General features: G+C 38.6%; 1 protein-coding gene and 1 long non-coding RNA gene across 8 annotated transcripts; one reads left to right on the top strand and one right to left on the bottom strand.

Annotated features, from left to right (window-relative positions):
• Positions 1-31,634: 31,634 nt before the first annotated feature.
• On the top strand, positions 31,635-219,610 carry Chn1 (chimerin 1). Of its 6 annotated transcripts, XM_004857705.4 has the most exons (14): positions 31,635-31,774; positions 31,903-32,072; positions 83,070-83,108; positions 88,007-88,062; positions 109,124-109,155; positions 112,658-112,771; positions 154,641-154,929; positions 180,144-180,221; positions 198,046-198,130; positions 207,816-207,989; positions 208,964-209,041; positions 210,841-210,978; positions 217,198-217,303; positions 218,743-219,610. In XM_004857705.4, exons 2-14 carry the CDS (start codon positions 32,054-32,056, stop codon positions 218,912-218,914), a joined length of 1,380 nt encoding a protein of 459 aa, XP_004857762.1. In that variant the 5' UTR covers positions 31,635-31,774; positions 31,903-32,053; the 3' UTR covers positions 218,915-219,610. The 6 variants fall into 6 exon arrangements, with proteins under 6 accessions (XP_004857762.1, XP_087056747.1, XP_087056742.1 ...); XM_087200616.1 differs by lacking the exons at positions 31,635-31,774; positions 31,903-32,072 and adding an exon at positions 36,477-36,537; XM_087200612.1 differs by lacking the exons at positions 31,635-31,774; positions 31,903-32,072 and adding an exon at positions 72,238-72,290.
• Positions 179,311-238,497, bottom strand: LOC147829968 (uncharacterized). 2 transcript variants are annotated; one of them, XR_015447147.1, is made up of 4 exons: positions 238,164-238,483; positions 234,622-234,732; positions 182,199-182,294; positions 179,316-180,170 (listed from the first exon to the last, which is right to left on the bottom strand). It is a non-coding gene; the product is annotated as an uncharacterized LOC147829968 (long non-coding RNA). The 2 variants fall into 2 exon arrangements; XR_015447146.1 differs by lacking the exon at positions 234,622-234,732 and having other exon boundaries at positions 179,311-180,170; positions 238,164-238,497.
• Positions 238,498-244,897: the final 6,400 nt, after the last annotated feature.

Below are 244,897 nucleotides of genomic sequence, written 5' to 3'. Positions count from 1 at the left end.
ACAAAGTTTTCTTCTCATGATTTTTTTTAACACATCCTCCCCCCACCAAGCAGCTAATAGAGGAAGACTTCCCTTCCACATCCCTGTGGTTCAAAGGTGCACCCCCTTCCTACATATACAGCCTGTAGAGTAAAGCTTCACCATGCTCAGGAAGTCAGTCATTGATTTCCCCAAAAGTGAAAATAAACTCAGGGTCAGGCTCCTCTTCATTTTCTATGCTCTAAGATTATATTACTAACTACCCAGCACATGATTCTGGGCAGATAAAAATAGGTGAGATAACAGTGACCATGCTTATCAAACTTCAGATTGGCCTTGGACACTCTGCCATGCTGTTGCCACAGTGATAACAGATTGTGTCACTTCCATGCTTAAAAATCTTTAATAGCTCAGTTACAAGGTGAAATCCCACTCAGTTTTTCTTAATGATGCAGGACCATCATTATAGTTATCATTTTTATGTAGTAACAGTTCCCTTTATCAACCTTGGGAATATGGAAACATCAGCCATCTAGAATATGACAAGAAATTAGGAAGGGAGTGGGTGTCTGTACAGCCAAAAAGAACAGAATGTACTTTAATCAGAAATCTAGTTAATCAGTCAGTACCAGATTCAGAACAGTGATTCTAAAGTGAGAACATGACTGATACAGTCAGACGCACTCTAAGCAGTGGTAAGACACTTTATAAATTAAAAAGAGAGAGGTGTGGAGGCAGATGCCTGTAATCCCCAATACTCGGGAGAGTGAGACAGGAGAGCTCCAAATTAGAGGCCAGCCTGGCAACTTAGCGAGGCCCTGTCTTAATCAAAAAGAGCCTGGGAATGTGGTTCAGTGTGAAGGCACCTGTGTCTGGTTCCCAGTACGGAAAAAAAAATTAAGCAGCATGAGATTCTGCAGCAGGACAAGCCACCGAGACATTCGCTGGGCCGTGGGATAGTGTACACTTGATGTTTCTAGTGGTGTCTCTGGCTGTAAAGAAACAGTTCAATTGGAGGCTTTGGATCAGATGTTAGGAAAAAAGACTGCGAAATATCTTGAAAAGTCTATCTACTTGATATAGAAGCCACACATAAATATTACAGCATACCAAATAAGATGTAAATTCCACAAAAGTACAACTTTACAATAAAGGTGGGTAGGTGTTGTTAAAGAGATTGTCTCAGTATCAACAAATGACTTCATTAGAAGTTTTTGCGGTTCTGTTTGCTTTTTGAGACAGGTTCTTCCTATGTTGCCCAGGCTGCACTGAACTCCTGGGCTCAAGCAATCTTCGGCCTTAGCCTTCCATGGGACTACAGGCACATGCCACCATGCCTGGTACCACTGGAAGTATATAGATAGCTGAACCTAAAGCAGTTGTTCTCAACCTGCAGTGATTTCCTTCTCTAGGAGAAATTTGGCAATATCTGGAGACATTTTTGGTTGTCACAACTGGGTGGGGGTGGGGTTTATTGCCATCTGGTAGATAGAAATCAGGGATGCTGCTAAACATCATACAGTGCACGGGATGGCTCTCCCCTCTGCCCTCTGAATTATCCAGCCCAATAGTGCTGAGGCTGAGACATTCAGGTGCAAAGTTTCCCTTGCCTTTTAATTTTATTTATTTATTTATTTATTTATTTGGATCCAGGAATCGAACTCAGGATCTTGCGTTTGCCAGGTAGGTGTGGCGCCACTGAGCTAAATCCCCAGCCCACCCTTGCCTTTTTTCCCCCACTTCTTTCAACATGAATTCAGGTTGTTAGGGATTTGGGAGTAGTTATGTAGGGTTGGGGAAAAGTCATAGGATTTAAGTGGAGACTGTAAATTTGTTATATTTTCTATAAACCCACATTGTGGAGTCATTAAAGGAATGTCCTTTAGCTTAAAATTGGCTTGCATGTTAGGCTGCTTATTTTATGCTTTATAGATTTTTTTTTAATTTATTTTCTTACTGTAAGAGTTATAAAATTTCTTAAGTGGCCAACCTAGAAAAGGTGATATTCAATCAGAATAACTTTCTAAGTCAATCCCTTGCCTTTCCTGAGAAGCAAAGCTAGAACTTGGGATGAGGAACTAAGGAGAGATATTACCATGCTCAAAATCTAGGAAGTTCCAAATGCTGTAATCCAAAGAGATTGCAGCTGGGAAGCTGCCGCTAGTTTTCTTACCCCAAGACATTTACTTTCCCACCAGCAGACTTTGCACTGCGGTCACTATGAATAATTCCTCGTGGTGCCTTCATCTTTCCATTATTGCTCAAGCTTTAAAGTCACAGGTGGCTGCATCTGATTGGCTGAGCCCAGGTCCCAAGGTTCACATGTGAGAAAGGGGTTATCTGGCCACAACAGGTTCTGTAGTCCAGAGAGGCCTTTTCCCACCAAGAGTCACCCAACATAGAAGTGAAGCTTGGACACTGAGCAGGAAAAGGGACAGACAAGTGACCCTTACAGTGAAATTAAAGCATCAAGACTGAAAGTAAGAGCCACACCCCAAATACCTAGGACAGCTTCCCAGCCTGAATGTGGGAAATGAGGGAAATTTCACTGATTCAGGTAGGAATGATTTCAGATTTGTTTACATTTCACCTGGGTGGGTTGGGACTGGAAAATACCTTGTAGGGGGTATTTAAATGGAAAAAAGCCATATTTCCTGTAACTTAGATGGCCAAGTGACAGATGTGACTCTAAGGACTTAGGAGCTGGCTTGGGGAGCTGCCAGGTGGCTGAGCATGGGAACTTGGTATAGCTTGGACTCTGGGTCCATCTGCTGGTGCAGTTTTTCTTCAACTTCTCTTTCACTGTGCATTAGTTGTCCATGGCTCATATTCCCCAGCTGTGTGACAATTAGCAAAACGGGCCCAACTGCAAGGGCTAAGCGGGTTCTCTAAGAGACTGGAAGAGGATAGTAATCAAGAAGGCATTTCCTGGGGGGTTCAGAAGGGATCTGGGGAGCTTAGTGGGTGTTCTTTCTTTTTTAATATAGGGTCTCACTCTGTAGTCCAGGCTGGCCTCAAACTTACAGCAACCCTCCTGCCTCGGCCCCCCGAGTGCTGGGATTACAGGTGTGCATCACTACACCTGCCTTTGGTGAGTGCTTTCCCATTTTCAAAGATGCATGAGATTCCTCAGTACTAAGGTAAAGAATTTCTCTGGTTCCTATGCTGGATGTACAAATGACACCAAGGCTCTGAGGCATCTTCACCCTTATGGCCAAGGCAGTGGTCATGTGCCCACTAGAGCCACGGCCTACAGCCTTTGGGTCTGTGCAGCCTTCCTCTTTTTGACCACCCTCCTCCTGGGACATCTCAGCAGAGGAGAGGCTGCCGGGCACGTTTGCTGTCATTGCTGCGTCTGTCCCGGCCTTTAGCTGCTCTCCTGCCCAGGACTTGTATGTCTTGTCCGCTAGCTTGGTGTAACTTCTGCTTCTAAGTCTCCCACCCTTCCTTTTTCCGGCCTCCCTTCCCACCTGCCCCTTTTGGTGACACATTAGGGCCTCCTGTAGCTGTGTCTCACGGAGCAGATACATACATACTCAGGATGATGCTGAACAAGTTATTGAGGTTATTGTTTGGGATTCGCTCACTGCTAACTAGCTTCACTAAATTCCTTTGGATCGGCTGCTGCAGAGCAACCATTTTGGCTGTCATGGCATGGACTGGCCCATTATGGCAGGGTACAGATGGCTGGTCAGATGGAACAGTGCTGCTGTGCCCAAGGTCCAGGGTCAGACCTCCTTCATTCACAGGAACAAGATGAGTACCAACCAGCTTTCTCTGAAAGGAAGTTTGGCTGTGGTTTAAAAAAAATGTAAGTGTAATATAAATGCATAGCAGTAAAGTATAGAGTTAGGAGGGTTTTAGTGGGTGTGGATACTTGTATCACTGCCCCTGAGATCCAGGTAGAGGACTTGTAATTGGAGCTTGAGAGTAAGTAGCTAGAGCCATTTCTCCTGTTCAGGGGGAAACACCTGAGGCAATGGTCCTCATATGCTAGAGTGCACCAGAGTCACTTGGAGGGCTTGTTAAACTTGGCTGAGGTTCCCAGGTGATGTGCTGGTTCAGGCGCTACGCTTGTGGAATCCCAAGGCTCAGGACTGCCAGTGGTGCACCGTAGTTACAGTCACTTCGGAGGCAGAGGCAGGAGGCTACCTTGAGCCCCGATGTTTGTGGCCATCCTGGGTAACATTAGCAAGGGCCTATCTCTACAGAAATACAGTTATATTACGATCTTTAAATTCTGCCCTCTGGTGTCTGATCCAGAATCCTTCAACTCAGTCTCTTGTTTCTGCCAAGATACTCCACAAAACCATGGATTAGGTCACTATATTGCCTGTTTGAGGCTTCATTCCAATGAATTTATCAGTTCTAAGGGTCTAAAGCTTCAAAGAATCAGCACGCTTTTAAAGAATGGAAAACTCCTCATACCCTTTTTCCACCTAAAGAGGGGTATTAGAGAATTTTAAATGTGATTTGTTTGTTTGTTTGTTTGTAATACTGGCACTTAAACCCAAGCTTCACACTGAGCTACATCCTCAGCACTTTTTTTTAAAATTTATTTTGAGATAAGGTCTCACTGAGTCACTAAGTTGTCCAGGCTGGTCAAACTTACGATCCTCCTGCCTCAACCTTCCAGTGTAGTGGGATTATAGGCCTGCACCAATACTCTGTTTCGAGCATTCAAAACATTTTTTAAAGTAAAACATTTAATAAGTATAAAACCAACCACCTAGTATGTGCGATTTTTATTTTTATATTCATTTCTGTGACCCCAGATTTCATAATTTTTTTCTACAATGATTGAATTTATCATCAGAAAAAATTAAACCACAAATACAAAGATTTCCAGGGTGTCAGACTCCTTTTGCTGCCTCTATTTGGTTCAACAAGCTACATTTAATTAAGAATTTCTATATTACAAGACACTTTTTTCTCTACAGGCATATAGATATCAAAATGTGCATGGGCTGTTTCTCAACAATTTGAATCAACAATGCATGAGCAATATATATATATATATATATATTTTTTTTTTTTTTTTTGAGACAGGGTCTTGCTACATAGTTTAGGCTGTTTGAGCTCATTATGTAGTCCAGGCTGGCCTCAAACTCATAATCCTCCTGTTTCATTTCAGCCTCCCAAATGCTGAGATTACAACATGTACTGCCACACCCAGCAAGAAATATTTTTAAGCAAATGATTTAATATACTATCTTCAGACATAATTTTTTTTCTGATACCAGGGATCAAACTCAGGACTTGCACTTGCGAAGCAGGCATGGCACCACTGAGCTAAATCCCTGGCCCTTTCATATATAATTTTTAAGCAGCATTGAGGTGGAGCAGCATTTGACAATGACTTTTTCTTTCTTTTAAATATAGGGGCTAGAGGAGTGACTCGTGGTAGAGCACTTGCCTTAGTGAGACCCCAGGTTCAATCTCCAGCTCTGAAAAAAAAACAGTAAACCACTTTCACTGTGAAGTAAATAAACTGAGGAATTCTGATTCCTCGGCTTCATTTTAATTCCTCTGTGTCCACTCATGGGGGCTCATCTAGCCAGTAGTTTGTGAGCAGCTCTCTTTAGAAAGAAAATGCTCTTTCAAATAGGATTTGCACCATCACCTCTGTCTTCTACGGCTCCAGGACTGAGGACAAGTGACTGAGAAAAAAACTCCATCCACATGGATTTCCAGCCTCATCTTACACCACACAGGGATAGGACCAGTGCTTCCTCTGGTCCCTCTGTGCTGTGACCAGAGGCATCCACCAGAGTGAAAGCAAACTCCACTCCACTCCAGGAGCACAATCCTGAAGATGGACCAGTCGGTACAAACTGTCCCTGGAGACAGCCTGGCTCTTTCCATTCCTCTGGGGCTTTTAGGGCAAAAGGCAGAAGGCAGCTGTGTCTACTTTTTAAAAATTGCAATTTGCCGGGGATTTAGCTCAGTGGTTCCGCCGCCTGCCTGGCAATCACAAGGTCCTGAGTTCAATCCCCAGTACCAAAAAAAAAAAGATTGCAATTCATTGGTCTAGTATTTGGTTATCCTCCTTTACATCTAAACAAAAATCTCCCCCCAAATTTGAATCTTGTATTTTTAGAATGTGAAATAGAACAGTCCTGACTATATGATCCACCTGCCCCTCATCTAAGGTTCTTGTTAATGTGTCCCTGAACTGATAGTCACTTGCTTGCTGCTCAAGGCCAGGAGCTGCAGCTTAGACCACAGTGTTCGCTGTCGCCCACAGGTGGGCTGAGCTGGGTCTGCACCAGGCCTTCCACCCAGACCCACAGGAACCTGACAGAGAAGTCCCTTCCCTCCTCCACAGGCTATTTCCTCTGTCCCCGGATACTCAGAACAAGCTCTCTGAGGGCCCTCAGCTGTTCACCAATTGACCTGGTTGCTATGCCCCTCACTTGCTTCTTGTCCACCCTCAGAGACCCTCCAACCTGGCAAAGTGCTGAACATCTACTCTTCACCAATAAGTGCTGAGCAAAGGAGGAAAGGCATGTAATCTTCCCTAATTAACATGCGTGACTTCTAGCAACATAGTCTAATCTTTGAAAGTTTTATGACAGCCTTGTCATTCTACTAACTCAAAATGAACTAGGGTCACCTAACTCCACTCCAACCTCAAACTCAGATCTTCCTACATGAATGTCAGTTAAGTCTTCTAGGATCCAGTTATTTGAACCAGTGTGAAGGACTTTGCAGTTGGCTAGTTAAATAGTAAAAAATTGGTTCTTGGGAAGGTAGACATTTTATCTAGTACCTGAGTAGTACCTGGGGCTTCAGCATGTCATTCCATGATAGTATATCTGGGTCTTTTGTCAATGTTAATGCTATCAGAAAGATTATTAGCTTGAAAACAACCCAAATCAAAAAACACTTGCATGTGTCAGGCATCAAGAGCTTTTTGTAAATTAACTCATTTATTCCTCCTAACTTTTTAAGCTAGGATCTATTGTGATCCACATTTTAGGATTGAAGAAGCAGAGACACAGGGAGTTTAATCTCATGCCCGAAGTCACACACTTGATAAATACCTGATAAATACTTGATAAATGGTACAGTCAGGAGTTAAACCCAGAGAGTCTGGCTCCAGAAGAGGTGTGCTTAGTTTAGCCACTATGCCTCTCAGTGCAACCTTCCCAGTTTTCTGTCACCCAGAAATTTGATAAAATGTTTTTTATTTTAAGAGGCTAGTATTTATTCAGTACTTGCTGGCCCCAAGCTTGGCTCTCATACACAATATCGAAGACAAAGGCAGGAATGGGCACAGAGTGGTTTCAGTTGTCTGAGACAGAAACATAATTACGCCACAAAGGGATTTATTGGCACATGTCCCCAGAGTAGAAGAGGAATAAATTTTGCTTTAGAGGCAATAAGATCTGCAGACTAAGATGCTGTGGTTAAAGAGTAGATGGGATTTATTACCAACAGAAGATGAAGGAAAGCCTACCTTTGAAAAACCATGAAATCAGGGGGCTAGGGTGTAGCTGAGTGGTTGAGCATGTGCCTAGCTTGATGATGCCTGAAGTTCCACTAAAGATGTGGAAAAGAAGCTGGGGGTGTGGTGCATGCCTGTAGTTCTGGCTATGGAGAGGCTGAGGCAGGAAGATTGCTTGAGCCCAGAAATTTGAGGATAGCCTGGGTAACAGAGTAAGATGTCACCTCAAAAAAAAGGAAAAGGGACAGGGATTTAGCTTAGTGGTGCTGCCTGCCTTGCAAGCACAAGGTCCTGAGTTCAATCCCCAGTATCAAAAAATAAATAAATAAATAAAAGGAAAACTGATGATAATCTCCCTCTTCCTATAGTCACCAACCTGCCCCTGTTTTAAGTAATGACTTTTTCAGAAATTACATTACAGCATGCTTATTTGCCTTGTGCTCACTTCACAGGTAACATCATATACGATAGTTTGCTTATCCGAGATGCGGTGGCCTGGCCAGGCAGGTAAATAACAGATGCAGGTAAAAGATCCATCCAGAAATTTATCTGAGAAAGGAAAAGGAAATGGAAGTCCTTCAATAGCTCATGAGGAAGATTCCTCAGGTGACACCACTGGTTTAACTTGCCAACGTGCAAGTCATGAGCCGGGGATTTAGCTCAGTGGTTCCGCCACCTGCCTTGCAAGCTCAAGGACCCAAGTTTGATTCCCGGTACCAAAAAAACAAAAAAAACCCCAAAATGTAAGTCATACTGTTGGCATGGATCCTATGAAGAGAGCAGTAGCTGAGAGGTAGTATCAGTTTGTTCAGAATGTTGAAAAGAAGATTCTGTGATGGACAACCTGTACTTCCTTCACACATTTAGTTGTGTCTTAAGTGTGGTTTTCAGAGATGTACTAAAAACCAGCATTCAGGGGCGGGGATTTAGCTCAGTGTTTATGTCCCTGCCTCACAAGTGCAAGGTCCCAAGTTTGATCCCCGGTATGAAAAAAAAAACCAAAACAGCATTCACCAAAGCACTTCAAGAGTTCCAGAACAGAATCCCATTCTATCATAATTTAAACACATGGATAATTTGGATTCTAAAACTAATACAAGAATAGTTTGGCTCATAGAAGAGATCATCATCCTATAATTTGATATAATTATAGGGGTCTACTGTTCACTGCATTTGTTTTTGTTGTTATTGGGAGAGTGAGGAAAGAACAGAGAGAACTTAATATGTAAACAATGCATCAGAGGCAAGGGAGAAGAGAGTGATGTCATAGTGTGGTAGCTCCATAAAGATTTTACTGCAGTGCTCTCAGACTAAAGGGTGCGTCATATTACCAGGAAAACTTGTTAAGGCAGATTGCTGGGTTCCAGGCCTGCAGATTCCAACTTAGTAGTTCTGAGACCTTGCATGTCCAACGAGTTCCTGAGCATTGCCAGAGTTGCTGGTCTGGGGATCACAGTTTGAGAACCACTCAAATAGAAAAAGTTGACAAGAAAATTAAGTGACACTTGGATGGACAAACTCATCCCAGGTGCCGGAATATCTGTTGTTATTCTTGTTGTATTTGGTGATTTAATTTTCAGCAGTAAGTCTTACCTAGTATAATAAAGATAACAAATAATAAATATAAATAAATAATAAAACAAAGAAGCTACATCCCTCCCCACAAAAAAGTAGAAAAGAAATAGTTTGCTTATCCATGAAGGATTATTAGTGAGCCCAGGCCTCACATATGCCTGGCACATGCTCCACCCCTTAGCTCTGCCCCTGGCCAAATTTCTTAATGTGTCTTTTTAAATTAGTCTTTGGATGTGTTGACTTTGGTGGACCTCAAATGCCTGTGCGAATATAGCATTTGGTTAATGGTCTCATACAGTCTAACATTTCTACATGAGAAACTACTAAATCACTAAATCAGAATTTTGCATTTATAGAAACATTAGAAATGATCTAATTTGGGCCAGGAATGGAGCCCAGTGGTACCACACCTTCCTGGCAAGCACAAGGTCCTGAGTTTGATCCCCAGTACTGGAAGAAAAAAAAAAAAAGGAAATTATCTAGTTAAATTTAGTCCATTATAGTTATTTGGCTCTTTTTAAAAATTATATAATTAATTAAAACTTATTTCACAAGGCAGTGACAAGCCTCCTCAAAGTAAATGGTCCCCCCCCATTAAGTTTATTGGTACATTTTAGGTATAAAATACAGTTACATTCATCATTGGGATCTTGTACCATTACATGAGTCTCTTGGTTCTTATTTTTTTTCCCCTTCCCTTGCCTTCCCTTCACCCCCTCCACCCTTCCCTATTTGCAAAGACCTTGTTTCCATTTTTTTCCTCTTCTCATATTTTTTCTTTTCCCTTTTTTCCCTTCCCCTACCCCTCCCAATTCCCCTGCTCTTTTAGACCTTTTCTTCCTGTTACACAATATCAGTTATATATTTTTTAAATTACAATATTAAGATCTAGGAGACATTACCACAGATTTTACAGAATTTAAAAGGATATAGAAAGCATATTACAAAAATCTTTTTTGAAATAAATTTGGCAACTTCTAAGAAGTAACTTGGAAGACAAATTAATGAAACTAACTCTGGAGGAAATATAAAATTTGAATAGCACCTATTAAAGAAAGTATATTCCTAGCTTGAAAACCTACCTATATGACAACAGTAGGCTCATATACATTTTAACTGATAAATTATATCAAACAAAGCAGAAAAAAGAAGGAACACTTCCTCCCTCATTTTAGGAAATCAACATTGTGCTAATCCTAAAACTGGATAAAGATAACAGAAGAAAAAAGTATGAACATAGATAGAAATTTGTTCAACAAAATAAACTCTTAGAAGTCAGATCTGGCAGTATGTAGAAAGTGGTTTTGTTATAGGGATGGCAGTGTTGGTTTAGCATTGGAAGATCCACCCCCAAAAGTCATCATTTTAACAGAGGAAAGGAAAAAGCCATATGATTCTGTCAGTAGTTGGAGAAAAAGTATTGGCCTAAATTCTACAGCTGTTCATGGTAAAAGCTATCAGGAGACTAGAAGTAGAACACAACCTTCTCAACAGATTAAAGACATGTACTCCATACTTCCAGTGAGAATGCCTTATATGAATGGAGAAGATACAATGCTTTCTCCTTAAGGTGGGGAACAAGGGCAGATATGCTTACTCTTTATCTGTCCATTAAACTTTGAAACCTAGTCCCCACCAAAATAGTATGGCAATAAAATGACACAACTGTGATAGAATTGGCAGGGCAGAAGCAAAATCTTTATATGTAGATGAAATGATCATCTACAGAGAAAATACTAAGAAATCTCTAGGAGCCCCTAGAGCTTGTACTTGAATTTAGCAGGATTAGAAAACACAAGGTATATATAAAAATTCAAGTCTGCGTATACTTGCTATAAATGAAGAACTGGATATTGAAATTTTAAAGTTATGTAGGAGTACAAAGGACCCAGAAAAGTTAAAAACAAAAACAAAAACAGTGTTGGAAGACATTTAGTACCTAATTTTAAGACTTCTTCTAAAGCTACAGTAATCAAGGCAGTGTTGGTGTAAGGAAAGACATATAGAGCATTGGAATAAAACAGAGAATCTAGAAATAGAACCACACATGTATGGTCCACCGAGTTTTGAAAGATTATTTAACATTAGCATTTTATAGAATATAAACTCAATTCAAGAGCTGAGGAAGAGATAGTGTTTTCAGCAAATGGGACTAGAACACCTGGTATCCGTATATAAAAAATTAACCTCAACCCTTTTTTTCCATACATGAAAATAACTTGAAGGGATCTATGAACCTAAATAAGAAAGCCTAGAAGTATAAAACTTTAAGAAGAAATTATAAGGGAAAATGTTTATGAATTCAGGGTAGGCAAGAGCTACCTAGGATACAAAAAACATGACGGATAAAAGAAAAAAATTGATAAATGAGATTCCATCAAAATTTAGAACTTTAAATGACATCATTAAAATGAAAAGTAGTCCTTAAACAGACCATATTTACAATGCATATAACCTATGACCAGAATATATAAAGAATTCTTAGAGCTCGTTAATAGACAACCCAATTAAAATGTAGACATAAGAAGATGATAAATAGCCAGTATAGCACAAGGAATGGTGTGCAACTCTAGAATCAGAAAAATACTATCAGTACAATAACAAGATTGAATTATACACTCATTAGGGAGATGAAGTTAAAAGTTTTAAAAGCCTCGTCATGACTTTTTGTTGGATTCTCCCCCTTTGCGTTTAATTTGTCACATCAAATGGATTCATTCTGCTGGGTTTCCTGGGGTTGTGATCCTCATTATCTTTTCCTAGGGTATTGTCTAAAATTTTTTGGAGTGCCGGTTTGGTATTCATGAAGTTCCTGAGGTGCTCTTTATCATGAAAGTATCTTATTTCTCCATCAATTTTGAAAGAGAGTTTTGCAGGGTACATCAATCTGGGTTGGAGGCTGTTTTCCCTTAGGGCTTGAAGTACATTACTCCAAGCTCTTCTTGCCTTGAGGGTTTGCATTGAGAAGTCTGCTGTGATTCTGATGGGCTTTCCTTTGTATCTGATTTGTTTCTTTTCTCTCACTGCTTGTAGAATTTTGTTCTTCTGTTGGATTTCTGGAATCCTAACTATTATATGCCTATGTGTAGATTTTTTTTGATCAAGGCTATTTGGAGTCCTATATGCCTCACTTATCTGTATGTCAAGGTCTTTTCCCCTCCTTGGGAAGTTTTCTGCCATCACTTCTGTGAACAGTTTTTTTTATGTCATCTGCACTCTCTCCTCTTTCTTCATTGACTCCAATCAGTCTTATGTTATTCTTCTTTGCATCATCTAGCAGCTGCTGGATTGATTTCTCATGTTCCCTTACAATTTTAAAGCAATTTTTCTTTTCCTGGTCATTAACTGCAATCTTATCTTCTATATGTGAAATTCTATCCTCACATTGGTTCATTCTGCTGCTCAGACTTTCAATGGAGTTTTTCATCTCTTGGAAATCTGTTTGTATCTGTTTTATGGATTCCATTTGTTTCCTATGTTGGGATTCCATCATGTTCCTCAGATCCTCTATTTTTTTCTTTCTTTTCTTTTTTTTTTTTTTTTTTTTTGGTACCGGGGATCGAACTCAGGTCCTCAGCTTGCAAGGCAGGTGCCAGAACCACTGAGCTAAATCCCTGGCCCGATCCTCTATTTTTTTATCTGTGTCCTCTCTAGATTTATTAATCATGTCTTGCACCATGAGCAAAACCTTTGCTGTTATCTGAGAAATTATTTCTGATTTCATTTTTTTGAGATCCTCTTTTGTTGCCAATTCAGGGAGTCCAGGTGGTTGAGTATCAGATTTTTCCATCTCATCTCCCTTTGGGGTTGCTGTAGGTGATCTGGAAGTCTGTTTTTGAGGCTTGTTTATGAGTCTTGTCATTTCCGGGGGTGGGGGGGGAGCACTTCTGGCACCCACGTGGCTCACCTTCTCTGCCATAGGAGCTTGGGATGGCAGCAGGGGAGCTTCCTTCCCGGTGCTGGGACCGGCTGCCCCTCAAAGTAAATGTTAACAACCATCTTCCTAGATTTTTTTCAGTAACAATCTCTGATCTGCCTTTCCCATAGGAAAAAGATAGGAAAATGTCAATCACTTGCCCGATGGTGCTTTCTTCAGCTATGTTTTCTTCTTTTCTTCCTTCGTCTTTCTTTCTATTTCTTTTTGGGAGCATAGGAAACCTTTATTTTAAAACTTTTCTGGGTGGCTTCCAAAAATATTTAGTTTCTAAATATTGTGCACAATCAGGGGATATGATGTATGTATACGGTGTGTGTAATGATTTCCACAATCAAATCAACTAAACATCCACTCCATCAGCCATGCTGTACCTGCCCTTGACCAGCAGCCATTTTCTCACCGAGGTCTGGACAAGGATTTGTGGACAGAGAGACCTCACAGTGACCTCGTCCTCTGTGTATTGATAAACCATTAGGCAGAGCACTCATGTTTGTCTCATGCCATCATTTGGCCTGTTTCCTCTCTTTCCTCTCTTTCTTAAAAATTATTTTTTGTTTAGTTTCTTCTTATCTTTTTCCTTTTTTCTTCTTCTTCTTTCTCTTTTTGCTCCTTCCTTTCTTTCTGTTCTTTCTTTTTTTTTTTCTTCACCCTTTTAGTTTGTAAAGAACAACAAAACATAACCAAGAGGAGTTTCTGACAATCACATAAACATTATTCAAACAGCAATAGGTGTCAGATATTTTAAACAATCTAAGAAGTAAGACATCTGGTTCAGTTGAATAGCAATTGGGACACAAGTTTAACTTTTTTTCTAACAAATCTTTGGGATAACTGGATAACCTTTTGCAATGAAATAAAAAATAAAATGAGAGTTCTAAAGCATGCCTTACACAAAAATTGATTTCAGATGTATAGAAAGTTTAAAAGTACTAGAATAAAATGTGAATGAATGTAGTTTATATTCTTTTATGACACATGTTCAACACATGTCCCCATTCTCATAGAGAACAGGCTTTCTCAAGATGAGCCCCTTGTAACTTGTGACTGCCACACTCCCCGGCCATAGTTCATTGGCCCCGGACCAGCCACTCCATTGTTGGACTGCATGAATTAGCTGCTCTTTCCTGCATGTTGAAGTGGGGCAGAAAAATGTTAGCCCATGTGTCAGTGGTGTTGACTGGAGTAGCCACCTTGGAACCATGTGGATGGAGAAATAACTTAGCAGAGAAGGGGAGAGAAGAAAGAAGAGTTGCTTAGAAAGAAGCAGAGATAGGCAGGCAAGCTGGGAGAGATGGACAAAGGAGATGCTTTTATCCCAGAGAAGGTTTTGGTTCTTAGTTCCAGAATTTCATGCAGCTTGGATAAATCTTCTCCCTTTGAGCTCTAGTTTAAATCCTAAGTATTATAATGAATTTCCCTTTATTGACCCAATTCCTATTGCTGGCAAATAAAAAGGCCTAGACTGAAGCAATTAGTAAAATATTTTATAATACAATCACTTTTTAAAAATCTGCCTTTGTAAAAAAAAAATCTACCTTTGTAAAGATTAAAAATCCTTCTATCCAAAAAAATCATAAAGGACTAAGGTGCACCAAGATGTGAGAAGGTTACTGTAACTGCTGAGTATTTGCCTTTCCCCTGTCTAGTTTGTTTACAGTTCAGCAGCATAAGATTTACAAAGTCAAGGTGGATTTTTTTCACACCAGTTCCCAGAAATTACTTAATATGAATGGTCTTTCTTTAACCTATAGCTAGTAATCTTTTTTTATACAAAAAGTCATATATAGTACCTCCTTTCTCTTTTTAAGAACTACTTGTGCCCAAAGTGGTAATGCATGTCTGTAATCCGAGCTACTTGTAAAAGAAACTTTAAACAAAACTATTTTGCTTCTAACCAAAATATCCTCTGGAGCAGGGCAATTTAAGCCATTAATAGAGTGTTCCCCACAGAAGAGCCAGCCATTGACAGCCTATTTGAAATCACTATCACCTTTTATATGTGCACTGATTTATTCACCAGTTCATCCAATTGATGTTTGCTAAGTACCCATGTCCTGGGAAATGAAAAACATAACAGAGCCCTACTCCTGATGAGCTAAGGAAGGATCTAGGAGGTAGAATATGTATGTGTATAAAATATAGATTTGTGTATGTACTTACATAACTATGATAAAGTGTATGCAATACAAAATGCATTAAGAACTTAAAGAGTTAAGCTGGGCGTACACCAGTAATCCGAGCACTTGGGAGCCTGAGACAGGAGGATCGCCAGGAATTCAAGGCCAACCTGAGCTACATAGTAAGCTCAAAGCCAGCCTGAACTGCATAGCAAGACCTTGTCTCAAAAAAATGAACTTACAGAGTTCTTTGAGCTGGGGGCAGAGGCACACACCTATGATCCTAGCTACTGGGGAAGCTGAGGCAGGAAGACCACAAGTTTGAGCTCAGACTAGACAACTGAGCGGAACCTGTTTCAAAATAAATAAAAAGGCTGGGCATGTATGAGTAGCTCAGTGGTGGAGTGCCCCCTGGATTCAATACCCAGTAAAACACACACACACACACACACACACACACACACACACACACACGAGTTTCTCTCGGGAACTAAGAGAAGGATAGGGTATTTCTAGGTAACTAGCTTCCTGGAGAATTTCAGCTTGAATGTTTTGAGGGCTGGAGATACAGCTCAGTGGTAGAATACTTGCCCAGCTTGTACAGATCCTGTGTTCAATCCCCAGCACTGCAAAAAAAAAAAAAAAAAGAAAAGAAAAGAAAAGAAAAGAAAGCTTGGGGCCAAGGATTTAGCTCAGTGGTTCTGGCTCCTGCCTTGTAAGTGCAAGGTCCTGAGTTCCATCCCCAGTACCAAATAAATAAATAAATAAATAAAGCTAAATACTATTTCAGTGTGACTGGTGAGATGTAACTAGCCCAGCGCTAATCTCATTAGATATCTGTTGCACAGCAGCTAGCTGTATATCTCTATATTGTTTGTTTTATTTGAACAAGTACCTACCTGCACTGGGATATTCCCTATCCCACTGTGGGCTGAACAAGCTTGCAAGTGAAACAGGGGCTCTAAAAATTGCTATTCAATGCAACAAAACTCTAAATCATAACTTAAGGGGAGGGAAAAGGGTGGGAGTATTAAGACTCCAAGAGTTTGGGTGAATGGGAGGGATTTGGAGGATGCTCCCTTACTCAGGGATGCCTGGGCCTAATGAGCAAATGCCTGCTCTTCCCCGAAGGAGGCTGTACTGTACTGGAGATAAGCTGGAAATGAATTCGCCATTCTGTTAAGGAATGGGATGAAAATGAATGTTGGATGGTAGCCAGTTTAACGCTTCCATCATAGGTAGAAAAAAAGCCTATTGTCCTAAAGGAGCCTTAGCTTCAAAGTGGAGGGACAAACTTCACCTAGGGCACTGAGGACAGAAAAGAAGTAGGGACATGGAGACAAGTCTTGTGGGGGTAAAGGCAGGACATGAGTTTTCCTCTTGCTCTGTGTTTCCTTCTTTTGGCTGGGAGGAGTACTTTCTGTCACCCTATCTGTAGAGGTCATCTTTCTCCAATTTGCATTGTTCCTCTGAAGAAACTGCAGAAACACAGGAAGATATTCCTGTGACAGCCAGCTTCCCCTCCCAGCTTGGGAGGTGCCAGGTATGGAAACATTCTTCAAGCCTAGGGTCAGACTGACCCAAAGGGGGAGCAGACAGAGGGAGGATTAGTGGAAGCACTGCTGAGAACAATAAGTGCTCGAGAAGATGCAATGCTTTCTCCCTAAGGTGGGGAACAAGGGCAGATATACCTACTCTTCATCTGTCCATTAAATTTTGAAACATAGGCCTAAACCAAAATAGTCTGGCAATAAAATAATACAATTAGGATAGGATTGGCAAGGTAGAATCAAAATCTTTATATGTAGATGAAATGATCATCTACAGAGAAAATTCTAAGAAATCTCTAGGAGCCCCTAGAACTTGTATTTGAATTTAGCAGGATTAGAAAACACAAGGTATATATAAAAATTCAGGTCTATGTATACTTGCTATAAATGAAGAATTGGATATTGAAATTTAAAAGTTATGTAGGAGTACAAAGGACCCAGAAAAGTAAAAAGAAAAAGAAAAAAAATAAAACACTGTTGGAAGACATTTAGTACCTAATTTTAAGACTTCCTCTAAAGCTACAGTAATCAAGGCAGTGTTGGTGTAAGGAAAGACATATAGATCATTGGAATTGCTGGAAGTATGGAGTACATGTCTTTAATCTGTTGAGAAGGTTCTGTTCTACTTCTAGTCTCCTGATAGCTTTTACCATGAACAGCTGTAGAATTTACTCCAATACTTTTTCTCCCAACTAGTGACAGGATCATATGGCTTTTTCCTTTCCTCTGTTAAAATGATGACTTTTGGGGGTGGATCTTCCAACACTGAACCAACACTGCCATCCCTATAATAAGACCACTTTCTACATCCTGCCAGATCTGACTTCTAATAGTTTGTTTCGTTAAACAAATTTCTATCTATGTTCATAATTTTTTCTTCTATTAAATTTATCCAGTTTTGGGATTAGCACAATGTTGATCTCCTAAAATGAGGGGAAAAGTGTTTCTTTTTTTTCTGCTTTAAATGTTTGATATAATTTATCAGTTAAAACGTATATGAGCCTGTTGTTGTCATACAGGTAGGTTTTCAAGCTAGGAATATACTTTCTTTAATAGGTGCTATTCAAATTTTATATTTCCTCCAGAGTTAAGTTTCATTGATTTGTCTTCCAAGGTACTTCTTAGAAGTTCTCAAATTTATTTCAAAACAGATTTTTGTAATATGCTTTCTATATCCTTTTAAATCCTGTAAAATCTGTGGTAATGTCTCCTAGATCTTGATATTGTAATTTAAAAAATGCATAATTGATATTGTGTAATAGGAAGAAAAGTTCTAAAGGAGCAGGGGAAGTGGGAGGGGTAGGGGAAGGGAAAGAAGGGAAAAGAAAAAATATGAAAAAAGGAAAACAAAAAAAAAAACAATAAGCACTCGATAGGAAGTTATTTTACTTTAAAGTAGAATTTTAAAACCTTACTTTTCAGTAAGACAAATTTTATCCTTTCACGCATCTGTTGAAGAACCTGTGATCTTTGACCTGTTGTAATTCCTGGGCAAGTCATGTCTGTGCATTCTCACACCACTGAGGGTCTGAACAGGGACACCTGAAAGACCCCTTTCCCTTCTTCAACACCATTTTTTTCCAGAGAGCTCCAAAGGCAAGACCTCCAAGTTGATCCTCTTGTATTAATTCACTTTTTGTTACTGGGGCAAAATACCTGACAGCTGCAATTTAAAGAGGGAATGATTTATTTGGGCTCACTGTTTCCATCCATGATCAGCTGGCTCCAAGACAGAAACAGCATGATGGAAGGGCTTGGCAGAGGAAAGCTGTTCAACCTGTGGCCACCAGGAAGCACAGAGAGCAGGAGATGCAGAGAGCCAGAGCAGGAGGGCCAGGGACAAGAACACTCCCTTCCAGGTCAGGTCCCATGACCACCGACTCCAACCAGGCCCCACCTCCTAACAGCCATGACTGGATGAATCCACCCAAGAGTTTAGCAGCCCTGTGATCCAAATGATATAGGGCATAGGGTATAGGAATGATATATGGACCTCCAAATAACATCAGGGAAATATTATAACTCTCAACCTGCTAGATGTTCAAATACTGAGTTCATGTTATCTAATCGAAGAATGAATGCTAGGAACAATGGAGGCTAAGAGCAGGAAAAATTTGTTGAGAGAAAGATAAGACAAAAGGGGATTGGAAAGTGGGTTGCCCTCAGACCCACCTTCTCAAGGGAGTTTTATAGAACAAAGCCATGAGGTGAGGCAGGTATAAGGTGGGACAAAACTATACTCAACTAATAAGTTTACAAGTGTGGTCGCTTAGGTAATATTGAGCCCATGCAAAATAACAAGGTGGGTATGAAGTGAAACAAAACTATGGTCAACATAGTCACTTAGGTAACATTGATTAAATGGGGATCAAATGGGGAAGCAAGTCACAAAGCAAGGGTACATGGAAGGAACAAGGACAGGACTTTTCTGGGAAGGAATGGGCTAGGAGGCTTTGGTTCCCCACCCAAGGTAATTGATGCCTGTTTAGAATATCAGCCACTGCTGTTCATCCTTAGGGGAAGTACGTAGGTATAGTCAGTTTTCTTTATTTCCAAGCCTAGCCTTCAAGGGAATGCACCTCCAGCCACACTTATGCTGTTCTCTTATTTTCTGCATTGACTTCTTCGAGGCCCATCCCTGTCTGACTGCCTACAATATTTTAAACTAATTTAACTGTCTGCAATACAATCACCTTCCAAAAGCCCTGCCTCTGAACACATAAGACTTTGGGGGAACATTTTAGATCTAGCCCATGCCAGATGTGGTGTTGCATGCCTGTAATGCTAGAATCCTGGGGAGCTGAGGCAGGAAGATCGCAAAGTCAAGCCCAAACTGGCCACTTTAGTGACTTAGCAGGATCCTTTCTCAAAATAAAAAAGGGCAGGGGACATAGCTCAGATCATGAGTTCAATCCCCAGGAAAGGGGTGGGGCTGGGGGTCTGAACTATACCACTCCTCTAGAAAGTTCTTTTCTCCCCCCCTTTTTTTCTGGGGAGTGAACCCAGGGTCTCTTGCATGCTAGACAAGTTCTGTGCCACTGAGTTACACCCAAACCCTATTAGCATTCTTTAAAATGAAGCCCTACTTCAATCATACAATGTTTCTTTCAGTTGATCTGCCCAAAATACCCGTAAAGGGCCACACATGGTGTTGCATACCTATAATCCAACCACTAGGGTGGTTGAGGCAGGAGGATTTCAAGTTCCAGAGTAGCAGACCCTGTCTCAAAGAAAAAAAAAAAAGGGGGGGGGGTAAAGTTTGTCAAAGTACTTTGCAAAAATTCTGAGTTCATAATAGATGTTTTGTAAGTACATGGGGTTTGCTTTGTTACTTGGATTTCATTTTGTATATCTGAATCTTCTATAACATCATTATCAATAAATGTTTTGTCAAATGAATAAAAAATAATTTCTAAACTGGATTCAAAACAGAGCATCTGCCAGGCATGGTGGCACATGCCTGTAATCCCAGGACTCAGGAGGCTAAGGCAGGAGGATCACTGTTCAAGGTCAGACTGAGCTACATAGTGAGTTCAAGATCAGCCTGAACTACATAGGGAGACCCTGTCTCAAAAAACCAAAACCAAAACCAAAAATAAAAACAGAGCATCAACTCTGAACTATAATTAGAGCAAAGGTTAGTTTATGGTATTGGGCTTACTTTAAAGAATACTCAATGAGCAAACTATATGGATGTGTATGAATATGCCAGTGACAAATGTGTGTCAGAGGTGAGACCTTTTGGGATAGAAAGGTAACATCCTCTAGTTGACCAGGCAATGGAGTTGAGTTGAAAGTCCTGGATTCCAAGATCTACTTCCAAGGTTTCTGTGAAGTTCAAATGAAAAACTATAGGCAAAGCATTTCACACAATTCCGGGTACTCCTTTTAAAATAAGGACAGAATGTATCAGAATTTTGCCTGGGCCATCTTTCTTAGCAGTCCGCTGTCTAGTAAAAGCCAGATTTCCCAGCTGTTTAGGGTGTAGATAGTAGTCAGAGAGAGGGAACCAAAAGGCTGGGGAGGGGAAGGGAGGCTTTTGCTTGCTGGGTGTCTTAGTTACTTTTCTCAGTGCTGAGACAAAATACCCAGCACCCCTAAGTTAAAGGAAAAAGTTTAGCTCAGTTTGTACAGGTTTCAGTCCATGGTTGGCTGACTCTGAGGCAGGGTGGCATGGCAAGGGGGAGGGGCCGCAGCAGGAGCGGTGAGTCTCTTTTTTTTGTTTTTGTTTTTGTTTTTGGTACTGGGGATCGAACTCGGGTCCTTGCACTTACAAGGCAGGCTGCAGAACCACTGAGCTAAATCCCTGACTCCTCTCTTTCCTTTTTATCGCAGCCAGGCTACAAACCTTTTGGGTGGTGCCACTCACACCCAGGGTGAGGCTTCCATTATCCACACCCAGATCTATGCTAAACCAATTTAGTTGGGTGGGGGATTTAGTTCAATTGTGCCATGCCTGCCTGGGAAGTGCAATATCCTGAGTTCAATTCCTGGTACAAAAAAAAAAATTTTACTGGGCTAATCCAATACCACACACCCTTGATCCCAGTATCACATCCATGATTCAGCCACCTCTGAAAAGCCCCACCAATAAGCTCATGAGGCTTTGAGGGAACCTTTAGACACCAACCATAACACTTGGTCAGTTCCTGGCTCTTCTTTATAGTGAAGAATTTAGTGGTAGTTGAAGGTTAAGGAAAACAAACAGAAACTAGGGTTTAATCTACATGATGAAAAACAGCAATGGGCAGAGTGGGAGAAAAACCACCTAGGCTGAGGGATGAGAAAGAAGCTGGGAAGGTGAGAGCACTCTGCTCCAGAACTGCTGTGGGCTATGGCAGAAAAGGAGAGAGGAGAGCCGGGGATTTGGCTCAGTGGTTCCAGCACCTGCCTTGCAAGCAGAAGGTCCTGAGTTCGATCCCCAGTACCAAAAAAAAAAAAAAAGAAAGAAAGAAAAAAAGAGAAAAAAAAGGAGAGAGAAAGGGAGTTTCAAGATGTTCATGGACAGTGTAATTTGATGTCCTATAACAGTCTTTGTAAAATGCCAGTAAAATCCACAGGTTTTGTTTGTTTTTGTTATTTTCTAGTCCAGGGCCTTATGCACACTAGGGGAGTGCGCTACCATTGAGCTACACCCTCAACCCTACAATTCTTTTTAATTACTTTTGCCAAGTGAACTCTTGCTCAGAATGCAAATCTCTGGGGAGATCAGGCCACTTGAGGAGCCAGGACCTATACATGTTATGATGAACTCTATAGTTATTAACTAATTACTGACATAATGAACACTTGCTCATCCCTCTATCCCATTTATATATGGGAGCCCCAGTGAGGCTACCAGTTCATACAGCCAGACTTAGAATCCCAGGTGAAACTCAGCTGGTACCCTACATCATACAGGAAGTAAATTTCTTGATACTGAATCAACTGGATTTTTGAAAGAGATTTTAATTACTTTGAAATAGAAAAATATGACAAAACAAATGGCTGATTTGATTTTCAAAATCCAGCTTTTGGTTGGCCTTTGTACAGTAGACAAACACACTCCATTAAACAAGTTTTTTTGGGGGATGGGAGGATTATTTTTTTGTTTTGTTTTGTTTTGGTTTTTGCAGTACTGGGGATTGAACCCAGGACCTTCACACTGAACTATATCCCTAGTTCTTTTTATTTTTCAAGACAAAGTCTCACTGAGTTGCTAAATTTCCCAGGCTGGAATCAAACTTGTGACCTTCCCACCTCCACTTCCCAAAGTGAGGCATGCACCACTATGCCCATTTTAGTACGAATTTTGTTTGTAATAGGTTGTGTCCATGATGCCACCATAACTGTTGATACTCTGGAAAGCAAATACCCATGAGGTTTAAAGAGAAGAACATTGCTCTTCCATTGAGAAGAGATTATTTTCTAAGGAGAGGGCTCATTGGCAGGAGACTTGCGTCCCTACCTTCAGAGAAAAATGATTGGAGGATGCAGGCAGCTGAAGAAGATAGTCCACATATAGGATGGAAGAATCACATTTGTTAAATGTTCACTCTGAGCTTTACTTAATCCAAAGGATTATAGGGAGGGGATCAATCCTCTGGCTGCCTAGAAAGGGGGATGGGAGGCCTAAAGAGAAAAAAGACAATAGAGACTTGTGTCATTTCAAAGTACATGGAGGGCTGAGAGGTCAGGGCCTCAGAGCGGGCAAAGACAAAGACTCTCCAAGCTAGCCATCATTTATTGGGTACACACAAGAACTGGAGGGAGCATCAGGTGACTTAGGGGGCTGCCATAATCCTAGGACAATGAGGAACTGATGCTGATGAAGATCTTAAGTCACGAGGTTCTTATGTTGTATAAGGAGGACTGTAAGGAGAGCATTCTTACAATAGTAGGTGGAAGGAGTTAAATTGATAAAGAATTTGTCCTTCCCCAGGTGAAATCTTTCTTTTTTTTTTTTATTACTACTCAGTTCTCAAAGAACCATGAAGTCTTCAGCTGATGCAATCTTGCCACTGAGTGCCACAGTGCCACAGTGTCATGGGACCATTGAGGCCTTAGCTGTGACCAGAGGCAAAATAGAGTTATGTTTCTGCATGCTGTAGGCACCTCCTGGGCAAGGCAGCATTGGGCCTTAGACAGCTATAGTCTGCTTTAATTATGAAATGATTTTTTCCCCAAAATTTATGTAGAATTGCTCTCAACAAAGAATGACCCTAAAACAAAGATGTGTTTATTGCTGTCCCCTCCCAGGTCTCTGGTTTTCCTATGGGGAATTCATCTTAGCCATGATGTTGGAAAGGATTAATAATTCAGGGTGAACTGGGTATGGTGGCACATGCTTGTGATCCCAGCACTCTGGGAAGCTGAGGCAAGAGGACTGTTTACATATGAACCCAGACTGGGAAATTTTTTAGCAAGACCCTGTCTCAAAAAAGAAAAAGTGGATGGCCAGGGATTTAGCTCAGTGGTTCTACCACCTGCCTTGCAGACACAAAGTCCCCAGTTTGATCCCTGGTACCAAGAAAAAAAAAAGTGGGAATTTACCTCAGTGCAAAGACCGTAGGTTCCACCCCCAGTACCATGATGATGATGATGATGATGATGATGATGATGATGATGTTGATGATGATGTTGATGATGATGATATTGACTTGTGACTTGTGATTGGTTTGTGCTCACCTCCTGCCCCTGCTCACCATCGTGATTCATAGTTAGGCACATAAGGCAGTTCAGGCCAACAAGAGAGAGATTCCAGGACCCATGTGTGATGTCACGAAGCTCTGAAGCCATTTTGCTGTGCTAAGGGTAGGGTCTGGAGATATTAAGTGATGGTCACAGGGAGGGCCATGGTATATGAAGATAGTACCTGGAGAAACAGAGAAACTAGGTCCTTTGGAGACATCTTTTATTTCCCTGAAACTCACCCTGATTCTGCACTTTTCCATTACAGAGCAAATAAAATCCCTTTGTTTTTGGTTAAACTGATTTGAGTTTTCTGTCAGTTACAACAAGACTCACAGACTAACTGATAAGGAGAACATAGATGTGCAAGATTAAAACCTGCCACAGATCACAGAGTGAGAGGTGAAGCCAACATCTGAATTCAGATGTTTTTTAAGATGTCCTGTGGCGTTTAAGATGTCTGTGTGCACACCTGTGTGTGTGTGTGTGTGTGTGTGTAATTAAAAATTTGTTGCTGGAGGAGCTCAGGTTTTCACTCAGTGGTAGAGGGATTGCATAGCATGTGTAAAGCCCTGGGTTGGATCCTTATCACTGCAAAAAAATTTTCTTAAAAATTGTTACAGAGAGGGCCAGGGATTTAGTTCAGTGACCTTGCAAGAGCAAGGTCCTGAGTTCAATCTCTTGTACCAGAAAAATAAAACTGTTCCTGAGAGCCCAGCATGGTGATGCACACCTGTAATCCCAGCACTCGGGAAGCTGGTAGGAGGATTGCTTCAAATTTGAGGCCAGCCTGGGCTTCACAGGGAGTTAAGGGCCAACCTGAACTACAAAAGGAGACCCTGCCTCAAAAAAACAAAAACAAAAAATTGTTACTTAGAAATAGGGCAATGAAAAGAATTTGAGATTAGAGTTTAACATGATAAATCCAAGTCCCTAGCTGCCTTAGTAGCTGTAGAAAGTAGGCAGGGTTCCAGTAATAACCTAATAAGCATCAGTTCTGCAATTTGACCTGTATCTGTCCCCAACTTCCCTATTCAACCTCTTTTTGTTGTTGTTGTTGTTGTTGTTTGTTTGGGTTTTTTGATACTGGAAATCGAACGCAGGACCTTGTGCTTTCGAGGCGCCAGAACCACTGAGCTAAATCCCTGGCCCTTTATTCAACCTCTTAAACTGCCTCTGCAAAGTCCTTTGCTGCAGCCAGATTGTCACCTTTGCCACGCTTTGTCACCTTCCTCATGCTCCTCCCTCTGACCTAAACTCCACTTCACTTTCTCTTTTGTTCGCTTAATTTTTGTCCTTACCTCAAAGCACAGCCTGGTTGTTCTTGAAGCCTTCACCTGCTTCATCAGCTGGAAATAATCTTTCTCTTTCCTGAACTTCCACAGTATTTAATGTGTACTCATCTTCTGGCCCTTGTTCTCACTCCATTTGCAAATCCCATCTACCTTCAGAGACTGCAGGTTTTTTAGATCTGAATACACGTGTTTTGTTTTTTTTTTTGGTACTGGGGATCGAACTCGGGTCCTTGCGCTTGCGCAGCAGGTGGCAGAACCACTGGAATAAATCCCCGGTCCCTAAATACACGTTTGATTCATCTTTGGCACCTTTGCCAGAATCTAGCATGATGCTTTCTATGTCAAGGATATTTGGTATTTCTTGAATGGATGAAGCATGGGTGAATGAATTCAAATTTGTATATGTCCCAAATGTCTGATACAGGTCCTATTTTACAACAGGATACATGAAAACTCCATCACAGGAATGGACAAGTTTTGAGCCTAAATTGTGATTTTAATCATGGAAATTAATTTCTTTCTGTGGGGGGCCTTGTCCCCCCCCCCCCGCTAGTACTCTTGAGTGCCTTTTACGGACATGTCTAAGCCTGCTGCAAGTCTACCCGGCAACAAGGAAGTAGCCCCAGTACCCTCCCCTTGCTCCCTCCCTCTAGCCCTACGGTATATATGCTGTAGCAGCTTCCGCAATAAATGAGACTTGATCAGAAACCTGTCTTGTCTCCATCTCTCGTGTCCCCTGTCCTTTGTCATTCTCACTCCCCCTCTAGGGTCTCCGTTGACTTACCCGCGGGCCGGGACATCTTTCCTTTTCAGCTGTTAGTTAATTGGATATTGTGTAATTCTCACCCAGAGTTCTATTCTAGCTCTGTTGCTGATTTATAGCTCCCAGTCTAATCAGCTTGAGTAAGTCATCCTTACTGTGAACACCCACATTAACCATAGAAACAGCAGCCATGTTAGGGAGAGTTGATTCAGAGCCAAATCCCCCTATGTCCTCTTGTAAAAACCTGGCAGAAATCCAATTGCTCAAGTTAAATAGACATTTAGCCACACTGTGCATTAGATATGCCTGGTAACCTCACTTAAATGGAACCGTTGGCTTAACATACTACAATATGATTGTAGCGCAGAACAAAAACTTTTACTTCAGGGCAGCCACAATCATAGCAATTTTATCTAATGTGTATTTGGAAATGTATTTGATTTTAAGCCTATTAAAAAAAATCCAAAAGATCTGTTATACCATTTATCAGGAATTCAGTGTTCTTTTAAAATATATATTGAAGGCACATTAAAAACAGGCCTTTTGGAGGGCTGCAAGATGTAGCTCAGTGGTAGAATATTTGCCTAGCATGTACAGGGTTCTATTCCCAGTACTGAAAAAACAAACCTAAATAACAGACCTTTTAAAACCTACCCTCCCCTTTTATTTTGGCCATTCTGAACCAATCACCATTCGGATTCTGACATTATATCATATATATATATATATATATATCTATCTATCTAGGTTTGTAGCCCAGGGCCTTCACACTGAGCTACATCCCCAGTCCATTTTTAATTTATCTTGCTAAGTTTTCCAGGTTGGCCTCAAACTTTCCATCCTACCTCAGCCTCCCAGAGTGCTGAGATTACAGGCCTGTGCCACCAGTCTCAGCTCATATTCACATAAATTTTATCACACACACACACACACACACACACACACACAAAAGGCTGTGGTTTTTAGGGTCATAGTAATTAATACCTGTGGCACTATCGCCTATTGAACTAAGATATCCTGTTGGATCTGAGCAGTTAATGAGAAACCCATTTTCCTGGGGTAAAGATAGAAAACGTTTTCTTCATTCTGATTTGGAATTGCAGTTTCTCCTCCTTTTGCATCTACACCCCTCCACACACACATACCCCTTGTACAAACACAGTTTTGTCCACTTTTCCACTTTGGAAATGATATACCAAGGACTAGCAGTGTCCTCAGAAATATGCAATTCCAAGGGTGTGCCTAACTAGACAATAGCCACCTCGCTCTTAGCATAGTTTTGGTGGGAGTGTCCTCTGCTACTCTAGCAAGCACAGTGGACAGGAATAGTTTTCTGTTCTTAAGTCTTCTTAGGTGTTTTCCAAATTCAGTTGTACTTTATTTCTCAGGCCCAGTATTACTCCAGGGGCTATAATTTAGGCACCCCCTGGTGGTCAATAGAACACAATTAATTCTCCTAAACATTAATTCATATTATTTAAGCTTAATGGCCAGTTTTACAGTTTATGACATACAACCCCGCCCCCAAATAGCGGTATGGTCTATATGCTTGTGTTCCAGGCAAATGTTGCCTTAGTTACTTGTATACATATGGCTTTGTCCTATGAAAGTGCTGTTTATAAATCATGGAATGCCATAAAATAGCAGGTAAAGTGTTAATTCAGAGAGTCTGAGATAAAGGTGGGGGGACACGCATCCACTTTAAATGTTTAAGGAAAACATTACTACCATCAGATCAAATTTACTTTAAACAAATTCACACAATGGGAACAAATACTGCAACAGATAACATAAATATAGAATAGAATGTAATATATTGTTAATATTTAAAAAATTTTTTACCTCCTTAATTTGTGTAACTGAGAAATAGAAAATGTTTCTATCACATTGGCAGAAGTACACTATATAATTTTTTCTTCAACAGCAAATTCTTTGTGCACTATTTCAGGAACTGTGCTAATAGCACTGGTATTCCTAGTGTTTAAAGCTGTGTTGACATGACAAAGTGCTATAATTTTAACTTGTTATTGTGAGGCAGAAACTGCCTCATTAATTTCTGCTTCATTCATAACCGAGGAACAAATCAATGTTTACCAATGAGAATGAAGCTAAATGAGTAACAAAAAGAAAATCTAAAACACTCGTGATAAGTCATTAGTTTAAAATGTAGAAAAACAATTTTAAAGGAATGTCTAAGTTCTGTTTAGTCAACACAATTTAAATAAAAATGAGAAACTGTTTTAGTAAATTTAAAATGGATTGCTCACTGCACACATTTAATTTTTATCCTGTTAAACCTGAAAAAGCTTGCTCTGTACAATAAATATAACATTATTAGTATAATATACTGCAGATGAAATAGCAGTGACCATGCATTAATAAAATATGATCCTTTATTACATTGGGAATTTATGAACTTCAGATATCCCAGCACTTTAAATATAGTGAAGATTCAAATAAAAATGTCTTGTTTTATCCATAATTCAAAGATTTCAAAATATCAAAAAATGACAGATAAGCCTAAAAAGGATATCCCTTTTATTTTATGAATGGGGAAGATAAGAACCAGAAAAAAAAAATGTTTCAAAATTTAACAACTAGCTAGTAACAGAGCAAAGAAGTCTGGCCCTTCTAATTACTTTCCTGTTACTACAGAATTAAATCTTTGAGTGAAAACATAGATGTTTTGAAAAGTCAATTCATTCTTTGCCTTTTAAAAAAAAGCAACCAAAGTCACCACCTATAATAATCACCTTTAAGTGGTTAACACCCTTCCTGACATTGGCTCTGTGGCTGAAAGACTATTGCTTTATGGTCAGCCATGCAGAGAAGTGCATTATTCCTCTGTGAGTAGTGCAATAGGAAAAACACCAATACTATTTTCAAGGCAGAGCACTTTGATCAGTTCTACAAAGTATTTTGTTAGAGCACCAACCCATTTGAAAATCAATCACAAGGCATTGAGTATGGGAAGCTAGATGCTTACAAAGGAACATGGCAACTTTCATATTGTATTGTTCCAAATAGCACCTAAAGACAGTTCTGTGTGTGTTTTGGGTGTGGGAGTACCAAAGACTTGTACAGGCAAGAGGAATGGGGAGTCCCTGCTTGAATCTAAGCTGGCTGGGTCTACCACTAGGATTCAGCATTGTTTGGCCACAGTTAATAAGTGAAACACTGGGAGGTGGGCACAGTGGTACACCCCTGCAATCCCAGCTACTCAGCATGCTGAGCCAGGATTGCTAGTCCGAGGGTAGACTGGGCAATTTAGTGAAACACTTTCTCAAAAACAGAATTTAAAAAGAGGGCTGGGCCTAGCACTCATGAGAACCTGGGTTCAACCTCCACTACTGAAAAAAAAAACAACAACAACCAGAAAAACAAATAAAGGAGAGAAGCAAGTACATAAGTAACCAAACCCTGGAGGTGAGGTAGAGCACAGGACAGTTAATTTCCCTCTTGGTCACCTTCAGGACAACTCCCCAAGGGACAGAGTGAACTGCCAGCAAGCACAGATGTAGCACCCACACTCTGACATTCTGGACCTCTTATTAAACAGAGCTGAACAAAGAGAAAAGCACTTTTCCTCTCTTAGCTTGTCGAGCATAGTTCTGAGTAGAAGAGCATGTGAAGAAAGATTCCCTGGGACAAGATGCAACTTTCTAAATTCTAAGAAGACCCAAACATGCAAAATGGCTTGGGGACAAAATATAGTACTCCCTTTGCTACTCTGCTTTTAGTACTAAACAGACTTCCCTTTTCAATTCAAACCATGTAAACAATAAATTGGTGGGGATAAGAGGGTGGAGGAGGTGGTCTAAGATTTTTCTAGTAGTTCTGCCACTAAATAGGTATCACATTTGGGGAAATCTTTTAACCAATGGATCCTCAGGCTTTTATTTTATTTTATTTTATTTTATTTTATTTTATTTGGCAAGGGAAAGAGTTTGGTCCCTTCCTGTTCAAAATTTCCTGACTCTGTGTGGAAGAGATTTTTTTGAAAAATTCTAAAGGCAAAAACTTTCTGAGACTGTGAAAGCTAGGGGCTAACCTAGGACCCTTGAGCAATCCCTCAGAAACTGTGCAAATTTTTTTTTTGGTTTGAGTGTATGTATTTAAGCACTTTTCTAGGAAGAGGAGTATTTCCATTAGAGCCTCAAAGAGAAATTAAGTCCCCCAAAAAGGTTGAAGCCACTGGTTGAGACAGTAAATGGAGCCTTTAGTTTCTGAGTTATCTGGTTGTGGAGCAGATGTTCGCAATCTTCACAGGGCTACAAAAATCTGTCCTATAAAGACTTCTTGAGTTTCCATTTGTCTTCAAGAGCTTTGTGTAATTTTTCATGAGCAAAAAAATGGCTGTTTAAAATTAAGGGTTCTTTTTCTTCAAATATTTAAAATGCTGGGGATTTCAAGATTTATTTTTATATCAGTGGCTAAAGGAAAGTCATTTTTCATCAGAAAATTTCAAGCATGTAGCATCTTAAACATTTGCCCACTCATGCTGAATTACTGTAATATTCCTTTCTTCTTGAGTTAACTGACTAAAAACAAAAGGCTTGGGTCCTCCTTCCAACTGGCTTTTCCTTTTCTTCTGATGGTTGAGTCAGTTCTGAAATAATGATGATGAATTAACTGTAGCTCTACTTAAAGTAGTAATTATCATTTTTATAAAGACTTGATCCCTAGATACATTAAATAGAAGATACTGATATAAGATTCTTAAAAGAATTGGTTGGAAATTAAAGAGGAAAACGACTCTAGGGAACCCGAGGAAAGACGGATACAGGAAGAAATGAAAACCAAAAAGAAAATCTACATGATTAGATACCAAAATAGTATTAAATCCCTAGGCAGAGAAACAAGAAAAAAATTTTCTTAAAACAAGGAACAAATATAGCTACCAGAGGACACTGATTTTTGAATACATTAAATGAAAACGACAAAAACATCATCACTGAGCTTTTCAAGGACATCTTTTGGCTGATAGTCTCAAGGTGTTTCATGGCTTCTCATTAAGGCAAAGACAGAGGCGAGGAGAAAACATCACAGGAAGAAGGATGTTGCCAGCGATTATCAGATAAATATCAAAAGCTCAGGGGAACAATCTTTATTGTGGCAGATAAATGCCAATCAGTGAGGAGTGCTGATTTTGCCTTAGACAATATCAAAGGGGTATGATGTGAAAAAAAAAAAAGAAAGAAAGAAATGAGGATGAAGCATATGCCTTTTAACAAATTGTTCTAGGCAATCCTAGACGCTTTTAAAGGGACTCCAGTTTGCTCATATATGGCAATATGATCAGAACTACTCCTAGTGGCTCCTAATCCCAATGGGAAGGAAAGCAACATTCAGCGCCTCTGGTCAGCTCCAGTCTCCCTTCCCAGTCCTGCAGCTTCAGGTCGCGGTTCGTCTGTTAACTCTGAGGGCGCCAGGAGGAGGCACCGATCCTCAAATGAACCCGGTCCCCAGATGCCCCAACCTGGGTGCCTGTATTCAGGGAGCATCCTCCTGTGACTCGTGCTTTCGAGTAACAACTCAGCTTTTCTCCTCTCTCCGAGCCTCCTCAAATCCCATTCAAGAAAAAGCCTGGGATGTTAGCGGAAACGCACGGCGCCCCACCCCTCGCGACCCGGGCTCCAGGCGGCCGCCTGCAGCGGGGCGGAGGCCGCTCCCGGCCGCCGGGGAGAGGAGGGCGCGCCCCCGCCGCCCGCGCGCGCCCGTTGTCATGGGAACGCACTCGGCCTGGCTGCCCGAGGGGCGGCGGGAGGCGGCGAAGCGGAGCGGCCGAGCTCGGGGAGTCGCTATCGCAAGATGGCGTCTGCGAGGCCGCGGGATGCGGAGTGAGCGCGTCCCGCCGGGGGCTCCGCGAGGCTGCTCAGCTCCCCGCCGCCCCTCCGCCCGCCACTGCGGCGCCGCGGCCCGGCCTCCCGCCTCGCAGGTACCGCCGCCCGCGCGCTCGCGCCGCGCCTCAGCCGGGCGGCAGCGACAAGTGCCAGTCGCCCAGGGCTAGCGGGGCTCTCCTTCCTGCGCGCCCCACAATAACGCGAGCCCAACTTTTTCTTGCAGCGGCCCCCCGCGTCCCGGCCTACAGCCGGCTCCACCACGCCCCTCGGGCACCCTCTCCCTCCGTGGTGTGGGCGCGTCGGGCCGATGCGGTGAGCGTGGCCCGCCCGGCAGGAGCGCGCGGACCGGCGGGCGGCGGACGGCGGCCGCGACCATGGCCCTGACGCTGTTCGGTGAGTGCAGCCCTTTCCTCCCGCCGCAGGTGGGCCGCGCCCCCGCTCCGCTGCGGTCCGGGCTCCGGGGCGCGGGGCCGGCTCCGCGTGCCGCGCCCATTGTTTCCTCTCGCAGCAGGGCCGATGGGCGTTGCTCCCCCGGCCAATTCGGGGCTGGGAGGCTCTGGCCTCCTGGGTGTCGCGTAAAGGTATGAAGATTCTCCAGGACGCCAACTTGGGAGCGAAGTTGCCTAGTTGTTTCCAACCGACCTTTCCCAACTCGGTAAATAAAGATCCTGGAAAGTTTATTTATTTGAAGGAAGATGTCTGAGCATCCCCATCCTCCCTAGAATTACCAAATGCATGTGTTGCTTCTTGTTAGATTGATAGGGGATTGTTTTGAGGGGCTCTGTGTATTCCATTGGAAACAATAATTTGTGAATTTAATATTGGTTAACATTGAAAATGTTTGCTCAAAGGAATGAGAGCAAACAGAAGAAAGTTGGTTACTGGAAGATGAGTGTAATCAGAAGAATATTCTCGAGTGTTCTTTAGGAAAAAAATGTTATTTTCATGATGTTACCACTATTGTTTCATTGGTTAAGACTTCAAAGTGTTTTTTTCCTTCATAGTCTCCACTGACAAAGGATTGGGAAGAAAGACTGAAAAAATACATTGTTTCCTTTTACAAAAAACGGACTGTGGTATTTATGTGCTTAACTTAAGGAGAACTCACTATGTGAAAAACTAGATGTTCAAAGTATTCAGTTTACCAAAGAAGCAGGTACAGTCATAGATAACTGGTAGCCAGAAGGACACCCTTAGTAATTCACAATATCAAATTTCCAGTTAAATTTTATGTCGCTTGGTCAGGCATATTAAGTATCACATACTTTAGATGCCTTTTGATGTAAATCCCTCAAACTGAATTAACCTCCTGGAATCAAACTTAGTTTTATTTCTTCTTTCTCTGAAAAATAAAATCTTGCTGTTTTTCCATACCTTGTGTCTCCTCTGTGTTGTTTACTGAAAGCATTTTATTTAAATGGATTTTGGTAGAAAAGTTAAAAATGAGGGTGAGGTTCCACTTATGGTATTTTCAAGAAGCTGTGGCAGCTAATTAGCAACTGTTGTAGCTGAAAAAATGTTAGCAGTGAGATGTCCTGGAGTAGTTTTCTGTTTAAAACAATTTCTAATTTAATTTTTCTTCCTAAAGACATTTTGCACAGTTTGTTTTCAAAAGTAAGATTTACAAGTCTAGCACTTTTAGGATACTGACATTCCTGCTGAATAAAACAGGTGAATTGGGGCAGATAATGGTCTTTTAAAAGGATACATAGATTGTCTTTCACCACCCAGGTGGAGGTGAGGAAAGGATTCCCATGCAATTTGACCTCTAGAAGGAAGAACAGTAGAAACTGCTCCCCTCCCTCACAGTGAATAAAGTATCTTTAAAATTCTAACGTTCACCTGTGGGAAAGTGGAATTCGGTTTACAAAATTCACTTAGTTACAGTGTGAAGATTTCTGTGTTGTAAAGCAAAGTACTTGTGAACAGAAGCTGTTTTTTTTTTTAGCTAGTGATAAGAGTAGCAGCTGTTTTAAAGTGTGACTGTAGATCAGTCATCTGAATGTCTGTTAAAAATGTAGGTTCCTTTGCCCAAAGACTGGGGAAAGGGACTTTTCAGGGACTCCTCTTGTGATTCTTAAGTACAGTCAGGTTTGAGAGCCATTGAATCAGTGATAAATATTGGGAGATTAGATCAAACTTGCCCAATTCAGAATAGCTTTTGTAAATGTAGAGAGAAGTATCGAAGGGTTAGAAGAAATGGATTTTATTTTAGGTTTTATTACCACTTAACTAGCTGGTCTTACAAGTCATGTCCCTTTATATTTACTCTTTTTTATTTGGTTGTTTGAGGCAGGGTCTCCCAGTGTAGCCCTGGCTGGCCTTGAGCTCGTCATCCTCCTGCCTCAGCCTCCCGAATGCTGGGACTGTAGGCATGCACCGCCATGCTCCGCTTATATTTATCTTTAACGACCAACTTAGAACAAAGGCGCAATGAGATGATAAAGTTGTGTGAAATGGTGACATGAAGGTCAAGACAAGAAACGTGCTGTCAGTCTAAGTCAGAGCTCAACCCTTTCCACCCAGGCCTGGGTTGTCTTGGTAGTTTAGGCGGAGTCTTACTTTTTATTTTACCTTCCCCTCCAGGCTTCTTCTTCTTCTTTTATTTTGGTACTGGGCATCGAACTCAGGACCTTGTGCTTTCAAGTCAGGCAGCAGCACCACTGAGCTAAATCCTCGGCCCCCATCCAGGCTTCTTATAAATGTAAGGAATGTATTTTTTATTTTTTATTTTTATTTTTATTTTTTTTATTTTTTTGGTACCGGGGATTGAACTCGGGTCTTTGTGCTTGCGCAACAGGCAGCGAAACCACTGAGCTAAATCCCCGGCAGGAATGTATTTTTAGAGGAAGTTAGTGAAAGTTAGCTTTAAAAAGTGAGAGCCTCTAAAATTACCTAATTCATATGCACCTAATTGTCCGTCCTTCCTTCCTTCCTTCCTTCCTTCCTTCCTTCCTTCCTTCCTTCCTTCCTTCCTTCTTTGGTACCAGGGATTAAACTTGGGATTCAATTGCGAGGCAGGTGGCAGAACATGTTCTCCTTTCTTAAATACGAGAACTCAGTCAAATGCTTCTTAAATTAAGCTGAGACCCTCACTGTTAGTCATTTTTGCTGTTTAAAATAGTACTTTTGCTGCCATATATCTTGTTCCGTGGTGGAAAAACCACTCTCATGATTGTATAGTCTTACTTGGGCATTGAAGATGTGCATCTTGGTATGGGGTTGAAGGCCTGGCTTATGCTGGGCCAGTAGTGCTCTAGCCCAGAGCTTCATCCTTAGCCCTGAAAATGTACATCTTTGAAAGTTCAGGGGTTTGCAACTATTTTTCCTCATCTTCAAATGATGTCACATCTCAGTATCAACGTTGATATAGTGTTTTTAATCCTCATGTCTCAGAAATTACTAAATGTAGTCCCAACTCCATTCCCTTTCCTCATTTGTTCAGCAGACTCCTCTAGCAGGAGGCGCAGTCCTTTCCCACACGATTCGAGTATGTGCAGTTCACAGCCTACAGTGGCACCCCGTGCTCCTCATTAACTGCTTCCCCGGGGTGCAGGAGTGCTGGAGATGACCAATACCAAACACAGTGTTTGGGCTGGAAAAGGTAGTGAGTCAGAGGCAAGTTGTACTTCTAGATTGTGCATTGAGCACCAAACCACCAAACTGAGTGCCGGGGCAAGATTTTCACCCCAAAGTGTGTCAGGTACCAACTTTCAGGAGTTTCAAAGCAGTCAGTTGAGTTTCAAGGCATGACTAATCCCATGCAGTTAGCAGCACCTAACTCTGAGGTAGGATAGAAGAAATAAAAGTACATAGAAGGAGATGAGAAAAATCCTAAGTGTTAAATTGTACTTTTAACAAAAATTGCAGCTTTAGGACACAAATCTGTCACCACCCAGGGTCTGAGATTCCTGAAGCTAAGATAAGAAACATAACCTACCCTCCCCATAAATTAAGTTTGCAGATTCCCTTGCTCCTGTCTTGGAAAAAGAATTTTCAGGACTAGTCAGTAAGAGGCATAGGAAGGATTTTATTAGGTGGAAATTAAAAGAAAAAGTACAGGCCCCAGAGGAGAGGGGAGAGGGAGAGAGAGAGAGACAGAGACAGACACTTATTTTCTGGAACTGATCATTTATGATTCTCTTGAAGGGGTGGAAACCCGAGAAAAAGGTGGCCCACCTCCTGAGAAAGGGTACTAGCCCATTTTACAGGTACAGGCCCAATATTTTTTTTTAAAGACAGGCAATTTAAATATTCTTTGGATTTTCTCAACCTGTTCCTTTGCCTTAGGTTCCTTTACTTTCTCATTCTGAGGAGTTTTGGGTGTGATCAGTCTGGAAGGTGCGGAGCCTAAGTTTAACCAAGGAAATATTGCTGTGGATTACCCACTTGTGAGGCCTGGAAGTTGCAGTCTTCTTAAAAGTACAATTTTTAGTTAGGCGTTTCCATGTCTCTTTTTTTCTTTCTTCCTTCTACCCTACTGCAAACCCACTAAAATTCCTAAGGTCTTTGAAGACATGTGAGCCTGGGTCCGTGTTTTCTCCTGTAAGGAGGTCTTGACGATTCCTTTTTCCCTGTAAGAGGGTTTTTCCACCCATGGCAGGCCATTCCTTTACCCCTGGAAAAAGGGTCTGTCCCTTTTGGTTGGACTGTGCTCTGTTGCCTGTGATTGTTGTCACCTGGGAATGAGTGGTCACCCTTCCTTTGCAGAAAAGGTTTCTACCTTTTATCTATAAACCAAATCATCTCTTTCCACAGGTTCACAAGTTCCCAGATTTCCACCCTCAAATCTCCATAAATATACCCAGTGTTATGGTTTGGGTCTGGATGTCCCCCCCAAAGCCTCATTCGGTCAGAGGTAGCTGAATCTGCAGTGTGTGATGCTGTGGGATTAAGGGTGTGTGATTACTAAACCACTGCGTGTGAGTGAGTGGTTTGGTTTAGCACCTCCCTAATCCCTGTAGTCTGGATGGGATAAAAGAGGCAGAAGGCCACTGTTAAGGTCTCTCTCTTGTTACCCTTGCTACCTTCTGCATGCCACGTTGTTTCTCCTCTGCGATGCCTGTTTGTCATCCCTGCCTTGGACTGAAAGCCTCTACGAACTGTAAGCCAAATCAACCCCTTCCCCTCTAACTTTGGATGTTGGGTATTTTGTCTCAGCAATGAGAGAAAAGTAACTAACACACCCAGCTTCAGACCACAAGGTGCCTCTGTCCCTCCTTGGGTCTGTACTCTATTTCTTTGAGTTTATACTTTTAGAATTCTGCCCAATAAATCTCTTTATGCCTTTTACTGACTTGTCCTGAAAATTCTTCTGTATGGAAGTCAGTGAACCTGCAACCTGACCCATGGGTGGAGAGAGTCAAGGCTCCCATCTCCGCTTTAAGGGACCCCTTGTATCCTGTCCGGTGTCAACTCCATGGAGACTTTGTCATAACTTCCCCTTTAGGGAAGCACAGGGTAATTAGATGAGGGAGCCTGGTAATCACTGGATAGCAGGAAAGTCTGAGATCACTTCTTGTCTGGGTGTCTCAGAGTGCCCTGTTGACCACACCAGTAGAGCCCTAGCTGGCAGAGCTGGGTGAGTGGGCATTCTGTCAGGTCAGCCCATCATTTAGAGCTTAACAGAGCCGTGGCTTATAGCTAGACCATGAGACGTTCAGCTCACACAGTCTCAGGACTGTCTGAACCCAGTAATGATCTTCTCTGTCTGGTTAGGGTTTGCTCTGGCATTACCCCACTTCCCACCCCAGCTGTTTCATCTCACTACCATTTAGTCACCATCATGAGTCACTCGGGGGGGGGGGGGGTACTGGGGATTGACTCCAGGGTCTTCACACTGAGCCACATCCCCTAGACCTTTTTAAAATTTTTTCATTTTGAGATTAATTCTCCCTAAATTGTGACGTTACCTAGGCTGGGCTCGAATTTGTGGTGCTGGGATTACAGGTTTGTGCCACCACACCTGGCAGGGGTTCACATCTAATACTGTACTTAGGATTTCACTGTAATGTCTTACCAGTTTTCCCTTAGGCCCTTCTACCACAGAAGTCTTTTTTTTTTTTTTTCCGGTACTGGGATCGAACTCAGGACTTTGTGCTTGCAAGGCAGGCATGGTGCTGCTACTGAGCTAAATCCCCGGCCCCACACAAGTCTTTTTGTTATCTTACTTTGTCACTATCTTGACACACCTACCTATAGTCATCTTTGTAGAGATCCTTTGGAGTAGTTAAATGGCAATGGGATTTTTTTTTGTGATATAGTTAGAAAAATTTTCTGATATCCCATTTGGCTGTCCTGAGATTAAAATTTATTTTCAAAAAGACAAGTCAACTGAACATTTTCAGTATGATTTGACCAATACCTTATTTCCAAGGAAATTCCAGCTTGATTACACTCTTGCTGACATTTCTGTTTTTCATTTGTTCCAAAGACTATGACAAGGTGGCCCGGTGGTGAGAGCTCCTCTGCCTGTCGCAGGATGTTTTATCTTTTCAGCTATCATCAAAATCACCATCCTTAAATGCCTAATCTGCCTTCCTTCTCTTAATGATGTAAAAACCTTAAGCTTTCAGCTTTAAAAATTTGCCTTTTAATGTGTAGAGGTTTGGTTCCATGTAACAGAGATAAAAGAATTATAGTTGTTATAACTTTGGTAGTCACCATCTGTGTGCAGCATGTTAAGGAGTATTGGTAATGAGTTCTTTTGAGTCACATCTGTCACTGCAGATTACCATCCTACAAAGTAGCCTTATCTTTGAAGGTAGAGGAATAGTAATGTGAGTAATTATACATATTTGACAAATTTGTTAAGAGTTTTAGGTAAAACTAGATCAGGCTTTTTTGTCAACCTTAAAAAAAACTTGCCCCCCCCCACATACCCTTTTAAACATTTTTCCTACTTGTTCTTGTCAAAATCAGAAAAATATTTTATACTATGTATCTTTTTGTAGAGTGTGTGCGTATCTGCTTTATGCATAACAAAAGTAAGGTTTTTTTGACCCCTGAAGCCACCATTTTTTGGATGAATTTAAAGTAGTCGTAAGAGAATTAGGCAGAAGAGTACTGTTTGGTTATGCTTTATATGTCTTTATAACAGTTCTAAAGGAATGACATTAGTAAAACAAGTTACACTTTTTTAATCAGATTCGTTTAGCCTAGGGATTAACAATTTACTGCCGTGTAGGGCAGCTGTAACAAAGGGGACCTTGATGATTGGGGAGGGTGTAGCTTTTTTCAAAGCCTCTCTAATAACATCCTTGATTTAAATAGTGAATGCTTTTTCATTCTTATATGAAGTATCAATAACAGCACTTTTAGAAAACTTGAATTTGGAGGGTGTAAACTAAATGAAATCATTGAACTTTCTATGAAAATCCAATTCAAGAAAAGCCCTTAAGCCTGGCCTTCTAATCAAATTACCAGCCATAAGTCATTTTTCTGTAGAAAATGATTTCCATAAGTTTTGACTTTTATTGACTTATATAGTCTCATGCATCCTTAAAAAACAAGATAGGAAGAAACTGAGAAACAGGATAACGTGACTATGTTTTACATTGAAAGTCCTACGAATAAAAAAACCATGTCTGACATTTATAAATTTACATTCCTAGCTTGGCTGCTTAATTTCATAAAAGTGAATACTTTGTGACTGTACTAAAAACCACTGCATTGTACACTTTAAAAAGGGTGAATTTTATAGTATGTAAAGTATATTTCCAGCTGTAATTACTTTTTAAAAATGAGCTAAAATTTACTTAGAAGAAAAATTAGTTCTCTTAACTTGTAAAACATAGAAAATATTGTTAGTTTTTTCCTTTCACCTCCCAAACCAGAATAAATAAATAAAAATTGGTGGGTAAAACTGTGCTCCTCTTTTTTCTGAGTGGGTGTGCTGAGGTGGGAAAAGCAAGCAGTTCTTGGGAGAAGGGAAGATGAATTGGGCCAGGCCTGTTGGCAGCTGCCTAGTGCTGTGGCGGGGCCTCCTCATTGTTTTCATCCAGCCGCAGGCACGGGAAGTTGTTCCTTTCCCTTTCCACTCTGACCTTTTACGTTTTGATTTCACTGGTTGCATATATTTCATGATATGGGGTAAGCTAGAAAGGATAGAGTCCAAGAAACCCATCTCTACTTGAAGAGATTTTTATGACCATAAACATGGCATTTCAAAAGCTAAATGGTCCTCCAGGCTTTTTAAACTGCTAATCCTTCCTTATTGTCCCATTTCTGCCGTTAGGACATCTCTTCAGTCCTGTACAGTCTGTCATTTCTCTATCGTGCCTTTTATGTAGAACGTTGTCCTTGCTTTCTAGTGCCTTAATGACTGTGAAATTTGGTAGAGATGACTTTAGGATTTGAAGTAACTTGTGCTAGATAGGACAGACAGGTGATTGCTGGAGACGTCCCTGTGAGGGACATGCTTGATTGACATGTTTTCCTTTGCAGACCTTCCCTGGTAAATGAGTTTTACAACATTATATTAAAGTTAAAGTGAGATTTTTAGCATGTTACCTATGAGGAATGCCAAGTTAAATATAGGCACAAATCTTAATGTAGCATGAAAGAAAGCTTATGGATAGAAGATCTTAAAGTGATAAGACGTAGGGAAAGCATTTTGATTGAGGGAGGAGTTATACTGTGAGAGAAAAGGAAGCAGAAATTTTAAAATATTGGGATCTTGGGTATTTGTAGTCCCACCTACTTGGGAGGCTGGGCAATAGGATCATTTAAACCCAGGAATTCGAGTTCAGTCAGGCCAGGTAGTGAGACCTGTCAGAAAAAAATATAGTAGCAGAAGGTTTTTTTTTTTTTGTAGCAGAAGTTTTATTTAGAGGGTGGGGCATTACTGAGAAGGGTTTGTTAGGAGGTGGTGTAATAAAACTACTGATGAAGCATAGGATGCTTTGGGGTTGGGGGAAGGGATAGATAATACCATTATGTGAGAGGAGAAAGCAGACGTAAGTAGTGCTGTTTAATTTTGCTGAGCAGCTCTGTTTGCCTATATTATTACTTGTTTACTTTTCTGTTTGATGAACATTTATCGAGTGCCTAATATGTGCCAGGTATATATCACTTCCTGTCGGCAGAGAATTTGTAGTCAGGGAGACAGACAATTAAAATGTATTTAATGTGTCAATTGCTAAATGCTAGGAAGAAAAATAAACACAGCAAGCGGTATGGAGCTCTGTCTTGGAGTGGTCAGGGATGGTGGCATGCAGATAAGGACAGAGGCAACTAGGGGAGGGAAGGTCACAGATTCTCTGGGGCCCTATGGGGCATGTTAAGGTCTTTAGATTTTATTTTGAGATGGGAAGCTCATGGAGAATGATCATTCTATAGTACATAGTGTAATGGAAGGGGCTTAGATTTTGGAATAAGAGCAGCATTTAATCTTTTCTCTGCCCTTGCCAGCTATATGTTCTTGTCTCATTTTCCTTATATGTAAACGGGGTGTGGAGTCCTTTCTCCTATTTGTGTAGAAATAAATGAGATCATGTATGTAAGATTCTTAGCACAGTGGTTGAACATAACTAATATTGCCACCAGTATTATTGTTACTATAAATGAAATAGAAGTAAAGATTCAAGATGCGAGCAGAGTTTCTCCATTTGTCTGTTTATTTATGATACTGAGGTTCAAACCCTGGGCCTCACTCATGCTGGGCAAGTGCTCTACCACTGAACTACCCCCTCAACCCCTCTGCATTTGGCTTAACAAGTTGTTGACTTGCTTTAAAAAGTAGTTCTGAAGTGCCTACTCATGTGTGTGCCCAAAGATGTTCCATGTATCATTGTAGATGTTGGGTGAGGATGCTCTGGTAGAGACCTGGTTCTGGTATTTACAACACAGATCAGACAGACTTATGTGATAGTGCTGGGCACTGTGACACTTCTGGCACTCTGAAAATGTGAAAAATACACCAGCCAACCAGATACAGTCCCTTCCCTCATGCCACTGAAAAACATATCAAGGACGAAAACTCAAAGTTTGAGACATAGTAGGTGCTTAACCCAAGTTTGATGAATGAATACATAAAGTAACAAAGAATAGACGTATAAGGATGGACCATGATCCCTGTATTTATAACCTATGAACCACCATGAATCAATTTAAATATTGGCTTTATCGTTTTCTTTTACTATTTTATATTTGCTTGTTACAAGTCCACAAGTGGACATTAAACATACCTTAGAAATTGCTTAAACAATTTACTTCTTTAAATCCCTACTTTAAATCTTCCATACTTAAAATTCCCCATTACCATGAAGGTTACGTCCAAATCATCTAGGTTGCATATGAGCTGTCAAGAAGGGACCTTTGCTTTCCCACTTGCCTGACCTCGTCTCCCACTCTCTCTCCTTTGAGGCTGTGTTTTCGCCATACTGAACTACTTGATGTTTCCATAAAGAAGTTGCTTAAGGCAACATCATTGCCATAGCATTTGCCTCACTCATGCCTACACATCTTCCAGATCTCTGTGTGAATGGCTCTCTCTTCTAAATAGCCTTTCTTTGTGAATTACTCTTTTTCTGCTCCATAGTGTTGTATACCTATTTATTTTAGCACTGATCACGTGGTGATACAGTGGTTAAAGTTTCCTGTCTCTCTTGTTAGTTAAGTTCCCCAATGAGAAAGCTACAGATTTCTTCTTTATCGTTAACTTCCAGTGTCTAATGTATACCAGCTACTCACTAATTGAAGGAATGTTAGAAATTGCAGAGTCCACTATAGTACTTAAATTTAAATTTTAAGACTTAAATCCTTAGTTATGGTTTAGATCTAAAATGCACCCCCAAAGTCTTTTAGAGGTGGGGATTTGGAAGGTGATTGAATAATGAGTGTTGTAACTTTGTCAGTGGGCTGAGCCACTGATGAGATTATAATTTGTTGGCATTGTTAGAAGGTGATGGCAACAGGAGGTGGGCCTGGTCGAAGAGGGTAGATCATAGGGGTACGATCTTGGGCACTATATCTGGTCCCTAGGCCTTCCTCTCTGGCTCTTTCCTTCCCTCTGCTTATTGGCTGCCAAGAGGTAAACAGATTTTCTCTGCAACACCCTTCTGTCATGATGTCTGTCTTGCCCGAGGCTTAAAGCCATTGGAGCCAACTGACCATGGACTAAAATCTCTGAAACCATGATCCAAAATAAATCTTTCCTCCTTTAAGTTGCTGTTCTTGAGTATTTTGTCACAGAAACAAAAAGCTGACTCATATTACATGCCCTGGATTTTTCTTTCATTATTTTAGCTTTTATTTATTTATTTTTTAGTTTAGTACATGTACCATTGTGTCATCCCTTGGTTCCATACTCTACTATGAATTCCTCAACTGCAAGCTTGAATAAAAAGGAAATCTCTCTGGGAATATATTCTTTGAGATTTAACTATAGTATTACTAATAACCAGCAGATGTTTCTAAATTATTTGGCATAATTGAATAACAAATTCCATGTCATTAAACTATTGTTCATTTTCATTTCAATTGTACAAAGGAATTGTACATAAATTAACTTGGTTTGTTCATGTTTACCCTCAAAGTAGGGAACATAATCAAATTGAATGGGAATTCAGTATGCAAATGGCTCACTTAACCTTTTAGAGATCTGAAAATAAAAACAATACTGTCTTTTGTAACAGTAAATTTGTGTGCTACATAAACATTTCTATTAGTTGGTATATGGTTATTTGAAGAACATACATAAGCAACCATCTAAACATGCATATTTTTAAATAAAGAAGACTTATTTCTGTTATTAATACCTCTTGCTCTTCTGACAGAATTTGAGGTATTTACAAAAAGATACAATGCAAGAAAATGGAAAATAATGAATGTTGGAGTTTTCTCTGTGTTGTATTGTTTATATCTCTCCCCTGGATTGCTTCTTTTGATTACAACCATGCTTTGCTATTTATTCACTGTGATAAAGCCTTTCCTCAACTTTGGTATTGTCTCTTAAGTACCATGATGAATTATTAGTGCCCTCCTATTGCCAAAAGTTTGTGGACAGAGCAGTCTGTATGCCCACCACCACTTTCTGTGTGCCTGCTTATTAACCCTCATCTACTTTCATCTTTTCTCAACCACAGTGCCACAGAGTAGTGCTTTATCATAATTACTTACGGGGTATTTGCAAGTATCATTCATCTGTAGTGAAAAGAGGTTGACAACTGAAGAAAAAATGATACCTGTTAAAATAGCAAGGAAGATTTTATTTAAGTTGATCATGATAAATGTTAATACTATTGCAGTAGGGGAAAGAGCTTGAGCTCAACTCTGAATATATAGTCATGAAGCAGTTTGGGAGGTGTAGATGGAATGTTAACTAAGAGAAGACAGCAAGGGTGTATGTGGAAGGCTTCTTGCTAACCTGACCTAACAGGATTCATACCAAGGCCAGGCTAGGGTGATCAGATATCAAAGGTGGGAGAGGAGGAATTAGATTAGATATCAAGAGTGATCACATATCAGAGGCGGAGGGATTTAGCAGGTATAGCAAGCTTCTTGCTCAGTCTGGCTCTGCTGGCCTGGCAAGGCTGAGGCCTGGTTAGAAAGAGGACCTGGGGGAGCCTGTCTAAAGTTTGGACAAGGAGAACATCTTGTCACAACTGCTGCCTTATACTTTGCTTCTGTTCAACTGGAAATATCAACAGCCAACATCCAGTGGCTTTTTTTCTGTTGTCATGTGTGATCTTTCTACACTATTTGATATTTTTGATAGTTTCTTTTTGAAACTATTTTTTTCCTCATCTTTTAAGACATTTTATTCTCCTGCTGTTCCCTTTCCTTCCTTTCACCCTTCCTCAGTTTTCTATGTTTGGTCCCCTAAATTTCAGTCCTTTTGGGGAACTGACCTTTCTCTTGGAAGTATGCAGACTTTACAAGTGAGCCCTGTGGATGACTCCTGTCTCTGTCAGCAGTCCTGTCTTCATAGGCTCCAGATCCCTAACCGGATTTCACATACACTTCAGACAGTGCATTGAGCCTTAGTGCTCGTTCTTCTGGCCTTTGCCCTTGCCTCTGGTACCCAGTCATCTGCTAGTTCTTCCAGATGGTCGCTGCAAGGCCGTCACACCTGTTTCTTCATTTCCAGCTCTCTCCACCCTGCCCCTCACTAAAAGGAATCCCTGGATTTTCTGAGTTCCTTATCATTTGATCTGTGAGTCTTCCATGGCATTTGTTAACGCATTCCTTCATAGTATTTATATATCTTGTCTTTGTCATATCTTTTCTAGATGGAAGGTTTCCTTAAGGTTCATGCCCTTCTCCTTCTGTAGTCTTTACAGTGCTCAACTTAGCACTGTGCTTCACACATTTTAGTGCTTGAAACATTTGGTTTTTTTCACTTTTTAAAATTAAATTTTATCCTATTTCTCCTTCAAGCTCCCTCCCCTCCCTATGTATGAAAGCTTTGTTTCCACTTTTTTCCTTCTATTTTCACTTTTTTTCTTGTCCCTTCCTTTCTCCCTCCTCTGTCCCTTGTTCTGCTTCACATTTGAATACTTTCTTCCCATTTCCCAACGTCCATTATATATTTCAGTTGTTATTTCCACTTTCGGTTTCTCTCACCCAGGAAACAATACAGTATTTAAACATGTGTGTCCGATTTATTTCACTTAAGAGTATGGTTTCAAGGTCCATCCATTTAGCTATAAATGTCTGAAGCTCATCCTTCTTCACAGCAGAGTAGTACTCCATTGTATAAAAAACCCACATCTTCTTTATCCACTCATCAGTTGATGGGTGTTTGGGCTATTGAAACATATTTGTTAAGTGAATAAAATTCTAGGCTGTTAGCAAGACGATGGTGAAGGGAAATCCAGGACTACCTTTGAGATGTTTGTAGGTTGGCCAAATTCACAGGACACTTGAGGACTTATAAACTGGTCTATAAGTGTTTTTAGTGTTACTGAATAGAAGTCACTAAGCAGTGGATCAAAAAACACTCACACTGATTGATTTTGGTAATGTGCTGGAATATGTTAAATGGTGACTCCTAAAGAAAGATAAACTGGTTTATAAGATATTTCACATACTGCTTATAATATTTTATTGTGAAAAATTGACTTCATTTCTAAAACTTAAATCTTAGGATGGCGTTTGTTCATTGTGTCAGATTTGGATGTTATAAAAATGCTCATTATATATATGTAGTTAAAAATGAAACTCATTAAAAACACAACTCATTATTTCTTTTTCTTTATCATAATGATTAAAAGTTATTCAGAGACTTTGAAATTACATTCCTTGAATGAAAAATGATTCCCTGGGCTTGTCACTTCATTCTTTTAATTGAAGTTAAAGGGATGAATTATTTCAAAAGAAAACGGGACAAGATGGATTAATGGTATGGTAATAAAAATAAAGGAGGAAAGAGCCATTGCTATACAGTAAGGAGACTTCCACAGCGCTCTGAGGCCTGTTACCTTGAATTTTCCAAACTGACAGAAGCACAAGTGCCTGGAGGGTCACAAGTATGCCACCCTTCTCTGTTGTTCCTAGGTCTGTCCAGACAGGGGAGCTCTTGCTCTCTTCGCGCTCCTGTTTTCCCTTTGTTTCCCTCTCCCTCTCCCTCTCCCTCTCCTCCCTCCCCCCTCTGAGACAGACAGACAGACAGACACACACACACACACACACACACACACACACACACACAGCTTGGGGAGAGATGGGAGAAGGGAGCAATGATTGCTGATTGCACATTCCAGCCCCAGGACTTGTTCCTCTGGGATCAGACCTCATTGAGCTTATGATGCCTTCTGATTTCACTTTTTTTTTTTGGTACTGGGGATTGAACTCCGGACCTTGTGCTTGCAAGGCAGGCGGCAAAACCACTGAGCTAAATCCCTGGCTCATATTTCACTCTTCTAATGAAGACATTACTCTTTTTATCTTATGTATTAAGTGTAATAATCAATCCTGGGGGAAACAGAGGCATTTGAAAATTTCACAGCTATTTTGAAATAATTTTTCATTAATTAAAGGTTGATAGAAATCTCAACAGAAAATGTCCAACATTTTCTGACCTTATAATGAGCTGTTTCCATTATCAGGGGAAGAAGGAAAATTGTTGTATTTTAAGTACACAAGTGTAAGTTATTTATTTATTTTTTGGTACCGGGGATCAAACTCAGGACCTTGCGCTTGTGAGGCAGGCACAGAGCCATTGAGCTAAATCCCTGGCCATATTAGGTAAGTTTTAAAAGATTTATCCCAAAGTAATTTTCTCACAAGCAAGGATACATTTAAAATAAGCATAAAACTTTAATATATCATTTGCTGTATGTTTTCAGCCATCATAAAAATTAGATGGCAAGGTACAGTTTTTTAATGGCATATTTACCTTTTATTTGAAGACTTAAATAGGCTTATCATCATACAGTTAAACTAGATTTAATGAATAATTCTCAGATTGAGAGACCAAGACTTTTATGAATTGTATATACTAGTATGAAGAAAATGCAGTCGTTCTTCGTAATTGCCATTGAGCAGTGCTTTTTGAAACATAGGTTATGATTTTAAGACAAATGAAGTCTACCACTTTAAACTCATGTTTTGTATTTCAAATCTATGGCTCTAAATTAGAGCAGTCTGAAACTTTTTCAGAATTACAAAAATATTACCTTGATAATGTTGTAAACTTGTATGAACTGGTGTATTTATACGATATTTATCACTCAAATACGATTTCCAAAGAATTTAAATCAATGATGATGTTTAATAGGCTTTGGATTTCATTTTCTAGTGCCTTATTCTAAAAGATTGTCCTGAGGGGCTGGGGATGTAGCTCAGTGGTCCTGTGCCTGCCTGGCTAGCACAAGGTCCTGAGTTCGATTCCTGTACCAAAAAAATTGTCCTGAGAGAGCGTCTATAAAATATAATATAGTTGCAGAGCAACTACATATATTATATCCTAAATAATGTACTTATAAAGCACTAAGAAAAATCGTTGACAACACTTGCAAAATGGGATGCTCTGTGCTGATTTTATTAAAACAGATATAGGAAGTTGTAGACAGAAATCTTAGACTAACTTAAATTTGGCAAAATAATGCTCCCTTTTTCTTCCCAAGCATCTTTTTTCCGCCTTTCAACCCATAAAGACAAGGTCAAACTATAACAGCGCTCTCCTCAGTTCTTTCAGCAGAACAGCCCCTCACCCCATCCCCTTCTGTACTGGGAAGTGAACTCAGGTTCCTCTACTACTGAACTACATCCCCAGGCCTTTTTATATTTTATTTTAATTAATTTTTGCAGTACTGGGGATTGAAACCAGGGCTTTCACACAAGCTAAGTCTCCAGCTCATTTTTAATTTTGAGATCGAGTCTTGCTGAGTGTCTAAGCTGCCGAAGCAGGGCATCCTCCTGCCTTGCCCTGGGTTTATATTTTATTTTGTAATAGATTTTTGCTAGGACCCAAGCTGTCCTTGAAGTTGGGATCCTCCTGCTTGAGCTGAGATTACGTCCTTGCACCATCATGCCCCACTTCCCTCAGTTTTCCATTTAAAACCATGGACCAAAATGTGACTATAATCCCCAGGCATTACTGCATCAGCCTGTAGCAGAATTGGGATTAAGCACCATTTTAAAACAAAATTAGGGAGGAATCCTTAAGCAGTTATTGCTTCATATATCATAAACATGACCATTGTGTGATTTCCCTTTTATCTCTCAAAAAGTGCATCAGGAAAAAGAACTCAGAAGGAAAAATGAGGGAGTTAGAAAAAAAATGTAAACAAGGTCAGATACTTATAGTTAGCAGATAGGTAACACGGACAATAGGGAAGGTTGAGGGATTTCCTAATGTTAAATGTGGATCATTGGGGCTTTTAAGAAAACACTGTGTAGGCCAAAAAAACCATACTTTTGGGCTGGCCACGAGGTAGCTGTGGGTTACTGGTTGGTGAGTCTCTGGCTGCAAGTACAGTGTTGTGGAAATGGAAAATCTGACTAATCTTTGGTGGTGGTGCCAGGGAACACAAGATTATTTTCTTTTTTTGGTACTGGGGATCGAACTCCGGACCTTGCGCTTGCGAGGCAGGCGGCGGAACCACTGAGTTAAATCCCCAGCCCTAGACAAGATTATTTGTTTTGTTTTGTTTTTGGTACAAGGGATTGAACTCCAGTCCTTGCGCTTCCGCAGCAGGCGGCGAAACCACTGAGCTAAATCCCCGACACTAGACAAGATTATTTTAAAGATGAAGCATGAGCTGGATTGAATAGGAGAGACGTAGGGAAACCTGTGAGTTGAAGAGTTCTGTAATTGAGATATAGTTAGGGTCAAAGAGTTTACCATACATGATATTCTGCTTTCTCCTATGGCCAGCTATATCTTTTGAATAGGGATGAATTCTCATTATTCAAAGAGATGCATTTCACCTACTCGTGTTTGATACCACTTTTTATGGCCCAGTTTTACCCACATTGGGAAAGTCTCACATCCTGGCATGGTGTAGTACTCTTAGCATGTACTCGGAGGGTTTGTTCTTACTCTGTTTAGACCATCATTATGAAAATTGAGTCACCCCTCCCTTTTGCTCATCCTGGATGAGATAAAAATGGCTGTCAGTCATTTTTCCAGGTCTAGGAAGGCAGTACATCTGTATAAATCTTTCCCATCTAAATATTTAGTCTTCATAAGGTTCTCAAAAATTGTTTCTGATTCTCAACCTAAAATATGGGACAAATGCAGTTTCTCCTTACTTATTTACCTCTATAAAACAGTGTTTGAATAAGGGACAATGATATAATTCAGGATTCTGTATAAATGGCAGTACTGTGTAAATCTTGAATATTAATCTCTTTTAAATATTATATAAAATAATAAAGCCATACTATTTATAAAGTCTGAAGAGAGTCATATATACTTTGTGATTCTGGTCTATTTTATCTTCTATTAGTTGTTTTTTACTTTGGTACTGGGAATCAACGGCAGGGGTGTTCTATCACTGAGCTACATCCCCAGCCCCTTTTTATTTTGAGACAGGGTTTTGCTAGTTCCTCAGGTGGGACTTAAACTTGTGATGCTTTTGCCTTAGTCTCCCAAAGAGCTGAGATTAGAGGTGTGCACCACCACCCTGGCTCTATTACTCTTTGTTTCTTCTTTATATACTGCATACCTTAACTCAGTCTCTAAACTTTTGCCTAGTAGATAAACACACACAGTAGACCTATGGATGTATCTATTTATTAATTCCACTGACTTTTAGAATTTTTTTATTTTTGTTTTTTTGTACCAGGGATCAAACTCGGGACTTCGCACTTGTGAGGCAGGTGGCGGAACCACTGAGCTAAATCCCCGGCCCTTAGAATTCTTATGGTTTTTGTTTTAGTTTTCCTGAAAAACACAAGGCTTTTTTTTTTCTCTCAAGGTGCAGTGTCCTATAACTTTCTTTATCATACTACAAATGTAGGAGAATTATTCTGACTTCACTGATTAGATTCTTTTACAAATTGCTTTGATATATCAGAGTTTCAGGCTTCATTGATAATACTGCATATCCTTACAGCCTAACCTCTGAGGATATATAAGGATCAAATGTAATGGTTTGACTAAAAATATTTCAAGTTCTTTAGAAGGATCTAATTCAAATCCATGAATGTAGTTTATTAGAGTTATTGACAGCTGTACCTTGGAAAATTAACCTTTTGATTTGAATTATACTAACATTTTGATTATTGAGAATGTTGTATTAAACATTTGTAATGATTTGCTCCTGGAATTGTACTGACTAGAGTGAAAACATTTTATAAGAAATCCACAAGATGGCACTTGCCAACCTGTTTCTTCTGTTTTTCCTTAGCTTAAGGAAATTTGGCAAAATTTAAGAAAGAACATCTGAATATTTATATAAATGCTAAGGTCTAGATTTCTAGAGGCTTGAGTCAGAGCACCTTAAAATTGATGAGCTTCAGTTTAACATTTTGAAAAGTGTTCCAATATAGGAGCCAGGATTCTTTGTTGAAGATCTTAAGGTTATTTTGAAAGCACACTAGAATCCGTATAATAGAAAGAGCTGTCTCTGTTCACTCCATTGGCCTTTTCAAAGAAATTATAAGATTTATGAGATATATAATCTATATACTTAGTTTCTAGACATCTTAAAATATTGACATAAGAAAATTAGCCAGTAATAATTGTTCTAAAGTAATTGTTTTATTTTCTACTTAAAAACAAGAAGGTGTAGTTGGAACATAGTTTGAAATTTCTAATTCTAGTAAGGAATTCATAATTCTAATTCTGAAATTTATGAGTGGAACTGTAATGAAGGACAACAGGAATCTATCCCATCGTAATGTTAATCGCATTAGGCTTCCTTTTTACCCCAAATATTTAATACTTAGTACCATTTTACATGTTTTCTGTTAACTTTGTTGAAGGGAAGGGAATGATACAGAGATTATGTTGAGGTTGGTAGGGATCTTTTGTATTTTTTATTGCTTTGTGAATAATTAGAAGGAGCTACGTGTTCATAGAAGACTGAGACAGGAAAGCACATCCAAAGTACACTTTGGAGCTGCAGCATTGCTACATCTGTATGTAGCCTGATTTTTATCCTAAAAGTGGTTAAGCAGTAGAAGCAAAGGCATGTCATGGAATAAGAACAGTAAAAGAGTTTCTTTTGAAATCTGAGTCAGACTTGCAAAAACCAAATATAAGCTTATAATCAAATATTTTAGAGTGTTGTAAAAGTACTCATTTTTTTCACCATTCGTAGGAAGGTTTGTGAAGAATCTGTTATATATGAAGAAAGAATCCTTGGAGCTCTCTCTTTTTAAAAACAGTTGTTACATGTACTTGATGCTGTGCTTGCACAATGAACGAGTCCTGTGGGCAGCTGCACCCAGAAGTTTCCTTTGTTAGCTTACCCTGTCCTTCATCGGGGTGCACTGTTCACATGCAGTTTACAGTAATAATACACTGCATTATTTTGTACAAGATCTCTTTTTAAAAGCTTGCCAAACATAATCTCTTTCAAGTTCAATAATTTCATTGAATATAAGTTAAATTACTTTCTGAACTGGAAACTTCTTGAGAAACACTGGTCAGAGAAATGAATACAGAAGCAGATATAAGGGAATTTCACATGGCATACTAAAGATCTTCAGCTTTTATTTTTAAAGTGCTTTGGTTGTTTTTTCCTTAATAAAATGAAGATTGTGCTTTCAATTGTGCCCATTTCCAGTTGTCTTTTTCCCCCAGAATTCTAAGAAACTTTTGAAAACTAAAAAATTTTTTAAAAGGGCACTGTTTTCAGCAATATAGCTTTATATTTTAAACTGCTGAAATATGTCAGTATGGAAAAAGTGACCTAACCTTACCTTTTTTTTTTTCTTGGCACTGGGGATTGAACTCAGGACCTTGCAATGGTGAGGCAAGTGCAGTGCCACTGAGCTAAAATCACTGACCCTTACATTTGTTTTTCTACTTGTCCTCAAAAGCAAAGGAGAATAAATGGGTGGGATTAAGGATTTCAGGTTCACAAATTTAATATAACTATGGTGTGGAATTTTATTGAATTGAATACCGTAAATTAGAATTAGTGTGAATTTGATATTCTGATCCATAATTTGTCCATTTTAATATGTTGTTTCATATCATCAGGAAATGAAAAGTTATTGTTTGATGTGGCAGCTGTCTCTGATTTGGTTTCCTCCTTTTGCTAGTTGTGGATTAGACTACAGAATATCAAGAATTAGGTTCATTTGCAAGCTCACAACAATTTACTCATTAAAAAAATTGTATTTTATGCTTTTTAGCTGACTACTGCTAATTACTACTGACTTCATTAGTTATGTTTGAAGAATAACATAGCATTGTAATCACTGTTAGAAAAACTGATATACCTCATTGGAATTTTTCTTTTTTAAAAATTAATTTGTACTTCTGGTTGTATTTTAAGCTTTTTCTTCAAACTTTGTTTTTAACCAGTGATACATAATCCAGTTTTAAGAGTTTTAACATCATAATTCTGTAAAGGCACATAAAGATTATAAAATTTCATGTGGATGTGGTGGCACATACCAATAATCTCAGCTGCCTTGGAGGCTGAGGCAGGAGGATCCCAAGTTCCTCTAGCCTGGGCAACTTTGTGAGACCCTATATCAAAAGTAAAATTTTTTCATCAGCCTGCTGCAGACAGGCAGGTCTGCGCACGCCCTACCGAGGTCACGAGTCATGCGGAACATGTCGAATCCAGCAACAATCCACTGGACAATCCCACCCCCCCGCCCGCTCCTTTGTACAGCCACCTGGTTCCACGCTACAAAGATGCAGTGGACACCAGACCTCCAGACCACGGTACTGAGTCCCGCCGCTCCCGGCCCAGAGGTAGGGGTTTCTGAGCCGCTGTCCCACTGCTCCTGGTCCAGAGGAAGGGGCTTCACGGCCACCATCCCTCCCGCTGCTCCCAGCCCAAAGGAAAGGGCTTTTGGGCCACCTTCTGTCCCGCCACTGCTGCCCCAGAGGAAGGGGCTTCCGGGCCACCATCCCTCCTGCTGCTCCGGCCCAGAGGTAGGGGCTTCTGAGCCGCCGTCCCATTGCTCCTGGTCTAGAGGAAGGGGCATTCCAGCCACCATCCCTCCTGCTGCTCCCAGCCCACAGGAAAGGGCTTTTGGGTCACCATCCCTACCGTTGCTCCCGGCCCCTGTCCCACCTATCCCAACTCAGAGGAGGGAATCCCTGCAGGCGGCAACAGCCCCCTCACCACCAGTTGAAATGAGAAAACACGTAAATAAGTTACAAAACCAGACTTCCAGATCACCTACAGCAACCCCAAAGGGAAATGAGATGGAACACTCTGATACTCAACCACCTGGACCCACTGAACTGGCAACAAAAGGGGATCTGGAAAAAATGAAATCAGAAATAATTTCTCAGATAACAGGAGAAATTGTGCTCCTAGTGCAAGACATGATTAATAAATCTAGAGAGGAGCTGAGGAACATGATGGAATCCCAACATAGGAAACAAATGGAATCCATAAAACATATGCAAATAGATGTCCAGGACATGAAAAACTCCCTTGAAAGTCTACACAGCAGAATGAGCCAATGTGAGGACAGAATGTCAGATATAGACGATAAGATGGCAATTAATGACCAGGAAAGAAAAATTGCTTCAAAATTATAAGGGAACATGAGAAATCAATCCAGCAGCTGCTAGACGATGCAAAGAAGAATAACATAAGACTGATTGGAGTCAATGAAGAAACAGGAGAGAGAACAGATGACATAAAAAAACTCTTCACAGAAATAATGGCAGAAATCTTCCCAAGCAGGGGAAAAGAGCTTGACATACAGATAAGTGAGGCATATAGAACACCAAATCACCTTGATCAAAAAAAATCTACACATAGGCATATAATTGTTAAGATTTTAGAAACTCAGCAGAAGAACAAAGTTCTACAAGCAGTGAGAGAAAAGAAACAAATCACATACAAAGGAAAGCCCATCAGAATCACAGCAGACTTCTCAACACAAACCATCAAGGCAAGAAGAGCTTGGAGTGACATATTCCAAGCCCAAAAAGAAAACAGCCTCCAACCCAGATTGATGTACCCTGCAAAACTATCTTTCAAAAATGGATGGAGAAATAAGATACTTTCATGACAAAGAGCACCTTAGGAACTTCGTGAATACCAAACCAGCATTCCAAAGAATTTTACACAATATCCTAGGAACAGACATTGAGGATCACAACCCTAGGAAGCAGAGCAGAATGAACCCATCTGGAATGACAAGAAATTAAATATAAAGGGGGAGAACACAACAAAAAGAAAAAGTCAAGGCAATGACAAGTCAATACATTTCAGTTATAACCATCAACGTTAATGGCCTCAATTCACCAATCAAAAGAAATAGACTGGCAGAATGGGTCAAGAAGCAAAATCCCACAATATGCTGCATACAAGAAACACACTTCATTCAAAAGGAAACTCATAGACTGAAAGTTAAAGGGTGGAAAACAATACTCCATGCAACAGGAACCTGAAAAAAAGCAGGAGTAGCTATCCTCTTTGCAGATCAAGTAGTTTTCAAACCAACACTGATTAAGAGAGATGAAGGACACTACATCCTTGTAAAGGGAACAATCCAAGAGGAAGAGATGACGATCATAAATATCTATGCACCAAACACTAGTGCATCCAACTATATAAAACAAATACTGACGGACATGAAAAGTCATATATGCACTAATACAATTGTAGTGGGGGACCTCAACACCCCACTGTCACAAATAGATCGATCAACTAGACTAAAAATAAGTAATGAAATACTAGAACTCAATCGAATTCTTGAACAAATGAACTTAACAGATGTTTACAGAATGTTCCAGCCCACAAAATCAGAATACACATTCTTCTCAGCTGCACATGGGTCATTCTCCAAAATAGACCACATACTCACACATAGAACATGTTTAAGTAAGTGCAAAGGAATTGAAGTTATCCCCTGTACATTATCAGACCATAGTGCGATGAAATTGGAGATCCATAGCAAAAGAAACTGGAAACATTTCATAAACACGTGGAAATTGAACAACATACTTCTGAATAACCAATGGGCCACAGAGGAAATTAAAGAAGAAATCAGACAATTCCTTCAATTAAATGACAATGACAATACAACATATCGGAATCTATGGGACACAATGAAAGCAGTCTTACGAGGGAAATTCATAGCAATGAATATGCATATTAGGAAAACAGAATGAGCCCAATTAAACAACCTGATGCTGCACCTCAAGCTTCTAGAAAAAGAAGAGCAGGACAACCCCAAAGCTCATACAAGTGAGGAAATTATAAAGATCAGAGGAGAAATCAATGCAATCGAGACTAAGAGAATGATACAAAAAAATCAATGAAGCCAAGAGTTGGTTCTTTGAAAGAATCAACAAAATTGACAAACCTTTAGCCAACCTTGTCAGAAAAAGAAAAGAAAAGGCCCAAATCCATGCAATTAGGAATGAAAAGGGTGAAATGACAACAGACCCAGCAGAAATCCAGACGATCATCAATACCTACTTCCAGAACCTATATGCCAGTAAGATGGACAACACAGAAGAAATGGACAGATTCCTAGATACATATGAATTACCAAAGTTGAATGAAGAAGACCTAAAAATTCTGAACAACCCAATATCAACCAATGAAATTGAAAACATAATTAAAAACTTATCAACTAAGAAAAGCCTGGGTCCTGATGGCTTCACTGCTGAATTCTACAAGACATTTAGAGAGGAACTGCTGCCACTACTGTTTCAACTCTTCAATGGAATTGAAAGGGAAGCAATACTCCCAAATTCATTCCTGGAAGCAAGCATCACCTTGATCCTCAAAGCAGAGAAAGACCCAACCGAAAAGGAGAACTATAGACCAATCTTACTAATGAACATAGATGCAAAAATCCTTAATAAGATAATGGCAAACAGAATGCAGAAGATCATCAAGATCATACACCCTGATCAAGTGGGATTCATCCCAGGGATGCAGGGATGGTTCAATATACGAAAATCAATTAATGTAATACACTATATCAATAGAGCCAAGGACAAAAACCATATGATTATCTTCATAGACGCAGAAAAAGCATTTGACAAAATCCAACATGCATTTATGATAAAAACCCTACAAAAAATTGGAATAGATGGTCTCTACCTCAAGTTGATAAAAGCCATCTATGAAAAACCAACAGCCAATATCATACTAAATGATCACAAACTGAAATCCTTCGCACTAAAATCAGGAACAAGACAAGGATGTCCACTATCACCACTCTTGTTCAATATAGTTTTGGAAACATTAGCCATGGCAATTAGACAAGAGAAAGAAATAAAAGGAATAAAGATAGGAAATGAAGAAGTCAAATTGTCATTATTTGCAGATGACATGATACTCTCTATAGAAGACCCCAAGAACTCCACCAAAAGTCTTCTAGACTTAATAACCAAATTCAGTCAAGTAGCTGGTTACAAGGTCAACATACAAAAATCAATAGCTTTCCTCTACACAAATGACAGACTCACTGAGAGAGAAATAGGGCAACTAATTCCTTTCACACTAGCATCCAGAAAACTGAAATACCTAGGAATTAACCTAACGAAAGAAATCAAAGACCTCTTCTCTGAAAACTATGGCACTCTGAAAAGAGAGATTGAAAATGATATCAGAAAATGGAGAGACATCCCCTGCTCCTGGGTAGGAAGGATTCATATAGTGAAAATGGCCATACTTCCAAAACTGCTATATAGATTTAATGCAATTCCAGTTGAGATCCCAGCAGCATACTTCATGGACCTTGAGAAAACAATCCAAAAATTCATTTGGAACAAGAAGAGACCCAGAATAGCAAAAGCAATTCTAGGTAACAGAGACATGGCAGGGGGTATCACCATCCCCAACCTGCAACTCTACTACAAAGCTACTGTGATAAAAACAGCATGGTACTGGCAAAGAAACAGACCTGAGGACCAGTGGAACAGATTAGAAGATGCAGAAACAACGCCAGACACACTCAGCCATCTCATCTTCAATAAAGTAGCCAAACACCCTCACTGGAGGAAAGATAGCCTCTTTAATAAATGGTGCTGGAAAAATTGGGCTTCAACTTGCCAAAGATTAAAACTAGACGTATATTTCTCACCATGCACTAAACTAAAATCTAAATGGATTAAAGATCTAAATATTAAAATAGAAACTCTGAACCAGTTGGAACAGAGGTTAGGTAGAAGTCTTGAAGACATCGGTGTAGGAAAAGATTTTATGAACAAAACCGCAGTTGCCCATGAACTACCACAAACAATCAACACATGGGATCTGTTCTTATTAAAAAGCTTCTGCACAGCAAGAGAAACCACCAGCAGTGTGAAGAGACAACCCACAATGTGGGAAAAAATCTTCACCTGCTCTTCCTCAGACAAAGGTCTACTATCTCCAATCTATAAAGACCTTAAAAAGATCAGACCTCCCAAATTTAAAGACCCAAACTGAAAATGGGCATCTGAAATGAACAGACATTTCTCAGACAAAGAAGTAGAAATAGCAAATAAATACATGAAAAAATGTTCAACATCACTGGTCATTCAAGAGATGCAAATGAAAACAACGCTGAGATTCCACCTCACTCCAGAAAGAATGGCTGCTATCATGAAATCAACCAATAACAAATGCTGTTGGGGCTGTGGGGAAAGAGGAACCCTGCTCCACTGCTGGTGGGAGTGTAGACTGGTGCAACCACTGTGGAAATCGGTATGGAGATACCTCAAAGAACTAGGACTGGAAGTCTCATTTGACCCCGCTATTCCACTGCTGGGGATCTTCCCCAAAGAATTAAAAAAGTCATACCACAGTGATAATATGTGCACCCATGTTCCTAGCAGCACAATTTCTGATAGCTAAAACTTGGAAACAGCCCAAATACCCATCAACTGGAGACTGGATAAAGAAAATGTGGTTTTTTAATAAAATGGAGTACTACTCAGCCATAAAAAATGAGAAATTAGAGACATTTATAGCTAAGTGGATGCACATTGAGGCAATACTCTTAGGTGAAATAAATAGGGCACACATGTATAAGTACCGAATAGTTTCTCTAGTATGAGAAACTGAAAGTGTAAATAAGGACTAAAATGTATAATAGTTAATGTGAAATAGGAAGAAAAGGGGCAAAGGGGAAAGAAGTGGGAGGGCTAGGGGAAAGGATAGAAGGGAATGGGATTAATATGAGAAAATGGAAAAATAGGAACAATCTTTGTAAATAGGGAGGACTGGAGGGGTTGAAGGGAGGGCTAGGCAAAGGTGAAAAATAAGAACCAAGAGAGATTATGGAAAGGTGCAAATTTCCAATGGTGAATGTCATTATATTGTATAACTAAAATGTAGCAATGATTAGAATGAATAATCGATAATGCAAAATAGGCAGAAAAGGTCCAAAGGGGTAGGGGTAGTGGAGGGGCAGGGGAAAGGAAAGAAGGGAAAAGCAAAATGATGAGAAGTGGACAAAATGGAAATAAAGTCTTTTTAAATAGGGAAGGGTGGAGGGGGTGAAGGGAGGGCTAGGAATGGGGAAAAAATAAGAACCAAGATGCATTATGTAAAGGTATAATTCCCAATGAGAAATGTAATTGTGTTGTATACCTAGAATGTACCAAGAAAAGAATTTAACAACAACAAGAGCAAAAAGTAAAATTTTAAAGGGCCGGGGTTTTAGTTCAGTGGTTTCGCCGCCTGCTGCGCAATCGCAAGGACTCGAGTTCAATACCCGGTACCAAAAAAAAAAAAAGTAAAATTTTAAAAGATCTAGTGATGTAGCTCAGTGGTAGCTTGCTTGCCTAGCATGTGCAAATCCCAGGATTCAACTTCTGGTACCAAAAAACAACAGACAAACAAAAACCAGGACTCTGAATATAGGTGGCTCTCAGTGGCAGAGAAGTAGAACTTAATGTAGTGCTTAGAGTCCAGATACTTGATCAAATGCAATTGTAGCAGGAGATTGAACTGAGATATGGGAGTTTGTGGTGTTTTTTAGTTTTCAAGTAAACAGACCAAATATTGATTCCTAGAGCAAAACCTTTTTCTTTCTTGCAAGTCTTTCTGTTGGGTCCCTCCTTCTTCTTGGTGTCTGGTCAAAGCAGAGATAGTGGTCAGTGTTACTTGCTAACCCTTTTCTCAAAGCATTAAATTTTAGTATTCACTTAGGCTTGACAAAAGAATAATAACCTAATAACAGAAACATGCCAGTGGTTTCAGTTATTGTTTTGTACATCTGTATTTCTATTCTCAGGGGATTCACAACTTCTCTTTCTCTCAGAGAAAAGTAAGAATGAGATCTTGAGTATAAAAATTCCAAAATTACTCTGCAAAAATGTGCCATATTAATCCTGTGTACATCCTATATATTGTTTTGCTACTGGAGACAAGAGCCTGTCAGTAGGTGTCCTGGTTTGATTGTAGAGAAAGGGAATGGAACACTGGGATACTTGCTTGAGTCATATTAATAAGTTGATCTTGGGCTGGGGATGTAGCTCAGCATTGTAGTGCCTGCCTGGCAAGTGCGAGGCCCTGAGTTCTATTCCCAGTACAAAAAAAAAGTTGATCTTTTATTCTTGTAAAATAAATACTTAGCGTATTATTGAGAAAACATGTAAAACATTCTGGATATTCATCAGATTTAGTAAATTATAAAGCCCGAATGAACTTGAAATTGGCTGTCCTTTAGGTATGCATCAGCAAGTCTATCCTGGCATTTCTCACACTGCATTGTGATTATTATTTTTTTCCCATTAACTTTATTGGTACATTTTAGGTATAAAATACATTTACATACATCATTGGGATCTTGTACCATTACATGAGTCTCTTGGTTCTTTTTTCTTCCCCTTCCCTTGCCCCCCCTTCACCCCTCCACCCTTCCCTATTTGCAAAGACTTTGTTTCCATTTTTTTCCTTTTCTCATATTTTTTCTTTTCTCTTCTTTCCTTTCCCCTACCCCTCCCACTTCCCCTGCTCTTTTAGACCTTTTCTTCCTATTACACAGTATCAATTATACATTTTTTAAATTACAATCTCAAGATCTAGGAGACATTACCACAGATTTTACAGAATATAAAAGGATAGAGAAACCATATTACAAAAATCTGTTTTGAAATAAATTTGACAACTTCTAAGAAGTACCTTGGAAGACAAATTAATGAAACTTAACTCTGGAGGAAATATAAAATTTGAATAGCACCTATTAAAGAAAGTATATTCCTAGCTTGAAAACCTACCTATATGACAACAGTTATACATTTTAACTGATAAATTATATCAAACAAAGCAGAAAAAAGAAGGAACACTTCTCCCCTCATTTTAGGAACTCAACATTGTGCTAATCCTGAAACTGGATAAAGATAATAGAAGAAAAAAGTATGAACATAGATAGAAATTTGTTTGACAAAACAAACTATTAAATCAGATCTGGCAGTATGTAGAAAGTGGTTTTGTTATAGGGATGGCAGTGTTGGTTCAGCATTGGAAGATCCACCCCAAAAGTTATTATTTTAATAGAGGAAAGGAAAAAGCCATATGATCCTGTCACTAGTTGGAGAAAAAGTATTGGACTAAATTCTACAGCTGTTCATGGTAAAAGCTATCAGGAGACTAGAAGTAGAACAGAACCTTCTCAGCAGATTAAAGACATGTACTCCATACTTTCAGCAAAAATGCCTTATATGAGTGGAGAAGATACATGCATTGTGATTATTTAATGTCTGTCTTGAACCCTAACCTATGGAATTCTCAAGTATAGGACTGTTCCTTATTCATTTTTTAAAAAAAAATAATTTAACTGTAGGTCTCGTCCATAGTTAGCACTTAATACAGGTTTGATGGGTGGATGAATGAATGAGATTTATCAGGTTGATGATGATCTAGGTTTTTTTCCTTTTGATTCACTAATGCTCTGGCTGTCATTTTGATTTCCAGGTTATTTTGAAAACATTTTACTATTGGTTTGGTCAGTCTGGAAGCATAAGGGATGGTATGCTGAATAAGATTTAACATGGTTGTGTATCACTAATTATAGGCTACACTACCAATTTATTAAAGATTTGTTTGAAATCTGGAAGCTTTACTGTATTTTGACAAGTATAAGTGTAAAAAGAACCAAAAGTAATAATAAACTAAAACTGTTTAGAGATGAATTTGAGGCCTAGAATTAGGTTTTTACAAAATAGCCCTATCTTTTAATGGGATGCAATGAGAAATATGAAGTATCACCTTCTTAATAGACTTGCAAAAATGTTTAACCTGAATCAGAGCACCCGACATGTACAGTCACTGACAGCTCCATCCTCAGAAGGATTTCACTATTGATTTAATACTTTGCTGCTACCATCTTGAAATTCTTAGTTGTTGAACAAAAGGATTTGCAAGTTATGTAGCAGGTCCTGAAGCAGGTCTGAATCATGGGGAAATAACCACAGAAATACAGAATATAGACATTCTACAAGTTAAAAAATGTTATCCTGGAAAAAATTTAAAAGGTTGAGGAGCAGGAAATATTCTAAGTTAATGACTAGAGAGGCATTACATCCAAAAGCAATGCATGACCCTTGATTGGCTCCTGGATCAACAAACAAAACTAGAGGCCATTTTTTACATGGGAGTATATGATGAATATTTGAACTTGATATACTCTCAGGATCCTTAAGTAGTTCTAACTATTTGTAAAGATTGGCATTTCGTTACTTTTATTCATTCTTACAAAGTCTTCTAAAGAACAAAGGAAAAATTTACTTTTTAAAAAATAGAAAAGAAGTCATTATATATCAAATGGTTGCTACATAGGGTTTTTTATAAATCTAAACTACATTAAAGGATTTTAGTAACCTTAAGAGTTGAAACATTTTGCCATTTCAACATCCTAGGAATTATTCGATCTTTTTATGAAAATCAATTATGCTAAAAGAAAAAGCACTAAAATAACAGGAAGACAGAAGAATACTGTAGTTTTGAAATACATGATCTCTTGTGTCCTCCTTTGGCTTTCTTACTGTGTTGCAATAATAAGTGTACATCTTCAAGAAGTTATAGAAGAATCCCAGAGACACAACCTTTGTCATTTTGTTAAGCTTTTAAAAAATAATTACTTTAATTGTTCAGATTTATATATGTATGTTGCACCTAGTGAGAAAGAACCAACCAGAGACCAATATTAAATCCACACAGGAGTTTATTACTGGCTGGGACTCGAGCCTAGACTGCGGGGAGACAAACATGTTTTATACACCTTTGAGGCCAACAGTTTCTAGGCCCCCCTATGGGATAGAACTAGTAAAGCAAGCAAAAGGTACAGAAGTGGAACGTCCTGCTGTTAGAACATTTGTAAAACAATAGTTGATTGTTATTTCTAAAGAGACTTTCTAAGGGGAGGAGGTTTTTAAGCTTCCTCCTTCTGAGTTCATCTAAAGGGCAGGCAGGTGGGTCAAGCAGCAATATGGAGTCTGTCTTGCTAACTAGGGTCCTTCATGTATACTGTGTATAAGGATCAAATCAGGGTAGTTAACATATCCTCACTTTAAGCATTCAAAAACTTTTTTGAGTTTTATTTTCATTGAACGCACTTCATCAAACACAACTGGAAATTTAGAATTACTGGTTTTCAGTCTATAATGGGAAAGAGAAATACTTTAACAAAAGGAGATGTTTTTGTAATGATCAAATCAGAAGATGACCGAATAAGATCACTGTAGACTCTACTGGTGATGGTTAAGTTGCTATCATAGGCCTAGGGTTGACAAGCCAAGCCATTTTGTTAGAAAAAGCTATACCCACCCATTTTTACTGTCTGTGGCTACTTTTCCACTACAGCGGCACAGGTAAGTGCTTGAGAAAGAAAGGGTTTGGTCTGTTAAGGCTCCTGTATTTACTGCCTGGAGCTTCACAGAAGTTTGTCAACCTACTGTCTTAGGTGACTTTTATCAAACTGAAGAATTGACTTACAGTCCACAATGTGTATGGACACATGAAAAGGAAATGTGACATTCAAACTAGTTAGTCATTCCACAGGAAGGATTTCATTGAACCCTATTTTGCAGCAAGAATCTGGGGCATATCATTTTGCTATTAGTACAGTTTACAGTATTTTTTTGTCTCTCATGTTTGTGTACTAAAGTATATTTGATATAGTTCTATAGTGGACAGGTGCAAAAGATGTGTTTGTACAAAAGTGAAAAGGAAAGAGATGATGTAGAAAGGAACAGATCTAGTGATCATTTTAATTTGGGGGGGGGGCTACTGGGAATCAAACTCAGGACCTTGCATTTGCAAGGCAGGTGCAGCACCACTGAGCTAAATCCCCAGCACTTTAATTGTTTTCTATCAATCTGAAAATGAAGTTATTTTGTAATTATGGACCAAAGAAGATAGTCCTGCTTCCAGAAAATTTTGAACCACTTAAATTTTCACAAGTATTCTGCTTTGAAGTTGTAGAGGTAAGGGGCCAGCTAAAAATAATGATAAACTAACTTAATGAAGATGCTTTTGACATCTGGAACTTTTGGGGCTGGGAGACTCACTGTTTTGCCCAGGCAGGTCTCAAACTTGTAGACTCAGTCGCCTACCAGTCACAGAGACTATAGTCTCTGCTGTCAGGCTTGGCAAATTCTGGAATCTTGATTTCATTTACCAGTCCAAGTGCAAGAAAAAGAACAAGAAGCAGTGACAAACTAAAATCTGTTATTTATTTATTTATTTATTTTTAATTTTTTAATTTTTTTGGTACCGGCTTGTTCAGGAGGTGGCGAAACTACTGAGCTGAATCCCCAGCATGCTAAAATCTATTTTCTGTAAGCTAGATGTACACTACAGTAATTGAAACCTGTAATCAGTATTTACAAAATGAACATGTCCCCAGTTCATAAATGGTGAGCATTCAAAGAATGCTACCTATTTTCGGTGTATGCCTTCCATACAGAACAGTATGACATAAAATTTGAGCTTTTATGTTTACGTTTTTATTAAAATTTCTAATATGTTATTTTTCACTATCTTTTTGTTGTTTGCTTGTGTTTGTTTTTTGATATAGAGTCTCACTGTGTTGCCGAGGCTGGCCTTGAACTTGCAGTCCTCCTGCCTTAGCCTCTTGCATAGCTGGGATTACAGCCATGTGCCATTGCCCTCTGTTTATCCTCTTATTCTTATATCTGTAAGTTATCCATAAATGAATTAAAATTTATATAAAAATAAAAAAGGTTTATGGCCCTGGATAGTAAATGGGATGACAGTTTTTCCTAGCACACAGAAGTTGATGCCTTGGGTATGATCATGTTTTGTGGTTATGTAGGAGAGGTTCTCATTTTAAGTGATCCAGGCTGAACTGTTTATAGGTGAAGTGTGTCATGCCTACAATAGCATGAAATGGTTGAAGCCCCAAACAGAGATAGAAGAGGAAGGAGGGAGTATCAATAGGACAGCCCGTTAACAATTAGTAAATTTACGTGGAGGACATAGTGATGCACTGGTGCTCTTTTCCAGGCTTTTCTTTTTATAGGTTTGGATTTTTTGGTTTTTTTTTTTTTTTTTGGTACCTGGGATCGAACTCGGGACCTTGCGGTTGTGAGGCAGGCAGTGGAACCACTGAGCTAAGTCCCCTGCCCAGGTTTGGATATTTTCAAAATAAAAAATTAAAGAAAAATTGCAGAAATGAGAATTTGGCTTTGAAACAGATTAAAGCCAGCCTACCCCCAGTACAAACTCCTTTTAGAGAGAACACTGGGACGTTTCATTTATACCATAAATATATATATTTTAAATTACTAATTTAGCCTCTTGATTGTATTAGCTTTTTACCACTGAGCAGTAGAGGAATGTAATGGTGGTGTTAATAATATGCATTTGTTTGCCATCAGTAGTTTCCTCAGAATATTTTATGCTTTCAGAAAATACTACATTTAGCAATCAATAGAATTTCCTGCCTAGTAGGCAAGACTGCTAGAATAGATAACTACAGTGGGTGATCCAGCTGGAATCATTGTGCTATGATGTGTTTGTCATTTCTTTTGACCTGTTACTATGAAAAATTAAGAGAATTTTCTTTAAAATTACAAGGAAATGTATTGAAAATTCAAGTTTATTGAAATTATTGCATGTTTGTTGTATATACATAAAAGAAACTAGCCTCAGATATATGTATATATTATAATATGAGTAAAATTATGTTACTCTTACCTTTAGCTTTGAACATTTCACTGTTGCCAAGAAAATATATACTAATAGCATAATTTCATTAACTTTTTTTTTTTTTTGGTACCAGGGATTGAACTCGGGACCTTGCACTTGCGAGGCAAGTGCCGGAACGACTGGGCTAAATCCCTGGCCCTAATTTCATTAACTTTTAAGAGTATACCAAATATTTAAACATTTTTGAGAAAGTAGAATTTAACTTAATTGACAATTGTGAACTGCAAAATTTCATTTATTTTTATGTCACTAATTTAAAAAGTCATATTAATGATAAATAATTCTCAGAGACTGATAAAAGAACTTGAATATGTTTTTCATTGCTATCTTTTCTCTGTGCATGTTGTTCATTTGAATCAGATACCTTTTCCTTCTTTTTCCAGTGGCAATGACCTTTTGTTTTTCTGTTCAGTATCAGCATTCAGCATCCTGGAAGACATTCTAACAATGTTAGTGCAATAAAGCATGTAGACAGTGTTTTAAACAAAATGCACGTTCGCAACTGCATGACATAAATCACTCAGTCTGTTTTTTGAATAACAAATATTACTGCTTATTAGAAAGCCTATAACTAAAGTTTGGAGTTAAACAAAAGATGACTCTGTTTAGATATATAAGTATAGGCTGATGATCCACCTTTTCATTTTGGCAAGCCTACTGGATACAGCATTTCCTGTGTGAAGTGTATGTGGCCCGGACATGGTATTCTGAGTCCTGAAGTGGCAATGGGAACAAAAGAAGTGATATCTTTAAAATGAGGACATTTTAGGAACTTCTTTATGATGTCTTGGATTCTATTTAGCTATTCTGTTATCTAGGCATTCTGTTTATGTCTTTGTCTCTAATTTCCATTATCTAGGAAGAGTTTATTGAGTTTTAGCTGTGTTCATATAGAAGATCCCTTGTTTTACTTTGTCCCACATGTTTCTTTTTTTGTTTTTTTTTTTGGAGGGTACCGGGGATCAAACTTGGGACCTTGCACTTGCGAGGCAGGTGGCAGCACCACTGAGCTAAATCCTCGGCCCTCAACATGTTTCTTCATATAGTTTTAGCCAATCCTGATTTCTCCACTGTGTCCCATGATTCATTGTGTGTGTGTGCATTGTGTTTGATTGTCATATCTACTTTTGTCAAGCTGTTTGCTCTGTTCACCATTCATCCTATGGAAAATGCCAGGACCTTACAAGGAAATATTCATTGTAGAATGACAGAAACAAATGTTACTCTGTAGTAGCTTAGATTATGGCATCTGAAGATTGTGTGTGAAAGTCTAGTCATATCTACATGTATTTTCTTGAAAATTTCTTTAATGTCAGATACCTCATAAATCAAATTAAGAAATTTTGAGGACGTGTTAGTAATAACAACTAGTATTCATTTATCTAAGTGACTTGCCCAAGGTCAGATTCATATTTAGAAGCCCTAATACAAAAGCAAGTTTCTATAACCCCCGAGAACACACATTTCACTACTGTTCTGCAGTCCCAGACCTAGTGGCACAAAGAGAGGCAGGTTATCATAGTCATTCTTGAAACTCACATCACACTAACAGAAAATGCATTAAATCTTTCTCCTCAGTTCACAGATGGGAAGCTCCTCAAACTTTCTTCATCTTTGGCTTTTTTTTGGCCTTGCTTGTTAGAAATATCTTTGAACTTACTTTCTGCCAGTAGTTTCCCTGCTTTTGATGTATATTTTGTCAGCTTCTGCCCTTCCTAAGAAAAATATGTTTTGTGGCTAGACTTCTAGCAGCCTGAGTTAGTCTACCATGCAAGAAGACCACACTGGGTTGCTATTAACTGCCATATTGCCCTGTCTTTCTGTTAAAAATACTGTATCTGTATTGAGGATTAACAGTTTCATGTGGACATTTGCCAAAAAAGAAGAACTTGTCATTGTCCTTGATTTATATATGATTCCCGCTATCATCAAATGAAAATAAATGCTGAGTAGAACTGAAAAAAAAAAAAGACCACACTGGGGCCGGGGATTTAGCTTAAGTGGTTCCACCACCTGCCTCGCAAGCTCAAGGTCCCGAGTTTGATTCCTGGTACCAAAAAAAGACCACACTGTTGTATGGAATCTAAAACACTTAATAACTCTGTTTCATATGCATGTTTTGTTTTATGATCTAGCAAAATGTTGAGTCACTATAGTTCTCCGTACCATATGTTGGAGCACAATCTGGTAGGAAGGAGGAAGGGAGATTGACAAAAGCCCATTCAACTGTGGAAAATACCAGTGTACTTAATCCTTGTAGTATGCATTTTCTTCCTAACCTTCAGGCTTTTATTTTATTTCTGTGACCCCATGCAGAAGAATTTGTTGTTGAGGAACTAAAGGTATTCAAGGCAAAAATAGTGTTAAGGTGACTTTGGGTCATTAGTAAAGCTATGAAAACTCATCATTTTCTTTTGTATCTTTACTGATTTAAAATGATAATAGAACACTAGAACAAAAGAATATCCATGATCATTTATCATCCCTTGCATATTAAGAGCTTTTTAGGATCTCCTTCATCTAAAATTTTGCAGATTTGCTTTTAAGTACGTATTTTTGCATTGTTGCAGATTTTATGCATACTAAGAGGTATGTTTTTCCTATTCCTAGTCTTCCAGTTGCATAACTGAGTCATAATCTTTCCAGCTTTCTGTCTAAGAGGGTTACATGGCTAAAGTCCTCACATTGACACACTGCATACAGATGAGCACTTTAATAATCTGACTTTATGGCTTCCCTGCCTCCTTCCTAATTAATAGAGTGAGAACAGTTCCAAGATCTTGCTTTCTTTGCCCCAACTTTGTTTATCTGAATGCTACATTGCAAAAACTAACTGCTGTCTGCCACCCACTTCATCATTTTTCTTCCCCTTACTGGATCACTCATTTTTAAATCATCCCCCAACAGAAGTGATTCATAGTTTAAATATTACAGGAATGGAAATTTCAAGAATATGGAAAGTAGGGCTGGGGATTTAGCTCAGTGGTGCCGCTGCCTGCCTCATAAGCACAAGGTCCTGGGTTCAATCCTTGGTACCAAAAAAAAAAAAACAAAGAATATGCAAAGTATATCTGCATATTCCACTGAGAATTTTTAGCTTAGGAGAATTTGAAGTTAGGAAGGGATTGCTATTCTTGACCTTACAGGACTCTTTCATTAAATGTAAACAATAAGTGTCCTTTGTCATTAAGCTAATCAAGATAATAAAATGTCAGGATATCATTCTGTATGGGCCTAAAAGGAGGCACTTTTTGGACTTGATAAATTTAATGAGGTGGGCACTATCTTTGGACATAGGAACTAGAGAACATTCTAAAAATTTCATTGTGGCTTATACTCAGATTTGAGCTACAGGGAAATCAACAATAACAGTATTTTAACAGCATCATGAATGGACCTGAAAGTAAGGGATACCAGCTTACCTCTGCTATCCTTGGAAGCTAGTCTAGTACTAGATACCTCAGTTATTTGTGTCCATTATTTAGCTTAGTGGTGGACCCTCATGGACACCTGAAACATTTCCTCAAACATCAACATCTACCTGTGAATAGTTATCCTGGCTTTTATTCTGCTCACATAAGCTTCCTTAGAGTTTTCTCCCTTCAGTCCCCAAGTCATTTGACTTTATATTTTGGCTCCTTATTGCTTTGATATTGTTAGTTGTAGTCCCCTGGATTTGTACTGTTTTATTTCTAACCTAGCATCCCTTTATTATAGTACTGTATCAGTAGCAGTTATGTATATGAGAGCTGGAGATCTAAGTTAATTAATTACTGGATCTGCTGCTGGGAACTTTAAGCTGTGTTTTTTGCCTTAATCTCAGGTTCTTTAAAATTTCAATAGTAGGCATACTTCATAAGGTTGTTTTGAGGCACAAACAAAGTAGTAATTATAAAATAATTTAATAAGAGCCTGGGCACATTGCAAATATCCAGTTCAACAAAATTTACTGTTATGTAGTAGGGGTTTTTTTGGGGGGGGGGCGTATCAGGGATCAAACTCAGGACCTTGTACTTGCAAGGCAGGCAAGGCGCCACTGAGCTAAATCCCTGGCTCTGTAGTAGGTATTGTTTTAAGCTAGTGTTTCTCAAAATTTTAAACCTCGTTTATAAAACCCTATTGAGAACCTTATGGAGCATTTGTTTATGTGGTTTATATGTACTGCTTTTTACTGTATTTGAAATGAACATTGAGAAATTTTTAAAATTACCAGTTAATTTAAAAACTAAACCTATTATATGTTAGTATAAATAGCATATTTTATGAAAAATAACTGCATTTAAAAATGTTTTTTAAAATATTGAGAAGAGCAAGCCAGGTGTGGTACACACGCTTCCAGTGCCAGCCTTTTGGGAGGTTGAGGTAGGAGGATTACAAGTTTCAGCCCCCCTTGGGCAACTTAGGAACCTTAAAAAAATAGATAGATAGATAGATAGATAGATAGATAGATAGATAGATAGATAGATAGTGAGAAGAGTAGTGTTCATTTATGCTTTTGCAAACTTTTTATCTATTTTTTAATTTGTTTTTTGGTACCACGGATCGAACTCGGGACCTTGCACTTGTGAGGTAGGCGCCGGAACCACTGAGCTAAATCCCTGGCCCTTTTACAAACTTTTTAATGTCTGACTTTTAAAAGGTAGAGTCTCATTTCTACAGTCATTTTTTTGCAAAATATTGTTTTGATTGTGGCATATGAAAAAGTTTGGTCTGTGAAATGTAGTTGGGAAAGAGGAAAGTATTTTAGTCTTTTCAAATAGTTACAGATATTCTTTTTGATGCCACACTAAAACTTGACAACTGATAGGTTTTTTATTTCTTTTTTTGTTGTTGCTTATTTATTTTTCAGACAGGGCCCCTATATAGCCCAGGCTGGCCTCAAACTCAGGCCAATTCTCCTGCCTCCTCATCCTGAGTGCTGGGATTATAGATGTGCATCACCACACCCAGCAACCATGGTAGTTTCTTAAAGGTCATTTGCAGTGTAGTCTCAGAAACTGTATCAGTGAGCACTTTGTACTCTGTTGCATTAAAATCCATCAGTCTGTCTCACATTTGACTGGATCTTTTAGCAATGTATGCTATTATACTGTAGTGCCACTATCATTTCAAAAAGATTAGTTGAGTTAAGCAAACGTAAGGTTGACACATTTCATTATATAATATATTTAAAATAATATTCTTTAATATCACCATTGATCTCATTGGAAAAGTCTTTATTTATTTATTTATTTTTTGGCGCCAGGGATCGAACACGGGACCTTGCGCTTGCGAGGCAGGCGCTGGAACCACTGAGCTAAATACCCAGCCCGGAAAAGTCTTTAAATATTAACAGTCTGCCAAACTCGTGATGGATGAAAATTTCCCAAAATTCTAATTTTTACTTGCAAGCCTGAATTTCATGACTGGCAATAAATATTGTCATTTTCACTGAAATGACAAGCTTTACTTTGTTCACTTTTGAGAAAATATCTATCAAATACCCACTTCTGATTAGTCATAGTTTGTCATTCTCTCAAGTGAAATGGTGTTTATGAAATGTACAGCCTTCGGCTCACAACTCTGATCTCACACATGCCTTTCAAGATAACCATCACACTCCATATACAGTAATGTGCCTTATGCACCCTTTTCACTTTGTCACATAGAATATTAACAAGATCCATGCCCCAGGGTCAAGACTGAATAAAAACAATAATTTTTAAAATTGCTTCATCAAGGATATTCCTAGATGACCTGGGCATTATTTTTTTAAACTTTGAGTGTGTGATGGTGAAGAAATACAGTTGCCATTAATCCTGTTAGTGGCAACTAATACTGCATTGTTTTGTGCTGAGATACCAGCAGCTTTACCCACCATTGCTTCTGCACCTTCAGAGCAAATGTCAGTACAATGAAAAAGGCAAATAACTTCTTAGTATTACTATGAAAATAGTTTTGACTTTATGGATTCCCCTTGAAAGATACCTGGTGACCCACAAGTATCCACAGACCACACTGAAAATTGCCATCTGGACGCTAAGAGTATAGCATTGTGGAAAAACAGACACAAAAATCCCTGCCCTCATCAAGCATACAGTTTAATGGCAAGAGAGAAACAAAAAACAACATAAGCTGGTTAAATAAACATTGTTTTAGACTGTGATAAATACAAAGGAGAATATGGAATATCAGGAATTTTGAACTTTTTAGATGACGGAGACTGCTTTGTTATCTGAGTAAAGAACTGAAGCAAGTAAGGGAGCAAGGCGTAGAAATCCCTGGGAGAGAAGCCATTTCAGACTGACACACAGCTGGGTGAAATGTGCCTCATGTCTAGTGAACGGTTAGAAAACGAGAGGCTGGAGAAGAGTCGGGGAGAGGGTGAGAAGCAGAGAACTCATTGAGGTGAGGGGACAGATTACCCTAGCTTTGAAGGTTAGTGCTTCTGAAAGATAGGTATGTGTGCACATTCGTTATTTGGTGTTCTGAAAATGCTTCTGGTGGACAGATGGAAATAGAATCTTACAGTTTTACATTTCTAGCAAGCTGCCAGTGATACCAATGTTATGGTTTCATTTGGATAGCAATCTTTGTAAAGAGTTTGGTTTTTATTCTGTGAGAACCCAGCAGAATGACATGTTCTGATTTGTGTTTTAACATGACCATAAATATTAACAACAGTACAAGGCCTATAATCCCTTATCCAAAACCCTGAGGATCAGATGTATGTTAGAATTCAGAATTTTTCAGATTTTAGAAAGGTAATAAATTTCATATGTATATGAAGTGTATTTTATAACATACCCCCAAGATTATTTGAGGCATTACTCTGTAATTACACATTAATATTTTTGCAGTGAAATGAATGGTTACAGTCAACGGGATAAAGACTATTCTTACATCCATTCAGGTGAGGATTTTTCTACCAAATGAATTATAAAGACTTACAAAAATACTTTCAGATTCAAGTCAGACCAGGGTTTGCTGCCAAATGAGTTATAAAAATACTTTCACATTTCAAGGCATTTGGATTTTATAATTGAGAGAACATGGACTTTTGTTGCTGTTATACTTCCTCTTAGTTGCTCCTCATGTGAGGGAACTTCTCTTAAGACAGTCAATCATGTTCATTTTATGCTTGTTGGATGCAAGTGTCAGCAAAAGACACCACACCCCAGATCTGTGATACTTGGTTCTCTTTTCAAAGAAAGAAAAGCAAAGTATCAATTTGGCATACAGGTTCTTCTTTTCAAAGAGTTTTTGTATCTTGGCAGCCTAAACTGTCATGTGTGTAGGCAAAGTATAGTTAATTAAAACATGCTGAACATTTTTTTATACTTTAGGACAGTCACCATGTACTTAGAAGTATCCTACTCTGCTCATTTGTGGTTGACACAATATTATTTCCGTATCTGACTCTGCTTTCTTCCTTACAACTGTGAGCTGCCTTATTCCACATTTGGCTCTACAGCTTGTAATGTAAAGCAAACTTCTCTGTATTTTTCAGAATCCATTTTTCCACTTAGGGAGTGAGTGATTTTCTCAGAGAAGTCCAGTTGAAATGCATTTGGAAATTATCATAAGATGAGGAATACTTATGATGTCAAAGTATTGGTAGTAGGAGCTTTTATCTCTCTTTTCCCCGTAGAATTTCACAAAAGAGGTAGAATAAACTATTTTCTGAGCCCATGTCCTTTTGATAAACCCTGAATACAATGATGTAAGGGAGACTCTGAAAGGTTTTAATGCTGGCAAAATGACATATTGGCTCTCATCCATTGGAGCATCCTACCTGTGACTGTGTGCTGAAGCATCATGCATATTTAATACATTTATTGTATTGCTTACTCTTAGACAAGAGAATATGATTATAGATTCCTTTTCCAAGGGCAAGGATCTAGGTGAGTCATTGGTACAAAACTATGTTGGAATATGGGAGAAGGTTGGGTTTGGAATCATTTGCCCCAAAGGATGAACAATAAGAAGAATGTTGAGCATTTTTCCTTTAAGAAAAGAACAAGGGGGATATATATTGTGTCTGCTGAAGGAGGTAAGAGCATTAGCAATAACTGAGTTATAGTTCTTAGATAACTGACTAGGATGCTCACCAATAAGGGTATATAGAGAAAAAAAGTTATTGTAATCCAACCTAGCCTGATGTATCTAAAAGTATACCTTGATTTAATGTAATTGGAGTATGTGTTTTATATGTTTTTGGCCTGTTAGTCTGGCTGTTTATGATAATTAATTTAGTAAAAACTTATAAATAAATGAATCTGATGCTGGCAAAAAAGAATTTAAAAAGGAGTTGAAAGGAAAAGGGAAAAAATAAGTTGAGATGTGTTATATACATGTAGTCATATACTGTAAACACATAGTAATAAAAATTAAAAAGTTTAAAAGTAATAAAAAAAAATTCTGTGCCTAAGTAGGTCTGAGGACCTCCTGTAAATATACCAACATGTTAGGATAACATTATTAGTAATTACCAAATCCTTTAAGCAGAAAACCTCAGAGATGTGTCTTCTTGTCTAGAAAAAAGAGTCAGTTGAAAAAATGCTAGTCATTGCTTTGGGATTGAGTTGAATGACCTTTTACTGTGTACTATAGCTCTTTGTTTCCCAGAGTGAAGGGACAAGATTTGTGTGAGCAGAAGGACTGATTGTGTAGTCTGTTTGCTGGGTCTGCCAAGCTGGAGAGAGGAAGCTTTGCTTAGGTCTGAATAAAAGGCCATGCTTGTTTTTAGAAGGAGGCTTCCAAGTTGGCTTCAGTTGCATTTAGGGGGCTTTGTTTGCCCAGGCTGTGGGTCCATGAAGCATTGAGTGCTGCATTTGCAAAATACTTGTTTCTGCAGAACTTTGATGAAGTTACGTGTAAGCACTATAGTTGTCATAGTCTTGAGAAGTATTTTCCCATACATTAGCAGTTCTGGGTCACTATTCTCTAAAGAATTACAAATAATTATCTTTAGTTTAAAAATAGCTTATTTCTGTCACAATTGAATCATGTCACATCAGTTTTCCACTTAGAACAATTTTAAGTGACTTTTTTGCTTTGAAGGGTGAATTTGACCTGATTTGGCTACGACTTTGTAGGGTGAATTTTAATTATCTCCTTTTAAATGCCTTCTTTCCACATTTTGAAGCATTTTCTAGAGAAAAAAGTCTAGCCAGGATGTAAAGTACCTAGAAATGTAGCAAAATTCATTTTTCTTTCCTCATTAATTTTGAATTGTGTATGTTTTCATATGCCTATCTATTTTTACTATGAATTTTTGTTTTCCAATAAACATACTCCTTTTAGACTAAGGAACTTGGTTATTTTCTTTGTAATATTCACCTATTAACAGTAGTGCTTGTCTGGTGTTTATTATTTATATACTCATTTTTTTAAAAAGATCACTTTCAGCAAAAGAATTTTGTGGTCCTAAGTGTGTCATTAGTTTGCTGTGTCCAAATTTGGTACAGAAACTGAACAGCAACAGGTGGATATTAAGCATTAATACTTTGCATTTTTTAGATTAAAGCAATAAGGCAGTCTCTTGCCAGTTGTTGAAAGGTGTGTCTTCATTTGAAGGGAAGAAATGCTTTGTTGGTGAAATCAGAATTGTTAATTTTTGGGCCGGAGATTTAGCTCAGTGGTTCTGGCACCTGCCTCGCAAGCGCAAGGTTCCGAGTTTGATCCCCGGTACCAAAAAAAAAAAAAAAGAATTGTTAATTTTCAAGCCAGAGATAATCTGAAATGAATATGCTTTAAATATTATATTACTCATACAGGGGTTTCCCCACCCCACCCCAGTCCTAGATATTGAACCCAGGGCTTTCACGCTGAGCTACGGACCCAGCCCTTTTATTAGTTTTTAATTTTGAGATAGGCTCTTACCATGTCTCTAAGTTGTCCAGACTGGGCTTGAATTTGTCATCCTCCTGCCTCACCCTCTCAGAGTGCTGGAATTACAGGTGTGCACCATCATGCCTGGCTTCCTTTATTTTTGAGTATTCATACGTCATTAAACTTCATTTAATGTGCAACAGAGTCCTTTTTGAGAAAATCCATCATATTGTTTAAAAGTTGTAAAAGCCTTTGGTTTGAGCCTAAAGCAATAAACAGCTTACATTTAGCATTCCAGTCTCTTAATCTTTTCAAATAGAAAGATAAGCAGATTAAATTTCACCAGTGGAATGTTGTTCTAAACCAAAAAATGCATAAGACATAAATATATAATGGTACATAATACTAATTATAATAAAAAGAAATAATTATTTCCAAAGGTGAATCTTTTTTAAAAATAAACTTTATTTTATTTTATCCCATTCCCCCCTCAAGCCTTCTCCCCTCCCTATGTACAGAAGCTTTGTTTCCATTTTTTTCAAAGGTGAATCATTTTTAACAACATCTGTAGATATACTGGAAGTACATAGGGTCTAGTTGGAAAGAGCCAGACTTATTAAAAAAAAATCAGGACACTTAGGGAATTTACAGGGAGAGTCAATCTTTTCAATCAAATGAACACTTTTGAGTACCTCCTAAGTAGCCCTAATGTGAAATTATGTCAGGATATTATCCTAGATATGTTTTACTAGGGATTTTTTATTATTGCCTAAAAGCACAGATAAATATCTTGAAATTTTTAATATTTAAAGGAAAAGTGGATATCTTGAAAACATTAATATTTTGAGAAAAAGCACAACAGATTGAATGCAGAGTTCCATATAAATCTGTATGTTTGAACTTAAGGCAAGAAAATTAGAATTATTTTTCATAAACACAATAGACTACGTAAAAATGTATTTAGATAAGATTTTGACACACATTCTAGCAATGAACCAGAAAGAAAATTTAATGAAAAAACTCTTCTGTTTTCCATAATAAATGCTTGACATTCAGCAGAGTCAGTACCAACTGGGAGCAGAAGACCCTCCACCCCCAGATCCAGAGGGGAACCAGAGACTGTAGACCTGAGGTGGTGCTTCCTTGTGAGGGAGCAACCCTCCCCCTGGGCTGAGCGATCTGAGCCTGGCCTGGGAGTAAAAGTTCTCTCTGGCAGTGGATTCATTTCTGGAGCCCAAGCCAAACATTAGAGTCTCCAGGGGAGTTAAAGGACGCTGTCATATCTGAATTAGCTTCCATGTTGTCTTGGTCTTACAAATACTTAACAGTTTTTTAAATAGCTTTTTATTTTCTGTTAGCACAAATATATTCATTGTAGAATTTTCTAAAAACACACATGCACATGCACACGCACACGCACACGCACAGATATATAACCCCCCCCCCCCCCTTCTAAAACACCACTAGAGAAACATTTCTCTTCCTGGTTCTGGGAGAGAGTAATGGCCCAGGGCCACAGGGCATCCATCATTCTGGGGGATGGGTTAATCCAACTGTACTTCTAGGAAAACTGAGAAAATGGTCATTCAAAACACTGTTCTGTGTTTAGGTGAGGAACCTGGCTGAATCTAGTAGATCTAGATATCACTACTACACCCCCCCCCCACCTTTGGTTTTTATGAGTCAGGATCTTGCTATGTAGTCTAGGCTGGGCTTGATCTCAAAATAAAATAGGAAGCAAATTCACTTACGGGTTCACACTGTACATACTACTTAACTTGGTCTTTATTTCTGATGTTTACTGATCTTATCTTTTTCTTACACCTTTTATGAATTGGTGTAATTTTTTTTTTTTTTTGGTGCTGGAGATTGAACTCAGGACCTTGCGCCTGTGAGGCAGGCGTGGTGCCACTGAACTAAATCCCCAGCATGAATTGGTGTGGATTTTTATAGTGTATCACAGAAGAGAATGTTTAACACAGAACCTCTCTTCTTACACTACCCTTGGTTAGGGTGAAGCTGCCCTGCCACCTTCTTAGGCTTTGCCTGACACCAATGATTTTGAGTTCACTGCTTTTTACTGGAGTGAAGTGATGATTTTGATTTTCCCTTCCCTGATCGTAATGGTGAGTATTTTTTCATGTATCTATTGGCCATTTATTTATGTCTTCTTTTGAGAAAAGGCTCTTTAGATCTATTGCTTATTTTTTCAATTGAGTTGTTTGGTTTTTTTGCTGTTGAATCTTTGGAGTTCCTTATATATTCTGTGCATTAATCCCATGTTAGACATATAGTTCACAAATATTTTCTCCCGTTTTGTAGGTTGTCTCTTATTTTCCTCATGCTCAGCCATTCCATGCTAAGGTCATTTTAAGCAGCTTTTCCCGAGTCCTGTGTTGTCTGGCTTTCATTGCTGGTTGTGCTCTAGTGAGGGAAATCTGGGTCTTGGGGGCAGTTTCTGACAGAATCCAAAAGAGGCCATGAGAGCCCTTGAGACCTCCAGCTGAGGGCAGAACAGACTTTTGGCACTCATCAGCTGTTGATAACTTCTTTTTCTTATGGTACTGACTACTCTATGCTAAAAGAACACATGATTTCTTTTCCCTTTAGTTAAATAGCTGAATTGTAATATGCCCCACTTTACCTTGTACCTTGGATATGCCAAGGAAATTGTAGTTTAAAGCAATCATTCAAAAAGTAGGGTCCAGGGTCCCCAAGTTTCAGAGTTTCCACAAGGAACTCCCCGGTTCGCAGGTAATTCAGTTTCTTCTTTAGGCAGCCTCTGCCCCCTGGAGCAGAGTTTGAGCCCCTAGAGGCCTCCTTAGTTCCGGAGTGGTCCCCTCTTCTTACAGGTGCCAGCAAGAGAACTCAGTATAATAGCACACTTCCTTCTCTTTGTCACTTTCTGTCAGTGTAGAAGACCAGCCCTGTACTGTTTGTTGATGGTTGTTTGTCTGCTGCTAGGATGCCTGTCTGTTAGACTGTGGCTGGGGAGATAGCAGTGACCCTAGTGAAGGTCACACTTGCAGTGTTCTCAGTTCACTCTCTGACTCAGTAGTTTAGTGTACCTAGGGAGTGAGGTCAGAGACACTTCCGACATCTGCTTTAGTCTGTGCCCTAATCTGTCCTACCTTGTAAATCTGGAAGTCAGCACCGTAGGACCACAAGTCACATTGTCAATTAGTCCTTCCGGACTGTTTTGTTTCAGCAGTGTCTTTGCATCTTCTTGCCAGGGGGACTTGATTCAAACTCTAATTTTTAATCTCAGAAATCAAAGATTATAGTAATGTTTTTCTCTTCCCAGAAGGGATTAGGGTCCTAGAAAATTAGTCTTCCAGACTTTAGCAAGTAAATCTGCCTACGAAGAGGCTAAGGCTGCTCGCCTAAGCTGTTGGAGTTTCCCCCTCCCAGTGCCAGCCATCTCCATCCCCAGTCTTAAGGACATGGACACACTCTTTACCAATTAAGGGAATTGTCAGGCGGTTTTGCTCTGAACAGAATTAATCTAAGCGTGATGTCTAAGGTTCCTGTCCCTAAACAAGAAAGTGTCACCGTTTTTAAATGTGCTCCTTCAGAGAGCTCTCCATTAATTTTAGACAGCTGTTATATACTTTTAAAAGTTTATAGTGTATGTCACCAGTTGCTCCCTGGAGAATTGTGCTAGTTTACACAACAGCCAGCAAAAAATAGATTGCTAGGAAAACATTTTTGTTTATCTATTGTGGTGCTGGGGTTCAAACTCAGGGCCTTGTGAATGCTTGCCAAGCACCACCATGTCCCCAGTAGAAAAAAATTTAGAACTCAAACTGTGCTTTTATTTTATTTATTTATTTATTTATTTATTTATTTATGTATTTATTTATTTGGTACTGGAGATCAAACTCTGGACCTTGTGCTTGCAAGGCAGGTGGCAGAACTACTGAGGCAAATCCCCAGCCCCAAACTGTGCTTTTAAATGTCAAAAATAATTAGAATTATTCTCATACTAGATTCAGACTTTTCTCCCAAGATTTCTTGGCTATTTGCTAAATATTAATTTTATGTGGCCATGTGATTTGTGATCTGCAGCATTTTGAATAATGTCTTCTATAATAGAGTAGGTGTATAGGTGAGAACAAAATAATAAGAATATAGGACTTAGATCATTAACAGTGTCTTACTGCTGATGTAGTAATACTGTGTTTTTAATCACTTTTGATGATGGCAGAAGAGGCTGCTTATTTACTAAGGTCTCCTAAATTCAAGGTGCTTTATACTATGTATAATACCTAATCTAATTCTCAAAGCCAAACTATGTTGTTATTACTATTCCCATTTTAAATGATACTGTCATTTCTAGATGAAGAAATTAAAGTTAAGTGTGGTAGGGCTAAGGATTTAGCTCAGTGGTTTTGCTGCCTGCCTTGCAAGCGCAAGGGCCCGAGTTCAATCCCCAGTACCCCCCAAAAAACCCAACAAAAAACAAAAGCTAAGTGTGGTAGTGCATGCCTGTAATCTCAGCTAGTTGGGAGACTGAGGCAGGAGGATCACAAGTTTGAGGCCAGCCTAAAAAACTTTGAGAAACCTTGTCTTAAAATTTAAAAGGGCCAGGGATGTAATTTAGTGGAAGAATAAATGCCTAGCATTAGCATTCATGAGGCCCTGAGTTCAATTCCCAGTACCATCCCCCCATCAGAGAGGTAATAATATTATCAAAGTCACAGCAAAGAAAGGTCAGTGTTCCTCTAAGAGAGCCCTGTCTAGCACTGGGTACATAGTTCCCCAGAGTCAGGACTTTGACTGTTAACCTATTTATCTCTCACCTTCTCTAAAGTCAGAGTGATATCCAGGAGGCCCTCACTGTTGCATGATTTGCACAGAATTTGTAAAGAGTTAGGGCCAGCTACAAAGTGAGAGGCATAGTCCCCCAGACCTCTTTCACTTCCAAACTTCCAACACTAACTGCAAGCTGGCAGGAAGGCATTCCCAAACCACTCTCAGGGGTCTCTCTCATTAAAGGACTCCACAGAACACTCTAAACACACTTACACTTGCAGTCAAGGTTTGTTACAGGGAAAGTACGCAGATTAAATTCAGCCGTGGGAAGACACGCATATGCAGGGGGTCCAGGAGAAATACCTAAGTAGAGCTTCTGTTGTTCTTTCTCTGTGAAGTCAGGACACACATTCTTCCATTTGTGTGTGTTGATACACAGGAAGTGCTTCCAACCCAAGAAACTCTCCCAAGCAAGGTGCTGAGAGCTTTTATTGAGGCTTTCCTACATTCATCTTGCTGATTGGTTGCCCTCCTGTTTGATCAAGTACTGTCCACCCAGAAACCCACCCTAAATCTCATTGTCACTCTCTGGCAAATCTCAGGAAAAGGTTATCTTTGACAAGGGCAAAGAGCAGTTCTCTTCTGTGGCCAGGTTAAACTCTTCACTATACAAGGGTCCCTGTCTGGTTGAGTTGTGTCCTGCTTCCTGGCTGCACAAGATGTCTGCCCTTTAACGGGTGGATCACTTCAGCTGAGCTTCAGAGCCTGGCAGAGAGGCTGAGGCATGCCTGGATCATGGATGATTATCAAGGATACAGGTTTACATTCTCTTACAACCCTGAATCAGCCCCTTGTCACTCCGTAGGGTAACCAAGCAGCATTTGTATATCATGAATGAAGTTATAAAATGACTTCAATGTTTACAAAGTTTTCCTAGTATTAAAATGTATAAATGAATTATGATTTTTTTTATTCAGACAAAGTTCAGTATAATTAACCCTACAACATACATACACACCCTATCAGAGGAAGTATGTATATACATTTGTATATATCACTGCGCCAAGGTCATGCTTCATCTGTACTTTTTAGCATCACTGGACAAGTTCACCTAAAGTGGGTATTTTCCTAAGTAAGTGCTTATTATTTACCATCAATCTTCATTATTCATAGGTTACATATTTGTAAATTTGCCTACTCATTAACATTTATCTGTAACCCTGAAACAAATACCAGTGGCATTTTTTAGATCATTTACAAATATTCACAGTGCAGTAAAAAATTTGAGACATGTGACCTGCCTGTACCCAGCTGGTCAACTCTAGCTCATCCTTTCAGTTCTCTAAAGAATCCTTTTTATCTGGTTAGAGCCATGGGTTTTGGGGGGGTTTTGTTGTTTTGTTTTTTGTATTTTTGTGGATGTTCGATGGTGGTAGTGGTAGTGGTAATGATTTTGCTGTTTAAAATGCCCCTGAAACATAATGTTGCAGTTCCACCTGTGCAAGTTCTGTTGTCCTCAAGTGTGAGAAAGCTGCACTGTGTCTCATGGAGAAAATACATGTGTTAGCTAAACTTACTGGCAAGAGTTACAGTGTTGTTGGCTGTGAGTTAGATTTTACTGAATCAATAGTATATACTAAATAAGGTGTTTTTAAAGAGAAACACACACAAAAAAACAAGGTTAGGTACTAAGTAATGAAAATGCCCATGACCTGAGGCACAGGAATCTGTATTTCCCATAAGAGGAGTGGTTCCTATTTGTTCCTAAATTCAGTGTTAGTGATAATGAAAAGCGACTGTATTTGCTGCATTATTCATTTATAAACACGTTTTTTAACTCTTTAAGCAGACTTTTCTTTTTACTTTTTTTTTTGTACTAGGGATTGAATTCTCTATTTTCTTATCTCTCTTATTAGTGTCTTGCTGTGTCTCTCTGACTCAGTGTTTGTATAGTTTGTGATAACACATCATAAATGAAGTGTGAGGTTGTGTTATAATGCTTGGGAATGGAGGGCTGAGTGTTTTGATCCTGTGACCATTTTACTTGAGGTTCATGTTTGCCTTCTCAGTAAACCTTGGCTTTTTTTTCTTTTTTCTTTTTTTGGTACTGGGGATTGAATTTGGGACCTTGTGATTGTGAGGCAGGCGGTGACACCCTTGAGCTAAATCCCCAGCCCCATTAAACCTTGGATTTGTCCTGCCTCCTTGGGCCAAGATTTTTAGGACTAGGTTTCCTAGTCCAATTAGGTTTCCTAATTGTTCATTTTAGATGTCAGCAGACCCAGGTGATGTGGCTGGCTGAAGCTTTCTCTTCCAAAAACATGAAATGTATGCTGATTTGGCTACAGAGTCTTGCAGGCAGGGCTTTTAGCTGCCAAAATGATCCCTCAGCTATGATTTCCTTCCCTTACTCTGATTACTCCATCTCCCTTCTGTGCTTGTCTTCCATCTCTTTCCACTGCCTCTGCACACTGTCTCCTCTATCTGCACTCAAGCAGGGGGAGGGAAATGGGCTTGCAGTGCAGACATGCACCTCCTGTTCTTTGTACTTCCCTGGAGACACTTTACCATGGAAGTGTTTCTCATTTCCTGGGTTTGATTGTCCAGGACGCAGGAGGACTGGAATCTGTACCCCGCTGCTCTCCTCTCTTTGTGTTAGTAAAACTAATTACATGGGAATCCCCCAAGTGTAATGGGTACAAACAGAGAAATACTCAGTATTTTTGGAGAATAAAATTATCTGGTCAATTTGGTTGAAAAAGAGAAATCAAGTGGTTTCAGGGATCAATAGTGAAATAATTGTTAAACTCAAATAAACAATGACTTTATTGACTATTACTTCAGTGGTTGTGAGAAGTGAGTTCCAGCAGCAAATACTAATCATAATTTTATGATAAGCAGTTGAATAAATATAGTAACTTCCTTTGAACAGTTTCATAAAACTATACTCTAAGAAAGTAAGAACCAAGATTTAAAAACCTTTTAATACCTTTTAATGCCTAGTACAATACCTAGGGCAAATAGAACTCAACCAGTATATACTAAAGATTAAAATATCTTGCTTAAAATATATTCAGTAATATTAATATGTTTGTTCTTTCAGATACAGATGAATATAGACCTCCTGTTTGGAAATCCTACTGTAAGTATACAAATTTAATTGTGTGAGGAGTTGTGCTTTGTAAGTGATATAAAAATATTAGGATTATTCAATATAAAGATTCATTCCATTGTGTATCCATTATTGAAAAATTTAATTCAAAACAAAGTTTGGGAATAGCATAAAAAAAAATTATGGTGAAATGAATGCCTCCACAAAATCTATATGTGGTTTGCATGTCTGTAGTGCAACTCATCCCCTCTGAGCTTGCAAGATTCCAGGTAGTGGAACTTGAGCTCACTTGTTTAGAATGACTGATAAAACTAATGCAAGGGAAAGCTTTGAATTCAAGCAGTGTAACTGCTTTGATCCTGACACTTTATGTGATAAAAGGAATATATACATCATGATAAGGCAGTAGGCTATCTTAGCAAAAAGAATATATAAAAAGAGGTAAAAGGAAACTTTTTTTTTTTCCTATGGAGAATGAACTCAGGACTTTGCACTTGCAAGGCAGGAGTGGTGCTGCTGAGCTAAATCCCCAGACAGAAAGTCATCTTTTTTAATAGCTGCTTTCTCAAAATAAAAAAAGTAGATTTTTATTATACTGCTGAAGAAAGAGGAATATTTGATTTGTGTTTTGCTCTCTAAACTTTGCACTAGAATAAATATTTCTTCAAAAGAGTCTACAATTTTAGTTTTTTATTTTCTCTTCCCTGTTTCCTAGAGAATATTATTTTATCAAATAAAATATATTCTTGATGTTTTAAGAATAGAAATAGGGTTAATATAATCAAAGTCATTTTTAATAAACTATGAAAGCACTATTGTAGAAACAGTACTATATATAGAGTTAGTTGAATAAGCAATCTAAGAAACCCGTTCTTTAAATGCATATTATTAACATCTTTGTAAAAGTGGAGAGTTATTCTAAAAAATGGTTTTTTTGAAACAGGGGTATCACTGTGTAGTTTAGGTTGACCTTGAACTCATAATCCTTCTGCCTCAGTCTCCTAAATTTTGATGTTTATAAGTTGCTAAAATCTGTTGGGTAAAGGAGAATTACTGTAATTCAGGTTCTTATTGGTTTATGTTCCTGTAAAAACAGATAGTTTTATTTTCATAGTTGCCACTTTAGGCTAATTATAATAAGTAAAGTATGAATAAACTCTAAATATAACCATAGGTAATTTTCCTCCCTGCTGGTACCTGTTTTTTTTTCTTTGGGGGAGGAAAGTTCTTAAGAATATGTAGAAATGGCTAATGTTCTTCATCTGCTGAAGATTTTTGTCTCATAATCTCTTTGGCTAGAAGCCCCTTTCAAATTCTTTTTTTTTAAATTTCTTTATCTTTGACCTTTTATCTCAGACTTGTGCCCTGCACGTTTTTAGTGTAAGAATATTTACAGCATCTCAGATGGTTACTGAGTTTATGGTGATTTTATTTTCCTCCTCAGGATTATTGATTAGTGAATGTGGTTTATACAGTTGTATTTTCATGTCTTGCAGTAGCTACCATTTGTTTTTAAAAATGGTATATATTTCTTTTTGGTGACAGTTCCTTTACTGAATTTTTTTAATTTCTCTTAATGAATTCAGTACCTGAACTTGCCACCATCATTTAAAAAGTATAAACATGGAAGGAATTATTAGATGATTTATCTTTTGACTATCAAATGAAAAAGTTCTGATTCAAGGACATTAATAGCCCAGTGGCACTGCACCTCCTCGCAAGCGCAAGGTCCTGAGTTTGACGCCCAGTACCAAAAAAAGAACAAAAACAAAAAACCTGAAATTTAAAATCAGGCAAACACATGGGAACCAGTTTTGACTTTAAGATACCAATTTGTGATCTCTGAACTTGAAAAACAATGTATTGTCTCTAGGAACTGAGAATTTCATTAATAAGCATATAAACATTGACACATCTAAGGTGATTAAAAATGTTAGGTACTATAATCATATCCTCTCATCTTGAATTTAGCTATTAACTTGTGAGAAATCATTTAATGATCATACCAATTTAAATTCAACTAAGTTCTAGTTCAGATTATCAAAAATTCAAACTAAGGGAGAAGTGCTTGAATTAATTAGACCTTACTACTGTGTGTAATTTTTAATGATCCTTTTGATAAATGTTCCCTGAATCCAAATTTGCTGTATTTTGTTACAAAGTATCCAGAGGCTTCCCTTATTTATTAAAAATGAATCTTAAAAATCAGCTGATCATTGATAGCGAATGAGGAGGCATTTGTCTAAAAAATCTCCAAGAAACAGAACTATATCCTTTTGGACAATTAGAAGGACTGAAAGAAATTGAAAAGTAACCTTATGTCACTTGATGTTAGAAAAAACAAAAAACTACCTTTTGAAACTGATAAAAACAGACTGATACCTGAATCAGTTCTCATGTGACAATATTGTCACTGCTTTTTTCATACTAGCTTCATGGTTGCTCTGTGAGTGGGTGAATTCTTTTTGTTTGTTTGTTTTGGGGTTTTTTTTGTTTTTTGGGGTTTTTTTGGTACTGGGGATCAAACTCAGGACCTTGCACTTGAATGGGTGAATTCTTAGTGATGATAACTGGATACTACACTATTTGTGCTTTGAATCACAACAACATTTTACTTTCTCTAGTAACTTTTGATGTTCTTTTTGGCTATCACTCAATTTCATAATTGAATTTTATAGGTGACAGTGCTTTTCAGACCATTTTATTGGCAAAGAAAAATGAATAATCTTTTGAACTGAATTGTTCTGAAACTAGCAGAAATGTGAACTCAATTTTTACTTTACAGTTACAGTTACCGATATGAAGGAATGGACATAAAGAATCCTCCTTTCTTATGAATCATGTTTTGGCTTCTCTTAAGGAGAATGGAGATTTATAGGTGTCTTTGGGTAATGCACATGTGCCGTCACTATCGGGGCAGACATATTTGCTTTCAGGGTTCACTTTCCCACATCTCAGAATTGCTCCTTCACATCACCTCTTTAATCTCTTATTGCCTTTTTTTTTTGGTGGTGGTCGTGGTGCTAAGAATTGAACCCAAGGCCTGTGGATGCCAGGCAAACACTCTCCCCCTAAGCTATGGTCCCAGACCTCTTTAATCTCTAAAACTATACTCACAGAAGTGTTTTTTAATATACTAACTCTCACAATAAAATACAAGTGTCTGAAACTGTCCTTAACATATTATAACATATTTCAAACCTTACTGAGGAAATACTTTGTTTTTTGTTTGTTTGTTTATTGAGACAAGGTCATACACTGTTGTCCAGACTAGCCTTGAATTTGGAGTGATCCTCTTCTTCAGCCTTTTGATGCTAGGATTATAGGCATTTGTCACCACATCTGGGTTTTCAAGTTTTGAACAGTATAGCTATATCTTCTCAGTTCCTTTCAAATTACTCTGATGTTATCTCTTAATGATGAACTCAGACTGCATCCTGGTAATCAAATATTATTATAAAGAATTTTAAAATAATTTCAGTCACATATAATAATAGCTACTCTTTATTGGGCTTTTACTACATCCCGAATACTATTTAAATCTTTAGCTATAAGAAGTTAATTAATCCTTATAGTTATTTGTGAAGTAGAAACTATTACTCCATTAACAAACAAGGAAAACTGAGGCATAGCATGCAATATTAATGGCATAACCCTATTGTTCACATTACAGGTGGTTTAAGAATTCAAATTCTTCTACCTGCCTCGCAAGCGCAAAGTCCTAAGTTCGATCCCTGGTACCAAAAAAAAAAAAAAAAAAGCAAATTCTTAACCACAGTACTGTATTCCATTTGTGTAATGATACAGAACAGTGAGTGATGTGTTTGTGTGTGTCTCAATATATAGATTGTGTGTGTGTGTATATATATGTAGCTTAATTGTATATATTTATGTATGTTCCCATGACAAATATGAAAGAATATGGTCATAGATGGAACCTGTATTATATCCAGTTGAAATGAGCCACAGTATCTCATGGTTCCAAATCCCTGAGTCGTGTGATATAATGTTGACAAAATATCTACATATTTAAGTACAGTATTAGCTTAAATACTTTATATATGAGGGCTAGGGATATAGCTCAGTGGCACTGTGCCTGCCCCCAAGTGCAAGGTCCTGAGTTTGATCCCCGGTACCAAAAAGAAAAAAGATATATGATTATATATTTAGAACTGGGAAAAAATCTCTTCGAGGGATAAATATAATTAGAGATACTTTTTCCAACAGCCACACATTCTTTTCATCATTATTTCAACTTTTTGACTTAAAAAAGAAAGATCATGATATCAATATAATTTTCACAGCTCTATTTCCAGATACCCTAAAAATTTATCTTAGAAAGGTTTTTCAATATCTGGTTCTTTCTTTTGCCACATTTCTCTAGTTGAATAACTGATAGGATCTTTGCCTCATAAAATTTGTTTTTAGGGGGAGATCATATTTGAAAATAAATTTATGTAGTATAAATTGGGAGAAAAAGAAAATATGTGTTGTTACTTCTAGCCTATCAATCCTAATTTTAGTTTCAACTTTGGCACTTAATAATGTACTTTAAATAATAAGGTACTTTAAAATATATGTAGATATGAAACCATTATTGTTTATGTTAGAGACATGCTTTAATACATCCACAACAAAGTAGGAGAAATAAACGACCAGATTATGAAGAATAAACCTAATATCCAGCCTGAGTTTGTTATAAGGTAAAAAGACATTTTGTGGGTTATTATTTTTCTTTCTGTGCTTGCTCCTAGACTTACATTAAGTTTAGTTTACTTTCTTTGTTTTGTTTATTACAAATTTTATTTTAGTAATATGAAGTGAACCAATTTTCTTATGAGCATAAAATGTAGCCAGTTTGATGCTCATAATATATTCTAAGTTCCACATAAAGGAGACTGACATCTTTTATTTCTGCCTTCTCCCAGTGTATCAGCTACAACAGGAAGCCCCTCATCCTCGGAGGATTACCTGTACTTGTGAGGTGGGTGCAATGAAACCATTACAAGAAAATTATTCTTAGCCATGTTTCCCAAGCTTTGATCTTCCCCACTGGCTTGATTGTTTGTGGGATTAACTGTTTACAACATTGGTTGGCATCATTTTTCTTTTAACATTCATCTCACTTGATGTAATTCTTACTTCGTAGCAGGCTTTTGGAATATCATATAGAATGACTGTGTAGTTTTAATTGACATTATAGTTGTTTCACCCATTGTTGTATTATTTTTATGTTTTACTTATTTTTTAAAGCAAAATGTTAAAGTATTTTTGTGGGTTATTTTTTTCCACTGAAAAACATATAAATCATGATTTTAAAAATGAGCAAAAGAAAAAAATGAGCAAGAGACATGGATAATTCACCAAAAATACATTATATATGACAATATATGAAAAGATGTTCAACATAATTGATAATGCATATTAAAATACACTGAGACTGACAGACATTTGAACACTTAGAACATATTTAATTGACAAGCCTGTGAGTCAGTAGGTACCCTCAAACATTGCAGATGGGAATGTGAGATGTTATGATTTTATGAGAGTTTTTGGAATATTTAACAAAATTATACCTGCATTACTCTTTGACCTACTGTTACCTCAGATTCTAAGGATTTACCCCCATGAATCACCTGTTCAAATATACAAGAACATTTGCTCAATATTTTTCATTGTAAAATTATTAATAATAGCAAGATATTAGAAAAAACTTATTATCTGCACAGACTGATCAAATATAATACTAAAAAGAATAAGTATTTTAATGAACCAATATGGAATGATTTCCAAATACAAAATGTACAGGCATGGTCCCTTTTTGTAAGAAAGAAAGAAAATTTTAAAAAATTTAAAAAACAAGTAGCTTAATTTTGCAAAGGAGAAACATAGGAAGGATTAAGCAAAGACCAGTGAAATGGTCACTAGAAGGAGGAGGTGAGGACCAGGGAGAGGAAAGGGATGACAGTTAGACTCCTCGAGGATGTATTTTATACATGTAGTTGTGACTCTTCAACTATGTAAATGTTTCATATATTCACCTAACAAAACTAAGTAAAAAGACTTTAAAAAATAAAACTCTAAAAGTAAGTAGAAGTAGAAACAAATGAAGCTAATAAGTTTATAACATAATCACCAAAAAAAATATGTAGCTTTAACCCTGTTACAGGTAGTCTAACGATACAGAGGGAAATAGTCCCAGGGTCAGAAATATCTAAAACAACTAACCAGCCAACCCACCCACAAAAAAGATCTTTAGCCATACTTAGTAGAGTTGTTGTTTGTAGTGGTGCTTGAGTAGTAATCCTGAATATTTATGTGTAGTATACAATAGAGTAAATGAGTAGTTATATTGGATTTTTGAGAAGCAGGGTTCTTAGGAGATACAAATAAGGAATGGGGCAAATTGGGAGGTTCACTGTGGTGTTGAATTTTAAGTAGAGGTATTAATACGAACTCAGGTTTAAAATGTTTTCTGCTGTCTGAGTCCATTGAGAGGGCTTAGATATCGTTGTGCTGCAGTAAAGGTGAATATATTAGGAGTCCAGATTTTTATTTATAAATACTGTTTCCCACTAAAGGGAGCCAGTGCTCCTTAGAGAAATTCCTAATTCCAGGCTGTGAGGCAGAAATACTCTGGAACATTTTGTTATATTAGAAATAAAAAAGTGCTCACAGTCTATCTAATGAAGACATGTAAGAAAGTTGCAAGGAGTTGCTTGCTGGGTTCCTACAAGAAAATATGGCACAATTTGAACATCCAAAAGAATAATGATAGTAATGGATTGTAATACAGTGATTGAAAGAGAATTTTTTTTTTTGGTACCAGGGATTGAACTCAGGACCTTGTGCTTGCAAGGCAGGTGCAGGAACCACTGAGCTACATCCCTGGCCTGAAAGAGAATTTTTAATTTCATAATGATACTTTAAAATTTTAAAAATACTGGCTGGGGATGTAGCTCAGTGGTTCCGCCACTTGCTTCACAAGTGCAAGGTCTCGAGTTCGATCCCTGGTACCAAAAGCTAAAATAAAATTTAAAAAATACTATTCCAATACAAAGAGGTGAAAAAGGGGGGAAATGCGAAATTATTTACAGAGGAAGGGCAGTTAAAACATAGAATGATAGAATTATGAAATTGCTAGTTAGCACTGTTAATTAATTCAAGCAAAGATCATTATTGGATGTTAAGACTATTGAGTAAAAGGCTGTAAACCAACAAGATATTTACATGGTCTCATAATTACTACCTCATCAATTATTTATTATTTGCAAAGAGGAGCAATACACCTTTATAGTGGAGAGATTGGCAGTTACACCCTCAAGTTAGGGGATCATTTAGCATTTCTTGTAATGGGACAAATGGATATATGCCTTGAAACGTGATACAATGGGAGACACAACATTACATAATAATATTCCAGGCTAATCATGAAGTACGAATCTGACAAATCCAGAATGTGTACATTCTGTAAGACATCTATTTGGGCTTATAAATAATATCTTTGGGCCAGGGATTTAGCTCAGTGGTTCTGCAGCCTGCCTTGAAAGCGCAAAGACCCGAGAGTTCGATCCCCGGTACCAAAAAACAAACAAACAAACAATATCTTTATCATAAAAGATGAAATAGTGGTGGGACCATACAAAATTAAAGGAGACTAAAGAAACATGTAATCAAATTCAATGTTTGCACCTTGATTAGGTCCTGAGGTTTTATAGGCACATTCGATATATATTTTTAATGCTATAAATTTTGAATACAGTTGGAGAAATTTGAATATGGACTATATATTAGATAAAATGGAATCATGGCAACTTTCTTAGGTGATTATTATTTAAAGGAATTGGCTGGGCGGGGGATTTAGGTCAGAGGCACTGTGCCTGCCTTGCAAATGCAAAGTCCTGAGTTTGATCCCCAGTACTAGAAAAAAAATAAAAGAATTCCTTCTCCATTGATAAAAATATTGAAATAAATTTTTTCACTATGATGTTGTGTTTAAACAGCTATAACTTAAAAAATAATATGCAGTGTGATCAAAATATATGGTGAATATTTAAGTGAAAAAATGTATTGCAGTAAAAAGACATTCCCGTTGATCTCCCTCAGAATGCTCCCTCTCACTTCAGCTACGCTATTCCATGACTGTTGCCACTTTCTGAACCAGTTCTGGAAGTCTTCTTTCTTGAGTGTCTTTATAAGGTATAATAAAAATGTGAATGCTGCTGCATAGTGCCATCCAACAAAAAGGCAGGCTCTCAAAAACATTCCAGTGTGTCCTCATTCACCTTATTCACTGGATCTGGCACCATATGACTCCTGATTCTTCCCCAAAGTAAAAATGACCATGAAAGGTAAACATTTTTGAATTGTTCAGGATACTGAGGCAGCCATGACAGCACAACTAAAAGCATAAAAAAGGACTTTAAGAACTGCTTTAGAAAGTGGCACTATGATGTGTATTCAAAGTGAAGGGAAGTATTTTGAGGGAGATTAATGGCAATATGTCTTTTACTATAATAAAATTTTTAATTCACCATATTGTTGATCAGACCTTGTATACTTACAAAGAGAATTTATAATTTACAATATTAAGCAGGAATTTCATGACATTTTCTTTTGAATGTCCAGTTCCAGTTTATATGTAAATGTAGTCTGCACATTCCCTCCACATACAGAATGAGTATGTGGTTCTTGGTGATTGCATTTCATTGCTACTGTGCCATGATCAAGGATGATCAAATAATTTTACATGTAATGAGAATTTTAAAAATATTATATAATAAAATTTTTCATTGTGTTCCATGTTTTGTCCAGATATAACTTTTTAAACTTTTTTTTTTTGGTACCGGGGGTCAAACTCTAGACATTGTGCTTGTGAGGCAGGTGCAGCATCACTGAGCTAAATCCCCAGCCCCAACTTTTACACTTTTAACTGAAACTGTGACATTGGCAGTATTATCTGGAGTACTTATTAGTAACATAATCTTTATTGAGACATAACTACATCATGCCTTTCTCAAATGAAGATTTAATAAAAGAAATTAAAATAGAAGAACCAAGGAGTTGGAGTACTGATCAAGGATCATTGTAATTGTGTGAAGTTTTTCACAGTAATAAAGTATATAACTCTTAAGGACCCCAAAAACTAGTATGAACCAATTTTCCTAAACTAAATTCTTTGACAAACAATTTAGTTGGCCTAAGTTAAAGAAACAACAAGCTGATGTGGTCCAAGTGTACAGTCTTCTGGTGTTCCACCTTGATGCAGTGTGAAATAGTATGGAGGAGTAGATGAGTCTGATAATCTCTGAAAATTATTTCTTGATACAGTTTTGTGATGTGATAGGCTGAATATTGCCATCATCTGTACAACTACACCTACACATTCTACATTGTTGGCTAAAGGCATGCATGTAAGCATTGGGAAACTAGGAAATCACATTACACAATTGGCTGGCTGGCTCTTTCTTTCCTTTTTTCTTTCTTTCTGTTTGTTTTTTGAGGCAGGGTCTCCCTTTATAGTTCAGGCTGGCCCTGAACTCACTATGAAGCCCAGGCTGGCCTCAAACTCACAGGGATCCTCTTGCCTCTGCCTTCCAAGTGGTGGGCTTTCAGGCATGCACAATTATGTGTGGCTGGCATTTTCTTTTTTCTTTTTTTCTTTTTTTTTTTTTGGTACCGGGGATCGAACTCGGGTCCTTATGCTTGCACAGCAGGTGACAAAACCACTGAGCTAAATCCCTGGCCCCTGGCATTTTATTCCTTAATGCTAAGAATCTATTCATCATTTTCATGCTGGTTGAGAATTCTTTCACAAAAAATTAGCAGTCATGTTTGGATGGCAAATTGGAGGACATGGAATGCTTTTCTGTATGCAAGAGGTTTTAATGTGGGCTGTTTCTACTTTTATACTGTAACACTCTTACACATTCAAATCTTATAGTTTATACTTTTGTCTGTTTTTAATAAAGATTAAATGGTTATACATAAATGTGTATCTTTATTTTGATAAATAGAGGTGATAAATTGTTTCTGTATTTAATTAATCTCTGTTTTTCTCCATGTCTGTTTTCCCCAGGTAATAAAGGGCAATTACAAAAAAAGGATTATGGTCCTTTTTAAAAAGAAATGACATTTGTACTCAACATTGTTATAATAATTTCTTTTATACATAGAAGCATTTAAAATATTTATAAGCCACTAATTTTAATGGCCTGGTTATTCTATTGAGTTAAATCTTTATGTACATTTACACCTTGGTACTGCTTCGAAACTCACTGAATTTGGTACTTCATACATTTTGACATGAAAATTTTGTTCTGGTACTTATCATTAGTTTGGTACTTAGTGCACTGCTGTCAGTGTTGATTGCTTCAAGACTCCCTATGCTTTCCAGCCAGAATGATTTGTTTGATACTTGTGGTACTCATCATGTCTCCTGAAACCACTTAACTACAAGTACCACGGTACCACTGTAAAAATTAAGGTGAATGTCCATTTGATATGATGTTAGGGGATTAATCAGAGTGAAAGAGCTCATCTAAAAATACCTCTGTGGGGAAGAAAATTTCAGTCTTACTCTTGATCAAATGAGACATGTTGGTTTGGAGGAACTAATGGTTACTGGGAGTGATTAGCAGCAGTAAGGATAAAGATGTACTGCATTTTCAGTTAATGTTCAGCCTCACATATTTAATTGAGAGTTGGATTTAGGCCATGCTTAAGTTTTTCTCTACTAAAATATGGAGAGAAAAAGAGAAAAATTAATATAATTGATTGGCTGATAGGTGTTTTAAGTAAAAGTTATTATCTGAGTACAGATTATAATTTAAAAAATTGATGTGCTGGGCTTAGTGACACACACCTGTGATCTCATGAACTTGGGAGGCTGAAGGGGTAGGATTTCAAGTTTGAGGCCAGCCTGAGCAACTAAAGACCCTGTTGCAAAATTTTTAAAGAGATGAAAGGGTTGGAGTGTAACTCAGTGTTAGAGCACTTGCCTAGCATGTGCAAAGCTCTGAGTTCAATTCCTAGTACCTCGAAGAAAGAAAAAAAGGATTGATCCCATGATTATCTTTCAGAAATTTCCTTGCTGTAGTCATTTGGCCATCATTTCACATGCAGCCTCAGAATGGACCCACTTCTTTTTTCCAGCCATTCAAACAGTGGGGGATGTAGTGATGACTTTTAAACTGATAAAATCAGATCTCTACTCTGACACACTTTTCAAGTTAGTGTTGCAGGGAGCTGAAAGCATTTTCAAATAGCAGTTTTCTTTTTCTAGGCTAAATGGGTAAAGTAGACAGAGGCTGGACAAATGTAATGAAACTCAAATCGGTGCTATTACTAGAATGAGAAATGTAGAGAAAAATTAAATATTTTACATTATATTCCAACTCTAATCACTATACCAGTTGGATATACAGTATATTGGATGTTATACTTAACTGATTGTGTCAACTTGAGTAAGAAGCACCCAGCTAAATTGGATCAGCATAGTTCTGGGTGTGGCTGAAGGAATTTACTGAAGATAGATGACCCACCCTGGGTGTGAGTGGCACCAGCCAATAGGCTTGCCACCTGAATGGAATAAAAGGGAAAGGAATGAGGAAGGCTCACTTCTCTTTCTTTGGAGCTCGTCCCCTTCACCTTGGATGTTGATTCCTGCCTTCCAGCATAGACTCTTCAGCCTTCTAGGGCAGACTCATCAGCCTTTCATCACAACCTCTTTAGCCTCCTCATACAGTCTTACATGGGACACTACAGAGAGCTCCAGGCCTTTTACATTTGATTGGATCCTTTGATCTTCAGCGTGCAAACAGCCCTTTTGCACTCTTCCACATCTGACTCTGTGGGTGGCCATTTAAATCGTTCTATATTTATATATCTTGGATTAAGTCTGTTTTCTAGTAAGCACTGGCTGATACACTGGGTATGTATTATGGTAATGCTTGTTTTTTTAAATGTTTCTTTTCAGACCTACTTATAGAAGTAGGAAATTGATTGTAATTGCTTTATTTACTTGCCTTGCCCAAACAGTTTATATCCAGGCTTATTGACGGGTGTATAGTGTAAATTGATAAATGCTTGCAGTGCAAAAAAATGCATGTATTTTTGAATAGCTTATTTTTCAATACAGTATTATAATTGACAGAATGAGCCAAAACAGGAGCACCTGAGGCAAGGCTTTATTGGGGAAGGAGCTGCCCAGCTACCTTGAAAATGGCGAGAGAGAGCAAGACTAACTGGGGTGAGGTTTATATAGGGTCGTGCTGTGGGGAGAGTATCTTGAGAGTTGAGGCAAGGGACATGGGTGATTGAAAGGGGAGGATCCTGTGGGTAGCAGGATGGAGCAACAAGTTCGGTTTTGCTTCTCCAGAGCGGGTAGGTTTCACTTTTCCGAAGTGGCACATTTCTTTAAGCGGGAACCATTTTAGGAATGGGAGCCATTTTAGGATGTAGGACCATTGGGGCCATTTTGTCTGGTATAGAACTCTATCAGTAACATGGCTTACAAAAATGGATGTATTACTAAAAAGCTAACTCCATACAAACATATTACCTTACAAAGTTGAATGAAATGATGAACAAAAGGAGAAAGTTAGGACAGCGTTTATTGGAAGTATAAAAAGAAAAATAGTGGAGTCGTGCAGAAGATGCCGAATCACCTCGCTGCAGACAGGCAGGTCTGCCCACACCCTACCGAGGTCCCCAGTAGCACGGAACATGCCGAATCACCCCGCTGCAGACAGGCAGCCACCTGATTCCACACTACAAAGACGCAGAGGATATCAGACCACCAGACGAAGGTACTGAGTCCCACTGTTCCCAGCCCAGAGGTAGGGGCTTCTGAGCCATCATCCCACTGCTCCTGGTCCAGAGGAAGGGGCTTCCCGGTCACCATCCCTCCGGCTGCTCCCAGCCCAGAGGAAAGGGCTTTTGGGCCACCTTCTGTCCTGCTGCCCCTGGCCCAGAGAAAGGGGCTTCTGAGCCACCATCCCACTGCTCCTGGTCCAGAGGAAGGGGTGTCCCAGCCACCATCCCTCCGGCTGCTCCCAGCCCACAGGAAAGGGCTTTTAGGTCACCATCCCTACCGCTGCTCACGGCCCCTGTCCCACCTCACCCAGCTCAGAGGTGGTAATCTGTGCAGGTGCTAACAGCCCCCCACCCCAGTCGAAATGAGAAAACACATAAATAAGTCTCAAAACCAGACTTCCAGATCACCTACAGCAACCCCAAAGGGAAATGAGATGGAACATGCTGATACTCAACCACCTGGACCCACTGAACTGGCAACAAAAGGGGATCTGGAAAAAATGAAATCAGAAATAATTTCTCAGATAACAGGAGAAATTGTGCCCCTAGTGCAAGACATGATTGATAAATGTAGAGAGGAGCTCAGGAACATGATGGAATCCCAACATAAGAAACAAATGGAATCCATAAAACAGATGCAAATAGATTTCCAGGACGTGAAAAACTCCATTGAAAGTCTACACAGCAGAATGAGCCAATGTGAGGACAGAATTTCAGATATAGAAGATAAGATTGGAATTAGTGACCAGGAAAAGAAAAATTGCTTCAAAATTATAAGGGAACATGAGAAATCAATCCAGCAGCTGCTAGATGATGCGAAGAAGAATAACATAAGACTGATTAGAGTCAATGAAGAAACAGGAGAGAGTGCAGATGACATAAAAAATCTCTTCACAGAAATAATGGCAGAAAACTTCCCAAGCAGGGGAAAAGAGCTTGACATACAGATAAGTGAGGCATATAGGACTCCAAATAGCCTTGATCAAAAAAACTCTACACATAGGCATGTAATTGTTAAGATTCCAGAAACACAACGAAGAACAAAGTTCTCCAAGCAGTGAGAGAAAAGAAACAAATCAGATACAAAGGAACGCCCATCAGAATCACAGCAGACTTCTCAACACAAACCCTCAAGGCAAGAAGAGCTTGGAGTGACATATTCCAAGCCCAAAAAGAAAACAGCCTCCAACCCAGATTGATGTCCTCTGCAAAACTATCTTTCAAAAATGGATGGAGAAATAAGATACTTTCATGACAAAGAGCACCTTAGGAACTTTGTGAATACCAAACCAGCACTCTAAAGAATTTTACACAATATCCTAGGAACAGACATTGAGGATCACAACCCCAGGAAGCAAAGCAGAATGAACCCATCTGGCATGACAAAAAATTAAATATAAAGGGGGAGAACCCAACGAAAAGAAAAAGTCAAGGCAATGACAAGTCAATACATTTCAGTTATAACCATCAGTGTTAATGGTCTCAATTCACCAATCAAAAGAAATAGACTGGCAGAATGGGTCAAGAAGCAAAATCCCACAATATGCTGCATACAAGAAACACACTTAATTCAAAAGGAAACTCATAGACTGAAAGTTAAAGGGTGGAAAACAATACTGCATGCGACAGGAGCCCGAAAAAAAGCAGGAGTAGCTATCCTCTTGGCAGATCAAGTAGATTTCAAACCAACACTGATTAAGAGAGATGAAGAAGGACACTACATCCTTGTAAAGGGAACAATCCAAGAGGAAGAGATGACGATCATAAATATCTATGCACCAAACACTAGTGCATCCAACTATATAAAACAAATACTAACAGACATGAAAAGTCATATATGCACTAATACAATTGTAGTGGGGGACCTCCACACCCCACTGTCACAAATAGATAGATCAACTAGACTAAAAATAAGTAATGAAATACTAGAACTCAATCGAACCCTTGAACAAATGAACTTAACAGATGTTTACAGAGTCTTCCACCCCACAAAATCAGAATATGCATTCTTCTCAGCTGCAATGGGTCATTCTCAAAAATAGACCACATACTCACACATAGAACATGTTTAAGTAAGTGCAAAGGAATTGAAGTTATCCCCTGTACATTATCAGACCATAGTGCGATGAAATTGGAGATCCATAGCAAAAGAAACTCAAAAAATGTCATAAACACGTGGAAATTGAACAACACACTTCTGAATAACCAATGGGTCACAGAGGAAATTAAAGAAGAAATCAGACAGTTCTGGCCGGGGATTTAGCTCAGTGGTTCTGCCGCCTGCCTCGAAAGCACAAGGTCCCAAGTTCGATCCCTGGTACCAAAAAAAAAAAAAAAAAATGCTTTGCTGGGGATTTAGCTCAGCGGTTTCGCCGCCTGCTGCGCAAGCGCAAGGACCTGAGTTCGATCCCCAGTACCAAAAAACAAAAACAAAAACAGACAGTTCGTCCAATTAAATGACAATGACAATACAACATACCAGAATCTATGGGACACAATGAAAGCAGTCTTACAAGGGAAATTCATAGCAGTGAATACACATATTAGGAAAACAGAACGAGCCTAATTAAACAACCTGATGCTGAACCTCAAGCTTCTAGAAAAAGAAGAGCAGGACAACCCCAAAGCTCATACAAGGGAGGAAATTATAAAGATCAGAGGAGAAATCAATGCAATCAAGACTAAGAGAATGATACAAAAAAATCAATGAAGCCAAGAGTTGGTTCTTCGAAAGAATCAACAAAATTGACAAACCTTTAGCCAACCTTGTCAGAAAAAGAAAAGAAAAGGCCCAAATCCATGCAATTAGGAATGAAAAGGGCGAAATGACAACAGACCCAGCAGAAATCCAGACGATCATCAATACCTACTTCCAGAACCTATACGCCAGTAAGATGGACAACACAGAAGAAATGGACAGATTCCTAGATACATATGAATTACCAAAGTTGAATGAAGAAGACCTAAAAATTCTGAACAACCCAATATCAACCAATGAAATTGAAAATGTAATTAAAAACTTATCAACTAAGAAAAGCCCGGGCCCTGATGGCTTCACTGCTGAATTCTACAAGACATTTAGAGAGGAACTGCTGCCACTACTGTTTCAACTCTTCAATGAAATTGAAAGGGAAGCAATACTCCCAAATTCATTCCTGGAAGCAAGCATCACCTTGATCCCCAAAGCAGAGAAAGACCCAACTGAAAAAGAGAACTATAGGCCAATCTCACTAATGAACATAGATGCAAAAATCCTTAATAAGATACTGGCAAACAGAATGCAGAAGATCATCAAGAAGATCATACACCCTGATCAAGTGGGATTCATCCCAGGGATGCAGGGATGGTTCAATATACGAAAATCAATTAATGTAATACATTATATCAATAGAGCCAAGGACAAAAACTATATGATCATCTCCATAGACGCAGAAAAAGCATTTGACAAAATCCAACATGCATTTATGATAAAAACCCTACAAAAAATTAGAATAGATGGTCTCTACCTCAAACTGATAGAAGCCATCTATGAAAAACCAACAGCCAATATCATACTAAATGGTCAAAAACTGAAATCCTTCACACTAAAATCAGGAACAAGACAAGGATGTCCACTATCACCACTCTTGTTTAATATAGTTCTGGAAACATTAGCCATGGCAATTAGACAAGAGAAAGAAATAAAAGGAATAAAGATAGGAAATGAAGAAGTCAAATTGTCATTATTTGCAGATGACATGATACTCTATATAGAAGACCCCAAGAACTCCACCAAAAGTCTTCTAGACTTAATAACCAAATTCAGTCAAGTAGCTGGTGACAAGGTCAACACACAAAAATCAATAGCTTTCCTCTACACAAATGACAGACTCACTGAGAGAGAAATAGGGCAAATAATTCCTTTCACAATAACATCCAAAGAACTGAAATACCTAGGAATCATCCTAATGAAAGAAATCAAAAACCTCTTCTCTGAAAACTATAGCACTCTGAAAACAGAGATTGAAGATGATATCAGAAAATGGACAGACATCCCCTGCTCCTCCTGGGTAGGAAGGATTAATATAGTGAAAATGGCCATACTTCCAAAACTGCTATATAGATTTAATGCAATTCCAATTGAGATCCCAGCAGCATACTTCATGGACCTTGAGAAAATAATCCAAAAATTCATTTGGAACAAGAAGAGTCCCAGAATAGCAAAAGCAATTCTAGGTAACAGAGACATGGCAGGGGGTATCACAATCCCCAACCTGCAACTGTACTACAAAGCTACTGTGATAAAAACAGCATGGTACTGGCAAAGAAACAGACCTGAGGACCAGTGGAACAGATTAGAAGATGCAGAAACAATGCCAGACACACTCAGCCATCTCATCTTCGACAAAGGAGCCAAACACCCTCACTGGAGGAAAGATAGCCTCTTTAATAAATGGTGCTGGAAAAATTGGGCTTCAACTTGCCAAAGATTAAAACTAGACGTATATTTCTCACCATGCACTAAACTAAAATCTAAATGGATTAAAGATCTAAATATTAAAATAGAAACTCTGAACCAGTTGGAACAGAGGTTAGGTAGAAGTCTTGAAGACATCAGTGTAGGAAAAGATTTTATGAACAAAACCTCAGTTGCCCATGAACTACCACAAACAATCAACACATGGGATCTGTTCTTATTAAAAAGCTTCTGCACAGCAAGAGAAACCACCAGCAGTGTGAAGAGACAACCCACAATGTGGGAAAAAATCTTCACCTGCTCTTCCTCAGACAAAGGTCTACTATCTCCAATCTATAAAGACCTTAAAAAGATCAGACCTCCCAAATTTAAAGACCCAAACTGAAAATGGGCATCTGAAATGAACAGACATTTCTCAGACAAAGAAGTAGAAATAGCAAATAAATACATGAAAAAATGTTCAACATCACTGGTCATTCGAGAGATGCAAATGAAAAAAATGCTGAGATTCCACTTCACTCCAGAAAGAATGGCTGCTATCATGAAATCAACCAATAACAAATGCTGGCGGGGCTGTGGGGAAAGAGGAACCCTGCTCCACTGCTGGTGGGAGTGTAGACTGGTGCAAGCACTGTGGAAATCAGTATGGAGATACCTCAAAGAACTAAGACTGGAAGTCCCATTTGACTCCACTATTCCATTGCTGGGGATCTTCCCCAAAGAATTAAAAGAATCATACCACAGTGATATATGTGTACCCATGTTCATCGCAGTGCAGTTTGTAATAGCTAAAAACTTGGAAACAGCCCAAATGCCCATCAACTGGAGACTGGATAAAGAAAATGTGTTTTTTAATAAAGTGGAGTACTACTCAGCCATCAAGAATGAGAAATTAGAGACATTTATAGCTAAGTGGATGCACATTGAGGCAATACTCTTAGGTGAAGTAAATAGGACACACATGTGTAAATACCGAATAGTCTCTGGTGTGAGAAACTGAAAGTGTAAATAAGGACTAAATGTATAATAGGTAACGTGAAATAGGAAGAAAAGGGGCAAAGGGGAAGGAAGTGGGAGGGCTAGGGGAAAGGATAGAAGGGAATGGGATTAATATGAAAAAATGGAAAAATAGGAACAAAATCTGTGTAAGTAGGGAGGACTGGATGGGTTGAAGGGAGGGCTGGGCAAGGGTGAAAAATAACCAAGAGAGACTATGGAAAGGTACAAATTTCCAATGATGAATGTCATTGTATTGTATACCTAAAATGGACCAATGATTAGAATGAATAATCGGTAATGTAAAATAGGAAGAAAAGGTCCAAAGGGGTAGGGGTAGTGGGAGGGGCAGGGGAAAGGAAAGAAGGGAAAGGAAAAATGATGAGAAATGGATAAAATGGAAGTAAAGTCTTTGTAAATAGGGAAGGGTGGAGGGCGTGAAGGGAGGGCTAGGAATGGGGAAAAAATAAGAACCAAGATGCATTATGTAAAGGTACAATTCCCAATGAGAAATGTAATTGTGTTGTATACCTACAATGTACCAATAAAAGAATTTAATACAAAAAAGAAGAAAAAGAAAAATAGCTCCAGGTTGGGGGGTCCTGAGAGGATTGCTGCATACAGCCTCTGCTCAGGAATTTGCTCAGTTCAGTGGCCACTTATAAGAGCTGGCTCCCTGGGTTTAAAATGAACAGTTGGAACTCATGCTTTCCAAACCAGTTATTCAGTGTTCAGAGATTAAACCGACTTTAAAAGAAAACCAGTTATTCTGCATTTTAAGTTCCTCTAAACTCAGGCCTGAATGTAAGGAGCTTTTGGAGTCTATTTCATCTGATGAACTCCTTTTTTGATCAAAGTCCCAGTTTCACTACCTATTCTTATTTAATTCTTATCAGTAGAGCTGATCACTTTGGTCCACCTTATGCCCTTTCTCTTGCTAGCTGCCTATTCATAAGCTAACTAAACTGCCTTTTATATTACTGTGTATCTTTTAGAGATGTTTTGGTTCTTTCTAGGGTTGTGGACTGAAGTAAATTATATTTATTGTAGGATGCTAAATTAGATAGAAATTAATACACAATCAGAAAGGAACTGGGCTCTCAGGGAAGTTAGCATAAAAATAAAGACATCAAAATTGTGGCTTGAGGTGCATCTGAAGTAGGCCAGGCCATAGATAAAGATGCAATGGCCAGGCCTATGTGCCTTCCTAAGGGATAAACAAACAGTAACTTGAAATTATACTGTAATTAGCACCATTTTGTCCAGTAGATCCAGATAGGCATCAGTCAGTCGCTCAGGTGGTTGGGTGACCAAAGCATCTGGACCCATGCTTTCCCAAAATGCCTTCGTTCTTTCCTTGTACCCTTGCTAAGGGACTTGTTTCCCTATTGGATCCTTAGCTAAGCAGCCATACTTGTAATCCTATAGGTTGATGGTAGGTTTATTGTAGATCATTAAATTAATTAGATATCTTGTAGGCAGTTAGACAGGGCCAGCTCACTAGGAGCCAACATGGAATACAATCAAGACACATTCACTCAAGGCCAGCACTGTAAAAGGAGAGAAACTACCACACCCACGTAGGATAATTAGCAGTGACTGATATTCAAATAGGTATCAATCACCTGGGTAGAGGAACCAAGGTCTTCCAAGAAATATCCCTGACCTACCCTTTACCACCAAAAATCCTTGATCATTCCTTCTACACTTGCTACGTGACTTATTTCCCCATTGGATCCCCATTTAATCAATATTACCTAGGGACTATACTTATTGTAATCTTATTGGTTGTTCATAGTTTTGTGCACCTTGTGATTTCTCATTGGATCAATATTACCTGAGGGACTGTACTTGTAATCTTACTAGTTGACTATAGTTTTGTTCCACCTTGAATCCGCCTCACCTCATGGCTTTGTCCCATAAAACACTTTTGAGAAGTGGGGTGAGCAGGCAACTCATTTTCTGGTCTCCCTTCTGTCTCTCTCAGAAGTTATCTTTCTCTCAATAAATTTTTCCTACTCTTAACCTCCGTTCCTAGAATTCATTTTTCAATTTTAGAAAACATGAACTCACACTTTGGATATCTAGCAGGTTTGGGAGTTACATCTTTTCCCCCTGTATCAGTTTGACCCACATTGTGCCCACATTGTAATGACTTTGCTGTATAAAATACCCCTGACATAGGGCCTCGGTGATTACCCCATTCAGGACCCCTCCTGGAAATCAAGGAGCTATTCTTCTCTCCCTATTGCCAATAAAACTCTCCTGACTTCTTTTGGTTTACGACTTCATTCCTCCATGTTGTGGAACCACAAACTTGGCACATCTGACATCTACCATCATCAACAGTTTTTCTACATGATCATTTTCATTAGCCCATAAAGTCTATTATTTTTTCCATTCTCATGACTGACACCCAATTCCTTTGCTCTCCTTTACAGAAAACATTTGAAAGTGTGGTCTGTACTTGCTGTCTGTAATCCTCTTTTCTCATATTTTTGGTTACTCCTCTTCAATCAGGCTTTTGCCCTCCACAGTTCCAGCAGAACTGCTTTAGCAGGGTCACCTGGGTCCCTTCCTTTGGTCATCCCATCAGTAGTATTTGACAGGAGAGAAAGCTCCTTTTTGTGTTGCAGTTTCCTTGCTTCATGGCTAAGATGCTGTATTATTTTTGTTTTCTTCCTGCCTCCAGCATCTCCTCCTTTGGTTCTTCTTTCTCCATCTCTTGTTTTTTGGGTACTTCTGGCATTGATGTTCATTTCAAGTTTACTCTGATGATCTTCAAATTTTCAAATTTTAATGCAATTTATATTTCCAGTAAAGTACTGTCTTCCAAACTCCAGACCATATATCCAATTGCTTTCTCTACAGTTTCCCTGAGATAACTAATACACATCTCAAATGTGAATAGCATGTCCAAAACAGAACTGACCTTCACCTCCTCCTCAAACCTGCTGTTACCACAGCCTTCAGGTCTCAGATAGGGCAGATCCATATTTCCAGTTGCTCAGATTTAAAAAAACAAAACACCGTACACTGTCTTTCACCTTTTTCAAGTCCAACTATCCTAGGTCACATTGACTTGTACCAGTTTTAGCCTTTAGTTTTAGTCCTTGATTATTATTATGGATTTATAAAATTTAGAAGCAATCATAAATGTTTATATAATCATATATTTTTACTACTGCGTGTAATATTTAATCCTAATTGGATATGTTTACTATTAAACTAAATAAGGATTATTTTTATATTACTCACCTTTAGTTTGATTGTAAGTAAGTCAGAATTTGAAGACCATTCCAAATCACCACTTAACTACTACTATCTTAGACAACAATAAAATATCTAAATGGTGTTATAGAGAAAGAAAAATTTCTCTAACTTCTTAGATTCAAGACCTTGGGCCTACTAATTAAACTGATACACAATTGATTAACAGAATTAAACATTCATTTCATATGCACAGGATAAGCAGCCACAGAAAAGTGAATACCAGAGTAAAGAGATCACACTGCGATTTAAATCCCATTTTAACAAAGGATGGTAAAGTGAGAGAAGAGGCCAGGAAAAGGGCTTGGGGCTAGGGCGGAAGAGGGTATGTTGTGGGAAGGAAGTTTATGATAAGAAGAATTTGGTAAGGTTTATTATGCCCACTCAGGCCATTTTAGGTAAAAGGAGTTGTCTCTGGAGTTGTTCTCTTCTTTTTGGTATGGGAGAGGATTACTCCTTCACATATGGAAATGTCCTTTACAAATGTAAATTTTCTTTCCAAAAGGGGAATTTATACGCTGCATGTAGGCCGAAAAGGGGAGGATAGGGAGCTTCTGCGATATTTGTTGTTAATTGCCTTTAGTTCAAAAGAATCCTTATGCCAAACCAGCATGTTTAGGGATAGCATATTCTGATCTTTTTCACTATCTAGAAGAGAGAAAAAGAATTATTTAATTTTTATTGTTTTTTATAATATCACTATAAACAAACCAGCAAAAGTGAAATAGGTGTCTGATTTTACTTTAGACATACTGCTTATTAAAATAGTGCTGTATTAACCTTCAGCTTTTACCTAATTCTTTTAATTAGAATTATTTTGGGTAAAACAAAATAATTATTTAGCAATTTAAGGCCAAAGTAAATTATGTTATGAAGATGATTACTTAGACATTTAATAGAAGCATAATATGGACTTAATGCAGGACTATTGAATAAATAATCAGTATTTGTCTTGGGATGGAAAATGATATAGACTGCTGGACCACTTGGCAGCCGCCAACTCTTCTATCACCACTCCTTTATACTTGTCTAGGATTTTCATCATTGACTATATTAAAAAAATCTTTTTACCTCAGTGCCACAGGCCTCATAAAGTACTTTACCTTGAACCAGCTGTAAGGGATCTCATAGTTTGAGGGAGAGACCATGATCTCTTCTGAGAAATGGTGAGGGACCCATTCTAATGTGTCTGAGGCTTTAATATTACATTACATAGAAGTTAACTTTGACTTCTATTTTCAAAAGTGATTTTTAGCTATATACTGCAGGAATGCATTTGTCTTTAAAAGGTATACTAAAAATAAGATTAAATTCCCTTTTATGCTCTCTCATGCCTTATATGGTCAGTTCCCCTATTTCACTAGAGGTAACTATTTGAATTTGGTATACACACTTTCACCTCTTTGTCTCTCTGATATATCATGTTTATGTGCTTTTTCCTAAGTGGTGACATATTCTCCTTATTCCACAACTTATTTTTGTATTTAGTGACTGTATGTAGTATTTAGTAATTAGTCCCTATACATCTGCATCATTCCTTCAAATTGTGCATTTTATACTATAAGCAGTTTATTTACTGGTATGCATGTATTTCCATTTTTAAAATGTCTGTGAACAGTGCTGAAGTAAACATACATGTTTTCATGTGTACATGTGCAGGTGTTCCTCTAGAATAAAAACAGCATTTGTACCTTTATAGTTTGAACAGATAAAGCTAAATTATTTCTCTGAGGAACATTTTATTATATAATACTATACAAACTTAATTCTTTAAGACCTAAACATTGAATTTTTATCTCAAAGTAAAGATGTACTGTTAAGCAAATACATGACCCCATTCTTATAAGCTGTGAACCTAAAAATAGAATAACTACTAGCTGTTGGGGCCAACTGGGGTATTTTTTATATAGTGAGTTTTATGAACAGAGAAATTATGGAACACAACCAAATTAGGTAGAGTGTATTGTGGGAAGATAAAGAACTACAGCCTAAGAAGAAAATAGAAGATTCCTGAAGGATGTATTATTTAAGAATCATTTTAGGAAAAGGTGAAATCATGGCTTCTTACAGATAGGAAAATGAACAAGTATTAAAAATTTATTTCATTCATGAGATAAGAGACAACCAGGCAGATTCTGTAATTAGTTGAAAGGAAAAGTCAAAGCAACACAAATTATATGGACTCAAAGGATATTGAAATGAATCGTACAAAAAGACAAAATTAGTTTCTTCACTAGGCATGGCATAGGGAATTGCCATCTTCAATTAAATTACTACCATGCAGGAAAAAACTTAGGTATTAATTGCCGACAATTAGAGAGTTCCTAAATAACCCACAGACAGTTTACTGGGCTAGAATCTGATCTGCCAGGAGGTTATGCCATAGATGATGCATAGTTTTTAATTGAAACACAATTTTTTTTCTGTACTATGAATAAATATCTCAAGTTTGCTAAAAGAGCGCCAGATCTGGAGGACCAATGGATATGTAACTCAGACTTGGCAGCCGGGCTAGGTGCAGAAGCAAGGGACATGATTGTTGAATAGTTTAGGTAGGCTTTGAAGTTGCTTTGGGAACTGCTGTTATTCAGGCTAATTCAGATGAGCCAATGTCAAACTGACTGAGAGTTTGAGCCTTTTTTGCTATACCTAAGAATTTTAGATTTCCTTTGAGCTCTCCCATTTGAACAAGTCACCTTGAAAAATAACATCTCTAACACTTGGTTTGTTCACTACCGTATTACCTAGCAATAGTTCTAGGGGGTATATATCCAAAGAAATGAAACCAGTATGTGAAAAAAATATCTGCACACTGGTGTTCATGGCATCATTATTTCTAATAGCCAAGATACAGAATCGATGTGAGTGTACTTAAGTGAATTAATGGACAAATAAAATGTATATATGCATAATGAAATACTGTGTATTCCATTCCAATATACAATGAAATATTGTATATTCCAAATTGAGTACAGTTTAAAAAAGAAGGAAATTTATCATTTACAGCAACATGGATGGACCCAGAGGACATTGTATTACTGAAAGACACATACTATATAATGTCATTTCCATGTGGAATCTGAAAAAGTTTAACTTAGAGAAATAGAGTAAAATAGTAATTACCAGTGGCTGGAGTTAGAATGGTAGTTGGGGAAGTACTGGTTAAAGGACACAAAATTTCTGTTGGATAGGAAGAATGAGGCAAGAGATCTATTATACAATATGGTGATATAGTTAATAACAGTATATCATATTTTTGATATTTACTAAGAGAAGATTCTAAGTGTTCTGGCCAAAAAAGTATGTGAGGTAATACATGTGTTTATTAAATTGACAATTGCATAGTGTATACATGTATCAAAAAATAATGGTACATGTAATACATATACATATGTATGCATAATATACATATGTTATACAAATAAATATGGTTTTTATTTTTTAATTTAAAATACATAAATAAAAATAGATTACTTTGTAACAAAAATAAGTAAAGAATAATAACACTTATAAAAAGAAAATGGTATCATTCCTGTGTTATTATGAGGATTGAATGATCTTTAAATGTAACTAAAACATAACAAATAGCATGAGCTCATTAAATGTAACCCATGGTGTCACCCAGGTACCTCCTAGGGGAAAGTTTTTTGCTTCTGAAATTTTGCAGTTTGAACTGGCTTCTTGTCACTCAGGATCCAGTTTAACTGTCATCTCAGATCAACCTTTCCTGGCTACCCAATTTAAATCTCTCTATTTCTTTTTGTTACTCATTCTTACTTTTGTTACAGTACTTATTGTGATATTTTTTTCCATTATTTTCTTTTTAAAACTTACTTGTTTTTTTGCCAGTAGAATGTAGTTCCAAAACAGTAATGGCAGTTTTGGTCTTATTCAGTGATGTATGCACTACAAGTAAGAAAGTACCTATCACATATTTGCTTCTCAATAAATATTTTTTTAGTGAATGAGGCAAATGCCGTCTGTCCTCCTTCTAGTCAGTAAGAATTCCTCTGAGACTTTTCTTAGCTATAGGCAGCACACATGCCATGACAAACTAGGGGAAGATAGACTCTGGTGAAGCAAGAGCTGATGGGAAAACAGAAGGACAAAATTGTATTGAGATGTTAATAGAATGGAGAATGTGGAGTAACAGGAAAGGAGAGGAATAGAGGAGGATGGAAGAGAAACCCACAATCTGTTGAGACATGATTGTGGCATTAAGTTTTTGGATGTTTTATTTTACTCTTTCAATAAAGTGATGTAGATATCTTTTCCAGTGCATTACACTTGCAGAAATAAAAGATAGTTTAGTTCAATTCTTCAGGGATAACACAACATTTACCAGACTAAATGGCATGATCTGCTGGTAGAACTGAGACTTCATGCATTGATCTCTAATCTTATTCAATTTTTTCTTAATCTGTGCTTTAGTTTATCACATATACAAAATGTTGTCTGCACATTTGCATTTTTACAACTATATATTTTTTTCTTCTTTTTCCCATAGGTAGAAAACAGACCAAAGTATTATGGAAGAGAGTAAGTATGGATTATCAAGAAACATTTGTAGATTGGTATATGTAAAAGACATGTTTAATATATGCTGTGATTAAACATACAGCAAGATAAAGGAAGTATTCAAGTTTAGAGGGATAAGATTTTCTTTTTTCCAGGTACTGATGTAATTATTCTAATTGGTAAAAAGATAGAGACAATAAAGACAAGAAAAGAGCATGGGAAAATGTATATGCAATAATGTTGAAGGTGCTGGCCACTTAAGTGAATAATGCTAGATGTATATGAAGAAAATGTGTATATTTGTGTGTGTATGTATTCGATAAATACACATATACACATTTTTCTACATACAGTGGGATACGGATGATTTATTTCATATCTATACCCTTTTTCAAGTTTTATGTAAGTAGTATGTACTCTCTACTACCAAGGAAAAAGAAGTAATTAATGCTACCCAGAAACAACAATTTTGTTTTTTTGTGGTGCTGGGATTGAGCCTCAGGGCCTTTAAACTGAGTGACATCCCTACCCATTTTTTATTTTATTCTTATTATTTTGGGGATAGAGCCAAACCTTGTTCAGCCAGGGTTTCACTATGTAGTTCAGGCTGGTCTTGAACTCATTATGTAGTCTAGGCTGGCCTCAAACTCGTGGCAATCCTCCTGCCGCAGCCTCCTAAGTGCTGGGACTATAGGCATCCCCCATCCCGCCAGGGTTTTTTTTTTCCTTTCTTTTTTCTTAAAATATTTTAAAATTTTGAGATATGGCCTCACTGAGTTACTAAGTTGGTCAGGCTCGTCTTAAAGTTGTGATTCTCCTGCTTTGGCATCTCACAAAGTTTTTGGATTATAGGCATGTACCACCATGCTTACTTCTGCAAAACAACTGTTAAGATTTTAAACAAAACAAAACAAAGATTTAAAAGTATTTCCTTCTGAAGAGTTATTTCCTCAATGTTTTATCTTTAAAAGTGAGATATGGTACATTCGTAGCGTAATTTTTCCATTTAATATTGTAATGAGTATTGCAGTACTTTTTAAAATTTGACTTTATTTGCATTTCCACAGTTGGGCAATAGGTTGTGTCCCAAAAATGGTTCAGAATGCTGCTGTAATAGTTTCTAGTTAGCACTTTGGAGAAAAATCCCTATATTCCCCAAATGAAATCATTTTTTCATGTTTTGAGATAAACTATAATATATATGACAAATGTTTTTAAATTGTTTAAAATTCCAAGTAAATTTTCAAGGCACTTGAGAATGGACCACAGGCACCTACCTATGATTTGGGAGGATAGTGATTCCAAAGTTGAGAAACACTGGTTTTCTTTATAATTGTATCATAATTTATAATATCACCCTCTGCTTTTGTCAGTTAAGTTTCTTTTAAACCATTCAAATTTGAGTGTCCTCATCAGAAATGCTTGGAACCAGAAGTGTATCAGATTTTGAGCAGTTCAGGTTTTGGAGTTTTGAATTAGGGATGCTCAATCTCTACTATTAAAAGTGATGTCATAAGAAACATCTTGGTGTAAGAAATTTTTGGGTGTAAGAAACAATAAGTCAACTAATATGAATAATTTTAAAGTTTTTTACAAAAATTTGTTTCTTGGGTTTGATTTTCTCTTAAGATAATTGAGGTTTTTTTTTTTTTAAACAGACAGATGCATTTTTCCAAGTGTATTAGTTGCTGTCATATAAACTTAAGTATATACCAATATACTAATTTAATGTATGTGTCACTGTAAGGGATATCTTGCTCCCAGCAGCTTCAGACTGTTAGACTCTGGACTTAATTCAAAACTACTGAGGATTTTATGGAGATAAAAAATTCAGGAGCCCATTGTAAACTTAGTTCTAATTGTCATGCTTTGAACATATTTACCATGAACTGTTTTAATGCTCGCAGACAACTGAATCATGCCCATAAGGAAAAACTCCTGAGAATTGCCACTTAGCCCTAGTAAAGTTTCTAAATTACGAAGGTGCCATTTCAGGGCATTTAATATTTATCATTCTAAATTCAGGTGACTGTTTCTTTTGTACCAGTGGAAGCTACAGTGTTTCTCTAGAGCACTAAGTCAGTGTAGTTATTGCAGGGGATGGGACACTTTCCCTCTACCCATTTAGGTTTGATAGCTGAGTCTGTGAAATAAACTAACAGCAGGAAGATTCACAGGAGACAAAGTCTATATATTATTAATTTTGATACAGTGTGTACAAGCCATCACAGAAAAATAAGGTGAATACCTAATGTAATCTGAGAGTTTGTATACTGTGTTAATATGAGAAGGAGATGGAAGATCTAGGTAATTTAGAGTGTAAATGATTTTTAGGAAAAATGAAATCACTTAAAAATATAAATGGGAGATATGCTTAGTTTGTGACAAAGTCTGTCTGGGTGTAATGTCGACTTTTAGTCTTCTCTCCTATGATAAGTTGGTCTTCAGTCTTCCAGGTTCATGAAACTCCTGGGGAGGGGATTGATGGCATTGAGTTCCTTTTGAAGGAAGTGTCTTTAGGTGGGTAAAGGAAGTTCAGAGAAACTCTTCTTGCCCTGACTGTTTTTCAAATGCCTTCAGTTCAAAATAATACACTAAAATAGCATATTTTAGGCTGACATGTCCTGAATTCTTTCATTATCTTTGAGTTACTAAAAGGGCATGAAAAGGGCCGGTGATTTAGCTCAGTGGTTCTGCTGCCTGCCTTGCAAGTGCAAAGACCAGAGTTCGATTCCCAGTACCAAAAAAAAAAGGGAGGCATGATATATATGTAAGTTCTTTGAATATTATAAGTCACCATACAAATGTAAGGTGGTTTTGGGTTTTTTTGTTTCATATTTTTAGTATTTGTTACCACTGACATTTTTCTATTTCAGCATTTTGTGTAAGGAATATGTTATTTATATTTATTCCTTTTTAAAATCAATGACAAAGTTTTGACAAGTTAAAGCAAGTATTGCAATTGTTTGCATGGTTTGAGTATTCAGTAATGCAGATTATGCACATTATTGGGCAGTCAAGCCAATTAAGGGCAACCTGGGTGCTGGCAAATTGCCAGCACAGACTCCAGTCAAAATTTTGGAGCAATGCCACTAAAGGGAAGAAAAAAATGGGATGAATTTCTGTATGCGTGCGTGTGCGTGTGTGTGTGTGTGTGTGTGTGTGTATGTGTATGTGTGTGTATATATTTAGCAAGTCCATATTATCAAATAGCTTCATAAGAAAGGATTGATCTCTCGAGAAGGGCTGATCTTCCCCCAGATATATGTGAATTTTACTTCATGCTTGGTGACCGGATTCCATAGCTACTTCAGTGCTGTTCTTATCACATAAGAAGCTGGCCAGGGGCCAGGCCCAGAGCAGCACGTGCATAGTTAAATCCAAGTGCTTTCCTTTGATTCTGTGGCAGTATTTTGTTTAGAAAATAGCTGAAGGTGGGTTGTTGTTGTTGTTGTTGTTTTTGTCCTGTTCTATTGAAAGAAAATGGAAAGCATACCATTTCTGAATTGGCTTTGTTTCTTAGGTTTCATGGCATGATCTCCCGAGAAGCAGCTGACCAGCTCTTGAGTGTGGCTGAGGGGAGTTACCTCATTCGAGAGAGTCAGAGGCAACCAGGAACCTACACTTTGGCTTTAAGGTTGGTCAGGGACCTGCAGTTATAACTGTGCTTCATTTAAAACTCTATTAATAGAGAGCTTTAAAATGTAAAAGTATCCAGCATGTAATTGAATTGGTTCTTAGTTTTCTTGGGACCTAATTACCATTTTAATAGCTTTGAGACCCTTTAAAAAAATTCCTCATGAATGGTAGTACTCAGTAATTAAAAATTAAAGAAACTTCTGAAACATTTTTCTTGTAGCTGCTTCCTTCCATTCCATCTTACCCATTCTATCCTGTTGTCTTGCTATGTCAGCTTCCATCTATTTCTTGAATAAGGAAAGAGGCTAAAAGAAAAGATGTTTGTAGTTCATAAGGCTAAAGCCAATGTCATTTCTCTTAGGTTGGAGTTTGGTTAAAGTAGCTTTTCTTGGGAGCTTTTGGTTCTTCCTGAACTTTGCCCAGTGTTTTGCCTGTCCTTAGTTTATAATATAGCACTCAGAAACAAGTACTTCCATCAACACTGTAATATAACCCAATAATAAGATCAGTAATACAGTAGAATGTTTATCCTTTGTGCCTACCCCAGGCTAGGCCTCTGACCTCGTTTAACCCTTACAATAAGTCTGTGTACTCTTATTCTGCTCACTTTACAGATGAGGATGCAGAAGGCCTGGAGCTTGAGTAACAGGCCAGCCAGAGTCACACAGAAGTTGTACAGCTCATATTTGAATCGAGTCTGTCTTCAGAGCTTGAGCTTTTTTTTTCACTACAGGGGATTGAACCCAGGGCCTTCATCCTGAGCTACATCCCTGCCCATTTCATTTTAGATGCACAGCATGGGCTTGAATTTAAGATCCTGCTGGAATTCCTGCTGGAATTACAGGCATGTGCAGCACACCCTGGCTAGAGTGTGACCTTTTAATCACTGTATATTCTTGTCTCTCCACAGATTTAGAATAATTAGCTATTTTTTAATTCATTTTCTGATGTGTTCATTTGTTCGTACACTCATCCATTCTTTGGAAAGGACTAAAAAATAGCAGCTTCTAAAGAAAGCTGTCAAAGATAATGACATTTCTTTTGGTAGCTATAGATGGAAGATAGAACGAGGGTGTTAGTGCTTAGGATCAATATGTTTGACTTTTTCTCCAACCACTTGTGTGAGTGATCAAGGACTTCATTCCTGTCTACAAGATTTAACATTAATCTTTCTGATAAATGCAGTGATAGGATTCAGTATTTTTTCATACTGAATTTTGAGTTAATTTCATTATTGGAGAATAGAGGTTGTTATAGAAATTTATGAAAATTTGCTTTTGATGGCCAATTATAAAGTATAAATTTCCCTAAAGTTACTTAATTATATTGTCTTTCGGGCAATCAAATACCTATTCATTTAGCCACTGTTTGATTTAGAAAACCAGTTGGAGAAATTACAGAATTTCTTCAAGTCAGTTGATCTTTTTGCTCTTACCATTTTATACTAGAACCATTACATTTCCAAATAGTATCGTCATCGATTGTCGGGGGTAAATAAGCCTTGATCTAAAGACTGATCAGAGTAAGAAAGAAAGAGCTTGGATAAAATAAGAGACAGAAATCTGCATAATTCTCTTTTCTATTTTACTTGGTTATAGTTTCCTTTACCTTTCCACAAGATAGTGTAGAAATTATAAAGCCTCAATTTGAACTTAGTTTTGCCTCATTGCAAAGTACCCCCTGTTGCCTCTCATCACTTAGCTGTCAGGTAGTTTTCATTGGCTGACACCAAAAAATATTCAAAGATTTGGTTTGGGATAGAGGAGCAACCAGACCTTTGAAGGCCTTCCTCTTTCCCAGCCTCTGGCCCTCTCATTCTACTATACTTTAAGTTTATAATCACTTTCCATCCATATGGCCCAGTTAATCTAGAATAGAAATTAAACATTAGATTGATGCAGGTGGTTGTAATTTATAGGTATGAAGGAATATTCAGTCTTTCCTTTGTTATTGAAAGTCACCATAAACTGTTACTTGAAAAATAAATACTAAGAAGGGCTGTAGGGGGAGGTAGGAAGAGGAATATGTGAATATGCATTGTGAGTAATTTAGGTGCTAAAGTGTAATTGACGTGTCCAGGGAATTGTTAAGCAGAAATTGAAATAGAGGTTATATTTATATGGGTATTCTTTCTTAACCTCTAACTTCAGCTAATGATTCTCCCAATCCGCCTCAGTTTGTTTTGGTTTTAGCATAACGTATGATCCATTTGGAGTAAACAGTTTGAGTAGTTTATAGCCATCTGTGTTCATTATGCACTTATTGTGTTAACCAAGGGCTCTAAAATTAGAAATAAGTCTTGAACTCAGTGGTCTCCATAGGCATTTCAAAGCCAGTATGTCCAAAACTGAACTCATCACTTTTCTGTCCTAATATCCTATAATAGATGTAGTTCCTTTATTAGGTGGTGCCTAGACTGTTAGTCTGTTTCCTAAGACTGATACCAAGAAATCATTTTTATTGTTCTCTTAGGTTTGTAATCCCTGGCAATATTTATGTAGAGCCCCTACTTTACATTATGTCACACACTATATCCCATAGCAAATAGATACTTTTATTTGCTGTTAAAATTGGGTAATTTTTTTAATATAAATTGCTGTTGAGATTAGCTTTGTAGCTTTCCTTTTGTGTTCTGGACCCATTCATTTCTTTTTACATTTCATCGTTTTGTTTTGTTTTTTGGTACTGGGCATTGAACTTGGGTCCTTGCACTTGTGCAGCAGGCGGCAAAACCACTGAGCTAAATCCCCCGTCCCATTTCATACTTTTTCATAGGTCTTGAAAGTCTGTGTTATCTAGCAGGAGAACTGTTTTTTTGTTTTGTTTTCTTTTGTTTTGGTTAGCAATGCTGGAGATTGAACCCGGGGTCTTTACACTGAGCTATATCTCTATCCCTTTTTTTATTTTTTAATTTAACTAAATTGAACTTGTGATCCTCCTGCCTCAACCTCCTGGAGTGCTCAGAACAGGCATGTGTTTGCTCATCTCATATAGTTGAGCCCGGCAATTCTATTTCTTAAGTATTTCTTTATATTTCTCCTCCTTTTTAAGTCTAAGCCACTCCTTGGACAATTCATTAAGAAATTTCCCCATGGTCAGCTTTGTCCTTTCTATCTTCTGTAGTATCATAAATGTTCATCTTAAAATCTGTTGCAGGTGCCAGGGACAGAGGTATATATACCTGTAGTCCCAGTTAATTAGGAGGCTGAGGCAACATAGCAGGGCCCCGCCTTAAAAAACAAAAACAAAAACAAAAAGCTAATGCAATGAGTTGAGCACAAGGTTTCAAAAATCATCCTTCTTTCTCATTGGCATCTTCCCTGCACTTCCTGATCTTTACTGTGTAATATATGGTGTTGTTTAGGGCAGTATGCAGTCTGGTGTAGGCTGTACATGATCACTGCACCAGTTTCCTGTGGTCAAGAAAGAGGCACTCATGCATACGTGGCCTGTCATCTATGAGGGAGATCTTTCTTTCATCTTCAGTTCCCTCTTTTTCCTTGACCTGAATTTTAGGCCAGGCCATATCTGGCTTTTCTACCCCTGCTCATGTTGATTCCTGATTTAGGAGAAATGGTGCTCAGTGAAAGTTTGTCCTACTTCTAGGGGGTGTGGATAGACATCTGCATGTTTGGAGCGAGCAGCTGGAGAAGGTGCGGCCCAGGCACTCACTTGTGACTTATCACATGTTTCAAGGTGACTTTGGGGTTTTCTGTCTGTTGATTTTGACATTTGGACAGATATAGTTTAAGGAAAAATCATGGCAAATATCAGTTACAAGTAACCTCATGGACAAAGTTTGGTTGAAAACATTTTCCTTATGGTTTTCATAGTCTCGGAGCTAATTGTTTAAAAAATTTTTTTGTTTGTTTGTTGTATTTTGTTTGTTTGGCTTTGAGACAGGAGAAGTTCAGGCTGGCCCTGAACTCAACAGTGATCCTCCTGCCTCAGCCTCCCAAGCGCTGGGATTACCAGCATGTGCTACCATGCCCAGCTAAAAATATATTTTATACAGCACTGGTTAACTTTTTTTCCACAGAAAAAACATTGTTAAGTTCATATTAGACATTTTATTTTGGCTTGTCTTCCAGTTCACCAGTCTTGTCTTCTGCTTTTTTTCATCTGTTTTTGCAGAGCTAGAAGCTGAACCCAGGGCCTCTTGAATGCTGGGCATTCTACTACTGAGCTACATGCCTTGCCCTCTGCTGTTGTTAAACCTACTATTAAGTTCCCAGTTTTAGATGCTATGTTATTTAGTTCCAGAACTTTTCATTTGCTTCTTGGAAATATGAAATAAGGAGTAGAAGGCTTGTGGGGAGCTAATATGAGTGGTCATATGAAATGACCATTTTAGCATTTGGCCTCTATTTTCTCATTTTTGATACTGTACCTGATAAAAATCTAAACAATTTCTGGCTATGCATGGAATCACAGTTCGTTCAGAACTAATTTTTTCATCATTTTTATCTGGAAATTTAATGTTTTTTTAAAAATTGGAATTTTAAATGTAAATGTAAGGTTTTTACTAACTCAACAAATTTGTTAGTGATTTTAATCTTAATGGTTGTTTACTTTTTCTGCTTTAAATACCAAAAATATATAAATAGCTGAAGTTATAGCTGAACATTAGGTTCTCAGTATTGTTCCTCCTGAGTTAACCATTTAATGTAGTTATCCATTTGTGTAGTTACCCATTTACTTGGGTTCTCTCCAAGAATTTTCTTGGAAATATAAAAAACATTTCTTTATATTAATGTTACACATTTAAATGACAGAGAACTAAAGTTATGCATAATTTTGATGTATTATTGGGGTTGCTGTCAATGTTGGTTCTTTTTGATATAAAATACCCCTTTTTTCTAGGGGCTTGAACTACTAAGTTTATTTCTTTTTACTGAGAAGAAAGATAAAATCTTAAGTATATATTTTCCAAAAACTAGGGAAAAGAGCTAGAAGGAAATATTTAAAACAATCACTTAAAAAGGAATCTTTTCAATGTAATGTGCAGATTGAAGAGGAAGATCAGAAAGAATAAGGAATTGAGGTTTTTAAAAATCCATCACAAAATAATTGGAATTATCTATTCACTGTTAGGACTTTGGAAATGATATTGTAGTTAGATTTTCCAGTCTGACAAACCTGAGCTCTAGTTGCCTGTCTTTTTCTCTCTCCCTGTCTCTCTCCCCCTCCCTCTTACCCTCTCTATGTACGTATATATGTATTCATAGTCATATATATATATATATATATATATATATATATATATGCTTTGGTTTCTGATTTGTAAAATGAGTATAGTAAGCCCAGTATTGAGTATTCTCAAAAGAGACCATTTTAAAGTTTGTTATCCCAATTTCAAGAATTATATTCAGTATCAATAGATGCTTTCAGCTTTATTATCTGATACTCAAGCAAACTCTACTGCTTTAAACCTAAATTTTTTAAGGAAATATAGTATCTTACCTAGTAAAAAGTTTAGAAACATAATAACAGCATGGGTGGTCAATATTTTAGTGATGTAAGGAAGGGCTTGTGTTTTCATGGCCACTCAGCATCAGCCAAAGGTAGCTGCCAGAGTCATATGTTTCCTTGTTTATGCCCAGCAAGAGAGTTCAAAGGAACTCTCATGTAGTATCATCCTTCCTTTCAGGTCAATAGGACCAGTACAAGTCTCCCTTTCCCAGCCTCAGCCACCGGTATCTCCAGGGAAGTCCAAATACTGGTTGCTCATCTAACTAGCACCTACCCCTAGAGCTGGGAAGTGGGATCAGCTTCTTCTGGAAGAGATTGCTCTTTTTTTGCTGACTGTGCAAACAAAATCTGGTTTTCCTTTCTTTTAAATGGAGGAAGAAAGTTGGAGAAGGGGGAGGGGATGGATACCAGTTAGATAATCAATAACGGCCATGCTGTAGTTGTTAAGATAGTTTCCTTGCTAGGCAGTGAGAATCAACCCATGGTCTAATTCTTCAGATCTTATAGTCCTAGTCACCTTCCTAATGAAAGTAATGTAGCCAACTGTAGCTTCAGTAAATAGTAAGGAAAATTAAATATGAGTTCCAAAGAGTTTTAAATGAGACCAGACTCCAAATTTTATTGTGTTTTGATGACGTTCTTTTGACTTACCATATTTTCAAAACTTGACGTAAAAATATTATTTTCCAAATTGACTTTAAAATAATTCCATAGTTTAAAGGTGATATAGGAAACTCAATTTATGTTAACAATTTTAGCATAGTGCTATCCACAGTATGTTTTACATATCTTAAAATATTTATCCCAAGGGGCCAGGGATTTAGCAAAGTGGTTCCCCCACCTGCCTTATAAGCACAAGGTCCCGAGTTTGATCCCTGGTACCAAAAAAAAAAAAAAAAAAAAAATTATCCCCATGTTTCTATGTTTCAAAGCTGGTCATGAAAATTGGAGGCTTGGTTGTCATTGTTAAATTGGGTAATTAAAATAGTTCCCCACATAATTGACATAAAAAACGAGCGTGTATTGGGTTTCTGTATTCTGCCAGACACCATTCAAATGAGTCAAGAAAAAAGACATTTAAAGTAGCTTCTAAAAGTAGACTAGAAGTATACCAGGAAGAAGGATGTGATAAACAAGCAGCATTGTAGGAAGAAAGAAATGGCCAGGGGACTTATACATAGAACAGCATAAGGCATTTGGTGTATGGCAGGGTGCTGGGGGATAGGATGCAGGGAATTTTAGCAATTGTTGTTCTAGGAAAGCCTATTATTTCATGCTTTAGAGATTACACTTTGTAGGAAATTTGAGTCACTGAAGGCTTTTAATAGCAGTGATGGTTACAGTTGTAATAGGTCACTGTTGGAGTAATAATGATGAGTGGAAAGGGTGTTGGTAACTAAGTTTTACCAGAATTACTTTTGAGGGTGGTGTGGTGTTGTGTTGTTTTGCTTTTGCAATAGAAGGGATGAAACCCAGGGTCCTACACATGCTAAGCAAGTGCTCTTTTACCCCCTAAAGATTTTTTGTTTTGCAGTGCTAGGGATGAAACAAGGGCCTGGATAATTAGTTTAATAAGCACTTTTCCTTTGATCATAGAGAAATGATCTTTTAGAGTTTCTTGATGTCTTATAGATTTTAAAGGGTTCATTTTGGGAAGAAATGTTAACTCCAAATTTGGCAACTCCACAGAGATAGCTCTGCTAATCTGACTCATTTTAGCTTCTCTAAATTGAGAGAAAAACAAGATGACATATGTGCAAGAGTCTTGATAATCCCCAAATCCTGTATCTGGATATTCCAGGACCGATTTGGGCATATTTCAGAGAGTGATTTAAGCCCACAGTACTTGGCACTTTCCTTTTAATTTTATCCTGAGCATCAAGATAAGAATTATTTAGAAAAAATTTAAAACTAAAAGAGTATGTTTGGACAGATCATATATTCTTTTAAAACGTCATTTATTATTTGATAAATTCTAAAATATATATAGCCTATAATCTGAAAATAAATCATTATACAGAACAGTATGTGTAGTATCGTACTGCTTATGTAAAATTTATGTATCTGTGGGTGTGTATATATAAGCAGTGAGGTGTCGTAGAGGTTTCAATATGAAGCATTCCCTAAAGATTCATGTATTAAGATTTTGATCCCCAGTGCAGCAGTGTTGGGGGGGGATGGGAACTAGAAAAGTGATTGGATCATGAGGGCACTAAATTCATCAATGAATTATTGATGATTTCATTAGCTGAATGGCCTTATTAGTTGAAGCAAGTCACTGGTGGTGTAGTTTTGAAGGTTAAATGTTGTCCCAGCTCCTTCCTTTCAGGTTCATTCTTTCCTGGCTACTGTGAGGTGAGCAGCTTCCTTCTGTCACACCCTTCCACCTTGATGTTTCTACCTTGGAGCCCACTGATCCTGGACTGAAATCTCTGGAACCATAAACCAAACTGAAGCTTTTCTCTTTTAAGTTGTGTGTATCAAATATTTGGTTACAACTCTGAAAACCTGACTAATACAAGTGTTTAAAAGAATGATCACCAAGAAATTTAATATTTATCTGATTGGTGAACTTAGTGATTACTTTTACTTCTTTGTACTTTTTAAGGTGTCTGGTTTTTTATTACAAATTATGCACAGTATATCATTTTACAATCAGAATAATAAATAGGATTGTTTTCATTTTTAAAAGAAATGAAGACAGTAGCTATAACTTTAGGTCAAAGTGAAAGTACCTCCTAAAAACAGTCTTTGAGGATTTGACTCTGAATGGAATGTATCAACTTATTTAAATAATTGGTCAGAGAGAGGATTGGTGAGCTGGGGGAATAGGAAGAAATGTTTGAAGATCTCTGCAGGGTCTTTGTGGGAAGAGAGTTTTGGCCAACACTCAGTACAGTCTCTTGTGAGGCTCCTTGCCATTAAATGTCAACAGTTGGATTTCTTTCCTGCAGTACTTCTCAGACTCTGTGAGTATTGTTAGTAGCACACACTCTGAGGAATGCTCCATTTGATGTTGGATGCACTCACATCCTCTTCCTCTGAGCTCCATACTCACCAAGCAACAACCTGAGAAATGGCTTCCCAGGCCAGGTGTCTATAGCAAAAGAAAATTTACAATATATAGGCCATTACAATACATAGGCTGGCTGAGTTATTTTTTCATTTTTGGTTAACAGATTAATATTAGACTGGGAAAAGGAGTAAGAAGAAGGAAGAAGCTCTACCAGTTTTTTTCTGTTTGCTAAATTCAGATAAACACAAAGTCCTCCTCCACTTCCTACTTTTTCCTTCCTACATTTCCTACCCCCCTTCTCAGATCCTTTTTTTGATCAATGGATTTAAAAGACTGCTTGCTAAAGTTGTAAGTTGATAGAGAAAAAAATACTTAATGGCTAGTGGCTTTACTGATTCTTTTTCTTTCTATATTCTGATTGTTTTGCTGGACTGAAAAAGACTTGCCTCCCGTCCAGAGTGTTGTGAAACATCTACCTTTGGCAACCAGGCACTGTTTCTGTGTCTTAAAAATTACAACTGTTTTCCCAAGTTAATTATTTGCAAGCATGACTTTTGCATGTTTTTCTATCATACTTTTTTAAAAATAATTTTGAGTTATAATTAACATGCCAGTTTATCCATTTAAAATGTACAATTAAACATTTTTTAGTAAATCCACAGTATGCAATATAATTTTAGAACATTTTATCACCCTAAAAAGAAACTCTGTATCCATTTGCACATATGTTCCATTTTTCCCAGCTTAGGCAAACACTAATCTACTTTTGTCTGTATAGATTTATATATCCTGGAAATTTCATATAAATGGAATCATATCATGACTTTTTATTATCAACTTCTGGCCCTTAGCATGATTTAAAGATTTATCCATGTTGTAGCATGTATTAGTATCTTATTCCTTTTTATTAATATTAGAAAAATATTCAGGTATAAGGATATATACACATTTTGCTTATCAGTTGATGGGCATTTGGGTTATTTTCACTTTTTGGTTATTATGAATAATTTGGCTCTAATAATAATTTGGCTATAATAATAATAATAGGCTGTTGTGAATAATGCTAAGTACAAGTTTTTGTATGCATGTGTATTTTTTGGGGGGAGTATATATCTTGGAGTGAAAGTACTGGGTCGTAATAATTCAAAAGTAATCTTTTGGGGCTAAGGGTGTAGCTCAGTGGTACAGCATGTGCTTAGCATGTGTGAGGCCCTGTATTTAATCCCTGACACCAAATAAGTTTTTTCTAAAAAGTAATCTTGAGTAACTGTCAAATTGTTTTTCAACCTTCACATTCTGGTAGCAATAAAGGAAGGTAACAATTTTCAACATTCTTGTCAGCATTTGTTATTATGTCTTTTCAAATGGAGGCATCCTAGTGTGAAGTGGTGTCTCATTACAATTTTGGTTTGTACTTAACTTGAATAATACTTCAGTTTTCAAATTTTTATCCTCAGCATAATTTTTATTCACCAGCATCTTATCTACTCAAATTTAAGTTCTCTCAAAAGTATGAATACAGAGAAATGGATTTAAAGCAGAAGGTAGAGAGAGGCAAAAAATCTGATTTCAGGATTTTAAAAAATATTTTTAAGGCTTGTATCTTAAGGTAAATTGAGCATTTAATTTAGGATGGAGTTAAGTTTCAAGTACCTTTTGGAGCTAATCAACAGGAACTGACATAAGATGATGATCATTACTTACTCTGCTACCCACTTTGCAAAACAGAACTTGAATCTGACTTGTGTGTGTACTTTGAACTACAGTAGGAGGCATACTAGATTCTCAGAGGTCTATTTCTGTGTAACTGACCTGGAATGTGTTGATAATGGGATACCTTTTCTTTGAATGATTTAGCACATTTATTTTGTTAATTGACTTAGCAGTTTTATACATACAGCAATAACCAATGCTTACTAGATACTTACTGGTCTAGAGATTATTCAGTATTTTTTGTATATTCTCAGGGTTTCCCAGCCCTTTTCACGTTGCAGTACCCATAAAAAGGGTGCTTTTAGGAAATATCTGAAGGTAAAGACACCAAGCCCATTATGGCCAGAGGTGAGTGGCCCAAGGACTTCACTCATGTCAGACCCTGCTTGGCCACCTCAGATGCTGGACAGGTGACATTATCTTGTAACTCAACCTCTTGATCATGACAACAAGTTGAAAAACTTAGTTTTATTTGTAGAATAAGCCCATGTAGTAGTGTTTTCTGCATTTTACAGATGAGAAAATCAAGGCTTAACTTGCTCAAAAACAAAAAGCCAAGAAATGGAGAAATATAATTTGTTAAAAACACCAACTGGAAACAGTTATAAAATATGCAGTTCTTTTACAAGTTGATAAGAAGGTATGCCATATGGGTAAAATCTTAGCTTTTAAATCAGTAACTTTTTAAAGCTTAACATTTTAGTCTTTAAAGATGAGAATTATTCCAACTATCTAAGGGGTTAAATTTCCACTTTGCTATAAAGAGAAAAGCCAAATTAAATGTGTTTGAAGTTTAATAATCTAAAATTGCATTGTAAGATTCTATGAGCATTTGTACATATAAAAATAATTTGGTGCTGGTAGTGTCGCTCAGTGGTAGAGCATGTAATCAGCATGCTAGAGGCCCTACATTTAATCTCCAACATCAAAAAATAATAATTTTATGCCATGTTTAAATAACTTATCAAAGAAAAATAGCAATAAATCTCTATTAAAATAACTGGATTCGTAGTATTTATCACATCTTAATTATGATTGTAGAAGCAATAAATGTGGTACAAAAAGTTTTCAAGTAAAAGTGTACATGATGATAAATTATGTACTTTTTCTATTGTGAAAGCAACAGATAGATATGTTAAAATTTTTTTCCAAATAAAAAAAGTATATGATGATAAATTATATAATCCAGTTATCTATCCTTCCAGAAATTGGTCATGCATAAAATATACATCTACTTTATGCCATATATGTATATTGTATTTTAAGTGATAATTGTTAGGAGGTAGTTAACCATAACAGCAAAGATGATCTCTTAGTTTTTGCAGAGGTTTGCCCCATTGTCTGCCTGGATATGGAGTTGTGCAACAAACAGCTAATGCCTGACAAAAGCAATCTTTTACCTTGTTTATTTAGCTTTAGCTGATGATTGATAATTTTAAGAACATGTTGAACCAATGTGAGTTTAGTTTCAATACCTACGGTGGAATTTGATGATCAGTGATAAAGTGGACAAGAAGATGATAAAATAGGAATCCTCTGAATTCTGTAAATGCAATTGTGATTTAATTTATTGTGGCTTTGTATTTGGAATGCTGATAAAATTCTGTTAATTAAGAGATTCCTGTGAGAATGTTGCTTAGTCTCTACAGTACTGAAGATTTATTACAAGGATACTATTTACTATTGTATTAGAAAATGATAAAATTCACTGAAGTAACAATGTAATTTTGCTAATGATTAAAAAAAACAATTCTTATTTGAATCTCAGGACATTAGTTTGACTTTTAAAGTAAGCTGGGGTCCATGTGCTACAGCTCCCAGTACAGAGGAGGCTTCCAAGTCAATGTGCTGCAGCTCCTAGTGCAGAGTACGAGGCTTCCGCTCAACCTACCCCAGCTCCCAGCACAGAGGAGGCTTCTGGGTCAACGTGCTACAGCTCTCAGCTCTCAGCGCAGAGGAGGCTTCTGGGTCAATGTGCCACAGCTCCCAGTGCAGAGTAGGAGGCTTCCAGGCCAACCTACCAACACTCCCAGCAAAGAGGAGGTGAGCTGCATGGGTGCCAGCAGCACAGCACCGCCCCCCCATCTCCCTGTTGAAATGAAAAGACAGGAAAACAAGCCTCAGAACCAGACTTCCAGATCACCCACAGCAACCCCAAAGGGAAATGAGATGGAACACTCTGTTACTCAACCATCTGGACTCCCTAAACTAGCAACAAAATAGGATCTGGAAAAAATGAAATCAGAAATAATTTGTCACATAACAGCAGAGATTGTGCCCATAGTGCAAGACATGATTAATAAATCTAGAGAAGACACAGATAAAAAAATAGAGGAGATGAGGAACATGATGGAATACCAACATAGGAAACAAATGGATTTCATAAAACAGATGCAAACAGATTTCCAGGACATTAAAAACTCCATTGAAAGTCTACACAGCACAGTGAGCCAATGTGAGGGCAGAACTTCAGTTATAGAAGATAAGATTCCAATTAGTGACCAGGAAAAGAAAAATTGCTTCAAAATTGTAAGGGACCATGAGAAATCAATCCAGCAGCTGCTAGACAATGCAAAGAAGAATAACATAAGACTGATTGGAGTCAATAAAGAAAGAGGAGAGAGTGCAGATGACATTAAAAAAAACTCTTCACAGAAGTGATGGCAGAAAACTTCCCAAGCAGAGGGAAAGAACTTGATATACAGATAAGTGAGGCATATAGGACTCCAAATAGCCTTGATCAAAAAAAAAAAAACTACACATAGGCATATAATAGTTAAGATTCCAGAAACTCAACGGAAGAACAAAGTTCTACAAGCAGTTAGAGAAAAGAAACAAATCATATACAAAGGAAAGCCCATCAGAATCACAGCAGACTTCTCAACACAAACCCTCAAGGCAAGAAGAGCTTGGAGTGAAGTATTTCAAGCCCTAAAGGAAAACAGCCTCCAACCCAGATTGATGTACCCTGCAAAACTATTTTTCACAGTTGATGGAGAAATAAGATACTTCCATGACAAAGAGCACCTGAGGAACTTCATGAATACCAAACCAGCACTCCAAAAAATTTTAGACAAAATCCTAGGAAAAGACAATGAGGATCACAACCCCAGGAAACCTAGCAGAATGAATCCATTGGGTGCAACGAGAAATTAAATGTAAAGGGGGAGAATCCAACAAAAAGAAAAAGTCATGACAAGGATAAGTCAATACATATCAAATATAACTATCAATGTTAATGGTCTCAATTCACCAACCAAAAGAAATAGACTGCCAGAATGGGTCAAGAAGCAAGATCCAACAATATGCTGCATACAAGAAACACACTTAATTCAAAAAGAAACTCATAGATTGAAAGTTAAAGGGTGGAAGACAGTACTCCATGTGACAGGAACCCGAAAAAAAAGCAGGAGTAGATATCCTCTTTGCAGATCAAGTGGATTTCAGCCCAACACTGATTAAGAGAGACAAAGGACACTATATCCTTGTAAAGGGAACAATCCAAGAGGAAGAGATGACAACCATAAATATTTATGCACCAAACACTAGTGCGCCCAACTATATAAAACAAATACTAATGGACATGAAAAATCATATAAGCACTAATACAATAGTAGTGGGGGACCTCAATACCCCACTGTCACAGATAGATCAACTAGACAAAAAACAAGCAATGAAATACTGGATCTCAATCAAACTCTTGAACAAATGAACTTAACAGATGTTTACAGAGTATTGGACCCCACAAAATCAGAATACACATTCTTTTCTGCTGCACATGGGTTGTTCTACAAAATAGGGCACATACACGTGCATAGAACATGTTTAAGTAAGTGCAAAGGGATTGAAATTATCCCCTGTATATTATCAGACCATAGTGCGATGAAATTGGAGATCAGTAGCAAAAGAAACTGCAAAAATTTCATAAACACATGGAAATTGAAAAACATACTTCTGAATAACCAATGAGTCACAGAGGAAATTAAAGAAGAAATCAGACAGTTCCTTCAATTAAATGGCAATGATAGTACAACATATTGGAATGTATGGGACACAATGAAAGCAGTCATATGAGGGAAATTCATAGCAGTGAATACATATATTAGGGAAACAGAGCAATCCCAATTAAACAACCTGATGCTGCACCTCAAGCTTCTAGAAAAAGAAGAGCAGGACAACCCCAAAGCTCATCCAAGGGAGGAAATTATAAAGATCAGAGGAGAAATCAATGCAATTGAGACTAAGAGAACGATACAAAAAATCAATGAAGCCAAGAGTTGGTTCTTCGAAAGAATAAACAAAATCGACACACCCTTAGCCAACCTTATCAGAAAAGGGAAAGAAATGGCCCAAATCCATGCAATTAGGAATGAAAAGGGTGAAATGACAACAGACCCAGCAGAAGTCCAGAGGATCATCAATACCTACTTCCAGAACCTATATGCCAATAAGAAGAAAAAAACAGAAGAAATGGACAGACTCCTAGATAAATATGAATTACCAAAGTTGAATGAAGAAGACCTAAAAATTCTGAACAACCCAATATCAATCAATGAAATTGAAAATGTAATTAAAAACGTAACAACTAAGAAAAGCCCGGGCCCTGATGGCTTCACTGCTGAATTCTACAAGACATTTAGAGAGGAACTGCTGCCACTACTGTTTCAACTCTTCAATGAAGTTGAAAGGGAAGCAATACTCCCAAATTCATTCCTGGAAGCAAGCATCACCTTGATCCCCAAAGCAGAGAAAGACCCAACTGAAAAAGAGAACTAAAGGCCAATCTCACTAATGAACATAGATGCAAAAACCCTTACTAAGATACTGGCAAATGGAATGCAGAAGATCATTAAGAAGATCATACACCCTAACCAAGTGGGATTCATCCTATGGATGCAGGGATGGTTCAACATACGCAAATCAATGAATGTAATATACTGTATCAATAGAGCCAAGGACAAAAACCATATGATCATCTCCATAGACGCAGAAAAAGCATTTGACAAAATCCAACATGCATTTATGATAAAAACCCTACAAAAAATTGGAATAGATGGTCTCTACCTCAAACTGATAGAAGCCATCTATGAAAAACCAACAGCCAATATCATGCTAAACGGTCAAAAACTGAAATCCTTCACACTAAAATCAGGAACAAGACAAGGATGTCCACTATCACCACTCTTGTTTAATATAGTTCTGGAAACATTAGCCATGGCAATTAGACAAGAGAAAGAAAAGGAATAAAGATAGGAAATGAAGAAGTCAAATTGTCATTATTTGCAGATGACATGATACTCTCTATAGAAGACCCCAAGAACTCCACCAAAAGTCTTCTAGACTTAATAACCAAATTCAGTCAAGTAGCTGGTGACAAGGTCAACACACAAAAATCAATAGCTTTCCTCTACACGAATGACAGACTCACTGAGAAATAGGGCAAACAATTCCTTTCACAATAGCATCCAAAAAAACTGAAATACCTAGGAATCAACCTAACAATAGAAATCAAAGACCTCTTCTCTGAAAACTATAGCACTCTGAAAAGAGAGATTGAAGATGATATCAGAAAATGGAAAGACATCTCTTGCTCCTGGGTAGGAAGGATCATCGTAATGAAAATGGCCATACTTCCAAAATTGCTATATAGATTCAGTGCAATCCCAGTTGAAATTCCAGCAGCATACGTCATGGACCTTGAGAAAACAATCCAAAAATTCATTTGGAACAAGAAGAGACCCAGAATAGCAAAAGCAATTCTAGATAACAGAGACAATGGCAGAGGGTATCACAGTCCCCAACTTGAAGCTATACTATGAAGCTACTGTGATTAAAAACAGCATGGTACTGGCAAAGAAACAGACCTGAGGACCAGTGGAACAGATTAGAAGATGCAGAAACAACTCCAGACACACTCAGCCACCTCATCTTCGACAAAGGAGCCAAACACCCTCACTGGAGGAAAGATAGCCTCTTTAATAAATGGTGCTGGAAAAATTGGGTTTCAACTTGCCAAAGACTAAAACTAGACCTATATCTCTCACCATGCACTAAACTAAAATCTAAATGGATTAAAGATCTAAATATTAAACAGAAACACTAAACTGGCTGGAAGAGAGTTTAGGAAGAACTCTTGAAGCCATTGGTGTAGGAAAAGATTTTATGAACAAAACCTGAGTTGCCCGTGAACTAGCACAAACAATCAACAAGTGGGATCTGTTCTTATTAAAAAGCTTCTGCACAGCAAGAGAAACCACCAGCAGTGTGAAGAGACGACCCACAATGTGGGAAATAATTTTCACCTGCTGTCCCTCAGACAAAGGTCTACTATCTCAAATCTATAAAGAACTTTAAAAAAGACCCAATCCAAAAATGGGCATCTGAAATGAACAGACATTTCTCAAACAAAGAAGTACAAATAGCAAATAAATATATGAAAAAATGTTCAACATCACTGGTCATTCGAGAGATGGAAATGAAAACAAGGCTGAGATTCCACTTCACTCCAGAAAGAATGGCTGCTATCAAGAAATCAACCAATAACAAATGCTGGCGGGGCTGTGGGGAAAGAGGAACCCCTGCTCCAATGCCAGTGGGAGTATGGACTGGTGCAACCACTGTGAAAATCGGTATGGAGATACCTCAAAGAACTGGGACTGGAAGTCCCATTTGACCTCGGTATTCCCCTGCTGGGTATCTTCCCCAAAGAATTAAAAGAATCATACCACAGTGATATATGTGCGCCCATGTTCATATCAACACAATTTGTAATAGCTAAAACCTGGAAACAGCCCAAATGCCCATCAGTTAGAGACTGGATAAAGAAAATGTGATTTTTTAATAAAATGGAGTACTACTCAGCCATAAAAAATGAGAAATTGGAGACATTTATAGCTAAATGGATGCACATTGAGGTGATACTCTTAAGTGAAATAAATGGGACACACGTATAAATACCAAATATTTTCTCTAGTGTGAGAAACTGAGAGTTTAAATAAGGACTAAAAGGTATAATAGATAATGTGAAATAGGAAGAAAAGGGGCCAAGGGGAAGGGGTAGGGGAAAGGAAAGAAGGGAATGGAATTAATATGAGAAAATGAATAAATGGAAACAAAGTCTTTGTAAATGAGGAGGGATGGAGGGGTTGAAGGGAGGGCAGGGGAAGGGGGAAAAAATAAGAACCAAGAGAGTTTATGTAAAGGTGCAAATTTCCAATGATGAATGTCATTATATTGTATACCTAAAATGTACCAATAAAATAAAATTTTAAAAAATAAATAAATAAAGTGAGCTGGGCCAGAGTTCCTAAGTAAAGCCAAAGAATCATAGTAGATATTGGTAAAGGAGCTTTAACATTTTTAAAATATTGAAAATTGATTGAAAGCTTTTTTGTGTGTTTAAGAAGAAGGATCAAAAGGAACTTGGGAAGGATTATGCTGCTGGTAGGCGTTGATGAGTAGTGTACTGTGTGTTCTTTTGATCTGATAGCTCATGATCGGTTTTGGTGGTTACCATGGTTTCATTTCATTTCCTGCAAACCTTCTTGTGGTATTTGGAATAAGTGGAAAATAATGTTCTCTAGAATAAATTTTCAAAAAATTTTTTTGCTTGTTTTGGTTAAGGTTATGAATCACTTTATGAGAAAATGTCTGGATATAAGAATAGGTGGTAACACATTTTTAGAAATTTCACATGATTAGAAATTGATATTGATCGAAAGCATACCATCATGTACTTCAGAATGTAATGCCATATTATTAGGGCCATAGCTTTTAAAAAATGTTTGTATCCCTTACCCAACATACTTGGGACCAAAATTGTTTTAGATGTTAGCTCTTTTTTAAGGATTTTGGAATATATGTGTATACTGTATATAAAAAGATATCTTGGGGATGAGACCCAAGTCTAAACCTGAAATTCATTTGTGATTCACATATAACTTATTTACATAAACTGAAGGTAATTTTATACAATATTTTTAACTAATCTGAATATTGACTTGTGACCTGTTACATGAAGTGTGGAATTTTCAACTTGTGGTGTTGTATTGGCACTCAATGAGTTTTGGAGTTTGGAGCATTTCTGATTTCAGAATTTTGGATTAGAGCTGATAAATCTGTATAATAATTCTAGTTTATGTGAGATACCCTCCTGCAAATATATTTTTAATAAAACTACAGAAAGAGTAACTGATGTCACACAGTAGGGGGTGGGTAGTTTTAAAATTGTGGTATTTGAAATTCTAGCACTTTCCTGAGTTATACAAAAATTATTTCATAACAAGTACACTATTTTATGTTTCTTTTCAATTAGCTCTGTATCGTGAATATTTTCCACATTGATATATATGAGAATTTGCTATTTGAATTCTTCACAAGATCAAGTTTCACCTCCAATTTTTTAAACACTGATTTTTTTTTTTCTAGTGGGATTCCAACACAGGGCCTTGCGTTTGCCAGGCAGGTGCTGTGCCGCTGAGCTACATCCCCGGCCCTTAAACACTGATTTTTTTACTTATTGTATTTGCTTAAATTTAGGTTCATCTGTAAACTTTTGGTTTTTATTATCTTGTATACACTATAGAAAAAAATATAAAATGTAGAAAAGTAGGAAAAGAAAATATTACCTAAACTCTCACTGCTTCTAAGGACAAATACTATTTTCAGCATTTTTAAAGTGTATTTTTTGTTATTGCTTGTTTTTAGAAAATTGCAATTATATTGATATTTTTCTCTGTTAGTGATACAAAATGAAGGAAACAGTCAGGATCCTTAGAGTTTAGCAGTTCATGAGGTAGAAAGACAGACTTTAAATGAAATTGTCCCACAAATTTAAAGCTGAAAACTTAGCTACCTATAAGGAAAAGCCCAGGGAACTATGACTATATAAAGGGGGATCTGATGTAAATCAGAAGTCTGAATTATAATTAGGGAGGCCTTTTCTGAGAAAAGAAAGAATTGAAGGCTGTGTGAGAGTGAATTCAGGTACAAGAGCGGCGAGTGAGGGGGCAAGGAAGAGAGGGAATCCTGTAGGTGACCAGCACACCTGTGCCCTGTCTGTAGTGTGGGGGTAGTCACAAACGTCCCCCAACTGAAAGAAGGGTATGGTTGGGCACAGTGAACTGGAGAGTGAAGGGAGGAGGCTGTACTGTCTGCTGTCTGGTGCCCTAATGAGACTTTTGCTTTTTATCTCTTTTTTTGTGTGTGTGCCGGGGATGGAACTCAGGGCCTTGCTTCTTGAGAGGCAGGTGGCAAAACCACTGAGCTAAATCCCCGGCCCTTGCTTTTTATCTTAAGGGATAGGTTATGGCATGACCCAAGTTGAATTTCTCTTTGGGGTGCACACAAGAAAACTACTTGTTAAGTTTTCTCTTAGTGATTTGTTCATATCATTTGCCCTATAAGTTTTGTATATATTATCTGTGCAACTATTTATTACATGTTTTCTCTATTTTTGTTGGCTGTGACCTTTCTTTGTGTGGTGCTAGGAATTGAACCCAGGTCTTCCCACATACTAGTTAAGCACTCTACCATGGAGCCACATCTCCAGTCTTTAAAATGTTTTAATTTTACGTGATTATACTTTCAGTGACTCTTTTTCTCAATGATTTATTTGATTCTTCTTTAGCCTAGAAGCTACAACTCCCACAAGAGATTTTAAATTTAATTTTATTTTATTTTGGTACTGAGGATTGAACCCAAGGTTTCCTGCATGCTACATGAGCACTTTACCATGAAGCTACATCTCCCACCTTTTTTTATTTTGTATTGAAATGGTGTGCTGGAAAGTTACCCAGGCTGGTCTTAAACTTGTGGTCCTCCTGACTCAGCCTCCCACGTAGCCAGGATTACAAGCCTGTACCACACCATGCCAGGCCCCACAAGAGATTTGATAGTTAATGTTGATTCTCTTCTGGATTTTGTGTATTTTATACATTTAACTTTTTAGTCCACCACTGATTTATTCTGATATCATATAAGGTAAATATTTCCCCAGTGGTATTATATGGAATACTTTCTTGAAGGCATTAAAAGTAAGATAAAATAAAACTGGAGGCTGTAAGATACTTTATCCTACCTTGAAGATACTTTTAAAGGCTCTAGAAGTCTTGGAGTAAAACACAGTGAACACTGAGTTTGATCCCCGGTACCAAAAAAAAAAAAAAAAAAAAAAAAAATGAACACACATATACACTCAAAAGCTAAGTTTGTTCACTTTTATATAATAAGCATTTCCCTTACTCTTTCATTGACAGATAACACTAACATCTCACAGAATACCATAGAACATAATTCTAAGGAGATTTATTTATAACTAACCAGTCACTAAAATTCAATCTGGTTAGTCCTTTCTTCCCCTGTTACTGGGGATTATTCATAATATTTTATTGCTATGGACTATAATGTATAGTTTGATAAACTTAAATTGAGGTTACGTTTATTTTTCCTATCTTTATTCTTCATCAAAATGACATGGTTAGCCAGCATGGTGGCACTGCCTGTAGCACCAGCTACTCAGGAGGCTGAGATGGAAGGATCACTTACATAAAATAAGTGTTTATTTATTTAATTTTTTTCTACAAGTCAAGAAACCAGGGACCAAGAACACAGTTCATTGCGTAGCATGCATGAGGCCGTGGGTTCAGTCTTCAGCACACTAATATTTTCAGGCTGGTGTGGCTCTCTACAAGGTGAGCTCAGACTAGTTCCATTTTGTTGCATTCCTCTGTATATCTTCCAAGTTTATCTCATGATGCCTGCAGACCACTAGACTTTTATGTCCCCATTCCAGCTAACATGAAGGCAGAGAGGTGAAGATGCATACCCCTTTCACTTACTCTCATTTGTCACTCCTGCCAGCAAGGTGAGAGAAGCCAAGACCTGAAGGCTTTCAGTCCAGGCAGCCATGTTCACACCGTAATACCAAGCGTTCTCTTATTGAGGAAGAAGAGGGGTTGGGTATTGGGAACTATCAACAGTTGCTACTGTGGAAGTGAAGAAGAGTTTCTGTCCAGTTTTGCCTTATTTAGGAGTAGGCCAGCCATTTGTAGAAATATTAAAGCTAGTTTCTTCTTTCCCTTTGTTTTCCCACCACATACCTCTTTTTATTGATAATCCCAGAAGAGAACATGTTGTAAATCAGATCAGAGGAGTTTGTTCTTTCTAGATTGTTTAGGGCTACCTTGTTTCGACAGCTTTCAGTTCCTATTATAATTATTTTGTGTTTTTGATCATGATATGTTTGTTTCTAAAATAAAGGTATATAAATATAATAGAGTTAGCTCAATTAGTAACTAAAAAGGTTGATGAAAGTTTACATTGCTTATATGAACCAGTAGAGGAGGAGCAGAGTACCTTACTCCATGGAGCTACAGTTTGAATTTTTTCATCTTGCCAATAGAACTGACATATCCTAGAAATGTTTATATACATATGTATAGTACACACAAACACAGAAGTATTTTTCTCAAGTTAATCCTGTCTGATTTTAAGGCTGATACTGATCTTTAGCCATTTATGGTGTTCAAGGAAAGAATTCTTTCTCAAGAGTCAATGCATTTTCTCTAAGATTATAATGTGCAAAAGAATAATTAAATTCAGTGTAGTAAGTGATTAAGATATTAATTATTTCAAGAATAATCTTGTTTATTTTTGTTACATAATAATCTTGTTTTCATTCTTCAGATTCAGTGGATTTCTAAAACTGGAACATCCATTTTGAGTAAGAAAGAGCTCAAGGTTCCAAATAATTACCCAACCTTTTGTAGTCAGTTTGCCAGAACACAGAGATTTCAGGATACCTTATATGTGGAATTTGCCAGAATATATCGGTAGAAGGTAGGAAAAGAAGTCCCTCTCTGCTCCCTTCCTCCCTCCACTTTTCCACATTTATTTATAAGCCATTCCAATGAAGTATGTGTATGTGTGTATGCATATATATTTACATATATATACTGTATATATATTTTTTACGTGGCTTGAATGTTACTATGACATTTACTGTGTCAATAGAAATGTAATTTGTGGGCCAGAGATTTAGCTCAGTGGTACCTCGCCTGGCTTGCAAGTGCAAGGTTCTGAGTTCAATCCCCGGTACCACAAAAAAAAAAAAAAAGAAGTAAATTGTACCATTAGATTATAGGTGTGTATTATATATATGGCTGGTGATATACATTAAAATTAAACCATAGACTCTCCTATTTGACCAACAAATATGAATTTTTAAGATTTGTTGACAGAATTAAGTACAGTGCTGTTGGAAATAGGAAAACTAGAAGCACTGGTACTCTTGAGCATTAAAGTAAAATGCTTAATGAAGTCATTATCTGAATTTACTTGTTTATTTTGCAGATGGGTAGGATAATAGGATGTATAATAGGATAATAAGATATATATGTAATGATGTCTGCATGGTTTTTTTTGAGGGGAGAAGGGGTTAGTACCAGATATTGAACTTGGGACCTTGCGCTTGCAAGCCAGGAGGTGGAACCACTGAGCTAAATCCCCAGCCCTGCATGTTTTTATCAAAGTTGTGTAAAAATGTGGCACTTCAGCTTGAATTAGAGTGATCTATCATAATATTTAGCACAAATATATTGAAAGATATATTTAATTAATATACCTTTTTAAACTGCCTTGCTTGCCCCACTCAGTTGTCACTATGTGCTTTTTAGAAAACTGTGACTTGAAAACTGTATGCCTTTAGAAAACTATATGCTTTGAAAACAGAATGAAATCAGGTATAGACTTATTCAGGAGAGGAAGAAGAATACAGAAGATGTGATAAAAGGTTTGTGGGTTTTTCTTTTGCAGACTTAATCTTTGGCATAGCTGATGCACGAAGAAAATAATGAGTTATGTGTCAGTAACCAATTCTATCAGAAATAAAAACAAGCTGTTTATTTTCTACTGGGGCTATTATAAACACAGGTAGATTTCACATATAAAGGAATTTTTTTAAAATTTAGATTAGCTTTTGTGACTTTTCATTTTCCAACATGTATGAATTTTTTAAATTGAAGCAAAAAAATAGTTAAGGACTTTATAAATGTCATGGAAGCATCCAAAGATGTGGCTTTAGAATGCACCATAGGTATTTTTGTTTTCAAAGTATTTTTAACTAATTGGCCTGAAGTCATTTTCTCCTTGTATTAGAAATGTTTCAGTGTCTACACTTTAATCACATTTACATCTATCCTCTACCAACCGAAACTATTAATAAGCCATTAACTCTTCTGGCATTAAATGTAAACAACACTTTCTTGTGAGTTAAGCAGAGGAGAAAATGATGTGTGTGTGTAATTAATACTTACAGTAGACTCTTAGATTTCAGAAATCTTCTTTGCTGTGAATGGGGAAAATTTTTCAAATAGCCACATGTTCAGTATACGGATAATATTTCTGGGTTTTTTGTATGAATAAAAGTATTTAGATTTAGTGAGGGAAGGAAGGTTATTAATTTGTCATAGATTGTCTTTTCGGTTCTCCTAATCTATAATTTCCTTGCTGAATTACTCTTTGTTTATATACATATAAAATCTGTTAATACTTTTGGTGGAGTTTGTAGGGTTTTCTCTAGATAAGATTATATCCTCTGTGAACAGAACTAATTTTACTTATTCCTTGGCAGAAGGCCAGGGCAAACAGGACCAAACCCTTTGTGAAGCTTCTTTATTATATAAAGACTTTTAATCCCAGGGCCCGGGATTTAGCTCAGTTGTTCTGCCATCTACTTTGCAAGTGCAAGGTCCCGAGTTCAATCCCAGGTACCAAAAAAAAAAAAGAGGAAGGCTTTTAATCCCTTTCACACTGTAGGAACCTTTGTGACCATATCACCTCCTCAAGGGTCCGCCTCTTAATACTATTGCACTGGAGATTAAGTTTCAATTTGAATTGTAAAGACGCATGCATTTGAACTATAACACCTTGTCTTCAACTTCTTGGAAAAGTTTGAGAAAGAGTGATATTAATTTTTCTTTAAATGTAGGGTAGAATTCTTCAGTGAAGCCCTCTGGTCCTGGGCTTCTTTTTTTGTTACGTTTTGATTACTGAGTTGGTCTCCTACTCTACAGTTTTAAGTCTGTTCAGATTTTCTCTTTGTGATTCAATCCTAGAAAGTTGTATGCTTATTTATAGGAACTTATCCATTTTTTTCAAGCTTGTCCAACTTTGTCATATTGTATCTAATTTGTTGTTGACAGTAGTTCCTTATAATCATTTTTATTTTTGTGGTATCAATTTCATTGTGTGTTTTCTTTTGTTGCTGACTTTAGTTGAGTCTGCTACTTTTTTCATAGTTAACGTAGCTCAGGATTTAGCAATTTTGTTGATCTTTTTAAAAAGCCAATGCTTAATTTTATTGATTTCTTCTGGGGTTTTTTTCTGCGTTATTTCTGCTCTACTCTTTATCATGACCTTCCTTCTGCGGATTTTGGGTTTCAGTGCTCCTTTCTTAATTTCTTGAGATACAGAGTTATTTTGTTAATTTTGGATTTTCCTTTTTTAAAAATGTAGGTAAACTTCCCTCTTAGTAGTGTTCTTGCCACATCACATAAATGTGTTGTATTTTTGTTTTTACTTAATATATTTTCTTTGGTACCGGCGATCAAACTCAGAACCTTGCGCTTGTGAGGCAGGTGGCAGAACCACTGAGCTAAATCCTCAGCCCCTAAAGAAATCAATGTTTTGGGTTTTTTGGTACTGGGGATTGAACTCCGGACCTTGCACTTCCAAGGCAGGCACTGGAACCACTGAGCTAAATCCCTGGCCCAATATATTTTCTGATTACCTTGTGATTTCTTCTTTAATCTATTGGTTGTTTAACAGTGTATTATTTATTCTCCATGTTATTTTTTTTTGGTACCAGTGATCGAACTCAGGTCCTTGCACTTATGAGGCAGGCAGCGGCACCACTGAGCTAAATCCCCAGCCCCTCCATGTTATTTTTTAATTTTCCAGTTTTCCTACTGCTGTTGATGGCAAGTTTCACATCATTGTAATAAGAAGAGATATTTGGTATTACTTCAGTCTTAAATTTCTTAAGACTTGTTTCATGGACAATATCCTTTGTGCATTTGAGAAGAATGTATTCTGCTTTTGGGTAGAATGCTTTGTACATGCCTGTTAGGCTCATTGTGTCCATAGTGTTGGATTTATAGTCACAACAGGGCCATAATTCATATGTCTCACTGCTGGGTAGCTCTGAACTACTGGTGATAGTTACACATGTACCACCAGTGCTTCAAGCCAGTGGGACCATGTTAAGTCCTCACTTTACTTGTTGGTCTTCTATTTGTTCTGTCTGTAATTGAGATTTCTTTATTTCCTTTTTTCTTTTTTGGTAGCAGGGATCGAACTCAGTACCTTGCACTTGCGAGGCAGGCGGTGGAACCACTGAGCTAAATCCCCGGCCTGGTTCTCTCTGTAATTGAAAGGTTATTGAAATCTGCTAGTGTTACTGTGTTACTATTTCTCCTTTTGGTTCTTTTAATTTTTACGTCATATATTTGGGTGCTGTGATGTTAGATGCATATATAATTGTTGAATCTTCTTGATGGATTGACTCTTTTATAATTATGTAATACCTTTATTTGTCTCCTGTGACCCTCAGTTTCTGACTGGAAGTCTATTTTGTCTGATACAGGTATGAACATCCCTGGTCTCTTTTGGTAATCATTTGTGTGGAATAACTTTTTCTGTCCTTTCATTTTAAACCTATGTGCATCCTTATCTCTAAGGTGAGTTATCTGTAGACAACATATAATTGCCTCATGCTTTTTTGCGGGGGGGTACTTGGGGATCGAACTCGGGTCCTTGTGCTTGCAAGGCAGGCGATGGAACCACTGAGCTAAACCCCTGGCCCCTGCCTCATGCTTTTTTTTATCCATTCAGCCAGTTTGTCTTTTTGATTGGAGAGTTTAATCTGTTTACATTTAAACTAATTACAAAAAGACTTAGTGTGTCCATTTTGTTCATTGTTTCCTATCTTGTAGCTGTTTCCTCTTACTGCTTTCCTTTTGTTTCATTGATTTTATTGTATCAACATGGTTTGATTCCTTTCTCATTTTCTTTGTATATTTTCTGTAGATAGTTTCTTTTTGATTAGCAAAGGGCTTAAATAAAATGTTACAACAGTCTATTTTAAGCTAATTAATCAAATCATATACAAAGATTTTATATCTTCCCTTCCCCACTTATGTTATTACTCTCACAAATTGTCTCAATTTTGTATCCATTAACATAGTTTTATTTTTTATGCTTTTGTCTTTACATTCTATACAAGAATTAAGTGTTTACACACCACAATAACACTATTACAGTATCCTGTGTTTATCTGTATATTTAAATTTATCTAAGAACACCTCCTCATGTTGAACTCTTTCAGCTATTGTTTATCTAGAAAAATCTTTATTTATTCTTCTTATTTTTAAGGACATGTTTGCTGAGTATAGTAACCTTGGTTGGCAGTTAAACTTTTAATGTATCATTCTACTCTTTTCTAGCCTGCAAGGTTTCTGCTAAGAAATCTGATTATCTAATTGGTGTCCCTTTGTAATTTCCCCCACCTTGTTCCTAATCTTTTTATATTGATTTTTATCTCTACTTGAAATCCCTTCATTCCCTATATAAATACATACAAACCATTTTTTTCACTGAATTCCTATTTTCATAGACACATAGCTTCCCTTTCTCTTGCTGCTTTTAAGATTCTGCCTGCCTTTTGACAGTATGATTATAATTCATCTTAGTGTGGGTTTATCTTGGTTGGAGTCCTTTGAACCTCTTGAATTTGGATGTCAGTTCCCTTCCTTAGGCTTGGGAAATATTCTTTTGTTTTTTCTTTAAATTAGCTCTCCTTTTTATACTTTCTTCTCCTAGGACTCTCCTAATGCGCTTATTGGCCCACTTGATGTGTTTTGTAAATCCCTTAGGAGTTCTCTGATTTTCTTCATTCATTTTTCTCTTTGTTCTTCGGACTCAACAATTTCAAATAACTTGACTTAAAATTTGCTAATTCTTTTGATTTATCAAGTCTGCTGTTGAACTTATTTAGGGAATTTTTGTGTATTCAGGTATAGAATTTGTTTTTCTTTTTTATAATTTCTGTCTTTTTATTGATAGTTTCCTTTTGTTCATGCATCTTTTGCCTGATATTGATTAGTTGCTTATTGTATTGTCTTATAGATCCTGAGGTTCTTTAAGATACTTACTTTGAGGGCCGGGATTTAGCTCAGTGGCAGCGCGCCTGCATAAGGTCCTGAGTTCCATCCCGATGCCCAAAACAAAACAAAACAAAACAAAAACAAACAAACAAAAAAACCCAAAGATAGGGCTGTGTTTCCTTGATCCTTTGTGTGCCTTTCAGATTTGTTGTTGTTTCTGACTTTTAAGCACTTGCAAAAATATCCACCTCTCTAGTCCTTTATAGGGTGGTTTCAACAGAAGAAGGTATTTATCAGCGTGTCTAGAAATTCTGGGGGCCTTTAAAATCTTTTTTGTTTGTTTTTTGGGGGATTTCTCTGAGTTTGGGAATAAATTTTCCAATTGTAGAGAACTGTGTTTCTTTTAAAAGAGCACTTAGCTGACATGGTGGCTCTGCTTGTAGTTTAGCACTCTAGGAGGCTGAAGCAGGAGTATTACAAGTTCAATCCCAGCCTGGACAATTTAGCAATGTAATGAGAACTCGTCTCAAAATAAAAAGTAGAAAAGGCTAAGGGACATATAGCTTGGTGCAAAGGCCCTGGGTGCAACCCTCAGTATGGTGGTCAGAGGAGGTCTCATAATTTGTTTTTCCCTCTAGCGTCCATCTGTAGTACTGTAGGCTCTACAGCGCAGGCTGCCCCACTCTTCGTTTCTTCTGTTAGCTATCATGAGTACAGTTGGTCCCTTATGCCCTTGGATTCTGTGTCAACCGATTCAACCAACCATGGACCTAAAATATTCCCCCAAAAATGGTGTCTCTACTGGAAATGTGCACTTTTTTTGTCTTTATTCCATAAGCAATATATTACAACTGTTTACATAGCATTTGCATTGATATAATAGGCATTATAAATAATATAGAGATAATTTAAAGTGTATGGTAGGATGTGTATAGGTTATGTGCAAATATTGTGCCATTTCAATGGGACTTGAGTGGCCACCAATTTTGCCATCTGTGGGGAGTCCTAGAACCAGTTTCCTGTGGACCTTGATGAACAACTGAATGTCAGCTTCTTCCCTAAATCAAATGTGACAAATAGTAGTCCTTTGGACATCTGTCCAGAAAGCCAGAGCACCATTTATACACTCCTCTGTTCTTCCTCCCTCCTGAGGGAGAAGCAATGAATTAACCAACTTTTCCCAGTTAGAGCAAGCTTGCTAGACTCAGTGTGGTGCTGTTGGCCCTCTCTCACTGTAACAAATTGTTGTCACTCTCCTTTGTTTTTGGTGGGGACTCAGGCACTCAAACAATACTGGTTCCATAAGCTTTCTGAATCAGGCAAGAGAAAATCTAGTCCCTCAGAAAACCCTCTGAAAAACTGAAGTAAATAAATACATGTTCCACTGTATCCTCTCTCCTATCCAGAAGTGGCAACAGAACTAAGCTAGGTCAGCTTGGGGGAGGGTTTATTGCAGTTAATGTGAAATGGCTTTTCTTACCCTTTCAATGCATCCATTCTGAGTTTTGCACTTGCCTGGAGTATTGTACCTTATAACTGGCTCTGAAGTCCTCATAGATGTTTTTGGTTTGTATATTGATGCATTAACTTTATCTTAACGATGTGCTATTTCCTTTGGTTCTCTCCCCTCCTCCCTCAATGGTCCTGTCTTCCTTGAATCTAGTAGAATAGCAGTCCTGTGACTGTCTCATGTTATCCTCAGGCTAAAAAGAGCTGCCTATGATTCTTGACATCTTCCTGAGCGTCCTACCTCCTCCTGTTCTCCATCTGCTCTTGCTTCATGTAATTGTTTTACCTCTTGGCTCTGCTTCAGCTCTCTATTGTGGTTATTCTCCAAGCTCCAGATTGACCTCCCTTGCTAGGATTCTCAAAATTTCTGCTGAGTTCCAGAAGCTCAGGTTGCCAGGATTTTTTTGTTGTTGTTCAGTTAGAAATCTATTCATGACTCATGTGTTTTGATTTTTATGAATAGTACCTAATGTGCATAGTTATGTTTGAGTCTGTATTGAATATGTTTATACTTATGCTTTTTATCATATGACTATTAATTGATTTTCTGAAAAGCTCTTAACATATTCCTTGAATATACCTAGGCAGAAGTTTCCACCTACAGTAAAAATCTATTTATATGCTTATCTGCCTTTAAAAATGAGCTAGGCCAGGAAGAAAATCTTATTCATTTTATTGATTCATTTACTTATTCACTTTTATTTATGGTTACTTTGTTGTGTTGCTTTGAAAGATACATAGCCTGATTACCGAGCTTTTGATGACCTTTTTGTCCCTGTGTTTTTAAAATCAGTATAGGTATTCAGTCACTCAGAACATGAGTTTGCAATCAGTCTTGGATTCAGACTCTGTATATCTTTAGACGGACAAAATCTCCTAAGTCTCGGTTTCCTTATCTGTAAAATGAGAATGTGCTAATAATACCTCAGAGTTACTGCAAAGATTATATGGGATAAGGTATATGTAGTACCTAGGTAGTATATGTCACTCAAAAGCTATTAACTTGTATTTCCAACAAGCTTTCAGAGGTGTCAACATTAGGGGTCTGGAGACCATATGTGTAGTAAGGTTTTGGCTTGGTATAGGGATTGTTCCAATAAAGTGCTCCATATTCTTAAAATTAACTTATTAAAATAAATAACAATACCTACATTACTATAGTTTAAGCCTTTTGCTTATTAACCATTAAAAGTCAGCAAGTGGCAATCACAGTTGTCAAGATAATGTTTTTCATCTAATTGGTTGATCATGTCTAATGCCTGATGCAGGTTTAATAACCTTTATCTAAATTTCTTAGGGCTGTTAAGGGTAGTGGTGCACACCTGTAATCCCAGTGCTCAAGAGGCTGAGGTGGGAGGATTGCCACATGTTTGAGTCCAGCCTGGGCTACATATAGTCACTTCAAGGCCAGCCTGAACTAGAAAGTGAGACCCTGTCTCAAAAAAACAGAAAATAAAAATAAATGCTAACGACTAAAAGTGTTTTTGAGTTTTTGGTAGGATTTTGGGATATTTATATATAAAGAGATACCTTGGGGATAAGACCCAGTTCTAAACATAAATTCACTTATATTTCATATATAATGTACACATAGCCTGAAGGTAATTTTATACAGTATGTTCAGGGAGCCTACATTTTTTTTGTCACCTCTCACATGAGGTCATGTGTGGAGCTTTCCATTTATGGCATCACATCAGTGCTCAAAAGTTCTGGATTTTGCAGCACTGCAGATTATAGATTTCAGATTAAAGATGTTCAACATATATATTCATTTGAGACAAGAGGCTAATTAAAACAATCCCAGAAACTGAGTAGCAAATATAAACACTTGTTTTATTACTTTTCCACATCTGGAAAGCCCGGTCTGGTTGTATTTAAAATCTGATGAGAATTGTGGCACCGGGGATCGAACTCAGGACCTTGCACTTGCAAGGCAGGCACAGTGCCACTGAGCTAAATCCCCAACCACCGTCAGTTTAAAGTAAATCTTAGTGGGGCTGGGGATTTAGCTCAGTGGTTTTGCTGCCTGCTGCATGAGCGCAAGAACCTGAGTTTGATCCCTGGTACCAAAAAAAATAATAATAAAGTAAATCTTAGTATTAAAAATGTAGGTATCTGAACACAAAAGAACATATGCTGTATGGTGCCTTTTATAAAAATAGAAAATTATAATGACAGTAAACTGATAACTGGTTGAATAAGATGGGAAACAGTTTGGTATAGTGCATAAAGGACATAAGGGAGCTTTTGGAGGTGTTTGAAATGTTTTGAATCCTGACCATGATAGTCATGTCTGACAAAACTCATTGTGCACTTTAAATGAATGCAGGAGGTTATATTATGCATTAGTAAGTTGATTTTTAAGTGAGGCATTTTAATGATGAAAATGTAGTATTTGATGATTGTTAATGAACACTAGGTACTAAATTTAAAGGTATATACTTGGCCAAATTTAGATCCGAATCTGCTCATTTATAATAGTATCCTTATTTTCAGGGAAATCAAAATGTTATTAACATCAAGTCTCCAAAATATGGTGTTGAACTTGGACGTAAGTGAAAAATACCTGTCAGTGGCTAAATAACACAGAGAGTTCAAATGTTTATTGCAAAGGAGTTCTTAATATTCCCTGTGAGAATATATTTAATATAATTTTATGTAAAACATTAATTTTTTTTTTGCAACCTGACGGTGGATAAAAAGTAGGAAATTGGCTGGGTATGGTAGCGCATGCCTATAATCCTGGTGATCCCAGTACTCCGGAGCCTGAGGCAGTAGGATCACCACGAGTTCGAGGACAGCCTGAGCTACATAGTGAGTTCAAGGCCAACTTGAACTACAGAGTGAAACCCTGTCTCAAAAAGCAAAATAAAACACCCCCAAAGTAGGAAATTAGAAGATGAATACAACCTCTGAAGAAGATTTTTAAAATATAATACTAAAAAATATATATAGGGCTGGGGATTTACCTCAGTGGTTCCTCTGCCTGCCTTGCAAGCTCAAGGACCCGAGTTCAATCCCTGGTACCAAAAAACAAAACAAAACAAAAAACGAAAAAACAAAAAAATTATATATATATATATATATTATATATATATATATATGTAAAACTAGACTCAAGAGCTAAATATTCAATAACCTGGGCAATTTAGAGTAAGGAAAGTTAGCTCAATACGCTACATACAGTAGCCTCTATAATATTTCTACATACACACACTAAAATAATATGTTAAATAAACTTGGTTTATCAAGAAAAATATTAAATTGTATTCCATATGTGATAGAGTATATACTTTTATATAGAAATGATATAATAACACATATAAAAGAATTAAATAGGAATCTGAAAAACGTGTATGTGTAGGTTTGTTTATACTTGTATACATGTATAGAACCTTACAAGCACTCACAAATGTATAATTCTTTGCTTTTGTAGACTTTTATTATGAATTTTTTAATCTGAACTAGCAGATATAAGCCCTTTTCCCAACCCATATTTTTATCTTTTACTTTTTTATTTTTAGGACAAGGTCTTGCTAAGTTGCCCGTCCTGGGCTCACTGTGTGCCTCTGTCTCTGCTTCTGCCTACCAGACTGCTGCGATTATAGATGTGCATCATCACCCCTGGATGCAGACTCATCTTAAATAAAACCATAATAATTTTTTAGCAGGACTGATCACCAATTCTTTTTGTTGTTGTTGCTTTGGTACCAGGGATCAAACTCAGGACCTCACACTTGCCAGGCAGACACTGTGCTGCTGAGCTACATCCCCGCCCTGATCACCAGTTCTTGAATAGGCCAGTTCTATTGTTAATAGTACAAATATTTTTACCATTTCAGGACCTATTCTTTTTTTTAAGCTTAGAATATCTGTTGATACTTTTTTTTAAATAAAAATATAAATTTATGTAGTGACTGGACACAATATTTAGTATAAGTTCTCTGGTTTAGCAGTAAAATTAAAAATTGATAGTGGAAATTGTAATTGGTTTAATACATTAGACAAGTTGTTAATCATTTATTTACTCCTAGTTGTCAATATAGAAAGCAGTTCCATGTTTTAAAGGTCACCACACTATTAGCATTAGAGATCTGTAAATGACAAATACTGTATTATGGTTATTATCATTTCTTTTTAAATTATGCTGAACCAAACTGTAGTAATCTGATTGTGTTTTGACAGTTCTGTATAACTTCCATGTAATTTTATTTATTCATTTATTTTTAGTACTGGGGATCGAACTCAGGACCTTGTGCTTGCAAGGCAGGCATGGTCCAACTGAGCTAAATCCTTAGCCCTCCATGTAATTTTTAAAAATATTGTTATATATAGCTGACCGACTTAGGAGAAAGTATTAAATAAACTACTTACTAATTCTGTTCAGTACCCACTTACTTGGAGCATACAATGTGCCTAGTATTGTGCCAAACTCTGGTGCTTAAAAGGTAAGTGAAACTGTCAATTCTCAAGGTGCCTGGGCTGGCTAAAGTATTTGAACTTTTTTGTACAGGCAGTAATGAGCCAGTTTCAAGAGGGAAAATGATGTGGTAGGATCTTTCAAACACATAACATTAGGTGTCCCAGTATAAGTACCAAAATAAGTGTTCTGTTTTACTGGTAACTTATGTAGCTTCCAGCCCTAGCCATTTATGAATATGTGTGCAAATATATGCACATATATATGTAAATATAAAAATAATGACAACAGTGTTCATATTTGTATATACATATATACACTATATAATTTATATTTTATATATGTTTATGTGTATTTATAAAGTAGGTTTTATACGTACATGCATACATAATAAAAGTTGTAATTATACTATTCCTAGATAAAATAGGAATCACGTTTCAGATTTTATATGCCTATATATAAGCTATATAGATACACATCTATATATCTATGCATGGATAGAGATATAGATATCTTTAACCTAGGAATAGGATTGCTATGTATACATATTCAACTTTACCAAATGTGACCATTAATCCTGTTATGTCAACTTCTTTGGATTAAGAAATACCTAACAGTTTAGTAAACCACTAACCTCTGTGGGTTGGTAAGTGATTCACTTGTAGGCTAGCAAACTGAGAGGGGGAAGACCCATTCCAGATGTGAGTGGCATCAACTAATAGGCTTATAGCCTGGATGGAATAAAAAGGGGAAAGAAGGAAGTGTCTCCATTTTGGAAGAGCTTCAGTCTTTGCTGTTACCTTTGGATATCAGTTTCCAGTTGTTTCAGCCTTCCAATACAGACTTATGCTGGCAGCCATCCAGGGAGATGCCAGGCCTTCAACCATGGACTAGTACTGTTTCTTGACCCCTTTGTTTTCTCAACTTCCATCTTCTTGGGCTGAGCAGCTACTGGATCCTCTGGCTCTGCAGTGTGCAAACAGCCAGTGTGTACTCTTTTGCCTCTGATCCCACAAATGGCCATTGTGTACTCTCCTGTCCCTGAATACTGTAAGCCTATTACTGAATCCTCTTGCATAATTATACTGTAATATGTTGGTTCACAAACACTTCTGTTCATGAACAATTTGGTTTGCAAACAAAAGCATTTGGCAAAATTTTGCTTCCAAGCATGAATACTGCATCAGGTAATGAACATGACTGCAGCCATCTTCCCCACATGAACATGAATGTAGCCATCTTTCCCAAATCATGGAATGAGTTAATTTCATGGACCAAAGTGCCACTGTACATATATTTTCTGTTCATTCTGTTCCTCTAAAGAATGCTACCTAATACAGATTTTGGTACCAGAGAAGTGGGGTTGTTGCTATGGCTGAACCTGAGCATCTGATTAAAAAGGCTTTAAACTGGATTGTGGGAGGACTTTGGAAAGGTTTGGAGGTGTGAGTTAGAGAAGCCCTTGAATACTGTAAATAAAGCTTGGTGAGTAATTCTAGTCAGAACTCAGAACCCAAAGATGTTCTGACAATAAAGGGACCGGGCTTAGGAGATTTCAATTGTGAACATGGCTCTATTGGCAGTTGTACTAGAGGGCATGTGTTACACTTTGGCAGAAAATTTGTCTACATTTTCCATGTCCTGAGATTTTGCAGGAAACTGAGATTAAGAGTGATGGATTAATTAATCTGGTGGAGGAAATTTCAAGACACCCCAACATTCAAGTTGTAGCATGGGTACTACTGATGCTTTTAGTCATCAAGGGCAATAGGCAGAACAGAAAAATTTGAAAAACTTAAATTTGGTCCAGAAGGAATCATGTGTAAACCTTGAAGCCAAGGGAGTTTTGGCTGCTAAAGAGATTAGTACCATTACAAAGAAACCAAATACTTTGTACAGGGATAAGGAGAAAGATGCCTCGAGGGCATCTCAGGAATCATCAAGACTCCATTCGTGGCAGGCTCAAGGATGCTAAAATGTCAACCTATCATTTGAGAAGAGAGGCCCTGGGACCCCTGCTTAAGAAGGGCCTCTTTGGGAATTGGTTTCCTGGGGTTCATTTTACCATGTTCAGCCATCCAGATAGTCAGAGAGCCCTGAAGCCCTGGTCCAAGAAGGCCTGGATTCCACTGACAGTAGAACTTGGCATCATCTGTATGATGCTGCTTTTACTGACATGCAGAATGCAAGAGATGTGGGGTCATGGAGGCTTCTACGTAGATTTCAGAAGAAGACCTGGAAAGCCAGGCAAGAAATCCCTGCAAGAGCAGTGCATGAAGCTGTGAGAATGAAGCCGAAGATGCAGTAGAGACGCCAAGAAGTCAGAGATACTAGTAATATGGAATAGCAGCTGCAGAAAGTTGCAGTCCATGAGTGGAGTCAGCCCAAGAGTGAAATCTTGTGGGCTGCAACCAGAAGGCTATAGGGGTGGGGCCAGCCATGCCCTTTGGAACTTACATTTTACCACCTTGTTTGCCCTGCTGTTTTTCAGTCTTATTTTGATACAATTCTCTCCTATCTTCCCACGTTTCCCTTTGAGAGTGGGAATGTTTGCTCTGTACCACTATGGAATTATGAACTTGCTATTGTCTTTATTTGGAGGTTCAGTATGGGAAAAGGAGCTGTGTTTGGGTGTGAAGTTGACAGGAGATAGATTGTGACTATTAATCCTGATGTGTCAACTTCTTTGAATAAAGCAACACCTAGCAAATTAGAGCATGCTCCTGTGCATGACTAGGTGGGTCATAGAAGTGAGGCCTTAGGTACTGTATATGGTTCTTCTTCTCTGGCACCATTCCCCTGCTCTGCTTGAACTGAACATCTTTGCTCCACCATGTGCTTCCCCTGTAATATTTCTGCCTTAGAGCCAGCTGGCCATGGGCTGAATCCCTTCAACTGTAGACCAAAATAAAACTCCGCTCCTTTATGTTATGGATGTTGGGTATTGCATTCTACAGACCGAAAAGCTGGCTGACACACTAGATAATATAAAGCCTTTTGTTATATAGTATGGTATTGCCCTATATCCTTGATGATCCTTTGTATTGTCAGACTTATTAAATTTTGCCAATCTGAAGGTTTGATTTGCAATTACTGGACTATTTTATTCATATGTTTACCCTCTTTGGTGTGGGCCTGTTTTTCCACATAAATTTGTGTCCTTCCATCATGATAATTCTTGACTAAATTCTTCTGAATAACAGGAATAGGAAACATTTTTAAGACATTAATAATTTTAAAATACACATTTTCATCTCTGTATGATTTGTTTTCTTAGGTTGGTTTCATTGTGTCTATTTATCATAGTCATTGTCTTGTGTGGGAATTTTCCTTAGGTGTCATGTGGACCTTGGCTGAATGCTCATATTTAAGTATAATTGGCATTTAAAGGCCGACTGTGGGGGAAGCTTAATAGTTGCAGAATGGTGGTCTACAGTCTTTTCAGTTGGGCTAATCAGATTGCCCAGAGAAGAATCTTTGATCCTCCTAGGTGGAAAGTTACAAGCTTTCTGAGAACCTACTGGTGAAGCAAATGGAGGTCTCAGTCTTTAGTATTTAAATCACTTAGTTTTCAGGATGATTCCTCTATCTTCAACTCCGCCTATTGTTCCTCAATTCACAGTTTCCCCACTTCATCCTATCTAGAGAACAGTATTTCCCACAGTGGGGAAGGAGTAACATTTGGGACAGGATGGAGAAGATGGGAGGAATATCTGACTGCTTCTTAAACAGATTTGTCAACTAATCCTCCTCCTCCTATATCAGTTCCACTTTCAAGGGCCACCTGGTGCCATCTCTGCATGTTTAGTAGGTAGATGGGTTTGCCTCTTCACTGGAAGTATTCTGCCAAGAGAACATCATTATAAGTTAACATATTTTAATACTTTTGTTCCACTTTATCATCCAAAATAGATATGTAGAGATGGATATTTAAGATAGATATATAGTCATTTCCTAACAAAGCTTTAGATGGAAGAAGCATTAAAGTTGTATATAACCATGCTCTCTTTGGTTTAGCCTCGCTAAGTTCATAGAATCCACCTAAATTAATTTTTTACTATTTAGTTGAATGCTTCATCATATTCTTGTTTTGGTTTTAACCTGTCTTTGAAGGGTATAAAATTTATGAGATATTTGTATTTATTTTACTATTGAATCAGCTTCTTTGACTTTGTAAATAACATACAGATGTATCTTTATGATAAGTAAAATGGTTTTTATATGTTGGTTGCTGGAAATACTTCTAATATCTTATTATTAATGTGTTGTATATGTTTTGTTTCCTGTTTGTTAACAGAAAATATCTGTTAACTTGGAAGTTTCCTTTGAAGAAACACTTCCTCCACATAACTTTGGTCTCAAATCAAAACCAATTCTTAGTTTTAGAGAAAGTAAAGTAACATTCCAGGTGCTATTTTTTATATATATTTTTTCATCATTTTGTGCTTCTAGATTCAATTTATTTGGTAAAACTGAGGATGATATTAAGAGTTTTTGGGCTGGGGATTTAGCTCAGTGGTTCCACCGCCTGCCTCACAAGCTAAGGACCTGGGTTCGATCCCCGGTACCAAAAAAAAAAGAGTTTTGTTCATTTCTAAGAAGCAAGATGTTAGAATTATTTATTTTGAAATTCATCTGAATGCAACTGTGCACAGCATTAAACAGTTTTTTAAAATATAAAAACCAAAACCTGGAATCATTGGAGAAAAAGATACACTTTCTAAAAAGTGGTAATTATGTACAACAGTAGCAGTTCAAAACATATTATCCCTGTGTTTCTTTTTTTTGTTAACTGCAGTACCACTTTGGAGAAAATGAATTTTCATCTTGTTAAATTATAGATGAGTTAGGCTTATATAGTTTCAAGCATGTTCATTAAGGATTGAACAGCTGTTATTCAATGGCGGAGGCAGATAATAAGTATGGGAAAAGAGGAAAAGAAAATTCACCTTTAGAAATGGAGGGGAAATGTACTCTGCAGTCTAGAGGTCAGTATTTGTCACTAGATCTATTTAATACTTTTTTTTTACAAGGAAATTTTTCTATTTTATTTTAATTTAATACTTTGAATGCAAATATATTTACTGACCCCTGTCCATTGAATTCAGAGAGCAGAGCACAGTGGAAAGACCGTTTGCTTGCTTCCGCTTCCTACTTTGCACTCTGTGGTAGGCCCACTCTATTTATCCAGGCAGCATAAACACTTACAAAGAACTGCTTGATTTTTATTCACTGTAAAATAAACCAGTGCAGAGATGTTCCTGGACAGCCAGTGTTGCCAGTTACTTATTTAGCCTCTTCCATGCCTACTTACTGGCTATCTTTTCTGTTTTACTTTATTGTTTGGTAACTTATTCTGTCATTCTCTGCAGGAGCCCAAGCTAACAGAGAAAGGGAATATCCATTCATTGAGCTTACTATATATTTAACTTTGACTTATTCTGATACAACCTTCACAACAATGTTGGAGAGGTTGATGTCATTCTTGTTCTTTTTAGGTGCAGAATCTGCAGAATGATTTTCCCAAAGTCACCCAACTAGGAAATAGCAGATCTAGAATTTAAATTCATGTTTGTCTGATAACAAGCCTAGGGTTTCTGGTAATCCCATAGGACCCTCACTTGGCTGCTTCTGACCAAACCTTATTTCAAGACCATAGCAGACCATGACTTTTATGTGTGGCCATAGCGATGACTTGGAGATTTTATTGAGCAGTCACCTTACTTTTTAAGTGAGGGAAATATTAGATTCACTTGATTTCATGAATCACTTTTCAGAAATGTGAATTTTCTATATAAGAGAAAGATTACACACATTTTTATAGTCACTTAAAAATAATTTAAAGGGGAACTTTAAAAAATTCAGCATTTCATGTCTTTGTCCCCCCACCCTCACCTCCTGTACCAGACATTAAACCCAAGGCTATATCCATTGAGCTATATCTCCAGACCTTTTTTGTTTTTGAGACAGGATCTCACTAAGTCACTAAATTGCCCAGGCTAGGCTCAAACATGTGATCCTCTTGCCTCAGCCTCCCAGCATGCTGGGATTACAGGCATGTGCCACCATGCCCATCTTTGATCTGCTTTTGTGTTAAACTGTTTCCAAGGGGACAAGAATTTTACTTTGAGCTTCCTAATACTAAACACAGTTTCTGGATATTTTGTTAAATATTGTTGAATAAATAATCTGCCAGCAGTAAACTTTTAAAAGGAAGGATTTTTTTTTTCCTGTACCTTAGATCTGGAATTTTCCCTTTTATGGTTTTTTTTTTCTTTCATAAAATAGACACATCCATTCCCCATTTTTCTCAAAGATTTTCTATCCTCTCTCTTTACTTCTGATCCTACAAAGTACAATATGCCTTTCAGATCAGGTCAAAGAAGTAGAGAAGTCTCTGATGTCCTGTGCCATTATGTTACTTTTTATGTAACTTCCTAAAAGTGTGGTTCAAAATAGGCAAGGAAAATGTATGCTTCCTTTAGTAAAAATAATGCAATTTTTCTTTTTAAAAAATTGATTTTCTTGTCCTTTGAGGCCTAAGTTTTAATCAAACCACATTATGAGACATTTTCATAATCTGATAGCTCCCTTAAGACTTAAAGTGTGATTGTGCTGGCAGGCAGGAGTTGAAGTGCAGGCTGAGGAGAAGTTGGAAATCATGGAGAGGAGCTCTTGAAGTCACTGAGCTGAGGAGGAGAAAAAGACAAAGTTAATCTTTTTTTGCCCTACACCTCTACAGGTAGCCAGAATTTAGGAACAGCCCCTGTGTAGCACTAGGATCCAGTCTTAGGCTTCCATCTCCAGCCCTGTGTGGCCTGTCCAGTGTCTTCCCTTCATGCCTTATGATCCCCATACTTCTCAAATTTCAGAAGACGAGTGTGTGACAGGTGACTGGCACCGTTGCTTGGATTGTCTTCAAGGGCCATACCCACTGTAGAAGTGCCCACTTAAAATCATGAACTCCAGCAAGATTAAAATGAGCTGAGCCCTCTTAGAAATACTTTTGATACACTGAAATATAAAAGAGCTTAATAAGCAATACTACGTGTGTTTATTGTAAGATTTCATAAAATGTGGCTGTTTATTTGTAAATAGATAATGTATATTGGCAAAAAAATGATAAAAATAGTATATTAAACAGAAATCTTTAATATTTAACTTTGGCATGGAAATTTATTTTCTTAAGTTTTCTTACTTACATTTTAATGAGAATTTACATGGGAAAATATGCCTTTAACTTTAGAAAATGGTGAATATGAAAATTAATTCTGTGGATCATTCACTTGAGTATAAATCATAATTTGTTTACTTTTGAAAAATCAAAAGATGGATAAATTATGTGTTAGAAGGGCTAGCATGGATAGAATGTTAGACTCTAGACTAAATATTAAATTCTAATTTGAAAACTACAAAAACAGATATCAAAGGCCATTATGAAAATATTTTGTTATCTTTTTAAAGGACATGTTAAGAAATGCCCAGCCTCTGTCCATTTGGAATAGGCAGAATAATATTGTTACATGAAAGTTTTCCATCTCATTTAATGCTTTTCTTAAATAGGAACTGGATTTATAGTTCATCTTTGTTCTGTGTTTTGTGTTTTTTGTTTTTTGCGGTACTGGGGATTGAACTCAGGAACTTCTGCTTGCAAGGCAGGTGCAGTGCCACTGAGCTTAATCCCCAGCCCTGTGTGTTTCTAATAATGAAAAAATACATACATTCTTTCTGGTTTGTTTAGTTTTTAATTAGGCTCACTCAGGATTACCTTCAGGAGCCCATGACACTGGCAGCCCTTGGTGCCCTTTGGCACTGGCTTTTATTAAAGATAGTGCTCTTTCTTGCAAGAGCACTAATGACATCATGCCAACTTGGATCCATTTCTGAGGTTTGCTGCAGGAAGCAAAATACTGAAATTATCATCAAAGGAAACTATTCTTCTTTAGTTGTTAACACGTGTCATTAAAACATGACTCAAGGTTGGAAACAGAATTTCTATAGGCTGTTTATGGTTTATACATTCTGTGTATTGCAAACATTTCTTGCCTATACTTAAGCCAGCAGACCCAGAAGAATGACTGTGTAAAAGGGAATAGCAAGTCCTTGGTCAGTGGTGTGCCATCCTGCCCTGCATGGCTTAGGTTCTGGAGTCATCTCTGCTTTAAATGATTGTTGGCCTCATACTCAAGTGAGCTCTGAATGGTACTTTCCCATTAAACACAAGAATTCTGGAGTCTACAGTACATTGAATGTTTTTATTGATCCAAGTTCATTTATCATAGAGTCGACCACTTGCATATTGAATGTGTGTTAATAGACTGTGAGGATTATTTTCTCATTTTTCCTGTAGGCATAATGAAGTGGCTTAAAAGAGAAGGAAGAACGAACTTTTTCCTCTTGAGTTAGCTAGTTATCCCTAGTTATTACAAGTTCATTTGTTTTCAAAAGATCAGCCACAATGTATGTAAAGAGACATACACAATGAAACCATAGTTTTGTTTTGTTTCATTTTGTTTTCAGAAAAATTCACTTGCTTACTTTTCTTAAAAACATCTTTCCCATTTCATTGAGGCAGATTTGGAAGTCAAACCAGAAACTTCAGGCTCTACTACGATGGAAAGCACTTTGTTGGGGAGAAACGCTTTGAGTCCATCCACGATCTGGTGACTGATGGCTTGATTACTCTCTATATTGAAACCAAGGCAGCAGAATACATTGCCAAGATGACGATAAACCCAATTTATGAGCACGTAGGATACACAACCTTAAACAGAGAGCCAGCATACAAAAAACATATGGGAGTCCTGAAAGAGACACATGATGAGAAAGATGCCGCAGGCCAGGATGGGGTGTCAGAGAAAAGGGTAAGCTACCATGAAACCACACTTTATCTTTTTCTGTTTGGGATCCTTTTCAGAAAGCCATTATTGCCAGAAGAAATTCATTCTCCACAAGTGCTTTGAAAACTGAATGCATTTTTCTTGATGTCTAGTTTCTGTAGTGCTGAGCTTTGCCTGTATCTATTTCTTATTTAGTTAAAGTATGTTAGGTATATTTTGTATTCCTGATTGTCTCCTATTTTATCAGCTTCCCAGTTTTTAAAATAGGTTGGAAAAATGGGCCCTAGTAAAAAACAGTTCAGGGATTTTCTCAGAAGCATAATTTAGGGTCAGGAAAAGATAACTGCTATTATATTGAAGGAGGTTACATTTGCTATCAAAATAACTTTTTTGTTTTCCTTAGAGATAATATACTTTAGGGGCCGGGGATTTAGCTCAGTGGTTCTGCCGCCTGCCTTGTAAATACAAGGAACTGAGTTTGATCCCGGTACCAAAAAATAAAAAAGATAATATACTTTAGAAATAATTCTGTTTAACAAGATTATTTACTTATATATTTTTAATACACGTGGTTCAATTCAGTCTGTTTTACTGTTTTAGGAATCAAGTCAGTTGCATAGTAGAGGAATTTCTCTCTTACTATTAAGAAATAATTGAGTCAGGAGGTGTAGGGATTTAACTCAGTGGTAAAGCATTTGAGGGCCCTGGGTTTAGTCCTCAGCACCAAACTATTAAAGTAGAAAAGTAAAGAAAATAAAAAAACATGGCAACAAGAAGTAATTGAATCAGAAAGATTTGCTTGTCTTTCATTTTAAAAAGCAATTTGAGTTTTTCAGTTCTCATGTTTTAAATTGTGACATATTTCAGGTTAACATCAAAAGTTATAATTATTTGGCATTAAAATTACTTTGCTTTTGACAGTTGTCTCCATCCTTTCCCTCAACCACTCCCCAACAAGAGTAAGAGAATTTCCTGATGTTTTATATTGTGTGAGATTTACTTGCAGGAATTTTATGTATTCTAATTGGAACTAGAATAATTCATTTTATATTTTCAAGAATCTTCAACTGCTAGATTAAAGAAATACAATGGAGTTTGAGCTAGGATTCTGTCACCAAATAGAGTTGTATGCAAGTTACTTAGTTTTTCTGTGCTTTGTCTTATTTATAAAGTTGTAATAAAAATCAAGATTTTTGAAGACTGAATGAGATAGCAGATAGAAAACACTCAACCTGAATTTGGCACATAAGATCTCAATGTGAGTTTGTTATAATGTTATAACAACCATGTTACTTCAAGGCAACATCCTAAAACATTTTCAGTTATTTTGAAGTATTTAAATACAGAATAGAAATTTAAAATGCTTATTGTCCAGTCCAAATTTTAGATTCTGGCAGACCTTACTTAGATTGGCATTCTGTGGCTAGAGAGGAACCTTCATTTTAAATGATAGATTGTAGAAAACTTGTAAAAAAAGTTTTTATAAGTCTGGTCTTTCATATACTTACATTTGTTAAGAACCACAAATCTTTTTTGGAAATAGCCAGAGTTTGAAATCATAAATGCATGCTATTGTTCTTTTCACTGTCACATTCCCATTTTCTCACCATTGCTTGATTTTCCACCCATAGCATATTTCAACATTGCTTATATTTCAGTATCTAATACTGATACTATATACTATGTAGATGTGCCAGAGTATCCAAAGTCAGTGTTTGTGAAAGATTTAAGTCTTTCAAAGTTGGTCAGCCTACCAATAATCTTTTATTATATTGTGCATATACTTTTCAACTCCTAGGAACTTGAGCTAAAGATACTTACTTAGCTATTTGACATTAGCTCACTCATTTAACTTCATGAGGACTTTGGTTGTCCCTCCTACAAAGTGGAAATGATACAGAAGCAGTACATCAAAGTAGATAATGTTTAGAGGACACTTTTGGCCCTATGAGACAGGATTCCTTTTTTTGCTCAGGCAGTGTACATTCCATAGATTCTCTTGTGCCCATGGTCACTGGTAACTTTTTAGAGTGAAATAGCTGGCACTGGGAAGTATCTTTCTCCAGCAGTACATAATTAAGGACCATTCAAAATATTACTCTGCTTTAAACTGCATGCATCTTAAATCTAGTTGGCTTTTAAAAAATCTATTCACTCAAAAATAGATTTATTTTATTTACAGGTGTCATCCAACAGGACAGGGATGATGACCTGTTCAACAGCTTGAAACATTGATTCCCTGTCACAGTGGATGACATTTGTAAGTAAAGAAAATCATGTTTAACAGACTTGAAATATCTATTGACACAAATATGGTATAAATAGTCTAATAAGTACTTAATAGCTGAAGCCCCTCCTGTCCATGCATGACTCCTTTAACTGAGGCAGAAAGCACTGTCTTTGCAGGCCTCAGTGTGCTGCTGTTGAAAGGATACTAGTGCTGGAATTAATAGCCAGGTTCTAATTCTACTACTGGAATGGATTTTATGTGTTCCATTCAGCCAACTGCTTTTACTTCTCTGAGACTGTATTTCCTCATTTTTAATGGGAGAGATTTGGACTCCAAGATACAGTTTTTATAGTCTGTGATTCTTCAAGGTCTGTGTTATAGCAAAGAGACAATAGAGGACTGCACCGAGCACCCCATTAGGGTCTTGAAGGGTGAGATTTGTCTTCAGCTTACCCACTAATTTATTGTATGACCTTGGAGCTGTTGCCTAGTATGTCTGGACTCAAGTTGCTTAGTTGCTTTGAATAAGATAAGGGGCTTTCTACAAAGCATTAATTCCACAGGATTTTCATAAATACTACAAAGATGCTGAAATAAGTTGGACAAAAATTAAATTTTTTAAAAAGCTTTTTTCTTTTCTGTATGTCTTCACTAGTGACTTCATGTCATTATGACTTCCCAAGAGTGCTCCCAAACTTATTTGAATCACCCCATCACTGTTAAGAACATTTTTGTCAGATAATGTTTCGTGAAATGTGCTTTGGGAAATTTTCAATAAAAAAATTTCTTGAATTTAAGATACTTTGTTTCAAAATTGAAGGGTAAGAATTCCAGGAGTATGTGTTGTTTGTTGGCAATCCTTAAGGTATTAAGTTGTATGTCTGAGATTTCGTGAATAGTCAGCTGGATGGTTTTATGGCCTTGTAGGGCTTTTTTTGCCACAGGAAGTAAATCCAAGTAAATTTTTTGTCTCTAGGAGAGCTGATAGCCTATTATGAGAGGAAAAAATTGTCTTTCTAAGTGATAGCTATGCAGTTTTTCTCGTTTACTATTTGTTTCCTTGGCTTGAAATATCAATTGGATATGTAAAAAACAAAAATTTTAAACATTGTGATATATTTAATCATGAAATTATAGCATGTTGTCCTTAATTTATGAAGATTGGCCAAGAACCCAACTTTGGTAATTATTTTTATTTACCTTGAAACTGGATTTGAAGTTTCTTCTTCCAAGTACTGAATACTATAATATGTTTACCTCAACAGATAATAGACCAATGGCTATATTCAGTAGTTTCTATGATAATTTCACTTACTAGTGATACAATTATAAATCCACAAAACCATGTTGTAGACATCTCAAATAACTGTTAATAATATAAACTGTAAAATAAGATACTTTGCATTTCAGAATCCATACTAGGAATGAGGACTTGGAATCTAGGCCACATATCTTTACTTTGGCATTAGTCATCAGCACCAAACCATCTCACAGTGCCTGTGATGGCAAGGTGTGCAAAATGAGTATTTTGGTTTTATAGAACTTCAACAAGCTAAATAATAACCTATATGTGTCTAAATGTACATATATGTGCTTTTTTCTTCTCCTGTAGTTTGGAATGAATGTAATGCTTTACATATTGTCATTATTAATTTATTTGTAAAAAATTTCTTCTACATATAAATTTCAATTTTTAAAAACTTTCTTTGGGTCAATAAACTACATATATACTGTAAAATTTAAAGTTGAAATATAACTGGAGCCCTACCCTAAACTGCCATGACCATTGATACCTTTATAAAGCGGTAGGAGTCTTCATCCCCTGTAACTTCAAAAGGGACATGGGCCGTCTGGTCTGCTAATTGGCATAGTCTCTCACAAAGTAACTCTTCTCAATGTTTATATATATAATGATACTTCATCTCTATTGACATAATCTCAATGAAGAAATAAGCAGAAAGCCATATATAAATTCCATCATGAATAAAAGTGACAGAGGAGTCAGTGACATAGAGCAATCTCTAGAAAACTGTGTTGATTTCTTGATTTTGAGCCTTCATACTCTTTTGCACCTTCATTGCTATTCTTTGTTTCTGCCCAAGCCTCATCTTGTTCTTTCTTAGTCTTGCTTTTTTATACACCTCCCACCCCACCCCCCATCAAATTTACATGACCAGGGTTCTACTGTGGCTTGTTCAAGTTTAGGATCAGTCCCAAGGGTAACCAGCACATGTGACAGGGTCATTTGATTTGCATTAAAAGCCAATTAGTAATTTATGAGAATGACTACAGCTTTCACACAGAATTTCTAATATCTTATCCTCTGTAAACATCCTCTGTATGAAATCCCCAGCTACCCCAGCCTCTTGCCACCCTGTAAGGTCAGTGTATATTAGTTGTAGGGTCTTCCACAAGGCCTACCATTAATTCTATTTACCTCAATCTCTGATATGTATTGTATTGTATGTATTGTATATGCCATTGCATTGGTGATTGTGAATTTTAATGCCATTTTATAATGTAGACTTCTTTGAATGTGTACCACTACACGAAGCATTTGTTGCTCTGTGGGATCAAAGCAACCATCAACCAGGTGCCCATTCATGGGTCTGAGTACTCTCTATGCCCCCAGCTTGAGCTAGAAACAGCTAGAAACATGTTTCTCTAAAAGATCCATTTTTTTCATGCATGAAAACATCACAAGGCTCCTAATTGCTTCATGAAGGAAGTAGTTTCTCTTTTAATAATGATGATGATACCTCTGTCTTTGATCAGGGAATATTCTAATGACTATTAAGACTAAAAGGTAATATTTTCCTGTGACATTTATGTTTTAGTATGAAGCATTATTTTAACTCTTCTTTCTCCAAATACTGTATAAGGCACCCAAGCCTTTTGCTTCTATGCCAGTGAACTTAATTGAACCTCCACTCCATTTTGAGCCTATTTCCCCTCAGTCTACCTATTTTCTGAAGTCTAGCTGGGTCAGCACTTTCTTGTTTTGCCCTTTATATCTTGATTTTTCTAAACAATCCTTCATAAGATACCTATATAAATAATTTCTTCTTGGTATTCAGAATTTATCCTCAAATTTAAACAAATTAAAGCAGGAATAACATCCCCATTTCTCATTTAGTTCCCTGAACTAACATCTATCAAAATTTTTTTATCTATCAAAATTAATTGCATTTAATTCAGCATCTGTTTTATAGCTCCTCTTTGTAGTACTCTAGAAGGCATAAAAATATGCACGACATTAGCCCTGTCTTAACTTACCTTTTAATATTTCATTATTCCTATTTAATTAACACATAATAAGCATCTTGAGAGCAGGAGGCAAGCTGCCTGTATCATCTGTAAAGGATGACAAGAGTTTAATAAATATTAGGTTGGATTCATTTCAATTTGCTGCTACAATAGCCCAGCAGATCACAGAAAACACATTTGTAGATGAGAAACTGATTTTTCAGAATTGGATCATAAATTAATTTGTGATTTTGGCATTCCACCCCCATTTCAAGGCTTTAATCTCTCAGTATTGTTTCATTTCTGATTTAATATCTTCAGCTATATAAACAGTTGCTGACTGACTAAATGAACAAATAAATAAGTGTATTTAATGAATTCAGCCAAATTAAAGGCCTTAATAGAAATCTATCCTGAAACTGAGAAAGAAAAATACAATTTGACTTGATACTATATATTTTTCTCTTTATGAACCCAGAATCTTTAGAATGTCCCTGGAAGGTAGGAAGGGCCATTCTTCATTCTAGAGATAAAGTAGCTGAGGCCCCCCAAAACTGTCTTGGTGATATGAAATAGTTTTTGGGTGTGGTGTCTAATGCACCTCTTTAAGAATATATCCAAAGTAGCCAAGTTGGCACTTACCAACTCCGTGGGTGTCAGTAATGTAAAATCTCACTAGAAAATCACATGGTCTAATGAGTAAGCAAGATTCCAGTGGGGCCCAGGAAATTATTTGTGTTCATCTCATCTGTCCTTCCATTTTATCCTCTACATTAGTAATTGAAAGCGACTAGGGAAAACCAGATGGAAAGAGGAAGATGGACAATAAACACATCAGCTCCAAAGAACCAGGCCAACAGAAGACCAAATTGCAATTTTCTAAGCCAGCTGCAGTTTGGGGAAGAATTTTGAGTGTGGGTGAATTGAACAAAGAAAATAACTCTTAAATTACTGACTTGAGGATTGGAAAGGAAACTATTAGAAATCCTTTCACAATTGCTCTTTCAGAGTCTTTATCATTTTTGGTGGGGAAATAATAATGGCAAAATCTTCAACTATTTAACTTTTTGAAATAGGTATCAACTCTAGCGGCTTCAGGAGGCTAATATATATTGGGGTATAAAGCAGAATAAAGCTATCTGGTTTTGTGTTGTTCCTCACAAAAGATGGACAATTCTAAAAGAATTGCTCAGTTGTAGTAAATCCTTCCATTAATTTTTTTTTTATGGTACCAAGGATCAAACTCAGGACCGGTGCAGCACCACTAAGCTAAATCCCTGGTCCCCCTTCTATTAATTTTAATGATTTGGATATGTAATTTTATGTCATGCTTTTGCTTTATCATATTTTCCATTTTAATTTGGAATCATTTCTCTTTTCCCTAATATTTGGACATCTTAGGGATTGGAATGTCATAGCTGTGTCCCTGAACCTTGACTCAAGTTATGAGAACTTGTTTTTATGTGGCCTCATAAATTAGTGAACTCTTTTGGGGCTTCCTTTAAGTCACTAGAATTGGTAAAAAATGCTCAGACATAAACATTATAATAATTCTATGCTGTCAACAAGAAATTGCAGGCATCTCTAATGGCTACTGATGTTCTCTTTATTTTTATGTGTCTTTTGAAGACAGCCCTCCATGTCCATGTGTCCTCATTCTCGTATTAATCCAACCATGTAAAAATATATTTTTTAAATGTACTGGTACTAAACATGTACAGACTCTTTCCTTCTCTTTATTCCCTAAAAAGTATGTTGTAAGCTATTTACACTACATTCAGTATTACAATCTAGAGACAATAGAAAATATACTGAAAGATGTGTGTAAGTTATATGCAAATATGATGCCCTTCCATATGAAGGACTTCAGCGTCCATGGATTTTGGTATTCATGGGAATCCTGGAAACAGTTCCCCCAGGATACCAAAGGACAACTCTATTGCTACATTATTTTTATTATGGTTTGTCAGTGTCTTGAATGAATCAACCCTGTCCTCTATATTTCCTTATCTTCTAAAAATCATTCAGTGAAAATTCTAAATATTATAGGTTTGCTGATGACCCAACAAATTATTAAATTTTACATCTCATTCAACTTAAACATTTTTCTTGATAATTTGAGTTATTGTAGCTTGTACTTATTTATCAGCAGTGTTTGATAAAAGGTCATCTACTGTAAAATTCCCCTCCAAAAGCAGAGGGTTTTATACAAGCTGCAGATTATTTAGCACTTCCTTTAGAGATTTATACCTCCCTCCTTGCACCCACTCAGTAGGAAGGGGATCTCTGTTCTGGGTATAGTTTGCTTATTAACTTTAGAATGGCCTTGGGCTACTACCCAAGTTCATAGTAAAGAAATACAGAAAGTTCTGTTTTTCCTTGTAATAAAGTATGCAGATGAGCCCATATCTCCATGTTTCAAAGAACTTCTTAAAAGTCAGGTATATTGAGGTATAATTTACATCCAGTAAAATGTATACAGTTACAGTACATGTATAGTTTGATGCGTTTTGAGACTATATATATATATATATCTGTATCCAACAATACGATCAAAATATAAAACATTTCTTTACCCCCCAGAAAGTTCCCTCATGCCTGATTTTAGAAAATTCTGCCCTAACCCTGGCCCCAGAAGAGCCACTAATTGTATTTCTGTCATCACAAAAATTTTTTTCTAATACAACAGATAACTTCCTATTTAATGATTTAGTTTCTCATATTCATAGCATTTTTTTCATCTTTTATTTATTATAAATAAATCATCTGATTATTTTTAATTACCTACCTATTCCTGATTTAAGCTGTAAATTTTCTCAGCTCATATTTCTAAGGAAAATATGAGCAACAAAAAAACTTGGTGTGTAGCAATGATTACAAGGAACTGTAACCTGCTGATTTCAATCTTATTGTTAGGGACTATTCAGCTTTTAATGTGTAATAAAGGCTTTGGTAAATTTGAGCACACAGGGAAGATTTCTAGGTACAGGAAGGATAAACCTCTTGGCTCTGCTAGGATCTTGGTCTTGAACCAGGAGCACTCCAGCAGCCAGCAAGTAGATGGCTTTCCTAATGGTTCACTGGTCATTTCCCTTCCTCTGGCCTAGGGTAGGTCCCACCACAGCTGTTGCTCATGATCACAACTGACAGGAAAGTAGAATGTCCTCAACTCTTGGAGTCTAGACTATAACTCATAGTCCCAGCTATCACTGTGAGAAGAACTACTATTTCTGCTTCTTTCCAGTCTCACTCAAATGGGAAACATGGCTGTGATGTGATTCCAGATTTCCCCATGGATTACCACTGCCACATCTCCATTTCTCTCCATACAGTTCTTGAAATCATGTAGATAACCTACTGGAGTCCTATAGATTGGGGTTGTCCTTTCCCAGTCCTGTGTGAGGAATGATGTATCCTTTTGTGTAACAGACTCTCACGGGTCTGCTGTGGGTTATGTAAAATTCCTTCAGAAATAATTGTAACTTTTTTCTCGTCTCCCCCAGGGAAAGCTATTGGAAATATAAGCCAATATGGAAAATATAGGTGGAACCTTGACTTTGCTTAAAAATAAATGAAATTTTTGTATATTAGTTTGAGTAACTAATTTCAGTGCATCTTGGGCAGAGTATGCCTTCCCATGATCTGGAACTGCAATCTAGACAAGCAGGTCTCCAGAGTTCAAAAGTCGTCCTTATTGGCCACATTCTGGAAATACTGTGTTGCTTAATGCTGAGAGAGCTGAAAACCCTGAGTGGACAGAGAGTAGCAGTATGCCAGAATAAATTGTGGAAGTTGTGGAAATGTTTTATCTCTACTAAATCACCATGTTGCACCAACATATATAGGTGGTATGTGAGAACAAATCTGATCATTTTTGGTTTCATACAAAAATATTCTTAACTTTTCAGCTAAATTTTTTTCTCTCTAGAACAAGATACTTAAATAGTAATGGATATTCACCATCTGATCCAGTGTTAAGATTCATGAAAGAATTTCTATAGTTCTGTATGCTAGTGTTTGCTCATAACTTTGGTATAATCCACAACATCTGATTCAAAAGTCTCAGTCTCTCTCTCTCTCTTTCTCTCTCTCTCTCTCTCTCTCTCTCTCCCCTCTTTCAATTCTACACTTTTTGAGATTTGTTTTCTACAAAGATTCACCTTCATTTCTGGAATACAAACACTTCAGAAAATTTGATTATCACATATTTCTCCTACATATCCAGCAATACATACACAAGTACACAGTTGTTTTGTTCTGTTTTCTTTTTTATTGGGCATCCCTTGGAACAGGAGATCTGAATCATAGTCTGTGACTTTAATGATGTTGCTTTAAACATCTTGGTCATAAAAGGAAGAACCCAGCTTCCCAGATGACCACAATTCTAGTTGTCATGAATTCTCCACCTGTAAGTATTCTTTGTTAATATGCAGGAGATTTTTCAAATTTTAAGAATCTTTACTTCTGAGAATTTAATATTCTAAGAGGTAGAAGAGGCTAAAAACACACAGATTGAAGTACAGACTGGCTCTGCTGCTGACTTGAGGCAGCCACATAATTTCTTTGGGCCTCACGAAATTTATTCTTTGATACACATTTCTAAGGACTGTAAACCTAAGAGTTAACACAGAAATAACATTTATTAAGCCCTTCCATATTAATACTTCCCAAAATTATATTCTTTAATATTTATGACAGTCTTTTAGGGATAGATTTTATAACATGGCTATCTTTAGGGATCAGAGGTTATGCTGAATTTCCAAGGGATTCTAGATGTGTGTTTTAAAAGCATATTCTTTATTTTTGAGATCAGAATCACAGAAGGCAGGCCCTTCCATCAAATGTTCGTTGGTTTTGTCATAGAGATTAAATACTGGATTGTGTTAGTATTTAGGTTAAGTGGGCCACCATCTTAAGTATGGTGAGTAATGGATTACTCAAAAGGGAGAAGTTAGAACCAGAACAGCCTAAAGGAAGCTGAAGCATAGTTCGGATGTGTCCTTGACCCGTTTAGACATGTCACTCTAGAAGTACAACTCTTATGTTCAGTCTTTAAAATAAATTCGTATCTGTCAAAAGAATAGATTCCATTGTAAAAATAAGACAACCTGTGACTACTGAATTTTTTAGTATAAAAAAGGAAATATCCTTTCCTATTGTGCAGCTTAATTTTCTTCTTTATCACAGGTATGTATACATTCAAAGACTTTCATAGGAACAAAATTATATAAGAAATGATATGTGATAGTGTAAATTAACAGATAAATGTGTAAAGCTGACAACAGTTCAACATGTGAATGTTAAACAGCAGTATATTTAGTTGAATCATATCTAGGTAAGTTTCTTTAAAATTTTTATAATTGAACTACATTAAATAATTAACATAATTCATCTGCATATTAATGTATTAGTAATGAAGATTTATAATGAAACATCACATTTATTATATTTAAAATAAGTCCACATACTCATTTTTTTTTTTGGTACTAGGGATCAAACTCAGGACTTTGTGCTTGCCAGGCAGGCGTGGTGCCACTGAGCTAAACCCCTGGCCCTCACATTTTTAACAGTTGACTTAAATTTGGCTTGACAGCTTCAAGTTTTCATCATTTCAGTCTTCAAAGTGCTTATTAACATTTCATTGTCAAAGTTGAAGCTTACTTACCTCTTTGAGATTAACAAAAGACCTCTGCATTGATAGTCACCTTCTAAATAAACAAGATCTTTAAAGTAGTTGAAGTGCTTTTCAGATCAGTACTCTAGAGACTGTATGTAAAACTTATGTAGAAAGTTTATTATAATTCAGGAGCAAAGAAAGGAAACAGAAGCAAACAAAACCCTTTCAGGTCTTTAACACAGTTTGACAGTTGATCATTTTCTATGGTACTTCTCAGGAAAAGGGAAACTTATAACAATGAATAAGGAGGATTAGCATTTCACAATTTCCATAAAAATAAAGATGCTATTACTGCTAATGATAATAGTGAAAACAATGAAAAAGTACCTTTAATATAATGTAAATTTTAGGAGAAATTTTGAAATATATGGTGATAGTTTTGATTAAAGTGCTAAATCAGATCAATGTTCTCACCAGTTAAACTTTATATAAAATACAGATGTCTGCAAAAATTTGATTCAGCAGAATCAACATAGAATCCAGACATCTATGTCAATAAAGATGTATGTGTAAAATATATCTTTCTATATACACATCTGTGATTCTGTTGGCAAAGTAAAAATCACAACCATGTTTCTCAAACATTTTAGACTTAAGACCCCTTCATAGTTTGTAGTGTTTTGATTGGCCTATGATGAAAATCTGGCCTCATATAAATAAATACACAGTTCGAAAAGAGAGTATTTTAATAGCCTTTTTATGTTTTTTTTTTTGGTACCGGGGATTGAACTCAGGACCTTGCGCTTGCGAGGCAGGCGGGAGAACCACTGAGCTAAATCCCCAGCCCTTAATAGCCTTTTTAGATAATTATGGATGTTCCTCTTTTACACGATGCCAAAACAAATTACTTGCAATGTGTAACCTGAATTATATCAATAATCATTCCATTGATGTACCTTGGACTTTGAATGCATATGCCAACCATGCATGATTCTGTAGCATCACATGTGTGTTGGGCATTTGGAAAATATTGACTCAATGAATCCTATAGTTCTTACAAACATCAACATAATTTATGCAGAATACGAAAATCACAGTTGTAAATATCATAAAAGTCATTTAAGCAGTAGGAAGCTGTCCAGCTCAGGGTGGCAAATACAAATTTTCAAAAATTCTAATTTTCACTTAAAACTTTGAATTTTATGATTGACTTTCATTGTTTATCTTAAGATGGGAGGCTTGCTTTGTTCAGTTTTTGGAAAATGCCAAACAAACCTGAATAACCCAAAATTTTTGTTAGTCATTCTTTCAAGTAAGAAATATCATTCCAGAGCCAGGCCTGGAAACACCTATAATCTCAGCTACTTGGAAAGCTAAGTCAGGAAGATCAAAAGTTCAAGGCAAGATTGGGCAATTTAATGAGGCCCTGTCTCAACATACAAAATATAGGCCGGGGATTTAGCTCAGTGGTTCCAGCGCCTGCTTTGCAAGCGTAAGGTCCCGAGTTTAATCCCCAGTACCAACAACAACAACAACAACAAAAAAATATATATATATATACACACACACACATATACATATATATATACATATACATATATATACATATATATATATATAAAAGGCTGAGGGATTTAGCTGAATGGCCTCGCATGCATGAGGCATTGGGTTTACTTCCCAATCAGGGTTAGGGTAGGGGGATGTAGGAAAAAGGTATGGTATTTATGAAAGAAAAGCAGCTAACTTGACTTGTAACTAATCCAAAAGAAAAGCCAGTTACCTTTTTTTTTGTACTGGGTATTGAACTCAGGACCTTGCGCTTGTGAGGCAGGAGGTGGCACCATTGAGCTAAATCCCTGGCCTAAAGCCAGTTACCTTTTGCATCTTTTGATATGAGACTAAACTTTCTCTTTTAGATAATTTTTTGAATGAGAGGGTATAAAAGTCTAAACTTAATGTAATCTGTAACAGAGCAGATAGTTTAAAAAGTGTCAAACTGAGATCCACAATAATTAACTTAATATACTATTCATTTAAAACAGTATCATTGATATTATATAATGCATTAAATTATCTCAAAGACCTAGTTCTTTTTTTTTTTAAAGACCTGGTTCTTTTAAAAATGAAAACAACAAAGAAATAATCATTCAATTTATGACAATGGTTTGACATTCCGATAGTGAAAAATGTACCAAAGCATCCATTTTTAAAAAACCTTTCTATACGGGCTGGGGATTTAGCTCAGTGGTTCCGCCGCCTGCTCTGCAAGTGCAAGGACCCGAGTTCGATCCCCGGTACCAAAAAAATAAAATAAAAATAAAAATAAATAAAAACTCTTAAAAAAAAAACCTTTCTATAGGGGATATTTTAGGCAAATTATTTTTCAAATAAGTTGACTATTAAGCATATATTTAAAATAACAGAATTTTATCTTGAAATTTTATAGCAAGCTATGGGTTTGATTTCATAGAAGGAAAAATGATCAAACTTTAAACTAGGCTTACTGATAGTAGATGCCATCCAAATTCTTTTTTCTTCTAACAGTGCATTAGATCTCACCATTGTAGAGGTTTTTTTTTGTTTTTTTTGTTTTTCTGGTACCGGGGATTGAACTCAGGCCCTTGAGCTTGCACAACAGGCGGTGAAACCACTGAGCTAAATCCCCGGCCCTCCATTGTAGAGTTTTTAATCCATGTTTGGGCTTCTCATGGCACTTCGCCCTCTTCCTCCAAAATAATTGTGTGGTCCTGCAAATTAAGCCATAGTGTTCAGTAGTCTTTAGAATTGTAACCTGCATTTCATGAATCACAATCATCCTTCCTATTTCTGGTGGCACATATTCTCTTAGTGCTACAAATGTTTTCAGTTCAGTTTCCTTTTGTCAGCCCTGTTGCTAAGATACCTATGTTATCACAGATTTTCTCTCTTAACATGTTTTCAGTTCATAGTTTTACATAGATTTTGGCTGTCAAACAAGGAAACTATTCAAAATGCCTTTTTTCCTTGTATCTCTGGCCAGCTGTCACATTTTAATAACCTAGGTGTGAAACAAAAACATGTACACATTTTCTTTCTTATAAATCTATTCTGACAATATAAAGACAAGAGGCAGGAATCATTCAGGCAGGCTCTCATCTATGAGTGTAAAGAATGCAGTGAGGCTTATGACTGTGCCGTGAGCTTTCCCTGCTTGTTCTTTCAACATCTATTTAGTACCTGCCCTTTTCTCTATCTCTCTCTCTCTTTTTTCCCTTCAAAGCAGGGAGGAGTTGGGAGATTTAAGGCTGAGCTAGGTCCCTAGCATTTAAAATTTTTTTTTGTTTTGTTTTGAGGTAAGATCTCATTCAGTTTCCCTGGCGAGGATTAAATTTGCAGTCCTCCTGGCTCAGCCTCCCAAGTAGCTAGGAATACAGACCTGTGTCACTCTGCTTGGCAGATACCTACTGTTTCTAAGCATTATGTTAAGGTGATAAGAGTAATATTGATTTTTTTTTTTTTGGTACCAGAGATTGAACTCAGGACCTTGTGCTTGCTAGGCAGGCGCCAGAACCACTGAGCTAAATCCCCGGCCCCAATACTCATTTTTTTTAAGGAGTGCTAATTTTGACAACAGTATTAACATCACCATCTTCTCTCTGAGAACTTTGGTCTCTCTTTGCATGCTAGGTATGAAAATATGTGCTTTACCCACACTCTGTATGTTGTACATACATATCTCTTCTCATCCTCCCAATACCTCTGGAGGAGGTATAGGTACTATCATCATTCCAGTTATATAGATTTAAAAAACTCCAATTACCTAAGATTCCATAACTGGTAAGTTGAGCTGAGATTTTTTTTATAGATTGCCTTGATTCAGAGCCAAACTTTTTTTAACTCCTTAACTGTAGTTAGAGATTTATGATCCTCTTGCCTCATCTTCCCAGAGTGCTGGGATTAAAGTGTACATCACCACACCCAGTTTAAGTTTTAATATTCATAATAGAGATCCCAGATTGGCCAATGCACTAATTATATAATTAGGATGCATCTTATTTTTTTTTAAGACTATAACATTAAAAAATAAGGATTTTGGTTGCTGGAGACATAGACTGAGAAATCATAAGCAGTTTACATTATATACCCAACAAATTCATAAATGAAAAGATTTAAATACTTAGAATTATATGCATAATACTAAGCAAATAGTTTTCATTCAAAATTTATTGAATATCTACTATGTGCTGTGGTTTCACTACTGAAACTGTAGTGAATACTAGAGAGTAGGGCCATGCTACTTTCACAAGGGCCAGATTTTAAATAAATACATACCAACCATGAGCCAAAATAAATCTTTCCTCTTCATAAACTAGTTATCTTGGGCATTTGGTCACAGTAACACAAAGCTGACAAACACACTGACCACACTTTCCTGTGTGTTGTAAACCATTTATCGGGCTTAGAACTGAGTCAGGAATGGTCATTTCAGCTGTCATTTCTACTTCTGATGGTTCTTTGTAACACCTAAGCCTTACTTGGAATGAGAATCAGTCTCATTATGTGGTGAGTGATCTCATCCCCAGGTCTCAGTGAAGCACAGCCGAGTGGCCAGAGGATGGGGTATGAAATCCAGAGGCCTGAATTTGCATCATGGCTGCTTTGATGACTGATTTTCTGCTAGTAAACAGGTACCTTAACATCAATGAATTGCCTTTCTGAAAAATTGGAATGTGAGGATATAGTGAAATATGACAAGGCACTTCATACAATCTTCAGTTCTGTGTAAGTGCTGCTGATTTCAGGACAGTAAAGCTGGGCCTGGATTTAAAAAAAAAAAACAACAAAAAACTAGATTGGCAGAGTACAGTAATTAAAATTACTATAAAATATGCCAAGAATAAACTATTACTTTACACATTATTTCTTGACATGCAACATGGGCTGGCAGAGATTTTCTAAGGCTGCCTTCAGGCACCCACACCTGTTTTGAAACTAGATAAACCTAAGGATATACGCATCTTCCTAGAGCATCAGTTTTACTCAGGAGTATTGATTGAAAACGTGAGCTGGTGGTGCACATCTGAAATCCCAGAACTCTGGCAAGCAGAGGCAAGAGAATTCCAAGTTCAAGCCCAGCCCGGGCAACTTCAGAGACTTAGCAAGACCCTGTCTCTAAAAGAGCGGGGAATGACAGGGTGAATGCCCTGAGTTCATTCACCAGAACACCCCCTCCTTCAAATAACCCAACTAAATATTAAACAAGCACGGGATAATTCTAGGGAGCTCGGAGAAGCACTCCTATACCTCCCTATTCATTCTTCGGGGCATTTTGATGAAAAAAGTAAAGTAAACCACTGCATCAGCTAGCCAGGTTGCCTTAAATAGCATTTGACCTTATCAACCTAAGATCTTTAATTGCTCAGTTACACTATCTCCTTTTAACATATCCTTTGTGGAAGAGGATATCAGAAGGGTAGATTCTTCTCAATACATTAAAATGACACTAAAAGAAATTAAACCAGACTTTAATCTTTTCTTCCTCCTCACAAGAGCCAGTTGTTGCTCTCTGACTTTCTGTGCCTTTTCTAACATTCTAATGACTTGTGTGCCTTGTCCAGATGCCTCTAATCACTCTTAAGATGTCAAGTTCCCTGTGAAGAGTCACAGGGCATTTTAAAAAAATATGACGACTGTCTTTTATATGAAGGGGAGTATCCATGTTGTGGGTTATTAAACTGTCTGATTTTCATTAGCATTAGATTGTTTGAACTAACAGGAATTTCATAAAATGAAATATAATTGACATGATATAAAAAGGGTGTTTTAGAAAGTTCCCCAAAGCAGATATTTTCACTTTTTAAACATCATTATCTTGATATAAAACATATTTTAGCAGGGTCATTTCAAAGAAAAGACAAGTTACTCTTTGGCAGTGAAGTGTTCAGCTAACACATGAACTACCCTTGTGCTTACCCTTCTCAAGCAACATTTGAGAAGTTGTGTCTTTTGTCTTTGGGCAACTACTGCCATTTCCAACTAATAAAACAGGTTTTTGTTTTTAATGTGTATTAGTTATACAAAGTAATGGGTTTAATTTTGGCCTATTTGTACATGCATAGAACATACATTTTGATTATTCCTTCACTTCCAGCCATTGCCCCCATCTTCCCCTTTTCTCTCCCTCCCTAGATCCCCTTCCTCTTCTCTGATAGTGTCCCTTCTACAGAAAACAAGGTTTTGAGTTTTGTTGTTGTTTGGTTTTGGTTTGAGGTTTTTGTTGTATTGAGGTTGGGTTTCTCTATGTGTTCTAGGCTTGCCTTGAACTCACTAGGTGGCTCAGGCTGCTCAGAACTCTGTCATTTTCTTGCCTCAGCATCCTGAGTGCTAGGTATGAGTTGCTGAGTTGCAAGTATGTTTGAATTTCGTAAGTTTTATTTCATACCAAGAAATTTAAATAAATCTTTAACAGGATCTTTTTACAGTAACCAAATCACTTAGGCTTTATCCTAGCCTAAGCAACAGAAGTTACTGGAGGAATGAGAAAAGTAAAAATACAGTGCTTAGCTTTTATTCGGATACACTGGGTTGCCTCTGCTAAATTGGTGTGTGTAAAATGCTCATTGAAATGCAGTAACCTCATATGCCAGCTTACAGTCTGAAAGCACTCCTAAGTGTCAGTCTGAGGCTGCTTTTTCTCTGTATATTACAACCAACAGCTATTTGAAAAAGTGAAAATATGTATGATTGAAGAATTTTACATTGGATTTAAAGGCCCTAAATGATGAAAAAAGTGCTCCTTTTTAAGTTATAGAACAGTAATAGTGTTTAAGTCTAGCAGGTATTAAGTATCAGAAATCTGTTTAAAATGAAAACTGAGCCCTACACAACCATCACTGCCTGTGGCCATTTTGGGGAACATTAGATTTTTAAATATATTAACATATGGTTACATAATTCAGGATAAGAATTTATTCTTTTATTTTATCTTACCGCAGTGCTTGTTATATTAATTGTTTTCAGGGCTACAAGTTACTTTTCTCTAAGAACTTATGAGCAGACATAGGCAAAATCATAAACGTCTACGAAGAGGTGACGCAAAGAGGAAGAAGTTGCTTATGCCCATCTAAGCACTGACCTAAAGTTAAGAGAATCCCTAAATGTTAGTAAGAGAATCACTAAATGTTTAGTGGCAAGGTCATCCTAATCATAGAAGATTCAATAGATGTCTTAATTCTTTGCCTTAAGTATTCAGTTCTTCTAACCCACTCCACATGGTCTGATTCCATTCTCATCAATTTCCTAAGGATTTTTTATTTCTAATGCAGAAGTGCTACCAAAAAAGGAGGATGTTGATCCCCTTCTTTGTGATCACTATTTCTTATATCTTCATATAAACTAGATAACTTATTCTCATTTTGCCTATTGGTCTCACAAGCTTGATGGTAACTCCACTTTCCCCTTGAGAAATAGACTGGTATTATTGGTTGTGTAGTAATGATCTTAACAACAGTTTCCTTACAGCAATAAATTAAGTTTCTGAACATACTAGACTGGGTACCAGACAAAAACCCATTGTAAATTTGCCACAACTCCCTTGTGAAGATCTTCTCACAGGCCCTAGCCAGCCATGTCCATGTAGATAATACACAACTCTTTCAGTACATCCCTGTGTGCCAAATGAGTATTAACCTTCCCTTTTCCTTTTGAATTTTTGTTAAAAATGTAGAGAAGACCATAAATTCACTTAGTCTAGTGAGGACTTAGAAAAATTAAAGGATTTGCAGATAACAATAAGAACTAAGGGTAGAAACCAAGTAGTGTGTGTACAAGTCCTAGCCCCCAGAAAATGGTGTTCACATGGAGTGCAAAAGTTCCCTTAAAACTGTTGCTGGGAGAATTTACATATTTCTATTGTTTCTTGGAAGAATAAAGTCTGCTATGGCTATAATTTTTCTTTTGCATTGTGTTTTCAAATGTCTTAGTTAAATATGAGCATCAGGGAGCATATTAGAGTAAACAACATTTGGTAGTGGTAATATCAGTTTAGTGTGTTTTAAATTTATGATATACTGAAATGAATGCATCAGTGTGCCTTATGATCTGTTTAAGTGGTTATTGTGTTAATTCTTGGTGAGCTATGTAATGAAGACTGAGTTTGGAATTATGATGTGATGGTTATAGTAACATAAAAATTTAGAGCTTTAGCAGAATGTAAGAGATTCCTGTGCAACACGAAAGTTTATTCTAACATAACTTAAGGAATTTAAGACTTCTGAAATAGAAGTCTCTAATGCTTGACTTAAAGTGCATCTGGGAATTTTGATTAAGTGCTGAATCTGGTAGATACTATAAATTCAAATGTACTGCTGAAGTGCCTAGTGATCTTAGAGGTCCTAGAATAGAGATGATCTACAAATGTATTATAGTGATAACTTTTCAAAACTGCATGTTAACAATAGATAATATGAGAGGCAGAATAATCAAGAGCAAAGACACAAAATTTGAAGTCACAGAGACCTGAGTACAAGTCCTACTTTCACTTAATAGTTAGACGATGCTCAGCGACGTACTTAATCTGTTTGTTTCTTCATCCCTAAAATGAGACATTTACCTACCTTATTGTTTTGACAACTGATCCCCATCTCACCTATAAAGCATTTACTAAGACAGTGCCATGCAGTTGTCAGTTAATAGAAGTTGACAGACATATTGTTGTTGAGTGTCTTGGAATATATTCCACTCTTGGCTTGAATGGAGAAAAATTAGGTCACCAATTACAATTCAAAGGATGAAGGTAGGAATAATCTAAAGTGAGTTGAATTTGTTTGAATCCACAAATCTTCAAGGCATATCTTGATATTGGAGGCTTCAGAAAAGCTGTATTGTTTATATCTCAGTTGTAATATTTTTATAGAAATTGCAGGATTTCACAAAATCCTGAGGCAGAAACCCTAATTACCCAAGAGTTAATCTAGTTACTGTACTTCCCAAGCCATTCCAGTCTTCGTATCCCCTCTGAGGTGCTTTTTGGATGGAATGCTGACTTGGTTAACTTAGTGGTATACTGATGAGTCTGCGTTATCACCCTAATGTTAAAAAGGAAGGAGCTGTTTATGTTGCACAATATCCTTCCTACTTCCTAAAGAACACTCATACTATGAATAATTCCTGATGTTCACTAATTGAAGATTTCCTCCTTTGGCTCAAATCTTGGTCCTGTATTAAAAAACGGATACTGTGGAAAAGGCACTGTGATCAGTCATATGTACCTTAGTGTAATTTAAGACTCTTTCCTGCAGGCAAGGAGGTTTATTTTTTGTTTTATGATGTTAGGGATTGAATTCAGGGCTTCATACATGTTAGGCAAGTGCCATACTACTGAGCTACATTCCTGGCCCATTTTAAAATTTTGAGACAGGGTCTTGCTAAATTGTCCAGGCTGGGCTCAGATTTACAATCCTCTTGCCTAGCCTCCCAGCATGCTAGGATTACAGGCCTATGCTACCAAGCCCAGCCCATTTTAACTTTTATTTTGAGACGAGGCCTCACTAAAGTGTAGGGATGCATCCCTAAGCCTGGCTGTCTGTAAGCAGGGTTTGAAGGATTACTCAGAGTTTGAACATAGGGATTTTTGCAAATTAAAAATGCCAGGACAGAGGAAGGTAGAAATTACAGAATGGTGAGGTTTACAATGTGTTCTTCAGGCCCACGTTGTACCCAACAGTGGCCTTGGATCTTTAATCTGTGTTACAACCACATTTAATACCAACCCTAATCTTGGAAATAAGTCCTTAGATTCAAAAAAAGGACAGGAAATTTTCATTTATTACTTTCTGTGCTGGGAAATAATTCAAAATGCTTCTCACATATTGTTTTATTTAACTCTTAATAATTGTATAAGTAGTTTTTATCCATTTTAAACATGAGGAAACAAATTAGTGACTTGATTAAAGACATTCCACAGCCAATAAATGACAGGGCTGAAGTTAGCACTTTTGTGTGGCCTCAGAGCCCAAGTTCTCAGTTATACTACACTTGGTGAAAGTGATATTTTTAGTATATGTGCTGCCAAAGTGAGCACAACTTAGTGAAATTGAGAAGCTAGCTCGGCACAGATCTGGTATTACTACTGGACAAACACCAGGATGGTGGGGTCACTGGAAATGTATTTGAAAGGCCATGAATGTGTTCCTTTCCAAGATCACTTACCGCACTACTAATTCCTTATTCCTCATACTACTCCTCATCTTCTCCTTACCCCTCATCATTTTTATAGTTGTCTTCTCTGTATTACAGATGATATGGACAAAGTTAGAAAGAGTGGATTATAGAATCTTCCTATTTCCTCTTTTTCCAACTAGTCACTCTTATTCAGTTGAACCTACGTAAATGACATCAGTATCAAGGAGTCTCTGGCCTGTCTTCGGGCCTCACTTTGTCCATCCTTGATACTGATGTCCTGAAATATCAGGAGATAAAGACAAAATATTAGGGATACAATGCCTTTCATATTCTGGGCTCTGTAAAACAAGAAAATGGCTTAACTGGGTGAGGAGTTTAAACTCAGGGTGCATGTATCCTACAAGGTCATTGTTGCTTTCTATTTTGAATAGAATCAGAAGAAAATCACCTCCCTCAGACTCCAGCTCTCTTATTTTCTCACATAGGTGGATATACCATAGTCTTTTAAAGGCACAACTCCACCACCACCTAGCTGTGCAATTTGGGGGATTTAATTTCTGTAGGCCTCAGTTTTTATTTCAGCTACAAAACGAGGGTAAGGTATGCTTCATAGAGTTTTATCTGTGGATGTAATGGGATTCTGTATGTGAAGTGCTTAGCTGAGTACCTGCTCAGTACCCAATGATAGCTATAATTAACAGGGTTGATAACTATTACCTGGGTAGATAGATACAGCTAGATAAATGTAAGCATGAGTGATGTACATTTGTCTGGAACATCAGAACACTAACAAGGGTTCAAAGTTGTAGAGTTCTTGGGTGTGCAAGTGCGTCTCCAGAATTCATACAGATGTGCAGTTACTGCCATGTAGAAAGCATCATATGGCCAAAGTATCAACCACTGGAGAGTAGCTAAGTGAGATCGTTTTCATCCTAAGCTGTTATTTTTCTATCGCTGACTGCCTCAGGTAGCTGCCCAAATTGTAATTAATCCAGTATTTCTTGATTAAGTAGGAAAATTAAGAAAATCTACAGTAAACTTTACCTTTCAGGGACAAAATAGTCACTTTTGTCTGGGCATGAATTTTCTGGATAACTGAATATTTTTATGCTAGGTTTAATTGATTGTTTTTCAGGTAAACCATCTACAGATTGTTTATCTGAATAATAAAGACATTGTAAACTTAATACTAGAGATGATACTAGATTGTAAATTGTGAGAAGAAATTTTAATAATGAAGTAATTTTAAATAAGACTTCAACTTCTCTTAGAAAAACTAGGACACATCCTAGTAGTTCATAGAATATGAATATCAAGTGTTCATATTCTGCCTTATGGCCCAAATTTTTCCATTATGCATGGAAATAACAATGCTACAATTACTAACAAAACACTCCAGCCATGCTAGGGGATGCAATAGCTGTCCTGTCCTTGTTCTCCTAGGGATGTGAGTTGACCAAAAGGAGACAAGGACTATTAACTTGATGCCATTTATAGAATTAAAATGACTCTTTAAGCAGGTAAAGTGTGCACATTCATGTTGACTTTGCCAAGGAATTTTTAAGCTTTTCTTCTGTCACCCTTTACATGAGGTAACCCATGAATTAGCCAGGTCGAATTTGTGTTACTACAGCCAAAGGACTAGGGGTGATCTAAAACCCTGACTAGAGATACTAAAAATGTGCTCCTTGGTTTACATATGTGGTTGCTTTCTTTAACTTAGAAACTTAATCTTAAATCTTGTTGAGGGGGAAAAAGTATCATTAAATTTGCCTTTGGAATCTTGGCTGCACATGTCTAAAAAGTTGGCCTTTATATTTTTAGCTATCACATGACAAACTAGGTTTAAACTGAAGAGTAATTTAGGTTAGGCAAAGTTATTTTTCCCTTTGACTTTCTTCTTGGTGACCATTTGATGTCTGAGATCATTTAAGGGTTATAATCTATGATATTGAATTTTTTTTTTTTTTACAGTACAGGGGATCAAACTCAGGACCTTGTGCTTGCAAAGCAGGCGGCAGCACCACTGAGCTAAATCCCCGGCCCAAAATTTCTGTAGATGTAAATATTAACATATGTTTTTTATTTATCTATAAATGTTTTTAAAAGAATAAAAAGGACTACAGACTCAAGAAAAGAAAAATAACTTGGAAAGACTTAGAAAATCATTATTTCCAACATCTACTATAGTGTAAGACCATACATGCCCTAAACTATAATAAACATTGGGCTCAGACCACCTATAGATTATAAAATGAGATAAATTGCTTGCACTATAAAATTATTGAATCTTTTTTCTATTTTTTTAGGTTCTGAGTTCTAAGTGCTGAGAATTGAACCCAAGGCATTGCACATGCTAAAGACACACTCTACCACTGAGCTATACCCCCAACCCCTAATTAATTTAAATATTGAGCTTTAAATTCTTTAAATACAGTGTAACATTAGAATTATGATGGATTAAAGTTATAGTAGCATGAAGAACTAGATGGGACATGTTTAGGAAGCAAAATGGGAAGACTGAAACCTCTCATACCACTGTAGGGAAAAGTATAGATAGTACTCTTAGATAGAGTTGGGTTTGAACCTCTTACTCAGCCCACCCCTTTCTACATCAGCAAAACACACCAGGGTCCAGTAAGCACAGTTCCTCACTAGCACAGGTCTCAGATACAGTGGAAGTGTTCCCAACTGGCCTCCAACCTGGTCTCAAGCTCTCTGAATAAAAAAAATATTAAGACTAGAGTTAAAATACTGGCTATATCTAATTAAATGTAGACCCACAGCATAGGTCTATTCATAGTAGATCTCTATTCATAGTAGAGACAAAACTGACCACTCCAGGGTATTAACAGTGTTATATGCTGCTCTTTGTTCTGCAAGAAAAGAATGATACCTAGTTAAAATCCTTTTTTCATCAAAATCATTACCATTTTTTGTTTACCTTTAATAAGACTGAGTTTTAGTTCACTAACCTCAGTCTCTAATGCACAAAGAAGAGAGCTAGGGGTGTTGCCTAGTGGTGGAGTGCATGCCCAGCATAATGCACAAAGGATATAGATCAGGTTTTCATAATTTACCTGGCAGTGTTACATTCTTTTTAAATCCTGCTCTATGTTAATTTCTCTCTGCTTTTAATAGGTTAAAAATTCTATTTTGTAATAATGTATGACTCATTCATTGCTCTTTATCTTCCCACTGACTTTTTTTTTTCTGTGCCTTGAGCAAGCAAGAAAATCTTACATGAGAGGAGGGAGAAACAGAGTTAAGGAATACAGTGGTTAAATACTGTTGCTTTATTTTCATTGGTTGTCTCCTTTCTTACAGCGGCCAGTCTAATCCCGCCTCCCAGGCAAATCCCTCCCTTCCCCCACCCTCCCTGCTAGACGGTTCACCGGGAGTCTTGCTAGAAACTGAGCGCCGGCAGTATGTAGGCATCTTTCATTCAGAATGGACATTAATGTGTTGAATAAAGAAGAAACCTTTTAAAAATGTATCTGTCAAAATTGCATGGCTTTTAAAAAGGGATAAAGAGATGCTGAACGTTTTGTATGTTAGCATCGACTCTTTCTGTTCAGACTCTTAAGTTTTCAGAGGCTTAAATATAGAACGATTTAAGAAGAAAGGAAAAATCTGCTTAGTCGCCTCTGCTGAAGAAGTGCTTCATCACCCTCTTCCTCCTCCCTGTGTGTCCGCAGCTCTCTGTAGGTTAGTCTGTGGTGGCTGCAGAGTGCTCACGTGTTAGCTGAAAACAGTTCATCGGCAGACACAGATCAATACAGGTTTTCTTTCTTTCCTCCAAATTCCAAAATGCCATCCAAAGAGTCCTGGTCAGGGAGGAAAACTAATAGAGCTGCAGTTCACAAATCAAAACAAGAGGGCCGTCAGCAAGATTTATTGATAGCAGCCTTGGGAATGAAACTGGGTTCTCAAAAGTCGTCTGTGACAATCTGGCAACCTCTGAAACTCTTTGCTTATTCGCAGTTGACATCACTTGTTAGAAGAGCAACTCTGAAAGAAAATGAGCAAATTCCAAAGTATGAAAAGGTTCACAATTTCAAGGTAAGAATATTTGTTTTTTCCCTTTTCTTAAAAGGAATCCTCATTATTTGAAATATACAACACTAAAGGAATATTTTCTGATGTCTTTTAAACACTAGCATGACTTGACTAAATGTCATGCCTGATCTTATTAGCTCATAGAAATCCAACTTCATTTTCTCTAATGCTGTTTTAGTATTCTATTTGAGAGGGTAGATGCTGGTTAAGTCTTCATTGATATTAAAATGTCTCATTTAATAATGATTTAGGCATTTTTATTTGTGATGCAAATGTGCCTAAATACCTTTGTTGGCTATTTCAAGAGAGGATTAGATGTTATCTGTTCATTTCTGGTAAAAAGCTTTGGCTATAAGAGGCATGTGCAGTTGCATCTGGATTGAGCAGATGGTCTGCATTTCCCATAGTTTCTCTTTTCTCCCCTGTTAATGACCATGATGAAAGGAGGGTAGCTACTCTGGGACTATTGGTGCTGCTGATTCTAGCAGCTTCTTTTTTTTCTTGAGGATTACTGTCACCTGTGTGTGGTTTAAAATTATGTTAATGTATTTTATCAAATGTACCTGAATCTTCTTCCATCAAGATGAGCTCTATGGAGGTCCTGCTTGTACTTATAGCACAATATAAGGCCTTGAAGTTGTGTCCTTTGCATCCTAATTCAGAGAATATACAGTGTGAAGTTGCTCCTAAAGAGGCCCAGCTATGCGTAATAGGTGGATGCAACCGGCATTTCTATAGTATCATCTCAATAGGTAGGAAACTCTATGCATGCAGTTCTTTCAGACATAAGAATTTTCAGTTTAGGCAAAATATCACTAGCTTTGATATTAGAAAGGCGATGTTTGGCTTTAAAAGGTGTTCAAGCTAGAAATCCTGCTCTTTCATTTATTAATTTATTCAATATTAGAATATGCAAGTCTCTGTACTTAAATAATTTCATTCCAAATTTGCAATTCACCCTGATTTTTAATACCTGCATCTATTTTAGGCAATGCTAAATACCATGCCCCCAGTATGCTTTGCATTTTCCATGGTAAGGAATAAACTATTATGATCTTTAGATCATTTCAAGGTAAAGGATAAGTTACTTAAAGTGTTTCTGAACTATATAAACTGTGTAAAAATTGCTAATATTTTAAGGTAAACCAAGTATTCTTCTTCTTTGAAGATATTAAGGACCTTACCTTTCAAATTGGGACAATTCAGTACATTAAATACTTCATAGAAAACAGAAATCATATGTGTACCACGTTTAACCACATTATCCACGTATGAACCCAGACAATACATGCAGGTCACTAGGCCTCATTTCTTATTTAATATGCACACTGGTCTTATAGGACTTTTATCAGAAAAATGATTCCAAATAAGTTCTCTTGCAAACATAAAGTTATATTTCTGTTAGGTCACAAAAATGTCTATTTGAATTCCTAAACAAGAACTGTATGCATATTCTTTAGAAATGGTTGAAATTTTAAGATTTGTGTCCAAAGATCTACCTCTGATTAGTACAGCAGAAATAGACCTATTAAAAGTACATTTTAGTGTTAAGTCAAGTTCATTGAAAGTGCTTTTTATCAATACTGATTAAAAGCAAATAGAGCTGTTGAAAGATTTGCATAAAGATCTGCATAAACAAGCATTTTTTTTTTCCCCTAAGTTGTATCTTCCAGTTATTTTTCAATATTACTTTAATACATGGCTTTGTGAGCAAATTCTGTACAGCCCAAAAGTGCTGACTACAGGACCAATTATGATTCTTAGAAGTCATCTTCTTTGGAACTAAAAAGTTAAAACCAGCTAGGGCCTGCTTTTTTAAAAAAGTATGCTCAGGAAAGAGATCATGTTAGATAGTGAGTTGCATTAAATTTTTTAAAAACTTGCTAATAAGGTCAGAATTCTCAGTATTTGACTCTTTGTTATTTAAAAATGTGTCTGTGTTGTGGCATTATAAAAAAGAGAAAGGGGGGTAGGTCATACCTGACTTCCGAGAACATGCCAGAAAGAATTCAGACTCCATGGCAGGAGCAGTTCTCTCCCACACAAGTGCACATGGAGAAGGTCACTGCTGGCGATCTGTTGGTACAATTAGGAGGTTTATTGTGGGGAAAATCCGAGCATTTCCATAGTGATAGTCATTCGTGTGACCTTGTCACAACTATTTTCTATGTTGCTAAGTGTATTCTATGTAGCCACAAGCCCACTCACCACAGCCTTACTTCATTATGGTTTTCTTTTGGGGTTCAACTGCCTTGTTATGTAATGCTGCTCTGCATTGTGGAACAGCTGTCAAATCTTATTTCAAGAAGTAAAGCCAAGAGCGCTGTGTACTGGTGAAAACACTTTCCAAGGTGAAAAAGCCAGACAGAGAAACTGGACCTAACTCAGACTCAGGAGATATTTGACTTTGGGGGCTTTTTAGTGGAAAACATAGGAAGGCTTGCCCTTTTGCTGTTATGTAACACAGTGTCTCTCCCTCTCTCTCTCTCTCTCTCCTGTTGTTACTTAGCAGGATTTGATGAAGAATCTATCACAAGAAGCATAGGATCTCTCAGGGAGATTATCATTTTAGAGATAAAGGATGTGGTATATTTAAAAACTTTTACTTTATAAGCTGTCTATATAAATTAAGAGTGAAACTTTATAAAAGCTAGGATTTTTGATGTCACCACAAAGAAATGAAAAAATAAAGTGAAAATAACTATATCCTGAAATAGCCTCTCCTTTTCTTTAAGAGCTACCTTATTCTAATACAAAACACAAAATTTTAAAAACCTTTGATATTAAAATATAGAACAAACATTAAAACACATTCCCCTCTCCCCAGCACTAAAGACAGCTACATTCTGAAGCTCTCTGGATAGAATGATAGATAAGACCCAGCCTTTGCCCACAGGAACCTCCTTATTATTTGTATCAACTTGGACCAATTGCTTAATCTCTGTACATGTGTCTTTTCCACGTCAGAAAGAAAAACTGAATACCTGGTACATGGTAGCTACTTTGTTATTACAAATTACCCCTATTTGTATTTTTTAAAACTTTATACCACAAAAACTGTGAATGCCTATGAGTTAATATGACTCTTGTTTTTCCCACCCAGTTGCACAGGTCACAAGTCGGTGAACCTTAACATGATGGGGGCTGAAGAAAACTCTTACAGCCTCCCCAGCTTCCAGGCAGAGTAGCTGTTACATAAGAGTAGTTGCAATTCACTTGTACCATAGAATACAGTGATGTCCTTTCTTTTACTCTAAATAGAGCTATGAAATGTTTTAGTTTGCTAATTCAGAAAACTCTATAACATAACATCAAGATTAGGTACAATAGAATAATAGGAGAAGCCTGGTACATAGGTGGATACTTTTAAAAAATTAAAAATTATAGGACAAGGGATCTAGCTCTGTGGTAGAGCACTTGCCTGGCATGCACAAGGCCAAGGGTTCAGTCCCTAGCACCATAAAAAAATTATAATAAGTAGGTACTTTATGAGTTTAGTTCTTTTTAAAGGTTGATTTTAGTTTCAGATACTTATTTGCATTCGGTATATAAATGAAAGATGGGAGATACTACATTAATAGATTTAATGTTGTCAAGATAATATGCAAGCAGTGAATCCTGAAATGTGAATTGATGCTATAATTAACATAGTATTTAACCAAATCACTGCCTCAGGACCTACTGTAGTAGAGAAACAATAGTGCACCTAGCCTTCCAGGTCAGCCACCAAACATTCTGCTGTTTGGTAAGCAGTGGCCAGCACTTCTGATAAAACTGATCTTCTCTTTTCATCCAAGGACATAGCAAATCCAGGTCCTCTGGTCTTTATACCACATTTTAGAATAAATACAAAATAGATCAAATAAAAATAGGCCCTGTGCTACCGTGTGCTGGAGATTGAACCTAGGGCCTTGTGCATGGTAGGCAAGAACTCTAATTCAGAACTATACCCCCAGCCCCCCAAAATAGTTTTAAAATTAACTGTGGAGTCAAACTACACAATCTGTAAGTTCTCTTACAGCTCTTAAATTCTCTGATTGGACTGTACTGAGATACATTAGATTTGTTATAATTATTTCATGTTTCATAATTAAAATTTTATTAAAGTCCATAAGGGGAAATTTTTCAATATGTTGGCTTGAAAAGTCACTAAAACAAACTACATATGAAAGAAAGTTTTAAAAACTGGCTATATTAACAGCAGTGAGCATCACATTTAAAGACCATGCATGCCTACCTATAACCTCCTTTGTGTTACTCTCACTGGCTTCACAGTGCCTTCTCCCTTGCCTCCCTCCTTCCCCCATATCTGGTAAAATAGTTCTGTAACTAGATGCTCAAAAAGCATTTGTTGAATGACTAACACACAGTATGATATAGTAGACCTATACTGTTACTTTGAAACTGTTTCTCGTGATAGCAGGAAGTTTCAATTCAAAAACATTCTAATGATGTTAAGATCTGAATTGTTATATTTTCTTTTAATCAGATTTATTTCTAAAATATAGTGAAATCCAAGATACTATCATGTTATCATTGCTCAGGAATGTGAATACTGTTTGGAATTAATGGTGATATAAAAGAAGGTAAATGCAGCACAACAAAATGGAAAAGACAACCTGGAATGTCTCATTAAGCTTCTGCAATAATTTCACTCACAGTTTAGGGAGAGAGATGAACATAAACATTTTAAAGGAATAAATATTTTTCTCCAAGTAAGAGGTTAAATGGAATTATTATTACGTACATATATATGTCTGTATTTCTACTCTACACACACACTCTCTCTTTCTTCCCAGTTTCAAATGTGGGCCACAGGCAAGAGATGACAAAAATAGCAAAGATCAGTGCATAGCTGAATTCTCTCCATAGGGCAGTCAGCCACGGAAAGGGCTGATGAAGAGAAACTGGGAAATTGGACAAGATCATCTGTAGGGTCCTCTAAGCATTGCGCCTCTGCTGCAGTGTGGTGTAGTACTTAGCAGGTGCTGTGGGAGCCAGAAGTGACAGACAACACTCTGGTTTTTACTTCTGCCTGTGCTGGTGGGAAGAAGGACCACAAAGACTCCTCATGCCTTCAAACCGGGCCTCTTCACTTCACCCTGCCTGTTCTCTTGGGTGGAATGCTGGCTAAGGAACTGGTTATGACACCTCAAGGGCAAATCTAGATCACTGAGGTTAACAGAACAATGCCTGCCACTAATAACCCAGAGACATTCACAAGACTCTTGGTGGTTTGCACATAGTTGCATTATACTTCACATTTTATCAGACTAGAGAATTTAAGTTGCTATACTTAAAAGAACCATGATGTTATTCTCACAGACTATAACTGTTTATTCTTAAATTGTTTCATAATGTCTTTATTCCCCAAATTTCACAATTTTACTTATCTTTGATATTGCCTTGCCAACACAAATTTCCATTTGTAAAACTGTATAGCAGTATCTTTTAGTTCTCTTCCATTCAAGTTTGCCAGTATATCATTTTTTTTAATGTTTTGAGTAGGGGAAGCACAATGTACAGCAGGTCTCTAGAACTTCTCATCCATACATGTTGAACAGCTCCCGTTTTTCTCTCCTCCCAACCCTTGGCAGTCACTCTCTATTATGAGTGTGGCTGTTTTAGAGGCCTCATGTAAGTGGCTATGCAATATTTCTCCTTATTTGAGTGGCTTATTTTATTTAGAATAATGTCATCCATCTTTCACACATGACAAGATTTTCTTTTTTTAAGGCTGAGTAAATATTCCATTGTATGCATATGCCACCTTTTCTTAGCATCTATTCATCTATCGCTGAACATTTAGGTTGTTTTCATCTCTTAGCTATTAAATAATGCCATCTTTAACAAAGATTGCAGATGCCTCTTTGAGATCCTGATTTTGGTCCATTTGGATATATATCCAGAAGTGGGATTGCTGGAACACATGGTAGTTCTATTTTAAATTTTGGGGGGTTTTTTTCAATACCTGGAATCAAACTCAGGACCTGCACTTGTCAGGCAGCCACGGTGCCACTGAGCTATATCCCCAACCTCTATTTTTAATTTTAAGGAACCATCTGCAGCAGCAGCAGCAGCTGTTCTAGTTTACATTTCCACAAACACTATCTCATGGTTCCATTTTCTTCACATCTTCATTAACACTTGTTTCCTTGGATATTTTTTTGTTTTTGGTACCGGGGATCGAACTCAGGTCCTTAGCTTGTGAGGCAGGCAGTGGAACCACTGAGCTAAATCCCCGGCCTCCTTGGGTATTTTTTAAATCTTGCTATAGTCATTCTAACAGCTGGTAGGTGATATCCCATTATAGTTTGATTTTTAGTTTTCTAATGATAATGATGCTTCACATTCTTACTTCTATTTTGGAGAAATGTGTACTAAGTTCCTTTATCCTTTTTTTCCCCTTTTTTTCTTTTCTGGAGAAGTGCCTATGTTTCCCAAGCTGTCCTTAAGTTCCTTGACTCAAGTGATCTTCCCACCTCAGCATTCTGAATAGCTAGGACTATAAGAACGTACCATGCCCAGTTTTACCCATTTTATAATAGAGTAATTTAGGGTTTTTGCTACTGGGTTATAAGAATTCTTTATATATTTTGGATATTAACCCCTTACCAGATGTATAGTTTGCAAATATTTTCTTCTGTAGGTGGCCTTTCACTCTGTTGATTATTCCCTTTGTTGTACAGAAAGGTTTTTAGTTTGCTATAGTTCCACTTATTGTTAGTTTTGTTACTTTAAACTGTGCAATAGAGATTTGCGTGTTTTTCTTATTAAGAGACTGTTAGTGGAACCTACTAGGTGTGCTGTTGTTTTTGTGGAATTAAAAACCAAACAAGCCAGGTGTGGGGTTTACACCTATAATCCCAACACTCTGGGAGGCTAACAGCAGGATGATTGCAAATTCCAACCCAGCTTAGTCAACTAAGCAAGACTGTCTTTAACAAAAAAAATCAAAACAAGGGCTGGAAATGTAGCTCAATGTCAAGGCCATGGGTTCAATTCCCAGTGTCACAACAAATGGGAAGGTGGCAGGGGGCGAAAACACAGAACCTCAGGACTCCCTTTGAAACCAGGATGTACAGTAGCCACTTCTGAACACCTGAAGAGGGAACCTGGCTGTGTCTCACCAGAACTCATCTTGATTCTTGTTTCTGGTAACCTAGTTTGAAATCCTCTGGGCACACAACTACTCTAATTCCAGATTGATTATTTCCAGCATCTGTGTCCATCTGCTGGCTTGATATTTTAGAAAATTTAGTGTCTCCAAAATTTATTTTCAAATTAAAGAAACAGCCTTACATTTGACTTCTAACACAATGACAAGTTAAGGATGTAAACTCATAGGAAGAACAAGCAATAAAAGTCACCTATAACTAATGACAGGGTATTCGGTTCTTGAAAATTTCAAGAGTAGATTTTAAGTGTTCTGAGCACAGAAACTGTTAAGTATGTGAGGTGGTGGGTATTTGATTAGCTTAACTTGACTATTTTATAATGTATGCATATTTCAAAATGCCATTTTGTCTATGATGAATGTACACAATTTTTGTTTGCCAATTTTAAAATGTTGAAAGGGGTTTTTTTGGTCACCCCTTCTGAAATTCTGTTCTTTTATTTGGGTTTTGTTTGTTTTTGTTTTGTTTTGGAGACAGTCTTGCTATACAGTTCAGGCTTACCTGAACTCACTGTGTAACCCAGGCTGACCTCAAACTCACAGATACTCCTGCCTCAGCTTCCCTAGTGCTGGAATTACAAGTCTGTGCCCACCACGCCTGGCCCCCTGTTTTTATTTTTTAAGCTGAGTATTGAGTCAGGGCTTTGTGGATACTAGGCAAATGCTCAAGCATAGAGCTACATCCCTAGCCCTTTTATATTTTTTATTTAGAAACAAGATCTAACTACGTTGTCCAGGCTGTCCTAGAACTTGCAATTCCCTGCCTCAGCCTCCTAAATAGCTAGGATTACAGGTGTGCACCACCATGTCCACATGTAAGGGTTAATTTTTCCCACATTTGGGATATGTTGGCACTTTATTTTTATTTATTTTTTTGGTACCAGGGATCGGACTCGGGTCCTTGCACTTGCACAGCAGGTGGTGAAACCACTGAGTCAAATCCCCAGCCCCTATGTTGGCACTTTAAAGGGTACCTCTTGTAGTCTCTTACCACAATGTATGTGTCACATACATTCTCCCCTTCCAAATTCAGCTAATGATTGGAGCTGACTTCTATCTTAATTTAATAGGAGAAATACATATGTGATACTTCATATCTATTTTTTCAAAGTTTGTTTAATTGGCAAATTATACTGTCACACTTGACCCACTATGTCAACATTTCTTGGGGGACCAAGATTCTTATTATAAAGTAGTGCTTATAGGGCAGAATGTTTTATTACAAAAAGAAAAAAAGCCTTAAATTAGTGAGCTAAGAAACTAGAAGAGCTAATTAGATCAAGTATCAGAAGGAAAGAAATACTAAAGATAAGAGCAATAATAAGTGAAATAGAAGAAAAACAATAAAAAAGATCCTTTCTATTAAGGATTTAAAGAGGGCTTTTAACCATATAGTTCTTTAATATTTTGGGGGTTTGGGGGTTTTTTTGGGTTTTTTTGCTTTGAACCCAGGGCCTCACACATGCTGGGCAAGCACAGAGTACTGTACCACTGAGCTATATCCCTGCCCACAATTTAATAGTCATATCTTTGCCCTGGTATATTATAGAAATCCTCCTATTCCTATTGGAATGTATGTTAATAGTACTACTTTAGATGACACTTTTACAACCAAAAACAAATTGAAACCCAGTTGTGTGGATATGTTAAATTAGTACAGTCTTGGCTTCAAGGAATTATGGATCACAAGATAATGTGGAGTGGTCTAGGGTTTTTAATTTGATCTCAGTTTTCAGTTTGCCATTTTGTAATGTGGTATAGATTTTCTGTCCCTCAATTATGAGTTGTAAAATGCTTTTTATTGCACAACCAAGTTGGTTCCTTTATTTTCCTGTTATACCTATACATAATCTTAAAGGATTGGTATTTTGAAGTATTGATTCACTGTGTTGATTTTTTTATTACTGATATTTGAATGCAAACTCATTCAAATAGTAAAGCTAACTTTCAAAGTAAAAGTGTTTTGCTATGACATTTGACATTTTTAAGCCTTGAGTATGATTCAATTTAGAGTTAAAGCCATCAGAAGAAAAGATATTTTAAAATCTTACAAAAAATACAGATTTTATAATACTTTAAACATCCATATTTTGGCAGAAAGTGTTTCTAGATCATCTGTACCTTGTAGCAAAAATTGTTTGAGGACTTTGCTCCTTCTGCTTTGATTCCTGATTTTCAAATTAGCAGTCCTATCCCCAGGGCTGCACACATGCACACACGCTAGTTCAAATTGATGGCCCATCTTCAGCTTCGAACAGAACACTGGCACTAGAAACTGTTTATGTTCTAGCATCAGTGTGATTGGATATGAGCCAAGCAAGTTCATTTGTTTGCAGTGCAATTTCTCAGCAATAATTTCAGAAAGATTTCTCTCTCAAAGGCACAGTATTGATTGGGGGGAATGGGTAGGTCATGAAGGAATCCATAAAGAAATTTAAACTCTGTTAATAAAGCCCTATATTGAAGTATGGTGAATGGATACTTATTTTTCTGCACATTTTTAAAGTAATATTTTGTACATCATTAAATAAAAACTTATCATGTTCTTTATGAGAGAGATCTAAATTCCTACCCTACCAGTTTCCCTGTTAGTAAAGTTAGACTATTTTATAGTCTTACCATATTATATCAACTTATGATTTGAAAAATCATGTATTTGTGGTATGGCCAGAGTAAGTTAAGCACACTTTAAAAGCATCTCCCTCAATTTTGAAGTTTCCTCCCTCTTAAAACATCCAGTCACCAGTTCAAAGTGAGGCTTCTGTTTACTTATGCAGTTAAATACATGGCTCACAGAGACCCTGAAAATCCTCCCCTATACAATCGTCTATGTACCAGCTCATTGTGGAGACTGTTAGCTCCTGGGCCCCTTCCCAGCTGTCCAGTGCCTCTCTCACTTTTGTCTGCTGCTGACCACCAGCTGTGCCCTCCCATTCCAGGCACTTACAGCTCCAGGCATTACTCACAGCTACGTTTCTGCAAGTGTCCAGTGCATTTCTTTTGCCTTTTCTGTGGTAGTCACATTACACTTCCATCCCATCAGAACAGCCAACATAATGTCAGTGCTGGTACCTTAACTGTACCCAGATCACTGTCTTTCTGTGATAGGTTTTTCCCAAGAGTTTTAAGGCGGCTGGTAATTTTGACTAAACAACAGACAAGATGCTATTGCCTTACTTCTAAAGACACTCCTATTTTAAGTATTCTTCCCTACCCTTTTTTACAGGGACCTCTGTACAATTTTGTGAATTCTCTACTAATGATCATCCCTTAATACACATCAAAATGCTTTAAGTGAAGTAACAGATTAGTGCTAAAATTAGAAATTTCAAATCCTAAGGGCCAAAAAGTTGTTGTAACCCATCTTGGTGAGACATGATCATTTAAAAGAATGTGTTCTATTTCCCCTAAAGATGAAAATGGGAGAAGAGGCGCAGTGGGGAGAAAAGGCCGTTTCTGTCCAGCTGCCTACTTACCTACATCCCCTTTGTTTTGATTTTGATCATCTGTTCTCTCCCTTCATTTCCCAATACTACTAGAAGACTGACTCATCCAAGCCGCCCATATGACAGACTGCAGCTGAAATGTCATTGCCACCTTCCCAGGCCAACTGTGTTGCCCCATTGTTCTTATTACCACTGATGGGGGTTATGTCTGCAGCAGGACTTACCCGCATGCTCCATGGCTGTTTGTATTCCCACTAAGCTCTAAAGGGAATGTTTTGGGCTTATACAGGATAATCAAGATAATGCTGGATTGGGCCAGGGATTTAGCTCAGTGGTTCTGCTGCCTGCCTCGAAAGGTCTCAAGTTCGATCCCCGGTACCAAAAAAAAGATAATGCTGGGTTTTTCCAGTATGTCTTCCCAAACTGTGGGGTGGTTTGTTTTTTTTTTAATTTTCCTGTTTCTGTTATTGGCATTCAGTCTCGAGGTGTGAATGCTAGAAGCACAATGAGAAGGTGGGTTCATTTTCTTATATAAGTCAGGGTTTTGGTCAGTAGAACAGCAGACCCCATGAGAATGGCTTTAGTGTTTACATAGATCAATGTCTTGGAGATGTATGACACTGGTATGTGCCCCCTATGGCTCATGTCTCACCCATCCCACACCCTGCTTGTCCTTTTCAGCCTGGCTTCTGCCTGTGCCTTTACTGTTAAGACTATTAGGGTCCATTAACTAATCCAGTCTTTTTTCTTTTCTTTTTAACTAGAGTGACTAAAATGAAAGGAGTTGTTTACAGGTGAAAAGCAATCTCAGATGCCATGGTGATAAAATTGTCTTTTTCCAATTCCAAAAGAGGGCTTTAAAACTAGTTGGTTATGCCTTTGTTCATTAAGGTACAATTCATGCCATGTACTGTGTCTCTTGTATTTATCAAGATGGGTCAGAAGCTTTAGAGGAGGCCTGGAAACACCTGTGGCTCATTTACAAGGCTGCTTTCCTTAGGACCATCCTCTACTTCATTAATAATGTGATAAGCTGACACTAATTGCACTTTTGAATTATCTTTCAAATACATACTTCCCAAAGGAATTCAGTTTTGTAAATTGATTATGTGTTTAACTCTTAAAAAAAAAATAGTGCTGTTTTTAAAGGAATTGGTCACTTTCCTACCTTAAAAACCCAATATATGTCTTTAAAGTCATTTGTTTGGTAGCGAAAGCAGAGGCTGGTTTCTACTCATAAGAAACAGTAGCTAGCCAGGTGTGGTAGTGCACGCCTGTAATCCCAGCACTGGGGACTGAGGCAGGAGGATCTCAAGTTTGAGGCCAGCCTGGGCTACATAGCAAGCTCAAGTGAGACCTTGCCTCAAAAAATGTCTTTAAAAAGGAAGCAGAAACTAACAGCTTAGTGGATCCAACAGAACAAAGCTACTACCTGCATCTTATTCATCAAGAGATTACTGTCCATAAGCATCCACAGTAAGAAGCATAGACTTGAAGCCAGAAGTTTTTTCACTGCTGAAAGGCCTTCAAGAAGAACAGTTTCTGGGTTTACATCCAGTGCTAGCAAGTCTGTTATTAGATTTCCTAGTCCACAACTAAGAATTGGTGATTGGAAAAGGGAGAAAGAGAAAGATCTGACAGCCTTGAAGAATGGAGGCAGACAAGAAAACTAAAGTACAGATTTGGAAAACACAAAAGTCTGAGGCCCTTTAGATTAAAAATCCTATAAAAATGCCACAAAGTGTCATGTGATTGTTGGTTGTATACATCGTGAAAAACAGCTTTGATTCCCCAAATGGTGACCAGCTGTAGCTGTCTACTGGGTGTCTCCTACAGATAGGGCTCTAGACACAACTCACTCAGCTTCAGGCCCAAGTCCCCACATTCCTTGTGACCATGCCAGGTTCTTCTCCCCATGTCCCACCTAGATCTTTCTTAGCATTCTCCTAACTAGAAGGTCCCCAGGGAGCAACCTTTAATCTTTCATTAATATCTTGGATGCCAATTCTATTTTGAAGAATTTTTAAAACAAGCTATTAAGTACAACCATATCTACTAAACAAAATCATCAGATTTCAGTGCCTATAGAATTGTCTGCAGGAAATACCTGCCTGTTTCCATTGTGCTAGATGGAGTAGTACAAGAGCTTTAAAAAAACAAACAAGTGAGGTGGGGGTTTAGCTCAGTGGTGCCATACCTGTCTAGAAAGTGCAAGGTCCCGAGTTCGATCCCTGGTACCAAAACAAACAAAACACTTAATTGTAAACTTATAGGGTACAGTACACTATTGTAATACATGTACACAGTGTGTAATGATCAGATTAGGGTAATTGGCATATCCATCACCTTGAACATTTATTATTTCCTTGTGTTAAGAGTGTTCAGGATTCTCTCTACCAGCTATTTGGAAATACACAATTGTCGTTCCCTACTGTGGTCTAGAATATTCGAAGTTATTCCTCCTATCCAGCTGTACCCCTATACCCACTCACCACCCTCTCTGCACTCCCCTTCCTTCCCCCCAGTCTCTAGTAGGCACTGCTTTCTATTTCCATGAGATCAACTTTTTAAACTTCCACATATAAGCAAGAACATGCAGTGTTTTTCTTTCTGTGCCCAGCTTAATTCATTCAGCACACTATCCTTCAGGCTGAAGATTACTCTAAGTTGTGTGATTTGTGCAGTTGATCTTTTCACTGGCACATTAGTCCTACAGAATAAGAATTGTGATGACGTGGGTATATGCATATAACATATTTTGATTATTTTCATCCTTGTCACCCCCTCTTCCATCCCTTCTTCTTCTAATCCCTTCCCCATCACTAGAAGACGACTTTCTCATTTCCTGCACTCTTTCCCTTGTTTTTGTACTTATTTCAAACTTCTTTTATAAAAGAAAGGCCACAATTTTTACCTGAGACTGGCTTATTTCACTTCAGTGGTCTCCAAGTTCCATCCATTTTCCTACCAGTGACGTGATTTCATTCTTTACCACATTTTCTTTACCCGTTCATCTGTTGATGGATATCTAGGCTGTTTCCACAGTTAAGCTACTGTGAATATGCAATGAGATACTCTTTTTCTGAGTTGGTAAAGTATGTGATATAAACATCACTGATAATATAAATCTATGTATAAAATGAAACTTTTTTTGAGACAGGATCTCCCTAGGTAGCCCAGGCTGGCCTCAAATTCATGGTAATCCTCCTGCCTCAGCCCCCTGAGTGCTGTGATCACAGGCATGCGCCACCATGCCCAGCTAAAATGAAACATTTAGATAAAGCTAAAAAATAGTGCAGTCACCCACTTACTGTAGAAAGCACATATCACTCTTAATGTGCTTGACACCAACTTCAGTGTCGTGCGTGAAGAATTTTAAAGTCCGGCAGCCCTTCTCAGAATTCCTGCCCAATTCAGGTTCCTGGTCCTCCCTTTTCTCCAGACTCATTTGCTTCCAACTGCACTTGGTGATGCACAGAAGCTGTCAGGTATGAACTCCTTTTGTTATATGGCCCAGGGTTCGCCACCCCTCCTGCACAGCCATCCTCTCCCCTCTTTCCCTCATCTGCTTTCTTTCAAAGCTGGCCACCCTCCTGGATCCCATCGCTGTTTGACCTAAGAGCCTGCTCCCTCAGTGACCCCTTTCCCATGAATCTTCAACCAGCACCCTCCCTCTCCTGTTCTGCCTCACTTCAGACCTCCTCCTCACTGCTGTGCCTGTCAGTGTCATCCTCCCCCGTCACCAGACCCAGATGCTAATGGTCAGCCTGGCTCCTGTTCTCCGCTTCTGTTTGTTAGTTACCAAGCCTCACAGACACTTGCTTCCTGTGTCCCTTCAGACTGTCCCTTTCTCTCACCACCCCTGCCCAGAGCTACCATTATCTACACAGCTGCCATACTAACCTACCTCGTTTGTCTGCTGTAGCCTTGCCCCCTTGACTGTGTCACTCTTCTTAAACACCTCCAGTGGCCCTACATACTCCCTGAGCAGAGTATTCCCTGTAGTCTGCCTCTCTGGTCTCTGCCATACCAGTCATTCCCTCCCCCACCCTTGGGCTTCCTTGCAACTCTAATGACCACGTTGTTTTCTCTCATGACTTGTGCCTTAGATCCCCTTGGAACAGCCTTTCCTGATACACATCACTCCCACACAAACACACACACTTACATACATGCCCGTCTTTCTGCCCCTCACACTTTCATGGGGTGAGAGCACAGTACAGGAGCAGCATCTCCAGCCTGAGCTGCCCACAGATCCGCTCCCTCCCTCCCTCCCTCCAGCTTCCCTCACACTCTGAAAACAATCATTGGAGCATTTCACAGTGTTTACCAGGAAAAACCTACCATCAATTTCCTAAACCCATGCCCTTTTCTATCTTTGTATATATCATCACTAATGTTTATGAATAAATAAAAATCCTCAATGAAGTTACTGCTTTTGTGACCTTAGAGGAAATAAAAAGGACCAAAAGGCTACAATAAGCAAATTTTACAAACAGTCCAGTGTCATGGAGTCATAGAAGTCAGAGCCCCTAAAAAAGTGCATGTGCATGCATGTGTGTGTGTGTGAATTTTAGGATATAAGAAGTCAAAAGGAAATCCATTTAACTGTTATACAAATAGAGTTATAAGATTTCTGGTGCTCCAAGTCTATTTCTAGGACAGTTTCCTAGGTGCTACATACATAAACTTTTCCAAACAATTAAGAGAGCCCCGGGGCCGGGGATTTAGCTCAGTGGTTCCACCACCTGCCTTGCAAGCATAAGGACCCGAGTTCGATTCCTGGTACCAAAAAAAAAAAAAAAAAAAAAGAGAGCCCCAAGTAATTCAAGATGCCTTTATAGAAAGCTGTCCAAGAATGAAATGCATACCTAACAATTTCCTAATTGCTTTCTGAGACACATGTGCATCCTTTAGAGAATATGGAGCCTGCACAGATAGTTAAAACCCTTTCTGTAGCAGTGTAATGTAAAAGAAATGCCCATGCTTTTCAAAATGTTCCACTTTCCACTGCTTTTGAGAAGGTGAGGAAGGCAATGGGTTCTGCTTGTCAGTAGTCAGTGCTATTTGCCAAAAGCCTTTTGTATAACAAACACGAGCACCTACTGCTTTTGGTCTCCCAGTGTAACTTTCAGACACTTTACTATGAGATAAACTGGCAGGTACAAATAATTCTTGAGACTTCCTCCATAGCATTTTCATGCATCTTATCAGTAAGTAGTACTGCTTTGTGCTGAGATCTGGCAACCTGTGGGCTGATGAATGTTCCAAAGACTTTCTGTAAGAGTAACCACCATTCTAGTGTGATTTCACGATTACTTTTTACATGAGTGAGTGCTGTCTACTTCACACATTTGCCATCAGCATGAAGCAGGGTTGCATACTTCAGAGTTTTCATTCACTGCAGAACAGAGACAACCAGACAGGCATCACAGAGCATCTGACTGTTGATCTTGACCTCTGCGTCAGCAACTCCAGAAAATGCTTTCAGTTTACAGATGCTGAACATCATCATAACACGCCAGAAACAACTGTCTACATTCCTGACCCTTTTCTATAAGACAGAGATAGAGTTATGTCCTACTTTTCAAAATCCACATAAAAATTTTACTCACGCTTGCTTGACAACCACCATAGTCACAAGCACATACCTACTTGGAATGAAACCTGGGTCATCTGGCGCAGTCTTTTATAGATATTTTGGCCAGGACAATATTTTAAATTCTAAAATGCTGTATTTCACTGGTTTTAATACGTATGTTTTTGTTATATTTTAACATCTCTGAAAGTGGGATATATCTTATCAGTGGCATGTTGTAGATTTGGCATAATTTTTCTAAATGGAACATATAATGGTATGTTACATTTGTGACGTCTTAAGTTAGAAGAAACAAGATATATATTATGCACCTGTCTTAAAATCATTTACTCGGCTGAAACCTAGTTAATACATTAATATAACAACTGTAAAAAGTGATAGTCTTATCTGTGAATTTCATTATTTACAATATCTCTTTTGGTAGATATTTATGTTAGAATAAAGTCCTCACACTGATTTCCACTCTTATTTTACTGTTTTCTGCAGGAGAAATGTTATATATTAATATATAATGTATAGTAGGTATGTCATATATTTTATATTGATATATAAAAATATATAAATTAATAAAATTAATGTATGTGAATGAAATTATCTTAAGGGGCTAGGCATGTGGCTTAGTGATAGAGCACTTGCCTAGTATGTGAGGATTTGAGTTTACATTCCAACACCATCATGGGGGAAAAACCAAAACTATAGAAAGTTATCTTAAATAATTTTAATTTGATACACACAGTGGCTTCCTTGTAAATTCTCCTCTTATTTTTTCAGCCAGTATTTGCTCAGAAATTTAAATTGTTAGTGAAAATATTCAGGGTTTTTCTTTCTCTTATTCTTTATAGTGTTCAGGGTTTGAATTCATTGCTTCTCTATTCTAGCAGTATATTTTCACCCAAGTTAAGCTGGAGTAGTTTTCTCTTTCCTATGTATAAAAATCTGTAGAAACGTTAGCATTTTTGAACCTTTCCTCTTCAGGGATTCCTTTTTTTCTTAGGGAAAAAGCAATTGAATATAATAAAACCTGTATGAGCTAGACTGATCAGTGCATAATTACTACACCAGGATTTCTAATTAAATATAGCTTCTGCAGTTTTTAAAATGTGTTTAATCTCTTTGTTAACCCCATAAGTATCAAATGTTTGAAAGAAATTGACCCTTTTTGGTGAGTCACTTGTTACTACTGTCACCTTTACCATCTATCACCCACTGTGGTCACAAAGGTAGATCATCTGACAAAATCTTTATGGTTCAGAGGCGTCCTTGATATTGCTTCTTATTCCTGTTCATGTCGTAGTACTCAGAAGTGCCAGTATTCATATAAAACATAGAAGAAGCTGCTTGTACTTGAGACTCATTGATAAATTTCACTGTAGAAATTGTATCAACAATAAATTACAGAATATTGGTTTATCAGATTCTAAAACAAAAAGGAGATTAAACTGTGAAAAATTTTGAACTGCTTGTCAGTGTCACTCAACTATAGTTCTAAAGGTAGCCATGTTGCTGCTTCTGTAGTATCGTGGCCTGTGTATCAGTGCTTTTATGAAACAGTCTCCTCATCTATGTGCTTTTCCTCTTGCCCCCTTCACCTTTATTCTTTTTCAGGTCCATACGTTCCGAGGGCCACACTGGTGTGAATACTGTGCCAACTTCATGTGGGGTCTCATTGCTCAGGGAGTGAAATGTGCAGGTAAGAGCATTTCCCTCCTCTCTGGATGGAATCAGTTACGGAGGTCTGAGGCATAAGGTATTAAGGAAATGTACTGTTAGGCACACGAACAACGGACTGAATTCTGGTTTACTCTGCCACACATGGAATCAGCCACATTCTCAGGTGGCCACTTTAGACACTGATATCTTATCTGTCCTTAATCTTCTTGCACTTGATGGAAGAAGACTAAGGATCTGGTACAGTCCATTAAAAAGAGAAAAGTCAGCTTGTTTAAAAAGCCTGACAAAAGGAGATAAAGTAAGGCAGTTATATTTAATACTTCCCTTTGATGTTGCAGTAACTAAATTTATAAAAATGACTTTTTTAAAAAGCAGTGTACCAGGACCTATGATTGTTGCCTTGGCAACTGAATTTTAAAGATAACTTGTTAAGCTGGATTGTCCTTACAAAATTTTTGTGAAATCAAAGCCTAAAAAAAAATCTGTGAGTTTATCTTCAAAGATGGTTACCAAATTCTGAAAAACCACTTAGTCACTAATATTTTCTTGGTAACATTTTGAAATCTTGGATATGCCAAACCCTTTCTGTAAAATATGACCATGATACTGTAGATTTGCATTTAGAAACTTTATGATCTACACATAAAGAAACATCCAGTTGGGGCCGGGGATTTAGCTCAGTGGTTCCGCCACCTGCCTCACAAGCTCAAGGACCTGAGTTCAATCCCCAGTACCAAAAAAAAAAAAAAAAAAGAAACATCCAGTGTGTGAGCTCGTTTTTAAGAATGTTTGAATCTGTGTTTGCAATCCTAATTAGCCACCAATACATGAGATGTTTTTTGTTTTAATATCATGTCACACACACATAATATAAAGATTTATTGAAATACTTGAAACAAAGTCATTTCCATCATGTGAAATTTATGAGGTATAACTGAAAAATATGGCATGTGTTAAATTAAAAATATTTATTACAATAGAAGACATGTTGCCATTAATTCTCCCCAGAATACTCCCCCTTGCTTTGAACACACTTATCCCATCATTCTTGCCACTTGTTGGAAGCAGCTCTGGAAGTCTTCTTTCGTGACTCTCTTTAGTTGCACCATCATGGGTGCCTTAATGTCCTGAATCATTTCAAAACATTTACCTTCCATGATCAGTTTGACTTTGGGGAAGACCTAGACTCACATGGTGCCAGATCTGATGAATAAAATAGATGAGGACACACCGTAATGTTTTTACAAACTTGCCTTTCTTTTGAATGGCACCTGGCCGCAGCATTCACCGTGTTTATAACATCTGGTAAAGACAAGTTTCTATTTAATTTGTAAAACTAAAATATCTTCTTATATGTATTTTAGCATAAAGTTTTACACTAGAAAAGTATACTGAGTAAATTAATTCAAAATGGTAACTGTAGTAACTGTCAGATTGAGCCATGTAAATACCCTCATCTCTTGTGGCATGGTTTTGGAGTATTTTTGTTACCCATTGTGCAGAAATTTCTGAGGTCTGGTTTCACATATTTCTAAATTGGATTTTCTTTGAACAGCAAAGTATAATATGCATTGCATGAGGACATTTCAAGTCACTCTTCTTTCAGTCATTATTCCCTGAGCATCAGGAAGGCATACTGAGGTTCTAGGCATATGTCACTAGCCAGGCACATTCAGAAACCTCCTTGCTCTGGGACATGGCTTCAGAATTACACAGGTGTGAACCTTGAACTCTAGAGGTGTCCAGCAAGGAGAGCTGAGGCTCAGGCTTCAGTCTCAGAGGCCGCAGGAAAACCTTACTGCTTTAGCTAAGTTATGCAGAGTCAAGATGAGGAGCCAGCATAAAGAGGCTGTGTTGTACCTTTGAACTGGAAGGGAACAATGTGCAATGGAAAGTGATGATAAAGGGATGGTGGTTAGTTAAGACAGTTTACATCATGGTCTTTTTTTTTTTTTTTTTTTTAAGGCAAGTGGAGTACTGTTTCCAAAGCAGAAATTGCATGCTCAAGGAATGAGGGTCTCAGTCAGCCTGGATTGCCATTCTTGACCAGCAGACACCCCCCAACAGTTTCTTAAGCATTTTACGATTGTCAGTAACTTACTAGCTTTTACCAGAGTAATGATATGTATCGTTTACTTTTTGTGAGAATGAAGGCTATCAGCAGAGAACAGGTACAACATGTACAAATATTCTGTGGTAATATGCCACAGTCCAGAAACACATTTGAAAGAAATGTTTTAGAACATCTATTAGCATAAAAGAGGAGAAAAAAATGATTCACCAACACCACCCCCAACCCCCCAGCCACCCACATTCATAGCCTTCACCTCTTACTGTGAATAAGGACAGGAATTGTAACAAAAGCCTTGAGGAAGATTTTTCATTTTATTCCTCTATCTTGTCCTTCAAAGCATTATATTCTGCGGGATTTTGCACCATATTAATGTATAATCTGAGCACATGTCAGCCCATTTTTAAAAACTCAGAGGGTTGGGATTGGAATCCAAATTAGTTCTGTTTTCTTTGACAGCTAATTACATTTGGATGGACAGTGGGATTCTTAGGTTAAATTAGGACTCATCTGGCTTTTGAGCCATCTACATTATCTAAAACAAGGCAGAGAATTAAGAATTTAAAGAGAGAGCACACACTCACTATGGTAGGCTGAATAATAGTCCCCAAAGATGTTTACTTCCCAGCCCCTGGAACCTGTGACTGTATTACCTGTCAGGGCACTAGGAAGTTGCAAGTGATTAAATTAAGGCTACTGAGATGGAAAGGTGACCCTGTATTGTTGCAGTGGGCCCAGTGCAATCACAATTGGCGATGGTTTGTACAAGAGGGAGGCAGAGGATGAGAATCACAGGAAGATGATATAAGGGCAGAAGCAGAGGTGTGAGATATGAGAAAATGCCATACTGTCGTCTCCAAAAATGAAGGGAAGGCGGCCATGAGCCAAGGAATGCAGGTGGCCTTAGGAGATGGGAAGGACAAAGAAATGGATGCGCCCTCCAGAGCCTCCAGAGAGAACATAAGCCTCCTAATACTTTAATTGTAGCTCTTTTAGTACATGTTGTTTTAAGCTGCAGAGTTTGTGCTAATTTGTTACAGCAGCATTAGAAAGCTCACACACTAGCAGGAGTAAATATTAATAAAGACATTATTTACAAAGAGAAATGGCAGGTTTATTACCCGTTAAAAAGGAGATGTGTTTTATTTTTGATCTATAAGAAACCTTGCTTTGTTCTGGGTTGGTTTTTTTTCCCCAGAAAATCTACCCAAGCAAAAGAAAGCTTTCAGGAATTTTTAGTGGAATGTTGGCCAAAAGCAGCAATTTTGTATCCCACCCACACCCATGTTCTGCACGCACACACACACACACACACACACCCCTCTTTCTCTCTCAGTTGGGTGCTATTCAAACATCAGCCCAGCAAAGTTGCTGTAGGAATCATTGAATTCAGCTAATACTGAAACAGGTAAGCTGGGTCCCATCAGGCCCAAAATCCCTAGTTTTGTAGGTACACACACTACCCCCAGAAAGGATATGGAGCAGACAAAGGGATGGTCCTGAGAATGCTAAGCATGGCACTGCATGACCTTTCAAACCCCAGCAATACTAGGTGATGTAGGAGGCATTAAACAGTATCAACTGCCAAAGCTTCCCCTTCCTCTGCTTCCATCAAAGTAAGTAAAATAACATCACATGGCAATGTCTAATCACAGCCAAGGACCGATGCTCCTCTTGCTAAAGTATTTATGACCCAAGTAGGTAGCCTTTAAAATGTAGGGTTCAGAGGATGGTCATTCAGACCAATTTTTCCTCAAGTTAGGTTTTTTTCTTTATGAAATGTAAACTAATAGTTTAAATTAATCTTATGGTCACTGAGATTGTCAAACATCCCTCCCTAGAAAAAAAGACCAGTATTTCACCAGAATTTCTAAATTGTTTTTTTAACCTTATCAGAATATTTTAAGGAGTTAAGGATAGTTATTTTAAAATAGATATTTCAACTTAATATTGGTTATTTAAGGTGACTTATTTTCAGCATGTCATTGTCATTGCTCCCCTCAAGCACAAATGGCAGCAGTTTCTTCCTGATAACTGAAATTATTACGTCAAGTATACAGGCACTTTTAGGTTGAAGAAAAGGGGAAGTAATATCTTTTAATTACTGCTTTGATTGTACCTAAAACTTGTGATTGTTTTTCTAAGTCAGTGAGAATTTGAAGACATGTAAGTTTTACATAGCCCCTTTTAGTCAACAGCAATATTTTTATAAATATCCCAAGGAATAAGATATTCCTCTTAATTGTGCTTAGTGAAAATTACTTGTGATGCATATTAAAATATGAGCTGTTCTACTTTTTATGGGTAGAAAATATACATTCAAGAATAACATTTACTGGCTGGGAGTGTAGCTCAGTAGTTGAGCATATCCCTAGAATGTGTGTGAAGCCTTGGGATGGGTCCCTAGCACTGCAAAAATAAAGTACAATTTTATTTATAGTTACTTAAATACAAATACTGAGCTAGGGATGGTGGCATACACTATAATCCCAGCACTTTGGGAGGCTGAGGCAGGAGAATCATGATTTTGAACCCAGTCTAGGCAACTTAGTGACTTTACAAGACCCTGTCTCAAAAAATAAAAAGAGCTGAGGATATAGCTCAATGCAAAGGCCCCATATTCATTCCCAGTACACCACAGAAAGAAAGGGGAGAGGGAGAGAGAGAGAGAGAGAGAGAGAGAGAGAGAGAGAGAGAGAGAGGAAAATAAGCTCATAGAATAATTTTTCCTTTCAAACATGTTACCATAATTATGTTATCCCTTAATCCTGTCAGTAGAATGAGAATGCCAGCCATTCATTTTATGCTCTCTAGATATGCAGCATCCATGTGTTTAAATCAAGCACCAGATAAAAAATCACAATGGTGTAACTATTTTATACCTAAATTGTACCAATAAACTTAATGGGGGAAAAAATAAAATAAAATAAATCAAGCACCAGAAAATCCGAGGGTAACCTAACAGTAGTCTAAGTAATAGGAATACATTAAGAAAGTACAAAATAAAATGATTTGAATTTTTATTTCTCCCTTCATATATTTATTCTACACTGTTAACTTGAGAAATTGGGAGGGAGAAATGTGATTTAATAGTAATGTAAAAATTACCTACCAAACCAAGAGAGATGCAACAAATGAAATTTCCTGTAGATTTTTTTTCCATTTATAAGAGTTATATGACTTTAATAAATAAGTATGAAAACCAAACAAAGTCTTAATGGCAAACTGAAATACAGATATACTGTGAATCTCTGAAGCAGCAATTTTCAGAGAAAACACAAAGCTGGTGTATTGCCCTGTGAACTTAAGGGTATAAAAAAATGCTTTCTTTTAATGTTTTTGCTCTATCTTATGGTCTTCTAAAGGACTTCATATCCAATAAAATGTATTGCTAAAATTGGAATCTTATTTTCTTACAGTTTCACATTATTTAAATCGAAGAATATTAGTTTAGAAAACATTTTCCTTTTCCCTAGATACCTAAATCTCAGCTCGGTCATCATTTTATTCAGCTTTTACTGAGTCACAAGCAAGTTTAGGAGCCTGCTGATCTTTAGGAGATGAGCCCTCACATTCAAAGGGAAAAGTTAGGGCTGGGGATTTAGCTTAGTGGTTCCGCCGCCTGCCTCAAAAGCACAAGGTCCCGAGTTCGATCCCCAGTACCAAAAAAAAAAAACAGGTTTATTCAAAGGGAAAAGTTAGTATCAGACCTTTAATGCCATTCAGATGTTTTGAGATTATACAGATGCATCCGAATTTTACTGTTTGGACTTCTACTTAGGATTTGTACACGGGGAGGGAATATGAACAAAAAATATAGTGGTTAGGTATGATCACTGTTTTTTTTAAAAGTCCTACCAGATCAGTCACAGAGAGATAACTGTAACATTCATTTGGGTGAGACATAGCAGTTTTTTAAACTCAGCATATATAATAATGGGGACAATACACATTATCAAATATGAGATTGAAAATAACAAATTCATCTTGAGTGCTGAAGAAAATAATTCAGAGTACAGTACATTGTGTACTGCTCTTGAGAAGTGTGTATGACTCAGTGGGAAGAGCACAGGCTAGGAATCAGCAAGCCAATGTTAAAATCTCAGTTCTGCCACTTGTCTGGTTAAATAACATGGACAAATCATTTAGCCACTCCACCACATTGTCTTCATCTGGGAAATAAGTTGTTTTCCAACCTCATTGTGACCTGTGTGTCCACACTTAAATTATGAGGCACATCTATACTATTATTAAATTATGACACTTTGCTGAATTTCACACTTTTAAAACACCATATAAAAAAAAAAACAAAAAAAAAACATATGAGTTCTTCCAGTTGTGGACAAGATAAAAAAGTGACTTTCACCTTGTTCCTCCCAGGAATTATAACACCCAGCACCACAAAAAACCAAAAACTTTAAAAATTATAGCAAAAGACCCTGAACAAGGTATCTGTATTAACTATGAAAAGATTCAGAGAGTTGGAAAAGGAATGTGGGTTCATGAAAACCTCAGGATTTAAGGAACAACCCAGCAGCCAGTTCCCTGGTGGTATGTGTTTGTGCCTTCTATGTATCCCTGCCTGATTATAGATGCTCATGACCCATAAATTGCCAACAGGCAGGAAGAACAACAGAAAAGTAAGCCTTTCTCAGCAAGTGCACTGGGAAAAGTGTGCCCCCGCACAATAGAAACCTTTTAGCCATACCTACTATTCTCCACAGAAAATTCTCCATAAACAAAGGCATATTGCCACCTCTTCCCGGTGAATGCTATAGCAAGCAGCAGTCTCAGCCCTGCTTTCCAGCCTCACTCTGCAGTAGCTGGGGTGCAGTCCTGCAAATCTGAGAGCAGACCCCTGGCCTCCACCCCTGCCTTGTAGTAGTCAAATGCCACCCATCTTTGGCTGAGCCTGTGGGTGGCACCCTGACTTTTACCCACACCCTAAATAGAATAGGACTCTAATAGAGTAGCAGCACCATCTCAGCCTAAGTCTGTGAGTGAAACTCTGTTTTCATCCCTGATCTGCAGAAATGAGGTGGCTGAGACCATGATCAGAACTCTGGCTCCCTTGCCTACCCTACAGTTCACTGCAAAACAGTACCCATCCCCAGCTGAGTTTGTGGGCCCAGCCCTAACATCCATCCTATCTGTCATAAGTGGCACCGCATGGAGAATGTGGGGTAGAATTCCACTGTCTGGGTATCATGAGTGAGGCAGGCACAATAGCATTACAGAAGTTTTACAAACCAGCTTGACATTGGAACCACAAGGTACAACAGTGAGTTGAAATGTGCATTCTAAATCTAAAGTTGACTGCCTCCTGAGATTGAAGATTTTAATTAGAAACATATTCCTAACATTCAGAATTTCCAAGATATAGTTTGGAACTGCTTATTGTAGCAAGAACCAGGAAAATCTCAACAATCAACAGATACAAATATTGAGATGACACAGACATTGGAACTGTCAGACAAGAAAAACAGCTATAATAAAGGATGATGGGCTGAATCAAATGAAGATGACAGAAGATGAACCAGTAAACTTGAAGATAGATCAATAAAAATTATACAGTTTTCAAGTTGGGTGTGATAGCGCAGATTTATAATCCCAGCTACCCAGCAGGCTAAGGCAGAACAATTGCAAGTTTGAGGCCAGGTTGAGCAAGCAACATCTTGTCTCAAAAATAAAATTTTAAAAGACTGAGGATGTACCTCAGTGTTAGAGTACTTGCCTAGTGTGTATCGAGGCCCTAGGTTCAATCTCTAGTACCAGAAAGAAAAAAAGACCTGTATAAACCACATGCTCCCTGCTTGGACTGGTTTTGCAAGAAGTCAACATAAAGTTTTTATGAATTTAAAAACAAAATGGTTATTTTTTAAGGGTGATATTTTAGTTGATTTATTCAGCTATAGTTTATCACTTTTTCAATCTAATTGAGCAAAATATTTGATTCCTCTTAATCCTTTCTAAAATTTCACTGTACTCTTACTGAAAACTAAATTGCCTTGAAATATTAACCAGAAAATGTTTGAGTTCTGGCATCTTAGCAATTATAGCCCAAGGGCTGGGGATTTAGCTCAGTGGCACTGCACTTGCCTTGCAAGTGCAAGGTCCTGAATTAGATCCCCAGTACCAAAAAAAGAAAAGAAAAAAAGAAATTATAGCTCAGCAAAATTACAAAGCAAAGAAATAACTTCGGTGGAATTACTATGATATATTCAGGTGTTAAAGTGGTAGATTCTAGAATCATCCATAGGACAGAATTGGGTAAATTACTTAATACCTTTGCACTTGGTTTCCTCTGATATCAAATGAAAATATTTCATAAAATATGGTCAGTTTTAAGTTAGTAAGTGTGAGACACTCGGAATACTATGTGGGAGTAGTAAGCCCACAATAAATGTTAGCTGATGATGGTAGTAGTAATAACAAATAATAATTATAGCTATTTGGGGCTACTAGATAAATTAATCTTATGTATAGAATGGATTATGTATGGATATAAATAGGAGCTGCACTATTTTAAGAGGACCCTAGATACCCTTACCTTTGGAGTTCTCATTCTATTTGGTATCAAATGTATTGAAATACAGTTACAGCTCACATTAGAAATACTTTATATTGTGTTCTTTTGGCCACACATTGACTTGTTTTCTTTTTACTTCAGTGGTGCTGGGGATTGGACCCAGGACCTTGTGCCTGCTAGGCAAGAACTCTACCACTGAGCTACATCTCTAGCTTCTAAATGTAATTCTTATATAACGTAAAAGAAATTCAGTTTTAGTTTGAAGTTTGTCTTTGTCTGTTTTGTCCCATCATAGCAAAATACCACAGACTAGGTAATTTGTAGGACAGCAAGTTTTCTTATAGTTCTGAGGTCTGGGAAGCCCCTGAACAAGGTTGAGCACATCCGGTGTGGCCGTCCTCACTGTACCCTCACATGGTGGAAGGCAGAAGGCCTAGAAAAGGTGAACGCTGTGTTTCATGTGGCAGGAGAGCACGCCCCTTCTGCAAGCCCCTGCTGTGCTAGCTAGGACAGAGCTCTCATGACCCGAACACCTTCCAGCCCACACCTGTCACACAATTGCATGAATTTTGGAGAACACAAGTGCGTTCAAACCACAGCACTGGCTGTTTGACATGATATTATATAAATATTTAAATAGTTTTTAGTTTTTTCCTCTCATATGCTCCTGGGCTCACATAACAAATAAATATGATGGGTATAGATAAGCCAAGCATGATGCACACACCTATAATCTCAGCTCCTTTGGGAGGCTGAACCAGGAAAATCAAGTTCAAACCCAGTCTGAGCATCTTAATGACTTAGCATAGCCCTGTGTCCAAATAAAAGAGGGGGTGCTGGGGATGTATCTCAGTTTGAAGGCTCCAGGTTCAGTCCTCAGTACTGAAAAAATAAATAAAAAGGGATAAACTAGAATTCTGCCCTCCTAGGTTACAGCCAAAATTTTCCAACAGGGAAAAAGGGAATATTGCTTTTTCACCTGAAGGAGCTGCTAGAGGCTAGATCACTTTAAAACCTCATCCCAGCTGGAATGCTTTTTGCTAAACTTTTTGCAGTGCTCCCAACTATGAAAATAACAAATTCCTCCTTTTATTCTTCTCTTAGATTGTGGTTTGAATGTTCATAAGCAGTGTTCCAAGATGGTCCCAAATGACTGCAAGCCAGACTTGAAGCATGTGAAGAAGGTGTACAGTTGCGACCTCACGACGCTTGTGAAAGCACACATCACTAAGCGGCCCATGGTGGTAGACATGTGCATCAGGGAGATTGAGTCTAGAGGTGAGGCACTGCCGGCAGGCTGTGACGTCTCCATTCCCCACCACTACGAGTCCCAGCGCCTCTCTGGGGGCCTTATTGTACAGCACTGCTGTTATCTCTTCAGTAATTTGGGGGAGAATGGTTTCAGATGTCACATGATCTCAAAGTCTGGAATGAATTAACAAAGTAAATAGCTTGATTTCAAGGTACAGAATATATGCTTAATGTGGGGTGTGATGGCCCATGCCTGTAGTCCCAACACTAGGGAGGGTGAGGCAGGAGGATTGCTCCATTGTGAGTTTAAGACCAGCCTGGACTACATAGCGAGACCTTGTCTCAAAAAAACAAAAAAGAGAAAATATGCTTAAAAATATATTTATGGATGATGCTTCAGGCCTGCAAAAATTGACATGTAGAGACAGATTCATTTTTCAGTTCTTATATTCATCAAGAAACAAAAGGTAGGGCCAGGGATTTAGCTCAGTTGTTCCGCCACCTGCCACGCAAGCACCAAGGACCAGAGTTCGATCCTTGGTACCAAAACAACCAAAAGAAAAGGTATAAATTTCCTATTAAAATCATCCAATGCCAAAAACTAGAGCTGCACCCTAATTATTCTTTCCCACATGGGAAAATCTGCTATAGGCCTAGTAATACAGTTTGTCTTAGTCCTCTGTTATGTAAAAGAATTCCTATTGTTAATTGGGGTGAATTATTTCCCTTGAGACTTAACATTGTTTGATCTAATTAGACAACATGATGAGCCAAATTATAAATATCCAGGTGACAGTGGGTCAGAATTAAAGAACTGTGAATGACACAGTTTTCTTTTAGCAAAAAAGTGTGAAAAGTTTTCTAATTGTATATATTATTATTTTTCTGACACATTACTCCCCAGCCTAAAGTATGGTGAGAAATTAAAATTTAAAGAAGCATAATTCCAAAAAAGCTAGTTCACCCTCATGCTATTTATCTTTTGTTTTTCTTTTTTACAGGTCTTAATTCTGAAGGACTATACCGAGTATCAGGATTTAGTGACCTAATTGAAGATGTCAAGATGGCCTTTGACAGAGGTGTGTTCTTGAGCACAGTCATTAACTTAGAATGGTCTTACTCTTTGCCAAAACATCACAAATTCTTCTGGGTTTATTTTTTACATTATTTGTCTAAAGATCATTGGTGATTATCATACCTCTCCGAAAAAGTTTCATATTTTTGTATTAGTTGTAAGCATTAAACGCTCAGACTTCAGAGTAACCAAGAAGCATAGAAAGTTTAAACTTACACTTTATATTTGAAGTCAGGATTCTTACAGAAAATGACTAATAGATATTGGAAGCAGAAGCCTGTAGCAGAAGAGAAGGAAACTTCCTTTTTCCCAAGTGTTGAGAGGCGATCTTGCCTTTGTCGTTCTCCACCTTCCTCCCCTGCTCATTCCAGGTCCCTGTGCCCCAGCACCTCAGCTCCCTAACGAGCCGGGTGCAGACCTCTGTGCTGCAGGCACGCTCTGTCCCAGTGCTGCCTGCCACTGCGGATGATTTACCCAATGAGAAAGGTAACATGCACGGTTCGATTCGCAATTGACTATATCTGAAAGGCTGAGGTATTTGCATTTTTAAAGAAGCTGGATTTTTTTAAATGGATTTTAGTTTTAGGTTTTCAAAAAATGTGAGCGGAAAGTAGAGAGCTGTCTCTCATAATCCACAGGGCCCTATTACTAATATCTTGAATTGATTATAATACATTTGTTATAATTGATGGCCCAACAGGGATACTTTTTTTGTGTGTGTGGTACTGGGGATTGAACTCAGGACTTGGGCTTGCAAGGCAGGCATGGTGCCACTGAGCTAAATCCTCAGCCCAATACATTATTATTAAAGTCAATAGTTTATATTAGGGTAACTACCATTACAGGACACTACTATAAAAATTCCTTGTTCATCCCTTTCTCCCTCCCCCCCCCCCAATCCTTGGCAACCACTAGTTTTTTGGGTTTTTTTCATACCGGGGATCGAACTTGGGTCCTTGCGCTTGCACAGCAGGCAGTGAAACCACTGAGCTGAATCCCCAGCCCTGCCACTAGTCTTTTTACCATCGCTGTACTTTTTGCCTTTTCCCAAGTATCTTAATTGTAATCATACATCATGAAACCTTTTCAGGCTGATTTCTGTCACCAACATCCATTTAAAAGTTCCTCTGCCTTTTCATGGCTTGACAGCTTCCTTTTTATTGCTGTATAAAATTTTGTTGTATAGACGTACCATAATTAATCTGTTCACATATTAAAGGACATGTAGGTCACTTCCAATTTTTTGTCAATTATGAACAAAGCTGTAAACATTTGTGTGCAGGTTTTTGTGTGGACCTAAGTTTTCAGCTCATTTGGGTAAATACCTAGGAGAGCATTACTGGTTTCTGTGGTAAGACTGTTTAGCTTTGTAAGAACTGTCTATCTTCCTAAGTGGCTACATCATTTTGCATCCCCATCAGCAGCAAATGAGTGTTCCTGATCCTCCACGTTGAAAAATAAGCAGCATCAAGAGAACATTTGAAAAAATTGGCCATTAATGTGTCATGTTACACACTTAATTAAAAACTGATCCATTGCCTATCTTTAAAATCTAATCAAATACAGGCCAGATGTGGTGGCGCACACCTGTAACCCTAGCACTTGGGAGCCTGAGGCAGGAGGGTCACTGCAAATTTGAGGCCAGCCTGGGCTACATAGTGAGCTCAAGGCCAACCTGAACTACATAGCAAGACCCTGTCTCAAAAAAAAAAAAAAAAACTAATCAAATACAAAAATGGCATGCATTAAACAAGTACTGTAAATCCAGATGTTTACTTTTGTTTCTTTTAACATCCCTGAAAGATGGTGAGAAAGCAGATATTTCTGTGAACATGTATGAAGATATCAACATTATCACTGGTGCACTTAAACTCTACTTCAGGGATTTGCCAATTCCACTCATTACCTACGATGCCTACCCTAAGTTCATCGAGTCTGCTAGTAAGTACAGATGCCTGTGTCTCCACGACCCTGAACAACCCCCTCCTCTTGGTGATTACTTCTCTTGCTTTTTCTGATGAGTATTTGAGTGTTTTAAAATATTCAGCAAACATAAAAATCACTATCAGATTCCCATGAAAGTTTCTAATATCTTATTCTTAGTTTTTGTAATTATCTTGTATGTGAATAAGTTAACACAGATCATTAACAATTCAAGGACTGCCATTTTACATCAAGAAGTCATTTAAAATTCTAGTGGAGATGAAAATGAGATAAATAAGAGATTCATTTGCAAAATTTTATTTATACTGCAAAAATCATACCTATAACTCATATTTCATTTTTTAAGGAAAGGAAATCTTAAACAGGTTTTTAGTATTGGTGTTACTTTTTTAGAAAAGATAGGCTATTTCTGTCATTATGCTTTTCTCGCTTTAAAACCATATGTTGTCTTGATTTTTAAATAACAACATGACTTCCTTAGTAACACTGACTTGCTTTTTGACTTTGAAATTTCATGAAGTACAAACTTTCTTTATTCTGATCTTTAGTTTCCCCTCAGTGCTTTCATGGAGAATTTCTGTGGTTACTTCCTTGGAGCTCTGATTTTTTACAGGTCAGCCTGAGCTCTCATGTAGAGAACACCCATGAGAATTACACTGATTAAAAGTCAAAAATCAGGAACAATTCTGGGTCACTTCCGTGGGGATTTAACTCCTCTCGGTGCCCGTCACAAACACTTTCTGAGGGAGCTGACAGGCTCCTGCTTTAGGCAGACATTCCTCCCCAGTGCAATCATGAGTGGGATCTGTACTCTGGAAAGCACCTCAGGGTGAAGGCTGCTCCACCCAGGTGTTCTGTCCCCGGCCTACCATGTGTTGCTTGGTAGTAAGACTTCCAGTTGGCTCCATGCCGAACTCAGGTGCATACCGTTACCAGGGGACAGAACAGGGGTTCCTGCCCCATGCCACTCCCTGATCTGGGTAACATCCAAGCCTTCTGGTGGGATTTTGAAGCACCTGGCCCCACACATCCAAACTACCTCACCTCTTCCCCTACACCCACCATGGTTGCTGGGGAAAATCACCTCTTTCATATTCTTCCATTTGCCATTGTTGGGAGATTTGTTTCTGAAAGAGCTTTTCTGTCTGAAATTGCAAGCCTCCTTATCTCAGAGTGCTGTTGAACCCACATCACCAGAAAAGATTATTCCTAAATCAAGGTGGAAATGCCTTCTTATAATTCCAGGCATTTCAATATATAATTTCTGTGACACCACAAACCCTGGCTAATGCCTAAGCATAACACAAATGTTCCTGGCACACATTTGATAATGGCAGCATTGTGAAACTTGTATCCTTGTCTGTCTTTTCCAGCAGGAGAGGTGGTCTCATTCTTCAGACATACATACAGGCATCTCTTAAAAGGCAGAAAAGGAAGATGAGGGAAGTTAATGGGTATAGAGCAGTGCTGGCAAACTAATGGCACACATGCCATAGCAGGCTGTTTGTATCATTGAAAGCTCTAAAAGGTTCACCATCACTGGTACAGAGCATATATGAGGTGCCATGCATCAGGCCAGTCACTTTCCATCCATGGTATCATTGTAGAAAGAAGGCGATGTTACAGAGTGTCAGTTGGCCACATTCATGTCACTAGAGGCGGCAGCCCTGACACCAAGACCTACTCGTCAAAGCCCTTGCTCTCCGCTCTGCACACTGCCTGGCTCACCTGATGGAGCTGGAAAAAATGTATCAAAGGACAAAGAAGGGAGGGGAGGGCCCCCTTCCAAATGAACAACAGTTACTCTTAAATATCTTCCTCTCTTGCCCCCCAAAACTGTCTGGCATTTATTAGCATCTTTTGCCAACAAGAGATTAGAGTTCATGTGAAAGCTGGCTTCAGCAAATGCTGGTGGGGCTCTGCTGTAGCAGCCTGCCTCGGAGAGATTCAGCATTAAGGCTGGAAGGGAGAGGCCAAGGACACACAAAGGGACAGCCAGACCTCCCATCTCTAGAGGCATGGCCTTCCAGAGCCCTGGGCACTCCCCTATGCCCTTCTGTGAAGCCTGGGTCTGCCTGCCCCTTCCTCTCCTCACCAACTAAGATACTGTGACTCTCCATACAAAGGCCCAGGAGACAGGACTTCCCGCTGGGCCCGCTCCATAAGCCAGCATTCATGGACAGCTCTGGACCCCTATGAAAACCACACTTCACGGGGAGCTGTTTGTAGAGCTGAGTGTGGGAAACCATCCTCCAGCCCAGTCATCAGAGTTTTCTTCCCAGAAGATCTTAGAAAAGTCACATGGCTCAGTTGTGTAGCCCTGAGTGAGTCAGATAAATGCAAATAAAACTCAAGGTACTTTGTCCCATGTAACTTTGGACTTCCTGAAGAGAATCCCTGGAAGGAAACTTGCTAGTATTTCCTCTGCTTTGCCCTGAGTCACCCCCTTTACTTAGCTAAATTTATTTTTCTTGGATTTGAGTTTCTGTATACAGAATTAACAAGACATTCATTAGACATTTTTTATTAGGTCTTGATCCAGGTTCAGAGTGCTTATTTCCTGGCCCGATGGTGCCCACATTTTCAGCGCCTTCCAGGCCCTCAAGTGCCTTCTGTTCTCCTCTGGACCTCCAGCCACAGGCTCTCTTCACACTCCTGTCACCTGGACCTCTGGGTGGCTTCTTTCCACGAGGCCAGCTGGCTGCAGTGGTTCTGTCTTCTCTACTGCCCTGACCTTCCTTCAGTGCAGGCACTCTTGCATGTATTTGCCCAGTGACCATGTCACCCCACCTCTTACATAACAGGTGCTCAATAAATATTTATTGAATAAGCTGATAATTTTATGTTGAGACCCACAGACTCTTACATCTTTAGATATTCCAAGGGGTCATGTGGCTAGACTTCCTCCTGTTCTTGAAATGCACCCAGTCCAGTGGAGCAGACGAGTGGCACCGTCATAAAGCCCTGCTGTGTAGGGCAGAAACCTGCCTGCCTTTGATGCCTTCCTTTTTGGTAGTGGTGTTAACCTTGCCCTTTTCCACATGCCCTCCTTCCTATATTTGATTACAATGATAATGACCATTTGTCTCTGAACACATTCCATTATGCTGAAGCTTTCTCAGAGCTGAACAGCTGTGTTCTCTAAAAACCGGGAATGGGCAAGCAGTGATACCTTGGTTATCAAACTCAATTCATTCCATATTCGTGTCTGAACACCGAAAAGTTCAAGAACTAGACATATTTTTTCCCATATGAAATAACAGAAAACCAAATAACAGGTTCTGAGGCCCCAAAATTACTTATAAATTCATTTTTCTGGGACTTGAACAATTTTCACAATGATTTCTTTTACTCTCTCATGGTTCTCAGTTTTCCTCTTAGCTTTACTGCTGGTATCACTAACTTTCTTTGGACCCATGGTTACGATATTTTACACAAATAAAGCGAAAAAAAAGCACAAAAAGCACAGTAACGAATGTTGTGACACACTAACACAAGCATTATATGTCATCTGGCCGAGAGCAGTGCTTAGACTGAAGTGCCACCCCTTTGTGTCCACAGCAAGACACAACATGAGTCGTGTGACTCACTCCCAGCCCATACAGGTTTTTTCAAGTCAGATTTTCGATTTGACTATTAAGCAAAGTTATGAACACCAAGCAGATATTTTTTTGAACTTTGCTGTTCGAGTAGTGGAAAGTTTGCACTTGGAGCCATTCAACAACCAAGGTACCTTTTTATATAGAAGAAAAGAAGGAATGAATTCCAGGGAAGATTTATATCAGCCAGTTTATTCAATGCATTTTATCTTATTTCTCCAAATATTTTTTTAATGCTCCCAAATTATACCTCCCCGAAGCAATGTCCTCTCCTGAGCACCAGATGAATCCAATTTGTTCCACTGCCTAGTGGGTGTCTCAAATGGAACTCACCACCACCTCGTGCACCTGCAGTCTTTCCTGCCTCAGTTGATGCAGACTCCATGTTCTAGTTGCCCAACCCAAATCTTGGGTTGTTCTTCTCTTTCTCATAAATCCCTTTTTAGGAAATCTTTGTGGACTCTACCTTCAAAACACAAAGAACCAAGCGATTTCTTATCACCTTCACTACCACCTGATCCAAGTTACTCTCATTCTTCCTTTCAATTTTTTTTTCCCCCAATACTGGGCATTAAATTCAAGGCCCTCACACTGAGCCATTTTTTTTTTTTTTTTTGAGAAAGGTTCCCACCAACTAAATTGCCCAGGCTGGAGTCAAACTGGGGGTCCTCCTGCCTCAACCTCTGAGTACTGGGATTACAAGTGTGCACCACTATGACCAGCAGTCCTGTTTTTATAATAATGACTGGAATGGTCTTTCTGCCTTTACTCTTGCACTTCTCTAGTCTTTGTTGTGCATGCCAGCCAAAGGAGAGAGAACTACGGAAGTGAATGTCAGATCATGACACGTCTGTTCAGAACCTTCCTGTTTCTCTCTGTAAAAGCTAAGTGCTTGGATTCGCCTTCCCTGTTGCTAGTCTGACCTTGGCATGTGATGGCTCCTGCTTTCCCCCTGTTCCCCACTTTCCCTCAGATGTTACAGGCACACCCCAGGGCAGGGCTTTACATGGCTGCCTCTCTGCCAGAACCCTCTTTCCTCCAGATCTCCACATGGCTCATTCCCTCCTTCAGAGTCTTTACTCAGAAATGTCTTTCTCGTTGAGGTCTTTCTGACTACCATTTAAAACTGCAGTCCCCTCCCCACCCTGCTGATCTTTCCATAGTGCCTGCCTCATCCTAGTATCGATGAACTAGGTACTATCATGTTCATTGTTTACTGTCTCCCACCTTTACTTACAAAGCAAGCTCCTATGAGCAAGGAATTGTGTTTACTAGAAACTTTTCACTTTCATCTTTGATTGGTTTGTCCCTGACTCCATTATATCCATTGAGTTGGTTTATTAGTTTGAAACACTAGGATTTGGGGCCTCTTGTCTTTACTGCCACATTCTAATCAGCTGTAGCCTTCCTAGCACTTCAAGGCTGCTATTCTGATTAGGACTCAGCAGCATGGAGTCCCATTGCAGCTGCCCTGAAATCCAACATTTAAAGGCAGCCCACCATCGTGGCATTTTGGTAGAAGCAAGAGTATGCTATGGTCCTCTTAGAGCACCAAATTCTGAAGATGTACATTGTTTCCGATTATAGAGAACATTGATGAATCAAAAGCAATCTGTGACCTCAAAGGAATGTGCTAATTTTTTGGCCCACACAGCAGAACTAAAATACAGAATAAAGATGTTCTTCAATGTTAACACCTTTGGAAGGGATCCCACTATCATGCAGAACATTTGGAATTGCCTTCAAGGCCTGCAGTACAATCTTCTGAGTATCTTAAATAATGGAAAATACTTGTGTGTTAAAAGGAGATTTAAGTACAGTGGACCCTTGACTTATGAACTTAGTCGGTTCCCAAAGGCTGTAACTAAGTCAGTACAGCTGAGATCTGGAATGTTTACTTGGGTACACACTATAGATAACAAGAGGCAGATGAGTCTTCCATTAACCTAATTAATCCAAGTTGTTCGTATGTCAGGCCGGTTGTAACTTGAGGGTCCATTATAATTTAAAACTAAGTCTAATGAATAAAACACATAAACACTGGAGGATACATTTCTTGTTTAAAAAGAAAAAGGGCTGGGGATGCAGCTCAGTGGTAGACTGCTTGCCTAGCATGCAGGCCCTGGGTTGGCTCCACACACACACCAAAAAACATAAAAAGAAGAATATTCCAGAGTCCAGGGGGCAATGAGGTGGCATGGCAAGTTTACCATCACTGAGAGGAGATTTTCAGTATTTTGAACATACACCATCCCATTCATGTGTCTGTAACACTATAAGATGATCTCACTTGAGTGTATTTGAATATACAAAACAGTCTCCACACATCTGAATTTTATAGTTACATCCCATATATCTAATAAACAGTTGCCAGACTCAAGATACTCAAGTGAAGAAAGAAGACTCCTCCCAGAAAAGTCCAAGTGAACAGTGTTACCACACTGAAACTACAAGCGTTTGGAAATCTAGGGCTTCGATCTGAAAATTATTTTCCAAAGCTGTGGGCAGGAATCTGTGAGAAAGTGTTCCTACCAGCTTTAGATGGAGAATTCAGTGAGCCATTTGTACCTGTGTTCTGATAAAGCTTTGATCCTTGGCATTCTTCTTGCTATTTTAGAAATTATGGATCCTGATGAGCAATTGGAAACCCTTCATGAAGCGCTGAAACTACTGCCGCCTGCTCACTGCGAAACCCTCCGGTACCTCATGGCGCATCTAAAGAGGCAAGTTACAGGCTTGGAGTCTTATGCTTGTATTGCATCCAAGGTCTAAGAATAAAATGAAAGGTGAAAGAAAGGACAAATGATCTTTTGAATGAATAATTGAATAGCTACATTGTCTTCTTGTGAGAAGTTGCACTAGTTGAGAAAGAATGCTAAAAATACTTTGCACTCCTGTACTGAACAGAGACCCGATTCTGACATAGATGTATATGCCATTCTGGTATGTGTTTCCAGATATGCCAGAAACACCAGTATTTGGCAAGGCCATGCATTCAATTTCATGGCAGGAGAAAGGCTTGTAGCTTCATGGTAGAGCAAGAACAAGGCAACTTGCAAGGCAGCTTGCTTGTCTTTTATTTTCTTGATCCAAAATAAGCACTTGAGACTTAGTGAAGGGATCTTAGATTATTGAATTAATGTTGCCAGCACTGAAACTGGTATGAAAAGTTATGAGGTAAAGGGAGGAATAGAAAAGAAAATATTTCAGTTAGTTTGGGTTTAACACTTTTTGTTTTTGTTTTTATTTTTGGTACCGGGGATCAAACTCATGACCTTCTGCTTGCAAGGCAGGCCGCAGCACCACTGAGCTAAATCCTCAGCCCTGGGTTTAACACTTTTTAAAGTGATTGATGGTGCTGTAGCTTTATTTCCCACTTGATCACCTGTGTTCTCTAGCAGTATAAGCAAAGTTTTCACAGTTATATGACTAATTGTTAATGGTTTTAAGGTTTGAAAATGTAAAATCAATTAGAAACAAAAAACTTTGTATGCCCATTAGTTATTTGGGGATGTTTGCATTTTTCCTCTTTAAAAATTAAGCACCATGAGTTAAAAACCTTTCCTTAATATGCTTACAACTCCACTTAAAAATTCAAGGCTGTTCCATTTTGTATGTAATTAAGTGTTCCACACTAAAAGAAAGAAATAATTCTCAAATTATTGTCTGTGCTATTGCTTTAGTAGTGAAAAAAATACAAACAGACTCCTGGACAATGGCATTTACTCTGAGCCATTTCCTATTACTGTCACAACTATTTTCTCCATAGGCACTCAATAAACTGTCCAACTTGCACAAAATACTCCACAGGAAGCAAGCAAGCCAAAGTGGAGGGAGGGAAGGCAGAGGGAGCAGTCAAGGTGACCCAGTTCCCTTGCTGCTGCAACATGTTCCTGCAGCTGTAGACTGGGGCAAGAGAATCCACAATCCGAAATGAGCCCAGACGGCCCACACATTCACTCAGCTAAGCCTAAGCCATCACGAGAGGCGAATGTTCCTTACTAACGTCATCTCCTTCAGGGAGGTGGGAGTTACAGAGAAGTGGCGGGAGAGTTGATATTGGACGCAAACCTTTGCTGTGAATCTCGTTTCCTCAGTGCTCAGGCACAGTGCAGAGCCTCATGGCTTCCAGTCATCCTGTTCCTTCACTTGTGTTTTTCAGAGTGACTCTCCATGAAAAGGAGAATCTTATGAATGCAGAGAACCTTGGAATCGTCTTCGGCCCAACCCTTATGAGATCCCCAGAACAAGATGCGATGGCTGCATTGAATGATATAAGATATCAGAGACTGGTGGTGGAGCTGCTTATCAAAAATGAAGACATTTTATTTTAAATTTTTAATTTGAGGGAAAAGAAATGTTTTACAGATGAAGGATGTTTTATAGTAATTTAATTGGCTCCATAGCTGAATTATTTCTTGGTTAGAGATTTGGGCAAATAACCAGATGAAAATGAAGGAACTTTCTGTCATTTCTGTAGCACCACTCTGCTGTCCTTGTAAAACATGCTTTCCAGTTCTAGTAATCCTGGGTGTTTATCATGATACGAGAAACTCAAGCTGTATTGCATGATTACCCCCCATTCGGTAAGGAAACCCCATGCAACAAACGCAGACCTGCACCTGCTCCACCTCCGTCCTGGGTAGTCTGTGATTGTAACCCAGCATGTTTCACAGAGTAAACCTGTTGTGATTTTCCTTTTGGGGTCCATGCCATTGGTTTCTGCTGCTTGTACAAACATGCGCGTGCACACACAGATACACTGCACCCCTGGCTGTTGCGTTGCCATAGACAGTATCACACGCTGACTTTTCACAAACGATTTCCAGTTTCTCTCAAGCTCCTCTCTAACATAGTATTCTTTCCAGCAAAAGCAAAATGTGCTTTCAGATTTGTTACTTTAACAAGTTATCCTACCAATAAAATGTACAACACAGAGCATTTTCTGTTAAATTATTTGGTTTTCAGTTATTTTGTATTTTTATCTGGCATGCATTAATTTATTAAATTTGGCTTTTAGAAATCAAAAATATTGTTAGTTTCCTTGTTTTTGCCACGAGTGGGCGTATTTGACCATCTCTCTAATACTCAGTACTTTCCCATCACTTTTTATTATTAAAAGGGGTGTTTATTTGGTAATCTCCTGAAATAATAATTTAAAGCTGCTTAGACTCAAAACAGTCATTGAATTTCTTTTTTTGCCTATTACTCTGGCTGAAATCTAGGCCATTTCCTCAACTTTTCAAGACAGCAGAACAGAAGTTTCTTCTAGACTCATCAGAAGAAATTTAAACATTGGGTTTGTTGGAAACATCTGGGGTTGACATTCATTGGGCCAACAGCACCTCCAGGGGCGAATCCCAGGGCAGGTGGGCAGCTGGAGTAATGGGGTGCACTGGATGCCTAGAGCCCACATCCGGTCCTGGTACTGTCCTGGCCCATGAGGCTTTGAGCAAATAACCCTCCAGAGTCTGTTTCCTGGCCTGGAAAATGAGCATCTACCTAAAACCAAATTTCTATCCTGCTTTAAAAAGTAAAGTAATAAACGAGGTGTGGGGGCATGTGCCTATAATCCCAGCGACAAGAGGCTGAGCCAAGAGGATCACAAATCCAATGCCACCTGGGTGAGTTAGCAAGACCCCATCTTCAAAAAAAGGAAGCAATAATAAAATAGAACATTTCTGAACTTTTCAAGACCATTGCAAAGATAATGGGGCCTGGCAGAAGTACAGCTTTTCCAACTCTTTTCACCCATAGTACGAAGTTGGTAGTATGCATTCATTAACGTTTACATTGAGGAAAGTGTAGCTATTGAGGGACTGTTCCATCACAGCTATCAACCACTGTCCTATAAGAATGTCACTGCACTGAGCAACATCAAATACATTGATAAAGTACACACATTTGTTTCATATAACAAAATTTCTTTAAAGTGGAGGCCACTTAGAGGAACTAAACACTAAGGCTGCTTTTCATCTGTGAAGTACCCTTGCCAGGAACTGTGATCAAACCTGAACTGTCTCAGGTTAGACAAAGCCCACTGAACTGCACGACTGAAGTCTTCGCAGTCTTCTTTTGAAGAAGAAATTCAATTGGGAAAGAATATGCATTACTGCAATGTTTTCACCCTGTTTTTCGTACAAGGCCTGGGGTGTAGCTCAATGATAGAACACATACTTAACATGATGGGGTCCCTAGGTTCAATCCCCAACATAAGAAAATGGCAAGAAACTAAAAACCTAAGAAAACAAATGTGGTTGACTTCTAGGCACTTTCTAGAACTTGAGCTGTAAGGTTCAGTTTCCTTGGATTTGTTTTTTTTGTGGGTGTTTTTGTTTATGTAGTACTGAGGCTAAACCTGGGCACTCAACCACTAAGCTATATCCCCAGTCCTTTTTACTTTTTGAGACAGGGTCTTATAAATTGCCCATTGATTTTTCCCCCCCATTGATTTTGTTTATTTTTGGTTGCGGGATCAAACTCTGGACCTTGCGCTTTCGAGGCAGGCGCTGGAACCACTGAGTTAAATCCCCACCCTCCCCATTGATTTTTAAAGGTGGGTGGTGTGTGTGTGAGAGAGAGAGAGAGAGAGAATTGAACCCAGGGCCTAGCACAAGGTAGGAAAGGTCTCTATTACTGAGCCACATCCCTAGCTTCTAATCATCATTTTAAGACAAATATTTTAGAGTTTATTGCCCCAAAGCCAAATAGATATTGACAAGTCTACTTGAAAAGTGAAGTTCTAAAATGTACACTGGAAAATCAGGGTGCCGAAATTTCTTCTTCCAACAGTAGAGTCTCATCATTGGGAACTTAGCTTCTTAGGGAAATCTTTTAAGTGTTTTTATAACTTCATTTGCTATATCAACTGTGTGGTATTCACATCTATCTGTTAGGTTAAGGTGAGCCATTTGCATGCAGGAGCTAAAGCAGTAGTGTTCCTTACATGCATCATCACATACCACACTTATCCCCAAAACGGGCCATTCTGACTTGACTGGCATATATTTCAGCAGTGCAAAGGAGAAGGCTAAGGAGTACTAGCCTTTCATCACTGTGACTAAATACTTGAGAAAAGCAGCTTAGACGAGGAGAGGTTTATTTTGGTTTGTGGTTTTAGAGGGTTCAGTCCATGAACTACCTCCATTGCTTTTAAGCCTCTGGTGAGGCAGAAACATCATGGAAGTAAGACAACTGTAGAGGGAAATGGCTTACTTCATGGCAGCCAGGAGGCAGAGAGAGAGCATGAGCCTGTGCTCGCAGGTTTCCTCCTGCTACTGGATGGCGAGGGTCACATTCAGGGGGGGTCAACATCATCTGTTTGTTGTCCCACCCAACTGTCTCTGGAAACACCCTTCCAGACACACCTAAAAGTGCACTTTACTAAATTCCTAGGTGTTTATTAATCCAATCAACTTGGCAATCAAGATTAACCACAGAGAAGGGCACAGCCTCTAATTTTCAGAAATCCTTTGCACCATCTGCCTTACTCAGTATGTGCCAGTCACCATTCTAGGACTTGGGACAAGAGCAGTTTCAGTTCTCAAGGAACTCACCATGTCAATCCAGCCTAACTATGCCTTACTTTTGTACTTTTTCTCATTGCCACTTGTGCCATATTGGCCTCAGCACTAGAAATCAGCAGAAAGCCACAAGGCAGGTATTGTCTTTCATAATTCCACTTGAGTTCACAATTCCACTTGGTACTTTGATCGTAAACATTTCTTTGACCAATAAGGAAAGCAGATAAAAAAAAAATGGCTTCAGCAGAGCCAGTGAGAAGCATGAGAAGCATGCATAGCCTATCCTTTGGGAAGTGTATGCTGTCTAAACCGGGACAACATGGCCCGCTTGGGGGACCTTAACATTTTCAGATATGGATTCACTGGTCCCTCATTTCCCTGTACAAAACAAGGCCATCAGTCTCATCATGTCCTGGCACACTGCCTTCATTTTGGCTAATCCCACATGTAGTGAACAGTCATTCTACAAAAAGGATGGTCTCAAGCTAACGGCTGTTTCCCTGTGGACAGTGGCCCTTACCCTTACCCACAAGAAACAGTCCAAGACCCCAGTAGATGCCTAAAGCCAGAGTACCAACCCCTACATATCCCATGCTTTTTCCAACACATACATACCCACAATATACAAACTAAATGCATTTTCATCTTAGCACTTACGACATTTCTGTGGCTGTAATGTTTGCAGTTGGAGTGCTACAGCAAAATTAGCACAAGTTTCTTTTTTCTTTCTCACAATTTTGCAGATAGGCTATTTGTTCTTACCCTACATCTTAGCAACCTCAGCAGCATGGTTTTCTTTCCTGAAGTTGAGAACTTTCACTTTTCCACTCAAAGCCCTTTGTTGCTTCTCTTTGGCACAACTGAAGAGCCAGTGTCACTATTCTTGCCCTTTGAGGGCCACTGTTAAGTAAAATAAGGCTCCTTGAACCAAGCACTGCAGTGCTATAGTGGTCCATCTGATAATTACAAACTAGTGGACTCGCTGAGGGCAGAATACACAGGACAGGGTGGGTGCACTGAAGGAAAGGAAGGTTCCAGTCCTAGGATGGAGCAGAACCTCGGAAGTTGTCATCAGCCTGCCCAGATGGGTGTATAATTCAAACTTAATAATTGTTTTTCTGGTATTTTCCACTGAATATTTTCAGAAACTCGGTAATTGAAACCTCGTAAAGTAAAATCTCAGATAAGGGAAAACTTCTGTAATAAAAAATGTATTTGGTCTTTGTCCCCCGTTCCTGGCACAGAGCTTCTAAACACCCTGGAATTTCCTGAGTAAAAGAAGCATCTTTTGTTTTTCCTAATGAGCCCTTCTAATCACACTGAAGTGACTTGGGGTGAGACTCCTAGGTAGCCTCTGAAGCCAGTTGGAAAAGCCAAGTAATTAGAAGGTTGGAATTGTCAGCCACACTCACTGACCTCTGGAAGGAGAGGGGGGCCTGGAGACTGAGCTCTACACAAGCTGTTGAATAATCAGATTGATAAATTTCCGGAGGGGTAAACATGGTAAACCTCTGCATCCTGCTGCCCTAAAGCATCTCTCTTTTTTGTGGCTCTTCCTGAGTTGTACCCTTTATAATCAGCTGATACACAGCAGCATTTTCCTGAGTCTATAGACCATTCTGGGAAGTAATCAAGCCTGAGGAGGGGTTGTAGGAAGCCCTGGTTTATAGCTTCTCAGTCAGAAGTGTAGGTGGTTCCCAGGGACTTGTAACTGACATCAGAAGTGGGTGAGGTCTTGTGGGATTGAGTCCTTTAACATGTCAGATCTGTCACCAACTCGAGGTAGATGGTATCAGAACTGAACTGAGTTGCAGAACACCCAACTGCTGTCCTATAGTTGGAGAATTTGTATATAAGGCCCACACATTTGGTGTCAGAGTGTTGTGAATATAAATACTCCACCATTAAATAAAAATTATAAGAGGCCATTGTTTGGGGAAAAGTTCCTACACTGGGCACCACAAACCAAGCTAAAAATCTAAACAGAGTCACTAACACTAAAATTCCATTTCACCAAGCTGAAATTAAACTGTATCTGACTTTCTGAAAAATCAGGATTAGTGCTTTCTTTATTTAGACAAACTTCCCAAACAGATCAGTTTTAATTGGCATGATAATAAAGTTCCCTATGTTTTAATCCTTAGTAGAAAAAAGTTATCCTGAAGTAACCTGATGTTAACCAGTTATTTTTCTACTATTTTGTCTCCCTGCCTCCACTTTACAAGGAAAGTAACTTTAAAATGACTAATCTACTTTTGGGTTTTGTTACCACATTAACCCTTTTCTGTCTATAAAACCAAACTCCTCTGCTCACCTCAAGGAAATGCTTACTCTATTTTATGGGTTTATCAGTGCTAGAATCCAAAATAAAGTCAATTAAGACCTTTAAATTATAATTTTGTCCTTTGACACTACTCATCATTTATCAAAAACAGATTGACAACCTTCACATTTCCCAAACAGTAATAAGTAAAGAAAAAAAAAAACTAAAGTTGCTGTTTTCCTTTGGTTTTATGCAATCATGGAATACAGTTATAACATCAATCCTCTAGCAGTGTTATTAATAAAGGTTGTATTAATATTACTTACATTATAGATTCAAACATTTGTTGGTTTCAATACTGTTCTTCTGCCTTAAAGTTACTAGGACCTCAGCAAATCCTTAGGTTTTAAGGTATGTATATTTTACTAGTCCTGTTTATCACACATGGATCTTGATGCAGTTGATACATACATTAAGACCAAGCTAAATTAAGAAAATTATGATTCATTGCTACATATTGTAAGGAAAATCCTGATGCATAAGTTTTATTGTTCTCTGCTGAAGATTATATTTTAATGCAGTCTTCCAGTCATAATGTATTTTACAATATAAATGTTTTTTCCTTTATTGCTTATTCACCCAAATAGCAGAAAACACCAACAAGGATCTAAGCACCATGTTGCTAACCTAGTTTTTGGAACTCTGGTGCCCCTTGGCAGCGTCAGGGATGTATTGTTCTGGAACACACTTATAATCAATTGCACTGTTGCAGAAACATTATTCTAGTTACAGAAATAAGCCATCACTACACTCCCAATCATATGTATTGTAAGAAAGTTGAATAAGTTATTCAGTGATTTTTAGATAAAGAAATTGTCTTGAATTACACATGATCACAATTGTCAGAAGAAAGAATACCTGAGGATGAAATCTTCGTAATAATTTTTCAATTGGTTCACATCTAGTAAATAGAACTGGGATCTTTGATTCTCTGACGACAAAAAATGTCTATCCCACATTTAATCTTTTTGCTGGCTATTATTTTGTACCAAATTTTCATAGAAATACAGAATCTTCCTTGAAGTTATTGTTTCTAGCATGAAACACCTGTTGGGCCACCGAGGTCCTTCGTGCCTGTTGCAAACATGTTTTTCAGTGGTTTCTAAGTAGCCTCCTTAGTCTAATTAAGGATTTTAATTAATAAGTAGGTGTTTATCTGATTCATTCTCTTTGTGATTTTTTTTTATAAGATTTGATTTCCTTTTCCTGCCTTAACATCTAATTTAGGCTAAGCAAACTTGGAATAAAATTTGAATAAGAAAGGCTTGAGGACAGAGTCAGACTTAGGTCAGAAACTGGGAGGTAACTGAAGGAGGGTGGGGGCAGCCACCTGAATTGGCTTTATTTTCTTGCTTTCTGCATTGCTGCTGCTCTGGCCCTTGGGGCCTGGATCCTGTGGAACCCATGCCTCTCGGGGAACAATTCCTAGAGGTAGTCAAAGACTTTGAGATGCCTTTGAAGCATAAAACATGCCCCGGCTCCCTGTCCATCACACCCCAATCCAACACTCCTCTGCCCTATATCTCCCCTGGCCAGTACTGACAATTAGGACCATTCCTTTGAAGTAGAAGCTGTATAAATTATTCAACTAGCCGATCCCAAACCTGATGCTCCTCCTGCAAGTGCCCCACTCAGGCTGTGGGCCAGGCTCTGCCCTTCTTCTCTGCTTACAGAAGGACCTTGGCTCTTTGCCATGTGGCCCTGATGCAGCTGAGTGGGGCAATGGTCTAGGTTCTTGTGTATGACAAGGAAAGAATTGCCAAGCATACACCATGTAATGTGCAGTAAGTTTATTGAGGGTCTCAGGGGAGCAGCAGGCACAGGCAGAAGGCCAGAGCAGGCAGAAGGGGCTTTTGTAACCAGAGATTCTAGTATTTATGGGGTCAGCCATCCATTGGTCCTGGGCATCTCCCACCATCTCTCTTCTGATGTCAGCGATCTGCTGGACCTCCTAAGCTCGAGCCTCCTGTTTTAGGATTATGGAAGCATGGAAAAGCTCAGGGGTGGTGTGATGTTTATAACTGAACCAAGGGAAGGGAGTGACTCAGCTTCTTTGTTCCTAACTGTATATTTCTGTGTGCTGTGCTGTGTGCTGTGCTGTGTGCTGCCTCTTGTTACTGGGGCCTATGAGCAAAAACTTCTTCTGTCCTGGACATTTGCTTCCCTGTGTCTGATGTTTGACCCACCTGATTGAAAAAAGACCCCAGGGCTTTGAACACAACAGGGATGAAGCTAAAGGTGGTCAGCACAAGGCGCCCCATTGCAGCCCCCAAGGGAGCTGTCTCCCCGGGGCCTTGCCCGAGGTGGACTTGGACCTCCTCGCTGGCCTGCAACAGACATCAGTGGTCCTCGTGGACCGGGCAGCAGTGATCCCAAGAGGGTGGTCCTGGCACCAGGGATCTGCATTACTGGGAGGCTGGGCAAACACACACATTCCTGGAGCCAGCCCAGGCTTCTTAGTTCAGAAATCCTGGAATGGGGCCCAGAAAATGGCTCCGTCAAGGTCTCCAGGTAGTGAAGACGCCAAGGTTTGAAAACCTTCGCAGTGGCCTGAAGCGAGGTGGAGTTGGAGCCCCGACCCTGATGACTACTGGGACCACAGTATCCTGGCCGGACCTCCTCAGCTGCTTCCCAGAGTGCCAGGAGCCCAGAGATTGTAGACATGTGCCAGCACGCCTCAGCTGGGGCATGCTTTTCTGAACCCCAACATCAGAATATTCTCAGAACAATACAGAAGTCTACACAATGAGACCCTGTCTCAAGACACCACAAAAATAAATAAATAATTGGCTTCAATCAAGTTGTTAATAATGAGTCAATGAAATTAAGGCCCCTGACATCCTGCAGCTAATGGTGTCCCCATCCCACCACCAGGGCCTCTGTGCTGGGTCCCCACCCTGGGCAGGGCATTTTTTTTTTTTTCCTTTTTGAGATAGGGTCTTGCTATGTAGTCCAGCCTCACACTACTCATGATCCCCCTGCCTCAGCCTCCCAAATACTAGGACTGTAAGTGGTGTGCACCACCACACTCACACAGGCCTCCATCCACAGCAGCCCTCTCACCCCAGACCCTCACAGCTGCTGGGGCTGCCTGCCCACTGCCTGCCCCAAGCTCTGTGAGGATGAGCGCTCAGTGAACACCTACAGACAAACCATTCCTACTCTGGAAGTGAGGCTGGGAGATAGGAGAAAATCACCCAGAACCTTCCTTCTCAGCCGTCCCAAACAGGGCAGCTCACTCACCCGTTGTGCCCACATGCAAGCTCCCTGCTTTTGTATCAGGTCTGGAGAAAAAATTAATCAAGGATCAGAGAATCCCAGGACCCCCTGCTATATCTGTGGCCAAGCAAAGAGAAGTGTTGGACTCACACAGCAAGGTAGCTCATGTCACCAATGAGAATGTTGCAGGTGTGTTCCTTAGTATGTTCTCATCAAGAATTAATCACCATTAATATTAACATTGATAGAGGGAAACCTCTATGGAGACAGGCTTGAATCCTTACAGCTGTGGCTGGGTGTAGCAAGATAACAGTGAACTGCCACAGGTGAGCAGATTTATCATGTCACTAGGAAAGAAAGGAGGGAGAGAGAAGGTAGGCACTACATAAATGCTCAGGCAAGGCCCTCAGGTCTGGAGACCCCGCCCCTCCGCCCCAACTCCTCCCCTCGCCCTCCTGGATGTCTCGCCACAAACTTCCTCCAAGTTCATGAAGGACAGGGAGAAGCAAAGGGCTGGCGGAAGGTCGTCCTGAGGGCCTGAGAATTTCTCATAAGGAATAAAGGCCCAAGGCCCCTGCATGGGTTGGTAGTGGGGAGCCTCAGAGCCAGCCCAGGAGGGACAGGTCTGCTCAGCTTCAGCTTAAGGTGCAGAGAAGCACAACCCACTTCAAGGCCACCCCCTCCTGCCCACCCCAGACCTGCTCAAACAGAGGTGGGAAAGGAAAATCCTTGCTGCCATCAGCATTGGTGGTCTTTTCTTCCTAGCATACCTTCCCTGCAGTATGGAAAGCCTGGCCCAGCTGGGGCTAATCCAAGGCCCAGCGTGTCCAAGGCATGTGACAACTTTGTGGGAAAAGGCTGAGAGCTAGGAATGGAAACCAAGCTTGCTGACCATAAATACTGCATCACAGGGCAAAGGAGAGAATCCCACAAAGCAGCCAGGGCTGGGCCCCTGCAACCTCAACCCTGAGCGCTGCCTTTGTACCCGGACCCTACAACGCGTTCCTGTGGTTGCGTGGGAAGAGAGGCCTCCAGAAGCTCAGCAAAGACAGAGACGGGCATCCCCTGCTGAAAAGGACAGGCGGCCTTGTCCTTGGCCACCCATTCCAAAGTGCTGTTTGAAAATGGTACTGAGCACACACTGGATGGAAGGACACATTCCGACAGATAGGAGATGGGAACTAAAGGAGCTGTAACGTCTGCTGCAGGCAGTGATGCACTAAGGATCTAATGGGCAGTAGGACGTTAACTAAACACAAGACTCACATTCTTGTGATTACCAAGGGGCTAGTTTTCTGGTCAGCAGCAGGCAACTGTTTTGAGTTCTATCCGCTCCTCCTTGTGCTCCCAGCCCCAGTAGGCTGTGGGGTCTTGCATTTCCACAGGACAATGGCTTGTCTGGGTCTCAGGGACTAACCAGGAGCTGTGCCCCGCCCCAGGTTACATAATCTCTGGGCGCGTCCCTTAGCCACCAGAGCAGAGCCCGCAGCCAGCCCAGGCCCTCAAGGCCACACTGTCACAGTGGGTTCTGTCTTCCATGTGCTCTGGAAGCTAAGGAGCGGAGGCTCACCAAGGGCTGGCTGACCTGGCAGGGATGTGAGGTGGTGGAATCTGGTTGTCATGGGGATGTGAGGTTTTCTGCTCAAGCTGTTTGAAAGGCAAATTTTCCATTGTGTACATGTAAACATACTGCAGCACCCTTGAGTATTTAAATTCCTTTTCTTTCTCAAGTGGCAGGTAGAATGGGCCCATACATTTTTAAAAGTTATCAAAGGTAATTTTCCAGGGGACAGCTCTTTGGAGGGTGGCTAGCTTCAGCACGTTTAGGGATGAGTGTAGGAAGGAGAGACAGTGCTACTCTTCCAGAAGCATCTGGGCCTCCCAGGTCATTTAGGCATCTGAGTGATGTTGCCAGGGACTTGAGAATAGGCTGAGTGTCAGGGACAGGCTTGTCCCCCAGAGACGGGCTCAGGACAGTGTCTTCTTCCCCTTCAACATCCGGTAAGGAAAGTATATCTTTTTTTTTTGGTACCGGGAATCAAACTTGGGTCCTTGAGCTCACGCAGCAGGTGGCAAAACCACTGAGCTAAATCCCCGGCCCCCAGGAAAGTATATCTTGCTTTCTAGCTTTCCTGTTATTCAGCAAATCACCACAGCCCTGGTCTTTCTCTCCCTTATTTCAATGTTCAGGAACAGTGTTTTGAGGCCCTTAGATGTAGTGTGTATGTGGGGGGTATGGGGGGGCTTTAAAATGCACATGATATAAAAATTACCACTTTAACCATTCAGTGTACAATTCAGTGCTATTAAATGCATTCACAATTGGGCAACCATCACCATCATGTCCATAATTTTATCATGCCAAATACAAACTATGTCCATTAAATAATTCCCCATTTCCTCTTGCCCTCCCCAGCCCTTGATGACATCTATTCCACTTTCCACAAGAAGTCACCCAATTTAGGTATGTAAGTGAAATCATATGTGTCCTTTCATGTCTGGGTTATTTCATTTAGCATAAGATTCATCCACATTGTAGCATGGGTGAATATTTCACTATTTGAGACTGAGTGATATTGTATGGATTTGCCACGTCTTGGTTATTCATAAATCTGTTCACTGACACTCGTGTTGCTTCCAGCTCTGGGCTGTGACCCCTGCAGCTGCTGTGAACAGGAGCTGTGCAGTGTCCAAGTCCCTGCTTTCTACTTTCTTAGATACATAGACCCAGGAGTAGAATTTCTGGATCCAATAGTAATACTACGTGTTTAACTTGTTGAACAGTTGCCAAACTGTTTTCCAAGCAAGACCCCCTGAGCTTTTGATTGATGTGTTTCTTAGACCAGATGAGGATTGTTTCCTAATGAATTGCCAATCAGCAGAATTGAGTCTATTTTTATAATTCCCTCATAGCCACTCACCTAACTCTAAGATTTTCTGCATGTTTTCTTGGTTCAATTTCCTCTGTTGACTTGTTTAGAGATAGTACGTGGGGATAGCACTGAAGTGATTAACAATGGATTGATCAATTGATTCACTGAAAGACCTACACTGTCAGTTGGGGTCTTCCAAACTCCCTTGAGCCACCTGTGGACCCAGCAATACTTGCCTGCCACTACTGACTCACTCACAGGGACTTGATCGCCCTGTCTCCTGCCCCGCCACCCCGGGACCGGCAGAAGTTTATCCAGACCCCACGGTCCTTCACTGAGCTCCTTCTCACAACTGCCGAAGCCACAGAGGTCTGTCACCTAGTCTTGTGTTTTTTGGTTTGTGTTTGTTTTGGTGATACCAAGGTTTGAACTCAGGGTCTTTGCACTAAGCTACATCTTTGGCTTGGGGGCTGTGGGGGGCAGGATCTTCCTAAATTGCCAAGTTGCCCAGACTGGGCTTGAACTTGTGGTCCTCCAGCCTCAGCCTTCCACAGTGCTGGGATTACAGGTGTAATGCTGGCTTATTCTGTTATTTCTAACGTTTTGTCTTCTTGGGGGCAATTCACACACACACACACACACACACACACACACACACACACCCCAGGATCTGGCACAAGACTAAGATCACAGAACTTGGTACATAAGAGCACACTGACTTATGAGTCTGGTTGCATACCTGGGCAAAGGCCACTTGAGATCCAGAGGTAAAGGAAGCCTACAGGGAGAGGAAGGGGCCATTCTGGAGCATCCCACTGCAACATTTTGCTTGTTTTTTCCCCAAATATTTTCATTGTGAATATACTACAGAGTCAAATTCACAGGGGTTGGAGATGTAGCTCAGTGGTAGAAGGACCTGCTTAACATGAGTTCAAGCCCCAACATGGAAGGAAAGAAGGGAGGAAGGAAATTGAACAACTTGAAAAAAAATCATAAAGCAAACATCCTTGTCAACACCAGCAGATTAAGAAGCAGAACCTGTCTGGTACCCAGGACTCCCCATCTACCCTGAGTAGCCTTGGCCAATTCTGACTCCTTCCTTCCCCCCGCGACTAGTCCTAGTCTGAATTTTTAATTTTTTCTTGATTTTTGTTTTTCTTTTATAACTTTTGTATGCTTCCCTGAAAATATATGGTTTCATGTCACTCATTTTTTAATTTCACATAAATGAAATAATGCTGCTTATACTGTTTTTGGATTTGCTTTGTTCACTCAACTCTCTGTGAGTCACATCCATGTCGCTGCACCAACCTATATGGTGAGTTCGTCCCTGCAGTTGGATAGCATTCCTTTGTACGGATAGATGCAACTCATCGAGAGGGCGTTGCGATAAATGTTGACGGGGATGGGGCTATTAGGAGAAACACTCCCTCACCCCCTGTGCACAAATCCATGCGCCGAGCATGTGCCTGGGAGTGGAACTGCCAGTAGCATCTGTCTCTCTCTCTCCTAGAGACTGTCAGCTGCAACCCTGCCCCCAGCGAGAAACCACCTGCTGCACCCTGCTCCGCAACACTGAGACCGCCACCTATCCACTCTATTAACCCTAAAAACATTCCAGGTCCTGGGACGCCTCCGAGCCCTGGGACCCTAGGAGATCCTTCCACAGTAGCCCCAGACCCAATTTCAGGGTGGCCAGGCAGGGAGAATCAGGGGGCAGGTTGCCGTCACCCTGAAACTGAACTCCTGCCACAGGCCTGGCCAGGTCATGGGGAGTACATCAAAGGCACAGGATGCTGTGACTGAGTTTGAGTGGAGCCCAGGTGTCCCCTGTGCACTCTGCTGCCGCTGGAACTGTCCAACTGCATGCCCTGGGCTTGGAGGCCTCAGCATGACCAAGGCTGTGGGTCAGAGTCGCCTTGGCCCTGCCAGCTGGGGGTGCCCACTTCTGCTCAGAATGGCCTCCGGGACCAGAGCAGAGAGGTTGCGCTAGACCAACTGCTGTACCAGAATCAAGCATGGGAACAAATATAAAATTCATCAACGCCTTCCCTTTGAAAAAAGCCATATACCTTCTTATAAATTTCAAGCCATACAGGTATATACAACAACAAAAAGTAAACCAAAATCTCTTTCACATTCTACCCCCTAGAAACAACCATTACAAACATTTGGTTAATATCCCTCCAGACTTCTCTCAGTGCAAAAATACAGATGGAGGGATGGATAGGTGGATTGGATGGGTAGAAGGATGGGTGGGTGGACCCACAGGTTATAGATACAATTCCAGAAAATTTCTACTATGTGTCCTTTTAAAATAAAATTTTTTTTGGTACGAGGATTGAATATGGGACCTTGTGCTTGTGAGACAGGTGCCGGAAACACTGAGCTAAATCCCCAGCCCTATATTTCTTCTCTTCAAAAACTAATTTGTTGCTTTCTTCAGTTACAAGGGTAAGACATTCTTAATGCAGAAGCCTGGAGGTCACAGACTATAGGGACAAAATTTTCATTCATATTCTGCCACCAGCAGATTACTATTAACGTATCTATGCACATGTGTGCATGCATATGGTATAACCTGGTGTGCACCCTCAAAATTCATATATCGAAACTCTAATATCCAATATGTTTATACTTGAAGATAGGGCATTTACTGAAGTAATTTACATGAAATGAAGTCACAGGGCCCTAATTCAGTTGGACTACTGTCCTTACTAGAGGATACCAGAGCTTGCCATCTCTCCCCTTGCACACAGAGGAAAGGCCATGTGAGAACACAGTGTGGAGGTGGCCATCTACAAGCCAGAAAGAGAGCCCTCAACAGAAGCCAACCCTGACGGCACTCAGATCTCAGCCTCCCAAAGTGGGAGAAAATAAACGTCTATTGTTTAAGCCACTCCATCTACATAATTGTTATGGGGGCTGTCTTAGCCACTTTCCCATTGCTGGGGCAAAATACTCAGTATCCACAACTTAAAGGAGAGGTTTATCCTCCCAGCTTCACTCCATGATATGCAGGCTCCAAGACAACGCCCAGGCTGTTCACCATATAGCGATAAGCAGTGTATAAACCTGCATGGCTCCAGCTACACACAAGATCCATGGCTATAACTGTTAAAAGGCAAGTAATATTATAACTAGAATTTTATCACCAGGGCAATGAATGACAACAGCAGCCCTCCGTGAGGCTGGTCCCCCAGACAGCGGCGGCAGCAGCTCAGCACACACCCATAGAACACAGCCCTCCCGGGCTGACAGTATGGCGACTCAACCCCGGTGTTCCAGCCAGGCCCGGCCTAGCCTTGCACATGCCCCCCACCCCCCGCCCCCGCCCTCCTCAGACACAAGCCACGCGGCCCGCACTCGCTGGACATACGGGGAGCCCTCCATATCCACTGCTCAGCCAACTGGATTGAAAGTACAGGGGAGGGGAGTGCAGAAGTTTCCAAAGAGCAAAATTTAAATTTGCCGCTTTCCAAGCACCACGCAGAATCCATGTGAATGAAATCGTGCGTAGACAGAAAAGCTGCAGACACCCCGTTCCACAGGTCCTCAGTCTCCCTCCTGTACTCTTGGTTTGAGCGCTGCTCACCCTGAGTATCATTTGTGAACGATAGGTAGGCCTTCAATGCCAGTGTCTGTAACAAAAAGACCCTTTTTCTTCATCATTATCCCCTCAACAGTACAGTGTAATAACTATTTTATAGCATTTACATTGCAGTAGGTATCACAAGGAAACTAGAGATGATCTAAGGAATACAGGAGCACGTGTGCAGTTATACAAAATACTACATCATTTTATAAGAGGATTTGAACACCTGCAGACTTTAGTATGAAGCAGATGGGTGGGTCCTAGAGCTGATCTCTCACACTGAAGGACTTAGCGGTACTTAGAGGTACTTAGTAAGCGGGTGACTGGAAGATGGATACTTCCAATCACAATCTAACCTGAGCAGAGTGGAGGAAAAAAGGCTTCCTCCTCAGAAAATCAGGAAAGGCCCACAGGGAAAGAAAGTAAAGGCACCTCCAGGTGGGCCAGGGGCCTGGGAGGGCTATGGACTCTTCAAAGAATGTTCATCAGCTGGCAGTCAAATGCTCACCTTTCCAGGTGTCTCTCAGAGGACAGCCTTGTGTCTCAAAGATCAGAGACTCTGTAGCAGGACTGGGAGATGAACCATCCAGGCTAGATGAGACAGCCCGCTGGGGGGCACCTAAAAAGCACAGATGAGCCAAAAGTTGAGATCAAGTACCTCACCTCCATACTTACAAGGCCTTGAGCTACAGTTTAAAACAAACCCTTTAGGAAATAGATATAAATAAAAAGCTATGAAGAAGTATGATTCATCCCAGGGATGCAGAGATGGTTCAACATATGCAAATCAATAAATGTAATACACCATAGTAACAGAGCCAAGGACAAAAATCATATGATCATTTCAATAGATGCAGAAAAAGCATTTAACAAAGTCCAACACCCATTCATGACAAAAACCCTACAGAAAGTTGGAATAGGTGGTCTTTATCTGAATCTGATAAAAGGCATCTGTGACAAACCAACAGCCAACGTCATACTAAATGAACAAAAACTGGAAGCTTTCACTCTAAAATCAGGAACAAGACAAGGATGTCCACTGTCACCACTCTTATTCAATATAGTTTTGGAAACATTAGCCAGAGCAATTAGACAAGAAATAAAAGAAGAGAAGAAGTTAAATTATCATTATTTGCAGATGTTATGATACTCTACATAGAAGACCCCAAAAGTTCCACCAAAAGACTTCTAGATTTAATAACCAAATTCAGTGGTATAGCCAGATACAAAGCCAACATCCCAAAATCAATAGCCATCCTGTACACAAATAACTCCCTGAGAAATTAGGGAAACAACACCTTTAACAAAAGCATCCAAAAAAAAAAAAAAAAACCTAGGAATCTAACAAAGGAAGAAAAAAACTTTATATTGAGAACTACAGTAGTCTGAAAAAGGAGATCTAAGAATATCAGAAAATGGAAAGATATTCCTTGTTCTCGGGTAGGAAAAACCAATATAGAGAAAATGGCCATACTTCCAAAATTGCTATACAGATTTAAAGCAATCTCGATCAAAATACCAGTAGCATACCTCACAGAATTAGAACAATTCTAAAATTCATTTGGAACCAGAAGAAACCAAAAATAGCAAAAACAATTCTAAGCAACAAAGCAAGGCAGGGGGCATCACAATTCCTGACTTGAAATTATACTATAGAGCTACTGTGAAAAAAACCACATGGTACTGGCAAAAAACAAAAAAACAGACCCCAGGATCAATGGAACAGATTAAAAGACACAGAAAGAACCTCAAAAACAGCCACCTTATCTTTGACAAAGGGGCCAAACACCTTCACTGAAAGATAGCCTCTTTAATAAATGATGCTGGAAGAACTAACTTTCCGTATGCCAAAGATTAAAACTAGACCAATATCTTTCACCATGCACTGAACTAAAATTGTAATGGATCAAAAATCTAAATATTAAATCAGAAACACTAAATTTGTTGGAAGACAGAATAGGTAGAGCTCTTGAAGACACTGGCTTAGGCAAAAACATTATGAACAAAACCTCAGTCGCACACAGGAAATATCACAGAATCAACTGGGATCTCATCTTATTAAAAAGCTTTTGCACAGCAAGAGAAACCTTCAACAGAGTGACGAGACAACCTACAGAATGGGAAAAAATTTTTGCCAGATGTTCCTCAGACAAAGTACTAATATCTAGAATCTATAAAGAACTCAAAAAAATCAGACCCCTCCCCAAATTTAAAGACCCAATCCAAAGCTGGGCATCTGAAATGAAGAGACATTTCTCAGATAAAGTAGTAGAAATGGCAAATATATGAAAAATGTTCAACATTACTGCTCATCTGAGAGATGCAAATTAAAATAATCCTGAGACTCCATCTCACTCCAGAAAGAATGGCTACTCTCAAGAAATTGACCAATAAATGCCAGCGGGGCTGTGGGGAAAAAGAACCCCTCTCCACAGTTGGTGGGAGTGTAAACTGGTGCAACCACTGTGGAAATCAGTGTGGAGGAGGTTCCTCAAAAAACTAGGACTAGAGTCCCATTTGACCCAGCTATTCCCCTTCTTTGTATCTTCCTGAAAGAATTCAAAGTGTCATACTATAGTGATATATGCACACCCATGTTTATAGCAGCACAGTTTGTAATGGCTAAATCATGGAAACAGCCCAAATGGCCATCAACCAATGAATGGTTAAAGGAGATGTGGGTTTGTTTTAAATACAATGCAGTACTACTCTGCCATAAAAGATAAACTTGAGACATTTCAGCTAAACTGATGCATCTTGAGGCCATACTCTTAAGTGAAATTAATAAGACACACATGTTTAAATATCGCAGTGTTTCTCTGGTGTGAGAAACTGAAAGTGTAAAAAAAGACCAAAATGTATAAGATATTGGGAAATGGGAAGAAAATGTTCAAATGGGAAGGGGAAAGGAAGGAAGGGGCAAGAAAAAAAAAAAGAAGGAAAAAATGGAAAAGATAAATAAATAAAAAGCTGCCTAAGGCTGGGGAGGAGGTGAGTGGCCCATTATTACAGCCCTCACCCAGCATACACACTCTCTGGGTTCAATCCCAGCATAGGGGGAGAGAAAGAGTGAAAGCCTGCAGAAGCCTGTCCCAGAGCCAGCCCAAGGAATTTCTTGTCCTCTTTGGGGAGAGATGGCCTCTGCACTCGCACTGCCTGGCCAGCAACTGCCCAGAGCCCCTCGAGAAGCCAGACATGGTGTCGACCCCGCTCAGGTGAAAGGCTATAACTGTCCAGCTTCTGGCCCTGCTAGAGAGGCAAGGCCATGTCTCCAGGCCGCTGAGGCCTGTGTTCCTTCTCCCCAACCCTCTCTCCTCATTCATTCCAGCCTTGCTGGTGCCCCTTTTACCCAAGCCCCGCTGTGGTCCCCACACCCAAGGTGCCCACCACTGCACACCCTGCCAGGTCCCCTCTGTGACATCAAGATGTCTCCAACTGCCATCCTCAGGACTGCCCTCCTCGGCACCCTCAGGAATCTGACGACCAGTTCTCCAGGGCATGGAGCTCTTCCAGGGTCACCATGCCCTGCGGGGGTGGGGGTGGAGGACTGTATTTCCACCGGGTCCTCTGAAAGCAATGCTGTACCCCAAAAACGGCTCCCCCGGCCTGCATGGTGGGGCTCCACGGGGAGCAGCAGGGAGTGAGGGCCCTGGGGCCACACAGTGTGAGGGGCCACCTACTTCCTCTGAGCGAGCGAAGAAGCCAACCTGACTTCCCAGGAGCCGGGGAAGGGCGAAGGGGACAGGGCACCCCTGCGCCCTGCTCTGGGCCCGCTCTGTGGGGGCGCAGAGCAGGCTGGCTCCGCTCAGCCCAGCTGCAGCACCAGCTGGTGAGCTCGCCAGATCTTTCTCTACCCCCACACCACCTCCTCCTCTCACCTAAAATGGGAGGAGAGAGGGGGAGGAAACACCGTCTTTCCCTCCTGGGCTGAATTTATCCTGACTGCCTGCAGACCGGCTGCGGAAGCCAGGGAGAAGATAAACAAAGAAGTCTTGTTAAAATTTTTCAAAAATCTCCTGGTGTTCCTCAGCACACTCCGTTTCTGCCTACCTTGCCGGGGGGAGGACTCTGCGCTGCTCTTGCGGCTCCACACTGCAGCTGCGGGTGGGGCTCCCGCGCCCCAGAGGCTTTATACCCAGCTGAGATTGAGATCAGGTGTGGGGCAGAGCTTTGACAGGTGCCCGGCATTTTCTGGCCTTTCTTGTCCGTGCCTTGGCTGCTCGCTGCTGTCAGCCACTAGCTCTGCCCTGTTCTCTTTGAAACTTTCTTCAGAGCAGTGGCTCATCGGATTTAGCCTCTCTCTCTCGCTCCCTCTCTCTCTCTTTGAAGGGGAGATATTATAGATCACAATGCCCTGAAGAGGACAGCGAGGGTTGAAAGGACTGGACATCGACCAAGTAGAATATCAGGCTTGGAGCCAGAGATGGGCTGGAGGGGCGGGAAAGGAAGACCTCGCCGGGTCAGGGTGTGTCCTTGTCCAACCTTCATTCCAGCCACTGAAGAAGATAAAAGTGCTGACAGATGTTTCCCTTCTGAAAGTGGAAGGACTGGCAGCAGGATTCAGATGGGGCACCTGGCCCCGGGGTATAGGCAAGCATGGAGGATTTGAGTGAAAGCCACAGCAGGTGGGGTAGGAGCAGGAGGGGCCACTGTGGCAGAGGGGTGTTGGGTGGACCTTGTGACCAAGCAGGGACCATGAAGTCCTCAACCCACAGTGGACATGGCAGAGTCCCCATAGGCCAGGGCTTCTGGCTGTGGCACAACCCTCGGGCTTCTGTCTGTCCCTGCTCGCTCTCCAGCCCTCTCTGGGACTCTGAGCCATATCACAGCCATTCATCATACAGTTTTCTGCCTAAGTCAGCCCAAAGTGGATTCTGCTGCTTACAACTGACAGCTTCAACCTATTTCCCAGGGCCTGGGCCTCTGATTCCAGAGACTTCTGCCTTCCTTCTTTCCAAATGTTTGTGCCTCCTGAGGCCAGAGTAGACCCACTACACTCAGAACAACCGAGCACCTCACCTTTCAAATTAAGAGGTTATAATGTGTGAGTCTTGGGTTCAATCCCCAGCACTGAAAAAAATAAAATAATTTTTTAAAAAAGTAATCCAGCATGGGCCCTGCCTCCTTACCCCAGCTGCAGGGCTTCCTCTACTAGTGGGCCACAAACAGGGTAGACCAAGGACTAAGGGGTCCTGTGGGCAGTTGACATCTGAAACAAGGTCACCAATCAGGAAAAGCTGAATTTCAGGGGAAACCCCAAACCAGCCTCCTTCTGACTGGTCTGATTGAATCCCAAGTGCTCTCGTTTGATGGTTACTTTAAGTGGGACTTTCCTTCCTAAAAGAAGGGTCCAGAGCCAGAGCCTCTGGAGCATTGCGATCCACGTCACCACATCACGGTGACCGATAATCACCACGGTCCCTCTGCAACCACAAATCAAAACCCAGTGTTTGCCGTTTGTGTTCCTTTAGTGTTTGCCTTTTGTGTTGGCAGTTTTCTCTCTGCCCAGCCTTTTAGTGCCTGCTTGACAACATTAATTATTTAAACAGAGGTGGGTGGGCCACAGCATCCCTCTGGGACTTGAAATTAGTTGTTTGCTTCTGCTGTGCAGAGTCAGAACTCAGGATTGCTTAGTCCCTGGGAGAAACACAAGAGGTTTCTTACCTCCCCCAGATCTGCGGGAGGAAGCTGTGGAGGGACCCCTGGGCTCTACCGGAATTAAGACCTCAGTGACTGCTTCTGAACGTCTCCAGCCTCAGAATGAAACTGTGCTGCTCCTGGGCCAGAAGCCTTGAGCAGACAAAAGCTGATTTTCTGATTATTAATCTTTTAAGCCCTTGTAATTCACCCACAAAAGGGGGGCCCTAAAATCACTGGAACGTGAGGGCTGTGGGAGTACCCAGCATCCTGCGGTCCCCGGAACCTACCTTCCTGATGACATCCAGAGGTGTCATCCTTCCATGGGTCTAACTAGCTGTAGAACGCAGTATTTCCATGTTCCCAGGATGCATCTGAGTTAACTCTGCTGCTAATTGGGTTTGTATCTGGCAGTGGTGACATCAAAAAAGGGTTTTGTAGTCAATTATGTTCTCCTGGAACACACAGGAAGGGGTTGTCCTGTCATTGCTGAAGCAGTCTCTACCTTAATGAGCTGGCCCAGACAAAGGCACAAAAGGACATTATCGTCCCTGAGTACCTGTCTTTAGTGGCTTCTGCTGAACAAGAGGTGGGGCTCCCTTTGGAACCTGGAGCTGGCTTTGCTGCACTCTCACGTGAACTGCTTCCCAGGGAGCGCGGCTGCATGCGATCAGGGGTGTTAGAACTGCTTTAAAAATCATCGCTGCAGAAACGAAACGCACAAACGCTATCCTGCAGCCTGATGGGGCGCTTGCTGTGACTGCACCAAAGCCAGGAAATGGCCCCTTACAAAGCCAGTTCCAGCCTCAGCTGCCTCTATAACCCAGCCGCAGGGTTCACACCTGGAGGAGAGAGATGGAATGCTTCCAGCACGGGCTTTTTCTGGCCCAGAACAAATCATTCTTCAAATGTTTTAACATCCTGAGTGTGGGTGGAAGTGATACTTACTTCTGTCTTATGGAAAAGATGGTGTGTTTAGAGAAAAATCATCTTGCTGGCTGGGGATGGCAGGAAAGGCTGGTGGTCACTGGAGAACAGGCCTTGTCCTCCTCCATCCCCGCTTTGGGTCAACTTCTGTGCTGTTTTAGGACACTGGGGGTTTCCAAACCTCTGCCCTAAGGACCCAGAGGCATTTCCCGCAGCGATTCAGGAAGGCAGGATGAGTCCTCAGTCCCTGCTCAGCAGCACTCAGGCCACCAGGGCCTGGGCATGACCGGGGCGGAAGTGGGTTCTCTGAGGCAGGGCCCTGTGGGCAGTGGGGAGCCACAGTGGGAGTGACTGAGGGGTGGCTCCCCCAAGGGCAGTGAGGGGAGTAAGCAGCTGTGGTCAGTCCCAAGTGAGGGACTCCATCCAGGGGTGGGAATGCCTGCGTGTGCTGTGCCAGCCCAGGGCACAGCCCTGGTTTGCCTACACTGTGTCTGCCTTTGGGGTCCCGTGACCTCAGCTGGAAACGTCATGCAGTGTGGTCTGGCCACTCCCGCTCTGGGAACTGGAACTGCACATTTCCTGCCTTTCATCTTTGGAGTGTTGGGGATGAGTATGTCCAAATAAGCAAACCACAGCACCGTCACGGGGGCAAGGGGCAGGGCTGTGGCTCTGCGGGTGGGGAGACCACTCTGAGAGGGCTGTGCCAAGCAGCCTGCAGGGTACCGGAGAAGAGTCGGGGGGGGGGGTGTTGCACCTGGCACCCTCTGCCCACCCCAGGCCATGAGAGCCCTTCTGCAGGCGAGGACGGAGACGGTGTTCCAACGAGGTACACAGCCTGTGTGGGGGCACACGCTGCAGTTGCCAGAGCCAGGTTGCTAATTCTGGGTTCTTCCTGGGTGATGCTGGGAATGCGACACTGTGGAATTTTATCATTAGCTGGAGACTGTCAGGCCCGCCCTTGATCTCCTGCCAGAGTAGATTTTTGCAGAAGAGGCTGGTTCTGCAAAGGCACAGTCAGAAAGCATCACTGCAGACCACGGACACACCAGGCACAACATCTAGGGGGTGAAGCTGATTTTGAAAAAAAATACAACATGTCAATTTATGCCCCAAAGCAGGAGAACCTTGTGTTATCCCTGTTAGGGGTGGCAGGGACAAAGGAAAGGGCCTGCATGTATCCCATACCGACTCAAGGGGAAGAGTGACTTTATTTCATCTATTTATTTGGTACCAGGGATCGAACTCAGGACCTTGCACTTGTGAGGCAGGCACAGTGCCGCTGAGCTAAATCCCCGGCCCTAGAGTGACTTTATTAAAGGGTGAGAAAACTCAGAATCACTACACATGGAGATAGTCACAGGTCTTTGTAGGGCACGGCATTGCCTGGCTTGATGAATTTTCTCCCTAATCCCAGTTTGCTTCCCCTTTCCAGCAACATCTCCCCCCACCCTGCCACCACACCCCTTGCCAGCAGCCAGGTTTCCCTTCAGCCTCTCATCTTGAAGGCTTGGTTCTGTTTCTTGGGCTGCAATGTTCAGCCCACACAGGCTCCCAGGAAGCTCCCGGCATTCTGGCAACAACCTCTCAGTCCCCAAACCTGCTTCCCGGTTCTCCCTTTTAATTTCCCCAATACTATGCCCTTGTTCTCACTGTCTTAGCTTAGTTCTCTGACTCTTTCTTCATCCTTCCCAAGCCATGTGGGAGAGAGCAGATGATCCGTCTCCATCACAAGGAGGAATTTCCATCTGCAAAGCATCAAAATTCATATATATGGGCCAAGAAAGCGCTCTGGTGTAGGACTAAAAAGGGACAAACAGATAGGGTTCAACTGGCAGGGTGGGGACACTTGTCCCAGAGGCAGGCACTGAACATGTCCTGAAGGCAGCCATTCCAATTAGTGACAAGGACTTCCTTCACTAACATGCCACCTAGACTTCAGAAGAGAAATGAACACAGAAGGGCAATGCCCCAAATCTACCAAGTATTTTTTCTCTAAAGATCAGTCTCCAGGCAATTGCATTTGTAAGAGGCAGAGTTTTTACGGCACCCTAAGCAGTACCAGGAGCTTCCATCTTAATCTAGAATTAATGTCATTAGGTCTGGAATCTGTCTGGCTGGGACCTAAGACTACTGCAACCAAATCTCAAAGCAGGGACTCCTTGTGCTGCACTTCTTTCCACTCAGGTGACTCCTTGAAGCTCTCAGGACTGGGAAAGGTGGAGAAAGCTGGGTAATGGGACATCACTGTTTGTCCAGCACAAGGGAGCCTCTGGTCACCCCCTGGCCTCTCAGCCCAGTGAGGGTCTCATGCTCAGAATGGTTTCTCTTGTCTGCCTGTGCTCCCTGTGTTTCTAAGAAAGAAGGCAGCAAGAAAGAGGATGGGGCTGGAGCTGTGTTGCTGTTTTAAGAGTCATCAGGATGAAGGTGAGAGGGCCCTGGAATCCCATCTCCTGATCTCTGAGCTCAGGATTCCCAGCACCAGCTAACTGCCTTTATCATTCTTGAAACGAGAGGCAAGCAATATAAAGTTAAATTTCAACAAAGCAACACTAAATACTTCTGAAAGCAATTTTACAGAAAAACAGAAAAAGGCTGGTGTGCACAAAATTGGCACAGTCATTATTCCTTTGACATTTTGCAGAAAGGGAAGGCATAAGCCATTTCAAAGAGTTCCATTAAGAGACTGCATACCTGGAACCATATGGAATTTCTCCTGACTCCAGCAGGACACGAACTCTCTAAAGTACACTGTCTCCAATTTTGCAAGAGGACATCTTATGTGGGCTGAATCCTTCCCCTTGCCCTGATGCCCCTCAGAGTTTCACTTCTCAAACCTGTCTGCTGGTGGCACTCTAACAGCAGAGGACGAATGCACCCCCACATGGTCCCCCAAGGGCTCAAAGGAGCTACATACAGCGTCCCTCTTCTTCAAGGTGTTGTACTTTAAACATTTATGTGAATTTTGCATTCATATTTTATTTTCATACATAAGAAAAAAAGGCCAGGAACTTGAAGCCTGGACCAGTGTTAAGGACAGGAACTCTCTCATAAGGCTAGAACTGGACTTGAGCAAGGTTGAGTAGCCCAGTGGGCATGCCAAGAGGGACAGGGTACCCTGGAATGGGGGCTAGATGGTGGTTCCAGTCAAAGTCAGGGATGTGGCACCAGCAGTTGGGAGACACTGTGGCCGGGTCTAGAGAGTAATGGAACAGCTCTCAGAAGATATTCTCCTGACTTGGAGACCTCCTGCCCAGTGCAGACATAGCTGAGCTAGGAGCCAACTTCTTTGCCAGCTCTGTCCAGATTCAGATCATCTGTGTCTCTCAAGATCTCACCTTTGAGGATGCATCAGATTTCCTTGGATTAGTGGCTTCCTTTTCCTTCTTCAGTGGTGCCTAGAGTTTCAGGCCAATGACAGAAGACTGACGAGAGATTGGAGCAGGCTGTGGCCGCCTCATCTGGAGGCCAGGCGGGGCCGGGTCCCCAGGAAAGTGTCCTCAGATCATTTTCTCCGCATCACCAGTTTGTTTCTGACGGGAAATCTGACAACTAAGCAGACATACTTCTGGGTTTACAAGTTGTTATTCTCTCACTGTAAGTATTAATCAACATTTGGGTTTTAGTCATAACATAGCTAATGCATAATTTTGTTTGCTTCACAGAAAATTAAATAAAGAATTGGCAGCACATTAAATAAATGGTTAAAGTGATTAATTTTTTTCCTCCAAATCTTCAAATAAAATTGAACTCCAGGCAGATGCACAATGTTTATCCACAGCTCCAGACATCTCACCCTGCCATGCCTGAGAACTGCTAATGTGCCCAAAACTGTGACAAAATTAAGCCAGACCACTAATGCATCAAGTCGGGGCACATAGAAGGGACTTCAAAGAGTACTGATCATGGCTATATACTATGCTAATGTACTTAAAATTAGTGTGATCAGTGAAACAGTGCTTGAATACAGTTCAGTCTTGGCTATCCAGTCTTGTGAAGTCTAGGTAAATAATTATGAAGCTGTCACCCATATTTGAATTTGTTGTAAGGGTCATATAAGAAAAAGAGATGGGGGCTGGGGATATAGTTCCGCAAGTGCAAGGTCCTGAGTTCAATCCCTGGTACTGGAAAAAAAAAAAAAAAGAGATGGTACAGTGCCATAAATATTTAAGCACATCTATCCTCTTTTCCATTGAAATCCAGAACATGATGTAATTCTATCA

Source organism: Heterocephalus glaber, unplaced genomic scaffold (assembly GCF_053883595.1).
Source record: "Heterocephalus glaber isolate CG9 unplaced genomic scaffold, H.glaber_assembly_v1.0 deba00000347, whole genome shotgun sequence".
In the NCBI taxonomy this organism is placed as follows: domain Eukaryota; kingdom Metazoa; phylum Chordata; class Mammalia; order Rodentia; family Bathyergidae; genus Heterocephalus; species Heterocephalus glaber.
This window is presented reverse-complemented; position numbering and strand designations above follow the sequence as displayed.

Coding starts and splice junctions, on each gene's coding strand:
- Chn1 (XM_087200609.1), top strand. CDS start 73,352: ATGAACAATAAGAAGAATGTTGAGCATTTTTCCTTTAAGAAAAGAACA. Junction 73,431..83,069: donor TATTGTGTCTGCTGAAGGAG/GTAAGAGCATTA, acceptor TTGTTCTTTCAG/ATACAGATGAATATAGACCT. Junction 109,156..112,657: donor CCAAAGTATTATGGAAGAGA/GTAAGTATGGAT, acceptor TTTGTTTCTTAG/GTTTCATGGCATGATCTCCC.